This window comes from Cyprinus carpio, chromosome A9 (genome assembly GCF_018340385.1).
Source record: "Cyprinus carpio isolate SPL01 chromosome A9, ASM1834038v1, whole genome shotgun sequence".
Lineage (NCBI taxonomy): Eukaryota > Metazoa > Chordata > Actinopteri > Cypriniformes > Cyprinidae > Cyprinus > Cyprinus carpio.
Window position 1 is genome coordinate 19,062,349 of NC_056580.1, and position 272,617 is coordinate 19,334,965.

Genomic DNA, 272,617 nt, shown 5'->3' on the forward strand with positions numbered 1-272,617 from the left:
ACCTTTGTAATATTTTTCAGTCAATATTAAATTACTGAAAGAACTACAGTTTTCACATTGTAGTGTTTTTTTTTTTTTTTTTTAGGCTTGATGTTTTCAAAATAACGTGAAAGTAATTAGTAATCTGGTTACTTTTTACATGAAGTAATCAGTAATGTAATCAAATTACAATTTTCAAGTAGTAGTCAGTAATTTGTAATCTGTTACTTTTTTTGAGTAACTTACCTAACACTGTGCTTATCACAGAAAAGCAGCATAATTTTAGGATTATTTGTTTTTTTTTTTTTTTTTTTTTCAGAATTTATTCATATATTTTATTTTTTATTTTTATTTTTTTGGTTTTTTTTTTTGTTTTGTTTTGTTTTTATTGAACTGTTGGTGGACATTGTATTTGTTTGTGTGTGTGTGTGTGTGTGTGTGTGTGTGTAGTGTAATACAGTTAAGACAAAATGTGAAGCAAACAGTTAAACACACTTAGAGTACAAAAAAAATTATCAAAATAAAATTATAAAAATAGTTTTTTTTTTATTATTTAGCTTCATTTTTATTTTAGTTTTTTTTTTTTTTTCTTCTTCTTCATTTGTTTTTGTTATGTAATATTCACTTGTCATCTAATATTTATATTTTTACTTTAATTTGCAAAAAAAAAAAACGGGTTCAGTACATTGTCCCAAAATACGTTTTTTTGTGTGGCATCAGTTATTGCTATATGCAATGTTTGTGTGTGTCTCAGGTGGTGTACGCCTTGCTCATGCCTGCCAGTGGGACATTGGGCGAGGATGCTAGTGACTTCCAGTACAACTTCTTGAAGAGTGGTGGGCTGCCCCTGGTTTTGAGCATGCTGACCAGAAATAACTTCCTGCCAAATGCTGACATGGAGACCCGGCGGGGAGCTTATCTCAACGCACTAAAAATAGCCAAACTGCTGCTCACAGCTGTAGGCTTTGGCCATGTGAAGTCCGTGGCGGAGGCCTGCCAGCCTGTGGTGGAGGGGACTATCCCTGTATCGCCTGTAAGTTGCCCTTGCTTTAGCTCCTAACTGTTCCTTTCAAGGAAAAATATAAGCACAATACCTTTAATGACATTTACTTCACAGAAAAGCACCGAAACTTAGACCCTCAGTTTATTTAATACATTTCCATATCATATAGGGATTTTAAAATTGAAGCAAAGGCATAAAAGAGAGACTTGGCATCTTAGGGAGAAACAGTGAACCTGCGTTCACTTGTGTGCATAGCTTAACACTTCTGTCCTGTACCGCATCTCATAAAAGTGCACTTGGCACAGCCCTAGTATTTAGTTAGGACCAATTATGGGGGGATGGGACAGTAAAGTTTGGTTACTGCAATAACACAATTCTGTTTGAAACACTGCAAAGAAGTAAGTGAAGTGTTTTTTTTTTTTTTTTTTTTTTTTTTTTTTTTTTTTTAAGAGTGGATTTTATAGGTTTAGCACTGAGCATTTCATTTCTGTTTAAGACTGTAACCTTTCATCCTCCCTGACATTCGTCAGTCATTAGAAACTGGCTGGCTTTCCCTATGTATCTCCATAAATGTCAAAGGTGTACAGTGTCTTGTGAGGAATCACTCACAGACGCCAGAAGCATTTGCATGAGGGAGTAATAACCATGAGAAAGGGAAAAGTTAAATGTACTTTATGCAACTTTTTCTTTATTTGATTGTATTTTATTATGTTTCTATGCATATGGTGGAACAATATTTATATGACCAATAGGGTTGGAAATTAACTCTGTCCACGATTTTGACTGCATCACAAGCTGAAATGTGAAGCTCATATTAGGGTTGTGCCGATAGACGATAGTATCGTGTATCAACGATAATCAGAGATATCGACGATAGCAGATGTCTTTGTCGATAGTCAAGGTAGGGCTGGGCGGTATATGGCATGCAATTGTCATGCGCATTTCGTCAGTAAAGCCGGTTCCCTGATTACCGCTAAATCGCCATCACCTGCTTTCAAATGGAGCGGCATTTAATACACAGAGCCGTAGATAACTGACAAGCTACGCAATATCGTGTTCATAATCGCAGATTAATTGCCTTCGATAACGAATGCGATATTGCGTAGCTTGTCAGTGAACTACGGCTCTGTCTATTAAATGCCACATATATCGCATGCGATATATCGCCCATCCCTTAGTCAAGGCGATATTAGGCTCATTCTCGTATTAATGTATTAAATTATAATAACAATTATTATTATAATTTTTACTTGGCGGCCTATTATAATTCGGCTATCAAATGGCCTTGCTATTTCACTTCAGCACCGCATTTCACACACAAGCGCAAATGAGGATGAGAGCCGGTGAAGGAGTCTCCAAGCACAAACAGACGTAGCCTACATCGTCTGCAGATATAATGTATTTCATTGCACTTTAACAAGTAATCTGAACGGCCTATAATATGTACAGTTTTTTAAACAAGCCCTCACTAACTAAGTTTAATGCCACAGTTATGTTAGAATGCATCTCATTCATTTATGTTGGAGTTGCTTCGGGCTCGTCATGGGGCGCACTGTCCGGAGCTCTGTATGACTGATGCATCTGTTCAATTTAACTTTACTCCAAATATATGAACTTACCTGTTTTAAATACTTTATAGTTAAAGTGTTTGTTTATGTCCAATATTTAATGTTAAACTGTTGGTCTTTAAATGAAATCTACTATTGATTTTCACCATTTACTGATTTTGCAGAACATTTAGACTGATAGCTTTCGTGCGCAAATGTGGCGAATTTGTCACAGGACGTGCGGTATGACAGTTGTGTCCGACTATATATGAACTAGCTGTTTTAAATATAGTATTTTTATATTTAACGTTAGTTTATCAGTATATTTGAAAGTACTTTTTTTTCGATTACTGGTGATTCCATAGGCTCACTCTCACGCACCTGTGCGGTTTAAAACACCAAATAGTTATGCTATGACAAGTACAGAAAGTCTCTCTCTTGCTCCACCCATGCACGATGATATCGTGTATCGTCGATCTCACGGGCTGACGATATGACAGTTTGAAAAATTACCATATGGCCCAACACTAGCTCATATATTTTGTTAAGGAAGGGTTGAGTTTATGAAAATTTCATGATTTGAAGTTTTTACCGATTGTTGCATTAAAACAGTACTTCACAGATTCTAAATTCGCACAGACAGTGTTGTTAAACCAAAGTGTTATGTTTATACCTTTGAAACTGCATTAGTGTATCTAACTCACTTAACAATACACATTGTGATTAAACTTCATGTCTATACACCACTGAATGCATTAAATTGATTAAAAATGACAGTAAAGACACTTATGCTACAAAAGACTTCTATTTCAAATAAATGCTGTTCTTTTGAACTTTCTATTCATCAAAGACTCCTGAAAAAATGTATCCCGGTGAAATAAACTGCAAAAGGGAGACTGAAAGTGATAAACATGCAATAGAGATCTAGCATGAATTTGCAAGAGAACACTTTTTTTTTTTTTTTTTTTTCTAATTCATTCATAGATCAACCAGACCACACATGACCAGGCTCTAGTGCTACAGAATGCCTTGCAGAATATCCCCAACCCCTCCGCCGAGTGCATGCTGCGGAACGTGGCCATCCGCCTCGCCCAACAGATCTCAGATGAGGTATGTTATACAACACCACGCAATCATCGCCTCCAGAAACTGGTTTGTTTGCATTGTTTGAATAAATGTCCTCGGCTACCTTGAATAAAAATGTCTGTAATGTATTTTATGATCAAAAGTGTTTTGTTGAAACCTCTTTTTTTGCTCTGTGTGTAATAGAGTTGTACAAAGGAAATAATTGAGGAAACACCTCATGTTTCAGGCTCAGTTTTCTTAGTTTGTCCTTCTCTTCCTGTACCCAGAACTTCTTCCAGGCTTCTAAGTACATCCCAGATATCTGCGTCATTCGAGCGGTTCAGAAGATAGTTTGGGCTTCTGGCTGTGGCTCTGTTCAGCACGTCTTCAGTTCTAATGAGGAGATCAGCAAGATCTACGAGAAGGTGCTAGTTCTTAGCTGTATTGAAAAAAACCCCTATGTGTAATCAATTAGAATCAGATTCATTATTATCAGACTCTTATGCCTGTAATGTGTGATCTCCTGCAGACAAATGCTGGCAATGAGCCGGATGCAGAAGATGAGCAGGTGTGCTGTGAAGCTCTGGAGGTCATGACCCTGTGTTTTGCCCTTATGCCCACTGCACTAGATGCACTTAGCAAAGAAAAGGCCTGGCAGACCTTCATTATAGATCTGCTGCTGCACTGCCAAAACAAGTGAGTTGTCATAAAATAGAGTGCTGTTATTCCTGTTATGCAGTTGCTTTTGAACTTTGAGATTTTCAATAAAATGAATATGCTTTAAGTATTTTTATATAAAGTTATACCAGACTTTCAGAAATGTGTTTTATTCAGTTTCTGAAATTAATACTTAATTGTATATTTAATTTATTGTTAAAATGTTGTGTAAATTACTTAAACTTACAGAATGATCCTGAAGATTACTAGTACTTATTGAGTCATTGAATGTTTGAACTTGAAATTAATTCAATACGTACTGTTATTTATTTCTAGGTCTGTTCGTCAAATGGCCCAAGAACAGTTCTTCCTCATGGCCACCAGATGTTGTATGGGCCATAGGCCTCTTCTCTTCTTCATCACCCTCCTCTTCACAGTTTTGGGTGTAAGTGTCTTGTATATTTCTTTGTGACACAGCTGGGCATTTTTTTGTTGTTGTTGTAGTTGTTAATGCAGAACATCTCATTATTTGTTGTCATATTTATCCTGTCCTTTTGTGTTCCAGAGCACTGCAAAAGAGCGGGCAAAGCATGCTGCTGATTACTTCACTCTTCTTAGGCACTTACTCAATTATGCATATAACAGCAACATTAATCTTCCTAATGCAGAAGTTCTCTTAAACAATGAGATTGACTGGTTAAAGCGCATCCGGGTATGTTCGTTTACATCAGCTTATTTTTGGAATAAAAATGGCATAAACTTTAGTGTGAAAATTTTGAATTATTATTATTATTTTTTTCCAGGATGAAGTGAAGAGGACTGGAGAGCCTGGGGTTGAGGAGACCATTTTGGAAGGTCACATTGGTGTCACAAAAGAGCTGCTAGCATTCCAGACCCCAGAGAAGAAGTTCTACATTGGCTGTGAAAAAGGAGGTGCTAGTCTTATCAAGGTAAACTCATTGGACACTTTTGCTTAATTACAAAAACAAAAAACTTTTTTTTAAAAAATTTTTTTTCAACTGCATTGCCATATCAGACTAATTGATCTACCTTTGTTTTCCATGCACCGTATAGGAGTTAATGGATGACTTCCTGTTCCCAGCATCTAATGTGTACCTGCAATACATGAAGAGTGGAGAATTCCCCACTGAGCAGGCCATACCTGTGTGTTGCACCCCAGCCACAATCAATGCCGGCTTTGAACTGCTGGTTGCATTAGCTGTCGGATGTGTGCGAAATCTCAAGCAGATTGTGGACACACTAACTGATATGTACTATTTAGGTGTGTGTGCTAATGTTAGATAGAAGTGTTGCAGATACTGATATATCTGCATATATATATATATATATATATATATATATATATATATATATATATATATATATTCAGTTATTTAATTTTTTTTTAACATTTTTTTTTATGTACCTTTAGGTTGTGAACCACTTACAGAATGGGAATATTTGCCACCAGTTGGTCCAAGGCCCACCAAGGGGTTTGTTGGTCTGAAAAATGCAGGTGCGACTTGCTACATGAACTCAGTGATCCAGCAGCTCTACATGATTCCTCCCATCAGGAATGGCATCCTGGCCATTGAAGGCACGGGCAGTGATGTGGATGATGATATGTCTGGAGACGAGAAGCAAGATAATGAGGTACTGTCTAACATGGTTCATTTCCTGAGTCTCAGACTGTCTTGTGTTCATGAGAATTTTACCCCATATGTGAGAGTATGATTCACTTAGATTGAGCAGTGTGAACACAAAGTGCTCAAGGTTTACATAATTTTTTTAATTTGGAGTATTCCATATTTTTGCCATTAACTGGGCATTCGGTTTGAACATTCAGACACACGCACGTGATTGGACAGAAAATGAGGCTTCGTTTTTCGTTGATCACGTGATTCTCTGAAAACAATATGCGCTCCGGCACAGAGCTTCGTGAGAAATTGCCCTGCGTAACTCGATACACGCTTTGAAGCTTCAGGGTCATATGTAACATCACTAGTACCAAGTGACTGACAAATTTAGCCATCTCTGGAGTGTATATGCCATGTTGGCACTCCCTGGAGCTGAGGGCATTGTAACAAAAAGTTTAATTTTGCTTTAATTTTCCAGAGTAATGTGGATCCACGGGATGAGGTGTTTGGCTATCAGCACCAGTTTGAAGACAAACCTTCTCTCGGTAAGACGGAAGACAGGAAGGAATACAACATTGGGGTTCTTCGGCAGTTGCAGGTCATTTTTGGACATTTGGCTGCCTCCAGGTTGCAGTATTACGTGCCTAGGGGATTCTGGAAGCAATTTCGGTGAATTCACCTTCTCTATTTTATGAAATCCTCCTTTCTTTTAAGACTACCGAACAAGGCGTAATTCTCTTTATTCTTTCTGCAGGTTGTGGGGTGAACCTGTCAATCTGAGGGAACAGCATGATGCCCTGGAGTTCTTTAACTCACTGGTAGACAGTTTAGACGAGGCTTTGAAAGCATTGGGTCACCCTGCCATGCTGAGCAAAGTACTGGGTGGCTCTTTTGCTGACCAGAAAATATGTCAGGGCTGTCCTCACAGGTACATTGGAAAGGAAATATAGGTTTTTTTTTTTTTTTTGCCTTAGAAAATCTGTGTCCCAGTGTAACCCGCTCCATAATGTCTTTTCAGATATGAATGTGAGGAATCGTTTACGACGTTGAATGTAGATATCAGAAACCATCAAAATCTAATTGATTCTATGGAGCAGTATGTGAAAGGAGACTTGCTCGAGGGTGCAAATGCCTATCACTGTGAAAAATGCAACAAGAAGGTGTGTTTTCTGTTTTTATTTATCTTTAGGATGGATTTTGTTGTTAATTAAGAGAACACTATTAAGCTCAAGGTGGTGTGTCTACATGACAGGTGGACACAGTGAAGCGTTTACTCATTAAGAAGTTTCCTCCGGTGCTGGCCATCCAGCTGAAACGCTTTGATTATGACTGGGAACGAGAATGTGCTATCAAGTTCAATGATTACTTTGAGTTCCCACGGGAGTTAGACATGGAGCCCTATACAGTAGCTGGAGTAGCTAAGCTGGAGGGGTCTGATGTGCACCCAGAGAACCAGGTATTACACTTTCTTTGGTGGTCTTCTTTGGTCTTAAAGTTGTCTAATTCATATAAATGTCATTTGGAAATATTTTTATAGCTGAAGTTTTGAATCTGTCCTTAGCAGCAGGTGATTCAGCAGAATGAGCCGTCGGAGCCGGAACCCCCCTGCAGCTCTCGCTATCGTTTGGTGGGAGTTCTGGTCCACTCAGGCCAGGCTAGTGGAGGTCATTATTACTCCTACATCATTCAGAGGAACGGCAGTGGTTGTGAGGGAGAAAGGAACCGTTGGTACAAGTTTGACGATGGTGATGTCACTGAATGCAAGATGGACGATGACGAGGAGATGAAGAACCAGTGCTTTGGTGGAGAGTACATGGGTGAGGTCTTTGACCACATGATGAAACGCATGTCCTACAGGCGACAGAAGCGCTGGTGGAACGCCTACATTCTCTTTTATGAGCGAATGGACACATTAGACAAGGACAGTGAGCTAGTTAAATACATCACTGAGCTGACAGTGACCAGCAAACCTCACCAGGTGAAGATGCCCTCTGCTATTGAACGCAGTGTGCGCAAACAAAATGTGCAGTTTATGCACAACCGTATGCAGTACAGCTTGGAGTACTTCCAGTTTATCAGGAAATTGCTGACCTGTAACAGTGTCTACTTGAATTCACCGCCAGGTAAATCCAGCCATTGACCTTTCTCTATTCTCCTCTGTTGTAGTTGGGATCAGGGCTGCAACGTGATTCATTTTTAATCATTCCGTCAATCTGTTTCTTTGATAACTGTATAAAAAGCAGAATTTGATTTCTTGTATCTTATTGAGGGAAAAGTTTCTCCACGTCTTTCTTGATATTCACCTGATATTAAAAATAAATTGTATTAATACCTTAAGATTCAATTTAAATATTAAGTTATATTTGGTTATTTCTAAAAATTTGAGAGAATGTAACTAAAGTTTGGGGTTGGTAAGATTTTTTTGAAAGTGTCTTATGTTTACCAAGGCTGTGTTTATTTGATTTATTTAAGGAATTTTGTGAAATATTACAAATTTAAAAACTTTTCTATGTTAAAATATTTTCAATTATAATTTATTTCTGTGATGTCACAGCTGATATTTCAACAGCCATTTCTCCAGTCCCCAGTCCCGCATGATCCTTCAGAAAACATTTTTTTTCACCCAGTTTTAGCTTCATCAGTGTTGCTGTTGATGTCTAACTGTGTGTGTTTGGGAAATCGATTTCCTTTTTCCTCATTACATACCGGTCTCCTGTTATTGTTGCTGCTGCAGGATAATCTATTCTAGGAGATGGTGAAAGCTATTGCAGCATTAACGCTTATTTTACGATTATTTGTGGCTTTTAGGTCAAGACCACCTTTTGCCTGAAGCAGAAGAAATGGCTATGATTAGTATACAGCTCGCTGCTAGATTTCTCTTCAGCACTGGGTTCCACACAAAGAAAATCGTCCGTGGCCCTGCTAGTGATTGGTAAGCATGTGATTTGTTTATCAGGCACATGTTTGCCTTCAGCAGTTTGTTGATCCTTGTTTATCAATGTTTCTTTTATTTCAGGTATGATGCTCTGTGCATCTTGCTACGACACAGTAAGAATGTGCGTTACTGGTTTGCACAGAACGTCCTCTTTGCATATCCGAACCGCTTCTCCGAGTACCTGCTTGAGTGTCCCAGTGCAGAGGTTCGAGGGGCCTTCTCCAAACTCATTGTATTTATTGCACATTTCTCCCTGCAAGATGGACCCTGCCCTTCACCGATTGCCTCACCTGGACCTTCAAGTCAGGTACATCTCTTCGATCTAGGCTTCCCTTATTCATGGGAAATCGTGGAATCCGTGAAATTTGGAACTCAGTCCATAGGTTGTTGTACTTTATACATTATTTGTCCTTTTGTCTCAGAGCTGTGATAATTTGAGTTTGAGTGAGCACTTGTTCCGTGCCATACTTAATCTGCTGAGAAGGGAAGTGTCTGAGCATGGCCGTCACCTGCAGCAGTACTTCAGCCTTTTTGTCATGTATGCCAACCTTGGTAAGAAACACTCAACACCCTTAAAGGTCTGCATCCGTACAGGCTTGCGTGCAATAATTCTGTCCTGTCTCACTCCATTTCTTTCTCTCAGGCTTGGCAGAGAAGACGCAGCTGTTGAAGCTTGGGGTACCAGCTACCTTCATGCTTGTGGCTTTGGATGAGGGCCCTGGGCCTCCTATTAAGTACCAGTATGCTGAGCTTGGAAAGCTCTATACTGTCGTCTCACAGCTGGTTCGCTGCTGTGATGTGACGTCACGTATGCAGTCCTCAATTAATGGTGAGTGTTTTTATATCTTGCTGCTAAATGTGTGTATTTTGCATGTAGTTTTGGTCCCCATTGCCCAATGAAGATGCTCATCCTTGCTCAGGACTTCCTGACTGACACAAAGCCATCTCCAGGCATCTGCCAGGTTGGCATTGCTTGGAGCTGAGGGCATTTACAGAGAAATTTTGTCAAGCCAATACAACCTTCAAATACGTAGTGTTTTCAACATCATCCATTATGATGCATCAGATTCTTCCCAGACCACCAGCAAGGATATGAGCTGACATTTCCACATGTTGACATTTTTAGGAAACCCTCCCCTGCCGAACCCATATGGTGACCCCAACATCACCGCACCCATCATGCCTCTGCAGCAGGTGGTGGTGGACATCCTGTTTGTGCGTACCAGTTATGTGAAGAAGATTATTGAGGACTGCAGTAACTCCGAGGACACTATCAAACTGCTGCGATTTTGCTGTTGGGAAAACCCTCAGTTTTCCTCCACTGTGCTGAGTGAACTACTGTGGCAGGTGAGAGGGATTACCAGCATTTGTCATTCAAAAGACTTTTTTCAATTCAAGCAACATTTTGTGATGATGCACATTTTATTTGGCCATTCAGTAGTTTTCTGCTATCTCCCTTTCTTGCATATTGTGAGAATGAGAGAAGTTAGACAACTATTTTTAATAGCGTCTGATTTAATCTGGAGTAGGATAATGCTATTGGAGTTTGAAAGGTCTGTGAATCAGTGCAAATGATCTGTTCAAGAATTCAGAACTCTTAAGCATACATACATGGCATAACTGATGTTAAATATATAAAATCTAGCCATGTTTCTGATAAGTATTTATTTTTTCTGATTGTCTAAAGATGGATCTAAATGTTGGTGTTTTTGTGTAGGTGGCATATTCATACACGTATGAGTTAAGGCCTTACCTGGACTTGCTCCTTCAGATTTTGTTTATTGAGGACTCGTGGCAGACTCACAGGTCAGTCTATCTTTCCACTTCATATTTAGCAAATGCCTTTTATGGAAAAAACCCTAGAACAACCCAAAACACTTAAAAGCTCAATGGTGACTGAGTAGTGCAATTTAGTTCCTGAAGTGAAGTCCTTCATCTTTAGGGTTCTTGACCTCCTTTTTTAGATCAATTAAATTCCTGATTGCATAATAATGTCCTGCTCTGCTCTCTTTTTTTATGGTTTGTTAGGATCCACAATGTGCTGAAGGGAATCCCTGATGACCGTGATGGGCTTTTTGACACCATTCAGCGCTCCAAAAATCACTACCAAAAGAGAGCTTATCAGTGCATCAAATGCATGGTGGCTCTTTTCAGCAACTGCTCAGTGGCCTATCAGATTCTCCAGGTGAGAATGTCAGCTTAAGAATGAAAGGCTTTGCGTGTGAATGGGTTTGTTTTTAATATACAGAAACTATTGATTTTACGTTTCCCAGAGTAATGGCGATTTAAAGAGGAAGTGGACCTGGGCAGTGGAGTGGCTCGGTGACGAGCTGGAACGTAGACCGTACACTGGCAATACCCAGTACACGTATAATAACTGGTCCCCTCCTGTTCAGAGCAATGAGACTTCTAATGGATACTTCCTGGAGCGCTCCCACAGTGCGCGTATGACTTTAGCCAAGGCCTGTGAGTTGTGCCCAGAAGAGGTATGTGATATCATGCCACCCCTTATTGTCTGCAAACATTAGTGCAACGGTATGTTTAGTTTAAAAAGTCTAATCGTGTGTGCTTCTGCCCATTAGTTGAGACTTTTTAATAATTATATTTGTGCTTACATTTTGCATGGTTGCTTTTTATAGAACCCCTTCAGTAAATGCTGAACATGTTGGTTTAATGTTGAGAAACGCTTTATTCACTTTTTTTTTTTTTTTTTTCCAAAATCTGCACTGAAATCTCACCATGACTGTATGATGGGCAGGCACACACATCAGGCGTTTAACTTTTGGAAAGCAATTTTTAAGAATCTAGAAGTGTTTAGTGTGCTTAATAGCCACATTTATCTATAGATAGGGCTTTGAGTTTTCGACTTTTATTTCCAGGTTTTCATTTTCATAACACCAAGAAATTATAAATGCTGTTGATATTTGCACAAATTTAAGTTTTAATTATAGTTACGCTTGATTTCATGCCATAGATGATGTTTGTTTTTAAAGCTATTTCTATTAATTTGCAGGAATAAATCGCTTGCTTTTCTCAATAGCAGATTTCCACAAATGTTAAATGTATGCAGCCATAGATGCATAATTTGTTGAAACAGTATGCAATATTAACTGCCGTTTCAAAATAGTGTCACTTAACGAAGCACGAGGTGGTATCTGAAGAGGACGCTGGCCGGAATCCGTCCTCGACACAGCAACTTTTGCCAGGGGAAGTGACAGGCCAACAACAGCACACCGTAAGACTTGTATGGCCCGGCCACACTGTTGCCATCTGCGTAACTTTTTTTGGTGTTCACAGGGTGTGATGTAGGCAGAACCATCTTTCACCTCCCTCAAAAACAACTAAATCAACTTTTATTTCGTCTTCATCTCAGTGTGTCCAAACTGTTTCTTTCTACCCAACTATAAGTCTTAATTTGTTAACTAAGTGATCGAAAACTCTAAGCCTTGGCTATAGTGTGCAGATGAGTTGGAGGTAATGTTGTGTGTGGTGTTTTTCTTTTTTGTTTTGAGTCTGTTTTTGGGAATGTGAATTGTTTAGGTCATCTGATCTGAAAACATCCTGCACTTCTGAGAAGCTTTTTTGTGTGACTGCAAATTTGGAAGCGATGTTAGTTTTATATTCCACTCTGATTAACTTTTTCTGAGGAAGAACACAGTGTTCAGAAGGAAATGTTTAGCATTATAGTCATGCTACTAATCAGTTTATCCGTGGGCAATTTCCTGTCTGTCATTAAAGCTTCCTTCCCTTACCAAAAAGTACTATACTTCAAGTTTATTTTATTAAGTATACTTAAGTAAAGTTCAAGTATATTTAGACTTTTTGTAAGTATAAGTCAAGTATATTAAATGTCATTTGCCTTATATTTCTGAGGAGTACATAAAGCCCATTTCTGAGAAGTACATAAAAAGTAAACTAACTTTATACGTTCCTATTTTTAGTTTAAAAGAAGTATACTAATAGCACACTTGAATAAACTTCTTTTTCGTAAGGGTTTAGTTTGGAAAAGTTTGTCAAATTGAAGTATAGGAGTTTGTGGTAGATGCGGTGTCCATTTATGGTGTTCCCTCATCTGTCAGTGGTTTTCACTATGTCTTAAAGTAATTTGCCTTGTTCGTCTAAATCAAACCTATAAAGCCCTGAGCTTTCCTGTTGTATTGACTTTCTATGTTTAATGGGTTTTATATTAAAAGAGACTCTTTATGGAGGACATTGTTCACACACATCCCTGGTTTAGTTAGTATTAAGCAAACAGATTTATGTATCAGAATTATATCGTATGCAGATATATTGTGTATATCTAGCACTCAACATTATTTTTGATGTTTGTTTTAGGAGCCTGATGAGCAGGAGGCCCTTGATGAGCAGGACACCTCTCCTCCAGAGGACACTGCTCTATACCCTCACTCTCCAGGCACAAAGTTTCAGCAGGTACTGAGCTTCACAGTCACACAACCCTCATACTACTCAGCCTCTCTTAAACCATATGATGTATTTGTGAATTAGAAGTAACATTCTGAAGAGTTTCACAAGCTTTCCTCCCTGCAAACCCATGCTCTGGTTGTACTAGGTCCTCACATTAAAAAGGGATTCAAAGCCCCTCACGATTTAAGTTTGTTGTTGATTTGGTAAATTGGTATTTGAACTCCCAATGCATTTGCCAGACGTGCATGCGCTCGCATTTTATTTAGATGGAAACTTTAATTAGGCTAGGTAAGAACTTGCACATTCAGGAGCTGGTTTTCAACCCCTGCCCTGTGAGTTTTATAAATACAACAGCTTTGCTAAAACTACATTAGCTATCTTAGCAATGACGTGATAAACTTTCACTTGTTGGCAAGTTCTCTCTCGTTAATACAGTCAAATTTCATTTAAATAAATATCATCTTGGTGCTGCTTTTCCACTAAAGAATTCCACCTCTAACGAGCTGTAGATAAAAATAAAATGTAGATAAATGGATCTTTGCATTAAGACTTGCAGTGTAAATCCAGCCTAAAGCTTTAAAAAAATGTATGGTTGAACTATCCATTAGGTTATTTAATATGGGATTTTTATTTTCAGATTTCTTTATTAATATGTAAATATGAAATTATTTTTAATGAAATGATGCTCTTAATAAGAAAATAAAACTGCTAATAGGTGGCAGTAAATGTCTTAAGTCATTGAGTCATTCATTATTTCATTTGGTTTGTTCAAAAGACTTATTCATAAAGAGAGCCATTTATTTAATTCCTGAATAAGCCATTAAATCATTGGTTAACCCGATTCATTTAAAACTCTGAGATGCACAACAGTTCTGCTGTGGCTTTAATACGTACAATAGGTGACAATATTGATTTCTTATTCTTATTTTCTTATAAGTTCTTATTGAACTGTTGTATAAAATCATCACATTTGCACTGGACTTATTTGGGACAAAAACCACACTTGTGTGATATGGTACTCGTTGCTCATGATATTGCTTAACTATACCATATGATAAAACTGAGACAAAATCTCATATGGGGGCATTTTCCCCCAATCTCTTCAATTTAAGGGGCATATACAGTGGGTATATAGAAAAGAATCAACCCCTTTAAAATAATCACATTTTGTTGATTTGAGAATCAACCCCTTTAAAATAATCATTTTGCTGCTTGACTCATTGCAAAGCTAGTGAAAGATATAACACCATGTCAAAAATTAAATGTATAATCTTGGAAATTACAAACACACTGGTTTGTAGTGCAAACAGTCTCTACTACCGTTTACTAAGACTTATTGATGATGGTGACCATTTCTGGACTGCAGTCTTCAAGTTTCCCAACAGCGGCTGAAATCTGGGCTCTGAACCGAAGGTCCTCGCACATGCACAGATACCACGCTTTGTCATAAATTCCTGGTGCTTCGAGTTGCTGTGATATACAAGGCGTGATGTTCCTTCAGGCTCTATAAAATGCAGTTACAGTGAAGTCCTGATAGGGAGGATATTGTTGTACCAAATACCGCAGTCTAAAAAATGAAGACGGACTGCTTCTAGCATTTTAGCCCCTTTTAGCAGTCTAAATTTTGTTTTTTGTATCAATCTTTTTACTTTTTTTGTATTATTCTCATGAGTTGTGGAAGTCAGGAGACTTTTACAAAAAAGTAAAAGGCTGTGTCCGTCTTCATTTTTTAGACTGCTAAGCAACCAAATATGTTTACCATGTTTGTCTGCATTTTTTAGGGGTTATCTGTGAATGTGCGAGACCTTCGGTTTTTTAGCCGCTGTTGGGAAATAACGAGAACAATATCAATAAGTGCAGTAAACGGTAAAACTGTTTGCACTACAAACCAGTGTGTTTGTAATTAAGATTATACATTAAAATAACATGGTAAGACACTAGTTTGCAATATCAAGCAGCAAAATGAGCTGTTTTTACAGCTAAAAATAGCTGGAAGCATATGACACCGGAAGCCTTGCACATTAAATTTACAAATGGCCACACCTGCTCTTACGGGAAAAATAAGGTGGATTTGTGTGTTTGACTTGAAAGTGGTGCTGCACAGACCAAAGTACCGCGAGAACAGACGTCTCTGCATGTTAATAACGTATGTTGGGCGGGTATGTTAATTGCATTAATTTTAACATGTTATTTTGTTTTCCCTAACTAATGATATTAACACGTTAAATCGACAGCCCTAATTTATGTACAGTTTATTTCGGGTTTGATTTAATGTCCTTGCCAAATAAAAAGTGTTTTTTAAAAATTAAAAAAAAATTTAACAGCAGTTTATTTGGATCACTTTTGTCTTGTTTTACCTGTTTTTTGCTGAATAATGGCTTTCATGATTAAGAGTATTAGTTTATTTTTTTTATTTATTTATTTTTTTGTGTAAGTGAACAACTTTTTTCACTAACTTTAAATGCTCTGAATCTGTTACAAGTCACCTTTTAAATAAGTGTCAGTTGTTATATAATGGCATCTACAAATCTGAGAAAAGCATATGTATTTTCTGGTTGTCATGTAATCATTTGAATGTTCTTGTCTTTTCAGCAGAATAACCTCCCGCATACGCAGCCGTACACTGGCCCCGCAGCACAGCTCGTCAACAACCCTCAGCGTCCAGGCCCACGAACACAAGAGAACTGGGAGCCCCCTGAGGAGGTGCCGCCCAGTCAGACTAAAGACTAACAATATGTTGTCACACTGTCCTCCATCTGAGTTCTCCAGAAGAGATACTCGAATCCAGAGCAAGGCCAGGCCCCACCATGCTGATCTACTCCACAGCCCGTGTAACCAGAACATTAAGCTTCCCTCAATTTCTAACCCTGGAGTGGAGAGTCTCTTCACCGTCTGCTCGACAGTATTAACTGTCAAAAGTGTAACTTGCAGTGGACTGTGCGTATTGTTTGTAATAATAAAACGGGCCTGTCGCACTTGTCTCATGACAGAGGTGTACATACTATGTTAATGTTTTGACTGTTCAAAAGCAACAGCGTGTGTGATTGCTGTTGGGAGACTGCAGATTTATGAAAATGGAAAAACCACAAAAAAAGATGCAAATACAACGGTGAAAGACAAAAAAAAATCCCTGTTTTACCCTATGCTCAGTAGTAAGGTTTGGGCCGTTTGGGTCATTCTGCTTTTGATCATACATTATATTCATGTCGAAGTTTAACCGGCTATGGCACCTCGTGAGCAAGAGTTAGCCATAGTTTGAAAACGATGGGGCGGTTAGGTGATGATCTTGATGTTTAGTTGATGTGAATGGGGTAATGCAACTTTATTCTGGAAATTCCTATTGCCTTTTTTCTTTTTCTGGTAATAATTCAGTAATTCGAAAGCTCCAACTGACACGCTGTAACATCTTAGCATGGCTTCACATCAAACTAGTATAGCCGAAGGGCAATTCTGCGATTTCTTTCTCCACAGCGATTCAGAAGAGCCCTCTTTTTGGTCTCCTACTCCATACGCTCTTCTAGATTTGATGGTTTTGAAGCAATGTAAGAAGTGGCTTTACAATTGCACACATTTCCTCAGATAAATATTTGGCTGTCGCTTTTTTTGATGGGATAAATGCTTAGGTTTTGATGATAGGAATTTTAGAAAGAGAAAAGATATGCAGCAGTTCATGCCAGGATGTCTGGAACATTAGTGGACAGAATGCGTTTTGCTTATTTGTCTTGACCTTTGCGTCAGACAAATGACCTCCTGGCTTCATGATCCCTGTTCATATTAGTGTACTCGAAAAGAGGCTCTGTTTGGGGATTTCTTCATTTAAGGAGAGTGAACGTAAAAGCGGGGTTGTACCATAAAATAACTGCTGGTTAGTCATGTTGCAACTTCAGTTAGTAAAGTCTCTTGGATTAAAGGAGTAAACATCAGTAGATACTGTATGTATTTAATTGGTAACTTGAATGCTTTTTCTTTTCTTGAATTTTGTTGGAAAAATACCAAATACTCCTGCAAGTGAAAATATTCTGCTCATCATATATTTAAATATTTTGCTGTTTTATTTTATAGAATTTATTTTGTTGTATTTCACTAAAAGGAAAACTAGAATTTGATTTAAGAGGAACATTTTTGTCCTTGTGTTATTTTTAAAGATTATTGACTGTACAGAGTTCTTCGCCCTGTTTTTTGCCGACTTTTGTTTTGGCCATGATGTGACGTTGAATTCTGAAGCCACAGTCACAATGTCGACTTTCACTTTGTGAGGTTTTTGTGCACAGAACTATTAGAGAAAAGCATTGCGCCCTTCGAGAATAAAGAAATCTGGAAAATGTCTGTCTGTTGTTGTGAAGATTCAAAGCTGCCAGATGTTTATGTATTGATTGTATCAAGTACATTATATTCACTGTAGAGTGCATAGCTCTGTTGGCACAAAAATGAAAAAATGTGATTGCAACCATGTGTGTCAGGTATTAAGATTTTAAAATGACTTTATAATAATCCATAGAATATTGCTGACAAATAAGGTAACACTTATATTTCAGGTCACCTAAGTGAATGGGAGAATTTCTATGAAATGGCTATAATATGCTTATAAACCTGAGTGTTAACCTTAAGCTTGTTTTAAACCAGTTTGGACTGCTATTCCAAAACAATCCACTTTAAGCTATTTTTAATTTTCAGTCCCTGATCAGAAAAGAGGCACAGAGCAATCCATTAAACCCACATGGTAATAACTACTGTAGGCTGAACTATTGGAAAGGGTTTTTGCTTAAACCTGTACATCTCTTGGAATTTAATATCTAATCACATTTACGTTCAAGGCAAGACAAATACTTCAACAGGTTCCTGAGAACACTTAATTGTTCTTCATGTTGGATAGTTGCATAGTTCACCATTCGTAACCAGCCTAAATGACACCCACAAGGCCAATCTCAAGTGTTTTTTTTTTTTTCTTTTCATTCTGGTTTTAGAAACAGCACTGGAAATTTGTCTTGGTGCCCAGACATGGATATGACTCGTAGAAAGTAGTTACAACTTTTATGTATAAATAAAATTGAAATTCTTGTCATTATTAGCTATATATTGTCTTAAATTTATGTCTCATGTCATCTAAAAGACCAGTGGGTGATTCTGTAATTTTCATACCCTTGATTTAATTAATGTTCCAACATATTTTTGTCATTCATGATTACAGGTGAGAATGATTTTAAAAGATTTAGAATTTTTTTTATAAAAACATATTTCTAGTTGATCTGAATATGACTAAAATAATTTGATCTTTATGACATTTACTACATATTTTAAATGACCCTTCAGGTCTGTATACAATTCTAAAGTTACGATATATTTAGGTCTTTCCTGACAGTAGGAATCTTTATTGGGTTTTCGTAAATTTCACAGTACTGAGACAGCCTTGGTCAAAGTCATCAATGATTTGTTGATGGCTTCTGATTCTAGTGCAACATCTATTCTTATTCTTCTTAATCTAAGAGCCGCATTTGATACTGTGAATCACAGTCTACTACTAACTCATCTTGAAAGAGTGTTTGGTGTGTCTGGGACTGCCTTAAGGTGGCTGAAGTCTTATTTTACTGACCGCTCCCAGTTTGTTTCTATGGGTGGTTATAGGTCTGAAACTAGTTCTATTTCAATTGGCATCCCTCAGGGGTCAGTTTTAGGTCCTTTACTTTTTAACATGTATTTGTCACCTTTAGGCCACCTTTTGAGATTGCTCAGCCTTCATTAGCATTTGTATGCCGATGACACAAGTTTATATACATTCAAAAACTCATGAGCACCTTGACGTTGCTTATTCGTCTGACTGCATTACTGAGATTAAAATATCGATGGATAATAATTTCTTGTGCTTGAACAGTGGTAAAACCGTGATAAAAAGTTATACTCATTGGTTCACATTATAAAATTTCTATAGATGATTGTCCATAGTCGAATAAGGAACCATGGAGTTATTTTTGATGCAAATCTGTGTTTTCATTCTTTTGTCCAGAGCACTGTCAAAACCAATTTTTTCCACCTCAGAAATATCACAAGATTGCGTCCTATGTTAAATTTTACAGTTACGGAAATGCTAATAAATTAATTTGTCGTCTCGTGGTTAGACTAGTGTATTGCTCTTTTAAACGAAGCTTCTAAATCTACACTGAGTAAATTGCAACATACAAAATTCAGCTGCTAGGATTTTAACTGGGACTAGGATTGGCAGTCACATTACTCCAGTGTTATAATGTTTGCACTGATTCCTGGTCAGGTTTAGAGTGGATTTCAAAAATACGATGCTTACTTTTAAAGCATTACATGGACTGGCACCATATTACCTTACATTACATCCATACACTCCTAGTCATAGTTTGCATTGCTCTCAGTCAACTTGTTGGTTGTTCCTCAAACACGTCTAAGATCTATGGGTAATAAGGCTTTCTCTTTCTATGCTCCTGACCTTTTGAATTCTCTGCCTCTTGAAACTTAGGGACACTCAGAATTATGTTTCTAAGGTTTATCTTAAGACATTTTTTTTTAAACTTGCATTTTCTTGTTGATTTTGTATTATATTGATTATATTGTGTTATAAATTATAAAGTTTATTATTATTATTTATGAGGGAACCTGGAGCTAATCAAAAACCACACCCCAATATTAATTTACCTTGTTGGAACTGTAGAAATTGAAATTATATAAACTTATCACTTTCACTTTAAAAATAAAAAAAGTTTCACTTATAACAAGGGTTTAACATGTAACGAGGGTAAAATTGCAATCCTATATGCCATTGCTTTTTTTTTTTTTTTTGCTTGTGATGTTGGACAGTGTTCGTATAGAAACCGTAATAACGGACAAAGACGTCAAGAAGCAAATGACTTTGTTTGGATGATTTTATTATCAAGATGTACATTAGTTTTCCTTGTCCTGGACGGTCTTTGTTCCACGCAGTCTGCCAGTACGACGGGCAGCAATGAGACCAACCTTGCGTCCAGCGGGCGCGTCCCTCCTGATTGTTGAGGGCTTGCCAATATGCTGATGGTTACCACCACCGAAGGGATGCTCAACAGGCTGGAGAAGCAAACAGCACAGGTCAGATTTAAAACCAGCATTTAGGCAACTATTCAGAATCTGAAATAACCTGTAATCACAAAGAAATAAAAGTGACGTTTGCTTACGTTCATAGCCACACCACGGACACGAGGCCAGCAGTTCCTCTTGGCCTTGTACTTGTGGTACGCACGTCCTGCCTTCAGGATGGGTTTGTCAATACGACCACCACCAGCAACAACACCTTCAATAAGAGACAACAGACTTCAGTTTACATTAAAGACTTGGAAATTCAAACTTGAATACACAATTACCCCTTAAGCATTTGCTATAGCACAGGCTCCCAAACTTTGTCAGTCAAGCCTCTTCGATTTAAAGTACATATTTTTTCATCATTTAAAAAAAATTAACATTTTTGAGATTATTAGCTCAAGTTACAAACCCTGTGATAAAAAACACATTCAAATGATACACTCTGAAGTCTAATTTATAACCAACACAACAGGTTATTGACCAAAACTTCTTAATATCAACTAAAACCATGTCTGCTTACCAACGACAGCTCTGTTTGCAGAAGAGATGACCTTTTTGGATCCAGATGGAAGCTTGACTCTGGATTTCTTGGTCTCGGGGTTATGGGAGATGACTGTGGCGTAGTTTCCAGATGCACGAGCGAGTTTGCCTCTATCTCCGGGCTTCTCCTCCAGACAGCAGACAATGGTACCCTCAGGCATGGTGCCAACGGGGAGCACATTGCCAATGTTCAGCTGAGCTATAACAGTCCAATCACTTTGATCAGCATGTGCACATAATGTTTCTTTGAACAATTTTCAACTTGAAATGCATTACCTTTCTTGCCACAGTAGATGAACTGGCCAGTGTGGATGCCTTCAGCTGCGATGAACAGTTCTGTCCTCTTCTTGAAGCGGTATGGGTCACGGAACATCACCTTAGCCAAGGGTGCTCCACGGCCAGGGTCATGAATGATGTCCTAGAGCAAAAAGCAGGGTTTTTTTGTAATTTCCCACTTTAGATGACAACTGACCTTTCCAAGATGCCATTTAGTCCACAACTTTACCTTCACAATCCCCTTGATGTAGCCATGGCGTTCAGCAAAGTCAATATGACGGAGTTTAGCAGCACCTTTTCTGTGCTTCACATGGGCTTTGAAGACGGAGCCCGCACCTTTTCTCTGTCCCCTGATCACACGTCCCATTGTGGCCTGTGGAAACAATTACAAGTGTACAGATATTTACATATATTCGTTATTTCGTTCTGCATTACATCTCATATGGTCCCCATTTACATTTAAAAGAAAGGGTTAGGATGAAAGTGCATTCATTCATCAGTCAGTCTGCGTAACATCATGAATAGCCAGTAGTTAACAGTATCCCACACTAACGAGACGCACAATTAAAACCAATGCATAATAATGCGTTGGCTTATAATTTATTAAGGTCGTTTAATTGAAATAAACAAACTACGCTGTCTTTAGTCTCACCGGCGCTCTAGGCCACAACATGACCACGGACACATCATCGCTTCAATCACAAATATCACATTCAGTTTCAACACCGAGAGACCCGAAAGTGTACAGATGTGCCCTTAAGTGACATGCTAACATTATACGGCTTGTAGTGTACGTGGATGGTTTATTTAAGCGGTGATTGTAATCAGATTGAGCAGAGAGACTGAAGATTGTTTCTCATACCTAAACGCCGTTGACGGAAAGAGGAAGTAAAAGGGAGCGATGAGGATTTTCTTCCGGAGAAATGGGCGGGGGAAGAGGGGGCTCAGGTACCCGGATGTGTGTTCAGTCAGCGGTGCGCCCCCTAGAGGCTGACCTGGGAACCGTTTGAAAGACACTGCAGGCAAAAACAGTTTTTTCATACACTTGTCAATTTTTAGATTTTGGGCTTTTCATAAAGTGTTTTTTCAGACTTATGGAAAGAAAACATTATAAAGACACTGTTAAGTGTTTCTTTTATAGCACTTTATTTATTTGTGTCAATAGATTTCAATTACAAGGCCGTTTTCTCAAAATGAGTTTTTTCTCCAACACTGAGCCATAAATCTCCACTTCAGTGGCACTTACACGCACAAAACTTTACATATTTATTCCTGTCTATATTCTGAAGGTTTTTACAGAGGGATTTGTTCATATATAATTTTCTTGATTACATACAACGTTTTATTCCCCCCCAAATTGTGAAAATATATTGTTTTCTAGCTGTTCAAAGTATTTTCTGAATTATGGAGTGACAAAAAGAGATACCCAGAATTCCCTCTGTAAAAACATTTGACTCTAATATGTCAAAAAAGAAACAAGAATTGAAACTGACTTCATCCAGTGTTCAGATTTTTGTACTAGAAATTTATGCAAATTAATGCATATTTCATTAAATAATGCCTCATTTACATATTTAAACATAACATTTTAGAAAACTTGTAATACAAAAAAAAAAAAAATGTTTGCAATTATCAATGTAATCAATCAGCTTGGTAAGTAAGGTGATAACTATTAGTTTTTTTTTTTGTTTGTTTTTACCCTATTCACCTGCAGTGTCTCGCCTTAAAGCAACGAGTGTTTTATCTTACACTGGTATCAAAGGGATGCGCCCTGTCTCTCCCGATATGTTATTTAGTATAGTATTACCGTTTTCGTGATGTACGTTTCCTAGTTATAATAATAACAATCATGTGTTTTATATAGTAGCATTTTAAGGTAGAATAAAAAGAAACCATTAGGAAGCAGAATCGACAAAATGGATAAAATTGTTTTTTTACTGTTATTTTCTGTTTTATTAAATGCAGTCTTTAATCTTATAGAAGGCTCTCACACTTTCACTGGTTTGTTTAATTTGTCGAGAAGGGTCTGGCTGCAGACTTTTTTCCTGTTATTTTCTGTTTTATTAAACATATGCAGTCTTTAATCTTATAGAAGGCTCTCACACTTTCACAGGTTTGTTTAATTTGTCGAGAAGGGTATGGGTGGTGGGTCCATCCCTGAACTCCTGTTTACTCCAAAAGAAATAAGTGGTAGGTCCATCCCTGAACTCCTGTTTACTCTGTTCTATTTATTGATTACTTTTTGTTTGAATCTCTCTCATTTTTACAACAGTAGCTAGGTGGTGAAGTCAAGAAAAAAGAAACAAAATTACGAAGTCACTTGCAATCGTCACTTGCACTCTCAGCTACCTGCGACGTCACTTGCAATCGTCTATTAACTAATAGTCTATTATTATGCCACATTATGCCATGTTTTGCGCATGTTTTGCCATGTTTTATACATTATTCATTATATTAATAAACTATATTGATTTTGATATTTGAATAGCATCTTAATTACATTAAGCCATATTAAGTGTTTATGTTTTCTACGGGAGGAAAACGCGTAATGAGAATTGCGCATTGCATTCATATTCTGCTGTTTTTGTGGCCGCGGTTTGCGGGTCTTGTTTTTTTTTCTTGCAGGACCCCTGTCCTAAAATTAGTTTTAATCGAGAAAATCACCACAGCGTCTTGTCTCCATTGGCAACATGCACGATTTCTGTTGATTGCAAGTGACGTTCGCAGGTAGCTTTGGCGATTGCAAGTGACTTCGTAATTTAGTTTATTTTTTCTTGTCTTCAACACCTGGCTGCTGTTGTAAAATGTTGAAAGATTCAAACAAAAAATAATAAATAAATAGAACAAATATAAAATAAAGACTGCCAAGTACTACCGGAAGTGCAAGTGTCTGAGAGTGCAAGTCTGAGAATGCAAGTCTGAGAGTGCAAGTCTGAGAGTGCAAGTGCAAGTCTGCAGCCAGACCCTTTTGAATTTGTCCACTAACAATTTTCAACGGCGAATGTGCAACAGTCACAGAATCCTTTCAATCAGTGCCATTTTCATCGCATCTTTAATTTAACACCGTGGTTCATGGTATTTTGTGGTAGAAATTTTAGTCACTTACCTTAATTAATTTTATAGCGTTTTATTAATCCTAAATACACACAGATAGTGTTCTACACATTTTACATAATTTGAAAAAAAAAAAAAAAAATCATTGAAAACCTGTTCAGTGTGTTTGCAAATGATATTTACCTTGATCGATATACAGAATCCATTTGAAATGTAGCAGAAATTAATGCATAATAATTTCATCATAAAAAAGTATCTCTATCATTTTACATAACTTGAAAATGACCTGTTCCCGAATTAAATCTACATTGATCCATATGCATTTGAAAAGTATCAGAAATTACCGATAAACAAATGTTAATAACATTTAATATAAGTTAACAAAAATCATCTGGTACATGAAAGTGTCAGCCAGGAGTAGAAGGAACGTCCATAAAGGATTTATTTATTCTTCAGAACAAAGTGTACAAAGCATGGACTGTATAAAAACAAAGTGGAAGATTAACAAAGCTCAGACTTTTATTATTTTTTACTAATAATAATAATAATAATATATATATATATATATATATATATATATATATATATATATATATATATATATATATATATATATATATATATATATATATATATATATTAAATAGTTCTATCACATACCAGTACAAGGCAACAAAACTACTAGGCAAATATAAGGCAATATGGTACAGTTTAAGGCATGTAAAACAATAACAACAGCAACAAAACATAAAATGAACATAAACATATAAAAAAATACTAGGATAAAAAAGTAATATTATATCATAATAATATAATTATATATATAATATATAATATTATGGCAGCTACATAAATTTGAGTAGCTTTAGAATGTTTATTTAATAATAATAATAATAAAAAAACAACAACAACAACAACAAAACAAAACAAAACGTATTTTTGACACTAAAGTGCCGGCTACATCTCGCGATATTTCGGTCGACGTGACGTCTTTCCTCCGTTTGCTGATCCAATGGCATTTAGCCTGGAGCCAACAACCACAGCACACTGGGCTACTGTCAGCACAGCGGCCAGAATACAGAGACATCGTGAAAGAAACATCAAATTTAGAACATTTTTTGCCAGTATAAGGCCCGAGGCAGGATAATTGACACTTAAACGTTTACTTGTTTTTTTCCTTACGGTGGTCTTGGCACAAAAAACCCTTGAAGAAGGACAGGACTACAAAAAGAGCAAGTGACGTCGTTATAAAAGGAGACTTGGCCGAAATCCTTCAGACAACAAAGAAACAGCTTCTCAGAAATAAAGGAGTAATCCTCCCTTATTCTCTTTAGTTATGAGTCATGTGGTCGTCGACGGTTCACACGGTCTAGATCAGCAGGTAGGCACTGAATATGCGTTTAAAATAATCGCTCTGAACAGTTGGCTTTAACACGCAGGCTATGTTCTAAAACCTAGTGAGCTGCCTTTGTAGACAGCATTCCTAGCGTTGCGCTGACCCGAAAATGCTGTCAAGGAAGGCACCTCATTAGGTATTGAAACACAGCCGCAGTTCCTCGTGTTATAATCTTTCTTTTCACTGAAGATATAATATTCAGGAGACGTACAGTCAGTCATTTTCTCATGTCCACGTTTAGTGTTAAAAGTGTTGTTTGATACATAGCCGACGCCTTTCCCTTTATACCGCTGTAGTGTATTTTCCGCATTTCGCAGCGGGCTTACCAGAATCAACATCAGCAATGAACTTTTTCCGTCATCTCAAAGGTAAATATAGTTCATATCAGTTATGTAAAAGCTTAAAAATATTTCGTCTTGTTAGAAATACAGTATAAAGTCGCATGACGTCGAAATCTGTCGGACATTTGAGTCTGCGGCCTGTTGTACAGTGCAACCTTTAAATCGGATACGGTTGAATCATTTGTACATGTAGCAGACTGATGATGGTTTATATTTGTTTTATTTATTAAGCAGTTTTTAGTCGATTCACTACATGTCGAAGTGTCTCTTGGTACAGCGATCATAGGCTTTAGGCTTGAATCGGGCCATGAAGGCTTGCCAAACATTTGTGGCAGGCGCTGTTGAAATTTGATTAGCCAGTTTAATGCCAGCGGCTACATTTGTGACCAAATGTTAGTTTAAAGGTTCTAAAGAGTTGATGTATTTTATACAGTTGTCAAGTATAAATGACCGCACAGACTTTCTTAATTTCATGTGACATTTTTTTACATCGCTGATGTAAACAGTCACGTGACCAGAACGGTTTAATTATACTTCAGCCCTCTGCAAGATGATGATCGTGACAGAGTTTAAACCTTTTAATTAACAAATTTAGTACATATGAAGCTTAGAATTTTTTTTAAAGATTTGTCAGTGGACTCAACTGTCATTTACGCAATCGTGTGTTGTTTTAAACCTGTTCGACTTTCTTCAATAGAACACAAAATCTCTTAGGCGGATATTTTACTTTCCTTGCATGGAAAAATAAGATGCTAAATGTTGAAGGTGATTGAGGCTAAACGATTCCTTTTGCACGTCATTGAAGAAAAAGTCATACAGATTTGGAATAACCTTATAATTTTAAATATAAAAATAAAAATAATAATAATAATTTTCTTTTTATACTGTAATGCCGCTCTAAGTTGTTTAATTTAGACAATTTTAAACCTCTTTCTCAGATCTTCATAGAATAAACTTTCTCAGTATTGTTTTCTGTTCACAGTGTGGCATGAACCCACTTTGCTCGTTCTGTCTTTCAGCTTGCTGTTTTAGACTTGAACTCCGCTGATGGACAGGGTGCTGGCTCTGGTCGTAAGTGATTTACCTCATTTAGAGCTTTTACCACATTCAGATTGAATGCCTGAACAGCATGAACAACCGTCTCATAGTTTTGTTTTGTATTTGCCCAGTTTTATTTATTTTGTAGTATTTTTGAATTTGAAAGTGCACATTTTAAATGCAAGTTAATAAAAAAAAAAAGATTGTTTATTTTCTTTCAGGGCGTTACATTCCTCCTCACTTGAGAAACAAAGACGCATCAAAAAATGGTATGTTATGCTGGTTTACTTTTCAAACGGTAGGTCAGATGCATGCAAATTCGGCAAATATTTACAATTTGCATTATGAGTTTTGGCCTTTTGAGTTACTGTAAATCTTTAGAGATTTTCTTGGATGTGTACAATTCAAAATAACTGTCATGTGAAAATACTTGACAGACAAACATTTCACTGTTTCAGGGCTTTTTGTTAAAAAACCTGGACTATTGCGACTATTCAAAAAAAAATATATAATTTTTTTATTTCAGTAAATAATTTCCCATTTTTATTGATGTGAGCCACTCCATTTCATCACTTAAGAATGACCTATAGATCCATCTTAAAATCAATGCTTTATGATCATCTGTTGAGTTTTTTCTGCACTTTGACTTCATGTTTTTTCACAGCAGGAAATGCTTATTCCTCTGGTAGACAGAGCGGTTATTCAGTGGCACCAGTTCAGAGCTGTAAGTCTTGGTCAGGTTCTTCTGAAGGTGCTTTGCTTCCAAGATGCATGAAAATTTAATTCCATGCCTTCAGAGCCAGTACTTTGGGGCCAGACGTTTAAAGTCAGTTCTCAGAGTGTTGAGTGAACCTCACACTTTATGAAACTGAAGGAGCCATTTCTGAGGCCACAATGCTTTATTGGCTTTGTCCGACTGCTCCCTGTGATTACCCGGCAGCTGCGGTTGCTTGCATTCCTCTCCTTTCTTCTCTTTTCTAATTGACTCTCTAAATGTGAACAAATGGGAAAGAAGCTTGTAAGCAATAGCGTGTGCACACACACTCCTTTGAATACTTTTAAGTATTTTGCTGTCTTCTGACATTATGAAACTGTCCATCAATTTCTCCCAAACAGTATCCTCAGAGTTGGCACCCTGAGGGAAACCAAAGACACAGGCATAACTATCCAACTGGATGGAATGACTTTAGGACCGGTAACTATTCAAAACGTCCTGATTTGCTCTTACACTCCTCCGTTGTGAAGGAATGGTTGCTTTTAAGTGCCCTGTGCCTCTGCTTAGGTTCCCAGAGGTATCCATCCCAGGAGCTCTCGTTTTATCACACCTACACTAGTGGCTGGCCAGACCGATGTGGTATATCTTCATGCATGTGATTTCTGCATCATCCCTCTGTTCTCCTGTCTGCCCTCTGTGACATCACTGCATTTTAACTAGACCCTGAAGTTTGTGGACATTGTTCCTGACATGTTCTAATGCTACATGTCAATAGCATGCTTAATCGTGTCGGTGTTCTTTTTAAATACTAAGTGATACACGTTAACATCTCTAACTACACCACAACATAATTTGTTCACTCCAATTAGCCCAAGATCGACTGATCTGAGCTTTAACGTTTTACTGCTGCCACGTCAATTGTTTGGTTTCATACTTGCCAAGAGACACTGTGATCAACGCTGATGCTTTTTTTTTCTTCAAGTTCACGTTTGTTGTAAGACTACGTAGGCGAATATTTATTTCACTTAAGTGATTGTTTGCTGTTTACTTTGACTTTTGCATTTACTGCCTGCCACAAATAGTATTTTTGATGATTCTTCATTATTTTTTGACAGTATGTCTTGGCTTTCTGATTAGCAAGTAGGTCAGCAGTGATTGTGCTCTTTTCAATTAAGTTTGAAAAGCTAATGTTTGGTTGTGTGGCTTAACCACATCAGATATGAGGAAGTTAGATATGCAAGTTGTTTGTGTTTTTGGCCTGTTTCTGTATGCTGGAGTAATGAAGCGTGGGTATGCATATGCATGAGCGCAGTCCTGGCTAATTTCTCTGTGTGTGTGTCACTTGCAGCCTCTCCTGCGCGTACTGACAGCAGCGTAGCCACCGACGGAAGCGAGGATGTAGCCAGTGTTATCAGCTGGGCTGATCGCTGTGGTAAATTTGAGCATCAGACCGTGGCATGGCTTGGCCTGCTTTTGGCGGTTTTCGGACAGAAAATGATCACCCATTTATGTGGTGATTCATCTGTATAGGCTCCAGTGCTTGTAAGATTTTTCTTTTTTGTGTGTGATCACAACCTCATTTGTTAAAGTACATTGCTCTATCATTTTTGGAGTGTGTGTGCTTTTTGTTCCTTAAACTGGATTTTTCTCAGAAAGGAATAGTTGGGCGAGTCACTGGGATGACCGAACAGGTTGTTTTTGTTTCATATGGTTTTGTAAGCACTAGGAGTGCCAGTTTTGCCCAAAGAATCCCCATTGTTCTTTCTGTGCGCCTGATCAGCTGTTGTTTTTTTTGTTGTTGTTTTTTTTTAAGCAGTGCCATGAACCTGTTTGTCTGGTTCATTCAACTTACTTGAATTGTTCTGTTTGTTGCAGAAGGAGCAAATTGCTTACTGGCTTTTTCACATCTGCCGCTCACTCAACCATCACTGATACCAGTCTTGGCTTTGAGCTAAGTTATAAATTAGAGCCATTCCCTCAATATCCTTACATTCTCTACCTGTCTGTCCCTTTTTGAAAGATTCTCCAGGATGGGACGGCGGTCGTAGCAATGGTTTTGTCAATGGGTACCATGATGGTCATGTGAATGGGACTGCAAACTTTGGCCGTGGACCTCCTCGTAATGACAGAGGTGGACGTGGTGGCTTTCGTGGAAACAGGAATGGTGGTCCCTTCAACCAGCCAATGCATAATGCAGGTGAGAGTTTTACAGAGTTTTAAAATGATAGAGTGATTGTTTTGCAAGATGTACCAGTTTTAATCCTCTGACATAATGAAATTGCAGGTTATGTCAGTTATGAGAACAAAGATGGAGGCTGGAACTCTGTGATGAACAGAGATGCCTACACTAGCTTTGGTGGGCGTACTGACAGAGGGAAGTCTGCGTTCTTCAATGATAGAGGAGCTGGCTCAAGAGGAAGGTGAGGAAGAGTGCAGTAACAAAGTTGTTTTAGATACCATTGAAATTTCACCAATTCTCAACACTTGTTGTAATAATACAGCAAAATCTAATACTAGCCTATGTATTGTAAGTAAAAAGTTCTCAACCTCCCAACTGTTTACGTTCACTTAAGACATAAAGGACTGTGTTTGAGGCTACACGTTAAGATGGGCATTTTGACACGTTTGTGCTCTGATGGTGTGTGTGACCGGCAGTTTTATGTGCACAGAAACCATCTACTTAGCATGCAATTGCAAACTTTCTTTTGACACTGTGGACAAAGTGCTTTAAATCACTTGAAATTGCTTAAAAATTGATGCAAATGATAAACTTTTTCATGGCATGGCATTGCAGTGTCACATGAGCGTAACCAAGATATTGGTAATCATCCAAATTCCTCTACTGGTTGACAAAAGTTCTGCTGGTATGTTGTGTCGGTTTTATCTGCTACCCCTGTGTTTTGTTGCATAAATTGCCACACATTTTATGAATGTAAATGATGCCTCAAATTGTGTGGTTTGTTGAGGTGATATCCATTACTATAAAATACCTATTACTTTTCTAAACAATAAGGTGATTAACTAAGCCTGTCAATGCAGTGTGCTCAGAAGTAATAGATCATGTAAAAATTGGGTGTTCATGGTGTTGTGCTACAATGTTTTTATAAAAAAAGTGTTTCCTATTAGGTATGAACGTGGAGGCTTTGGAGGAGGAACAGGAGGGAACAGTCGTTGGGTTGAAGAATCCAGAGATGAAGAGGACTGGTCAAAGCCACTGCCCTCCAACGAGCGTCTGGAACAGTAAGTGGCCCACTGCTTATCGCACCGTGTGTCCTGTCTCCTGAGTCCATCTGTCTCTGTGATTTAAGATATTGTCTCTCCTCTGCCCCCCCCAAACGACAGGGAGCTGTTCTCTGCGAGCAACACTGGGATTAACTTTGAGAAGTATGATGACATTCCTGTGGAGGCCACTGGAACAAACAGTCCTGGGCATATTGACAGTGTAAGCCCTAATAATCATAGTGCTTTCTTGAATCAAGTGCCAAAACAAATAAAGTGGAGGGCTGCTACAGCAGGTGGATGATGTTTTCTATTTGTTTTTTTTTTCAGTTCCATGATGTGGACATGGGCGAGATCATTATGGGCAACATTACCTTGAGCCGCTACACGCGGCCTACTCCTGTTCAAAAGTATGCGATCCCCATCATCAAGGCAAAGAGGGATCTGATGGCCTGTGCTCAAACAGGTGGGAGAAAAATTATTTAAAATTGCATCCCAGTTGAAAGTAGGATACTACTTGTTACTTATTTTTTTTGACAGTGTCAGTAGTTTTAGCTGGACTTACCTGAAACTGCAAAGACCACTGATGATGCGTTGTGTTGTGGGTCATTTACATAAACATCGACCCGCTGATTAAGTGAATGCTTTTTTTTTTTTTTTTTTTTTTTTTTGGTTGACTTCATAAAATGAGTAATTGTGTGAGCCCATGTTCATGCCATTTGAATAATTGAATTAATGTTTTTCAAGGCGTTACTCTACAGTGACTTTATTAGGAAAATAAATGTAATAAATTGTATCATTCTTAAATAGTAAGAATGATAAACTGATGTTTTCTGTAGACATTTGTATTGCTTTGATTTGAATCACTCACATCTGTCAGCATATTTTCTAGAACCTTTACCTTAGAACATTTTCTATCTAGGATTGTGTCCCCTTTACATGTGAGTTAGATGACCACTTCCTATCTTCCAGAATAAACCGCAATGTTGAACAGGTTTAATGTGCAAGCTGGCTTTGGCTGTCCCATGTGGATGAGCAGTGGAGAGTAATTTGAGAATGTACTTCATCATGTGTGTATGCCCCTTTCTCTCAGGTTCGGGGAAAACTGCAGCCTTCTTACTTCCTGTGCTCAGTCAGATCTACACTGATGGACCTGGAGAGGCACTGCAGGCCACCAAAGCCAGCACCCAGGTTACTATACATCTCTTTACTGGCCTAAAGCTGGGCAAAGAGTCTTATGAGGGAAAGCATTTCTGCTTCTGTCATGAAAATATTTTGTTTTGGTCTTTCTCACAGGAGAATGGGAAGTACGTCCGTCGTAAGCAGTTTCCCATCTCTCTGGTACTGGCTCCAACCAGAGAACTTGCTCTTCAGATTTATGACGAGGCCAGAAAGGTATATCTTTCTGGTAAACCAGTTACAGGTTAGCAAAAGTTGGTCCAATTTAAATCTCATCTTAACTAATTTTGTTGCCATCTTCTGCAGTTCTCTTACCGCTCCAGAGTGCGCCCGTGTGTGGTGTATGGAGGTGCAGATATAGGCCAGCAGATCCGTGATTTGGAAAGAGGCTGTCACCTGCTAGTGGCCACACCAGGGCGTCTGGTAGACATGATGGAGCGGGGCAAGATTGGCCTAGACTACTGCAAGTAAGTGAAGCTAGTATGATTCTAAGCTAGAATGATTAAGTTTTCTTTGACCTCAAATACATCTTGGTTCAGAAAAATGACTTTATAACTTCTTTATAGATACCTGGTGTTGGATGAGGCTGACAGAATGCTCGATATGGGTTTTGAACCCCAGATCAGACGTATCGTGGAACAGGACACCATGCCTCCAAAAGGTGCTCGCCAGACCATGATGTTCAGCGCCACCTTCCCAAAAGAGATCCAGGTAAGCGTATATGAGGCTTACCAGTGAGTCTCATTTTGGACTTTAAATGAAAGTTTTGATTTTAATAAGGAACTCTTTAATTTCATAAGAAATTTTTTTTTTTTTTTTTGTTTTGTTTTTTTTTAAATTCTGGCCCGTGACTTTCTGGAGGAGTATATCTTCCTTGCTGTGGGCCGAGTGGGCTCCACCTCAGAGAACATCACTCAGAAGGTGGTCTGGGTGGAAGAGAATGACAAGCGCTCCTTCCTCCTTGACCTGCTCAATGCAACAGGTAAAATGTCTTTCCTCGTCTACTGTTTCTCAATGTCATGGGATCCTCGATGGCTTGTTTTACTTGGTCAAGTTCCGTGTGATGGTATATGTGGGTGTATAGATTTTATTGTTATAGCACTAGTTTTTAAAAATAGTTCTGCAAGTAGTGCTATGGGAAGAGTCAGAAGATGCCGAATTATTACCATTTATTTTTGAATAACTCATTTTATTTACAAATATAAATAAAAATACTTTAATAAAAACATCTTAAAGGGGTCATATGATGCGATTTTCAAATTTTCCTTTCTCTTTGGAGTGTTACAAGCTCTTGGTGAATAAAGAAGATCTGTAAAGTTGCAAAGACTAAAGTCTCAAATCCAAAAATTATTCTTTATAAAAGTTGAGACTCATTCATGCCCCCCTGAAACGGCTCGTTCTAACATGCCCCCACATCTCTACGTCACTATGTGGGCTGATTTGCTTAATGCCGCTCAGATGTTCACGCAAAGAAAGAAGGCATACCTTTTATTCTCGTTGTAGTATTGTTGTTGCCACCGCCACCATGTCGTATAGACGCTGTGTGTTTCACTGTGAAAACGAAACTACTTTGTTTGGCCTTCCAAAAGAGGACGATATCTGCTTCATCATGCCTGGAGCTGATCCGTGATCATGTTTATATCATGTTTATAATGGATTTTATGTTTTTGTCTCATAGCTTCGGCCGGACAGGGCATCACAATATGTTAAGAAGTGTAACATTTCCGTCACACGCTTGTGGTATTCGGCCAATCACAATGCACTGGATAGCTGGCCAATCACAGCACACCTTGCTTTTCAGAGCGATGAGCCTTGTGAAAATCGACGCATTTCAGAAGGCGGGGCATAGAGGAGAAACAATAATGTACAGTATGTGGAAAATGTGTTTTTTTTTTTTTTTAACCTTAAACTGCATAAACACATTTCTTTACACCAAATACACAAAATAATGTTCTTTTTAGAAGCATCATATGAGCCCTTTAAATCTGAGTGTTTTTAAAGTTATTTTTAAATGTGATACTAAAGAGATGTAGTGTGTTCTTTGGGTATTGCTGTTAGGATAGTAAACATGTAGAAACGGTTACTGGCTTCTTGGAGACGTATATCCATAGCAACTGAGACGCCCGTGCTTTTAGATAAGTCTCAATGGTCAGTGCTACCATGCCAACATGATCTAAGCTAAGACTGTAGCAGAAGGCTGCTGTTAAATAGCTTAAAGGGAGGGAATGAAGTCACGTAGTGGGACATTTTAATGGCAGTGCGCTCTACAGTTTCATCCTTGTGTGTTAATGGACATCATGCCAAAACCTGACTACAGTAAAGAAGCAAGCTGTGGCTAATATTGCATTCAGTGCAGATAATTAAGCTTACAAAATCACAAAAGTATTTCTGCATTTGCAAGATGTTTTTATCCAGAGCGACTTACCATTTGCCTTTGTAGGCAAGGATTCTCTCACACTGGTGTTTGTGGAGACTAAGAAGGGTGCTGATGCTCTTGAGGACTTCCTCTATCGTGAGGGCTATGCCTGCACCAGTATCCATGGCGACCGCTCTCAGCGTGATCGTGAGGAAGCACTCCACCAGTTTCGTTCTGGGCGCTGCCCTATCATGGTTGCCACTGCTGTGAGTAGAGTCTGAGCGTGCACTGGAAGCCTGTGGTTTTCCTCAAGATTGCTTAACTGGTTGTTTTTGTCTTGATAGGTGGCTGCACGTGGCCTTGACATCTCCAACGTGAAACACGTGATCAATTTTGACTTGCCTAGTGACATTGAGGAGTACGTCCACCGCATCGGTCGTACAGGCCGTGTGGGAAATCTTGGTGAGTTTTGCTATCGTTTCATATCTTGAATTTCTCATTTTTGCCAGAACATCTGTTTGAATTCTTGATTTATCTTCAGGTCTGGCCACATCCTTCTACAATGATAAGAACAGCAACATCACAAAAGATCTGCTGGACATCTTGGTGGAGGCCAAACAGGAAGTGCCTTCCTGGCTTGAAAACCTAGCCTACGAGCACCAGCATAAGAGCACCAACCGTGGACGCCCCAAGAGGTACGGAAGCATCCAAGCTCTTCAGATCTCCCAATGGGTTTGTGTATTTTCCAGATTCATGATGTTACTCTTCTTCTGCAGGTTCTCTGGTGGCTTTGGGGCCAGGGATTACCGCCAGATGGCTGGGGGCGGCAGTGCTTTCGCCAACCGTGGTGCTCGCAACACTGGTGGCCATGGAGGGAGCAGAGGTTTTGGAGGCAATAAGGGTTAGTTTCACTTCAAACCACATCTTATGATTTTATATATGATGTATGAGTATGCATACATGTATACGTATAAATGTTAACATGTAACCTAGATGAATAAACTAACAATAACCAATCAGAAGTCAGTGGAAATTGTTGAAAGCAGTCCTGAATTTATTGTCCATTTTAGGTGGCTTTGGGAGTTTCGGTGGTGACAGCTATGGGGGTAACTATGGAAACTATGGAGGAAACTACGCCCAGGTGGACTGGTGGGGCAACTAAATGTACGTTTGCCAAACTACCTGAACGGAAACCACATGTTATCATAGCCAGACTCTACCCCCTGTGTAGCTTTATGAACTCGGTACATTACACGCTGTGATTCTCTGCCCACATTCTAAAGGGAGCTGATCTGTGGCAAAACCGGAGCAGAATAACAAGGATGCCCACTTGTGTATTTGATCTATTACAGCACCTTCATTTCTGACTTTTTCTTTGTTTAAAAAAAAAAAAAGAGGATCATTTCTATGTGAATGTACTGTGCCTTTTTGAATATAGACAGGAATTTAGTTTTGTTAATTTCATTGAGTGAACTTGGCCAAGAGCAATGTTTTTTTTTTGTTTTTGTTTTTTTTGCTGTAAAGGTATTTGAAAGCTTGTACTTAATCAAACCTTGGCAAATACTGGGATAATGTGACTCAGTGAGTCGCTGTTCCAATTGAACTTCAAATTATCACCAATATCATGAAGCCAACAATACAAGCCACAAAGTAAAACACATCACAGGCGCTTTGCTAGAACCGTTCTGTGAAGCATCTGTGTCACAAGGGACAAATCGGTCTGACTGACTTTTTGTTTTGCTCACTCTATCCTGCAGAGACGCCTCTTTAGGGATATGGTTGTCTTGAAAAGGCCATTCCAGTTGTGATATTCATGACGAAATATTGGAAACACTCAGTGTTTGAAAATTCAAAATGCTGGAACTTCTTACTCAATTTGTTTTAATTGACTTGACAGTGTTACGGCAGCTAGTAAGAACCACATGCTAGCCACTCGAAGTGGGCAGCATTTTTTGTTAACTACTACTTTTCTTCCTCTAAACAACATTTTAGAGAAGCAGATGCGATTTTATTGAAAAATCGGTATTGGTTTTTTGATAAAATGTTTCTTTACAAATGTCAGCAAAACAAAAAATGCCTGCCATCCTGAAAGCGAAGTTCAAATGGCTACAAACGGACCACAGAACCAAAGCGGCCGTGCCTTTGCTACATGACCGCTTTGGTCACATACGCATGCTAGTGTTTTGTTTTTTGGTCAAGGAGAGAAGACGAATGAACTGTTGCAGGCTTTCTTTTAATACAAACGTCCTCTCTTTTCAAGCTGCGCAGCAGGCATGGCTCCCTTTTTCATAGAGACAGCGTGAGAGTTCATTTTGAGGCACTGGCGGATCCAAACTGGGAGTTTGTTTGCGTTGGGCCTGACGCGAGTGCAGTTAGACAGGCCACCATTTTAGCTTGTGTATGGAGTCCCGCGGTTGTGCGCGAGGCCGGACACCAGGTATATCAATGCTGTCAGCTCCTGAAATTCATCTGGTTAGATGTGAACTAAACCACTGGCCAAGGAGCCAGTTTACTGCTTCTTTTCTTGAAAAGGACAGAAGCGCTCGAGTGGAGGAGAAATAAGGCATTTATCGCAAGTGCAATAGATTTTCTTCTCAAGTGAGGTGTGCCTTGACTTTCTTTGTTTTTTTGTTTTTTTTTAATGATGAATTCAAGCAGATGCACTGACAGTATTAAGAACTTCAAGTTGAATGGTGCTACTTTAGTTAGGTCTAGGCCCATGTACGTTGTGCCCATCAGGTTTTACAAAGTTCTTTTATTGCACATTTCGAGTTTTATATATATACGTGTCTTGAGTGCATGTCCTCAAGCTTCCAAATATTGTGTCAGGATACGCAGCTTGTTTACAAAAGGGGAAGGGTTCTCACTATTTTTCCAGGATTTATTTGGGACCAGGGCGATCAGCAGTGGGGAATTTAGCTATTTGCACACAGATTTCTAGATTCTACTTTTGCTGCTAGTTTTGTGTAATTTATTAAGCATTTTTTGAGAAATATTTATTTTTATAAGCCTCAAAGTGATTCTTTGAAAGTTTCAAGTAACTTGACCAAAAGACAATACGTGAACACTGGCACTTGAATGTTGAATGTCACCTGTATGCGTGGAAAATTTCTGTATTTCGGGGTAGCGTGAGCTTTTTAATGTTTCAGACGTAATGGACTTGGTCAGTTTCCACAGCTGTTAAAGGCCTAATGGCAACACGTCGCTATGGAATTACCAATTGGCTCTCAAAATTGGAAACGGGCGGGGGGAGGAAAAAAACCAAACATGCCAAGGTTTGGATTCAAAAAAAAAAAAAAAAAAAAAAAGCTGTAAAAAAATAAATAAGTATCAGTGCAAAAAGTGTCCAGATTCTCCAAATGTGTGCTTTTTTTCTGTCCTACAGATTGGCATTTGTTCTGTTGAAGTTTTGTTTCTGTCAATGTCTGGCACATGGCAACCTTGAACATGTGGTTGATCTCTATTGTATTTACATATACAGCGACTCTGGTATTAGTCCGCTCAGGAGAAGCTGCAAGTATCCACACTAGCAATAAGTCTTAAAGTGTATTGGAAACACTGAAATCACATCCCCTGTCCTTCATCCAGATGGAAATAGGAGAATAGTTGGCTTCCTGAGAGCACACCAGAGCTCCTTAGATTTAGTATTTGCTTTATGTCGTAGCTTCTAGGCTCTGCACTGCATGAGATGACTCAGCTGTGCATTTATTGTATGATTTTACCAAAATAAAAGTTTCTGATGCAAATTCCTTCCAAGCAAGCATGATTTCTTAAGCGTTTCATGTGGCAGAAATTCGGTCTAGGATCTAGACGGACTGAAAATATATATAAAAATATACATATTGATGAACTGCCATTGTATAAAACAATGTGACTACACAAATTATTAAATGAAGCATTCTTCCTAAAACGGCAGGTGGTAGTTGGAACGTGTGTCAGATGCTTCAGGGTGAACTGTGCCAGTAGCTCAACTCATGGTGTCAAACTTCGCATTAAAATTAAATAAAAAATTAAACACCCCAAAACACCAGTTGATTCAATGTTAAATATTCTGAATCTGACATGCTGTGTTTTATTAATATCTTTAAGAAAATTGTAATAATATACAGCAAAATAAGACTTGGGGACTGGACTGATTTTGTTTTTGTGATGTATAAACCCATTCTAATTTTTGATAAATCCTAATGTTTACCAATAATTCATCTAAACATGACACTGCTGAAGCCTGATGAGTCCTATTTAAAAAAAAAAGGAAAAAGAATGAAACGTTCTGTTATTTCTCAATGCCAACTGAAAAGTGTCCCCTAAAATGAAATCCAGGTGGTAGAAGGGTCTCTAATAAAAAGGTGTTATACTTGCAGATGTTTCCTGAAACGTTTACAGTATCTCATGACCAGCGGTTTATATAAGGAGATTGCAGCCTGTAATCTGTATGTACTATTGAGGCCCAGCGGGTCATTTCTGCTCGCTTTGATTTCAGAGTACTGCTTTAAACGCTTATAATCCCAGGATTTTTCTGCCATTAAGTGATGGCTTTCTGAAGGGGAGTGCTGATGATAGTGGATGTGTGCACATACAAACATTCATATTTTCTCTTGAAGCGAAGCAGTACAGACATAGTCATGGTGGGCAAATTTATGGATGAACTTTTATTAGTTGTCTGTGCAGGAGAACCTTTACCGAACATGCTTGACCGGTAAGTAGTTTGGGGCAAGTGCTGATATTTTGAAATAATTTAACACTTTGGGATTTTTGATTTAATTTTATCAATAAAATGTTCTGTCCTCTCTTGCTAATTATATGTTCAACAAGAAGATCTCCTAATCGTTGCTTTGTTTTAATGGAAATGCTTGGTTAATTTATCTTAAAAATCCACAGTTGAGAGGAACCAGTGATGCGTTTCATCGTTATTGCTGGTAAGTCTATGATTTTTGTTGATTAATGTTCCTTGGTGTCGTCAGTGTTGTATTTCTTCAATGATATGAGCAGGTGTAATTAAACCACTGTGCTAAAAACAATCTATTCAATTCAACTGATTCAATTTTAAATTGTGGTTACAGTATGTTCCTCAAATGCAGTATCTCTAGTGATAGGAATTTAAGGGAACAAACAAAACCTAGTGTGTTTGTGTAATCTCTAATCTGTCCTTTCTTAATCACCATATTTTCAGTGTGTGGAGCAGATGCAGGACAGAGGGAGGTCACACATTAAATTATTCCTCCAGTGTTTGGTTGTACTCTCTGTAATCTTCCCGTAACTGCTGGAAGAACGAGCATGACTCATTTTCAAAGTGATTGCTTATGCTGCATGACTAGCATTTTGTTTTTGTATAATTAAAATAAGAGTCCTGGAAGTTCTATCTGAAAGGCTTTTTGTCAAAAATCAATATTTCTCTGCAATATAGACCATGTAGTTCTAGTATAAACCTGTGGAGTGGGGCATTCAATACAGATTCATCAATATGACTGTTTATAGTTCAGTGTGATGAAATTTCACTCTTAAATTATGAAAATACTGACATTTCCATTTTTTTTTTTCAAATAGTCAAAAATTATGTGTGAAGGCTTCGTTCTGCCTGACACTTTCAATATGAAATGTTTTGATTTTTTTTTTTTTTTTTTTTTTTTTTTTTTTTTAACTGATCAAGTAGGTTTGGTATGCCTCTTTTATGCCATTTATAAATAATCTAAAAAGAATGCTTGTTCATTCATTTAATTTTTTGTTATTAGCCTTAACAGTGTTAAAAAAAATAGTATTTTGAAAATACAAAAATTAGAAGAGTACCTCCTAAGCAGCTGTTCAGGTATAAACATGGTAATTTTCATACCATGCTAAAAAGGTTATTTATTTACATTTAATTATTATTTTCTTAATATGGTTTATTTAAATCTGTCATTGGTGTTACATTAAACAATGTTTGCGTGAAAGACAGAATGTCAACATTTTGGTAGAATGACCTACATGCAATGTGTGACTGATATTTAGTTTGAATATTTCAAAACAAAACCTTAATGAACATATTGACAAGATGACAGTTTGTCTCTAACCCATCTCTTTCCCTTTTCGCCAGTGTACTTCCTCCTCCTCCTCCCCCCTCATGCCCTGGCCCTGTGGGCCTGCACGCGCTCTTGCCCTCCCAGTTGCACGTGTACTCAGGAGAAGAGTTGCAGCGTCCTGTGTGACCACGTCAACATGATGGACCTGCCCAAAGAGTTCCCCTGCGAGGCGTCCTCCATCAACCTGGACAAGAACAGCATCAAGTTTCTGTCTGAGCGGGCCTTTGGCACCCTGCCTTCACTCAAGACACTCTCGCTCAACCACAACAACATCTCCTTCATCACGCCGGGAGCATTTAAAGGGCTGCCCAACTTGCTGGAACTCAAGTTGGCCCACAACGAGCACATCCGCTACCTGCACACTCGCACCTTCACAGCAATCAAACGCTTGGTGCGCCTGGACCTCTCTGACTGCAACCTGTTCAACATGCCAGACCGCATCTTCCTGGAGCAAATCTCCCTGAAGGAACTGCTGTGTTTCCAAAACAACTTTCGACATGTTCCCGGGGCCATAAGGGGGATGGAAAACCTCACACACGTTTACTTGGAGCGCAACAAGATTGAAGCGGTGGCCTACAGCACTTTGTTGGGCCTCACCAACCTCAAGTACCTCAACTTACAGGAGAATCGCATAAACGTGATACACGATGAGGCCTTCAAAGATCTAGTGCATCTGGAGAACTTCTACCTGAACGATAACCTGTTGGTCGACTTGCCCCAACAGGCTTTCAAGGGCCTAAGGAACTTAAAAATGCTGAATCTGGGTGGGAACGTGTTGACCAATGTGTCCAAAACATGGTTCAGTGACCTGGTGGAGCTGGAGGTGTTGTACCTGGATCGGAACCGGCTGTCCTATATCGAGGAGGGCACCTTTGAGAACTTGACAAGCCTCATCACGCTGCATCTCAACAGCAACAATCTGACATCTCTGCCCTTCTCCGTCTTCCAGCCCATCTATTTCATCGGCCGGCTGTATCTCTTTCGAAACCCCTGGGAGTGTACCTGCGACCTGGAGTGGTTGAGGGAGTGGATGGAGAGTTATAAGTTGGTAAGGGACATTCCATGCGCATCTCCATCCTCAGTGGCTGGCTTGGACCTGAGTGAAGTTGTCTACGCCCACCTGAACGGCACCTGTCTGGATCCCCCGGAGCTCAACCTGACCACATCTCCTCCTGAGTATTCCACTGCAGAGAACAAGTTCAATAGCCTCATCTCCAGACTTCTACAGCAGGAACTGAGGGAGGAGATGGTCAACATCACGGATGGTCTGAGGAACGGCACCCAGCAGGACCTCGCTGAGAGTCAGGTTTCTTCTGGACGTGGACTGTTTGGTGCTCTTCAGACTGTGTCTCTTCTTGTGATTCTTTTTCAAGTCCAGATTAACTGCATTAATGCCTCTTGAGAGTCTGGTGAATACCAAAAGGGACTGAAGTGCATCCAAGAGTGGAAGTAATTTTCCAGTATGGGAAATGTTTGGATTTAAGGCTGTGATGAAATGTTTGATCTATCTTGCCATGGGCGGTGGATTTTCTCATGTCGAATATGAAGTTCTGGCAGATATAATGGAGTTGGAGATGATCATCTCTTTAAATGAATGGAAACTGGTCTTGAAGGGAAAGGAGCATGTTTTAAGCAAATAAGACTAAAGTGTAACTGAGGGCCATTTTGTGAGAACTGCAACTAGCGGCACAGATGTTTTTATATCATTATTTTAATCTAGATTTGATTTAAAACATCTTAACGCATCTATAGTACGAATACATTTGTACGTGTTCTGTTGCATAACTTTGTAACATTTGTTGTGTAGGAGATTTATCTGATAAAGTGTCTTGCTATCATTTCACCAGAAGGCATAACACGCTGTCCTCTTTGTTTGGATCATTGAACTGGGTAAGTTTCCAGTTCTGGAAAATGCATTAGTCCTATTCTGTAAAGCTTAAGTGCACTTGGTAACATAAGCTTCTTCATATTGTAACCAAATGGATTGGCTTTATCACAATGTTTCACTGTTATGATCATATATCTTCACTATACAGAGCACTACATGCACAGAAGGATGTTGTCATATTCTGACATGAGCTTCTAAATATACAATATTTGTGGAAGAGACCTAGTAATAGTGCTTTAATACTGATTTTTGTTCACTGGTGATTGAGATACTTTGAATAAACAAAAATCATAGCATAAATAGTAAAATGACTCCCAGGTGCAAAGTTTTAAAAAAGTGTGCTGTTGAATCATTAATGAATGTTAAACATTGCAGTGTAAGTCTTGTAATATTATGGCCTTCCACATTGAGAATGGTGCTTAAAATCAAATCTAAATGTCAGCGTAAACATGTCTCAGAAAATGCATTCATCAAGTTTAGCTCCTGTATTTTATGCAATGTGAAAGGTTTGAGATGCTCTCATGGTACTGCAGCAGTTATTAATGCAGCCTTGTGTGTGTGTGTGTATATATATATATATATATATATATATATATAATCTTTTAATATATAACCCCAGATTGTGTAATTTTATGTTTGTGGTAAGTCTCCAGTTGACTATTTAGTCAACCATTTCTGCCTTATTTTTGGCAAAACTATTTAGCCATGCAAAATTTGGCTCTGGTTTCATATTCCATTGTTTTTGATGAGTCAGTCTCCTCAGCTGAACTTTTCTAAACATTTGTGTATGGCTTTCTATGACAGCTGAACTGAGACAAGCGCTTATATTCCTCTTTGTGTCAATTGGGCTTCAGCAGGTGAAAGATGTCATTCATGTATATTTGATCAATTGGAAGCTAGCATTAATCATTAAATTAATTTCAAATAATGTTCATAATTTTAATAATTATCAAAGAATCATGAAAAAAATTATCTTGGTTTCCACAAAATTGATAATAATAATAATGTTTCTTGATCACTAAATCAGCATATTAGAATGATATCCTAAGGATCATGTGACACTAAAAACTAAAGTTTACAGGAATAATTTACAATTTTAAATATAGTACAATAGAAAACAGTTATTTTAAATTGTAATATTTCACAATATTACCATTTTACTCTATTTTTGATTAATGCAGCCTTGAAGAACACAGACTTCTTTTTTTTTTTTAAATGTTGCTGTATATTAAGATGACTCTTTTCACACTCGCTCTTGGTTTCTATTGCATACAGAATTATGAATGACAAAGTACAGTTAGTCCAGCAAACACACACTCTGCGTCGCACTCAAACACATAACTGGGCACTGATCCCGACTGCAGTCACGCAGAGTCAAGCGGGCAGGGAGTGACCTACCAACAGCTGCTGAGAGAAATCTCAAGTTTTCCATTGGCCCCGTCAACTCACACAGAGCAACACAGAGCAGAAGACAGAGGAGATCTTCACCACATAAAAGGAAATATATTTATAAAAAAAACACTCATACCGAAGAGCTGCTCCATCATCGGCAGAGCCATTTACACAGAGCAGTTTGAGTAAACAGTTTGTCATGTACAGAACCATTCAGATGAACAGACGCACCTCTTCCTCAAACGACTCCACAGAAACGACACTTTTCTGAAATGGCAGAACAGTTCTGTGAACTCATTTTCATCCTAAACCCCTTAATCTTACAACAAATAAAAATTCAGACCATTTACAAACACATTTTACTACATGATTGGTAAAAATAAACTGTTTACAAATTTGCCAAAATGCAAGGGATGTGCATAGGTCTTCTTTTTTTTTCTCCTCGTCACCGGCCCCACCTGTTTGAATGTGTTCGTCCAGACGAATGGAATGTTTTCTGCTGTGGGTGACGGTCTGAACACAGCTAACACTGACAGCATGGACACTTGTGAATGTTCACATGCATGAGATCTCATTCAGATCTCTAAAACATTTATGTACATCTTTAGAGACAGTATCCATCGTGTAGAAGATGGTGAAACGTGAAAAACAAACCAAAAAAAAGGCAAATGGGAGGGTTGTGCTAAAACAGCTGGGCTCTGCCGCATGGATAATGTGGGGATTATGAGTTAATGGACAGATGAAAGGGATTGTGAGGATTCTGCTGTATGGAAACTGCACTTTTGCTCTGGTGATAACAGAAAAATGAGCAGAAAAACTACACAAAAAAAAATAAAAAAAATTGCTGGAAAATGCATCATGTAGGACATTGTCTCTTTAAATCAGTCTACAAAATGCTGCCTCCTAGCTATATAGACATGACAATATTTAGTATTTATTTTATTTTTTTCATTAATACAACACTACGTCTAGGTAGTGTGTGAGGGGCCAAGGCTAGGCTCACTTAAGGTACATCAATGTTGTTGGTGGGCTTCTGTTGGAATCATGAGTTTTTTTCTTTTTCTTGCAGAGGTGTACTGCACAGTGAGAGGTTATGAAGGGTGGAAGGTTACAGGCTGATGGGTTTGCTGTTTTAGTAGACCCAGGATACCGGAACCCACTGGCCAGTGGTGCAAACCAGGTCTATGGCTTCCTCCAGGAGTCGAATAGTCTCGTCAATCTCATTATTGATGATGGTTTGGTCAAAATAGTGTGCATATGTCTTCTGGAGGATCTCGGACTCCTTCTGCAGCCTCTGTAATGACTCGTCCTGCAGCATGAAAGAAAAAGAGTAAGTAAAAGAGTAAAGGGCCTTTCAAAGGATATTGGATTAATTGGATTAATTCTGACAATATGCTCAATTAAGAAAATTTGATTTATGATCCTAAAGGAATAAATAAAGGATGGGAGAGTTGGGAAGTATGGTACTAGTGTAGCTATACAGTACACTATCATTCAAAAATTTGAGGCCCGTAAGATTTTTTTGTTGTTGTTGAAAAAAGTCTCTTATGCTCATCAAGGCTACATTTATTAAAAAAAAGCAATAATATTGTGAAATATTATTATGAATTAGAATAACTGTTTTCTATTTTCAGCAGCTATTACTCCAGTCTTCAGTGTCACATGATCCTTCAGAAATCATTCTAATATGCTGATGTTGAAAACTGCTGTGCTGCTTAATATTTCTGTGAAAACATCACATTTATAATATTTTATAATATATATTTTTGTACAATTATAAGTGTCTTTACTGTCACTTTTTATCAATTTAATGCATCCTTGCTGAATAAAAGTATTCATTTCTTTAAACAAACAAACAAAATCTTACTGACCCTAAACTTTAAAATGGTAGTAAGTACTAAGATGTGGATAAGGGTTTTCTTAAAAACAGCCATCTGACATCTGTCCATTTGACCTTAGTTATAAAGTTCATATATGCAGTGAAACTTTTTGGGTAGAGCTTTGTAGGCACTAGGATCTAGTTGACTTCTTGGCATACTCACAGGCAGTTTCCTGCACCATCTGGGAAGCTGAGCATGATGTTAGGAAAGGTAGAAGAAATTAAAAAAACATGCCAATAAAGGTGCATGCAAAAAGAAAGAAAGACCAGCTAAATAAAGATTTAGCTAAATGAAAGAAGGAAGAGAAGTCAGGTGGAGTTATTCTGCCAGTGAGGTGACATGCTATGGCATGGGTGTGTGCCCAACTGGTCAATCACAAAGGCAGTGCTTGTAGATCGCACATCATTTAAATATGCTTTAGGTAAATGCAGGCCGGTTCTACAGGGGTACTAAGCATGCTCAAAAGAAAGCAAGAGCACCCTCAGCTGAAGATGCAATAATAGGATATTTGCAAAACAGATCTGACAAACTGATCTTTCTATTTACATGTTTTTACAGCGTTCAGCAGTGTCGCCAACCACAGTCATATACGTTGATTTCTTGAAAGCAATGGCCAATCAGAGGCATTTTTATACCATATATATATAGTTTTGTTCAGTGAAGATCACGAATCCTCTCATAACATACAGACTGTATACATGATGTAAATAATAGACTGATTGTGCAGTAAAGTGAAAGTAAAAGTGACTGCATTGTTTGGCTCTACTTATTTATGTGAATCAGCCTTTTCCCATATGAAGATTTTTAAATCAAAACACTGGTCTACCATGACTGATGACAATTTGGAGGCTTGTTTGAGACTAGCTACCAGCAGCTACTGTCCAGATCACGCAAAAGTGTCTGATTCCATTCAGTGCAAGTCTCATCAGAAGACCCCGGCTACTTATCATAATCTATTGTTCTGTGGGTGTTTTAAATGTAATGTTAAAATTGAACAATATTAAAATTGAACATTGTTATTTTAAAATTAATTATTAGATTAATTCAATATAAAGATACATGCATGGATCCCAACAAGCTTTTTCTTAATGTTGCTTTTTCAGTTGGTAGATTTAATTGAATTTGTCTTTTGTAAAGTAGATCCTCACACAAAAGAGTGTGGGCATCCTTTTGCTCTGGCATACTGAGAACTCCATGTTTTGGATCCTGATCTCACCTCATTCATGCCGGGAGTGATAGTTGGTGCAGCAATGAAAACCACATAAGGAGCAAATTCAGCCGTCCGTAAAACCTTCAGAGCCTGAGAATATTTGAACACAACAAGACTAAGTTATTGCAGTTCATTTTTATGCCCTCATCACACAGTGAGTAAAGAAAAGAATAACCCCCCTTTAAAATAAATCACATTTTGTTGCTTTGCAGCCTGAAATGAAGACAGACAGTTTTATCTAGCTGCATTTACTCATTGCAACTCATAACATCCAAGTGAAAAATATAACACCAACATATCAGAGAGAAAAAAAAATATTACTGAGTTGGAAAAAGGCCACCCCCCTCATAAGAATGACTTGTAAACTCACTCAGGTGTAGCTAATCACCTTCTCATTGGCACACAAAGCCTTTTTTTCAACTGTAATCAGCTGCCTAGAAGCACAGTGAAATCTATTATTAAGAAGTGGAAGGTATTTGGTACACCACAGACCCTCCCTGGATCAGGATGTCGCTCTAAACTGGATGAAAGAGCCAGGAGGAAACTGTTTAGAGAGGTGACCAAGAGGCCTACAGCAACTCTGAAGCAGCTGCAGGAATTTATGACAAAGAGTGGTCATTGTCTGCATGTGACAACAAGATCACAAATTCTCCACAAATGTGGCTTGTATGGGAGGGTTGCAAGAAAAAAAACACTCCTCAAGAAAGGCAACATGTAGTCACAACTGAGCTTTTCGGAAAAAAAATCTGCTACCCTCTGCCAGAAAGTTGTCAATGGGGAGAAGGTTTACATTCCAACATGACAATGACCCAAACACACAGCAAAACTGAGCACACAGTGATTGAAGGAGAAAAAGGTGAATATCCTTGCATGGCCTAGTCAGAGCCCAGCCTTAAACCCCATGAAAATCTGTGGAGTGACTTGTGACTGTATTCCACAAACTGTCACCATCAAATTGAACTGAACTTGAGCAGTTCTGCAAAGAGTCAGCAAATATTGCAAAGTCTAGATGTACAAAGTTATTAGAGACAGAGACGTATCCCAACAGACTAAAAGCTGTAGTTACAGCAAAAGGTGGTACAACAAAATAATGACACAAGGGGGCGGTCCTTTTTCCAACTCAGTGATTCTGATTTTTTTTTCTCTCTCTGACTTGTTGGTGTTATATCTTTCACTTGAATGTTATAAGTTGCACTGAGTAAGTACAGCTGGATAAAACAAAAACTGTGTCTGTCTTCATTTCAGGCTGCAAAGCAACAAAATGTGATTCTTTTACTCTATTCTTTTTTATAATAACTGTTTTTTTAATATATTTGAGATATGATATTAAACTCATAAAATTAAGATTAAGATGCAATCAAATTTGTCAGTTTTCTTTTAGCAAAATATTACAATTTTGAATAATTACACAACTTGGATCTGAGTGACTAAATATTCTAGGTCTTAATACCACTATCCTTTTGTCTTTTGTAATGTCCCTATTAATAACAGTCAATTCTCTACAGAAATCATTATAAAGGGAAATTACATCATAAATCCAACACAAACATACTGTTAAATCCCATTAGATTTCATAAAGTTTTGTGGTATTAGATGGTTTATATCAATCCAAAATATTCCATCTTGTCTGATAATATTCAATATAACTGTAACTATCTAAACCAATTTCAAGTTGACTGTTATGTGAGATAACTCCTAATTTCTCACAATGCAATGGCTAACTGACCTTAGGTCTTTATTTCCATCCTATTAAGTCTCATATTAATAATTTTCTTTGTGTAAATAATAAAGTTTCTGAACTCAACCAGAGCATATTTCTCAAAGTCTACAATACCATTGCTGCATAACAGGAATGACCTACAAGTTCAATGCTCAACCGTCTTCTCTCATGAATAAATGCAGAGGGCAGTTAAACAGTCACCTGTGGCTCTACGTCCAGAATGGCTACGAGTCCCTGCTCGTGGATCTTGCGTATTGTCTCCAACCGCGTGCCGTACATTGCATCCTCATGGCTGCCGTACTCCAGGTAATCATTGTTGGAGATGTCCTGCATCATTTGGTCATGGGACACAAAGAAATAATTCTTGCCATTCTCTTCATCTTTCTTTGGAGGTCTGGTTGTGTCTGTCGGGGCAGAAATGAGTCGGCGGTTATCAGTTCAGCAGTAACTAATCACGTGGACTGTTAGAGACAGTGATTTGGGAATGTTTCTTACGTGGAATGGGATAAGCAAATCTGTCTGGGTGTTTGGTGATGAGTGTGTTCTTGATGTGTCTTCGGCCAACACCGTGAGCACCTGCCAGTCGACAACAAACCACAAATGTAAGAGAAGTGCTTCATGCCAACTAACAAAGGTAAGATGTAGAATAAAACCAAAATCTACATACACACCTAGTAAAACTAATGTTTTCCTCTTGAATGCTGGCAACTTCACTACTTCCTCATATGTGACCAGATCTAGTTGATCAAACACTAAAAAAACAACAACACAAGATTGTTATTTAATAGGAGGGAGGGACTGATCTTAAATTTAAAAAAATGTATATTTTTGTCATTAGACTCCAACAAACCAGCTGTTTTAAGATAAAAAACAAACGTGGAATCTTACAAAGGAAAAGGAGGGTGTTTTTGGGAAATGCTATTGGTGTTTGTTCTCTGTTTTCATTGGGACTATGAGGACTCAGCATGTGTTTTGGCTGCTTATGTAATGCTACAGACCTGATGGGGGATTTGATACTGTCTCTCACTGACATTCAATCTCCACTGCAGCAGAGTAGCTTCATGTATCAGTGTGTTCAAATGCAGCACAGAGCCCGAGCTGAGAGAACATCCCAGCCACTCACACTTGGCATTTCTGCATATTCAAACTTGTCACCGATGTCAAACTTGGAGACATTTTGCATGCTTATTTCCTCTATTTTAACATTTAGATTACCATTGCATTACATTATAATGTAATTATGCTTAAATGAGTTTACTTTGTAGTTTTTTGGGGTCTGAAAGATTTTTTTATGTTTTTGAAAGAAGTATTATGTTCACCAAGGCTGCATTTATTTGTATACAGATACAGTAAAAACAGTAACATTATGGAATATTATAACAATTGAACATGACTGCAACAGACACCTGTTAAATGTTATAGTTAGATGCTGTCTCTAGTAATGATGGCATAAAAAAGAGAAGAAGGCTGATGGGCTAAAAATGATAATTCCTCTGAAATTTGACTGCACTGAAGGACAAAGTATCATTGCTATTGTGAACTTAACACAAAGCTACCGTATATCACTAAGCCTTTTCTAGCACAGTGCTATGGTTGCATAATGAGTAAAACTGGCTGCAGTGTACATGCGGGGGTGTGTTGGGGGAGATAGCATTTGTGTGTGCAGGAGACTGAGAGTTGACTTGGCCATGGGAAACGTGAGCCATCTGTGTCATTTCCACGTGAAATGTGATTCCAGCACTCATCTCCCTCTCTGAATAGATGCCTTAAATGATTCATATACACCTCTTTCACATGACCTTGTGTATGCAGCTCTACATATGTAGGATGTTTAATGGATTTGCACACAGAGAAGCCTCATGTCGTGCTGTGGATCAGTGGATATAGGTGCACAGTGTTCAGAGAATACAGACTAAAAACAAAAAAGCACAACACAACAAAAACCATGAACACCACACAAACATTCAAACACATACTGCAAAAGATCTCTGTTCTGTTGATTGAAAAAAAATGGAGGTTGCTAATAGGCAGTGTTGGGAAGGTTACTTTGGAAATGTAATAGGTTACAGATTACAAGTTAACCTATTTAAAATGTAATAAGTAGTGTAACTATTTCAGTTACTTTATTCAAGTAATGTAACTGATTACTTTTCTAAATTTCTAACAAATGTTTTCAACTGTTAATCATTTTAAAACATTTAAACCAAGCAGGGTTGACCTTGCAGTAGTACTCAACACTGATTACTGTTAGAATTTCAGAATCCTTCATCACTTATAATTTAATTTTAAAGCACAGTCACCTCAAAATCAGACTTTAGCAGCTCTTTTTACTTTGAGATCATTCTGAGGTTAAATACTGATTTAAAAGCATAACAAGATATACTTTAATAGCTATGATACTGTTTTTGAAATTAAATCTTTGCATAGCGACATGAATAGTTGGCATCAATATCATGGGGAAAAATCATGGGGAAAAAAAACAGTTAATCTTAAAAAATAAAGCATATGGATAAACCCAAATAGGAAATAAAAGAGTTATCAAATAAGCATGTGTCCTAAACTCCTGAAACACTGGTGTCTCGTATTTTAGAGCAGTAAATGTAATTTGGGAAAGAAATCAATCAAATCTGTATGTGTGTGAAAATACTCAGATGTAATTGTTAACATTTTCATAAGTAACTGTAGTTTAATAACTGTAGTTTTTTTCTCAGTAACTGTAACAGATTACAGATACATTTATTTTGTATTTAAATGCTAGATCAATTTAATGTACTTAAATAACTAGTTACTCCCCAACACTGCTAATCGGCAAAGATGGTTTCAGGGTTAATAAAATCACCACAGCAAAGGCGTTGAGTGAGACAGAGAGACAGACAGAGAAAGAGAGAATTAAGCACAGAGGCTGTATACCACAGCAACACAGTTACTTACATGCACAGAGGCCATTGGTAGATAGACAGCATGTAAAATGGACAGGGGAGGGGGTCATTGAGTTATGGCTCAGTTAACAGAACATCAGTAAGCAAATACAACAACAAGCACGCCCAAAGCTGTGATGCTCGAAGCACAGAGACATGATGGCCATCCGTGAGCTCGGGCTGCTCTGGATGGGACGCTTTCAGAGCGTGTGAGACATCGCTGCTCTAAACAATGAAACATGCCTCTGACATTCACAGCAATGCACAAGCATTTCGAGGCAGGAATCTGAAAGCTGCAATTACAGTGTGGAATTAAGAGGTTTTTCTGATAATCTGCTAAAGTATTATATTTTGCGGTCACAGTATGAGTAATGTTCTATTACAGTTACACTATATATCATAACATACTGTATGTGGACATATGTGAGATACATAATATTAAACATTAACATTAAATTATTATTCTATCACACAAACTGACAGATCAAATTATTCTTAACAACTGATAGTGACAGTCATGTCTACCACAGTATAAACGAAGCAACATCTCTAGTGTCTGACACATTGTTTTTCTATCATTGCACTGTACCATTATATTTCCCCTTGCTATACGGTTGCTAGAATGTTGCTAGGTGTTTTATTAAAGGGACAATTCAAGGGTCAACCATTAAACCCACCTCCTTAATTGTTTCTGTGTATATACACTAGCATTCCAAAATTTGGGGTCTCTAATATATTTTTATGTAAAGAAAAAAAAAAGTATGCTCACCAAGGCTACATTTATTTGATCAAAATTGCAGAAAAAAATATCAAGAGATATTACAGTTATTACAAAAATTATAATAATTATAATTATACAAAATAATATAATAATACAAAATATTGCAGTTTAAAAGAACTGTTTGCTACTTTATTTTAAAATATAATTAATTTCTATGACAGCAAAGCTGAATTTTCAGCAGCCATTACTCCAGTCTTCAGTGCCACATGATCCTTTAGAAATCGTTCTAATATACCGATTTGGAGCTCAAGAAACAAGCATATGATCAATGTTGAAAACAGCTGTGCTGCTTAATTTTGCAGAAACAATGATACTACCTTTTTCTTTTTTTTTTTGGAACATTCTCTTTATTTAGTTCTCTAAATTGTTGGAATTTTCTGTATACCAAAGTTTATTTTCTCTTAGTGGGTATCATAATATTTTGACATATACGTTAAGATTTTATCTCAAAGGTATGGGGTGAAAAAAAAAAAGGAAATTTAAAATAATTAATAAAAGCTCTCGATGCTACATAAAAATTATTCTTCTTCAAATAAAATATAATCTTTTCAAGATGAAGGTGCTGCATAATGATACTTCTTTAAAGATACATTTATTAAAAGAAAGTTCAAAAAACAGCATTTATTTGAAATATTAATCTTCTGTAACACTATAAGTGGCTTCACTGTTACTTTTGATCAATTTAAAGTACTCTTGATGAATAAAAACATTAATTTATTAAAAAAATTAAAATAAAATAAAAAAACCCTGCTGATCCCAAACTTTTGATTGTGTATGTATGTTCTGTTTATGTTTTTTAATCTGTTAAATTTTTATCTGCCAGGTGAAAATTGTAAATCTGATCACTCTGTAAATCTTTCTGCATGAATTTTATGTATCATTCATGTATATAGCACAAACCGTGCAAACAAGCAGCATGAACAAATCTGTTAAAGACAAAATAAAAACAAACATAATCTAGCAGGTTTTTAACGATACAATGAAAAGTGGATTTAGATCATGTGTGTCAATGCTGAAATGACTAGGATGGAACAGAGTAAAGGGTGGGGTTATTAGGACATCAAAATTGTACACACATTGAGCTAAGCCACTACTGACCCCCTTCTGCTTTCACAAATAACTGAGAGAAGCACTTCTTGGCCTGTAGATACACACGTCTTTAAATAGAGGTCTATTTTCCTAATAAACTTGTTGCTGCAATGTTGTTGTTTTTTTGGCCCAAGTCTCCCGAAGATGAAATTGTCCTTGTGAAGGACAAGTCCTCAACAACTGCTTCCTATTGGAAAATCCCCAACCATATGCTTCCTATTTCCCTTCCTAACCTGATCTGAACCTGTGCATTATAGCTGGAAAAGCCCAAAGCACAACTATAACAAAGCCCCTCGCCTTAGACAAACCCTACATAATCAAAACGTTTTAGACAATTAAACAATCCTAGAGGAATTTGGACAAGACCTGAAAAAAGGCTGTAATACCCTGAAGAGTCCCATTTCCTGCCTCTCTGGCTGAGTGAGCTCAAATCAGACTCACTAAAGTGGGGCACAGGGCTCAGGAGGGATTATGTCTGATCTGCGCTCCCCGCCGCTGATGGCTGAGGGGGCTATGCTCAACACAGCCTATTTGATCACCTAAATGATTGGGTGCTCAGAGAACACTGTGATTCCAGCAGCCCAGATCTGATCAGATCTACAGCCGGACCTGCTTAGGCCAGAAACACTTTAAGCAAGCAGGAAAACGCAGATTTAAATGCCTGTCCAACACATTTTTGACACTGTTGGCAGTTTTGACATTTTAACTTTCTCAGCGCGACTGTGTTCAAAACAACTGCCATGACATTAGTTAACCTGAAAGACACAGAAGATAACAGCTGAATCTATGCCACAAAGAATTAAGGCAAAAGTAGGGTTCAACTAGTAAGGTGTACTTAATAAAGTGGCCAGTGAGTGTAGTTTTGTGGGGGAAAAGTATTAAAATAATAACATAAAAAATATATATCACTATAAATATAAATATTTACTAAAAATATAAATTATTTTATATTATTATATTATATATTTATATTATTATTTATAAATTATTGCCATTAGTACACTGATAAATCAAAGTTTATAATCATATTTTGCCAAAATACATTGCAACACTCTCAATTCTAAGCATGCACCAAAAGTTAAGGGTCAGAAAGGTTTTTAAATGTTTTTGAAAGATGTCTCTTATGCTCACCAATGCTGCATTTATTTGATCAAAAATACGGTAAAAACAAAACTACTGTGAAATATTATAATAATTTAAAATAACCGTTTTCTGATTTAATATATTCTAAAATATAATTTATTCCTGTGACGCAAACCTGATTTTTCAGCAGCCATTACTCCAGTCTACAGTGTCACACGATCCTTCCAAAATCATTCTAATATCCTGTTTTGGTGATTAAGAAACATTTCTTATTATTGTCAATGTTGAAAACAGTTGTGCTGCATAATTTTGTGGAAACTGTAATAGGATTAATTTAGAAATAGAAACATAAAACATTTATTTGCAATATAAATCTTTTTTATAAAGGTTTTACTGTCACATTTGATTAATTCAATTACCCTTTCTGAATTAAAGCATTAATTTCTTTGTAAAAATTTTTTTAATAAAATTGTGTGTTGGTTTGGACCTGAAGCAATGAACTCCATCCATTTACATAAAGTGACATATGAGTTCCTCATAGCAAAGACACACTCTGTTTCTCTCCCCTGGCCCTTTACCAGCAACCACAAACTCTTACGGAAAACATGGGCGTCTCATTTACGGCCTTTGCATTTCCCGTGAGAACACCTGCATAAACACACTCGTTGCATAGTGGTATACATATGCAGGTGTGCTCATCAGTGATAACGACCCAGGTTTCCACTGTGGCTGGCTTTAATGAGCCCCTTTGGTACTTGAAGCAAAATGAAAGACTCTTGTGCACTCTTAAGAGACTTTTTGGTCAGGGAGAGCAAGCAGAATCAGACACATGTCTACTTGGCTATGTACTGGCACAAGTCACCCTGCTATTTGTGGAAATGCTGCAGTCAGGTCCTCAGGTTATTTGAGCTAGACAGCACAGGACCCTGTTACCTGCCCATACCTACCAGTAGACACGCAGAGACACTCCCTACAGCCTCTGAACTACAGTCTGAAACATTCAATGAAGACGTTTCTTGCAACAACTGCTGACAACCTTCCCATGAGTCTGCTTTCACTGAAAAGCACAGACTAATATACACATAATATAGTTATGATAGTTGCTGTTTCTACTGCGGATGTCTGTAAAAATACATTTATATGGAACCTCAGCGTTAAAACTCATGCATTCAGATGCCCATTTATTCACAGTGGAGAAGTGAGTTTTGTGATTCTACAAACTCGGGAACGTGCTTCTCACAGTAAATAAAATGTCATATGCTCAGAATAATGAGAATAAATTCAGATTTAATAATATCCTATTTATTATTTGATAATTAAATCTCCAGTTTAAAAATAGACACTATCATTGAAATGGTTTTCTGCATTTTATCTCTCAAATTGACGGATGTCATTAAAAATGTGGAGATTAGCAGAAATAACTTATTGCAACCTCCTATTTACATAAGGTAAACATAAAGCTGCTAGGTTTATATTTTTATGCATATAATTGTATATAATACATATTCAAAACTTTTATTGCATACCTGTTGCTGCCATAATAATGACCATTTCAAATGTTTACGTGCTTTTCTTCTTTTTGTTCTTAACAGCTCCCACTCACTGTGGTGGAGTAGTTATGAAGTATTGTTCTTGTAAATACTTTTTCAGTATTTCAGTAATAAATATGCATGCAAATTACACTAAAGTGCAACAGTTACTGTACGGTATTCAGCAGTGGTCAAAAAAGATTTAAACATTGAATTTTGAATCTATTTCCTGTAAACTCAGAGATGTGGATTCATAAAGCAATTAAATTGGCACACGACCTTGTAATTCAGCCGGGATTTTTACACAGGTGGCGGGAGAAAAACACAGACATTCTGGATTTGGACGGCAATAAAATCACCAACTAACCCCGGTAAATGTTGAAAATGTTGCAAATTACTTTTTTTTTGTCACTTTTAAACAATTTAATGCATCCTTTCTGAATAAAAGTATTTGCTTTTTAATCCCCAAACTTTAGAATATACTTTGTAAATACTGTACATCTCAAGCTAAATACAATTTAATATTTTATTTTAATATAAAATATAAAACAATATATGAAATATACTGTATAATTATTATTAATTTTTTCTGTACTTAAAATAGCATAATGCAACATTTATCTGATAGAATGATTAAAATCTTACAAACTTCTCAAACTAGAAAATGCAGCTATTTTAAGAATGATCCCATTGCATTTCCCACACTTGTATCTACAAACATTTGCTAAAAAGGCAGTAGAGTTCTTAAAAGTGAATGTTTATCATTAATCAATAATTGTGTACATCTCCCTGGGAGCCACTATTTTTGTGTGACATCATACACCCACATCAGTAAACTTACTATTCGACTTTACTCTTGCTTATGGGGCACATAAAGATTACTGATCAGATCACTAATAAGAAAGAGCTGATTGACCAGTATGTAGCTGTTGCCTGTATTAACAGAGAGGAAAGGTGCAGAAAACCCATCGGAAACTCTACCTGCGTTGTGCTTTGCTAGGTATTTGTCTTTGTACTGCTTTTTTTTCTTGCCAAACCAAGTACAGCTTGCCTGCTGTTCTTGCTTGGTTTTCTCCATGGCTATACAAGCCACCCTCCTAGAACAAAACAAACAAAAGATCAATTAGTCTTCGAGTACTTTTAAATTGTATTGAGAGCCACTTGCAAGTACAGTATCTTCTTTCCCTCTACCCTCAGCAGCAGCCAATCACAATCTTCTGGTTTCCATCATATAAATAAAATAAAATTATTCAAGTGGTCATTCTGCTCTAGGAAAGAACAAAACTCACCACTCCTGAAGTTCAGGGGAGGGAATCAGTCCCGCTGTGCCGTTCTTGGTGTTTTCCAGCTTGCCTTGCCACCAGTTATGGTCATCTTTGTTGATAATCTGGATTATGTCACCCACCCTGAAGCGAATCCCTGCCTCTTTACAGGGGATGAGGTCATCCTTCACCGGATCATACTCAAACTGCGCCCGTACAAAGATCTGAGAAGAGACATGGTCAGTGGAAGTCAGAAAAGCCCTACAGAGACAGACATCACAAAGGAAAGGACTGACTGGTAGAGGAGGTCAGGGTACAAGAGGAGGTCAAGGTCAGGGTACAAGTGTAAAGGGTACAAGTTTTGGTTGCAATGAGAAGCATGCTTGGCTGAAGCAGCACGCTATAAAAACTGAGCATGGCAGCAAACAGATGATGCATGTAAGTATGCAGGAGAGTGAGTTATGTTTGACGGAGTCCTCGGTGGACATTTAGTGCAGTAGAGTACTAAACTGCAGCCTGAGGGTAGAGTGGTATGTGACTCCCGGATTAAAAAGAAATGACATAGTATTGATTAAAAGGGGCCTTTAAGTACAAACACTGTAAACTAAAGCTTAACCATATATTTTCAAAGAATCACACAGATGATGTAATTGTTTTTGAGTACTTGCTACATTTGGACTTAAATGGTTGCATTTGTGGGGCAGTCGTGGCCTCATGGATAGAGAATCGGACTTGTAACCCAAAGGTCGCGGGATTGTAGGTAGGGGGAGTGAATATCTAGTGCTCTCTCCACCTTCAATACCACGACTGAGGTGAGACCCTTGAGCAAGTCACCGAACCCCAAACTGCTCCCTGGGCGCCGCAGCATTAGCTGCCCATTGCTCCGAGTGTGTGTTCACTGCTGTGTGTGTGCACTTGGATGGGTTAAATGCAGAGCACAAATTCTGAGTATGGGACACCATACTTGGCCACATGTTACTTCACTTTCACTTTCAACAGTTTTTCAGTGCAGTGGATTTGGCTCATTCTTCAAAATCTTACCTTGATGGAAAATGTATCCTTGATTGGAGGTCTGGAGATCTAGGGCATGAGAGTATTACAAACATCATGCAATATCACAGCACTGTGGCAGCATTAGTACAGCAGTGTGATAGGGGTTGGTGAGATGAAAAATGCATCTATAAAGGCTAATGTTTGGAAAAGTTATGGGTTGATAAAAGGAACAAAGCAGGATGGTGAAGTCAGTCACATCACTGTGTTATCATAACTTGTAACAGTAGATCATTTCCAGCACTCAGTGACGTACTTCAACCAACACAGATGGACCGTGCTGGCAGATGGTGCCCTCTGCTGATTGCCTGTCTCCCTTTCTACTGTTCATCCTATCAGGATACAATGCTTCAAGGCGAGGAGTAGAGATTACAAAAACAAATTGTGATGGGCTCTTTGATCCCTCATGTTGTCAGCTTTGTTGATTTGCAGGGTAATCTAAATGGGATATTAGAGGAAACACACACCACTCTGTAGCCCAGGGCCAGTAGAAAAGCATGAGACTGCATGGGGTTAGGATAAGAAAGAGACACCAATCAGGAATACCTGATCCATTCTTTAACGAAGCTGAAAGTCTACCAGGGTGCCAATAATAGTTAGGACATTCTTTGCCAACAGTTTTATGGTTTATGTGGAATAAAGCATTAAAAAAAGTAAAACAAAGTCTAAGAGTTGATATACTGTCTAAAAAGTTGGTTCAAATGGGTATTTTTGAGAAAACGGTCTTTTTCGTATCTTCATCTCTTAGCTGTTATAGTCTTTAGTGTAATCTACTGTCTGTGAGCACACTAGTTACAACACAATTATTTAAATTCATTTATAAATAAATATAAAATAATAATTTAATTAATAAAATAACTTTATTTAATAAACTTATTTATTTTAAAATTAAATAATGGTAAAATGTTTCTAAATACAGTAGTTGCATTTCATTCAAATCTCAAAGCTTGTTTTTGATATTTTCTCAACTGGTTCAATGCATAGAATAATCCATATGTGAGACTAAAAGTATATATTAAAATTATAATGCCCTTGAAATTTATTTAAACTTTTTTAGTAATTACAAAAAGGCATTAATAACCAGTCCTTTGCATTCAGAGTCTTGTTGTTGTGTAATGCAATAACACTACAACCTGCAAGTCAGTCTGCCTGTAGGGCAGCTAAACACTATTGCTAATGTAAAAATCACAATATCAGATGGTGAATGGTGTTAATGCAAGAACTGATTGAGAAAGCAGGATGCTAATAGCGGTGAATCACTAACTTGTTCATTCAATCTCAAGCACAAAGCACAAGCAGTATGGAAAAGCTCTAGTCAATAGAGGGTGGTAAGACTGATGGATGCTCTATTCACCTGGCGTCCTTTTGGCTGGATGGTTGACGGCAAGTCCTGTAAAGCAAAACCCAGTAGTGAAGGAGAGACTGACCATTTACAAAGGAAAGGCAGACTTTGACTCATGAAAGTAATATATACTCATCAATTCAAAGTAATATACATTCAACAAAACATAACATAAAAAATTCTGGTTAAAACCACTGGGGGCATCTCCACAAGGGAGGACCACAAATGTTACTTCATTTTATGTGTACACATGTGTTAAAAGAGAAGAAGGGCTATTGAGGATAAATCACTGAACAGCAACATACAAGAAAGCAAGGAGCAAGCAAGCAGCTTCAGCACCACACTCCATTCAAGCATGTTCATGAGATGAAGACTAACCCTCCTCTATGAAGAACACCAAGAGGGTCCCACTGGGTCCATATCAGGGGTGGGCGATATAAGCAAATGTTATTATTTTGTTATTGTATGTTATTCAAATTTTGGCCAGTGACAATATATATTTAATGAATTTATTCAAATATTACTGAAAAAAGAATTACAGAAGTATAAAGACTTAAAAACAGGAAAAACCAGTAAAAGCAGCTTATCTTACATTTAAATATATATATATATGTATATATGTATTCAATGGAATAATTTATTGAGCAAATATTTATGAATTATTATTATGTATTACAGTACTTGTTTATGTTGATATATAATATGAATATTTTATTAAATATCTTAAAAATATTATATTTTATTAATGAAATAATTTTCTGCTTAAAACATTTTCCCCCAAACCTGATCCAATCTTTTCTACATGTTTACCTGCAGTGGAATAAGCACTAGTAGGAAAGTTTGACTAAAAAGGGACAGGGCTTAGCAGAGTCCCATTCCTGACCATGTAGTAACCAATGCAAAACTTAAAATTTATATTATTTGACAAATTTCCATTGATTTATCATCTCAACCTCTGCATCGCCCACCCCTAGTTCATATGCAGCGCTAATGTAGATCTCACTGCTTTTTTTTTTTTGCATGCTTTTATTTATGCTAAGAATCCTTTGAATGCCTCCACTGAGTTTGGCCTAATCATTGTGCTCGCTGTCAGCCACAATACGTCACTTGTACTAACAAAGAGCAATATTTAATTAAAAAGTACAACAGTAGACCCCACGTCCACTGTACAGTGTGCCTGGGACCACACACTGGCAGTCACACTGGCAGTCAGAGTGAGTAAGCTACAGCAGCACAGAGCACACCAATTTGTGAACTGAGATAACGGAAACTAGGAAACTCTGTCTTGTTCAGTCTTTGCATTTGTGTTATATGTGTATTGAGATTAAAACATTCTATTGTAATATATATATAAAAACAAACTGGACAAACAAAACAAAGCCATAAAACTGGTCATTAAACACATTTAATAACATGCAAATTAAGAGGGTGTGATTGCAAGAACGGGGGTGAAATAATCACAAACAACATTAGGAGATTTTTGGGGGGTGGGAAGGGGGTTGTTATTTGAGGTTGCCTGGGATCCTTACCAAGATAGAACTGTTAATGCTGGAATGGCCATTAGCAGGGGACTGTCTGGAGGTGGGGGGGGATTCTTTCTGTAATAAGATACAGAGGTCAGCGAAACAGCAGAGCAAACGGATACTAGCCAGCACTGCGGTAAGAAATTTGGGACATTGTGTAAGGGAAACCAAAAGATTTGCTCGAGATTAAAGTTATTAAAAAGACATTTTTAAAGCATGGTAATGTTACTGTTGCCAAAGGGGACATGTTTGATCATTAGACCGCATTGCAGCTTCCCACCAAAAGAGGGAGCCAACACAACTGTCTACATGTAAACATCTTCCTTCGAAGATTTACTGTGTGAAGGTACTCCAAGTAAAAACTGACCACTTTAATGACAACATCCTCTAAGTAGTGTGATATGGAAGGTGAGTGTTATGAAAAATGCATTTCTGTAATCAACATGGTACAGATTCATTGATAAATTGCCAATGATGCAGCAACACTGTTTATGAACAGCCTTCAAAACATTCTCACATTGTACATCTAAACTTCCCTCAACACTGGCAATATGTAAGCAAGGGTTCCGGTATCTTGGTTGTGAAATTGGTGTGCGATAGTGTATGAGCCAGGCCTTTTGGTCCAGCAGGATGGAGGCTTTTTGGGAGAAAAGCGTTAACACGCAGCCATCAGGCAGGCAGTTAGTCACACAAGAATCCATGGCAATCAAACCCCACCACAAAAGGCCACGATAGGCCAGGGAGACAAACCACAGCACTGCAGAGAGAGGAGAGTGGCAGAGACAGAGCACAGGACAGTGCAAAGGCCACAGAGGCCATTACCTCACAGGACGACTGCTGTATGCGGTAGCCTGGCACAATCTTAAAGGTGATGCTGCCTCTCATTTCCCGCTGTCAAAAGAAAAATAAAAAGCTAATTATTAAAAAAGGATGGATTATGTCTGCAAAATGCTTGTAAAGTTTAATGCCTGTTTAAGAGACTCCAATGAAATTTTGTCATCTACTCATCATGTTCTTTCTTATACACATGGGAAAAGTAGACAATAAAAAGAGTCTCTCTGTGTTATTCACCATTAATCAGAGTGATAAATGTCTGTGGTGATTTTTAATATGAAAATTAACACAATTTGGTTATTTTAGATGTGTCTTTTGTCTTATTTAACTGTTATGATGATATCTGCATTGTAACGGCCGTGTCTCACACACTTTACACCCGTTCCACCCGTTCCACTTTACAGAATGCAGCTGTGAATTCCACTTTGCAGGGCTCTAATGTTTAAATGGAACACAACTTTAGAGACAGTCGCTACTAGTTGCGGTCTGTGAGTCTGGACATTTTGCTTTTTTGGTGCCTCCATGAAAGAATAAAAATCATAATTCAAACAACATATGGGTGATAAATGGTAACAAAATTGTAATTTTTGTGTAAACTATTTCTTTTAAGAAGGGCACAGCTGGAAATATGCTATGTTCCTACTCACAAGCATCTTCTGAAGCTGCTCCACCGTTTGATTTGCTACACTTATGCCGTTGATCTCCCGGATCTCGTCTCCAACATGCAAAGTTCCTGATTTGTTATAAAAGCAACATGTTAAATGCGTCAATAAATGTCGCTAGTCTTACAACCTTCATAAATTGAAAACTTAATTACATTAACTGCATGAGATCTTAATTAATATAAGCCTGTCCCGCTTGCAGGATGCATGTTGGAGATAGTTGTTGATGGCATGTGTGTGTGGCATGTGAGTGGTTTGTACGTCAGTGTCACACTGCTGCCAAGTTCTTGGAGACTGTGCAATCTGCCCATCATGGGTTGAGGGGTTTGTGAAGTGTTTATGGAGATAATGGAAGTACAGGAGAGATTGGAAGGACAGTGGACCTCTATATAGCAGTGTTGAAGATAATGGATTTTGAAGGAAAACCGATCTGGTGCATGTACCTTGTTTGTGGATCATTCCTCCATGCATTATTCTTGCCACGATGCAATGATTCAAGTCGTTCATTTTCAACGTGATGCCCTGAAACAGTCCCCACAAACTCATTTAAAGCCACAGTGATGAGAACGAAGCTTTCAGGAAGTTTGACTAACCGCAGCTTAATCAACAGCACCATCATCTCAGGCTGACAAGATGTGTGCCAAGCATCACAACACAGGATATCTGATGTGCAGCGCTAGCATTTGCACACTTTGAAAATGGGGGATCATAACCACTAGAAACTGATATCATGTTCACGCTATGCATATAAGTCTGTAGGTTTATATATGTGTGTGTACATGTACAGTAAAGTTGTAACTCATACCATTGGTTCGTCTGTGTTCTTCTGGAACTGAACTAGGCGCACTCGTGTAACATTTTCTATGTCCATGTCTCCGTTCGTGCTCTCAGGTGAGTCTCCGTTGAGATATGGTGATGTGGGGGGTGGGGTGACCCTCAGTGCCTCGTCACTATACACCTCATGCGCCACAACATCATGAGTCTGAAGTAAGGCCTGAAAGAAAGTGATAGAGAGTGAGATAGAGTATCACACACACAATAATAATAAAAAATAAACCTGAGCGAGGTAACACTAACATAAAACAACTAATATCACCTTAGCATTCACAGTGCTTTAGTAACCAGTCAAAGCAGCAAGTCATGCAAGCATCCTCACATTTTCTTGAGAAAATGTACACTACTATGGAAAAGTTAGGCTTCGATAAGATTTTCATGTTTTTGAAAGAAGTCTCTTATTCTCACCAAGGCTGCATTTATTTGATTAAAAAAATACAGTAAAATCTTGAAATATGATTACAATTTAAAATAACCGTTTTCTATTTAAATATATTTTAAAATGTAATTTATTCCTGTGATGGCAAAGCTAAATTTTCATCATCTATTTACTCCAGTCTTCAGTGGCACATGATCCTTCAGAAATCATTCTATATTCAATATGCTGCTTTGGTGCTAAATAAACATTATTATCAGCGTTGAAAACAGTTGTTTTGCTTAATATCTTTGTGGCAAGCGTGATATATTTTAAGAATTCTTTAATGAATAGAAAGTTCAAAAGAACAGTATTTTTTTGAAAATAATTTAATCAATGATTTAATATCACATTTTAATCAATTTAATGCATCCTTGCTGTATAAAAATATTAACTTGTTCCATTAAAAAAAAAAAAAAAATCTTACTGACCCCACGCTTTTTAATGTTAGAATACAAATTTAGTTTATCATGCTTTTTTGACTGGCTGTCTTCCTAAAACCCTTAAATTTTACTTTATTAAAACCAAAATGTAATAGACTTTAGTAACATTAAGTAAACAAGGTAATTAGTGTGTACAGACACAAACCTTGTTCTTTTTCTCACCAGTTCATCTCATACTATCTTGAGTGCAATTATGAGTGTGAGAAAAGCATCGAGGGCAAGGTCATGCTGGAATATGACAGCTAGTACCTGCTGGTGCCTCCCTCCTCTCTTGCTTTTTTCTCTTTTCTGCTGACATCACCCCACTCTCATTTCTCATGCATAAGCTCTTTTTGACTCCTTACCTCTGATTTTTTTCTCAGTTCTGTACTTCAAGTGGAAGTAAAAGTAATGCAAAAAGCCCCCAAATAAGTCCCTTGCATTCTGAATCATGGCAAAGACTTTTTTAATAATTTCTCTCAGTTCCCACTTATCTCACACACTTTGAAGAATCAGATTTATAATCTTATCAACAATTCTTACCCTCACTATCACTCCTGACTGAAGGTTAAACCTGTAGAATTATGTCATATTAAAGTTTCAAAAAATCTAATTTAAATCATGCACATCAAGATCAGCTCAGTAGAGCCATTTGGGCCCTATGGCACCATGGATTGCTACTACAGTTTACTGTTGCTAGGTTCAGATGTGCAGTGAAGAGGGCAGAGAGCGGTGCACAAACAGATGAAACTTTCAGTGAGTGAAAAACAATGGCGTTCTCAAAAATTAGGAAAGTTGACAGGTCCTTAAAAAGTCTTACATTTCGTTTTATATCAAATTTAAGGCCATAAAAAGTCTTAAATGGTACAAGAATGTCTTAATTAAGACAAGAATTGTGATTTAGTGTGATGATTAAACTTCAAAAGCCTATGATTTCATTGAATAAATATGAAAGCTGCAAGTTTCAAAGTCATGTGCTGCACTGCTTTGTGTACAGCCGTTACCGGGGAAACAATATACTTCTGCTGTTCTGAAAGCGCCTCCTGCTGGCAGAGAGTGAATTTGCATTTTCAATTAGCCCTTCAGCTATTTTTGTTCAGACCAATGTAAAAAATCAACCAATGTTTTTATGCAGCAAACATCCAGAGTTGTAAATGTGAACTAGTGCATCAACAAGAAGATAATGCACTATAAAAATGTAAACAATTAAGACAGTATAATATATATTTATATGTTAATTAATAGGCTATAATAATTTATAATAATTGTTTAAATGAATATAATAATGACACTTTTGCCTCAATTTTCTTAAAAAATCGTTTAAAGGCTGAAATGTGAAGTTAATCATTAAAAAAACTTGTTTTTGTTAAAACTTGTATCTGAACTGTAAATCATGCTTTTTACAGTCATTTTAATTATGTTTGTGCAGGTCTTATAAAGTTATAAATATGAGCATAAATGTCCTGCAGATATGATTGGTATGGTCTGGTAAAAAACGTCAATTCATGTTTTTTGGTAGACCTATCTTATAGTCCGGACCTTAGCTGGTGAGGAGGGCTAATTACTGGACCTCAAGCAATTTTAGTTGAAGACCCCTGCTCTAGATGAACCTTACTGACAAACAGTCAGTGTGGAGCGAAGGGCAAACTCTCCGCCTCATCTGTCATGAGGTTGTTTGTCCCACTGATAAGAACACAGAAATAATGCTCTGAACACAGATGACTAACAAACAGCTCATTGATTATAGAAGAGGATTACTGAAAAGGAATGCAAAATCTCAGATGGTGAAACACCGCTGACAACATCCCGAATAAACAGCTCCAACTCATGAAGACTAAGTACAAGTGCTCTAATTAAGCTCTCAAAAATAGTTTTGCTGACAGAAATTAAATCAAGCTTGAAGACTCCACTTTTGTTGTTTCTCTGTACTTCCTGATGTTAGCAGTACTGTCAATCACTGCAGTGATAATGAGAATCACTCTGAGATCCTTAAAATCATTAAAACCATTTACTTCTGTTAAACAGTTGAAACAGTTAAAAACAGCTGTGCTGTTTTTGTGGAAACCATGATACAGTACATCAGGATGCTTTGATGAACAGAAAGTTCAAAAGAACAGCATTTTTTTTTTTTTAAATGATTAAATGATAAATGTCATTACTCTAATTTTTAGACAGTTTATTATGTCGCAGCTGAATAAAATTATTAATAAAAATAAAACAAATTAATAAAACAATGATTAATTAAGCATATTTCCAACAGTATACTTAAAGTTAGAGTGGGAATTGATTAGATGGTGAAAAGACGGTATTTCGTACCTCAATGAAACCCGATGCAATGTGAGTTTGCTAAAACAATGACTAAACAGATATTTGGCTATTGGCTACTATTTTATCCAATAGCCAACGCAAGTGACGCCAGCATTAAAAAAGGTATAACATTTTGATTAAATATTACATAGAATAACATGCAAAAATTAATTATTCACAACAAGACCAGGAAGTGCATTAAGAAAGTAAATAGAGTTCATTTTGATTTCATGTTGATTTTAAGGTGTATTGTAAAGAGATTAACAAAAGAATCAGCACTGCTGTGACTCACCATGAAATGGGGCTGGGTTAGAATCCGTCTCAGTTCTTTAGCATCTGCATTCTCCGAGTAGCATGAAATCTCCTCAAGTACCTACAGACAGACAGAGTCTTCAGGCTTTTCGTCAAGCTGTCATCTCCACGATATATATTTCAGGATGCAAGTTAAGATGTTGCTTTTTAATCTCGTACACTGCAACACCACTTTGAGCTGGGCTGCTGAGACCCCACACATCATATATCAGAAGAGACACACACACACGCAAACATTTCTGGCATGACCCTTAGACCCCATGTGACCAATCAGCACTGCTGTCTGGTCTCATTTGGCCCTTCCTTTGGCGGTGGTGGGGGGGACGGGTCAGGTGGGAGGGGGTGATTTGGCACAGTACTGCAGATATGTCATAACTCCCTGCTGAATGCTGCTGACCACCGGATCCAGAACATCTTTTGAACCACACTAATCATCTCTAATGAGCTCTAATCAATGTTCAGACCAACCTGGCAGCCCCTCACTGCCAGTCAACATCACTAAATGTAAAGCTCAGACATTTACAAGAGTCCTAGACATTTCCACATGTTCTACAAAAGTGGTAAAAATAAGTGGACATAAGATTGGGAAAATGTCTGCATCTTACATATTCCAGATGTTTCAAAGCCGTGCTCGACCCGTCTTCGGCGTAGGTTTAGCATGAGAGACACACACAGGAAAGTTTTATAACATTTGATACATATAGTCTGTGTAAAAGAAGCAGCAGAGTCGAAGGCTGAATTTTTGGAGATAGGCACCATGCCGCCTCTGCAAGTTTCAGTCTCTCAGGAAAATCAGTGAGAGGTGATGGGTTAGTTTCCACCCGCTGCCTCGAAGCAATACAAAGAGGATAATCCTTAAGCATTTCACCATTGCCAGTGATCACAAGCAAGAGGCCAAGAAGGGTTATTCGAGAGCACAGCTATTTAATCACCAGCAGGCCTGAGTTTCTTTTTGATGTGAATTACTAAAGGAAATGGTTGAGCTTTATAGGTTGTGTGACTTGTGACTGAGACAAGACTAGTTTGAATCTTACAATTTTTTATCTTAAGAGTAAGCAGATGGTCTGAACTATTCAAACTAAGACTACTTTAACTTCTTTGGGAACTTAGCACATTTGTTTGATCAAGCTTATCTGAAGCACCAAGTTAGGATTTGTTGACATATATTCAAAATACTCTGAATGCTCCTGTTGACGCAACTGCTATATGATAAGTCATTATCAGTTTTGATTCACTTACTTTAAGTCAACATGAAACAACAACTTCAGAAAAAAAATTACTATATGGGGGACTTGTGGAGAACTAATCACTTGTTAAAAAAACTCCAGTTTAATATAGCTTTTCAAGTTGTGATGGAATGAAAGTAGTGACAGATGGGGTGGGGACTTGGTTCTATGCATAGGATTTTGATTGGATTTGTGGGTTGTGCATTCAAAAATAAATGCAAGCTTGCCAATTGAGGAAGGGCGGGTTTTACATGGACTAAATGATTGGAGAAGTTTGACATACGAAACCAGAGAACATGTTGTTTTGAGTATTAAACATTATGTAGTCAAATTTGAAAAAAATAGACATGATTCATTTACAATAAGATCAATAACATACATTTACAAAATAGACTGCTATAATGTCTTTTTAGTCTTCAGATCTAGCAAGGGATTTTTTTAAAATGCTTGTTAATTTACTGGACATTAGGATTAAAAGATAGCTTGTGCCTATATCTTCATTTAGTGTGTTAAGGACAAAACAGAACCACTGGCATATTCTATTCACTGTTTGGTTTGTGTTCTTAGTGAGGAGTTTAACTGGTTTCTGTGCAAATGAAGAGAGCAAAACGCTACAGCCAACATTGAGGCAAGCACACAGACAGTCACACATCAAACATACAGCCCAATAAGCTCACCAAACTAAATTCAATTTCACTCTCAAATTAACTTTCATGTAATTTGAGAAGTGTCATGTCAGTCTGCTCTCACCAACCTTCCACACATGCTTATGAACGGCGAAAAAAGAGCCGCTTTGTCCAACACCACACAATCATTATTTTGTTATTCTATATTTTTTCTAATCTACTCCGTAGGTAAAAGCAAACAAAGACAATCACTTGTTAATGTGGCTTTATAACTGCAGCTGGTTTAAATGTATTATAATTCACCAGGAAGAAAACAGGCATGTTTTCACACAAGCTTAAAATTCTTAGAGGCGTTGAGTACAAATCAGACCTCTGTTTGAGGCTTTCTGTTAAACTATATAAAATCATGTGAACTTCTGCCTTCTAAGAAAAAAAATAATAGATATGAACAGACACGGTATTGAGTAAAAAAAGACAAACCGGTCCATAACAACTTAATGACCACAAATAAATACCTCAAAGAAAAATGATATAACTGATTTGCTATTTGAAAAGCTAAAATTTGTGGGACCATCATTTGTAATATACTTTTTGTTAACAAAGAAAAACACATCTTTTTGTTGCATGTACAGTAATTAGCTTTTAGTTATGACAATTTAGCATACTACCTGTTTTATAGATGACTAATTCTTAAAAAAAAAATTTTTGCACTAAACTACAGTCAGAGCAGAGGTGAATAAACCAAGGCAGAAATATGCAGTGAGGAAATTCTGTTTATAGGAGAGCGCAGGAGTGAGTAGGTCATGCAGTGAGTCTTTTCTGAACATCCTGTTGAGCTGTATTACAATGCAAACACAGTCTAGACAGAATACCAGTTAAAAATTAGAACATACACCAACAATTCTATTAATCATATTTAAATATTTAAAACGTCACTCTGAATAAACACATCCAAGATAGCAGAACTAAGACAAACCATCTAAACATTGTTCCATTCAACTCTGAGTCACATTAACAAACATTATTGTTGAAGATATTGAAAAGATATCAATCCCTGAAAATTAGAGATTGTTTAGACCAGTAGAAAAAAGAAGCAGTCTTGGTAGAGGTTATTCTTTTAAATTGACGATTAAGTTGAACACTACGATGAAGTTCAATTAAACTTATGCTAGTAACTTCTTTGGCCCTAATAATTTTATAATTACAAAGCCATCTTTCTGTAACTGTAGCCTGCACTCACCTCTTTGGCTCTCTGAACTGCATCACTTGTAGGATTCCTGATTTGTGGTGAAGACTTGGTGTTTATCTTGTCGTACAGCTGAAAAAGGGAGAACGGATAAATGAACAATCACGATTTATTTGCTCTGTTAAAAACATTGTAGCATACAAGGGCAGATCAGGATCCTTTAAAATTCATCCTTGCTCAAAACAAAATTTAATATTATAATCAATGTTTAATAACAAAACATATTGGGCAAAATGTTAATCATAAAAAGGGATGCATAATTAAATACATGTTCATTCAGTGATGAGGAATACAGTTTTAATGAATGTATTAACAGATGTTTTCCATGTATCCAGAGTTCTGCAGGTGCTTTCTTCTGCACATCAGTCAGCTTCAGCATGTTGTGAATTACTTAAAAATAAATGTTCTTGCAATCCACATCCGTTAATATGTGGTTTTTCAGAGACTTAGCTTGAGTACCAACCCTCATAGGACAAACCACGTCACAAGAAAAATACCACACACATCTATAACACATTCATGGTATGCTATTTATCAGTGCTGTGCACAGGGTATCAGTTCTTTATACATCTTAAAATGCATTTCACAACATGACACAAACAGAACAGAACTTTCAGGGTAACATGGAGCGAAACATTGCTACATCTCCAGCAGCAAGGAATATGCTTACTAAAGAAAGGGGTTGGCTAAGAAAATACCCCAGGTTACTCACCACATCAAAAGAAGAACCAACCAAAACCAAAGTTAAACTCCAGACAAAGTTGGTCCTGAGAGGATCTCAACCCCTCTGTTCTCTGTTTCACGAAAGTAGAGTTACACACAGAGCTTGAATAGAGAGGATGGCAAAGTCTTAAAGTCTGGAGCAGCTCTTCTGATAGACAGATACTGCTGGAGCTGCAACAGTGAAAAATCATGGAGGCTGACAATAGGTGCTATTGTTTCCTTCCCTATTTAGAGTAGGAGTTGAGTTCTCAATGGGATGACGTGCATTCACAGCCTCCTGGTGATATTCGTACCCACAGAGCACTGGCATAAGGAGTGTGCCCTCCTCTCTGCTTTCCTCTGGCCTGTAGCTATGGAGACAGGCCCTATCATCCACACTGGATTGTACCGAGCTGTACGCCTCTCTATAGAGGCCTTGGTACACACACACAAACATAGAGAAAGCAGGGAGAGTCCACAGCTGCACTTATTCACACAGACAAAAACCACAAAAAGACATAATACTGAAAGACTCATGCGACGTGTGTGCTTTGACACGTATTGAAAGATGCAATGAATGAACAAAGAACAATGAATGAATAAATCCATTAAGTCATCAAATAAACAAAAATGATGACACAGAAAATTCTGAAATTGGTCTACTGACATTTGTGAATTAATCAGTTGAGGTATCAAAAAAAAAAACAAACAAAAAAAAACCTTCAAGTTAGCTTTGGCTAATCATTTCAAGTAGATGGAGGGCTTTTTGTTTGGGTGGTGGAAGGCTAATGATTAAGGCAGTAGGCTGTTAGCAGCTCACTGCGGAGGTCACTAAGATCAATTCTGAATTACTACTGGTGTGCAATTACCCTGTTATTTATTTGCCAGTCTATGGTACAGTCTCAAGCCTCCCTGTTTTCATCCAAAATATCTAAAAATGTGTTCCAAAGATGAAAAAAGCTTTTATGGGTTTGGAACGACATGGGGGTAAGTGAATAATAACAAAATGTTCATTTTGGGATGGAGTATCCCTTTAAGAAACTAAATCCAACCTGTGTAGACAGGTCATTGCATAGGCAAATTTTAAATTAGTGTCATACATCACATAATGTGACATTTTCAAAGCAAGATGATCAAAGCAAGATTTAACAGCATCTGAACACATCAGAGTCTGTGGTTAAATGAAGGAGGAATTTTATTGGTGTGTATATGTTTGTGTCTGCCTGTATGCTACAGTCTCTTACATCAAGCAATGTGTGGAGGTGATGGTCCTGGAAGACGCTGTGTAGAAAGTCCAGGTCTTTCTCACTGCAATCAGTCAGTGCATGGATTTCCTCCAAACTGTCTAGCACTTGTGACACAGCCCCTTTATATGTACACACAAACACAATTGACAACACACTATAAACTTTAAATACCCAGGAAAAGCATTAACTTAAAAGTTAGCAGGCAAACACTTTCTAAGGAGACAGACAGTGACACGTACTTTCCGCTGCTAGTAGTCCTACAGGGTGGCCAGCATAGAAACAAGCAACAAGCATTATTTAACAATAGAAAGACGATTGTGATGTGAATAGAAATAGGTTTCACCTGCACTCTTAAGACAATCAGTTAGAGAAGTTTGATAACAACTCACAAATGCACATTCAAATTATTTTCCCAGTACACTATCAAAAAAAAAAAAAATGTACAAAACTGTCACTGGGGCGGTACCTTTAAGGTACTAATTTGTACCAGTTAGGGGTAAATAAGTTACAAAGATGTATCTTTCAGCTTTTGTACCTTTGGGTACGACCCCAGTGACAGCTTTGTATATGTTAAAGGATATGTTTGTGAAACTTTTATTAAAAATTGTGACACATTAAATCCTGTGTTAAGTGTTGCAGAAAAAAGGGAAAGTTACCAAAGATGATATGAGGTATAAACAGGAAACATGAACCAGATTCTAAACCAAACAATTTGTGGTTTGTTTAGGAGTATGTGGAATGTACACTGTAAGGTCTATTTAAACAAGACACAAGAAAATAATCTCTGTGATGGCTGCTTAAAAAAAAAAAAAAAAAAATTCACTTTCTGAAAAAATTGAATGGTGCTTGCCTATGCAGAGCTCCCCAGCATGGTAACAGAGTGTTGGTTCAAGTCAAAAGAGGCCACCCTAAATTTTTAATGACATTCTCATCCCCCTGCTCAGGTCTCTCCCTCAGTGTAATTGTATGTAATTTTTTTTTTTTTGAGTTACTGAGAGGTAGAGTTTTTTTTGTTTTTTTCTTATTTTGAATCCCTAAATCGTGGGCCACACTGACTGTGGTGATTGTCTTAGCATGCTACTAACAGAAAGATATCATCAAAGTAACCTAAACACTGTGATGAGAGATTACAAATCACAAAAAAACATCTCTTCAGGAAGACAGAGTGGGTGGCAGATGATGTTGCATCTCTGCTGGTTGCTGTAGTACCTGATGAAGTAGGGTCCTCGGAGAAGTCAGGCAGTTCTTCTGGTGGATCGCCATAGAAAGAGTTGAACTTGTGGCTGGAGACTGCAGCGAGCACTGCGCCCTGTCAAACCATACAGATATTAATCAACTCATGTACTGCAATTTCCTGTGGCTGCTGTACTTTTTATTTGTGGTCTTTATTTTACACTCCAGAACATCAACGTGAATCGTGAATGAGAACAGCTGCTAAAGCAATATGCAGAGACCGTAAAGTGCTGATGGCTCACTTTTAGCTTCCTCCTGGCATTGAACTTCCTCAGCTGCTCCACTGTCTCAGGAAGGTGGATCTTGTAGGCATAGCGGTCTCTCTCCTAAAAGGAAACACACTTCAAATGGTGCTTATTCATCTTATTAAGGAATGATATCTTAAAGGGATACTCCATCCCAAAATGAAAATTTTGTCATTAATCATTTACCCCCATGTTGTTCCAAACCTGTGAAAGCTCTGTTCATCTTCGGAATACAATTTAAGATATTTATTTTCTCATTATCACTGTATGCTGTGTGTGCTCTTCTGTATCATCCGTGCCACAAGGATGCGCTGTTTTATTTAAAATCAAAGCTAAATACACAAAGAAACAGCGTATCCTTGTGGTGCGGATGATACAGAAGAGCATACACAGCATATGGTGATATGGAGAGACACAGAGAAGACCGTTGATAAAGGAATTATAGAATAAAGTCATTTTTTTGGTTTTCTTTGCCTACAAAAGTGTTCCCGCCGTTTCATATAACCCAGATTGCACGTCTAATGGCAGATGGAGTGTTCTGATGACGTCTTTCATACCTTTTATGGACCTTAACACTGTTATTTACTTGGCAGTCTATGGGACAGTCTCAAGCCTCCAGGTTTTCATCCAAAATATCTTAAATTGTGTGCCGAGGACAAAGAAAGCTTTTACAGGTTTGGTAAGTGATTAATGACAAAAATTTTCATTTTGGGATGGAGTATCCCTTTAAGTCCATAAAAACCTCAAAGCTGGAAAATAATATCCAATTAGTGAAACTGTCTGTATGGTTTTAATAATAATAACAATAATAATAAAACATTAAACATCCTTAATAATAAAACATTATATTTACATATATTTTGTTTCCCTATTTTTTTTTTATATAATTTTATTTAGATATAGCAAACAGATTAAAACATGAAAAAACATGAGTAAGATCAGCAAGCAGATGTTTCTCGAGTGCTGTTGATACCTTGAGCCAGGGGTGGTTGAGAGCTTCATACACTGTGATCCTCTCTGCAGGGTCCAGCATCAGCATACGGCGCACCAGGTCTTTGGCACTCTCTGAGATTTGGCCCCACAGCCGGGGGTTCATCTTTACAGCAAACACATACATTAAAGGATAAATCCAGATCCTCTGATAATAGCAACAAAATGATTCTGGCACTAGCACCAATGCTTAGAACTAATGACTTAAATTTCATTCTGTTTTTCACACAAAGCTCAAAATATGGCCTCAGAAGACTTGGAATGTTGGTCTAGAACACTCCACTTTTATGATACGTTTAAAATCACCATCCACTTCAAATTGTGTGGAAAGCTGACTAAGGACAAATGTATTTATGTCTAACTTGTCTTACTTGTTTATTTTAATGGAAAAAGTCACCCAGAATTAAACTAAAAATGACTTTCAACAATCTTAACTTTGACTCTCTGACCAAATTAGAGAACCGGAACTAGTTTAAGTTTTTTTTGAAGAGTTTATGTGGTGAGGATATGATCTGATGTTAGCGATTTCTGATTTGAGATCAGCTTAGTGTGAACACAAATTTTCTAGCCCCGAAATGTCTTTATTCAGGTAGACAAATGGAAAGTGCAAAATGCTGTAACATTGATTTTTGGAAGTGATTTATGTGTATTTAGTAACTTTCTTAAAAGGATACTCCATCCCAAAATGAAAATTTTGTCATTATTCACTTACCCCCTTGTCGTTCCAAACTCGTAAAAGCTACGTTCGTCTTCAGAACACAATTTAAGATATTTTGGATGAAAACAGGGAGTCTTGAGACTGTCCCATAGACTGCCAAGTAAATAACAGTGTCAAGGTCCAGTAAAGTATGAAAAGCATCATCAGAATAGTCCATCTGCCATCAGTGATCCAACCATAATATTATGAAGTAATTAGAATACTTTTTGTATCTCTCCAAATCAGCGTAGTGCCATTTTGGCAACACTGAGCTGTACGCAGATGGCATACGCTCTTCTGTGTCAGCCACACGGCAAAAAGTATTCTCGTCGCTTCATAACGTTACGGTTGAATCACTGACGGCAGATGGAATATTCTGACGATGCTTTTCATACTTTCCTGAACCTTGACACTGTTATTTATTTGGCAGTCTATGGAACAGTCTCAAGACTCCCTGTTTTCATCCAAAATATCTTAAATTGTGTTCCGAAGACGAACGAAGCTTTTACAGGTTTGGAACGACATGGGGGTAAGTGAATAATGACAAAATTTTCATTTTGGGATGGAGTATCCCTTTAAGGTGTCTTATCTCAGCACTTAAACAAATCAGTATATATTGCCACTTTCACCTCACGCTGAGGATATTTCCAGCATGTCTTTATTTACAGTAATCTTAACAGACTTTGCTATTAAACTTTTACCTTATATTTTCCTTTTATGATTGCTTCAAACAGGCGCTCTTTGGTGCCATAGAAGGGCAGGCAGCCACTCAGGAGGATGAAGAGGATGACTCCGCAGCCCCAAACATCCACAGGTTTCCCGTAGGGGTCTCTTTTCACCACCTCAGGGGCCATGAAGTGCGGAGTACCCACCCGTCCTGCAGCACAGACAACGTTCATTCAAATACATACAAAAGAGCTGTCGATGATAAAAGTTTTGAACAATTAAACACAATCATGCATACCCAGCCACTCACAAACAGCATTAGTCATAAAGAGCTAATTAATCAGAACAAAATCATTGCCTGAATGGTTCAAAATTCAAGTGATACTGAGTGAGAGTCACGTCCTACACATAAAATAAGGAACTAAATGCATGATTAGTTTTTGTGATGAGTGAAAATGACAAATGAAAGCTTATTCTAATGTTTCAGTTCTTCAATAAATGAAAATATGATGTTATGTATTTCTTATGTAGCTTGTGCTTCAATTATATGCTTTTATTGCATATGAATCTTGTTGACTAGAAGTTTCTCTGTGCATGCAGTGCAGGTACACAGGAAATGTCCATGTGTGGTATGATACACATTTAACCTATAACAGGATTTTTCCAAGTACCTCCAGCCACTAATCCGGACTCTCCCAGCTGTATAGCCACACCAAAGCCACCAAGTTTCACCGGAGCTGAGTTCTCCTTTGATGCCAGCAACACACAATGAGGCTGCAAAAAAACAAAAAAGACATGTTACTCTGCTGTACAGACAACACTAGAATTGACATAAGAAGTCAAGAGAAGTGAAATTTTATTTATATTTATATATATATATATATATATATGTGTGTGTGTGTGTGTGTGTGTGTGTGTGTGTGTGTGTGTGTGTGTGTTCCCATTTCAATAAACAATAAAGAAATACTCCCCTTTATTAATTTGATTTTACCTTAAACATAAAATAGACACGATATTTAAGTGGAGTATTGCTGTTTGTGGTCTCTCTATGGACAATTATCAAAGCTCAACAAGTGGAATAACACCCATGAGTGAAACACTGTCAAAATAAGATAATATAATCATGATTAAATATTTAAAATATAAAATTATTGTTTTAATTGATCAACTGCCCTCATCTATCTGTTTCGGTGATCATGTGATGTAAGGTGGCGCTGAAATGTGGTTTTGAGACTCCTCCTTTAAAAGTGCCTGCACACTTTGTTTAAAAGGCTAACTGGTGCACAGCTGTGCTTTGAGGTAAGCAAGAGTTTAGAGGAACTAAAAAGAAAGAGCTTCTTCAAAAAGGAAGTTTGAAATTGAGATTAGACAGAGACATTCAAAAAGAAACACAACAGAGAAGTTCTCTGATGGACAGAATTCACAAGGTAAGTTACTCTACAATATCTAAGTGTGCATCAGACATTCTGTTGCATTTCAAGGTATTAAAACTTAATGTCTTTGGTAAGCATTATAATGACATCTGCATTTTTTTTTTGTTCTAAGGTCTGATACATACACATACAATGACAAAAAACAATACTCAGTTTTTCCCCACTGCGTCGCCGAACACCACGTCGAAAATTCCCCAGCCAACCTGCCAGACGGACAACACCAGCTTGCAGGTCCCGCTGGCTATTTTCTATTCACTCTTCTTCCTGTTTGGGTTGTCTGGGAACCTGCTGGCTCTCTGGGTGTTTCTCCGAGTACATCCAAAGAAAAACTCTGTTCGCATTTTCCTCATTAACCTGGCTCTGGCTGACTTACTCCTTGTGATCTGCCTGCCTTTCCGAGTGATTTACCATTCCAACAATGACCGGTGGGTGCTGCCGTCATTATTGTGCACGATGGTGGGCATTATCTTTTACATGAACATGTACATTAGTATAGTCTTACTGGGCTTCATTAGTGTAGATCGTTATCTGAAGGTCCAGAGGTCGTCCTGTAGGCGGGTGTTCCTGCAAAGCCGGTGGAGTGTGCTTCTCTGCAATGTCATCTGGGCTGTGGCGTTTGTTTGTGGCATTTGCTTCATTGTCCTGGATACAGAGCATGGTGAATCCCAACAGTGCTTCCAATACAAACACCTGTATGAATCCAAATGGAAAGCCTATTTCAACTTTGCCATCGTGGGTATGTTTTGGCTGGTCTATGGTGCGTTGGTAATCTCCTACGGAAGGATCGGAATGAAACTCCTATCAGCCTCCAAAGAGAAACCAGATTTCCCAAATGCTGCCAAGTACAACAAAACAGCATGGAAGTCCTTCTTTGTGCTCTTTCTCTTCACAATATGTTTTGTACCCTACCACTCTGTAAGGATTTTCTACATCATGTCACAGATAGCAAACACCTCTTGCGAGTGGATAAGTGTATTGGATAAGACCAATGAAGAAGTTCTGCTACTGTCTGCCTTTAATAGCTGTCTGGATCCAGTCATGTACTTTTTGTTCTGTAGTTCTATTCGCAAAGTGATTCTGAGGATAATCTGTAATAGGTTCCGTCAGCAAAACATCAGAGGACTGAACAGTTCTAGTAATACTCCACAAGAGCTGACAAATATCAGTGCAGTCGTGCCTATGACAAACGCTAAGGACGTCAAACTATCAAAGACAACAGAGACTGATAAAGTGGTGCTATGACTGTTCTTAAAACATATTAGCCATGTCCAAAGGCACAGCAAGGTTTCTTTTCATTATTATGTAAGTAAAGAATGTGACAGTATTTACATACAATACTGTGCACAGCAGAGTTAATGGAAAGAGGAAACGCAGTATTGTGTTGTAAACAGCACAGAGTATATTAATACATTTTACAGAATTATCAAATAAAATTAATTAACATGCCCTTACTGCATCATGAACTAACAAAGAACAACATTTTTAAAGCATGTATTAATCTGTTAATTAAATAATTTAAAAACATGAAAAATGTAAATAAATATACAAGTATTATTGTTCATTGTTAATTCATGTTTGTTCATTACACATGAACTCATTTTAATTTATACAGCTTCAAATGTTAAAAATGTATTGGTATACATTGGTATACATAGTATATATATAGTAAATAAAATAAGCACGTAATTCAATTATGTTACGTTGTATTTCAAGAGTATTTCATGTGACTATGAACAAACGCATTCTATGTACTGCAATAACAGCTAGGATCATGGACTGCATCCCCTGTGCATACTGTGTAAAAATAGGAGAAACCTAAGAAATTTATACAAGAATAGCAATCCAACTGATAGATTAATTTAACAGCAATTTAACTGATTCTACTGATAATATTTTTACACTATAAGTGAGAAAATCAAAGGGCGTTAACAGGCAGAAAAAGCAGCACAACACTTTGGGTGCCCTCTAGTGGTAAAACACCTTCTCATTCACACGAGCAGGGCACAATAAGAGGGAGAGAAAGGCTTTACATAAGATGGATTAATATGTGATGAAAAAAAATCACAGGTGATCATTCAAAAATGCTTATATTCACAAAAATATTTAAATGCATACACAAAAAGATGAATCATTTTTATGTCAGTCTTATTCTAGTTATATATTTTTTCTAATTAAGTAATTATTAACTGATTAATTAATCAATTATACAAAATTTATTACAAATGAAACTATTAAATCACACATTAAAGGAAAGAAAAGCTTGAGTTTTGTGGAAACTGTGCCACTAAAAATGAAATGTTTTCAGGATGTGGTCTTAAGTGAACTCATACATCCTATGTGAAGCACACACCCCACCCACAAACAGCTTACACATACACAAGATTCTACAAGCGAAACAATGAACATGAGTATTAGAAGACAACGAGTAAAGGAGTCAGCATCATGTCTGTGCAAGGGGACTTCACAATCTATTCCTCAGGAGTCAATGATACAGGCAGTAATCAAAGGTACACTGATTCGCATCTTACACTTTCTCACTGGAGGGGTTACGATATTAATATTTAATAATTAAATAATTTTTGTTTCAGCAGCATATGCTTTACATTTCTGTTTTAGCTTCAAAATCAGTATCGTATATTTAAAAATTAGTCAAACATGACCCAAGTCAAACTTGTACGTACACAGAGAAAGCAAATGGCCTTTTGTTTTACAACTACTTGTGCTACAGTACATTTTCAACAATTATTTAAGTTGTCAGAACACTTGCAAAAACAAAAATGCCTGAATTTTCTTTCATTGATAAATGAGTACTAAAGCAAGTGAGATCTATTTCTACATCGGCCAGCTGTTTCAGAGATATCGGAGAAGGGAATCAGTTTCTCACTCTTCTCTCCAAAACAGTGGCTTGACAATATTCAGGTCATATTTTAGCAGTGATATGTGGGATTGGTTTTGTCAATTGCAGCTCTTTAATGGGTGGTGGCTTAGAGAACTTCTATGTGGTCGTTTTTTGTGGAAACAGGGTCTTCAAGGTGAATATTGGGGTTTAGTGTCATTTTGCTGCATTAGCTTTATGTTGTTTAAACACAATCCTTCTTAGTGCTTGATGGTTCCTATCATTCATGCACTATTCTTCTTTGCTGATGCAGTTTTGCCATGCTTTGTGTCCACAATCATAATTATAAAGGCTGTTGTTCTTAAAACACCAAACGATTGGGCTAAGGTTATAGCCATTTTTTTTTTTTTAGGATTCTTTAATGAATAGAAAGTTCAAAATAACATCTATTTGAAACAGAAATGCTCTTTATCATTATAAATGTCTTTACTGTCATTTTCTGAAATTTACTGCATCTTGCTTCATTAAAGTTTTATTTTTTTCTTCTTACCCAAAACCTTTGAATTAAGTATGATGGTTTCCACAATAATATTAAGAAGCAAAAGTTGGTTTCGCCATTGTGAAGATGACATAGTAAACAAAGAAATGTTTCTTGAGCACCAAATCAGCATATTAGAATGATTTCTGAAGGATCATGTGACACTGAAGACTGAATTATTAAGCAATTTTTTTTTTCTTCAGTTTAACACATTAAAAATATTTAACGCAATTAATGCATTATCCATTTTTCCTGGCATACTTTGGACTTTTTAAACGCGCTATCAAGCACAATAACAGACAAAAGAGAAGTTAATTTGGTTCTGGTGTGAAGCCTGTGAAGCAGCTCTCTGTGAACACAGTCATCTGGCACCCACGCACATAAAGCTGTTTCAGACAGTATGCATACTCAGTTCTCTTTTGTGCTTCAATGAATAACCCCCCCACACACACACAAAATTGTCAAAATGCCCATTTTCGACAAGTGACCTCATAAACACAATCTTACATGAGATAAAAAGTCCTAAATGACCGCAAAGACTATTAAATTTTACAAATAATAGCTTTAAATTATACTGTAACATTGAATGGTTATAATTAATGGTTAAAATTGAGGGAAAAATGCATTTAACACAGACATCAGCAGCAGTATTAGTATCAGTGATACTGGTCTTCATTAACAGGTTATTTAGTAAAAAGATGCCATTAAAATACATTTAAAATATACCATATATTTATGTTGTTTACATTAAATTGGAGATTCAATGTGAAATTATAAAAAAATATATATTATATTGATATGTGATTAATCGCAAATAATTAGTTGTTGTTTTTTTAAATTGATTAACAGCACAATTATTATTATTTTTTACAACTTTTTTATTGAAATAATATTTCACAATATAATTTTTTATAGTATTCACATAAATGCATGTTTGGTGAGCGTAAGAAACTTCAAAAACAATAAAAAAAAATCTTAATGATCCCGAATTATTGACCATTTGTGTGTATGTGTGAGTGTATAAATATATGCATACTGCCCTGCTGAGTAAAAGAAAAACTTAAGTCAGGATAAAAAAAATAGCTTATTTCTATTCATAGATGAGAAGCTGTGGGTTTCTCGTTTTCATTTCCTTCTTTCTTTATTTCTGTAGCACATGCAAGATAAAACCTGAAGAAAGCCACGAAACCATCTTGCCTTGGCTCTATCTCGCTTTGGCTGTCCTGGGCCTTCCAACCAATGGAATAGTCTTGGTGGATCTTTGGAGATCAGAGAGGACACCCACTATCATCTTCACTTTGAACATAATCATATCAGACCTGCTGATGTGCTGCAGTTTTTTCTTCAGAATAGCCTACTACAAAGAAAACATCAATTGGCAATCTGGAAGTCCAGCATGCAATTCAGCAGAGCTGATCATTTTCTCTTGCTTCTACATAAACCTCTATTGCAACATATGCTTTCTTTTGTGGACCAGCATTAATCGCTATACCACAGTGGTAAAACCAGGCTACGCCTTATTTCAGGTCTTTAAACACACCCGGTCTTGTTGGATCCTCTGCTTTTCAACCTGGTTGATTGTCACCACAGTTGTGGGCGCTAGTATGGAGGTTAAAATGAGGCTAAAAATTAACGGGACCTGCTTTGACCAAGTTGTCAATAATTATGTTTTCTATCAAGATCAGTTCAATACTATCCACTGCTTAGGTGTGTCAGCATTCTTCTTCATTTTGTGCTTGATGTTGGTCAGCTATAGCCTGCTGGTCTTCCATCTGCAGAAAGTAAGGGGAGGAAGTCTAGTCGGTGCTGGATATGGGCCCGGAGGAGGTCTAAAGGTTCGCAGGAAGATCCTGGCATCGGTCATAGTCTTTGTACTCTGCTTCCTACCCTACCACGTGCAAAGGATCAACTTATTAATCTCAGAGCATGAAAACTGTCAGGTAGAGTACAGGATTAAAATATGCACCATCTTCATTGCAGCTCTCAGCTGTTGCCTGCATCCCGTCCTCCAGCTGGTGTTCCGTTTGCGCTGCTGTCGGGCCAAACGCAACAACAGGGCCAAACCCAAACCTGACAACTCCAAGAGCCTGGACACACCTCAGATACATACTTTAAATGTGACAGAACACATTGAAGAAACAAAAACAAATTTAACTGAACTAAGCCACAAACCAACATAGTTTTGGAAAATAAGAGAGAAAAAAATGCTCTGCAACTTTGCTTTTCCTGTGTGATGCATGCGGTAAGATGTGAGACAAGCTAACCTCAGGGAAGTGTGTTTTGTGATCATTACTGTTTGGCAGAAGCTAAACCTATGGCCAGTTTACATTGTAGCGTGGTACCTCAGCATACTAACTTACTTTTTAGTACTTTATTCAATATACAGTACATACTACAACAGTCCTTACTGACTAGATTGAAGCAACTTTTTCTGTATTAATGCCAACTAAACTATTATTTCAGTAAGGCTTTGTGTTGATATTCTGCTATTTGCTTTTGTATTTATTAATTTATGTATTAAATATCTATATATACATTGCACAGTCAAATTGCATTCATTACAATTTAACGTTGTTCACAGATACCATTTTTCTCAAAATAGGTTGTCTAAATTTTCTCCAGAGATACCACCCACATTTAAAATGTCCAGAGGCAGAGGGGAGGCTTAGCCATCAGTTCCTCACTTCACAACCTCAACACTTTATGGAACTTATTATTTGGTCATCTTTCTAGGGTATTTAACAGAGTTATAAAGGCCGATCCTATCAATGCATTGTTTGGTGTGGTGCTAGTGGGGCTGAACAAAGTAGTACAAGAGGTACCCCTCAACATGTTACTTGCAAGATGTCTGATTTTACAACACTGAATGTCTGAGCAGAGCACATAATTCTCTGTTATAAACAGATCAAACAGCACTGAGGTCATGCAGAAAACCAGAAGTAGTAACGCTAACTATATTAACCATGGTGTTGTGGCAGAAACAGTCGGATGCTATTAATTATTAATGCTATAAATTCACACACCATGTGTATTACGCAAGGAATTATAATGCACACCCGAGGTGTAACTGAGGTGTAAATTCAATTGGCCGGAGTCAATTATTGCACTTATACTATGGTTACTACATCTCAAGACATCGATCAGATGATATATTTCAAGGCATTCTGCAATTTTTTTGTCCTTAAAACGCTTGTGTGTAGGGTTAATTCCTTATGAATCTCATCCAATGCCTGTACTGCTAATTCCAAAACATCATTTTAGACCTAATAACAGAGGCTTAATAACAGACTAATGCAGTTAATAATAAAGTTATTAGAGAGAGAGGGAGAGAGAGAGAGAGAGAGAGAGAGAGAGAGAATAAGTGTGTGAATGGAAATAATCTGTCGTTTTTATCCTATCGTTTACAAATATTTACTTGCTTGGCCAGTGTCACTGTGGGTTCTGGTTATTTTACTGTTGTAGGCTGTAAAGACCTTTGAAATAACTTAAATCATTTGGTGAAGTGATATGGACAAGTAATGCGGTCAAGACCTGCCTGGAACTATGTTAACTGTGCGTTTCCCTGAAAATAATTGCAAACCTTAAAACGTTCGTCAGCCAAACAGATTCAAGCATTCAACAGCCCCATAATATAACAAGAAATAAATGTGTAATATTATTAGAAAGTGCAGTTATGAATGCAAAACAACAGTGATTTTATGATTAAATTATCTTTATTTTTAATACCCCCATACACCACCCCCCAAGTGCTACCATATATGCTCCTGGTGCCACCCTATGTAGAACTTAGAGGCACTGGTGCCACTGCTCTCGAATGTTAGTCTGGAGCCCTGCTGAGGCAGTGGCCATTTTTGATATGTGGATCATGGATTTGGGAAAGATTTTGCATTTGGAAGGGATGTTTTATTAAGGAAAGGAAAAAGCATGTCTTTTTGAGTATCATTTACTAATCTGATGGGTACATCTGATGAATGTATTGGTGCATTACAGTAGCTGTACTGTTACTCAGATTATGCATACATAGAATTTTTCTTGTTGTTATTGTTGTTTTGTTTTCAATGTCACTGGGATATTAACTCGTAACCACCCAGAGTTGTAATGAATGGTATAAAAAAATTGTAAAATAATAATATATATATATATATATATATAAATATATATAAAAATAATCCACATTCAGGTATTGTTGTGTGCTATAAACTACAAGTCCTTCAACAGCAATGTGTCAGTTCAACCATAAGAGGTCGTGAGGAGACCATTAAAAATCCTTGATATTTATTGTATTGTAGTCTTGTATTCAAGAGCAGACGTGACAGTTAAAAATCTTTTAAAAAGCAACTAGAAGTTTAAAAAAAAGTCTAGATGATACTTAAATGTCTTGTCCAAAAAATACCCTAGGTTTTCCTCCATGTACCATTATTTTAACAATTCTATAAAAATGAGTTTATGAGCTTCTTTGTGAAGCAATGATTAAATACCAAAAAGCAAATCTTACTGTTTCACAGCAGTTCTACAATCGGGAGCCTCGAAAATGAGACTCATGCTCACACGTCACTTCCTTGTCACAGCCAGTCAAGGGAGGGAGTCCAAAACATAGCTACTTACAGATGCCTGTTAAACATATCAGTGACTGCATTTGGAGAGGTAAGTGTATTACATTGCATATATTACACATTTTATTCTTACTATTATATTACTACAGAAGCAAGACATTTAGAATTAAAACCAAAACGCTGTTAAATATAAGTTTCAACAACTGATTTATTATAAAAATCTAAAAGCCTATTTATCTTGGAAACTCTGGTGAATATTCAACATCAATTACTTCAGCTTCAGTTGTACTATGTCTATTAAGGCACAAACACAAAAACTTAAGAGTGAAAGCAAATTTTGGTATTTATTTATAGTATTTATTTATTTTTTTAATGAAAAGTCCACATATCTTTACATTTATGGATCAAATATTAGAATAAAGATAAGAAAAAGACAAAAAAAGTATATAAAACTGTTGCTGTTGTGGCTACTGTGAAATGCTGTAAAAACTCAAGCACACTTTACTGATGAAAAATATGGAGTAATGACTACAGAATATCTGCCAACATTATATGTAGATATATATCTTTATATTTTTCAAATAGCTTAAAAATCTTCTGTTTCCCTGATATAGTGAGGGCTGAACGCTGAAAAAAAGATGACTTATTGTGAAAGTGGTTTATCAGCTTCTGCAATTGGCTTTGGATATCATTTACATTTCTGTAAATATTCTAAGTTACTTCTGTAAATACAGGAGACAGGAAGCACAGGTTTTTATTAGTATGTAATTTTCACTCACAGTATGTACTAACAGTAAACCATTCATTTTAAGTCAAATTGTTGTATCCTTAACTAATTTTTAACAATAATATAACTATTTAAATTTTTTCTACCCTTAGCTACTGGGAATCTATTTTTTCCTGAGATCTCAATGGCAAACGATTCATATTCTAAATCTTACCTGTGCCAAGCTTCCACTACAAAGATAGTTCTGCCCATTATCTACACCATTATGTGTATCACTGGCCTGCCAGGGAATGCCATTTCTCTCTGGGTGTTCATACGCAAAATTGCTGTCAAAACGTCCACTCACATCTACCTGATAAATCTAGGGATCTCAAACTTGCTGCTCTGCCTCACCATGCCATTCCAGGCCATATACTACTCACTTGGGACCAAATGGCACCAGCACGACACCATGTGCAAAATAGCAATAAATGGTCTAACTCCAGTGATCCACATCAACATCTGCATTGGCGTGATGATATTGAGCTGGGTGGCGCTCAGTCGCTTCACTTCATTGATTCAACACTCCCATGCTGACCGTCCAAGCCGGTGGCTCAAAGTTCTACCAGGTGCCTTCCTCTGTCGAAAACGACAAGTGAAATTGGCCTATGCTCTGTGCCTGGTCACCTGGGCAATCGTAACCATAGCGGTCATTTCCTTTGTGGTGCTGTACTCGATCAGGGAGGCTAGGAGTGTGGAGGACAGCGATGAAGTGTGCTACAGCGTACCAGTGGAGGTTGGCGGGGAAGGATCTCATGTCTTCACGTTAGTGGCCGTTTCACTGTTCTTTGTCTTCTTCCTGTTGGTCTTATGCGCTTACATGGCAGTGATCAGGCACATCTGGAGGTCCAGAAGAAGCACGGTCATCTTAGACAGCCAGCGAGTCTATGCAAGAGTGTTTCGGAATATTGTTGTCATTATGGTGGTGCTGGTGGTCTGTCTCCTGCCGCACCACATTTATAAAGCCATCTTCGTTCATATTGTCAATGAGCAGTCTTGGTCTGCATCACAAAAGACAAAAGACGCTTGCCATCCACTATCCATGTATGTGGAGGTGAAAAGTATCCTGCTATGTTTAGCAGCTCTGCGATGTAGCACAGACCCCATCATGTACTTCCTGCTGGACAAAATGTTTCGTAAACATGCGCTTAGCCTGCTGAGATTACGTGCTACAAATGACAGTCAGTCATCAAAGTCTAATGTGGGACAGTTATCTCAGGCAACAAGTGGGTATCTTTAGACATTACTTGAGTGCATACTATACACGGACATCTCATTGTGAGCAGTGTTCTCTAAATATTGTGTGGACGCACACAAACATAAAGCGAGAAACTTCCTGTAGCAGAGCTAAATAAATGGGCTTCTCTTCAACTGGATTGCTTCCGCACGTCCATTGTTCTTCAGTATGGATGTGAAGCTGTGAGAACTCTTATGTGAAAGATGCAGAGTTTAAAAAATGCTTTATAAAAGAGGATATGTGGAAAGGCACACAGTGGAACCCAATGTAAACAAGTATTTTGCAAGATGCAAGTTGAAGTCCCAATAAAATCACCTGATGTTTTGAAAAGCAGCTACAAATCAGACTGATGCTTCCATTTCCACACCGCTTTGAATCACTGGAGTACTTTGTGTAGCTTTAAAGACATAGTTTATCAATCTCAGACCTTCATTTTCTGGCCAAAATCTTTGAGGAAATTGTTCTTACTTAACTGGAATCATTTCTTGATGAAAATGATATCTGTGAAGCATTTCAATCAGGTTTTTAAAAAACATTATTGAAAGAACATTTTTTTTTGGCAATGGATGCCGGTAATGTGACAATACTTTTGATTTTAGATCTTACAGCAACATTGGATACAATTGACCACCATATTCTTATCTCCCGTCTTGAAACATGTGCCGGCATCTCTGAAAATGCCTTAAATCGGATTAAGTATGGGTGAGTGTACATCAGCTTCAGCACCTTTATCATGTGGCATTCCGCAAGGTTCTGTTTTAGCACCGGTTTTCTTTTCTCTTTATATGCTCCTGCTAGGTCTGATTTGGAATAAATACAGTGTGTTATTTCATTGCTACGCAGACAATACGCAATTGTATGTACCATTCAAGCCAAATGACCTCCTTGGAAAAATTGTTGACCTGTTTTAATGAAATCAAAGCTTAGTTATCTAATTTTTTTGAGCCAAAATGAATCGAAAACGGAATTGATTCTCATTGGTCCTTCTGAACCTGGTGACACAGTTCCACTTAAGCTGGGTCCTTTGAGCCTCTTTACGAAACATCAGGTAAAAAATCTGGGTGTGATTTGTGATAGCGCGCTAAAATTTGACAAACAGATAAATGAAATCATCAGAATGAGATTTTTTAAATTGAGGTTCATCTCTAAGATAAAGCCTTTTTTATCCCAGAAAGATTTGGAAAAGGTTATTCATGCGTTTATCTTTTCGAGACTAGATTCGAGGCAAGAATGCTCACAGGCGTAAAATAGATCATATCATTGATTGATTAGATTATTGATTAGCTTAAGATCTTTGCATTGGTTGCCTGTTTCTTTTTGGATTAATTTTAAAATCCTGTTACTTGTTTTTAAATCTCTACATGGTATAGCTCCATCGTATATATTGCGGATTTAATTCAGGAACAAAAGCCAATGAGATCTTTACGATCTCAGTCACAGAAACTTCTAGTTGTCCCTCAGTTGAAACTGAAATCTAGAGGGGATCGCGCTTTAGCAGTTACCGCCCCTAAACTATAGAACAGCTTTCCGCTATATATTAGGGACATACTGATGCTTGGTGAGTTTAAAAGCCATCTGAAGCGTTCGATCAGAGATATGTGTGAAGGTTGCCATAGTGTTAAATGTGTCTTTCCATCTGATGTGTTTGTTTAGATCACGATTAATCACATCCAATATTATAGTTTTTTTTTTTTAGTATTTGTATGTGTACAGGGTATATTTATTATGTATATATAAATACACACATAAATTATATATTTAGAAAATATTTACATGTATATACATTATATATTTATATTCTTATATTTTATATTATATATATATTTAATATATAAACATAACATATTCTTCTTAAATATATACATGCATGTGTGTGTATTTATATATACATAATAAATATACACAGTATACACACATATATTATGTAAACAAAACTTTTATTTTGGATGTGATTAATCGTGATTAATCATTTGACAGCCCTAGTTTTTTCGTCCTTATATAGGATATATTTAGACGGTTTCTTTTTGTATATTTTTTAAGTAGATATTTGGTTATGGTTTTTAAATGTTTTCCCTTCCTAATTGTTTTATTGTTTGTGCAGCACTATGGTCAACTCTGTTGTTTTACTTGTGTTGTTTGAGAAATCATTTTGAAATTAGAATTTGAGTTTATGACACCATTACCTGAAAATTCTGTCATCATTTACTAATTCTCCTGTCATTCTAAAAATTAATGGCTTTCCCTCTTCTGTTGTCTGTCTTTTTTTTGTCAATTTTTTTGTCTTACACAAAATCATGAAATGGAAATGAAAAAATCTCCAATCATTTAGTCCACTTAAAACATTTAATTGTAAAGACTCTTTCTTACAATTGACTAGCAACTTGCATTAAGATGAGTCTCCATCCAATCACAAGCAAACTATTTGAACCAAGTACCTGTAATACATTTTTTCTTCTTAGATAAGCTTTTTCATTTGGATGTATAATATGGAAGAAAAGATATGTTGCTACAGTAATTCTATTCATCACAACTTTAGAAAGTCATACACGTTTAGAATGACATGGGGGTGAGTAAATGACAACAGAACTCTAATTTTTTTGTGTGAACTACAGTATACCTTTGACGTGATTTCTTACAAATTTGCAGCATGCCACATTTTTACTTTTAATGACTGTACTCACATTTCAGGGTGTTTTTCAAACATATGTTATTGTTACAGGTCTTTGTACATGCAGGGCAGCTTGTTTGCTTTTTTGTTATATTTACTCACTTTCCTGTTTCTATTTGCATGCTGGTTACTGTGGTAGATGTGTAAACAGAGTATGTGTGCTTTTTTGCAGCACAATCATATGACTATGTCACAGGTAATGACAGCAACATTAAAGGCCATTATATTACAGACAGTAAATATTAGAGTCTGCCAGGAGCTTCAACGTCTGCATCATTATTCCTATAAAATAGCAAAATTATAGTAACCTATTTTGCTTTGTCATTGTAAGCCAGCCAGATAATAGCTACAGTAGTGCCATAAAGCCATTTTGTCAGAATATAGTCAGTGAAATAAAAGGCAAAGCTTAGTCTCAGTGTATCCAGACAGAAAACTTAAAAAGTTAAAAGAAAACCATTTGCTTGGTGCAGTATCATATCAGTGGTGCATACACTAAACATACAAAGCAGCTCACAAAGATCAATGGTAAATATGAGTATTATAAAAGTTAAAAATTCTTCCTTGAAAGAACACAATTTATTAGATATAGAAATCTTTTGTAACATTATGCATGTCTTTATTATTACTTTTGATCAATATAATGTATCATTTCAGCATTATTTTCTTTCAAAAAAATAAAAAAAATTACGAGTGAAGACTCTGACTTTTGTAGATTTCCATCATTGTGGTTTGAGACAAACCCAGAATTTGAGGTAAATTATGATTCACAGACTTTTGTCATCAAGACCATCTTATATCAGATCTTATAATAAGATCTGATTGTCCCGAGGCTGGTGATGGTAGATTTGCATTTCTCTGAGGCATCACACCCTAAAGTTGCAAATACCTAATTTTCTATTGCAAATCACATATATAGTATAAAGCCAGATACATAAAAAAGTAAAGTAACACAAGTAAAATCTACAATACTGGTACTGCTCATTACATACTTTGTCTAAATTTGCATTTATTGATCACAGTTTATATTCAAAAGCATGTCTAACAAATTCAAATACTGTGAATAAAGATTAAGATTAAAAAGATTAAAAAAAAAAAAAACTATGTACATTTCTTCAATACAAGTAAACCAAATGTCCTGGATTGTTAATAAATTTCATTAGCATAGCAAAATATATGAAGAATTTTTTCCTGTAAGCATGGGCGATTTTTGGGAGACATGTTTTCTATAGTTCTATAGTTATAGGTTGAGTTATAGGTTAGTTCAGCTCTTAAACAACTGATCGTCAGCACTTTATATTAGTTTTAGCATTTAATTCCCTTCTATTGACAGCTGAAGTCTATTTCCGAGAAAAGAGCCCTGTTTATTCCTCCAGTGTGATGATATGATGTTACCATACGATAGAAGCGGGAAGTTGCAAAAGTGTGAAAACTGCTAAGACGTAAATGTGTAAAAAAAAAAAAAAAAGGGTTTCGTCATCTGATTGGTTGAATTATACAGGATTTCCGGCAGACGTGTGTGCTGCGTTCTCTTTAGAAGAGCCTACCTTCACATCCCGGTGAATGATGTTGTTGTCATGGCAGTACCGCAAAGCCTCTAGGATCTGTCTCATGTAGTGACTAAAACAGAAGGATATCAGAGAGGAGGATGAGAAAGAGAGAAACCCATATTAACTTCAAATTTTACTGGCCTTGTCTACCTGAATGGAAAGAAAATTGAACTAGGTTTGGAACTACATGATATGAATTAGGAATGAAGTGATTAAATGATTTTACTTTTTATCACGTTTCAAAACGTCACGGTTAATTAATCGTAAAGGGTCCCCTACAACGAGAGTTTCTGTTTCATGGAACGCAACTTGGAATTGCAACTTGTGCAAAACAAAAACAAAGTTACATCAGCGGTGCAGCAGCATAAAGTGCCATGCTTATCAGAGACACGGAGGCTACTACACATTCTAGATTAACTATGACAGAGGGAACAAACAGCGAAGATTTATGTCCACCAAAGAAATGCCTGAAGTCGATAGTGTGGGAGCATTTTGGGTACACCAAGAATGACCAGGGCGTCAATGAATTATTGATGCAGTATTTACACTGAAGCTCACAGCAGGCAGCTATGTAAGGGGCATGACATTTCCTGACCAGGCGCAGAGTGGCCCAGCTAACCAATCACAGCACATTTGGTATTTCAGAAGGCGGGTCTTTATTTGATACAGGAACTATTCGAGCCGTTCTCTACCTCAGGTCCAAAAGAAATGTGGAAAAAATGCACAAACTAAATAATTTTGAGATCTGTTTCCAATTGTTATTTTCAAAGGGGAAATACATGGATGTTTACAAAGCAGAGGTCACTTTTTTTTTTATTCCAATGGGAGAGATGTTTGTCTTTATTATTATTTTGTGCTGTATTATTTGGTTACAGTGTTATTTCTGTTTCAAAAGGCAGCAATAAATAACACTGATCATGTGTTCATGTGATTTTAATAGTGTTGTGAAATTAATGAATGCATAATAATGGTGATAACCGTGAAACAGTGATTATTCCTCAGAATATAATCGTACCAACAAAATCTATAATCGTTGCATCCCTTATGGTGAATAATTTTCTTTTTTGGGGTAAACTATTGCTTTTAACAGAGATATCTAAGTCTACAACTTTAAGAAGAGCACAGGAACAGGAAATGGATGAAATTGTCCTCAAAGGGGTTTACCTGGCTACTGCCTCACTGTAAACAAAACCAGCGTCTGCTCTCTTCACAATCTCAAAGCAGAGATCTGCTCCATCCATGCTGAAAGACAGAACAAGACAGGGAACTCATCAGCAATATAAAGTCAAATACTGGTACAATCAGTTTTAAAATCTAACTCTAACTTAACTTTACAATATGGGCAGCCATATAGTTCCATCTAAAATTGGGATCTTGAAGCCCTCCTCTTTCATAGGGCAGATGTAAGTGAAAGTGAAGTGACAGCCAAGTACGGTGACCCATACTCAGAATTCGTGCTCTGCATTTAACCCATCCAAGTGCACACACAGCAGTGAACACACACACACCATGAAGACACACCCGGAGCAGTGGGCAGCCATTTATGCTGCGGCGCCCGGGGAGCAGTTGGGAGTTCGGTGCCTTGCTCAAGGGCACCTCAGTCGTGCCTCTAACCACTCTCTTACCATTAGGCCAGTTATTGTTCTAAGTGTGAACCGGCCTTTAGGGCCCAATGTCCTAAAGTGAAATAATATGACAACTGACTTGTGAGGGCATTTTATGTGTCCTCACTTGTTAAAAATATTTCCAAATATATATTTTTACATTTAAATCTAATGATTTGCACAGGTTTCTATGAGGGTTAGGTGTCAGGTTAGGACATAGAAAATATCATAAACCTGACGTATGAAACAGTGGAAGCCTAACAGTGTTCTCACTAATACAGTGAAACAAAACTGCTTTGTGAGGACTAAATATTAAAAATCAGCTCAGTATAAAAGTCATTACACCTATGGAAAGTCATCTTAATGATAGATGTACCCTCACTTGCTTACTATCTACAATGAAATCGGACAAAGCAAAAAAATCAACATTTATTAAATAACATTTAAATTAATAACTCATTATATACATTAAAAAATATGTCCAAAAGAAATTTATAAATAAATAAATACAAATCTAAGATATGAGCCAAAATCCCTGCATACCTGTAGGTCTATGATTCATGAAATCTTAGATACAAAGATTTAAAATATGAATTTTTAAAAAATGTTTGTATCAACAAATTTCCTTTTCAAGCATTAAGAGCAAGGTCTGTGTTGGCATAAATTTGGGGTTTGGCATAAATTTTAAAAAGTTGAACACATTTTCCAAAACAAGTCCTTAAAAATCTCATTACTGCAACAGTCTGAAAACATCAATGCCATTAGGAAAACTAATACATTCTCACATTTTTATGGATTATTAACAGTTTATGATCATTAACAGTCATGCAGAGTTACTTGAAACTCTGAAATAAAATATATTTTTAAATTAACATTTTTATTTAATTTTCAATTATTTCTCTCATTACTGTAACACCTTCTGCAATTTGCAACCAAATGTTTTTTATTATTTTATTGAAAACTGACATATTTTCAAAATGATCTGGCCAACCTGAAAGAACATCATGTATAGATTCTACACATATATTTAAAATGAAACTACAATTTTTCCATTTATTGATTAAACATTAAAAGAACAGTTTGCACACTATGAAACCTTTGAGTAATTGTCTCTGACTTTTGTTACTGTTCTGTGCACATCATCCGCTATTTCCACCACTTAATATAGCCACTCTTCTTTTAAGCATGATGACGTTATATTTCACGTCATTACGCTAGCATTAGCTCTTGTGTTGAGCTATTTTGTCCGCAGCCATAAAAGTATTCAATTTGAACAGCGACTGATTTGGCGCACATCATTCTCTTTCTGTGAAACCTGTAAACCACATTCACCGCTTCTATAGCACTATCTCTATAGCGGTTTGCCTTGAGCATTGCAATTATTTTGCATTTCATTTTTGTGTCTGTCCTGTGCGTGGCATGTTATTTATTCTTCATGTTATGTTCATGCTTACAATGAACATAACATTATTGTCTGTAGTGTGTGGACACTTATACTGTTATCATTATAGTTATCAAACAGTTATTGCTCTTTTTTGTTAATTGTTTTACCAATATGTTTATTGTCCTTTTCTTATTTTATAATCTCACATTAGCTAGGCATATAGTAACAAAATAGCCTATGGAGCACCAGAACAAGTACACAAGCATACACCCCTTCACTCACACATGTGCAATTAACACTTTTGGATGGAGTTTTGTTCAATGTCTACCCAAGCAGGTGTTGTTGTACAGAAATAATTTAGTGCTGAAGTCAGTTGGGCAGCCATATAGTACCATCTAAAATTGGGAACTTGAAGCCCTCCCCTTTCATAGGGCAGATGTAAGTAAAAGTGAAAGTGAAGTGACATACAGCCAAGTATGGTGACCCATACTCAGAATTCGTGCTCTGCATTTAACCCATCCAAAGTGCAAACACACAGCAGTGAACACACACACACCGTGAACACACACACACTGTGAACACACACCCGGAGCAGTGGGCAGCCATTTATGCTGCAGCGCCCCGGGAAGCAGTTGGGGGTTTGGTGCCTTGCTCAAGTGCACCTCAGTCGTGGTATTGCCGGCCCGAGACTCGAACCCACAACCTTAGTCAAACTCTCTAACCATTAGGCCACGACTTCCCCTATGTAAAGGAGAAGTCTATCTTTTCTATCATTCCAAATAAATTTAGCAATTAGTTTGTTAATTTTATCATAAAATATGTTTAGTAATGGCAATGGGAGTGTTTGAAAAAAGTATAAGAATTTGGGTAGAATAGACATTTTATTATATTAATTCATCCGATCATGGATATTGGTAAATTTGACGATTTTTTTTAATACATCAGTGGTTCTTTCCACTAGGGGATCATACTTTTTTGTACAGTTATTGTTTTTAGTGTGAACAGGCCTTTAGGGCCCAATGTCCTAAAGTGAAATAATATGACAACTGACTTGTGAGGGCATTTTATGTGTCCTCACTTGTTAAAAATATTTCAAAATATATATTTTTACATTTAAATCTAATGATTTGCACAGGTTTCTATGAGGGTTAGGTGTCAGGTCAGGACATAGAAAATATTATAAACCTGACGTATGAAACAGTGGAAGCCTAACAGTGTTCTCACTAATATACTGTAGTGAAAAAAACTGCTTTGTGAGGACTAAATATAAAAAATCAGCTCAGCATAAAAGTCATTACACCTATGGAAAGTCGTCTTAATGATGGATGTACCCTCATTTGCTTACTATCTACAATGAAATCGGACAAAGAAAAAAAAATCAACATTTATGAAAATTACATTTAAATTAATATCTCATTATATAAATTAAAAAAATATGTCTGTATGATTAAATTATCATTACCAAAAAAATAAGTTCTCTATATTGCAACTGACCTTAAATTCTTGCACTTAGTGAGAATGGTGTTGCGGAGGATGAGGTGCCTTAACATGTTTTACTAACAACTGAGAAGCCATGATGATTTAGCCCATTTTTGACTAAATGTACATAATCAGACTTTAATGAAGTACATTGTTAATCTAATATTTTTCTAAATGTGGAAAACTACCTGTTTTCCAGTTTTAACTGGAAAAAATGTAAAGAGATCTGCCTACCTTGTTGCTATTTTGAAGGTTCTGCCATAATTGTGCTTTCTGGGGAAGTCGTGGCCTAGTGGTTAGAGAGTTTGACTCCTAACCCTAAGGTTGTGGGTTTGAGTCTCGGGCCAGCAATACCACGACTGAGGTGCCCTTGAGCACCAAACCCCCAACTGCTCCCTGGGCGCTGCAGCACAAATGGCTGCCCACTCCTCCGTGTGTGGGTTCACGGTGTGTGTGTGGGTCACCATACTTGGCTGTATGTCACGTCACTGTCACTTTTTTTTTTTTTAATTCAAAAGACTTACAACTCAAACACCATGTAGAGCATCCCATCAGAGCTGTAGGTCTCCAGAAGCTCCACTATGTGAGGATGTTTCAGCATGTGGCAGATGCTCGCTTCCCTCTTCAGATCTACAGAAAGACAAAAAGGCTCATTTCAGTTTCAAATCAAGTCAAGTTTATTAAGATAGCTCTTCTTTTATAGTACATATTGCTTCATCCTTGAAGCCACTTACTACTCCTAATAAAGGACCAAAGATCATTTTCAGTTTAATCAAATTTTGTACAAAATAATATATTATTTTTAGCAACATTAAAAAAAAAACTTGTATGCAAAGATTTTATAACAATGCTAAATCCAAGCATGAGGAATGAAGTCATTTTATTTAGATGCTTAGGGCCTCATTCAGAAACATTCGGAAATATATGAGTAAATTCTGAGTAATTTATGCTAAAAGTCTCCTCCAGATTCACAAATACTTTGTAAAGGTCAGATTTGATAGTTAAATGTGTGTATGTTAATGAATTCCAATCATTCGTAAATAGGGCGCACATGCACGCGCATTCACAATTAGCATATTCCCCGCCTATGAATTACAGCTATGCAAATTATGTATCTAGGAATGGTGTGGAATCCTTTGGACTCAATTCTCAGGTTTGGCAAGTTATATTGGATAAATGCAATATAAGAGACTAAAAGGCTATAAGCCTAACAATAAATGAATAAATTAACATGTGTCCACCAGAGCGTTTTTGGCCAGCTGACATAATGCCTGGTGCTTTCCTGAAAACGACCAGCTAGTGGTGCTTGAGAAAGCTTTGGAGACACTGCATTTTTCTGGAGTGACGCATTGTTTGTTATGATATATTTACAGCAGTAACATGTTACGAGTATTTTATTTAGAAAAATATTACTGAATGTAAAAATGCAGTAACCAGCAACATTAACTTCTTCATTGTTGTGTTGTACAAGTATGATGGTTAGTCAGTGTAGTGTTTGTCCCGCCCCTCCTCCACTGTGATTGGACAGCTGTGTAAAAGGGACAGTGACGAGCTATGCGTTTTACCCGAAAATTAAAGAGTAAAAAAAAAAGAAACTTTAAATATCATTATAATACATAGTGCATAAAAATGCAGTGTCATCAGTTTGTACAAATCTGTGTAGACGACCCCACACACACACACACACACACACACACTGCTGCTCTTCTCATCTGTAATTAAAACTGCTGGCATTCAAGAATCACACAGCCCTAAGAAGACAGTAAAAACAGACGTTTAACAAACCAGATGTAATGTGTGAATCCACTCGAGTCTGGCCAAAAAAAAAAAAAAAAGTAAAAAGTGAAAAAGTATTCTGCATTTGTTAACCACATTGGCTTTACCAAGGCATGGGCTTCCTCATACCTCAGTCCACAGGTCTCTGTTTAACAGTCACACTTCTACGACTTCTTCTACGAGTTCCATATAGACTTTTTGGTGCCATGAGTGGTACGTGTGATTCACATATACATGCGTCACATATGGTTTGATCAGTGAATTACATGGTAAAAACTTTTTTTGTAAACCATTCAATACAAGGTAAAAAAAAAAAAAAAAAAAAAAGTCATTGACATGATTCTCAATTTTTGTCCAGATCAACTAATGTGTTAAAAAAAAAAAAAAAAATTCTGCCACATCAAAGTCATGCTGTGCAACCATTGCACAGACTATGAAACAGGAAATAACATAATAATGAGGACCTTCAAATACTTTTATGACAAGGTTAATAAATCTAGTAAAATATCAGATTATTGAACATTTTATGACAAATCCCCCGACCCCTCCAAACAATGTTTATGAATTAGTAATTCTTGATATTTGTAAGTAAGTAAATAAATAAATAAATCTTCCCATTATCACTGCCCCCCACCCCCACCCCCTCTTAACTTCTGAGGGATTTCTCAATAAATTCCACTATCAAACACTTGGAGAGGCTGTGGAGCTGCAAAAGCAACAAGTAAAAGACTAGCCCATGCTTTGTGTCACATTCCAAGCATGAAATTAGCATGTGATAGACATCTTTATTATATTTATCTATGGTATTTAAGCCTAAAACAGTGTACACTTGGCTCGACCACCTTGAAACAAATAACTGTATTTTGTTTGATAGAGACAGATCAGATAGAACAGGAAATCTGCAACTCAGCGTGTCGGATGTATGCTAACCACAAGGCCATGACTCGGAATAACAATAAGCATCACAACATGTTCATGCATATATAAGTACTTCACTCTTTTCTGAAACTTCTCTGACTTGTTTCATTAGCTGTGACCCAGTTGTCAAGTGTGGGAAAATACCTCTTACTGTATATCATTACAGATTAGTGAAGCTACATGGACTGGAGGAGATGTACAGTACAATACGGTCTGATGCATGAAGTTAGTTTGTTGCGATGCAAAAAAAACCACTGCAAACATTTAAATCAACATCTGCTGAAGAACCTCTTCTCCGTCAGCAAGAACAAAAAGTAACAGTCTATCTAAGAGAGCGAACATCAATCAGACCGACCAGCCCAGACGCTTGTTACTGATAAGCCATAAAACAGACACTCCCCTGAGTGATTTATGTAGACTACTGCATGGATCTTCTTTATCTAAACCACCACTCAGACATTGTAGATGAGATTTTAAGTTATAGGAGTCAATGGAGCAAAAGAACTTTTAACAGGGAAGAAATAAAGCCCATAAAATAAAGTGCTTTTATTACACTTGACATTAACTATGATCCACTAATGTTTGACAAACATTTCATCTTCATGAAAATATTTTGCTTGTAAACTGTGCTTGAACTATCATACTTTAAAATAACAAAATGTCAGACCAAGCAGCATTTATTCTAAATGAAACATTACTGATCAAAAGTTTGGGGTCAGTATAAATAAAAAAATAATTGCATCCAGATTAAACCGATCAAAAGTGGTGGCAAAGACATTTATAAGGTTTCAAAAAAGTTATATTTCCAAAAATTCTGAACTTTCTGAAAATTCAGCTTTGTCATCACAGGAAGAAAATACATTTTACAATATTAAAATAGAATACAATTCCTTCAAATGATTTCATAATATTACTGTTATTCTTGTGATAAATGCAGCCTTGGTGAGCATAAGAGACTTGAAAACATTTGAAAATATTAAAAAGTCCTACCAACCGACCACAAACATTTGGAAGGCAATGTGGATGTAAGTGAAGCTTAAATATCCAAATACTTCTTTAGGCTACTATTTTCATGTTCATAACAGTTTGTGAATGGCTCATCTCTAGACTGCAGTGTTTATTAAACTAAAGCTGTAGCAGTTCAGCAAAGTTGGTTTTATAATTTCCATTGTACTGAAGCTGAAAAATAATCTGAATGGTGCAGGTCATCATGTAGCACCTCTTCCGTCTGTTCCAGGTGTCTAAAGCCTGTATTTCAAGGGTGGGGAGCTCAGGGAATTATGGGAAAATCTGGGACACTCATGAGGAGAGGATGTGCGGCTTTAATATGATGCAGCAACAATCTGAGATGCAGCTTGATTATCAGAGGAGGAAAATCTTTGAAATCAGAGGATGAGATTTACTCACAGAGAAGAGGCAGCTTGTTTGGATGTTTGGCACAACATTCCCACCCAGTCTGGACACTCGCTACTCTATATCCAGCTTCCTCTTAGGGAGCCTCCCCAGGGATATTCCCAAGACTATCTGTCTAGAAGTGGCCAATTTCTCACATCACACTCAACGGCACATACATATGACACTCTCAGTGAAGCACAGAAGATTTTACGGTTTCACTGGTGAGGGCTAACTGAGCGATAAAACATGTCGGCTGGCTCCAGCAGTAAGGAGAGCAAGGGATGTGCTGACGGCAGACGTCCAGCACCTGAACAATCCCACTCATCTCTTCTGACAGATAAACACAGACACACTGCTTACCTTCTGCTGTTCCGCTGGACTCCGACTTGCTTTATCTTCCACTATGCACTCTGTGTGTGAGCACGTGTGTTGAAGAGATGGGTATTGCATCATGACAAACCCATGGTCTAGTAGTGGTTAGAACAAGCACCCTGACACACTAAACCAGTGTGCTAAAATATAGAAGAAGAATTAATATCTGGATCGCAACTTTCTCCTATTCCCTACTCTTCTCCCAATAATTTCCACTACATTGTCTACTACATACTATAAATTAGTGGTCCATCAATATACATTTTTTAATGCTGAAATGAAGCTGATATGCGTTTTTTTTTTTTTTAAGTACTTTTCTTGATACTTGATACTGTTCTGTAATTATATTATAGAGTACAGCATTTTTACCATCCAAAAAAAAAAAAAAAAAAAAAAAACTTAATTTAACAGTAACCACCCAGTAATTTATAATAAAATAAAATAAACAGCTCTATAGCAGCTGTTTCCATTTGCTTTCACTACAGGGAAAAATGCAGCCATTCAGGTTTGGAACAACATGGGGGTGAATAACTGATTACATTTTCTTTCTTTGGGATATACTCTTTTATTATGCATTTATCATCGTGCAGTCATGTCACATGTATAAAGCTACTAGAAGCGGTATGATGCAAAATCATGACACAGTTAGGCTGAAATAGCTTCAATGCTTTGTGTGATATCCAGTACAAAGTACCACATTTGTGGTGTAGTAGTGATCGGTGCTGACAGGTTAATTGGATGTTTGTAGTTTTTTTTTTTCTTCGACAGATTCATTCATGTCTGATGTATTTTTTACAACAGATTGTGCGCCAAAGATACTGTCTCGTTCAGCTATTCTGGGGGTATTCCATACACCAGGGAAAGATTTACTGCATATTAACCAGGGCTTGACAACAAGGACTGCGTGAAAGACACTCGGGACAGTTGACAAATTTGTCACTGGCTCGATCAGGCCACTCCTGTGTTGCTTCGAAAGTTTATCACTTGCACCTGTTTTTAACCTTGCTAATTTGAAAAATTCAGGTGATTTTAAAGCATTCAAGGAAGACGTGAAAGACAAACTTCATTCAGTACTTCCGCGCTGTGCTCTGTGAGAATAGCACACACACAGAGAGACGCATCTTCTTGCACGTGAACAGACAAATACATACAAAAGTATGTCAAAATACCCATCTTTGCGACTAACTTTGTAGCTTTATCAGTGATTAAACTATATTTAATTTATACAGAGGAGTACAAATGCACCGGTCGACCGGCCATTTTTTTGTTTTGTTTTATTTCAACCAATCTCTGTTCTGGGCTTGCGGACAAACTGCACTGCAATTATTTTCCAAAATGCTTTCTGTGTGGAAATATTACAAAGTGTATAAACTGCCATTCTCATTCAGCCTGTCTGCTGTTTTTCCTAAAGCATCAGTATATTTGTATCATTCAGTCTGTTTTTTGTTTGTGCTTTTTTTTGTAATTTTTTATTTTTTTTTTATTTAATTTGTGTTATTTTTTTTTTTTTTATGTTTGTTCTTATATTTGTTTGGCTAGTAGTTTCTGCTGTGGCATCAAAATTAGAATCAAGAACTGAAAAATTTTATTGGTGTCTAAAATTTTGGTGTCATATAAGACTATTTATTAGAATAAAAGATAGCAAAGGCCAAAACCAATGATAAAAGCAACTATTTAATTTTTTTTGTTAAAGGGAAATTTTTAATTTTTTTTGGGCAAGTAAAAATTTTAACCACTGGCCTGACCGGGCAAGTAGAAAAAAATCCTTAGCGTTGAACCCTGTTTACCATTTGAAAGTTTTGGAGAATGCATTTCTCTTTTAAGTGCATTAACATTTACATTGAATGTCCTCATGCTGCAATATGAGACAAAAAGGCACAGAAGAGAATATGGAAACAGTCACCCTGACATGGTAAATAAAGAAGACTGAGATGAAGGCAAACAATTGACCCATTTATAGAGCCGAGAATGAAAAAGATTAACATATATATATATATATATATATATATAATTGACCATATATATATATATATATATATATATATATACATTGACTGAAAAGTTCGGGACACGGCTACCACGTGAAACCAGACGGACTACAGCAAAGAGATCCCTTTCTCATTCTCTCCGCCAGTGAAACTGTGACCTACAACTCTTACTGCCTTCATCAGGGATGACAACGCGTGTGCGTGCTTCATGTGTGTGCGGCTGTACATTTAGAGAGTCTGTGAAACACAGGGTACCTACTGAAGAATGAGGACCATCACTCACACAGCGCCATAACTAATAAACGGGTGAAATATTCTCCCAATGACTCAGGCAATTTAAAACCACAAGAAAGACCTTCAATTCAATGGCAACCATGAAGCCTCTATCTCTTTCTCTCTTGCTCTATTGAGAATGAAATGTATGGCAATCTCTTTGAAAGCAGATGAGAGTTTTGAAGGTTGCAGAGAGTGCATGAGTGCAGATATTCCGCTCTGACCTACACCTCAGGATGAGGACTTCCATATCAATTGAAAAGGAAATAAACATCTATCAAGTGAAATTTATGACAAACTGAGACAAAAGTTTTGGGCTTTTTAATTAACAGCGGCTAAACACAGTTCAGATTTATGTTACTTTGCACTCTTGACATATGCTGTATGTACTATATTGCTGCCAATATAAAATTAAGCAACATTTTTAATGATTTTATGTGCTTTTATTTGGTCATTAGTTTTAAGACTCGTAAGACTTTTGTGATCCTCGCAACTTGTGAGAATGAGACTGTTAAGACAGATGAAATTTCAGTAGCAAATAGTCATTAGAATTGGTAATTTTGGTTCATGTGAATCAATTCAGACTGTTTAAGTGAACTGATTGAAAACAATGATTCAATTACTTGTATGCTATATGGCTCATAAATCAGAAGTGTTTTAGTATGTGGATAAAAATTGCTTACTGAATTACTTCACTGAAACTGACTTAACTGATTAACAAAAAAATATTAAAATGGGGGTAATTACAACATCCACAATGTTGCTTAATGTATTATTATTATTATTATTATTATATACACATAATATATACATATAAAATATCATATGAGTGTACATATTTTGTCACTATAAGAATATCATAAATCTGGAGCCCAATCAAACAATGAATACAACCAATGTATACCTGATGTTGTGATACATAGAGAAAGAGAGAGATACAGATAAATCATTTCTGCCAAAGAACATACAACTGCAAAGGCTATAAGTCCCAGCATGCTTTTTATAGCTTTACAATGTCTTCCAGGCAGCCATAAAAATGACATTAAAAAGCCACTTAAGGTGGATGGTGCTGCTGAACCTGAAGATTCAAAGAAGAAGAAAACACAGCAAAGATAATTACAGCCAATGAGATGAATGAAATGCCACTGTTTGCTCAGGCTGGCACACAGCATCCCACACCAGACACTATAGTTTATAATGACAGAGCTTTCCTTTCTATCAGAACCCAAAGATACTGAACCTAATCAAAGGAGTTATCAAAGAAACAGAGTAAAATAATCCGTAAGAGTGACAATGCAGAAACACAACACACAATAGTGCTGTTTGCCCTAGTGGTGGACCACAGAAGGGTGTTGATACCAGTGTAGAACATAAGTTCCCGTCAATGTATGTTTTACACACAGTTCCCTAAATGTGACATGAACAAAAGGACTACAACTGGCATTGAACACTGGCTGGGCAATGTATGGAATCTATATATTTCTATAGAATCAAAATGCTTAAAGCACAATATAAATCAAACAAGTCACGTTAAAAATAATCAAGGTACATTTTCTAACCTGTCTTCTGAGTACAATGAAAATTATATTTAATTTTTAATTTATATTAACTTTCTTTTATATGCAATAATTTAATTATGCATAATACATGCAAGAGACAGCATTATTTACCTACATTTATTTTAATAAATGAAAAATTACTCCAGAGCACATTTTTTACTGATGATGCAAACAAACTGTTGAATCTTTTGAATCAATTCACTAAAACTGACCATTTAATCTGATGCACAGAAACGATTTAAGGCTCATGAAACTACTCTAATGACTACTCTAGTCTGTGGGGAATTTAACATCCTTTTAAAAAGCACATTAAAATAATTACAATTTTCACAATGTTGCTTAATTTTATTGCTTTTTAATTTTACTGCAGCAAAAACATTGCTCATATGCCACTCACAAACTATTTAACACGCACCACTTCATAACCCTACCCATAAATCCTAATCCTTAATTTACAAGTCAAATATCCCTTAAAGCATAGGCAACTCATTTTGACGCAAACACATGGACCAATCAGCATGCAAAAAAAGAGGAATTAATGCATTGCATGTCTAGGTAACTTGCTGTATACTAAGTGCACCAAACAGGATCTGATGCTGCAAACCTCTAACATTTTTGCAAATCCACTAATGAGTTCTTTCTTAGAAGTGTTCATTGCATCAATCCATGATGGATTTTCCTGGGGGACAAATAAAAAACTGTGCAACTTGACTCTTGGAAAATGTGTAAAGTCAGCCAGTTGGATTGAAACTGCAGCCATGTCATTTTGCGTGTGAATGGACCGCAGGAGGTCTGTGAGTGTGCTGACTGCGGTGGAGACTAATTCCAAGCTAATAACTATGCTGGGCCATGTCTCCAGCACATGTGGCCTCTCTCTATCACACCAGCACTGTCACTAACCTGTGTAAACAGCGATCCATCAAACAGAGTATCAGAGAGCCACCTAACGCTGAGTTCCACTAACCAGCCTGATTGACACCTGAATAGGGATTTAACGATTCGATTCACGATTCACAATTTTGGTTTCACGATTCGATTAGATTCACAAATTTTTTTTTTTATAAACTGACTTTTTTGATTGTTTGTTTGAGATATTTGACAGAGTATGACATTTGTTTAGCATCTCAACCGATTTGAATCGTTACATATTTGAATCGATTTTCAACCGGCTCGCAGTTAATCGTTACATCCCTACACCTGAAGCATTTATAAAATAATATCCATCCTAGGACCACAAAAACCAAAGCACAGGCCCCACGCAAAGCTTTAGAGTCACTTACCACATGTCATACTCTGTCAAATATCTCAAACAAACAATCAAAAAAGTCAGTCAAGGACAGGAGCACAAATCAGTGATGGGGTAGGTAGGACATAAAGGCTATAGAGAGAAATGAAACAAGAAGTTAAACTGATGCTGTTGCTGAGGAAGAAGGCAGAAGGAGCCCTTCTGCTTTACACCCAGCTATTTCTTTGCTCTTTTAAAAAGAAGAGGACATGTGTCTTTCTGAAAGAGGAGTTTGAAGGTCCAAATGAATGTGTTTCTGAAACAGCCTGTTATCAAATGTATGGCAATCATCTGAAGCTTATTTCTAAATGATAGCCTACACACTTAAACCCACACTGTGTGGAGAGTGCTGACACATTTTGACACATTCCAGCACACCCAGTTAGTGTTTCTTCAACTAGTAGCATGTTTGGCCCTGTGAACTTTTGGGAAAAAATAGCTTAAAATACACTTTTCACTGTAAACTAGAGTATTTAGTGTATATGCATGCATCCCAGGAGAATTTTGTCATTCCTATCACATATTGTGTTTAGTAGTCTTCTGTGGTGGAAATTACACTTTTGGAATCTTTGAAAAGTCTTATTTTATAGCTATCATTCATTAATAGCGAATATAAATATTTAAATACTATTTATTTTAACATTTTTAAATGACACATTAATTACAATATTCAAATAAAACCATTCAGTTTCTCACAATACATGTCTCATATTTGATGTCAGTCATAATCTTTACTCTCTCTCTCTATCTCGTAATCTTTACTCTATCATCTCCTTGGTAAAAATAAAAAGTGTACTTAGTTCTAATGTAAACGATACCAAAGTTTAATACAATAAATAGTTAAATGGTTTGCAATTATTTCAATATTCATTTAGATAATCAAAATTGCAAAATATAATATATGTACAGCACTGATGATTTCTTACACACAAGCTCAGCCTGTGCATCATGTGAGCTCACACACTGGCATGGATTTCACATGACTTCCAGAGACAAATCATGAAGAGGCTGTTAACACGCTCACCCATTTTTTTATAGGGAGAGAGAGAAAGCTGCAGTCGGCATGTGATTCAGAGGTGCTGATGGATGGCAGGGACTCACTGCGTTTCCCCGCCAAGCAGCGTCTACATGCTCAGTGTGGCCTCCGCAGCTCACATGGCACCAAACGCAGCTGCTGACACACATTCAGTAAACACACACCTCCCATGATCTCTCAGTCTCTGATGAGTGTCATGATAGGGAGGCAAACAGCAGCAGGTTGAAGATGCTGAGGAGATATTGCATTTTAACACAGCCATTTACCATAGGTTCTGTCTCAATTTATGATATGAAGGGCACAGGAGACCTTAAAATCAATACAGTATCTTTTTTTATTTTTTTATTATTAAAGAAATAATGAAAATACATATTTCACATTTCTATGTCGGGTGCCAAGCTTCAGAATAATTTCAGAGTGACATACAGTAAAGAGGTGGGCTGCTCAATTCCAGTGATGTGTTGATGGCTGACTCAGCTCTGAGTAGACTCGCAGGTTTTTTGAAGGGGTCAATTCTTGACTAGGGGAAGAAAAGGTTTCCCAGTCTCTAGAAATGGTGTTTCGCTCTCAAGGCCCTTGAAAAATAAATTCCATATGGCATCAAATTAAAAAGAGATAGATAGATATACTGGACAGCTCAATACATGTTCCAAAATATATTGAGGGTTGTAATTGTGGGCCAGCGTTTTATACTCAGAGGTTTGCTTAAAATCCCTAAACCCAACCATGAGCTAAAAAGTTTCTCTCAGCAAACACCACTAATTACAACAAAATGACGTCTATAGGACAGCAAGAGAATGAGCAAAATGTACTGTAATAATCTAACATCAACGAGACAGAGGCTAAAATGAGAATATCCAATTAAAAACCAGTTAGGATGCGGGTACATATGGCCTAATCTTCAAGGCATAATAAATGAGATGATCACCAGCAGAGGCCTAGAAAGTGTTCCTTCCCTCTCTGCCGTATCCTCTGGCTCTATCTCTAATTCTTTAGTGGCAGGTTGGCTGATTTCAGCAGGCTGTTGAACAGCCTAATTGTCCTCTAAATGTTGTAATAATTACAGCGCAAGTGCACAAGTCCACCTCACCACTGGCAGGGGTTACAGATGCATGGCTTTAGCACCCTGTACTACAGATATATCTGCTTCAGTCCTGCACTTTTATGGTATAACTATATAAATATAAATATAAACATACAGACACACATGTGGAGGGAATGAGCATTATTTGAGAATGTTTCAAAGAGTATTTAGTGTTTGAACAGAAGCAGGAACACCTGACCTGCCCAGAATGTGACACCAACCAGGATGTAAATGATGTATACATATTAAACCATAGACTACCTTGAAGAGATCTTTGCATAACATGTCTGTGTAAAGTCCTGTAAAACAAGGCTGGCCTATTAGTACTCTTGAAAAAAGAAACAACTTTTAAAAGTTGCAAAATCCTTCTGAAGAGAAAGAAGGAAAAAAGGTAGAATTTTGAGATCTTGGAAAACAGAGATTGAAATAAACCGTACTGATCTGATATAGAGGAAAACAGTTCACCCATGCTAACAACCTCTGCATCTGCAGCTTTCTGAGGGAATCATTTCATGATTTGGTGACTTTATAAAAATGTTGCGAAGAAGCAAACATGAAAAGCAACAGAGACTTTCAAATTTTAATTGTGGATTTCCCACAGGCTGTTTTGAGGCTTTCCTCTCTGTAAATATCCAGAATGGAACTGCTTTGAAAAGCATACATAAAACACTCTCTTTTCCAAAAATAGCATTAAATAAATTGCGTAGTTAAACAAAAAGGTAGCAGTAACCTCAAAACAACCTCTTGTTGCAAAAGACACTGCTGGAGCCCTGCAGTGGTGGTGATGATGATGAAAATGGTTACAACATTTAACATTCGGCTGTTTGCATGTGCTATGGTGGAGACTTTAGAACCTCTCACAGGGAAGAAATAAGAGAGCCTATCTCTCTGATAGATTTCTTCTTTTTAGGACCACACTAAAGTATGATTGTGGCCCTCTGCATGACCACACATTTGCTGGAAAAAAAAAGAAAGAAAAAAACATGAATGACAGGGTTACAGAATGGCCAGAATTCCTACAGAGAGAGTTTTTCAGCCACCACTCTCAAATGTGAGGTGTTATCTATAATTCTGAAAGCTGGAGGATGAAAGACATTTCATTCAGTCCTGTAGTAGACGGAATAAGAATGACTCCAAAAGTTCAGGGCACTCGGCAAAGACGCAATAAAGCTTGGTGTTTCTTTTTCAAGGAATAAAGTACAAAAACAGATTTTTTTTTTTTAAATTGCAAGATTATAAACAATATAACATAATAATATATACTATAAATGTATTCAAAAGATATTTTTAAATACACTACAGTGTGAAATATTTAAAAATATTCTCTTTTTGAATACATTTATAATATACTTTTATATTGTTATAATATATTCAAAAAGCCAAATTAAGAAAGTATGTATCAAAGGGAAGCTGAAGTGCCCTTTAGCGATGAGCTTCAGAGTAGTAATTTAAAATGACAGATGTGAATATATGCCAGGCACATTTGTTGTCATTTTTGTGATGCCACAAGGCGACTTGTCAAGTAAGACTTTATTCTGAATCAACATCCTAATCAACTTATAAAACAATCAGATTTCAAACTTAGTCTTGCTATAATGTATTGCATTAGCCATAAATAACCACCATGTACGTAAATGCTTTTCGACATATTTATTCACACACTTAAGCAGTGCTTTCATTTTAAGAAAACCTCAATCTGTCTTTCAGAAACTAAAACCACACTGAATATAATCTTTCGGTTCATTTCTGAGAATCTGTCTCATCTGAGCTTAGTGGCTTTCTTAAGTATTGTGCTTTACGGTAAGTGCTACAATGCTATGTGAAAGCATCTGTACTTCAGTGTATCGATGTCCTAAGTGCGGCTATAATAAAACACTGGTCTCGCACAAACAAAAAGTGTGTGCGTTTATAGGCCCTAAACACAGAATGGGTTATATAGAGTTTGGAGAAGATTTGTCACAGATGGCTGGCAGCTGGCACAATGAACTTAAGGTGTAGTTTCCCCCAACTGATGTCTAGACGACACAAAATGATCAGCTTTGGGATGTGCCAACAGTAGTACAGCATTTCATACAGATTTATGTATACAGGTAATACTACAAATATGCACAGATACTACAAAAGCCAGTGGCACTTCTTTGTTATTCACCACCTGTTATTCATTGTACAGTAGAGGGGGGGAAAAAACAACAGCAACTCAACAAAACCCCACTCCCACAAAACCCCCATATACAGTACTGTATTATCTTATTAATAAGCAAAAAGGAGCTAGTGGGTATAGAAAAGAATCACCCTCTTTAAAATAATAACATTTTGTTTCTTTACAGCCTGAAATGAAGACGGATACATTTTTTGTTTTCAGAATCACTGAGTTGGAAAAAGGATCACAGCCTTCCTAAAAATGACTTGTAAACTCAATCAGTTGTGGATAATCACCTTCTCAATGGAACAAAAAGCCACCTTTCAACTGTCATTCTTTTCTATACCCACTGTACATTTACATTTCAAGTCAGCAGAAATCTTAGACAGGTCATGTAAGAAATAAGAGTAAGAAGTGGAAAAAATGCCAAGTATCTCAAAATCATAGAGCAGAAAATAGAGAAATAGAGCAGAACCTCTAGCTGAAGTGCCACGCAGAGCAAGAGTCAGTAATGTCACTTAATTATGGGAAGTGTTACTTGTCTACAGGGCTCATTACCAGGCTGTGCACTCCTGCTGATTTTTCAGATTACACTGAGATTCCACAGGTCTGGATGTAATGATTGTGATGATAATGAAAGCCAAGGTTTTTCAATGGTACAAAAAGCGACCGACATCAAAATCTTTCTAATAAAAATAATAAAAATGTATAATGGTTTCCACAAAAAACATTTAGCCGCACAATTATTTTCAACATTGATAATAATAATACATATTTTTTGAACACCAAACCAGCATGTCAGAATGATTTCTGAAGGATCATGTGACACTAAAGACTTGAGTAATGGTTGCTGAAAAATCAGCTTTGCCATCACAGGAATAATTTACATTTAAAAATATATTAAAACAGAAAACAGAAAAGTTATAATAACAAATAAACACAGGTGAGCATAACAGACTCATTTTAAAAACATTTAAAAGGAGCTTAAAAACCCCACATTTTTGAACTGTAGTGGAAACCTAAGTCCGCAATATGTGATATTACGTAACAGGACATTGTGCTGGGTAGCCTCAGCCACATTTAAATCTCAGAGGTCTGAAAGCAACCATTGTTACTCCAGTTAAGCAATTAAACATTATATTTGCTCTGACTGGCAGTTATTGTGGAGCACTGTTGCTTCTACAGTAGTATGGAAAGACGAGTTACCTTCTGTTACAAAATTGTTAAGTCATGCCTGGTTAATGAACACGAAAACTACACATTTCAGTTACAGAAAAAGAAAAAAAACACTAAGACATTTGTTGTTTCTAGGTAGAAAATTGGTGTGTTTTATGGTGTTTGAACCTAGGATTTTTGATGCTCTCTGTTCCATATCTCCCTGAAAGTATATGATGAACTTAAAAGTTACAGAAATGGAAGCTTGAATCCTACAGATGTTTCACTCGATAAGAGTATTTGTCACAATGTTAGAGGCGATGGTGGGTGTGGGTGTTCTTGTGTATATGGTTTATGAGGACACAACATAAACATGGTTTATGAGGACACTTCCTGTGTCCCTGTAAACCAAATAGCTCAAGAACATACTAAATGGTGTTTTTTTATATTAGAAACTTGCCAGTAGTTTGTGTGAGGGGTAGGTTTTAGGGTAAGGGGATAGAATATACAGTTTGTACAGTATAAAAACCATTACGCCTATGGAGAGTCCCTGTAAACCACATAAGCAAGAGAGAGTGTGTGTGTGTGTGGGGGGGGGGGGGACTGCAAATAAAATACAAGTCAAAAGTTCATTGAGTTGATTCTAACCTGAGCTCAGAGAGGAATATACATCTGAAAGGTAATACAGTGACAAAAGTCAGAGATACTGTAGCATTTTAATCACTGAGTCTCATGAGTTTTACAGTAGATTCTGAAATACCAGCATGAGTGTATTCTCTCCCACATAGGAGGAAGACAGATGGGAGGTGGGCAGAGTGTTTGCCGAGACTGCGAAACTCAGGAGAGATGAGACAGAGGTTTAGCAGTGGACTGAGATAACACAAAGCCCTGAGTAAAGATCTCTTTCTCACATGCACGTGACCTTAACATCCTACCCAAGAAATTCTCTCCTTCAGAGAACTGACACTGAAACTGTTCAGCTACTGTATGTTTCCATGCTTACACACACCCTCAATGAGGAAGTACAGTGAATCTGTCGGTCTCAAGGGAGACTTGTAGACTCCGACCTCTGTACAGATTCAGTCTATTTATGTTTGTGTGCTACTCCTGTCCTTATTTAGACAAGCTTCTCATTGATCTGTTGCCAAAACAGGAAGTTGAAACGTGACAGGAAAATGCGAGTGAGAGGCAGTCGTTTAGTCACATCTAAATCAGTAAGTGCAATCTAAACAGAAGAGGATTACATTATGAGGAGGGAAACAATCCTCAGGTGTGAAATCCTCTACACACAGCTGTTTTGAGTAGACTAGTGGGACTAGAACTAATACAGCATGGCACAAAGACAAAAAACTATATATTAAACCAAAGGAGGCAAAGCTGGATTTTCAGCAGCTATATAAAAAATAAAAATCTGCATCATTATATCATTATCTGTTTTTTTTTTTTTTAAAAACACATAGCTGGTCACGTAGATGATTTGAAAAACATCTAGCTTAAGCTACACACACGCAGATCAAGACACACATCGAAAACACAAGCGTACTGCTATTAAAGTCTCCCTACTCCCTGAAATCTGTGATCACACAGAGCACATTACACAAAGTCAGGTCTTCAAGGTTACTCTATCACACTTTAATGTACTTTACTGTATGATCAGCAGGCCTATCCACAATCTCAGCAAAACACATATGCTGCCCACTCATGGCATTATGTATATACTGTATGTTACAGCCAAGTAGCACTTCTTCTACTGTACTTTCATATCAACAAACAGCTGTATTAGTTACTGTAACCACAAATGTTTAGGAGGTGAGCTGATGGTGTAGACTGATATTTTGCATTAAAACATATATTTCCTCTCCAATAGTCCTGATTAGAGAGTGGTTGATTAAATCAACAGAAACCCAGACATTCGGTTTGGTTTCATTTCCAGCTGTATGTAATGAATTCAATGCTTATTCATGAGAAAACGCTGAATATGTATTCTGAGCTCTGGAAAGGTCACAGCTGATGGATATTCTACACAATCATCACCCAAAGAGGAAAATGAGTGTTTTACCTTCTGTACTGAGGCCGGGACTGGAGGTGAATTTGGCCACATCCACAATCTTCACGGCAAACTGTTGGCCTGTCTCCCTGTTGATGCATCTTCGTACAACACTAAACGGCCCCCTGGAAAATATACAAACAGTTACATTAGAGTCCTGCACATGTTGGGTTTTTCAGTGGCTAATGCTGAAATCGATAAAGACAGGATGAACAATGGCCAATATAATGCTGACATATGTTGCTCTTTAATGAAGGTAAATGAGATGTACAAATCTTTAAATTGTTGAAATAAACACTTATTTTATACATTTACTCAAAATTAAAAATGAAATAAAACAGGTAGCATGTTTAGGGATCATAACAATGATGATGATCCCTAAAAAGTTAAAATGTTGGTTGAGAATTTAGTCTGATTTATCAGTCAATGACTGGTGATCATATCTTTTATACAGAGGCCAGCAGCAATAAACAACCTAGTCCACGAATGGGCAAATAACTATAATCGTCAGTAAAAATTCAGATCTTTCCCAACAGAACAAAAATCACAATCGAACATAACAACATACACACTTTGACCTCCACACTGATAGTGATTTAAAGCTAGAAAAAGTACCCAATATTAATTTATACATTTATTAAAACTGACATACGCCTCATATGGAAACTTTTTTTGGGGGAAAGTGAGATTAGAGCCATACATGACTCGATAAACACAAGTTGAGTATCAGCAGCTAAAGTAAAAAGCCTGGCCTCTGTCTAGGAATGAAGGAATGCTCACATCAGCAACGAGATTGATGGGAATGTTCTGTGCGGACTGAGTGTTTAAGGAACAGCAGGGAGTTAGAGAGGCTGGCTTTCTGTGAACAACTGTGATCTGATTTCCCAAAGCCTTTAACCCGTCTCAGCATGAGTTGAACCCTTTCTGTGTGAGCATGAGTGTTTCTGCAGGCCTGAAGAAAGATGGCAGCAGAGAGACCTCTGGAGCAAATATCTCTTGTTTGTGTGCAATGGGTTGATGTCAACAGGTCTGTTTTTGTTTCTGTCCTATAGATTAAGATGATGTACAGTTTACAGTCAGATGGTCAGTCATTCCCCCTCAAAAAAAAAAAACACAGATAGTCTGACTGTACATTATCCCATTTATATATGCATAATTAGCAATTAATACATAAATGGACATGAAAATTAAACAAATTTATTTCAAAAGAGAGGAACATTGTAATTCTCATAATATGCTAATAAAGTAAAAATAAAATAAATTGTACACAAATTAATTCAATTTACATTATTAACTTTATCCAAATGTAAATATATAGCTCAGTGTGGCCACATTTTCAGTCTTGACATTTATTCTCTATATTACTACTGGCAAGTCAATAAGAAATTTTCACCCTCCTAGTCAGGTACGCAAGTTACATTTCATTACAGACGCCCCAGTTCACTCTGACCCACAGGTATCCAGATATAAAAATAGACAGATTTTATGAAATATGTGTTGTCAGAACCTCTCTGTACAGTTCCCAGGTCAGTGCTCCGCAGAGAACACTTTCAGGCTGGCTGCTGTCTTCCTGTCATCCGAGTTCTCTGGCTGAACTGTTAATGAACTGCAGGTGCAGTGAACATGTGGAGGACAGAGTTTAAGGGAGGAATGTTTTGGAGAGCAGCAGTGCTACATTGTGTCTAAAACTGCAGACTGAAAAAATGTCTTTACTTTCACTTTAGGTCAATTTAATGCACCCTTACTGAATAAAACCATTAATTTCTTTAAGGAGACCCCAATTTTTTGAACAGCAGTGTGTGTGTGTGTGTGTGTTTGTGTGTGTGTGTGTGTGTATATGCTTCCAGCAAATGACAGAAGGCAGAATTTTTCAGACAGCACTGTAAGCCTGGATTTTGTATCTAGTTAAATAATTCAATTAAAATATACTTAAATATTTAAGTTTAGCTGCATTACTTATAAGATATAAGTAGATTTTACTAATTTTATTAACATATTTGAACCTGTGAATAAATTTAATTTAAATTAACTCATATTATTAAGTTTATCTCTTGACCACGCCTCGCCCACAATTGTGCTGCGAGTCAACGATGCCATTTGGTCATTGTTATTGTGTGTGAGATCAAGAATGAGGATGTGAATAAGAAGCTGGAAATTTTGTTTTAGTTAGTTCTATGGATGTTATTTTCTGCCATTAGCTTTCATAGTGTCTTTCTTTCCCTCGAGAGACTGTCTTGGATTGACAAAAATTGTTGTTTGTCTAAACGACGGGACATTTCTTATCTGTTAGCTAGCTAATGTTAGCTTTCTCACTCGCGCTTGAACCCCTGACCAATGACTGAGTTTTATTTAGTCTTTTCCGTTTTATGATTATTTTTTCAGAGCTATTGTTTGTGAGGCGTGCAAATGTTTTACTCATACAGCTGCCGTGCTTCCAGCGGAGGAAAGAAGATGGTGGCACTAATATGGTGAGGAACTTTACAATAATTCAATGACCACATCTAATTAAGACATGGCTATTGTTTGAAAAAATAAGTTTAAGTTAATTAAAGGTATAAATACAAAAACGAAGGAATATACTTCTGTTCTATCTAGGATCAGAACCCTATGAACGACTGTCTTGTTTTGGAAGGAAGAAAAAATGGAAGAGATGCTTTGGAAGTGTAAGAAAATTATGGTAGTTATACAAGAACAGAACAATCCCCTTGTTCACATCAGGCATGTACATACGTTTAAATCCTGTTATGCAAAAAAATGTACACTTATGCCTCCTTAACACCAAAACTCCAGATCAGCTGTATGTCATGTGGGTTGAGACCTGGATGATGGATGATGATCACTTTATTTACTGGCACACTGCACAATTAAAAGTAAATCCTAAAGTCAGGTGGCCTTAACTTTAATGTTTGTTCTTCACAGAAATGTTGTCAACCACAAGCCTGACATCACTCTGAATGGGACTTCAAAGGCCAACTCTTTTTACAGTAAACCAGGTATGTACAGTATAGATGCATTCATGTTGTAATTGCCATAATTACAAGATTCCAACTTGGAAGAAGCATTCATGTCCTTGTAGAACTCATAATTACTATCTGTAATCTGGAAATTTTCTGAGAGATTCTACTTGTATCACATGACTGTAGTGACTGCTGCACATTAATTTAGGTGTTGATAGTGTTGCCATAGAAACGCACAGTTCCCAGTCCAAAGACATGAACAGCTCCAAGTAGAACATGGTGTGAACACAGCATATGATCTTGAGTATTTGACAACAGCATTATCTAACTGACTTCTTCCTCTGTTAGGATGCAGCTGACAAGACAGACTCAGCGTTGATCAAGCAAGTCCACATCTAAACCCATCTAGAGTGGGGAATCACCTTGGAAGAAAGTTTGGTAATGGATAAACTGACCAATCTCAGGCCTTCTATGTCCATTTTTCAGAGTTATTTATGCCCTGCACATGGACTACCATAAGTGTATGAAAAACACTTTATATTTTATTCAGCAGGTAATGCTCAACCTCTGACAAGGTGAGCTGGCACCTAAAATTCAGTACTGCCAATATTGTGAACTCAGAGTGGAAACAAACTATATAGTATAGTTGATTTGTTAAACTGTGTTTTCATGTTTTATGGGGAAATGTTTTCGGGATATAAAAAATTAATGTTTTGTTGTGTTTTCAATTTAACATTTGGAACTGAATTGAATTGAAATAAAACAGCTCTAGCTAAGTGCACAGATCAGGCCTCTCTCATTCACTCAAATTTACACAATTGAAATTTAAAAAGCACACAAACACACAGACTGTTGTTGAGTTTTGTCTTAAGAGTCAAGAGTAAATGAGTTTTTAAGCAGAGCTTTTGCTAAGATTTACAAAAGCAATAAGCCACAAGGTTAAAAGGTATTGTTTGGCATGTCAGAATGAATGGGTACACCATCGGTCTTGCAGCTTATAGCTTTTGAAAAAACAACAAGACCATCCATCATAACAGTAACAATAAAGGATTTATAACAACAAATCTCCACCAAGTGATGCAGAGAAATAACCTAAATCAAAAATCAGCTCATTATAAAAACATTTTGATCATCTTTTTGATGTAGCTAAACAGACATGGACACACTGAACAAGCCTCCAACAAGCCAATTAAACCAGGGAGCTTGAAAAAGCTCATTGACTAACCTAAAGGAAATAACCTCATGTCCTTTGTGACTTACGCTAGTCTGCTGACCTTCAAGAAACAAGCAGACACTTCTTAATAAATAAAGAGATCTGCATTTAAAACACAAGGCTATTCTGATTCAGCTTTAAAATTGTAATGCTGGCAAACTGAAGAAAGAATGCAAATTGAAGAAGTGGTTGAGAGCTTATTATTATCACTGTATCTTGCTTATACGGGTACGAGAGGGGCTGTGTTTTCCCCAACACAAACTGCCAGAGCAGATGGTGTGAAGCGCAAAGCTGCTTATTGGCAGAGAGTCGAGGTGTAGCCAAGCGTGGCTCAGAGCTGGACTCTCGGCCATGCTAAACTGCTGGAACTGTGGATACATGACACTCAGAAGCACTATAACATCTGAATGGGCTTTATCTACTCAATCTGTCATGGTCCTCAGGTTGTTTTTGGCATAAAGCTTCCCTAAACATTACATAAATGACATTATGTATTAACAAAAATCCCAAATGTAAAAAACAATCAGTCTGTCTATTTAAGACATCAAGTGGTATCCATTTATCTGCACTGTTGGAGTCCTGACATAGTTGTGGTGTAGTATGTCCACTGACAGGTTAAACACACTTCCTTTTGTAGAGGGAAAAAAAGGCCCAGTCTCTACATTTTCTTTCCAACTAAGATCTGAACAATCAAATGTTTCAAAGTTCATCAAACTCTTTCCAGAGACTCATCTTGACAGCCATAATACCTCATAAAAGTAAGAAAAAAGTATGATGCTATTTTCTTCTCATCTTGTCTCTGTATAATGCATATTAAAGAAGTGTTTATAAGCGCTGTGCTGCTTTGTTTACAGCGATAACCAAGGAAAAGTGCCACCTGCTGTCAGAGAGTGAATTTACATCTCATTTATCCCATCTGCCATTTTTGTTTTGTTCGGATATGTTTTATATTATATAGTTTCACAAATCTAAAGTCAGACCATTCTGTTTTGGTTACACTTTATTTCGATAGTCCACTTTAGACAAACTACTAACTATAATAACAACTATAAGTAACTTTGTAACTACATGTCAACTAATTCTTATTAATTTGCAACTACATGTCTACTATCTCTCAGATTAGACTGTTAGGGTAGGTTTAGGGATAGTGTTAGGGGTAGGTTTAGGGTTAGTATAAGTTGACAATAAGTTAACGAAGAAAGTGTTAGAAGATATTAAGCAGACTGTCTACTAATACTCTACTAACTGCTAGTTGACATGTAGTTGCAAAGTTACTAACTGTTAGTAGATTTGTCTAAAGTGGACTATCGAAATAAAGTGTCATGTGGGCATGTACAGTATGCAGCATCTTTGTTTGAATTGTGATTAAAATGCAGAGGTTGCCCCTAATTTTAAATGGAAAGCACAGGCAAAGCCTTAGTTTGTTTATATGAAGAAATTTCTTAAGAGTTATTTATTTGATTTGGGATTTGTTTTAAAATTTTAATTGAGTTTTGTTCTTTGGCATTTAAATTTCACAAAGAAATGAGCAGCATTTTGTTTGAGAAATAATAAAAGGACACCTTTTCATTTATTTGTCTTAAATCTCATTTTGTTAAAAATAAATAAAACAAAAAACTAGGGATGCATGATATTATCGGAATGCTATTGAAATCGGACAATAATGGCTTAAAATGCAAATATCGGCATTGGCCCGTTATGAAAAATTATGCCGATATGCCTTGCCGATAAGACGAGTAACTCACATGTGCTCATAATGTGATAGGGATAAGATCACATAAGCAGTGTGGTCATTCTTGAAGCAACATTTGCCTGAACAGTGATTACATTCACTGTTTTGAGCATTTAATTTGAGAAAGGAAGTACAGAATGAGGCATCCAGTGTGCAATAGAGTCAACAGTTACTAGCGTGTGCAGCAGTAGCAGCTGCAGCTTCCCCGGGGTCCTAATGCCTGTCCGGTGGTGCGTTTTATTTACTTAGGGGGCGCTGTTGGCCTACTTGTAATAAAATAAAAGTAAAATACACAAATAACATTAAGATTGTGTTTCTGATTAAATAAAGCAGCAATTGATGTCAAAATCACGAGTATGGTTTGATTTAAAGGTCAGAAGTATAGCTTACATAAATAAAAATCACAAACAAGAAACTATTCATTAATGTGTAATATATATGTATTTTCAAACGGATTATGAAAATTTTAATACAATTAACTCTAAAAGAACTCTTTTGCTTTAGACCATCTACAAATGTTAAATATTCAAATAAAATGTTAAGGATTGCTTTATAGTTGCCTGATAGTTATTTTTAAAGCTTTCAATGTACTCTCATTATAAAAGAACTTCATTGTTTATTTAATTCTTAAAAGTTTTTGTTAAAAACTAACAAAAATGAAAAATAATTTGTTTATAATCGCTGTACAAGAAAGACTTTATCAGTATAGGCATCGGCTATTGGCCAAAATTAGTTGAGAAAATTGTGTCGTGAAACGTATTGCATCGTCATTTCATTGAATCCTTAATTTTATGTAATTCAGCAGACTGACAAATAAATGGAGATATCTTGGTCAACTCACCTTTATTTATATATCAATTAATATAATAGCAGTTGTTTTAAATTATCTGTACAGTATTAGGGAAGTAACAGAAGCAGCAGTGACAACTTCATCAAACATCAACCCAACAACAAATCCAAATTATGCTTAAGTAGCTCTAATAAAGACAATCTTAGTGCCGGTAACAAGTACAGTAATACATGGTTTAATTACTTTATACTACCGATGTCGTAACAATACAAAGCTGGTTGAAAATCACTTAACATTTAATTAATTTAATCTTCTAGTAATTCCAAGAAAAATAGTGAGAAAAAATAGCATCTTACACAACTTAAAGGGATAGTCAAAAATGAAAATTCTGTCATCAGTTACTTACCCTCATGTTTAAACCTGTATACTTTTTCTTCTGTGGAACAAAACATAAGATATTTTAAAAAACGTTGGTAACAAAACTTTCTCGGTTCCCACTGACTTCCATAGTATTTTTATCCATACAATGGATGTTAATGGGAACTTAAGTTTATTTTTTATTTTTTTTACAAACGTTATTCATCTTGATAACAGAATTAGAAACACTAAAATCACTATTTTCAGAGGAAAGGATAAATGCATCAGACAAAACCAGTACAGAGAGAAACCTGTGAGGTGCCCTACTGTGCTGATTTATTATAGCATTGTGAGAGCCTTTGCAAACCGAAATGGTGCAGCAAGTGTACATCTGCCGTACGCTCCCAGCAGCTGCTATAGATGACAAGCACAAGCAGCGACAAGCTGTAGCACACAGCAGGGATGCTCTGTTTGGTGCCAGAAAGAACCAGGCAGATTAGATAAGACCCGTGCAGACATGAGAACAGCGGGTACTGGTCACATACACAGGATAAACAAGTCTGGGTAAACCATTTAACAGCAAGTTGAGCAAGTGACTATTTCTTTGAAGTGTCTTTCTGAGCAAGAGTGCTGAACGTAGGGATCATAAATAATGATGGAGAAGATGTCCTCTGCAGCAGTGCATGACGGGGGAAGATGTGCTAGCAGGCAGAAATATGAGGTGAGGAAGAAAATGCAAAGTGAAAAACAGGAAAAAAAGCAGAGAGAGAGAGACATGACACAGGAAGATGAGAGAGAAGTACAGAAAAGGACATAGTGGAGAATGAGAGAATCGGTCAGGCAGCGGGGAAGCTGGCAGGGGAAGAACACTGGTGTTTTGTGACAACTGGTATCTGTTACAGTGAGCAAGAGATGATGGTGTAGGTGTAGGGTTTCTCCTGTGGAAGATAACTCCTCAGACGGCATGTGTGCGTGGATACCTGCCGGACACCTGACAGCTCAGGGTTGCATGTCAGTGAAACATGGCCACACTGTACAGAAAATGATCAACATTGTACTTTTTTAAATAAATAAATAAATACATACATGTATAAATTGAAAAGGTATGAAAATGAGTGCATACTAGTAAAATCTGTATCTAAATCTATATATTTTCTTTAAATAAGGTTGCCATGACATCTACATTTTAGAGACCAGAGTAATTCCAGTGTTATGGACATGACATTCGCAGTCAAAACCTGAAAAATAAATTCTCATATAATGTATTCATTACCAATATATTAAACCATCTCTATATATTTTTGTGTATTTATAATTATATATATCTACATATATTTATATATAAACCCCTGACAATAGAATATAGACATCAGAAAGTTTTAGTTTATAAACGTGCTTTATATTTTAGATGAGGGAAATACACATGCGTTATGGACGTTACGTTTTTGGGAGACAACATATTTTGTATTTTCTGTTATTTACAATGCACAAACCAGAAACAGCAATATCTGTCTAATGGAGAAGGGTTGGCTATTCACAAAACATAAAATATCTTTTTTATTTCAATTTTGATTTTTGTGTTTAAGAGGAAAAATCAATGTTATGGACGTGACATCTCACCGTTACGGAACTGACAGTCTGAAAGCAGATTTTACCCAACTATGGAAACTTTAACAGAGACACTAGTGGGTATTTAATAGGGCTACCCCCACTAAAGATTTAACTAAAGTCTTTCATTTATACCATTATTCAACTAATCACACATTTAGCTATATGAAAATTAATATAATAAGCTACAAACCCATTATGAGCGCAAGCACACGCATAAAGTTTGCCACAAAGTACAGGCAAAATGATCCTAATGATTATGTGTTGGAGACATTTTAATTAGTTATTAATAAACTTGTCAGCTGCAAAGATGAAATTCACAATGCCGACTCATCTCATTACTGGACACGCCTTTAGACAGAAATACAACCTTAATTCAGATTACATAATCAGGGAGTATTTAATTTCGTTTTGAAATTGTTTCATTTAAAAGTAGACATTTCAAGTTTCTGTAGATATATTGTGTGTCTGTGAGGCACCCATGCGGTTTGTTTTTTGTTTTGTGACGCGCTACAGTTCACGGAGTCAGCAAAGGCAGAAAGCGCATCCTGCTTGTTTTCATTATTTTAAAAAGCACAAAGTTTTGTTGTTATTATTAGTTTACAGAAATAAAATCAGTTTCAAACTGATTTGTTTCATTATCAGAAAAAATCCAATTGATATGAGTTATTTTCAGTAAAAATCTGTGTACCGTTACACCCCTAATATACATTTATATACATACCTATACCTATATACACACACACACACTCACACATACAGTATATTATAGGTATAACGTTCTGTTATAAATTACGTTATACATCTTTAGCATTTCACATTAACATCCTTTTTACAAACTTTATAATATTTCCACATAAATGACATTTGGGGAAATGACAGCAAGTTAAAAAATAAACAAAATTTGATGGCCAGTCGACTGGTCCATCTCTATATTTTAAACTCAAAACACTGACTTGTTTACAGCACTGACAATATTTTGGAATTGTGTAATCGTTGCAATGACAATCGTGCAACCCTTCAGTTTGAATGTTCATTGCACTGCTGCCAATGTTAAAGCCACTCGTTGCCACTTCAAAAACACAGGATGTCAAGAAAGAATAGCATTCATTATACATAAGCCAAAGGGTTTGTGTGTGCACAGGTGTGTGTACATGAATTAGTGTCAATATGTGTAACTAAGGTCAACGCATAAAACAGATGGACAAATGGAACGACCTCACTGCAGTAACAAGCAATGTGCCAGGGAAATTAAGAATCTTAAATGCTTGTTTAGGGCTTGATTAATGTTCACATTACCTACTCAAAACAAACACCATAAACGCACCAAGCCAAGTCAACTCATCTTTTGTTTCAAAGTGAGAAGTAATTATAGGCACCAAAGGTAGTAAAACAGAGGACAAAAGACAGGAGGAACTTGCATTCCAGAAAAATATGCTCAGCTGAGCATGGGAGTGTGTAGTCTAGCATAAATTCATCTAAACTGCTTAATAAAATAAAATAGTGTTATGTAGTGTATTTTTAGCTAAATGCTGTAAAGGTATTCTTCTCTGGTAGTTTCAATATTGTTATCAAACTGGGGGTTACCAAAAAATGTGTTGTCTTTCATTGCATTTATATATATATATATATATATATATATATATATATATATATATTTTTTTTTTTTTTTTTTTTAACAGAAACACCTAATCCAACAATTATGTTAATTAAGAATTAGTTGACTAATTGCATCAAATGTCCTTTAGTGTCAAAAAACCATTCTCGCGTATGGCCTCAGGGTATTGAGTTTAAAATCTTTTTTTATTGAGGTGCAAAATTGGTACTGTGCAAAAAGGGCACGTAATTAACACAAGAAGAACTCACTCCTGCACTATATGGCAGAATTGGCTGATATTTAACCATAACTGATAAAGGGATTGACTGATTGTGTTCACTGACAGGGCAGTAGAGATTTCATTAGAGTGCAATGTTAATCTAGATGACGAAGATGCTAAACATCTTTTCAACACTTGAATTTCAACTGCTGTAGACTGAAAATCACCTTCTAAATCACTTGCCATCAAGGACATGCAAAGAAGAGGAAAAAGTGGGCTTAAAATAAAAATCCATTCAAGTGACTAATTCAAAAAGGAAACGTAACAAAAAAGAAAAGGAAATCACATCTCAGAAGCTAATTTCATAAAGATTACAGCCACTGGAGCCACAATGAAGACCGGATGATCAGTGGTGGAGGGATGCAGAGGGTGTAAAGGAGGCCTTCAGAGAGAAATTACACTCCTCCGGCTCTCTCTGGCACATTCAGGAAGCCTTGGAGGAGTGCAGCTGCACGACAGAGCAACCAGTGCGCCACACTCATCTGCTCTGTGGATTGCTCTAACAAATATATACAATTTAAATAAATAAATTATAATGAAATTAATACAAATAAATACATGCATAAAATTTTAAATAGTGTGTTAAGCTAATTCATTCAACAAAAAAAAGGATATTTACCTTTTAAAAATATTTTTTAGAAAATAAAAATCACATATCACGTATTGGTGACAATACGTGATTAGCATTTAAAGTGCACCAAACAATCACAAACAGTTGATTATGTAATCACGAGAGGCCTACAGGGAACATGGGCTTACTGAAGAGAAAGAAGAAGCCCTACTCAGCCGTAACAAATCAAAATCACAATGTCAGCCTGGATACAAGCAGCTGAGGTAACCCATATGAGTGAGACAGGCCTTTAGAGAGAGGCATGCTGGAGCAGGTGAGTTATGTGCATCACACACCCCTGTCAGTCCAGCTCCAAATAAAAGGCCCTCAGTCCAGAATCCCCATCCATCCCAGGAATGTGATTTAAAAACGTCCCTCCGTGAACCTTACAAAGGGAATTCATCACAAAAGGAGGTCAGTACTGTAAATGTCATGTGTTTTACAACAGGCTTGTCCATGGCCCAGTGAGTGGATATAATAGCCTTCAGTAAAGTGGAGAAACTGGCGGGCTGTGAGGGGACAAACTGTGGTAATTCTGCCCCCCTGCATCTCTGACAACACATGACAATCAATACTCACATACCACCCACTTTCTTCCAGCAAAAAAACACACGCTGGAGCACTCGAGGGGCTGTGGAGACTGCTTTTGCTGACTGCTTTAATTATGCTGATGGTAGAGTCAGAGACAGAGCGGCTCAGTTTCAAGAGAGCTGCCTCGCTGTCAAAATACTGTAGACAAGTACCTTCAAAGGCAGCCCCAAAACCAAAATGGGACCTAATGAGTGAATGAAATGCTCTTGACTGACAGCAATTCCATTAAAAGACTCTGACACAACATGCCACACAAACAGTGCTTTTCATATCAAGTTAATTAGAGAGTGATCTAGCATTCACAGTTGATTTCAATAGAGTGCAACAGTGTTTGTCCACTTTTTCTGCTGCCTTGGTTATAGAAGTTTTTTAAGGATTTAAAAGGTCTTTTTTAATCAGTCATGAACCAAACCATCTAGCCACAAGATGAATCAGAACATCATAAACCTGAGGCAAACAAATATTAAAAAAATTAGACAAAGTCAAAGGTGCAAGAGTGTTGTACATATCTTGAGCTTATCGCAGTGCATTCTTGGATTGCATTTCCATGAAATGATAAAATTTATCTGCTTGATATAGCCATCAGAAACATACCTACAGTGTGATGCCTGAAATTATGTCTAGCAAGATCATGAGGGTAAAGGAAAATGAGTGTTTCTAGACCAATACTACTGACAGCAGACATCATTAATGCTTACTGGCTAATGCTGGGAATGCAACAAGTCACATGCCTTAAAGGGGTCATGAACTGAGAAATCACAATTCCCTTCATCTTTTGATATATAAAAGGTCATTGCAGTGGGTTGTCACGTGACCTGGAGTGAGTTCTTTGCTCTGCTCAAATTCTGAATAATTTACATATTTCTTCTTCGAATTCTTATTTTATTTAGTTGAAGGGACTTATAACTATGTCAGACACACCTTCTGTTAAAGATTTTTCTATTTTTGGCTCGACGTGCTCACAGAAGGCTAAAGAAAAAGATAAGAAGAAGCCTTCTCACCAAGCGCCCTCAGCTGATGCTAACGTTAACTCAGCCGAAACTCACTTGGATATGTTGTTGATTTTATCAAAAAAAAAAAAAAAAAAAAAGCCCAACATGTCACGCCTAGATGGAATTTCTAGCCGTCTGGAGGGGATGACCAATTCTGCGTCTTGCCTTCAGAATTCTGAAACCCACTTGGAAGATGATGAATGGAGGATTTTGTCTGTCAAAAATTCGGCAGGAAATACTAAAGGGCAGCTGGCCAGCTTAAAGGTGATTACTGGATTACTTTTTCATACCTTCTGAATGTACACGTCATGTGAGTTCTTGTCATTTCGGCCCTATTGTGTTATCTGATCATGGTCTTATTTATTTAGATACTGATATTAGTATATCAATCCAGAAGACAACCTACTGGAAATTCAATACTTCATTTTTAAACAATACCAATTTTTGCTATTTTTTAAACAGAAAATAATTCAATATTGGCAGTATAATCAGAACTCACCAGTTTCTCCTGCAATAAAATGGGATGCTGCCAAAGCCACATTGCGAGGCCATCTTATTGCTTATGCTTCTCTGATGAAGAAACTTTATTGCTTATGATTGTATGGTGGGGATGGTTATTATTGTTTGTTAGGGGCTGGTGTATTTTGTATGGGGGCAAGTGAAAGAACTGTGACCCTGGATCACAAAACCAGCCATAAGTCTATTTGAAAATCTGGAATCTGAGGGTGCAACAAAAAATCTAAATATTTAGAAAAGTGCCTTTAAAGTTGTCCAAATGAAGTCCTTAGCAATGCATATTACTATTGCTAATACATTTTTTATATATTTACGGTAGGAAATTTACAAAATATCTTCATGGAATATGATCTTTACTTAATATCATAATGATTTCTGGTATAAAAGAAAAATCTATAATTTTGACCCAAACAATGTATTTTTGGCTATTACTACAAATATACCCGTGATACTTATAACTGGTTTTGTGGTCCAGGGTCACAATTTTACTTGCCCGACTGGACAAGTAACCTGATTAAAACATCAATAACAAATTATAACTAAGGCAGCACGAAACTTTCGAGAGAATGATTCTGATTTTATTACTTTCAGTGTAAATGGTGACTGATAATGGATAATATATTGACAGTCACGTCAGTTGTGGCTTGCGCAGCCTGTCTGACTTTGCTGAGAAATCAAAACTATTAAGTGCAACAGCACACACAAAGAAACAAACATGAATAAACATGCTGAAGAAGAAAAAAAGATAAATATTCTATATAATATATTACATAGGTAAGCAACATCACACGATATGTTCAGCATTTTTGAATGAATCAATGTCAATTATTCAGTTAGCCATTAATAAAGACAGACACTTGCTTCATTTATAAGAATGAATGAAGCCGTTTGAATGAATTGGTTGTGTAGGAATATAAGCGTTTAACCAAACCAATAAAATTAGACCCTAGTTCTACTTTCCCTAATGTCGCAAAAAGAAAAGGCCATTCCAATCTATCGGCCTCTGTAGTGTAAATAACGAGAGGGTCAATGGCTGGTTTTTTGAGGATAAGTGCTTGTTTGGTGGTTCCGATGGATTGACTTTTTTAAGTGCCAAGTTGCGGTCTTTGCATTGCCTTCCTTCTAATCAACATTAGGAAAGTGTAGATTAACTTTATTTTTAATGAAGATCCAGACGGCGTCAGTAGAACTCTGATCACTTAATTTTACCGCAGATTAGTTTCCAAACAAAGCACAATTCAATGTAAGATTTTCAGAAAGACTGAAACTAAAAGACAATGCTGTGGCGACTATATTAGCAAGTCACTATTGCTTTATCTGTTATTACAGATTGTTTGATATGTACAGAGTACTTGTGCATTTTTAACCTAAATCACAGCAGCCATCTATAAAGGATGTAGGCTGTCAAACATACACAACTGTTAGCCAATCATATCAGTGGGTGTTTACTTTAGAATCTACAATCCGCCACACCTATTCAAACAGAGCAAACTGATTAGGGGTCATAACGGGACAGAAAATAACCTATTACTTATTCATTTTAATGTTTCTTTTTTATGTAAAAGTCTTGATAACATTATAAGTGGACCTAGAGAACAAAACAAACTAATATATAAGAGGGATTTTCTGACCCCTTTGAATTCAGGTATGCATACACACAAATTTAGACACTCTTCGAACAGTGGACAAAAACATTAGTTGATGTCAGTCGCAGTCAAAAACCCCACAGCTGAAGAACAATAAAGGAAACGTTCCATCAGAGGAAGGGGAAAAAATCTAATCAAACGTAACTTCAGAGAAGAGAGCAAACATTTGGGAAATGAAGCTTAAGTGAATTTCATTAGCATATTTTCACTTCTCCTCCCCTCAGTGTCCTCAATCTGTTGAGCAAAGGCACTCACAGCACACACACGCAACTCTACAAAAAAAAAAAAAAAAAAAAAGAGACATCACGTGCATCATGGGACAGGTGCACCATACTAACACATGCATCAACTATCTTTACTCGCATAATGACATGAAAACAAACAGAAGGGCATTCAAAATCTGCACCACTCCAACAGTTGTTATAGTCAAAAGAAGACCACCTACCACTGTAAAATACTATTACAATTTGAAATAATTTTTTTCTATTTTAATATAATTTAAAATGTAATTTATTCCTAAATTCTCAGCAGCTATTACTCCAGTTTTCAGTGTCACACAATCCTTCAGAAATCATTTTAACATGCCGATTTGTCACTCAAGTAACATTTATTATTATAACAGTTGAAGAGAGTTTTTTTTGGACTTAATACTTATCGGTCACAAAACAATGAGTAGGTGAAAGACTTAAAGACTGTCAAATGACAAAATACTGCTAAGGCACCCAAAAACACTCACAAACTATATAATTCATGCTCCTGTGTCAGTGAGCATAACTAGTTTGAGAATCCGTTTTATCAAGTTCACTTCATTACCTTCTTTCCATCTTAATACTCGAACTGACCACAAGCCATCAGAACAGCCCCACATCTCCATCTCACACAGCTAATGCTTCCCTCACCACACACAACTCTTTCTGCCTAATATGTTCAACTTATCATCAGCATGACTGAGAGGTTGAGGGGAGCTTTCTGATCTTGTAAGAGAAAGCTTTTGCAGTCAATTTGCAGTCAGTTTTTATGTCAGTCAGTGTGTTTTGCACCAAAACAGGCTTAACTGAGTATTTAACGGCTGTCTCTGGTCTTTGATTCTTGTAACAGACTCATTTTGCTACTTAACCATGAAGACTTTTACATAGTACCATAGAAATCTAAAATGTCTAAAATCCGTTGTAAGCTTAATGCTTTTATAGGTAGCAACAGCAATATAATTTAATAAATTAATAATAAACAACACTGTTGCCAATTAATGTAATTTATTAGCCATATCTATGACTGGTTATGGTTAACAAAGTGTAGCAATTTGACACTTTAATAATAGTGATTCAGAATTATCTTATTCAGAATTATTCATAAGCTCTAAAAAACAAAATAAAAAATAAACAAAAACAAAACCTGTCTAACCCTGTAAAACCTGACATCTTTATCTTACTAACAATATAAAAGTTATAAAATATGCGGGACAACCTGAAGGGTGACTGATTTATAATTACACTAAAAGGCCTTTTACTTGCTCAAAGAAAGTACAAATCAGACGACAGTTTTGTTAATGTTGATAATTTAGAGGCCTTAGAAATGTGCATTTCAGATTCAAATACGATACAATAGGCTTTAGGGTTAATGTGGTCTCAAATTTAACACAGAAGAAGACAAATCTTGCAGTTCATGTAAATCTCTGCTAGTTTTAAGTGGGCATGATGTGTCTGCAGTGACTTTGTCAAGCATCCTGACTGGCTAAGCCATAAGCTTGACACGCAAAGACTTTAATAACTCACAGTCTGATTTAAAAATCTAATAATGCAATATCATGCAGTCTCAAAGAGGCATTTCTTAATATAGGAGTTGAGTTTTCTGGAAAAAAAAAAGTTTAAAAAACTAAATATTAAAGTTCTCTATAAAAAATCTATTCTCAACATTTGACCTGACTGTGAAAGATTCTTCCAAGGTAATGTGCCATTTTCCTCGTCTCTTTGTTCTGCTCTGTTCTGACAATCTCCTTTCATTTGCGGTTTAAAAAAAAAATTGCTGCCAGCATCACAGGTAGTGGCAATTGTTCAAAGACATGTGCTCGCCCCCGCTAATGCACACTGCTGAGATTCGAGCAATAATAAACCGCCAAACCACAGAGGTACAGAGCAATAACCAAACACCTGTTTAGCTCACAGCAGGGAAAGACCTGCCCTGTATGACAGTGCAGCTTCCAGATGGAGGGGAAGACCTGATCTCAGGTCATACGAAGCTTTGTAAACTAAACAGCACTGTCTCAAGACATCCAACACCAAACTAAAAGCAGAAAATCAACAAACTTGTGAGAGTAGCATCAAGGTGAGCAAAGCCAAACTGATGTGAGATCAGAGTGACGAGTTGCTAAACTAGAGAGAGCCAAAGCAGAGGCGGAAGTCATGGTGGTTGAGCTCTAGAGTAGATGTGCATTAAAAAAAGCGAGGGACGGACAAAGTGTGAGGGAGCAGGAGACAGGGAGACAGGCAGAGAGCAGGGGACAGCAGACAGACAGGCGAATGGATGCTCCAGGCGCTCCCCAGGGGTCTGTGGCAGAGCAGAACGCAACCTTAGCTTCCATTAGAGCTGCATCACTCTGCACCTTTCCTCCCAGACAGCGCTAATGATTTCCTGTCAGGGCTGGCCAGTGCACACACACAAACACATACACGACTGCTCGTACTGCAGAAAGCACTTACCACAGCAAATAACTGAAGATGATACAGACAGTATAGGATGGTGAACATTTTCAAACTTAATCTCCAGAGACAACAAAAAGCAGAAGGGCACTAGAAGAGATGTTCAGTTTGCATTGAATTATCACAGCCACGAAAATACAAAAGTTTTTCTTCTCTTCATGCATTCAGTTGCATTAAACTGTTACAATCGATGAAAAATACTGGCAAACATCCAAACATAGTTTCAAAATTATTGGCCACATCTGCATACAATCAGATACAAACAGAACTCCCCTGCTGCAAATGCATATGATCTAAAATAAATACGGTTGTTTTTCAGGCTTGAAACAATGTGAGGTTGAGTAAAATAATCATTTTTATTTTGTAACGATATATCAAGATATACTGGTACATCTCAACAAGGGCATTGAAACAACTAACAAAAAAAAGGATAGATGTCTGCACACTGAAATGATATCTCCAGAAATTCTATCAACAAAACAGCACAACCTTCTACCAGTCAGGTTTTTTTCAGGCACAATCCCAGTACAATGAAGAAGACCTGACTGGATGAAAAGTTGCACTATTTTCTTAATAAACTATCTGGAGCTGTAATTTCATTGTGCTGAAAATAAATTCTTCTCATTTATTTCTTTTTTTGTCCTGCACATGAGCCCAGTGAACATCTACTATCATTTTTTTTTTGTTTGTTTATTAAAAAACAATTATCCACCAGGTCATACTGATCTATAAACAAACTCAAAACCAACACATGTGTAAGGCTATGTGATGATGCTGTCTCTCCCTCTTTCCTCCGCTTGCTGGTCCTCTAGTGGCCAGCTGGTGTCAGCAGCTCTTTATTGAGAGCAGCTGCCACATGTGCCCTGTTGGCCACAGCTGCCACAGCTAATCAGAAAGCAATGCTGCCAGGGCAAAGCTTGATGGAGCAGGCGTGGAGAGATCTGTTGTCTGTGCGGCTAGGAGCCCCCTAGCAGCCCAATGCAATGCCTGCTGTGCTCCTCTCCACAGTGGGCAGAGCACACAAGATCAGTAGAGCCTCCAGCTGGCAACAACAACCCCAGTGGTGGGGTATACTGTAGAGTAAACACAGACACCCAAATGGTATGGACTGGTTCAACAATACACATCAGTAAAGCTAATGGAGAAAAGCAGCGGATTAGGTTTAAAATCCTATGAAGTGAGATCCCCAAGAAGACAGTATATATTAAATATATATAACTATATATCCTCTCTTTGCCCTTTTACATAAAGGAAGTGTCATGGCAAGTGCTGTGGGTGATAAGTAGTACAGTAAGTCTGTCCGGGTTTCTGTGGCAGCGTAACAAATTTAAAGGGAACAGGAAGCGGGAGAAAGAGAGACAGCCCACTCCACTGGCAATCAGACACAGGTAATCTGTCTCAACTCTTCTCAGTGTAATCAGACTCAAACTTTCAATTCTCGATCTCCTGCTGCACTCAGCAAGAGAATGGAGTAGTGGATTAAAACATTAAGACATCATGACGCTGCAGAACAAGCAGAATGCTCACTCTCTTCAGGGTTTAAAATGGTCACAAAGCTTCTCAAGAACATTTTATCTCACCACAATCAAAAGAATAAAAATAAATTATACTTTGCACCAGGGATATTACAATATACTAGTACTGACAATAACCGTGATACTAAAAATGGAATGCTGAAGTTGTTTTAGTACTATACATATGATAATATCGTAATCATACAGCACCAGTAATTATGCAGTGTGAGTTAAGCTGAAAGTTAAGCTGAAAGTAAGACTCTCTACTCACACCTGAAAAATGTTAGCTAACAAAAAAAAGTGTGTGAGTTTTTTGTGGATTCTGTAAAAAAGATGGGGTGTCAGACACCTCAGTCTGCAGGAAGTGCTGATCAACAGTAAGTTATTTTTTTATATATATGCTTTTGTAGAGTTATGGTTAAAAACTCTTTCCACTTCTCTACACTCAATTTTTATTTATTTATTCATTTTTTAATTGTGACATTTTTCATGTCAAAAAGCCCTTAAAGGTTAAATTAAAATGAAGTAAAATTTATGAAAAACTGTAGTTGTGTTTTTTGTAGGCTACTGCATTTTTTAAAGAAAAATCATTGTGTGTTACAGTAAAATGAACAAGAACTCAAACCAGCCTCTACTAACTTGAAGGCAAAGCTGTTACACTTTACAGCTTCATTATACCAACACTAAATTAAAGGTCACGTCTGGGTAAGAACCAAAGGCTTGAAGTGCTTATCAGCTCACCGGGAGGCTGACTGACCACTCAATGACATCTAATCTCACTTCAAACTCTCTTGCACTGTAACTAAGAGAGAAAATCAAAACTAACTACTTTTAATACTGTACTGTGGCAACATACAATACTTACAATACAATACAATATAATACTTCATCAGTTGTCCAGCCCCACAGCTGCTCCTCCTTTACATGAAGACATGAGGACAGGCAAGTTTGTGTGTCTGTATTGTTGCAGTATAAATGTAGAAGAACAGAAGCATACAAACACACTCACAGAATCTAAAATATAGTAATAATAAAGAATAAGTGTATGTGTTAAAATAAATAACGTATAAGCATGTGCATGTGTGACCTGCATAGCTATTGCACAAACAAGCATTCTGTATTACCCCATAAAGCCTCCCCCAAAGAATATTTATGAGACATGGGGCTCCATTTCAAGCATCACCATCCGTCTGCTCACTGCCCTGCTGACACTCTAATCACATTTCCAGCCCTCTACCACCTTACCACTCTTCACTGCAAACCTGTTTCCTTTCTTCATTGGAAGAAGGCCAGAGGAACAGCATTTCATCCTGTGTGCTTCAAACACGCTCAGTGTGTGTATCTGGCTCGGTTATCAGCGTGTGCAAGAGGTTTGATTCAGCACTTTTACTGCACATGTTCATAATTTTTACTGCTATCCTGTATTAATCTGCCACCTTACAAATCCCATTACATCTGTCCTCCTGTAATACACATGTATATTTGTGTATGTGTGTGAGAGTAAGTGTGAATGACACTGGCTGTTTCCCAAAATCTAGTGAGCTGTCAACCTAGATGACTTTTTGGTGTAAATAGGTGTATTAATGTAAAAAGTTCAGAAGCTCACTAGGTTTTGAAATGCAGCTCACACTGCTCAATCTCCTAGAGAGATAAAATTAGGAAGGCACAGATCAAATCAGTGATGCAGTATATGTGTGGTGGCTACAAGAGAGTCATGACACCCTCCGGTCATTCTCGACTCCCAGAAAATTTTGCACAATGTTCCTCAATGTGTATTCAAAATAGACAGATTACACACCACTGGATTTATAACAAGACACTTTCTCTACAATGAATGTATCTGTCACATTCTATATTCTTGTATGGTTAGAGGGTTACACATACCTGTTGAAGCAATTTACGGTATATTTTAAACTAAAAATAGTAGAAATTGGTTTCTATCAAATTTACACTTACTGTACATTCAAAGAACTCTGGTATGCTTACAAAGGCTGCATTTATTTATGTATTATTAATACAGTAATGGCAAGAAATATTAATACTAGGGGTGCTCCGATTGATCGACTACCGATCGCTACCGGACGATAATGGCTTGGGGAAGTTGGATTGGTGGTCTCTATATAAGCCAATCTCATAATCCGATCTTCAGCAGCCATTTCTTCAGTCTTCAATCATTCAGAAATTATTCTAATATGCTGATTTTGTACACAAGAAAAAATGATTGATTATCAGTGTTGAAAACAGTTGTGCTGCCTAGAGTTTCTGAGGAAACAGTGACATTTTTTTCAGGATTACATGAATAGAAAGTACAAAAGAACAGCAATTTATTGTGCCCTTGCTGAATACATTTATTTTTATTCAGAAGAAAAAAAATGACTGACCCCAAATTTTTGAACTGTAATATAAAAGTTATAAAAGACGTGAGCTAAACAGGTGTTTGGTTATTACTCTGTACTCTGTGGTTGGCGGTTTATTATTGCTCGAATCTCAGCAGTGTGCATCAGCGGGGGCGAGCACATGTCTTTGAAAAATTGCCTCTTCCTGTGATGCTATATATAATACTTATAATACATGTAATACTTTATAATACTTCAGAATTTATTTGGATTAAAAATTAGAATTTTAACAACAATGATTATTTTTAGATATTACCATTTTTTTCTAATATTTCCAAAAAAAAAATGAAAATAATAATAATAATAAAATGTGTATGTGTGTACAGTATGTGTGCAACAACAAACATACACTGAGTGTCTTGTCTGATATGATTCACACATGATTGATGGCAGAGCGTGACTCCATCTGAACATCTCAAGAGGCACATAGTGCCGTATCAAACATTCTTTAAGCAGAGAGAAATACAAACAAATGCTGACAAACTGACATGGCATGCATGAACTCCCCACTGTCAACATCGATCGACCGCGTGTGACCTATTTATTTAGTTTTGCCCTGACTTTGCCAAGCAGAGTGGCCCAAGGCACTTCAGCATTGTACACCAGTTGCCCGCATTCTAACATCCTCCGAACATTAGAAACTGAAATGAAACAGTTGTAAAGGCCAGTTGTGGCATGAAGTCTCACAATTCCATTCACTAACATCTATTCAACTGCAATGGTACTCCAGTGTGTATCAGAAGGAGGCCCCACAGTGGTGGCTATGGTCTACTAGAATTGACAATGACCCCTACTATCACAACCAGCACTTGAGTGTCACTTTAACATGTCTCACCTGATTCTGACAGGAATCAACCAAATTAGATCTTGAAATTATCTACAAATTCAATTAAATACCTGACGTTTTCCTCACCAAGCCTCTCATAGCCATTTTACACATAGCAGGCACTTATCACGCAGTGGGTTAGCAGGTAGGTCTTTTGGAAAAGGCAGAAAACAAGAGAACCAGAGATAAGAACAGGACCTCACCTGAAATTTCACAATAAAGTCAATGTGGCATGCTTCCATCTACCTAGCAGTGATGTTTCGTATCAGTTTCACTGCTGCACCATGTACTGCACAATCAACATTAGTCATTTCTCAAGCAGCAGAAATGCTAATGGCAAATGGAGCCTAAAAAGGCAAATGGCAATTTTTTTATGCTTTTAAAATGCATTTTAAATTATTTATTAATTTGCTAGTTTATTAGTTGATGGTATCCACTGACGTCAATAGAATTTTTTCCATACTATGGAAGTCAATGGCTACCAGCAACTGTTTGACTAACATTCTTCAAAATATCATCTTTTCTGTTCAACTGAAAAAAGAATCTTATACAGGTTTAAGAGAACTTGAGGGTGAATAAATTATGACTAAATTTCATTTTTGGGTGAAAAAATGAACCTCTCTGAACCCTCGTTCTCACAAAGGGTCCCCTCAAACTTTAGACACTGTTCATTAGTGTGCCACACAGGGCCTGAGAGGGTTAGTGTACACACAAATCCTCCATGAGGGTCTCCTGAATTCCAGTCAGCCACTGAGACATGAAAAGCAGGCTGGCACATATTCTATAATTATTCAATTAAGCAAAAAGAATTAATCCCTATGTGTTTGAAACTCACTGTTTTTCAAATGGCTGTCTCCACACATTGGATCAAGCAGCGCTGGCGGCAGAAGTGCCTTGTTATTTCCTGTGGTTCTGCTCTGTGCATGGCTGGGCATCAATGACCTGAGCAAACAGCATTAGTGTAGCAGAGAATACAGCACTCAGACACAGGAAACATCCCTTCAAGACACTCTGCTCATTAACTTAACAGTCAACACAAGAGCAGTTCAGCTGCCCACTAAAAAGCAAATGAAAATAAAGAATTAATAAGGTCCCTGTGTTTTTGCATTGCCAGTGTTTTAATTACATGTTTCCGTGAAGCAAATAGCATGCAATGTCATAATGAATGAAGCAAATGTTCTTTAGAAAAGCGGTACTTGAGCACAGAAAAAGAAACTGTAATAATGCTAAGGTGTTATGGGCGGTTGCCAGGGCATATTCTGTGTGGTTTCTTAATGAAGAGTGTTCACTATAATAGAAGAACTTTTTAAGAATATTTTTTTTTATATACAATGAAAGTCAAATGGGGTCTAAAATAAAGGCTGTGACACAGCAAGCCAACGGCCCAGTGTCGGCAAATATCAGGCTGTCTTCAGGTTTAGCACCGTGTTCCATGCTGTCGACACTAGTTGGACCCCATAGGTGGTGTTTTAAGCATGTTGAATTGGCATTGGGCAGTTGGTGAGACAGATCACTCTGATTGGTGAAAGTGATAAAAGCATGCAAATGTCAAAATGTCAAGAGTGCACACGCAGGGGCATGTCTAGAGCATTTTAAATGGGGTGGCCAGTCTGGGGCACTGGCTGAAAAGAGGGTGGCCGGGGGGGGCTATGGTTTGCAGCATGATGTATGTTAAAATACATCGTGTCTACACTCACTAAACAAAGAGTGACAGCTTTTTTAGTGGTAATGAACACTCTTTGCAAGCTTTCTAGTCTACGATCCATTTAAAATGTAGAACTTTGTTTTTCAGCCACACACACATTGCAAAGTTTCGGGAATGACATCTGCATATTTATGTGGGATTCACTCTCGAAGTAGCAGTGATTGAAACAATGATGACCAAAGCAATAGACGGGAGAAAATATGTGAAAATGGGCATTAAGACTATAACTTTAATTAACTATATTTAATTTATAGATCTAATACAGATTTAAACTGCTGTTTCTGTCAATGCTCCAGTGAAAAATACCACAAACCATACCATGAATAAATCCATGTAAGATTTTATATGGTCACATTATGTAATTATATATATAAATGTTTAATGTTTTTAAACATTTATATATTACATCATTTTAACACCAAATGTTTCAGAAGAGTATAGGGTACATGTGATATTTAAATCAGAAATCAAAGGATTGCTTTGTTGCGTTTATATGTATATTAAAAAAAAGTTATCGATTTCCTGAACCTGTTTCTGCACGTTGTAGAGACGTCCAAGAAAATCCTTAGCCCGACGGTCAAATTTTGAACCTCATATCGACGTCCAAGGGACGTCGTAGTTTGACGTCCAGATATGTAGCGGATTTGCACGTCGAGTAGACGTCCAGATATGGTCCAGACCGACCGACGCAATTTAGACTTGATCTGCACGACGTATAGATGTCTCATGTTTGTTGGGTAGAGCACCCTCGCTAATTTTAGAAGCACCCTCAGTGATTATTTCTGGAACCTGGTTAATACGCTTTTATTGCAAAACTATATACAAATACAATACAAATGCACTTAATAAAACAACTGAATAAAAGCATATTTATAAGTTAAGCACTTAACTAAAATAAGTAGGCTATTAATAAAATAAATAACTAGTGAAGGCTGACTATAATCAGCTTGCTTCCATTTAATGAGATAAGCCTACTCCTCATCTGAATTAGAAAAAAAGCACATCTAGTCTTCAGTGATGCAAGAACGTTTGAGCATACACGTAATCTCTGACCAAAAGCAGAACCAATTCATAGAAGAACAATGTATATTTAAAAGCACACATCCAGTTTTGTGTGAGTGAAGGAAATCCACTTGCGAGTGGAGATTCGTGCTCGCGCATTACATGGATCACGTAACATTATGCGCTCTCGATATGTCAAATATCACTCTATAAAAAAACGCCTAAAATTAAGTATAAAGAGGAGAAGAAAGCGGCCCTAGGCAGCTACACATGCCAGGATCCGCCACTGCCAGATGCAGTTAAAAAATTTACTAAAAACAAGTCTATCGCAAGACATCTGGTGGGGGGGCATATGGGGTGGATGTACATTTTTCAGGGGGGGCCGGTGCCACCCCTGGCCACCACGTAGACACGCCTCTGTGCACACGGGCTAATTTTACATCTCCATATTTCAGTTTTCATTTTGACAGCAAATTTTGATTTTGTCTTAGTCATAGTCTTTTCACTAAAATGCCATTTAGTTTTAGTCATATTAGCCAATAGATTTTCGGCATAGTTTTTCTCATTCAAAACAAGTTTTTCTTTTGTTATTGTCTTGTTTTCATCTGTGAAAAAATGTTTTAGAGGAAAATTATTACTTCACAGTGTGTTCAAGCACAACATTTTAGCCCAGACACACGTGATGCAAGGTGACCATACAGTCACATTAATTCATTGTTGCAAGTTTTGGTGCATCACAGGCTTAAAATATCACACCACTGATTTTTATTGTATGAACAATAGAAACACACTGAGACATTCCTCGTCTTTCCAATGAAGAGAATTACAGAATTTACAATCCCTTTAAGCAACACCATAAAACAGTTGTCTTAAAAATAAATACCGTAACGTATTTTATCTGTTAGGTCTTCATACAAAACATGAAATCCCAAAGCTTACCCTGAGTAAGCCGACCTAATTAACTAGAGCAGGGTGAGGAGGTCAAAGTCTGTTTACAGCACCGGCCCAGAGGCCTGTCTGTGAGAGCTGTCGCACACACACACACACAACTTCTCATTAGAATTACACAGTAATCTCTGCCGGGGGGTTAGGAGAGCCTTCAGATCAAAATGTCAATGAAATATTTATTTGGCTACATCAAGTCACCAAAGGAAAGTTAACAACTAAGTGAAAAGATGCCAAAAAAAAAAAAAAATGGTGCATTGCATGAAGTACCATTTGATCATGATGACAGAGTAAAATATGAGTTGGAGAAGGAGAGAGAGTTAACAAGCAGAGATGATGCATCATTTTCATGGCCAGATAGTGATGATGTCATTTCAATTAGTGCTGACTCACTGCTAAACCTTAATAAGACCTTATTAACCCTCACTCACACTGAATCACAGAGGACCCTGTTATAAGGTGTGTTGACGTTAAAGAGAGTTCACAAAAATGTAACATTCTGGTCAGGTTTGGTGAGGCTTTCTCCAAACTGGCCAAATACAAACGAGACAGCAATAAATGAAAGATGTTAACAAGAAATGTGGCAACGATTCCGATTTCAAAGAGAGCGCATGCAGACGAGGAGTTAATGCGCCCGCTTGCTTGGCGGCGGAACAGTGAACAGTGTCTACACCAAACGCGACACGCAACAGGTTTAGTCTGTCTAGTGTCTACACAGGACATTTGAACTCTGTGGCAGTACCTCATAAATAGGACGAGGCAGTTTACTGTCGGGGATTTGTCATGTCGTGTCATGTCGCATCCAGTGTGTAGCATCACTGATTATAATGAGTTCTATAGTATTTTGTCATGTCGTGCCACTCGCATCCTGTAGACAGGGTGCATTTAACTTTTTTATTTAGGCTACTTTCTTGTTTAATTGTATTTTTTCTTTGAAATTTATTTTAGTGTTTGCAGGCTGCGTATTCACTGACAGAAGTGCTAAAATAAACGCATTATTGTAAATAGATGATTGAGCCTCATTTATTATTATTTGTATTTCAAAATATATAATTTTTTTACATATATTGTAAATATAATTAATATACATTTATATATATATATATATATATATATATATATATATATATATATATATATATATATATATATATATATATACACACATATACATATATATATATATATATATATATATATATATATGTATATATACATCTCTCTCAACACCACGCCAACGGCAGTAGTTGGTCCATTACCACTGTGGTAGTAAAAATCTGCCACCGTCACAGCCCTATTGAAATCTCTTGAATATTTACAATGGAAAAGCTTAAACACAAATGATAAAACTTTCATCCCGAGGATCTTTCACACTGACCACGTCAGACAGTCCTTATTGCCGAACCCTGTTTAGTAAAAAAAAAAAAAAAAACTACTTTTAATTTTTATGCTATTCCTTCAGATATGCTTCTGCACAAAGAATCTGTCCGTGGAATGCGTTTGTGTGTGTATGTGTATGTGTTGTATCTCAGAAGTGAGACCAATCAAAATCATGACTTTCCTCATGAGAAAACCAAGATGGAATCTTTTTTTCTTCTGAGCTGATTTATAGAGAAAAATCTGCATAATTCTGTGGAATGGATTTAGAAATACTGCAAAATGTGCTGAACTGTGTTCAGAGTGTTAATGGTAGCTGAAAGCATAATTAAATCAAAATATTTAATAAACAAACATACACTGAACTGGGGATCTGTACAATCTAATGAATAACAGTAGTTTTGTTGACCACAGTGCTGTGAGCACAGATGCTGTGTGCGGTACTCATGAGGTACAAGAGGTGAGACAACTGCAGGCACTTTTCATTCTTTCTCTCCTTCTTTTCACATACAAGCATGCAGAGACCCTCTCTCTGAGAAAGCCTTCAGGGTCTGCTCAAAAAAACATAACACTCAACAGAAAGACAACAGGCTATTCCATTTAATGGAAGTAAATAAAGGAGATGCTTCAGTACACTGAATGAACCGCTGTAGTGCAGAAACAGCTCATGTCTTCATAAACTGACTGCTTTGCTGCTACTCTTCAATGTATTTACAATGATAAATTCCTTTTGGAGAGAGCTATATTTGGACTTTTTCTCAACTAGTAGTTCACTTATAAGGGAAATTGCTGATTTTTTGTGAAAAAATGTAAAAGCACTTCAATGGCGGCAGAAAAATATGTTAACAGGCTTACAAGGTGCATGTCATCCAATGTATCTGCTGACGGTTACACTTTTTCAGATGATAGAGACTAAGAGGTTGATATCTAAGGTAAAAAGAAACACTGTTATTTACTTTCAGCACAGGTTGCACAGAGCTTTCTATTAATTGCATTTATTTTGATGATTTAGGCCATTTACAGCTGCACTTCAGGATTTGGGTTCCGTTCCATTCAATTACTTTTTCCCATCTTGAAGTAAATGTGATTCCCGTCCTCATAAATTAAATCTCATGATGATTAAGCTTGAAAAAGTTCTCAATGGCCCACTCCTGGTCACCATTTTATAACTTACGGCAGTTATCAAAGAAAATGTCACTGACCCAGATACAGACACAGTCACTATGTGCTCAGCGGTGTTGTGCAAGTTACTTTCAAACTGTAATACATTATAGATTACTTGTTACTGTTATTTAAAAGTAATTTCTTACCTTGCAATATTACTGCCTCAGAATTGTAATGCGTTACATAACTCCTGTATTACTTTTGAGTTACTTTCACCAAAATAACAACAGAGGTAGAACTTAACATTCTAAAAGGACAAAATCTTCTGCAGAGCATTTTACATCCAGTAGAGGGCGATATGGTGTAGCGTAATGACTGTGGGCTATCCAGGCTACTAACAATATAGCTTATAATTGGCAAAGTGAAGGCTCAAGACAAGACAAGATGAGCCGGGGCTTACAGCGAGCCGGGTTGGGGCTAACTGCCTCGGACCTCGAGCACGGAGGCCGAAATCATGCCGCGTTTCCACCGTCGGGCCAGTTTTACTCTTGTAAAACCCGCCCTAAACACACCTTCACTGGACTACGTCACACAATACAAAGTTCCACCAGCGAGAGGGAGATGAATCAAATAAATCACTAAACATATATCAGAAGCTGTTGTTTTTATATACAAACTTAGACAACTTAGGCTATTGACTGACCATGAACAGGAAATAGAACTTACTTGCGGGATTTTTGATTCGTTAATGTCTCGCGGTCTTGCTGTTTGTTTGTTTTTTTTCTTTGAACAATTACATTTTGGGCTAAAAATGCGTTGCAACGTATGCGTTACTGAACATGTACAGAGTAAAATATTACTGAAAATTGATTAGTAATGCCTTACACTACTGCGTTACAGCAAAAAGTAATTAGTTACTGTAATGCATTACTTCTGTAACGCGTTACTTCCAACACTGCTCATATTCCAGCATACGGCATTCGCATTGAACAAGAGTCAATGGTTTGTCCACGTTTTTTTTTTTCAATGCTGTGAAAAGCCAGAATGCGCATCCATCAACAGAAACGTACATTAGACGAATCCTGTTTGTTTTACGTGTTATTTATAGCAAACCATTTTACAGATGCGTTGCCAGATTTAAGCTGAACCGTGGTCCTAGCACGTGCAGAACCGTGTGTGGAGAACCGCACGGTTAAATTTTTTTCCGCAAACCATTCCACCGCTAGTAGACAGTCTATTCTTGATGGTTTTACAAGGACTTTCTCTTTTCCTTCATAATCATACAGTCAGAGAAGAGAAAGCTTTTGATTTATGGGCTGGTTGTCATGTCTTCCACCAGGCATGAATAATGCAAACTCTGTGATCCTGATCAGAGGAGAGAGAGTGTGCAAGAGGGAGAAAGAAGAATTTAAACATAAAGACTATGTGTTTTTAAAGGAGAAGTGTGTGGTTTTCTCAATGTTAAAATACTATCACAGTTAAATATGACTTCCTGAAGAGTGTCAACACTGGCACTTTAAACATTGCTCTTTTAGTTAAGCAATGAGACACAGGCTTAATCTTGTGATATACAAAAAAATGGCATAAAATATGCATGGAAATTTTTTTTTATTTTTTATAAAGGGGATATCATTAATCAAGCCTTTCTCCACATTAACAAAGTTTTAATTAAACAGTGATTTTCTGGGATTTACATTCCTGCACTTCTCTCTATTTAAAGAAATATTTCAGAACTGAATTAGTTCCCATGGAAACCATAAAATGCACCAAGGACAGACATTCTTACGCAAACACAGGAACCTATAGAGCATGCCATCAGAACTCCTCCATGATCGATGTGACTGACAAATCTTAACAGTGAGCATCTGTCCATGATCCCTCTTCATAAAATACTCAACCTCAACATTACTTTGACGATAAAACCACTTCATTGTTGTGATTAGAGAATCCAAAAAACTAAATATACGATACCTTGCCATGCCATTTACTGTATGTTAACAGCAGATGACAGGATCTATTTTAATGGGGTGACATTAAAAAACTTAATTATATCTTACATTAATTACTTAATTTCAAGCTGAATTATATGAGAATTAATAGATTGTTTACCATTAATGTTTCTTTAGACTTACAATTAATATACACTAAAAGTTTAATATTATCAGCTAAAAACTTTGGCCAAAACTCCAGCTGATGTCCTCAGAGTCTTGTTAATACTGTGGAAATAGACTTTCTTAACTGTTACTTCAAAAAGAGGTCTTATGCTCTCCTCTGCCCTGTAATATGCACAGAATATGATACCTGGGGGCCGCTCAGTGGTTTTGTGTGACCCTACAGAGAAAAAAAAAAACACTTGAGTGGTTGAGAGCCCATGGAATGTGACAGAGCCGCTGGCCATTAATTTGCCTGCATGCTGACCTTAGGATGGACATCCTGTACTAATAAGATGCTTCTGTGTCTGCAAATGCTGCTCATTCCTGCAGAATTAATCCCCTCACGTTAATTGGCAGGTAAACTATCCAAAAATTAACCTTCTGTCATTCAGTGCTAAACCTGTATGATTTTTTGTTCTAGTGTGGATCTCAAAAATATTCTTTAGAAGTGTTTTTGTCCATAAGATAAAAAAATGGGGTCTAAAACGACACTTGATCCCATTTCAAAATATCTCCTTTTGTGTTCAACAGAAGAAATAATGTCATGCAAAATAGAAATGCAATAAGGATGAGAAAATGACCATTGTCAATTTTAGGTGAACTATCCCTTTAAAACAATGTTTACGCACTGCTGCTGAGGTTTAATTCAGCATTCAGTGTGGATTTAGGAGCTTCCTCAGTTCCAGACTCTCTATAGCGGTGAAAATCACAGCATTGTGCACTGAGTGTTATAACACAGAGCCAGCTGTCAACACACAGAGGTTTCATCTCTGATGACTCAGTCCCTCTAATCATGTCACTGTAGATCAGAGCATTTCTGCCTCTTCCTCGTTTCACATGCAACCTAGAAGAACACGAACCTCATATTAACATTAAGACCCTGGTATTACCATCCAATCACATTCAGAGCATAGGTCAAAGAAACGATGGGACTGTTAATAATTTTTCAAATAGGTAGACAAGCTTGCTTTACTACTACATAGGTCAGAGGAGTGATAGTGATGTAGGCCAGGCATCCAGAACACTCTACTCAAGACAGATTATGTGGGTGGCATCCTATGACACGCAGCTGTGAATAAACATACAGTCATGAAACTGATATCAGAGGTCGAGGAGCTCTGCCAGCCTTGTGTTGCTTGCCCTCCCTGGGTGGATAATGTATAAAGGGCCATATTTTCCCTCAACAAACTCCTAATTTGATGCTTAATAGTTAGTAAGGTAGTTGTTAATTTTAGGTATTGGGTCGGGTTAAGGGATCTAGAATATGGTCGTGCAGAATAAGGCATTAATATGTGCCTAATAAGTACTAATAAACAGTCAATATACTAGTAACACACATGCTAATAAGCAACTAGCTAATACTGAGAATTTTTTTTTTTTAAATAAAGTGTTACCAATTGAATAAATTGCATAAATTATATACTCAATGTTTATTGTACTGAAAAAAAATTAAATATAAAAAATTAAAAAGTAAATGAATTAATATAAAATAAAAATGTGATGCATTTAGACAATCAATTAATCAAACACTAAATAAACAAATACAATTCTATGTCTATTCAGACATGTGCAAATCATTCTATATTTTGGTGTTTAAAGGTAAAGGGCAGAAATTAAAATCAAGCCAAACAAAAGATATTCTATGCTGGGTAAATAGTGAAACAGAATAAGGAGTGACAGGCTGCATGAGCAATGCACAAGCTCCCACAGGGCAGAAACAATAAGTGAGAGGTGACATGCTGTTCAGCTTAGTAGTACAACAGTGTGTTGCATTTCTGATGCCACAAAACATTAGAATACATGAATATGGCTCCAAGCCTACATTATACTTGAGGTGCATGTCAACAGCCATCTTCAAAAACAAAGTAGCCAAATCATTTTCTGTCAAAGTTGGATTACAGCGCATAAAGAAAACCTTGTGATAACAAACAAACAAAATATGGGTGAAAACAAAAATTCAGAGAATGCAGCCTAAATTAAAGGGGTCATATGATGCTATTTTCAAAGCTCATTATTTTGTGTATTGGGTGTAATAGAATAAGTTGGCATGCTTTAATGTTCAAAAGATTATTTAAAATTATTTTATTATTATATATTATTTTCACGTACTGTTCATTATTGCAGATCCTCTATGCACAGTCTTTTGTCAATGCGTCGATTTCTACAAAGCCCCTCCTTCGAAATGCGCAGTGTTCTCTGATTGGCCAGCTGACCCAGTGCATTGTGATTGGCCGAGCATCTCAAGCATGTGTTGGAAATGTAACGCACCTTACCATAATCATGAGCTTTAGCTTCTAAAGCAATTAGCCTATAAGAACAGTTATTAAAGTAATCAGTTTTACTATATCACAATGGACGTCCTCTACTTGAGCGTCCAGTGTGAAGCAGAACACGTAGTGAATCATGTTTGTCATCTTTTCCACAGGTTATAACCAGAGAACAGAGGATACTACGTTTGTACTCATAAATCCATCTCTGTCTGCACTTGTGATAGTAAGAATGGCAAACAATATGTGTTACTCTACACTTCACCAAATTCTGCATTTGAACAGTCAATAGCAAATTATAAAACATACTTTCAGAAGCGGCATATTGTCCTAGTAAAATTGGAATTGCCCCATTTTTTAGAAACAGCCTTTCTTCACATCGGTCTTGTACTTTCCCAGGTTCAGGAATCTTTGCTGCACACACTCGAAAATGTAGGTTGTACTGTCCTGGAACAGTGTTGTAAATGACTCCTAATTGCATCCACTTTTGGAAGGCCAAAAAAATGGCTTTTGCTTTCACATATAAACACAAAGAGTCTTCACGACATGGCAGCAACAACACTACTGAGATACCTGAAACCATGCCTTCTTTCTTTGTGTATTCACTTTCCAAATACAGTATTTCCACATAGTGATGTAGATATGTGAGGGAGAATTCAATAGAGGCATTTTAGGCTGGTCTGAATCAGTCTTCTCTTTAACATAGAAAAATTCCTTTTGTGGGAGACTTTGAGCTTTGTTACTTTGCAGATCTTATACATGCACAAACAGCACAATACTATAAAACGTGAAAACGCCTCATATGACCCCTTTAATAGGCAACCTCTTAGATCTGTTGCTTACGGTATGGTGAGGATTGGTCACTTGTTTTTCTAGCACATATTAAATTAGCGGCTCTCACAGCATGCAGGGCTCCTATAAGATCAGCATGGAGAATTGCTACAAATGATTGCCAAATTGCAAATCGATAGAGAAAATGCATAACCCTACCACTGTGACATTAAATGGCTCTGCTTTTATGCTATGTGAAAAATACCTGTGCTCACAGAGCATGCAGCAGCACAGGAAACTGTCTTTTAGAAGCTAGAACAATACAAATAACAGTAGAATAGAAAAATAATTATGCTATATTTAAAAAAGGCTCCGGAAAAACTGGCACAGTGTTTGCAGGAGCACAGGAAACTTTAATCGTTAACACAGAATAATCAATAGAACATCAGAACAGCAAAATGAATAATAAATACAATTAAAACATTGAAATAAATAAAAGTGGATAATTAAATGATACATTTATTATTTAAACAATAAATAATTAAAAAATAAAATGATAAAAAAAAATAACAAGTGGTATGACTCAGGAATGGAATTTATACTTTTGATTCAACATCTACTAATGTGAATTTTCAGCCCAAACTTATTAATGACTAGACTGTCATCAGTAATATTAAAATACTGTTACAGACCAGCTAATCAGACCAGTGAAACTAAACAAGACCACACAGGTGTTACAAAGCTGAGAGTAATGTGTAAAACTTTTAGCTAGTACTTTTCATATAAGTTGCATAGTGTGACATTTTTGGGGCCCTTGCTTTAAAGGGGTCATATGATGCGATTTAAATTTTTATTTTCTCTTTGGAGTGTTACAAGCTCTTGGTGCATAAAGAAGATCTTTAAAGTTGCAAAGACTTAAGTCTCAAATCCAAAGAGATATTCTTTATAAAAGAATCAACCACTCCTAAAACGTCTCATTCTAACACATCTCTACGTCACTATGTGGGTTACTTTTATTCTCACTGTTGCCACCACTGACATGTTGTGGAAATGCTGTGTTTCAATGTGAAAGCGAAGCTACTTTGTTTGGCCTTCCAAAAGAGGACACAACTAGAAATCAGTGGTTAAGTTGTATTTACAACACTGTTCCAGAACAGTTAGACCCAAATATTCAGATGTGTGCTTAGCATTTTGCAGAAGACAAGGACTGTTTCCTGTGAGAGTAGCCTACAATGCCGGTGTCTGTTTCTATAAAGTGGGGCAGTTCCAACTTTGCAAGGACAGTCTGGCGCTTCTGACTCACAGCCTGTAAGTACGTTTTCATATGCCAGTGATGATTAAAACACAAGTTTTGAGCAGTTTAGGGAAACCCGTAAGAGCTTGTCATTTGTTGTTTCTCCGATCACAAATGCAGTCATGGTTTTGTTTACGCAGAGGCAAAGCAACGCAATGCATACAAAGCCAGTATAAGTCATTATAATCAGTAATTATGTCCCCACTGGATGCAACAAATGCCTCGTTTGTAATGGGTTTTATTGGTTTTGTCTCAATGCGCCGGGACACACGGCATCACAGTGTTAAGGGGTGTAACATTTCCGTCACACACTTGAGGTATTCGGCCAACCACAATGCACTGGATAACTGCCCAATCAGCATACACCTTGCTTTTCAGAACGATGAGCTTGTAAAAATCAAAGCGTTTCAGAAAGGTGGGGCATAGTGGAGAAACAATAAATGTACAGTATGTTGAAAATAATGTGTTTTTTGAACCTTAAACCACATAAACACATTGCATTACACCAAATACACAACATAATGTTCTTTTTAGCAACGTCATATGACCCCTTTAAAAGCACTAGCATTTGTTGTTATGTAACATGGTTGCTAAACAACTGAGCAACATCTTTCAGTTTAATTCTTTTCAGACAATTGAATCTGAGGTCCACTGAGATGAATACATAAAGCAGGAGCTCGCTAATGGGATCCGATTAACAAAGTGCTGAAGAGCACAATATCTGTCTTGTAGCATCTCCCGCTCGTTCCCTGTGAGATCGTCAGGTGGGGGGTGGGGGGGGGGGGGTGGTAACAGCAGCAGAAAGAGAAATTAGTTTACAGTGTCTCAGGGGAGGGACTCTGTGGCTACAAACACACAGCAGCAAAATACAGCTGTCGGTCTTGTTAAAAAGGGATGAATTATACAGTTCTTTTCACAAAAGGGATAATTCTGTCATTTACACACCCTCATGTTGTTCCAAACCTGTATGATTTCCTTTCTCCAGTGTTACAGGCCAACAGTATAACACAAAGACTCTTAATTAGAACTTTTTCATATTTTGAAACAATTCTTTAACCAAAGTGACTCCCTAAAATGTTCAGGACCCATTTGAAGCAAGTGTCATTTTATTAATAATAGCAGCTTAGCCTTATGCATCCACATTACAGCTATTTTGCCATCCTGTCCAGCAGGTTCCTAGACCTATAACAGATTTTAAATGCATAAATGAGCTATTTAAACATAAAAGCCACTTCATTATTATGCAAAAAACCGTGCTGTGTGTGCATCATTGCTGTGATTCTAACATGTATGACTCAAAATTATGTAGGGCCGCCTTTAGCCAACAAGACTTCTGCCAGATTTGCAGGCCTAATTGCTTCATTCTTCTGACATTATGAAGCAGCTGTCTTCTGGCAACACAGCAATACATACTAACAACACAACTGAAGGCATTTCCCCCCGTGGTGCTACACTTGTTATTTCTCTTTTACCTTTACGAGAGATTTGTATAAAAGGATAGGAGCGACCATAAACAAAGGCATGCTTTCTGACACATTAGCACTGGAAAAAGAGGGAATGAAAATATAGTATAAGCAGAGTTACTTAAATGCACACAAGGTTTAATGCGGTGATCATAACCAACGCATTTAGAAAACAAGCAGTTTCCACTGAAGTGAATAATGACAATAATGCAATAATGCATTAGTCCTATTCTGAATATGTAAACACATGCTAACAGGGTAAATCTCCTAAATGGCAATGCAAATATTGAATTTCTCCAAAATTTCATGATTGATAGCAGGGCTTAATAATAATGAAGGCCTGACTTCTGATTTGTGATTAAGGCAATGTTCTCTAGCTGGCTAACACAGATGATATAATTTGAAAAAATATGATATGGTTTGACTTGACTTGATATGCTAGTCTTCAAAGCTTCAACTGTTTTGAAAACTACAAACCATGCAGTAGCTCTGTGGCATCCTTATACATCATCATTTTCAAGTTAGAACAAATTTGTAATATTAGAGCTGAATCATTTCCTTGTTGCATATTTATAAGAAATGTTAAACAAAAAGTGAAGAAATAAATTTAAAAATAAAAAGGATTGCTTAATTAAAAGTATAAATATTTACATTAAATAATCAAATTAATTGCTAACAAAACAATACAAATAACAAATGATCATTCTTTTCAGTGAAAATGGAAGGGCGAGTAATAATTAGAGCTAGCCACCAAAAATAATCATTATTGTCTCACATCAAAGAGATACAAGTAGTCTTTTAAAAAAGGCTTTTACTCCGTTAACTTCAGAACTCCAAGTGGCGTTAACTCACCAAAATCACCAAAATGAAAATTCAAGAAACAGATTTAGAGCCATTTCAATACATTTCAATTCACAAGGCAACCAGTAACATACAGGCATAGACAGTTAATCCTACTAAAAAAAAAAATACAACTCACAGAAACCTTTCTAATACTGCTATAGCACTTGTCATACCTGTGGCTAATAATTATAAACCTTAAAGTGACTGTCAAATATCTCAAATTGAAAGAATAGAAAAATGTGTATGAATCACTGAGCCAACATTTAATGTAGGCCAACAGTGACTGTATATAAATAAGTCAAATATAACCACTGTAATAAAGAAAGGCACCTGTCTCACACAGCCACCATAATCTGAAATCATTTAGTCATTTATTCACTTAATATCATGTCCTCTGACACTGTCCAATTAATAGGAAACTAGTCTGGGCATGTGTTGGGTGATCAGTATATTGGCCTGGAGATATCTAGCCATCCTTTAGTGCATAAACCTTAATGAGGGTAAAGGAGGGCAAAAGCCCATTAAAGAACACCAGAGAAATTGATTGGAACAGCAATCCTACTGTACATTTTCCCCCCAATAGGATATAGCACAGTCTTTTTTTACTCCATCATTCTATCATGGTGACAGTGTAAATCCTCATATTGTATCAAAAACCGACTACAGCAGGCTATTGCATAACATTCTCATTTATTTCACTCTGCAGGCAGATGAGTATTTACTCTTTGTAAAGAAAACGGCTCATTGAACACCGATCATGGAGGCATCACATTTCAACAAGTGATAGAATAAGCCCTGTCCCATGAGGGCTGTGAGACCAGTGTGTTTTTAGAAGATGATATGGTCTCCATGATGTTCAAACGACATTCATAACCCATTTTACTTCCATATGTATTTCAAAAGGAATGTTAACCCCCTTAAATGGCATATCTACTGTATATGAGAAATCTTTCATTGTTTGCATTTTTAACTCCATCTAGACGTTTTTAACCAGCTTTCACTTCAAAAGACATTCATTGATGGACCTGAATCTGTGGATTACTTGTGGATTATTGTGAAGTTTTTATCAGATGTTTGAACTCTTATTCTGACAGCATCCATTAACTGCAGAGGAACCACTGGTGAGCAATGCCTTACGTAAAAAAAATGTATGTAAAAAATGTTGCCATATTTTGTACTTCGCAACATGGCCAATGAATTTGCAAGATACTTAAAAGAAAGAGCACTAGGGGTGCTCCGATTGATCGGCTACCGATCGCAATCGGCCGATAATCGCTTTGGGATGATTGATCGGCAGTCTCTAAAAAGGCCGATCTGATGACGCTCCTGCAGTGAGAGGTTTGGAACAACATGCAGCGGCACCATTGCAGTCTCTGTCTGGCGCGGGTGAAATAATTATCACAAACAGCAGGACTGAATCACCGCTCTCGCTCTCTCTCTCAAAATACGCAAATGGCTCCAAATCCCCACACATCGCATCTGTCTATAAGCGAGCTGCACAGGTGACACAGGAATTGTCACTTGCACAATCGAGGCAGTGTCACATCGTCACCAAAGTTTATAAATTGCATTACTTTTTAATTCTTGCCCGTGTTTAACCGTTCAGCGCTCGCGTGCTCTCCTGGAGACCGTGCGCTCATGCACACTCGCAGCGCGCATGCCAGGTTCACATTACTCCGTTTGCGGTGTGTATTTTTTTCCCGCACGCATGTTAATGGATTGTTAACGGAAAGCGTTCAAACTGCATACACGGTTGCGGTCCGGCAGCGCATCTGCAGCAGTGTAGAGATTGTTTCCGCGCCGAGTCTATTGCTACACTGCAAGCGCTGAATTAAAGTAACAGCACACTGTTTTCATTAAATATGAACATGGATTGACACGTAAATGTAGTAATTACACCATACATGCGTATTATTAAAGTCTACTGTGTTTCACAGTCAATGCATATGTCTTTTTGGCTAGGTTTAAAAGGAAAGAGCACTTTTAGATAAACAAGGCAAAAAGATGGCACTCGTGGAGGTAGAAAACAAAGTTCTTTATGAACGGCAGGATTGCTTGTAATAAATATTTTAAAAAAGGAAAGGCAGTAGAGCTGACTATTTCTGTCAATGGTAAGTTTGTGATAATGTAAGAAAAGTAGTTTAAATGTTTTGCCACTTGCTTGAGCAAATTAATATATAAATCTAGAAGTAAATGCAAAGTAAAATTATTGAATAATGTGTTGCTTATATTTATTATGTTTAAACATGTCTTTTAAAGATTGTATTACTGTACGGTGTAAAAAAAATTATAATAATTGCAATGCTGTAAAAGCATTTTTAGTGAAAATGTTTGGATTTGAAATCAAAATAATGGCTAAATGCTGTGTTGTGCCTTTGCGGTAAACAGCCAAGGATCAGTAGCGGACTCCTCTGTGAAAGCACAGTCTGTACTGCTTCCCCTCTCACAAGAGTCACCTAAGAGGGGAATTCCCCCATTTTCAAAAATGAAATTCAGGCTAAAAATCCTGATTGGAGTATCAATATATGTAGTTATAAATTATAAAAAGAAGCCTTTGTCTATCATATTCTTAAAAAAAAAAAAAAAAAAACCTGGCTACGTGTTCTGTACTAGACTGACTGGGACTTGTCATAGCACTTGTGTACCGTTGTTGTTCTCTTGTTGATCTGATTGTTTCTATTGTTCTCATTTGTAAGTCGCTTTGGATAAAAGCGTCTGCTAAATGATTAAATGTAAATGTAAATGTAAAGCCTTTAAAAAGATCGGTATCTGTGATCGGTATCGGCAGATACTGCTTTCTGAGATCGGCGATCAGCCTCAAAAATCCTGATCGGAGCACCCCTAAACAGCACCAAAGACATCTGTCTGACACATGTACACAGACCAAATCATTTTAAAAAGTAGCGCAATACATACTGTTTAATTATCTGTTATATTGAAAGCCATTTCTCTTCTAATTAATAAATAAATAAATAAATAAATAGGAAGATTCTAGGCAATATACCACAGAATTGAGACCTACAAATAAAGAGCAAAGTGTGTCTCATAAATATAGAAAGTACTAAATACACATTAAAGCTTTGTTAATGTGCTATTTAATAAGCTCTGAGCTTTAGGAGACCAGATGCACCAAACAGAGAAAAAAGCAATAACTTATTAGCTCAATTTCATTATTAAATCTAATGAAACAGAAAAGCAATCAGACTCAGATTTGCTTGAATGAGCGGTAAATGTATGTGCCTGTCACATCTGTGCCACACATGAACATGCCTACACCCAAACACTGCTACATGACTGCATGAAGGCAGACAGTGGGAAAAAAACACTAAGCCCATTGGTTCTGCTATCATGTCAGGCCAGTTACATAACTCACTTGTGAGTCACAGGCAGAAGACGGTGCTGGCCAAGGGTTCATAAAGGACAACGACTGGGTGATTTTATAGACTAATTTGCATTTAATGTTTACATTAAACATTACAATACATATCGTGGGTGGTGTATCAAGGTTTTTTGGTTCGGTTTGAATATCGTTACACCCCGAACTTTCAAGCATTTCACACAAATATATAGTTTAAAGCTCTAAAAATATCTAATTTAAATGTTATTTTTAATGGGACTACCAAAACTTACTTTGTGGTAAACAAACACTTATTAAAAATAAAAAAACGACAACAAATTACCACTGTACCAGTAGATGGCAGCAGAGGAGCACTTACTGTCTTATTAATCATTCATTGCCACTTTTTTGCTTTATATTTTGAGATTATAAAATCAATATTATAAAATATAAAATCGTCAAGAAATCAAATTTTGTCAAAGTTTTGCACTTTGTGTATGAAGAAAGGAAAGTCACAAAGTGCCTTGAAAAACAAACTTTTCTTCCATTTGCAACCTTTTATAATCGCTCAAGTTGTTGGTCAGTTCAGTATAAAACTGTAGAAGAATAATGGTCCATTTAAGAGTAATATATATAAATTTTCCATATAAAAATTAGATATTGCATGTTACTGTTGTTAATAAAAGTAAATGCTATGCTTCCCAACTCAATCTCAGTGCTTTACTGTGTATTACAAAGAAATGTTTTATTATGTATATTATTAATAATTGCACTTATTATTGCAAACAGTAATAATTTCATGATCAAGTTTTCTTTATTTTTATGACCCCCACCAGCGTTACCAAATCTTCTTCTGGTGACACCATCTGTAGAACTTAGTGACATGCAGGGGTTAATAAGAACAGAAGCTTCAGGGCTTAGTTAATTAATTCCAGATCTGTTAATTGATGAGTAAAGAAAGTGCTGACAGGACAAGGATGTCTGATCCAACTAGGCTGAGCTCATTTCCGACAGGTGGTCCTAGTGGCTGTGAGTCTGCTGCTATGATATAAGATCTTGCACACCACTGATTCTTTGATTGATGATGAAACATGACTGACTCAGCACACATTCAATTTGCATAAGAAACTCCCTCTAATGTTGAAATGTTTAATTGTAATGCTAACATCTATTTTCTTCACACTCTTCTCTCTTTTATCCTTTCTCACCTTATTTATGAGAGTAATTCTGTTTTTGCATTACGTCTTTGTCAGTCCCCTCTCGTTTGCCAGCAATAACACCACCATTACAATCGGCGCCACACTGCTTCTTTTGAAAGGGAATTTAAAAGTTTTAAAGAGGGCAGGAACAAGGCTGGAGGAAAAACGATCCAGAAATTAAACCTCAAAACCCGCTGAATGCATTATTCATTTTTTTTCTACCTTGCTCTCTTTTGCTGACAGGAATGGATGCCATAATTGTCACAAATGCTAATGTGAGTGCGCGGCAAAAGGGATGGGTAAACATCAGGAAGAAGAGGGGGAGGGGGTCTGCCTAAAGAGAAAGAGATTACATTACAGTCATATTACACCACAGTCACTTTGATTTCAAAGAGCCACATGCAAAAGCTTGTCAGCCAGAGCCTTAAAGGGGTGGTTCATTGCGATTTCACTTTTTTAACGTTAGTTAGTGTGTAATGTTGCTGTTTGAACATCAACAATATCTGCAAAATAACGAAGCTGAAAGTTCAAGTCTTTCAAAATTCTCGCATTTTAATGCCTACAAAAACGGCTGTATCCTCTGCTTCTCAATCATGCTCAAACTGATAAGCGATATTAACGATGCTGTTGTTTACAATACAACCAGAGCACCTGCCGCTGAGGTGAGGGGACGGGATGTTTATACGCAGTTTAGCCAATCACAACAAAATGGACTAGCTAACCAATCAGAGCCCATCGCCTGTTTCTAAAGGAGGGGCTTCATAAAAGTAGGAAATGATCAGCGTGTTTCTCAGAGAAGGGACAGGGTGTTATGGAATAAAGGTAAATTATGTTAAAAATAATGCGTTTTTAAAAAAACGAAGCATTAACACGTTAAACTGCACCCCATAAACACAATCAAGCCTAGAAAAAAAAACAGTGAACCACCCCGTTAAGGTGAGCATGCACACTGGAGAAGCAGACGACAAAATGTATAGATAATCAACAAATTTGACTTCCATTTGGCACTTGGTGAGCAACTCATCCTCACTGTATATTGTTTACATCTCTGCACATCATCTGTGTAGCAGTTTCTGTGTACCATCTCTACAAATCGTCTGTGTAGTAGTTTTATATTGTGTATATTTCATTATTTGTATTTAATTTTCTCATTTTCTCAGTCTTAAAAGAGTATGCCAGACCTACATTTCACTGCTTGTTGTATGTCATATAACTTGTACGTGACAAATAAAATCTTGAATCAAATAAAAAGTAAATATGATGTCAGTGCAAGGTCACACTAAACTCAAAAAGCAGCTATTTCTCTACTATAGAAGTAAAGACAGAAAGAGAGAGAGAATGAAGCAGCTTTTTAATTCGACAATCAATTTCATGTGAATCAGTCTTTCAAACTATTGATCTGATCTGTTCATCTGTGCACATATTTTAATAATTCTCACCTACACGTTGTAGCTATTAAATGTGAGCTACATTTTATGCATTGTGAATGCAGAATGTGTGTGAAAGATTACAATTGTGCACAATGCCTGTGAACGTAATAAAGGCCCTGAAGACCAAATCAAGAAACAACAACTGTAAGATAAATAAGCAATTATACTGCAAGGTTGAGAGATTTTTTGGCTCAGTAATGCAATACAAAACGAAGAGAGGTGAGGTAAAATGTTTAACTCATTTTCACATCAAATTAAGCAAATAAACTAGAGCGACTGGTCTGAGTAAATTCAAGCTTAAAACTAAATCTGCTTTTTGTCCTGTTATATTCCATATCTAGCTCATGTCCTACAGGGATGAGCTCTAGCAGATGAGAGCTCTAAAATTAGCAAGATGCACAGTAACAAACAAACCATCCATGTGGCCACAGCATACATGTAATATCATGGTCACCCACTTTCAGCCCTCTCAGTGGAGTCACACAATGAGTCATGCCTTATGCTGTATGTCTTCATACTGATACACCCAGGGACAGGACCAGTTCCTTGACCAGGCTCCCTCTGGGAGAATGCTAATTAAATGTTGCCTTTGAGGACTGTATAAACACAAACAGAAATGGAAGATGTTTGGCATGTGTTTAAACTGTCACAGTGACACAGGAGTGCAATATGCACTTGAGGTGCAAAAATGATAAATTATCAGTAACACATTCTTGGTGGGGGAGAGAGAGGCTGGGTCAGGCTGTGAGTGGCTGACCGATAGCAACCTAGATATTTTTTTTTTTACTTTTTTTTTTTTTTTTTTAGCTTCCTGACAATTATTTATGGCTAATTTCGAATTTTCCATGTTGACATGCCAGTTAACATTTACAACACTGTTCTGCTTAAAATATGAATAAGTGAACATGCAAATTCACTCTTTGTCAGAAGGTGGCGTTTGTGGAGCAGCAGAATTATAGCCTTTACATAAAGTAAACACTGCATCATTACAGGCATTATACAGAGGTAATATGAAAAGAAAATGCCATTAAAAATTTCCTGGGTGAAATGTGAGTTTACAGGTATGATTTAAACACCACAAATTAAACAAAATATGCATTATTCATCATTAGTAGATCAAAACTAAGTAGACATAAATGTGGGCTGTTTGGTACTTGTTAACTGCATTTTTATTTTGAAACATGCCATGCTCGCATTTAATTAATTAAATCATAGCATAAAGACAACACAGAATAGCTCTCATGCTAGGTTTCTTTACTAGCGCATTGTGCATTCTGCTCAGATAACATCAGTGGAACATACCAACTATTCAAACTGTTTGGGGGAAACCAAACTGAACCATTCACTACATATTCTACAAGCAGGGCGTCTCTGAAAATGAGTGTGTGAGGTTGTTTACAGAATGCTGTTGTCACTGCTTCAAACTCCCATATATAGAAATAATTATTCAAAAAGTATTATTTACCTGCAGCCAGTAGGCCCCTCCCAAGTGTAGGCCCCTGGGCTTCAGCCCCTTGAAGCCCATGCGTTAATCAGTCCCTCCAGGATTTCGTGGAACTTTCTCAGATTTTTGCGGCCTAAAATTTGCGGTGATTTCTTATTGTTTCGCAGTGAAAAAATATCACAGACAACATTCTTCTAACACTGTTATGACTTTTCTGACTTCGAGACCACTAGGTCTCCAGACTAACGTTTGATGACACCAGCACTAGTGCCATTAAGTTCTACAGAAGGTGGCACCAGCACCTGACAGTAAAGCACTCACCCTAATCGCACATGTACATCTCGGATACATCTATTTAATGTTTGCATTTACATATGCAAGATGCATTTTTAAGAGTGCTTGTTCATCTGCAGTACGTCTCTAAGATGTTTCCTGTCAGATGTCAAATAGACAATTTATTAGAATGCATGTATAACTGCTTCTGAGACGTTTATCAGAGTACACAGCAGATGATTCCCAGGTCTTTAGCTGACGTCTTACAGATGTAATAAATATATTACATCTGATAAAATGTACTTTTATTATTGTCATTCATAAGGTCTAAATATAATTTAAGGAACACAAAAATATATATATTAGGGAGTGGAAATGGCCTAAGAGTACTTCTCTGCAGACATCTACAAGTGGTCATTTAATATCTTTTTTATTTTTAAATAATTGTTTGCTTTCCTACATTATGAAACTTTTAGTTTTATACATGGGGGAAACCTATGAAGGATGAACAAATATCGTCACATTAAAAATAACTTTCAGATTCGGTAATACTTAAAGCTTTGAAGTGCTGGGAAAAGTTGTGTAAAGCATTTAAAAACACTTGAAAACATTAGACCATTTCTGCCATGAGTTGTTCCTGTAGTTTTATATGTTAAATCCATGGTGAACGGTAGTGGAGATTTGTGTTTATTGAACAATGTTTTTCCTGGTTTCCACATCAGTGGAAACATTTGTTCTGATATCTGTAGCTTTAACAGGATTCTGTGCCGAATTTGAATGTGTCACACAAGATTTAACAAGAGGTGTTGATTCTGTGACGAACTCGACTGCTTTCTTCACACTGAATCTCCCAGCGCTGTGTATATCAGTGTCACGTGATTGAGATCAGCCCGCGGCTCCGGCTCGGGCAGATAAACAGTCTGCGCTACGTAGCCCAAACTATAGTAGTGCAGATTCGTTCCGCTTTTGGTTCGTTTATCCAATGTAGCTCTTGTAAATCAGTCATGATGAGAATGCAAGGCTGTTCATTCCATTTTTGGAACTGAGAAACAACCTTTCTTTCACTGAATGCACATGTGATGACGTTACGGGATGCGTCTAAGGCCAAATTCTGTGGAAAATTTGCGGCAATTATGAAAATTTGCATTCTTTAACGAAAATTGTACCCCTGACAGCGTTAGGCAGACTTCAAAGGGAGAAATTCTAAAGTTTTCAGAAAGTTTTCTGGCATCAAGACAACTGACAAGCGTGAGTGGAAGGAACCAAAAGAGACCAACTGTAACTAAAAGTGGAAATATATAAACTAGACCTGGGTGATAAAATGGTATCAATATTTATCGACGATACACCATCATTGATAATGACAGAAAAAATGTTTGATAATGCGCACAATAGTTTCACGCTTTTTTCATTTAAAGGAACATTATGAGTTATAAGCAGACAGCCAACAGAACACAAAAACACAAGCTGAAATGAGTGCCGTGCTGTGCCTGCCTGCGATGAGGAGAAGAAAAGGAATATTAGCCTAATTTAACGTAATAATTTGCTTTCTAATGCAAAAACAGTGTATTAAAATTTTGGGTGTGCATCAGGGAGCCGTGTCATTGTTGCATTTTATTGTTTTTTTTTAGTCTATCCAGTTGAAGCCATAAGATGTGCCTCAAAATATTAGAGAAATACAGAAGCTCAATGTAGAGAAGATATTGTTCAGGTTAAAACCGAAATCAAGCCATTCACACAGAACGCATTCCCTGCATTTTTAAAACACACAACTATAATTGATGCACTCACATCTTGCACAAGAGATTACTTGTGAAATGTTTTTATCAGCTGTTTGGACTCTCATTCTCACAGCTACCATTCACTGCAATGGCTCTATTGTAAGAAAGTGATGTAATGTTAAATCTATTCTGATGAAGAAACAAACTCATCAACATGACCTGAGGGTGAATAAATGTTAGGGCAGGGTATCGTTCAAAAAAAAAAAATTGATACCAATACTAATACCAATACCTTGGCTTCAATACCGGTTTCTGAATTAAACTTTTTTCAATACCAATTTTATGAAATCCATTTTAACAAGATTAAATTACCACATAAAACTTTTTCCCCCCAGTTTGTTGAGGTTTTTACAGACTCAAAGACTCATCTTCTGTGCCACTAAAGTTCAAATAGTTTTCAGTGCAAAATGAACAGTTTTAAGTCAGTCTGTGAGGATCACTGCTGCCTGCTTAAATTTTCTATAGGGGTCGTATGATGTTGTTAAATAGGATCAATTTTTGTGTATTTGTTGTATTGTTTTTTTTTTATTTGGTTTTAGTTTCATTGAAGCTCATTATTTTTCTATTACTGTACTTTATTGTTTCTCCTCTTCTGAAACGCATCAATTTTTACAAAGCTCATCGGTCTGAAAAGCGAGGTATGCTGTGATTGGCCAGCTATCCAGTGAGTTGTAATTGGCCGAGTGCCTTAAGCATGTGATGGAAATGTTAAGCCCCTCACCATAACGTGATGCAATCTCCCGGCACGACCAGACAAAACCAATAAAACGCATTACAAACGAAGTATTTGTTGTATCCAGTGAGGACATAATTACTGATTATAATGACTTATATGGTCTTTTTACACGTTGAGTTGCATCGCGCTGTGTAAACATAAAACCATGTCTGCATTGGAGAAACGACAAACAAGCACTACTCTATACTGCTCAAAACTCGTGTTTGAATCATCAGTGGCAAATTCTTTAAATATAAAAAACTTCCAGTCTTAACCACTGATTTCTAGTCATGTCCTCTTTTGGAAGGCCAAACAAAGTAGTTTTGCTTTCACAATGAAACACAGCGTCACACACGGTGTGCTAGAGTGAGCAGAGGCCGGCTTGAGAATGGCGCAGCGGGCAGATTCGACGAAGGACATGTGACGACACTGGGCTGGACTCCGCTTCATCCACGGTGAAAGCTGATCCGGTGAGCCACAGCGTGAAGTTGATGTATTTCCTCAGCGACCAACACGGATCAGCTCTAGACAGGACGAAGCGAATAACGTCCTCTTTTGGAAGGCCAAATAAATTAGTTTTGCTTTCACAATGAAACACACAGCATCTCCACAACATGGCTGCGCAGCAACAACAATACTACAGCAAAAATAAAAGTTATGCCTTCTTTCTTTGCGCAAACATTTGGGCGACGTTATGCGAATCTTCCCACATCGTGATGTAGACATGTGGGGGCATGTTAGAATGAGCCATTTTAGGGGGGTGTGGTTGACTCTTAACTTTTATAAAGAATATCTTGAAGAATATTGAGACTATAGTCTTTGCAACTTTACAGATCTTCTTTATGCACCAAGAGCTTGTAATACTCCAAAGAGAAAGGAAAAATTGAAATTGCATTCTGACTCAGAGGAAGCTCATTCGCTGCTCATCTGTCACTCATATTACACGTTCATAACCCGCCCTGTCTTCGACGACGAACGTGCATTACACTTCCAGAAAAAAACATTTACAGGGATGAAACATGAAGCTAAGAAACACGACAGTATATTATTTGTATGTGATTTTCATGAGATTCTGCTTATTTTTATAACAATACTAGGGCTGCCCCCAAATAGTCGACTAAACGTTAGTCGATATGAAGAGGGCTTGGTCGAATACATTTTCATTAGGTGGTTAGTCGCAAAAAAAAATCACGTGAAAAAATTACGCAATCAGGGGCTGCGCAGTCAGTAGCCGCATTTCCACTGTCGGGCCAGTGCGAGCCAGGGCTTAAAAACCGGGCCGGGGGCTAATAGCCTTGGGCCCAGTAGAACGAGGCCAGAATAGCGCAGCGTTTTCCACAGTCGGGCCAGAAGCTCCGCTGCGCGTCACTAAAAACACGCCCTTTACACGCCTCTCAGGAACAACGTCACGCAACCCCATCAACAAAGAGAAGTTATCAGAAAACTAATGAGAAATAAGTCACTGGAACTAGCGCGATCACAAAACGAACACGATAACAGCGCCTTTTGTTTGCATGCTTTGTTAAATATTTAAATTCAAAAGCATCAATGTTTTACTATAAGTGATACATTGATCATAATGATTCAATTATCAGGACTCAAAATTAATCACACAGAAATAATGTATTTCTATTTTATTTATTTATTTTTAACGCTTATGAAAATGAGCCTGCTTATTCAGTCGAGTCTGTTTCTGAGTATTTGTAGCCACAGTAGCCTATATACGTCACATTTAGAATGAATGATAATAACTCTATTTTTATAAAAGCTCCCGAACAAAAAACATTATTATGTTTTGATGACATGCTACGCGGAGCTAAACTCTCGAGACGAGACTTATGACAGATAAAATATGTTACTAAATAAATACACAATTGTGATTGAGAATAAGAAGCTGACGTCTGACTTCTCCAAGTGGTTGCATTTACCATTTATTCATGTATGACATGACAGCAAAGCAAGGAGAGATCAACGAGATCTCGTGCCTCGCGGTATACCAAAGCGCACTTCAGAGCGCATCTTTTCAAAGGCCGGCTTCATTGTGAACAAGTCGAGAAGCTCCCTTCTTCCCAACAATGTGGACAAGCTGGTGTTCCTTTCACATAATATGAAAAAAATAAAATCGAATTGAAAGCTTAGGTAAGAATGCTTAATTTCCTTTTTGTAGTGTTTCTGTTTGCTATCTGTTAGGCTATATAAAAAAACGGTATTTTTATAACGGGTATAGGCTATACAAATAAATAAATACATATTATTTTTATTTATTCGTTTTTATATAACGCAGTTGTTGTTTTTTTCTTCTGTAAGAAAAATTTGTCTGATGTTTGCAATTTGTTGTTTCAGGTCAAGACTCATCCGTCGTCTTAATGGCAGTTTGCGGCTTTGCTCTGATATTTTTTATTTGTAGCCTATTAGTGTTCTTTAAATTCTTTAAAAAAATATTTGTTCCACATTTTGTCTTAAATATAGTTGTTCTAAACAATTTAATCAAATACTTAGGCTGTTGATTTGTTTGCCGCCTTCTTTTTTATTCTAAGTTTTGGCGTTGTGCGATGTGCCATGTGCATTTATGAAATTGTTCGTTTTTGTTAATTTTCCTTTTGAACAATATAAAAATTATATTAATTTTCCACTGTATTTTACTATTTTTATACCAAACAGCGTTTTTGCTACAGTATATATATATTTTTTTGCCTTGTTTTGTACTAGGCCTAAGTTACTAATAAGGTTTATTTAATGTATTTTAAAGAACGAATTTTAGTTTATTTTATTCAAAACTGTTTTTTTTTTTTTTTTTGACATGTAACTGTTACAGTTTGTATTTTTGATAATAAATTATTAAAATGCACAGGCAGTATGATTGTTGTTTTTATGTTATAATTAGCCTATAACGTTCCGGCCACTGATTTTTGTGTCCGTAAGCCCTGTATACTTTCAACGCTTTACTATTCTGTTTTAAGCGCTTCATTTTCATTTTGAACGCGCTAATATCATGCTTTAGCATTTTTCTGTCATATAGAAGTGGTTAAACTTCAACTTGGACTATACCTTTCCTTGTATATACGCACGTTTTTATATTAATATCATAAATAAACGATTATTCGACTAATCGCTAAAATGCAGGAGTGTTAGTCGACTAGGAATATCTTTAGTCGGGGGCAGCCCTAAACAATACAGAGTGTTTACAAAAGAAATGCTAAGCAGGTGTAGCAATTAGCTTGATATAAAAGGCTACAAATAACATATTTCTTCAACACTCTATAACCAAAACCCTCATTATGTTGCAATCTGAGGTTATTACATACAATCAATGGTGGTTTAAAGTGAGTTTTGAGTAAAAGCCTAGAATAAATTTTATAAATGGTCTTATGTAGCATGATGCTACAGTGTGAATGAATGTGAAAGTGAATGAACACGTGTTTTCCTGGACGCCTCACCAGAGCCAATCACCAGCACATGATTAAGGCACATCAAGCATGCTGCACAAGTACTGGCTCACTGACATTGATAAGATTAACCCTTAATGGTTGATTTATACTTCTGCGTCAGAACTACGCCATAGGCTACGCGTCGGTTTTCATTTATACTTCTGCGTCGACGTGCAAGAACACATGCAGACCACTAGCCTGCAGTGTCCATGGGCATGTTGCTGGTGTAACCCAAAGTATCAAGGCAAAGGCCGAAGAAGCAGCTTGTCAGTAGTGTTGGGAAGTTCGGATCATTTTACCAACTCAGACATTTCAGTCTCGTTCAGCAAAATGAACAAATCTTTTTTCAAATCATTTCATTCATTTTGTTCATTTTAGCAAACTGTATTTAAAATGTTATGTGTTACTTGGGCTGGGCGATATATCGCATGCGATTGTCGAGCGCATTTTGTCAGTAAAGCCGGTTTCCTGATTAGCGCTAAATCTCCATCACCTGCTTTCAAATGGAGCGGCATTTAATAGACAGAGCCGTAGATCACTGACAAGCTACGCAATATCGCGTTCATTATCGAAAGCGATTCATGTGCGATAATGAACGCGATATTGCGTAGCTTGTAAGTGATCTACAGCTCTGTCTATTAAATGCCGCTCCATTTGAAAGCAGGTGATGGAGATTTAGCGCTAATCAGGGAACCGGCTTTACTGACGAAATGCGCGTGACAATCGCATGCGATATATCGCCCAGCCCTACGTGTTACTTCCCTAACACATCTACTACTTACGCAAACGTTGATCACACTACAAATAATACAAAACTATAATGCTATAAGAAACAGAAAAGATTAATTCATTATTTACCTTGGTCTTTAGCCTATGATTAGCTCACCTCACCTCTTATCTGACAAGTCTTCGGGTTTGAGTCGTTCGTCACCACGTGACAGCCCCATAAACTTAACCAATCATAGGTAAAGCTTATGGGGCTGTCACGTGGTGAACAAACGACTTGGAAAACCCAAAGACTCTATAGATGAACTAATCAATTCTCTTTCCGGCTCAGACTGCATTGGTTAAGTATGGGGCTGAAGACTCAAAACAGGTGAACTAATTGCAGTACAGAACCCATAGGATATTCCGCATGAATGACTGAACGAATCAAACCCCCGAAACAACTCGTTCGTCCCGAGTCATTAACCCTCTGGGGTCTGAGGTGATTTGGGGGCTCTTGAGATGTTTTGACATGCCCTGACATTTGTGCTTATTTCAGCTACTTATAACATACTTTTGGTCAACGTGTAATTATTTTTTTTTTGCATTCAGCACAAACTGTGCTACAATAATATGTGTGCAAGATTGATCTACATGTTTGCATTTATTTATTTTTTTTATATTATGCGTGGTTAGCAAGTTTGGGGGGGAAATGTAGCTGAAATAAGGCCATAAAACCCATAATGTATATTTACAGATGAGACAAAGGGACGTCCCCCAATGGCCCATCAGTGTGACTTATTTTGAGGCAGGTTAGAGATAATGTGAGGAGATTGAAAAAAAAATGTTTTTAATTATTTGTATTTTATTTACAACACACATTATAATCCAAACATACAATGTTCATTGCTGTCAGCAATTACATACGGTGCTAAGTCGCTTTGTATAAAAGCGTCGGCAAAATGACTAAATGTAAATGTAAATGTGCTCTGAATATGGTCTACATCCACTGTTGAACTGCAAAAGAGGACAATTAGTTGGAGCGCAAAATAAAAAAGACACATGTAAATTGTCAAAACCATGGCATTTAATTTATACACAACCAACATGTCAAGGCTTAATGTCGAGCCCTACATCACCCCTTTGGGTAATGTACTAGAACAAAATTAAATTCAGGGTTCCACTGAATTTCCACTATTTTTTTCATGACTTCTCCATTTGTTCATGATTACTGGATATTATGGTAAAAAACGCTTTTTAATAATTAATTTTAACATAACATATTGCAAAAATTAAAACTATTTTAAAAGATGATGTTTTCATGGCCTTCAAGGATTTTGTTTGTTTCCATGACTCTTCCAGGCCATTTCCTACAACCACAACAACCCTGTACAAACTAATCTCTAAAGAGCCTAGAAGCCTTGTACATGTAATCTGATTCAGAGTTTTGTAACTCTTTGAATGTCATGGGTTTGACATCCGAATCAAAGACTCAAATCTACTGATCTAAAATTCTCAGCTCCCACAGGAGTTGGTCAGATAAATCACACTCTTCAGGGGGTCAATGCAGTCCATTAACAAGAAGCACAGAAACTGGTGCTGTGTCAATATGGGCTATTGAAGAAGTGCCTTTCCTCTCTCATAAAGGCCATTTTGTTTAGGCACAGAACAGTCCCCTGGCTATTCAGACAAATTCAGCAACGAAAAAAGGAGGAGCAGACAAAGAGCGAGTGAAAATGAGACAAATGAGAATATGAGAATAAGAGCACAACAAAAGAGGTTCCCGACTACAGCGAGAAGAGACAATATATTACTGACTGCGCTAACAAAAGAACTTGACCAAGCTGTCTTTTTCTTCTGAGGTCACCCAAGCTGTGCGGAAGGAAGGAAGGCTCACTTCCAGCCACCTTTATTAACTTCATAAATAATGAACTCAGTGAGGCCTGAAGAGGAACTCTGTAACTCTGCCCCACAGCAATACAGCAGCAGGACATTGCTCTCCAATCCCTGTCAAAGAGAAGAGCATAACGAAGCAAAGACAAGGTATTTCGGTGTGCAGCCACACAAGTACAACCCAGCTCAACTAAAACATTAGCCCTGAACCATTGGATTACTCCTAATACCCAGAAGCAGCACTTCTTCACCTTGCCTTGAGCGGAATACTGAAGTGAAGTAGTAGTTAAAGTGAACAATACAGCACATGATCATCATGTCTAGGGCTAGGCGGTATGACGGTATATATTGGTATATATTTTTTTTATTCTGTGTATACCATGACATGTAAATAAGTGGCCATGGTTAACTCACATGCAGCATGCATAAGACTGGGACACTGCCATTTGTCAAAGAAATATGGAGAAAGAAGAACAAACAGATGAGGAGAATCCACAAAGGATTCATTTTTCTAAAGGGTTGTCAATTTTTTCTAAAGGGTGTGGTGGGCGTTCTGGCATAATATGACTGCTGTTGCATCATCCAGGTGGATGCTGCACAGTGTTTTAGGTTTTTTCTAATTTTTTTTAAAGTGCTTTGAGTACCCAGAAAAGCACTATATTAATTTAATGAATTATTTTTATTTTTATTAATAACTTGATACTGTCGGAAACAAAGGTGCTGCAGTCAACTGCGAAAGCAGTGCAGTACCTGGACAGTTTAAGGGAGCACACAGGCTCACAACGGAGGTAGCATTATGAAAAGGGATGTCCCGAGCCAATCTCAAGGATCGGGCCAATCAAGCACATTTTTAACTGATCATATCGGCTCTACTCAGCCCAATCCTTATGTTATTTCTTTTGTCATGCCGGTGTCATGCAGCAGGGGGTGATATGCGCCTTTAAGTGGGATTGTCAACTGCCGTTAAAAGAAAAAGAAGACGCTCAAATCAGATCAGTCAAATGTGTGTGTATGACACGGGAAAAACACTGAGGTCTGTTCTAGCATGTCACACACATTTGAGTTCCGTGTTCAGTGTATTTGATGCGCACTTTTGTAACGATCACTCATTTATTTATCGTTTACTTTTATCTGTCATCGGAGACGTTGTTGTTATAACACGTTGCCATGGGTTGAGTCTTGATTCAGACTTGACTAACAGACTGGTATTCTGACACCACAAGCTTCATGCTTTCTAACCTTATCTTAACTTTATGTTGCAATTACTTTGCTTATTATACATATCAAATAAAATACGTTTATATCAAGTAGTCCCAAATTCATAATCGTGACCACAAAGTCTGTTTACAGTATCTACCATTGTAGCGTTTAGAGTACATCTGCCAATGTCTGGATACAGTGTGTGCATGCATATATATATCATATATTACTTTTACTCTCTGTACTGCCCTAAGGCAAAAGACCTTAACTCACTAGAGTGTGAAACTGAGAAAAACGACTTTCAAGTTTTTTACTTGTCCAGCCAAAATAATTATAATTAGGACACTGGAAATTTAACAATTAGATGTTTTAGTAATGAAAATTATCTACATAAAAAAGAATTGTGGGCTCAAACTTGATTTTTACCCCTATTTTAAAGTTGTATTTTGAGTTTGAATTTTTGTAATGAAAATTATCTACATACAAAAGAATTGTTCCACTTATCATATTGGTTGCTGATCACGCTTTACAAAGGCAGAATAACCCCTGTATAACTCAATTTGAGTGCTTCCATAACAAATGAAAAATGTAGTAATGTGGTGTTATACGCTGTTCTGCCTTGGTTTCTCGTAACCGGGGCTTTTCGAAGTTATGGAGTGGAGACGAACCATTAATTTCTCTGAAAAATGCTAGACGAAAATTGCTGTTCTAGTCATTTTGTAGAAATAGCCTTTGAGACGAACCATTAATTTCTCTGAAAAACAACGAAATTGAATTCTAGTCACTACTGAACTCTTCCCTCTCTTGATTAAAGATTTAGTATAATAAGCAGATTGGTGTAATAGGATGTATAGCAGTGTAAGTATTTTTAATATTTAACTAGTATTTTTAGAGGTAAAATTAAATGTTATTTGTTATTAATTGTATTTTTTTATGTATAGTATTTTTATATTTTAAATATTTAGAAGTAAATCAATAACATGAGATTTATTTAAAATTTAATTGCACCTACAAGTTGCATTTAATATCAATCAGTTGGGGGCAGTTAATCTAAAAGTTGAGCGTGTTTTTACAAAATGAATAATTTACCAAATAAAAGAAAAAGAAAAATCAAACAAGGTGAAGTACTTTTAATTTCTAAAGAATTTGAGTTTATTTATTATATAAAGCCCTTTTGTCCATTTTCAGAATAACTAAATATAAATAACTATATTGTGGAATATATTATTACTGTGAAATAAAATTTCATTACATGCTGCATGTTTCATACAGTGGAACAGAATTTTGGTCATACTGCCTACCCCTAGTCATGCCTTACTCTAGAACCATTTCGCCATCTAAAGCTAGCGGTGGAGGTATATGCCATCATTTGCAGTGGACTAATCCTGCTTTATGCATGTTTACGCCAATAAAGACCCGTGGATTTAGTCCCTGGATGGATAAAGGTCAAGGGTTACATAGGTGATCATGGTCATAACACACAGGGCAATGCATTTCTGTTGAAACAAAATCCTCAAGATCTATTTTTTACAGACTGGTCAAATCTACAGGGAGTTCTCTGTGTGGCTTTTCTAAAAATCCACTGTGTGCAAACTGTGGCACTGACTAAGAGTTCAGTCACAGAAGTGCAAGTTAAGGTAAGCGTAGATGTAAAAAGTAAAAAACGTAGTCTGGAAAGGCAGAAAGCAGTGTGGAACAGCGCCTGCAGTCCTAGAGCAGTGGCGAAGCAGAGGCTTACTTATTTCTTTTTAATCCCTGGTGGTTGACTAAAGCTAAGATTAGCCCACATATACAACAGATGGGTCACACCACGGCGAATCAGGACGGCCTCAACCACAACCTCGACTTTTAATGAAACGCCAAGGGGGGTATTGTGGAGTAAGTAGCTTAGCTTCTTGATATAGATAGAAGAAGATGTGTTTTTTCTTTCTTAGGTGCTATGACACAGTTTTTGGCAAAGGTTGTTATATGAGATTAGATTTAATTTAAAGTTTGGCACAAAGGTTATGAAAAGAGATTCACTTTGTAGAATCTTTCAGTGAAGCATGGTTCTGACGTGATCAGTAGTAAATCTGCGCCATCTGAAAGCCTAAAAGAGGGCTTCACTCTCGCATGGAAAGTCCAAATACTCCCCAAAGAAGAGAGTGGATAGTGTATGTTATCGGTTACTGAATAAACAGAAGATTTTAATGCTTTCAATGATTCAACATGACTAATAAACACACGACTTCGGCAATATATGGTTTATCTGAGTTCTTATTATTATAATTTTCATTATAATAAAGTATATAAATAATGCAATGTTAATCAACATAGCCTTTATCACTGCTTAGAATATTATGAAATATGTTGCATGCCTTATTCTGTATAAGGAGCCACATCAGAAGGATTTATTTCAAACACTCGGCTGACGTTATGAAGTGAGTTTGTAGTAAAAACACGTTATTAAATGTGGTATTTTCACGTGCTTTCAGATGGAGCAGCATTTACTACACAGAGTGGTAGTTCACTGATAAGCTACGCAAACAGCTGTCATTATCGCGAACGATTTCTTCCATTTCAAAATCGTATGATTATACCATCTGCAATTTTTTTTGCGTAGCTTGTTAGAGAACTACGGCTCTGTGTAGTAAATGCTGCTCCATCTTAAAGCAGATGATGAAGATTTACTACTAATCACAGAACTGGCTTTACTGACGAGATGTGTATGAAAATCGCATTTGATTAATCGCGCAGCCCTACTTTCACCTAGAATTCCTGAACAAATCAGAGCAGCAACTGCTTCAAATCAGAGGATTAAACTGAAGACTGTGGTAAATTAATTTAGGGAGATTAACTTTTATATTGTTCTTCTGAAGAAACACAACTGTCAGAGACTGCAGTCGACTGAGCTCTGGTCTTTCCACTCACTGTTACCATTTATATACCATATATTTACAATGAATGGAGAAAAGAGATGATACACTGCAGAATTACCTGTCGGCTCTCAAAACATCTAGTCATGTCTGCCTTTGTAATCATAACACCTGGTAAAATAAGAATAGGTACTACCTCACAGAACACATTATATAGGCTAATTCAAATATGAATGAGGAGAACACACATACATGTCCAGATTTGAAAAGTGGAAGTAAAACGTAGCAGGGTAAAATTCTATAAAGGTACATTGGAAAATATAGCAAAAAAATCAACCAGTGCATTTCCAAAACTTTTCTATAAAAACAACAACAACAAAGATTAATTATGGCATTAGGAGTAAAAAAGGTGTCAAATCAGCAGCATTTTAATGACAACACTAGTTTGCTGCAATTTAATGTAAATAACAGAACACAAACTTTACTATTATAAACTTATTTTAAATAATTGAACAATGGAAATATATTTATATATTTACATAAATGTTTACTAGATATTTTATGTTAAATACTTGGAAAGATGGGTCATCATAATTCCATAGTTGACAAAGTAGACTGATATATTAGCCAATTTCTATTGTTAAATTATAGTAAACATTTTGTTTCCTATATTTCTGTGAACTTGAAGTAAATATTAAGTAAAGTCTTCATTTAACAACATATTTAAGTCCCTTTTGCCATCGTTTACTTGTGTTATTCGTATATAAAGCCACATTCATGCAGATATTGGTTCAATCACTGGAGGTTGCTGACAATGCTGTGCTGTTGATTTCTAGTAGGCATTACTAATCTGTCATGGTATCCAGCTGTATCAAGTGGTGAATCAGAGTCGCTTTGTCAGAGCAAATCTTGGTTTCCATCCAAGGATTTTTTATTTTTTTTTTAATGGCACTTATCAATAAAAAAAATTCAAGTGTCGACACAATATATTGCCATTTAACAGCATATTTCAAGTTAAATCCACGTAGGTAATTCTAAAGTGGTCTTGGGTGTTCAGTTTCAGCTCAAATACTCCACAGATCATTTTTTATAACATGTGGAAAATGTCTTTTTTGGGGCATGTCTAAAAAAGAGCTGTCTTGGTGTGTATCACTTTAAATGCAAGTGAGCTGCATACCCCCCCCTCCCCCATCTTCAGAAGAGGGTGTAGCATATACATCTCTGCTTTGCATACATACATACAGCAATAAACAGATGGTAGAAGCAACATGACTGAGAGCAAGAGAACTAGTGTTCAGTCGTACATGCATGAACCAAAGTCAGACACAGATGAAGGACAGACTCCGGCAGAATAAACACCTATGAGAATGAACCAGGACGTCTCAGAATGGTTATCTGATATATTTATGTACTTGTAGAGTTTTCGAAGTCCATTTGCAATGATGGATGAGCAACACAAGTACACACAAATACTTCAATAACGTTCACAATGCACTTTAATGAAACAACTCATGCACACAAATATGGTTAAAACGTTAGCTAAGCACCATAATGACATGATTTTAAAGCACATTACCTTAAATAAAAGTAATCCACTGTGTCCTCAGTGACTCAGATGTTGGTAGAAAATGAAAGACTCTTATGTTCAGTCTTACATCCAAACATAGAACACCAGGATTGCTTATGAGACACAGCTGCTCGAGAGCAGAGAAAATGGGACTTGTCCATGCAACTAAACAATGTGATGTTGCATTGCTAAGAGAATCAAAATGGCAGGTCTAATGAGACTGATTTGGTTTAATGGGGATTAAAAAATAAGGAGTGGGTGGATTTTTATCTTTTTTTTTTTTTTTATTAAAACAAATTGTTATTTTTATTTTAAGCCTATTACTTTCATAGGCTATACATTTTCCTTAAAGCATCCCATTTTGTCCCAGGGCTTGAAAACCTGTGCCCTAGGCTATTTAGGTCCATACAGAAACTTGTGAACGATGCTCGTAGTTGTGGCATCACCGTTTAGTGACATCACTGAATGCTCCATGAAAACGTATTGTCAGTATTGATCACAGCGCCTTTTAATTTCTGTTTTGAATACAGCAATTATTTATTTACAAATTATAAGCTCTGATTATGACAAGTGTGGTATAAAAGCTTTGTTTATTAGAGGAATAATTGGTTAGCTGGCAAATGTTACATCGCGACCATACTTTTGGATGCTGTTCGAGCCCATATAACCTACATTTACATGGCTTAGTTCTGGTTTGCCGGTTGGTTACGAATTTCCACAAATTCAATAATATTTAGGCACTGTTTCTTTTCCTAAATCCTCATCGTCTAACTCTCTAATTTCACAGGTTTTTGTTAATTTATTTTTGTTAATTTATTAACTAAAAAATATATTTATAGGCCTATTTATTCCTTTTATTTATAGCTTTATTAAGATTTTCTCCGTTCACAGAAGCGCTGCAGGTGCGTGATGTGACAAAATCCTCATGTTCTGCTGTTTATGCTGCTTTTTGTGCATGCAAAATCAATCCCTGAAAAACAAATTTTGGTATTTTAAAGGGGTCACAGGCTCAGCAACGTATCAATTCTAATTTAATTTAATTCTAATTTAACAATCTTGGCAGTATACAGTTAGGCCTAATAATCGCTTAAGAAGAAAAATAATAATCAAAAAAATAATAATTGTTTAACAGAATTATAATAATAATATAGATGCACCTGCTTATGAATAGACTATTGCTTGATAATCAAATAGTAAAAAAAAATTACATTTTTTTATGCATATTCTCTTTATCGATAACAAAACTGAATGCAAAAACTGGATGGAAACTGACGGTATGCATGCCCCTTAAAGGTGCTGTTTGTAGGATTGACACAGAGTGGTTGAACTAGGTATTGCAGTCCAAATTCAAAATATTGGAGAGGGTTTTTTTTCACCCGGCCCCTCCTCCTCAGACTTGTCACACATGCAGGTTGGCAGATTGACGACACAAACAGGAACGAGCACACTTGATGATGAATGAAATGAAATACGCTGTGTTTTTCGCCAACTGGCAACTCGTGGTGCCAGAATACAATTGGGTAAACTGGCAGTGGGCGGGTTTCACAAACCAAAACAAAGATCGACATTCCGGCCTGGAACACACATTTTCAAAGAAGAATAACTGACTGTAGCATTGTTTTTTAGATAAACAAGTATGTTAACTTAGCATGTTTCTTAAATATCTGTAAACATATTATGGTATTCTTATGCTTTAGTAGAGTCAAAATCTTACATACAGCACCTTTAAGGAATTATATTGGTCATCAGGTCACACTGCTCTCTGGATAGAAGTATTGGATTAGACTTATAATTGTGGTTTTATTATGATTTAGTTGAGTATAAAGATAACGATAAAGATATAGTTCTAAAAATCGTTTTCAGTATTAAAGAACAGCAGCGTCCACACCACAACTATAACGATAAAGACAAAGAAAACGATATCGTTGGAATCACTTTCAAAACGACTTTTTTCCAGGTGAAGAACGATAAAAAATTGACAGCCAATCAGAATCATCTGTTGTAACGCGCTCGAGAATTTAAAGCGCCAGACGAGCGTGCGCTTAGAATAAACAGAAGATATCGTTCGCTGGTGTGGACGCTAATATCGTTATCTTTATAGTTATCTTTATAGTTATCGTTCTTGGTGTGAACGGGCCTTAATAGAGAAGCTCATCTCCAGATTTATAAAGAATTAAATATAAGTGGAGGGTAAATAGCCCAGCTCTCAGGGAATGAATCCAGATGGCAACTAGAGTTGGGCAATATGCTCCAGTCATATCATCAGCCTATGAGATTGCCAATACATTATATGATTATGCTAATTTATTTAATTATTTACTTAGTTTCACAGCCAACTCCAGGGTAAGGCTAAAAGCATCCTAATGTTACTGCAATATATTAACTACACATTATATCTTTCCAGTCAAGTAGCATTTGGATGTCATGTCAAGCTATCTACACTGTACACAAACTTATATGAGTTCAGCTATGAACTGGTTACCAAACTCATGCAGACTGACAACCACAGCAAGCCTGTCAAACGCATTGTGCCCTCCGAAATCACAAGCTAATCTACATGACTATCTCATAAGGAAGATCACAAGAATAATGGTGTATTTTATAGTGACTTCTAGTTTGTCTGAACTACTTCCCAACAATTTGTCACATGTAAAGTAATATTTAAACATTTAGGACATAAATATTTACAGCTTGTAATTTCTCATGTTATAGTTAGTACATCACAAAAAACACTCATAATTTTAAATGCTTTTCTTGATTTGAAATGATGCAGTTCAACCATGCTTGTATTGTGGTAATGTTTCAAATTTTTTACTTAAGACTATGCTAGATTTTCATTCACTCAGTTTTTTAGAGTTACAGTTTATTATTCATTCAATAATGACAAACTAGCTGACAGTCAGACATCTGGGCACTGTGAAGGGAACTGTGAAAAGCCATCACATCTCAAAAATCATGTTCACAATCTTTCACAATGAAAAGGAACACCTCAACGAAGGTCCAATTATCACTCTGACAAGATTCATAAAATATTTACAACACGCATTAAAATATTCAACACACATTATACATACGGTACCAACCTGAGTGCTATAAAGAGAAGCTACAGGCCACACAGTGAGGTATAGTTAGCTAAACTAATTATGGCTGCACCAGCTCATCTGTAATTGACAGGAAGGCGTTGTTTCCTTTGCGTTTAGCTGTGTTCTCACTGCTCAAGTGTTCTGACAGGTGTCTAACAGCCAATCAGAATGTGCGAAGGCTCCATGACAACATCTGCTTGCAGGCTTGAGGTCTCCACGGCTCTGGACCTGCAGATCATGCACAAATAACCAAATACCTCATGCACACCCTCACCTCTTATTTACATTCATAATGGACACAAATCAGCACTAGCTTCTGTGAATATCCAAGAAAATCCCTGAACAAATTGCCTATGTGAAATATCTACATGCATATTTTATTACCCCTGACACTACCAGATCAACAGGCCATTCATTTGGAGGCCAATTACTGAAAAAAAAAAAAAATCCTGTCTGCTGTTATCTTTTGTGCAATTTTTCAATACAATGAAATTTGATGGTTGTCAAGCTTCTAAAAAATAAATAAACAAAATTAAATATTTTGAAAACTTGCAGCTTTTCAAAAAAAAAAAAAGATTTAGAGCAAGTCATATGGACTTTTTGTGGTGTTTAACAGCTGTGGTCACACTGAACATATTTATACTAATGTTCAAAAGTTTGGAGTGAGTAAGATTCTGAAAATGTTTTAAAAGAAGTCTCTTATGACCAGGCTACATTTATTTAATAAACTAAAATAAACAGTAAAAAAAAAAAAATCAGTCAAGTCAAACCAGTAAAATATTATTACAATTGAAAATAACTGTTTCTATTTTAATATGTATTTTAAAACACAATTTACTCCTTAATGACAAAGCTGAGGTTTCAGCAGCTATTACTTCAACCACATGATCCTTCAGAAATCATTGTAATATGCCGATCTGGAGCTCAAGAAACATTTCTTTATTAATGTTGATAACAGTTTGTGAAAACCATGTGGATATCATGATACATTTTTTTTTAGGATTCTTTGATGAATAAAAGTCCTAAAAGAACCATATTTATTTGAAACGGAAATCTTTTCTAACATTATAAATGTCAATATTGATCAATTTAAAGCATCCCCAATATTGTAACTTTACTGTATGATTGTCACAGTCATGCTATAAGCTCTAACTATGTTTTTTTTTTTTTTTTTTTTAATTATCTCCTACTAACTAATGTATAGTGAATGTGACCTGAATCTTGAACTTTTTTAGTGTAGGTCAACTCCACAGGCCACCCAGAGCACCATACGTAATCCATCTGATCAAGGCAAGGTAGTACTTCACATTTTTTTTAGACAAACCCATTTAAAAGTCAATGGGCGCACAGCAAGCTGTGGGTAATAATACAGCTTGCTCCACAAAGTCAGGTAAGGACGAGAGAGGTTAAATTACCACTGATAAGCAGAATCCACATCATGAAATTCAGGCAGTGGTGCAACACTAGCATTGGCGCAAACACACACACATGCAAAGAGCCCCGTGGGAGACGGGGGATATGTAGCCTGTTGTGTTTAGCAATGCAAATGAAATGTTGAAGATTCTGTAGCATTTGAGTAAACAAAACATCAGTCGTTCAACAGCAGCCCCAGTGAGCCTCAAACCTCCTTCACTCTAAACAACCTAAACACAGACAACGACGTCTGTTTGACTCTCTGGAAGAACAGGGAACTGTTTGTCTTCATGAATAAACAAGTCAAGGATGTATCCTTCAAGTAAAGAGATGCCACATAACGGCACTCCCTGACCTTGGTGTAATGCTCAGCAGTTTAGTGGTTTAAAATTCCTGCAGACGGTGGGACAGCAAACAGTGCATATCAAATACTGATGATTTTATTCTATTCATTTTATGCTTATGCTGGAACCATATTGGACAACAAAAACATATGGAAATCATGAGGCAAGTAATACTTTTAGACTTGGGTTCAGACGCAGGTTATGCTTGTTACCATTTTTGCAGATACAGATATCAGCATATCAACACCAAAGCTAAATTAACAGCAAATAAATCAATCAAATACACAAATAATATGAAAAAGCTGGAGGAATTGGCCAGGGAAAAGAAAGTGTGGGCTGCTTTGCTTAGTCTGATTCCACCGTGACCTAGCCCTGGAAAAGCAGCGAAAAATGGATTGGTGGATTGAAAATAATATAATTCAATTTCTAAACATATATATATTTTTTTCTTTTTTTTTTTTAATTAAAATATTTGACAGAAAATCTGAAACGTATTACAAGGCGATACCTTTTTTAAAAAACATCTATGAAATTGATGAATAAATTACATTTACATTTACATTTATGCATTTAGCAGACGTTTTTATTCAAAGCGACTTACAGTGCATTCAGGCTATACATTTTTTTTACCAGTATGTTTTTGCATTTCTGCATTTCTGAATAAAACCTTAGCCTAGTAACATTAAAAGCAGGACAGTCCAGCAAAATATGCTTAAGTCAAACTTTGAAAAAAAGCTAATCCTGTCTTTTAAAAACAGTGAACTATTGGTCTGAATATTCATTCAACATATAAATCACCAGGTGCAAGTATTTGTATACTAGGGATGCCACAGTTCTCAAAACTATGTCCAGTATGAATGAAACAGACATTAACTGTGTTTAAAGCGCTCAATAATGGCCAATCTATCCTATTTTGGGTAATTTTTTTTTTTTTATGTATCGGTTCAGGCACCGTTTAACACAACGTTAAACACAAACGATCCCCAACCCTAATCCCTATTGTATATACATAAATGTTTTTAATATCTATGCTACCCAGGAGTCTTATTATTACTAGCTAAAACTAAAACTATTTAAAAAAAAGAACTTTTTGTTAATTGAAATAAAGATAAAATAATAAAGAGAAATATTTGATAAAATTTTAAACTAAACAAAAATTAGAAATGTTGCCTTGGCAACAATAAAATAAGTGTAAGTACTAAAACTACTAACTGAAAACTAAAATTGAAATAAATTTAAATTACACACAAAAATGAAATGAAAACTATTAATAAAATATTAATAAAATGTATACATTGATAAATATAAATAAAAACTATAACAGTAAGAAATAGTTTTTGCTACCAGGGAAACTAATCTGAGCCCCAAACTGCCTGCTTGCAAAATGCTCTCTTTCTGTGTAGAATCAGGTTAGTGGTGTGTTCAAGAAACTGACCTCCCAATGAAAGATCTTGGTTTGGAAAATTAAATTGATTATAGAGGATAAAACAGTTTCTGCCTTATTGCTACATGTGAGAAAGATGCAGCAAAGAAAAATGATTAGCCAAAGATGGAGCACACATTGTGGACCAGTCATCACTGCCAGCAGTAGAGGAGCTTCTCGTCCGATCTCAGAAGAAGATAGTGAGAACTGCTGAGCGGGCCTGTTATCACTGTGTTAATGTTGCTGAAAATATTAAATACTGACCCGAGCACATTTCACACTGCCCTCATGCCAAGACTAGTCTATTAAAATTAGTTAGCCTCATTTTAAATATGCACTATTGCATAATAGTGAGCCAAAGCCAAGATGAGTAAAGTAAAACTATCAACTAAATTTCTAAAATGTGAGTAAGCTTACCTGGGCAAAACGTGCAATCACAATGTTAAGTTGTTCTAAAATACACACAACATAAACGTAATATTACAACTTGGATCTATCTACACAAATGCTCAAGTGAACTTACATGCTACTCAGAATGTATAACAACTGTTGTAGATCCACTCTTCCTGTAACAACACGCTACAAAATGGGCAACCAAATACAAATAATTCACAACACTATATTACAATAGCATTCCCATTAGAATATTATGTAAACAGTAGCTTGGAGCTACACATCTTGGACTTACCTGTATTTTTGTCTACTTTATGAAGTGTTTCTAAACATCACTGTTTGTTTTCAACTCCATGATGAAATAAGATTTTAACTAAAACATACTGCTGAGAAAAATATGATGAGAAATAATTCTGCTAGATTAAAAAAAAAAGAAGATAAATAATCCAATATTCGTCAGTAATGTTTACCCTAGCTGAAGTGAATGAACACCAGTACACTGGAGTGCTTTGACAGCAGGTTACTTAACTTTACAAATTATCTATTTTGAATCCAAAATGGCGATTTTCTGAAAAAGTCTAAGGTATTTCTATTTTAAGATAAGGACACATGAAACAATAGCGACAGACATCCTCATATGATGGGGCTGGTAAAAAAATAAAAAATAATTCTCAAGTCTACTTTTATTTATAGAGCCCTTTCCACAATGTAGACCAAAGGACTGTACAGCAACACAACAATACAAGGACACTAAAAATAAAATTCAGCAAAAACAGAAAACAGAACAAATTACATCTTCCAAAAATGAACAATTAAAAGCCACAGGGAACAAGTATGTTTTCATACGAGATTTAAAAACATCAAATGAGGGTGCAGATCTGATGTCAGGTGGAAGATTAGTCCACAGTCTTGGGCCAGCGACCGAAAATGCACGATCCCCTTTAGTTTTAAGGCGAGTTTTTGGAACTGAGAGCAGTAAGCAGTTAAATGATCTTTGAGGTCTACCAGAGTTCATATGAATCAAGTCTGTAATATATTCTGGGGCCATACCATGGACAGCTTTAAGGAACACTTTATACTGCATCCGATATTCTGTACAGTAACACTTTATACTGAATCCGATATTTAACTGGAAGCCAATGCCACTTTTCCAAAACTGGAGTAATATACTCCCTTTTCTTTGTAATAGTAAGGAGCCTTGCGGCTACATTCTGGACCAACTGCAATTTTGAAATAATATATTGGCTTGCTCCCAAAAAAAAGTGCATAACAATAGTCCAAACGGGAGGAGATAAATGCATGAATCACTATCTCAAGTTCATCAACAGACAAAAAGGCTTTCATTTTTGCAATAGTCCTCAAATGAAAGCAACTTTTCATCACACATTTAATCTGATGATCAAACGTTAGAGCGGAGTCACAAATTACACCCAGATTCCTTGTTTGGGACCGCACATTTGTTGTCCATGTACCTAAAACATAATTTATGTCACTGTCAGCCTTATCTGGCCCAAAAATGGTAACTTCAGATTTAATCGCATTTAGTTGTAGCTGATTTTGCTCTTACCAGCCCTTCACCTCCTCATGACATAATAACAAAAGATGAATGAGAAGTTGATCCTCCAGATCTAATAGGCAAATAAATCTGAATATCATCAGCATAAAGGAACTACACAATCAATAGAAACTGAAGAAAATTCTCCAACCCTCACTGAAAAGGATCTTCCCTTCAAATAGGAAGAAAACTATTTTAAAACAGTCTCTTTCAGACCAACAACATGCTCTAAATGTTTAATAAGGATATCATGATCTATTAGATCAAAAGCTGCACTAAGGTCGAGCATAATTAAAGCTCCTCGACTTCCCGAGGCTGCAATGAGTAACAAATCATTGGAAACTCATAGTAAAGCTGATTCAGTGCTATGTCCTGCCCTGAAACCAGACTGAAAAGCATTAAGCACATCATTATTTGCCAAAAAAGGGCTCAGCTGAGATAAAACCACTTTCTCCAATATTTATGAAATACAAGGCAGCTTTGAAATTGGTAATTTGTGAAGAGCAAAGGGTCCAGAGCAGACTTCTGAGAAGGGACTGAACGACTGCTTGCTTAAGACATGGTGGAAAAATACCTGTAGAAAGGCTACGGTTTACAATAGATGTAATACTAGGTCCAATAAACTCAGCCATCGCACCAAGCAAACCAGAGGGCAAAACATACCCAACTGGAAGCTGGACGTTTCAATTGAGCAATAATATGACTAATATCGGTAGATGAAACCAGATCAAATTCATCAAAAGTGTTGACATTTATAGCATCGTCTGGTGACAGCATTTGGATTAAGAAAGCTATTAATAGTCTGAAATTTTTGATGAGTTTGAGTGCTGCGATATAATATTAGAAAAATAGGCTGCTTTAGCATCCTTTACAGCTTTCTGTAAAGGACACATTAATTTAAATGATTACATAACCTTTACACCTTTACAAGTTTGCATACAAACATCCTATATTAAAGTGCCAGTGTTGGGTATGAATTCCCTCACCCTGTTTTCTGTGACTAGCGAACCCAAAGACAGCCCTATGCCTGTTCATCTGCTGGTTAATAAGGCCTGAAACAACTGATTGCAGAAGCTCAATCTCGACTGATACATCTAAACTGTCTAATCTGTAAAAATATGTACTGTATCAATATGAAGGAATTTTTTACAGGTCTTTGCCTGTATTTTAAACTTCATTGTGTTGTGTTTTAGGGTTAACAGAAATGCCCATAAAAATCCTGCATAATATCCTGGCCAAAAATGAATAGAACATTTTCCCTTATTTATTTTATTATTATTATTATTTTTTTATTTTTTTAGTGAATGCTTTATGAAGTATGAATCTACAAAGGACAATCATTTTACTGAGGTCACACCACTTCCTGTCTTGTCCAGGAATATTAAACCCTGGTGTCTGACCTTTTACATCCTACACACTATTGTGTTAAACAGATGGACAAAGGAGGCATCTCATTAAATCCTTTACTCCATATGGATACCAGACACAGAGCTAAAGTGCTGTACAATCATATATATGCATATTTTCTTTTTTGATGATGATTATTATTACAGTGTTTCCCATACATTGATTTATTTGTGGCAGCCTGCCACAATATCAAACTGACCGCCACACATAGATTTTTTCAAAAGGCTCTGAATTCATTGAATAAGCATGAGCTCTGCACATTTCAAAATCGAAAACCGGTGCAGTGTTTTTATATCACTGTATTTCTGAAGGAAACCGACTGTCTTCAGAAAATTTTGGATGACATTTTTATTTCATTTTGCATGTAATGTCTGATGAAGCAGCATTTGTGAGTGAAGCGCTGCTTTGTGTACAGCGGTTACCGGGGAAACCTCTATTTCTCCCGCTCTAAGCACCTCCTGCTGGCAGAGAATTAATTTGCATATACATATGCCACCACAAATAGAGTGCAAGTCTGTGGAAAACACTATTACTATAAAATAGTAGACAAATGAATTAATTACAAATTAATATTACTATTGCAATATTTTACTGTAAAATAAAATCTATTATTAAGAAATAAATATTTTACAGTACAATTCTAAAATTACAATACTAATATTCTCATCTGTCTTCATTTATTCATTTGAAAGCATTAAACCATCAAGTTTTTATTTTGGCGGAGAACCACAGGGAGCCCTTTAAGCAGTGGGTTTATAATCGCCTCTCATTACAAGTTTGGGAAGATGGTTTGCGTTCCCAAATGAATGTTATAAGCTACTCAAATTTGTGTGAAGCAGCGTTTACTACAAACCAAGCCTTTGAGACACTGAAAACACCAGAAAACAGTGTGAATGAACATAGTGGCTTTTGTGATGAGATGAGAAACTATAAAGGAGGGATAAAAATCTACTCTGTCAAGCCGCGCTGAGTTCCATATGAGAAACACTTAATTACTACATTCACAAGCTTGCTAGCACTGACTAAAACCTGGCTCGATAGACTCCAGATAAGTGTACATTTGGGTCGAGGCAATAAACCCTGGAGGCTTTGATTGGGTTAAACTCAGCACTCTGCCATATTTACTAAAGATGGTCAAGCAGCCTTAGGGGCCATTCACAGTGTTCATGCATTCTCACATTTAAAAAAAAAACAAGACATAGCACAAGGAAATGAGCAGAATACGGGTGTCCTGAAGCATCTTTAACATTTGAAAAGCACAGCACTCGTGGCACAAGATGTATCACAATCAGTAAAACAAACATGTTTAGTGCAATGTTCAAACACAAAGACAATTAAAAAACAGCTTGGATAAACACAAGAATGTAACGTGTGAAAAACGCACCTGAAAAGTACAACAACAGCAAATGTTTTCACTTATGGAATTAAAGGGGTCATATGATGCTATTTTCAAAGATTATTATTTTGTGTAATGGGTGTAATACAATATGATAGCATGCTTTAATGTTCAAGAAACACATTATTATTTTTTGCAAAAAAGTTAGCGGCCCACGCTAATTTCAAATAATGTGGCATGGAAAATTCAAATGCAGTATCAGAAAGCTACATTAACTTACATCGAGTCTACACCAGACGCGAGCGGTGCGGCGCGAGGCAATAAAATACAATTGAAAACATAATAATCAATGATGCCGTCTTGGGTGGATGCGGCATGACACGACAAATCCCCGACAGCAAATTGCTGACTCGTTCTATTTGTAACATACAGACACAACGTTCAAATGATCTGCAATGCTTTGTCCCGTCCAGTGTAGTTGCATTGAGTTCACAGTTTTAACGTACAAGTTTGCTTTAATTTATTATCAAGATGTGAGGTAAAATATCTATTGTTGCTTTCACGATTGCTATAAAGATAACGCAAAATAATAATCAAACTCAAAGTTGGTATTGTCCCTTTTTTAGAAACAGCCTTTATGCACAGTTGGCCTTGTATTCTCCAAGGTTCAAGAAACCGTTTTTCTGTAAAATGTAGGGCTGGGTTTTGACAGAAATTTCACGATTTGATTCAATTTGATTCTAATTCACAAGCTTGCGATTCAATTCAATTTCCAATTTGATTCTAAGCAATTCAATATTGATTATTTTGGATATATATCAGGTACAGTACATGCCAAATTTTCTCAAGGAAAAAAACTCAACTAATGCTGTAAAATATACATGTGAGTCAGTTGGTACTACATTACTATAACATCGAAGGTTAAAATTAATTGATTTGTATACAAAAGTTTAAAGGGATAGTTCACCCAAAAATTAAAATTAGCCCATGATTTACTCACCCTCAGGGCATCCTAGGTGTATCTGAAATTTGTCTTTCAGATGAACACAATCGCAGTTATATTTAAAAATTGTCCTGGCTCTTGAAAGCTGTATAATGGCAGTGAATGGGGCCCCAGGTTTTGAAGCCTAAAAAACTGCATTCATCCATCATAAAACTACTCCACACAGTTCTGGGGGGTTAATAAAGGCCTTCTGTAGCGAAACGATGCATTAGTTTAAGAATAATATCAAATTTTTAAAAACGTATAAACTGAATAAACTTATAAACTGTAATCTCAGACATTTTTGGGTGAACTATCTTCTTTGCACAGTTGAAACACTGATTGAGCAATTACATGAGACAGGATACAGATTTCAATTTCCTTTACCTTTCATACCTTTGGTTGTTTATTAATGTTTATTTTGTGCTGAAACTGGTATTAATGCGGAGGATTTGTTTAGTTCACACGCTTTGCGCTGCCGCTTCTCTTGAACTGAGGCGACACAATGATCTGTCACTCCACATTAAACAGAACCAAAATGGCACTTATTGTTTGGATACTGTAATAAAATGGACAGTAAAATGACTTTGTTTCATATAAAAAGTAAAGCACAAAGCTTATTGCCATTTATTGGATGATCAATATCATTTCGTAAAAATGAGAATCGATTAAAATTGAGAAATCAATATTTTTTTACCCAGGCCTAGTAAAATGCACTGAACACACTTGAACGTTTGGGTTTTTCTGTTTTTTTAGAGTGTTTTTTTTTGATCTTTGTGTCTGATTCTTAATTGCATCCACTTTCAAAAGCATGAAAATAAAGTGATTTTGCTTTCGCATAGAAACACACAGCATCTCCACAACATGGCGGCAACAACACTACTGTGATACCTGAAACCACACCTTCTTTCTTTGCATATCCATTTGAGCAGCATTATGCAAATATTTTGACATAGTGACATAGGTATATGAGGGATAGATAGAAAAAGTTTTTTTGTTGGAGACTTTGAGCTTTGTAACTTTGCAGATCTTATACATGCACAACAGCTACATAACACGCTAAAGAAAAAAGAAAACATGAAAACGCATCATATGAGGAAAGCTTTAAGGAAAGCTCTTCTTTACCCAAGTAATCCTCACCTTTCCCTTCCTGGGTTTGGTAAATGTGATTACATGTCTATTTTCGACAGCCCTGAAAAGATAAATATAGGTTAGAGTTATCTATTTCGGCAGGGATAATGGAGAGATCTTGCTAATAGGAGCAGTGAAATTTCAAATCCAGTTTAGACTGGGAATCCAGACTGGGAGCTTTGCTCTTATATGCTCTTATGCATAGGGTGACCATATGCGCCATTCATACGGGACACATCCCGGCCAGGATTTTAATATTGCCTAAAATATCCAGGTTTTGGCTATTTGCAGGTCGATCGTTGTGCGACATTCATGAGAGCTAGAGAGCAGAGCAGACGGCTCCTTATGCTTTCGGATCGCTCTCGCACCTACTTTGCTGTCTTTTTTAGCAGCGACGCTTCAAGTCAAACGAACGAACAAACACGTGCGCATATTTGCATCGCTTAGATTGTTCCCTGTAGATCTCACCTTCTCACGCGCAGCCCAACGATTGGTCGATTATGTATAATACCTGCATGTTATTGGTCAAACTGCTTTGGATGTTTTAGGCAATATTAAAATCCTGGCCGGGACGTCTCCCGTATGAACGGCGCATATGGTCTCCCTACTTATGCACCTGACATTCATTAACAAAAGCCCTTTAGCCCAAGCTGCTCTGACAACGAAGACCTTCTTTCGTTAAGTCACACAAAGAAATTACATCTGAGAAGGTTGGCATGTTTTTAAAGAGAAAAATTGCAAAAGACTAAAAAGGTGCAGAGAAGGAAAGAGGCTCCCAGTGAGAGTGATTTAGAGGGAAAGTGAAGCACTGACAAAAGAATATACCAATGCAGAGCACATTGCTTGGGGATAGGAAGTGACATTGTGTGAGTAATGAGCACAACTGAGCGGTTAGCCATATTTTTGCTACTTTGAGATGCTGACGGCAGAGAGCAAGCCAAGAAACCTCTTTTACTAAACTGTGTCTTCAGCTATACCTACCTTTTTTGTATATCTACTGAGAGAGAAGAAACAACAAACAACACAAGGTAAAGACCATCAACAGGAACTAAAGTATATCCAAAATATAGGGCTTTACGATTATTTAGGTTAATATTGTTATCACGATTATTTAACATGATTACGAGTGGGCCACATGACTAAACCTTTATATGAGTGATTTATTTAAAGATAGCGATATACATCAAATATCTATTTTCTGTAAATAAGGTTGCTATTAGGGGTGGAACGGTTCAACTTACAGTTCGGTTTGCATCACGGATTTAGAGTCACGGTTTCGAAAAACTATACTGTCAAATAAAAACAAAGAAAATAAGAATAATTAACTACAAGCAACAGTAAAAATAAATACAATAGCTGAACGAGACGCAGATTCACTCTCTGCCAGCAGGTGGCGCTTAAAGCGTTTCCTTGGTTTCTGCTGTAAACAAAGCAGTGCCGCACTTATGACCTTTAATATGCTTTATACACAGGCAAGATGAAAAGAAAAAATATTAGGGCTGTGCAATTAATCGCATTCGATTGTTATGTGCATTTCACTACACACAGCCGTAGTTCACTGACTAAGCTGGGCGATATCGCATTCGAAACCGAATGCGATTCATCTGCGATTATGAGGGCGATTCTGCCTAATTGTCAGCGAACTACGGCTCTGTGTAGTGAAAGCCGCTCAATCTGAAAGCAGGTAATAGTGATTTACTACTAACCACGGGACCGGCTTTACTGACGAGATGCGATTAATTGCACAGCCCTAAAAAATACCATCTATTCTAAAAACAGTAAGTTCTCCTCAGTCACACATACATATAAACTCCTACCCCTAATTGAAAAGCGATTTGTTTAGCATCTCAACCGATTTGAATCGTCACATATTTGATCGATTTTCAACCAGCTCGCAGTTAATCATTACATCCCTAATGGTTAAGCAATATATAAAACACTTCATATCAAAAATTACTATATTGTGAATTTGTGAATTACACCTTTACCATGATATAATAGTTTACAATATGCTGGTCACTTCTGTCAGTCATCAGCTTGGATGAGGGCACAAACTCAAACTATCAAGAAAAGAGTGAAGTTTAATCTAAAAAAACAAGCCTTATTTCAAAGTGGCATGTAAAAATCATTATTTTTTATTAGCATTCTTCAGTCAGTTGATGGTGAGTCCTAGAGTATCTGCTCTCAGGCTGAGATCTGATTGTGGCGATAGTAAGAGAGGCAGGAGATTACAGCCCTTTTTCCTGAAGAATCACTATTCCAGACAGGAAGTAAGTGCCCAGGGGATCAGTGTTAAATAATTTTAGTCCGCTCTCCCCGTAAGAGGATCTAAAGTTATTTCAGCGGACACTTTCTCAATAAAAAGATAAATACACATCTAAATAAGCCATATTAATAACATAGAGGGAAGAGGATAAAAAAAGCGACTCCAAGGGCTCTTAGGAAAGCCTGGAGTTTCTGTGCCTATTTAAAGAACTGTTTTAGGAAGTGCTAGCAAAGGTTCTGATTGAGTGAGACAGACAAGGTCTGCTACAGTCTTTCTTTCAGTGTGAAAACTGCCTGCCAATTTTCACATTAAATGGTTCATTTTGCTGTTGCTATCTGGGGTCTTGCAAGGATCCTCCATTTTCATTTTTAGTCACATCATCATCAGTCATCACTCTTTTGATCACGCCATCACATTCTGCTCTGAATAGAGGTGTCTGTTAAAAAAAAAAACATTCTAAATGCACTGAAACTTCAATGGCTGCAACACATCAAATGCAAACAAAAAAAGAAACCTGAGTAACGTGATATACTGTAATTCAAGGACGTGTCAAGGTTATTACAATGAAGAGAGTACGATTACTGATTTCTGACCTTTCTTTACATCTTTATTGCATCTCCAAACCTGGCAGCTTTTCTCCAGGGTGACTGATTTACATACAGTGGTCAGTCAGTGACAAGAGTTTTTTTAAAGCTATAAAACTGATCTCTGAACACAAGAAAACATAGCTGACATCAAATGTAAATTGTACATTTAGTGGGTGGAAAAACAGTTCCCACAGAGCACTATTCTGTGTTGAATGTACTATAGTCAAGTTAAGGCTGGAATACACAATTTTTAAAATCTGAACAGATTATAAAACAATGGGCATCATACACTTACCAACTTTGTAATAGTCACAGAGGAAAAAACTGGCCATCCAGGGCTCTACAGTGCGACTGGAAACTACTGCATGCGACTATGAAAAAATATTTAGGAGCACCTGTGCGACTGACCCGATCAGCATATTTGTGTTTGCGATGAAAGAGCTTCAAAGGTAACGTACTTACAACGTGTTTTTGCAGCGTTGAGTAATGTATCACAGACGTATCCTCTCATTATAACAAACAAAGTGCAGACAGAGTGTAAATAAGAGATTCATTGTGCAGTGTAAGGAGCTTCGTTGATTATAATGGAGGTTTGTGAGATCGCAATGAACTAAGATGAGTGACAGCTTTTAATGATTATTAAGGGAGTTTGCAAATGTGATCTTGATTTAATACAACAGTTCAATAAACAAGTAGTTAATACAAAGTGACTTATATTGTCTCACTACAACACTATTAGGACTGTGTATTGGCAAGAATCTGGCGATACGATACGTATCATATATACATGATATACATAAATGATTCACAGGACTGCCGCAAAATAGAAATTATCTAAACATAAAGTGTCTAAAACATAAAAAATGTTATTTATCTGTTGCACAAAAGCAAAAAGAGCAACTAATATTAACATTAAAATGATTGACATACGCAAGCTAGGCATAGTTTTTATTTATAACACGTGTTTAAAGGGTTGCGTAATGTAGCCAATCACAGACTCAGCTGTTGATTTCTGGAACGCAATGGCCAGTCAGAGATGATTAAGTTAGAATCTACTCACCGCAATGCTGAAATTGTGTGCTCACGAATCCTCTCATTTTAACACACGATGTGTAGACATTGTGAAAGATTCATTGTGCATATATTTATTGTTATAACAGAGCTTTATGAGATCGCGATTAACTGAGATGTCAGCTTTTAGTGATAATAAAGGAAGCGCGCTGCTCGCATTCTGTCATGCCAAACCATGCTTACTTTTCTGTGGTTTATGACTGTTGATGCTCAGCCTAAATAACAAATATTTTATCGGGAGTGTTTCTGCTGGGATGTTGTGAAGCTTAGGAGATGTTACAGAACCATTTCATGTAAATTTCTTCGATATACTGAAAAAAAAAATCTATATAGATTACTTTTATGCGGGATTTTGCAGGCGGAGTGGGATAAAACATGAATGTCGCGGGTGGGAGTGGGACCAGATAAGATATATTTCTGCGGGAGCATAAATATTGTATACATTTTTATTTATTTTTTTAAAAATATCAATATTGCGTTTTTGAGAATCGATACAGTATCGCCAAACAAAATATTGCGATACTCACATGTATCAATATTTTCTTACACCCCTAAACACTACCCCTTACACCTCTAAGCCGCTGCACATCTCCATTAAAACAAAGCATTTTGTTTATGAATGAACTGCATTTTTAAACGAATCTAGTGAGTCAATGATAAAATTACGCATTCATAAAGACAGTCATTCCTGAATGAATGAGCCATTCGAACGAATCAATTAAATGACATTACTGATTATATGATTAGTTTATTGTTGCTATATTCTGTCAGTTTTAGTTTAATTTTTAAAGTATCTTTTCTGTTATTTAAATAATTTAATATTTCTATATTTCTAACCTCAACATGAATTTATGTTTTTATTTTGTTGTTTTGATTAGAAATGTTAAAAAGCTTATAAATATTTTTTTTTTGTAATTGACATAAAAGATGACATACTTTTAATAAAGTTAGAAAAATGCCATTCAAATGACTGAGGATCATACATTACTTATATTAAGTAGTTCCAATAACAATGAACTCATGCAGAAACGTGTGCGTTGTTGCTAGGAGACGCATGACAAAAAAAAAATATGCAATCTAAAATTGGCTGAAAATATCAAACAAGTTTAATATTCTCTGAATGAATGGAATCACGCCCATCATACACTACGCAATTTTCTATGAAATCTGTCAACTTAAATCTGCAGACTGGCTCTGATTTTTGGCAACTGGCAAAAATTATCAGTTTACGGCTAAGAAGCCCACATCAAGTAAGTCTGACTTGAGACATTCTTCTCATGGATGTTAAATTGTTTGGGTAAAAAGTGATTTCATTTCACAATGGCTACAAGCCAACAGTTTTGTTCATATTTTGCTTATAAATTTATAAGCATTTTTGTTATCTCTCTCTCTTTTTCTGTAGTGGAAATTTAAATGTGAGATTCAGGAAACGAGATCTACATTTAGCAGGAATGGTCTGGTCAGGAAAAAAATTAAGCAGACAGCGGGTGAACAGAGTAAATGGGTGCAATAAACGGCCAAACCGCGCGATTTTTTGCTTCTTCACAACGGTAAGAAAAAATTTCATACCGTCACAGCCCTAATTCAAACAACTTATAAAAGTGCATAGCATCGATTGTCCCCTTTAAAGATTTAAAATACTACTGTATTTAAAATTAGTCCTTTATGTACATCTACTTTCCCATAATGCACTGCTCACTGCATGATTCAGAAATGTACAGTGGCCAGAGTTTGCTTGGCATAACAGCCTGTGAATCAGTCAAAACAACCCAAAAATAACATGATTGGGTAACAAATAAAAAAAAACTCAGAGTGATCAAAGCGCTCAGATGGATGTGCTACACAGACAGACAGAAAGATATAAAAATGAAAACAATCATTCATAAACAAAAAGCTGTAGGATTTTCCCTGAAGAGTACAATTGTTGTCTCACTGCAGGCACTAATGGTATTCACAATTACAGAATGTTTTTTAATATTATTTTTATACTAATATTCAAGGGAAAATACAACTCGCAGGTCACAGAGTATTCTGACAGATTCACAGAAAGACAAAACACACAATATAATGATCTTAACATCAGTTCAAACATCCTTTATCTGACTTTCAGAGTTCAAAGAAGCAGTCCCTAACAGACTGAATATTTTATTCAGCTCTTTACCGAACTGAAGTCACATTTTTCATTGTCAGACGGAGCTGTTTATCATCACATGGTATCAATACTTCACAATTATCATGAAGTCTGAGCAAACTCTCCTTGAAAAGAGGACACAGGAGAGGAAAAAAATGAACCACTGCAATATTAACCTGCAAACTTTTAGGTAGAGTCATCTGTTTGAGAGCAATTTCAAGAATTTCACCCACTGTATATGAAAAATAAACATTTGATACTTTCAGACCGGCAATATATATAGCCTACAGTACAGTTGTGCACATAAGTTTACATACTCCTTGCAGAATATGCAAAATGTTCATAATTTTAACAAAATAAGAGGGATTATAAAAATTGCATATTTTTTATTTAGTACTGTCTTGAATAAGCCATTTCACATAACAGATGTTTATATATACTCCACATGAACAAAAAAAAAACAGAATTTGTAAAAAATGACCCCGTTCAAAAGTTTACATACCCTTTAATCTTAATACTAGGCTATGTGCCATTTCCTGGATGATCCATGACTGTTTTTATGTTTTGTGTTAGTTGTTCACGAGTCCCTTGTTTGTCCTGAACAGTTAAACTGCCCTCTGTTCTTCTGAAAAATTCTCCAGCTCCTGCACATTCTTTGGTTTTCCAGCATCTTCTGCATATCTGAACCCTTTCCAAATTCCATCTTTTCACTCTGAGGACAATTGAGAGACTTGAATTGTACATAATTACAAAAGGTGAAAACATTTACTGATGCACAAGAAGGCATTAAAAGGTTAACCCTTTAAGGGTGGAGAGTGTAAACTTTTTGAATTGGATGATCAGGGTAAATTGTCATTATTTTGTCTTCTGGGAAACATGTATGCATTAATGTAGCTTCTGAAGTTACTAAATGAAAAAAATATATATGATCTTTAATCAAAATAAGAAAAATTTACACATCATCATCCTGTTCAAAAGTTTACACCCACTGGCTCTTAAAGAGCAGGTCTTATGGTATTTTAAAGTGTCAAGATTAGAAAAGCAGTCCTTTATAAAATGACATGCACACAACAAAAGGTGCCAATTGTATTTCTGTGATATCCTTGAACACAGTGTCTTCTCAACATGACGTAAACACACTAACTAGCGGAAGTGTTTGTGGGTAGGTCAGAGTGTTCATATTTCGCGGGCAGGCAGAGATTATGCAAATGTGTTACCCAGTGACGTATACCAGTAACAGGCAAAAGATTCAAAAATATGACGACTTGTTAAGGTGATTCAGAACCGACTCTCTCTTTTGAGAGACAATATCTTTATCATGCACTTTTTTTGATTAACAACTTTGCAGATGTTTTCATTTAAGGATTGCTACGTTATAAACTGCAAAAGAGATATTTTTCAAAAACCCATATGACCTGCACTTTAAGGTCTGTAAACTCCTCCCTTCCATAAGCTTACTCTGCTCTGACTGCTCAGCTGGCCAAGTCTGTTGTGATTGGTCTTTCCGTACAATGTATGTCGGAAATGAAACACTCATTACCATAATAATTTTTTTTGCTCTGGAGGGTTACTTGTAAACAAAGTTGCTATAAGGTTTCAAAAATGGCATCAATATTTCCTTATCAATTTGAGCCAGAGTTTGAATATAATAGAACAAAGACATAAATTAAATAAACAGTGATTTATATTTTTCCGGTAAGTCTAACGGTATTCAGGTACTGGTTGAATAATCAAATGTAAAATAACACTGCATATAATAGAACAAAAAATCAAATGTAAAATAACACTGCATAGTCTTCACTGTATAAATTAAATCTAATAAATCTGTGTAAAAGCTACAAAAGTGATTTTTCTCTATGTGTTTTGTTGTTTGATAAACTTTCATGAGACAGAGAGCCTTAGGAACATTAAACTGCTGTGAACCAATATACTATCCATTTTCTTTATCAATTGTTTACCTTCACATAAGCCATGAGCAACTGTGTTTACAAGGATACTTGCAGCGACATGCATTTTGACATAATTCCGTGCGTATGTGTCATTTCAGGCACAAATAGATGCAGAAGTGAACATAATTCTGTGTTTACGTGCATCTGCATGGCTCTCACCTTGTCTACACCGGATGCGAACAGCGTGGCGCTGTGCAACAAAATATGACGACTCATTAAGGCAGTTCAGAGTTGACTCTTTCTTTTGAGAGACAATATCGTTATTTATCATGCACTTTTTTGATTAACAATTTTTCAGACTGTTTACATTGAAGGATAGCTACATTACAAATGGCAAAATAAATATTTTTCGAAAGCCCATATGACCTGCTCTTTTATGCATAGTGTTGCCTTCTTGAGCTTCAGGCTTTAAGCTATTTAAAAGCAAAGGAAACCGAGGAAAAGAGGGGAAATTCAAGCAAACTAAAAATGAACAATTGCTTTATGCCGAATTTCTGCTATTTGAAAGTGAAAGTAAAATGTGCACGGCACTTTTACAAGCTATTTAAAAGTGAAGGAATGTGAGGAAAAGAGGGAACGCCCCCACCCCCACAGTGATACCGGTATTATCATTGTTGTGACACCTCAATTAACTGGTGGGAAAATTTCCTCACCGTCACAACCCTATTCTCGACAGACACACATAGATTCCTGCCTTTAATTGAGAGAAGAATATGTTCAGCCCCCTCTCTCCGAAGATTAGAATATTTGGTGTTGATTACGACCGAAGCTTCGAAGCTCAAAATATGGTATTCGGAGCAGCCCTAATATATAATATATATAACTTTTTTCCTCAAAACAAAAAACTTGATGTAAATACAGAACTCTGTACACTAACAGATGCAGTGTGAGGGCAAACTGCACAGTTTGTTTTCATTGTGTGAAAGAGTAATTAATACAAATGTGTTTTTTATGTTTTGTCTTGTTTTTAAGAGTATGTGATATATATAAAAAGTTTTTGTGTTATTGTAGTGTGTTTTTACACCACACATAACTGATAGAGATGGATAGGGATGGGGTACAAACCCAATGCACATCATATGATCAAGAAACACCGGCAGTTAGAGAGGCGCAGGCATGAAGAAAATGGAATATAGGGTGGGAAAGAGGGGACTGTGAGACAGGTGGCCTGAAGGGAGGAAAGGAGGGCGAGTAGGAGTAATGTATAGATAAAGGAGGGACAGATGGAAGAGAGAAAGGTGTAATGGGAAATGACGGGATCTTCTCCATATATGCTCACTGGTGGCTCATATACAAAAGACAATGGCAATCTCATGCCAGCACCCAAAAGCTTTTATTCAAGTTACATGAAAGCCTCTGTAATTATGAGTGAGCCATGATCAAGAGGCTGTGCATTACAGTGATTTTACCATGCTAACAAAAAGAGGCAAAAAATAAATAAATGTATAAAATGAAAATTAATTACTGACACACAGCCTCAAGTGGATGTTTTTATAAAACAACTTTAGGATAAAATACACTCATGTTCAATAAAACAAACACTGATAATCACAATAAACATGCAATAAACACAATAAACTGCCAAGTATGCACACCCTGCTAAATCTTCTGTCCATTATGATTCCTCTAAATGAACACTATGAATTAAACATCACATGAACATCCTAGCATTTTTAAACTTTCTTACGCAAAAGTGTGGGGTCTGTATATATTTGATTTACATCATACAGGTTTAATATTAAACACTACATTGTGACATTGCTAACTTCCTCTGAGCTGTGGCTGGCCAAAGGGCACAGCATTAATGTGCTTCCTTTTATCATGGTCCAGAGAGAAATTATAACTCTAACAATATGATTCATACGTATACAGGCCAAAAGACTACAACGCTTTTACTTTCCTTGTAATGTGTGAACATCAAGTGTTACCCTCTTAAAGAACCATTCCCATTATAGATGCCCTGCAGTTGACATGCCTCACATTGATGTTCAAAGCAAGCACCACTTCAGGTCAGGGACTACTGTATTCACTTTGCCTCTGACTCGCTGCACTAAAATAGTGCTGAGTGGTTACCTAGGAAATATAGTTAAATTTAAGCCAGCCATTTTTGAGCTGCCAGCCCAGCTGCTGTGTATCTTGGCAAAGCAGCAGGAAATGACTTTAGTTCAAAAGGCCCACCATGAAAAAGGGAAACGGGAAAAAAGGAAAAGATGTTTATAAAAGCTGAAAATGGTAGTGTCTGCCTCAGCAAATCCAGTGGGTTAGTATGGCCTGTCTACGTAGAGTCAATAAGGCAAATGTCGTCTGTAGCATACAGACTGAGATAAGGGCTGGTGTCCATCAGAGAGCAGCTTCAGGGGCAGTAGAAACAGCAGTGATTGACAGGGGGAAGAATAAGTCTAAAGCCGACTCTGACCAAGAGAGAGACTACAGCCTCACAGATGAGCTAGAAATATAGGAAGTAAAAATAGGAAGTAGGGCTGGGTGGTATATCGAGTTTGTACAATATAGGGATGGGCGATATATCGCATGTGATTGTCAAGCGCATTTTGTCAGTAAAGCCGGTTCCCTGATTAGCGCTAAATCGCCATCACCTGCTTTCAAATGGAGTGGCATTTAATAGACAGAGCCGTAGTTCACTGACAAGCTACACAATATCGCGTTCATTATCGAAGGTGATTCATCTGCGATAATGAAGCGATATTGCGTAGAGTGAGCCACGGACGGCTTGAGTGAGCAGAGAGCTTGTAACACTCCAAAGACAAAGGAAAATTTGAAATCGCATCATATGACCCCTTTAATTTAAATTAGATTGTATAATTATGAAATTTTGAAGCAAAAACAAAATGGTTTGACTTTAGTTCTGCGAAACTGTACATAAAAATATCAGCATGAAACAGCGGATGAGCTGAATGAGACGCAGATTCACAGCAGGTGGCGCTTAAAGCATTTCCTTGGTTTCTGCTGTAAACAAAGCAGTGCTGCACTTATGAACTTTAATATGCATTATACAGAGGCAAGATAAAAGCAAAAAATACTAAAAAATCTAAACTTTTCTAAAGACAGTAAGTTTCCCTCAGACATGGATTCATATAAGCTCCTTCCCCTAATTGAATCGTGATTTGTTTATTAGAGAGATTTGTTTATATTTGAATCAATTTTCAACCGGCTCGCGGTTAATCGTTATATCCCTACTATACATAATAAATGTTTGTAAAATGGCACAGTTTTTTAAATATCTGAAAGTACACTCTTAACATCAGTCAGTCAAGCATTATGATATGATAATCAAGTATTATTTAATGATAGAATTTTAGTAACTAGAATTAAAACTTAATAACCATATTTGAATGCATATTAGTCATTTTAACTGAACATTTTAACTGGACTGGTGGTGGTGCTTTTTTGGTCATTCAGTGAATCTGTAAAAAAAATTGGGAAAAAAAACTAACAAACATACTGATGAGATAATGATACGAATCCTATTAATAAGACCTATAAAATGCACTAAGGATTACTAAGGATTAATGAGCTGCTGGATTCAAGAATATTAAAAGGGTCATATGATGCAATTTCAATTTTTCCTTTCTCTTTGGAGTGTTACAAGCTCTTTGTGCATAAATAGATCTGTAAAGTTCCAAAGACTAAAGTCTCAAATCCAAAGAGATATTCTTTATAAAAGTAAAGAGTCAACCACTCCTACCTAATATGGCTCATTCTAACATGCCCCCACATGTCTACATCACGATGTGTGAAGATTTGCATAACACCGCCCAAATTTTCATGGCTGCCGCTGTTGTGGGGATTGCTTTGTGCTTCATTGTGAAAGCGAAACTACTTTGCTTGGCCTTCCAAAAGAGAATGATATCCGCTTTGTCATGCCTAAAGCTGATTCGTGCTGGTCGCTGAGGAAATACATCAACTTTGTGCTGTGAATCGCCAGATTGGCTTTCACTATGGACAAAGTGGAGTCCATGTTGTTGCCCACCGGCCGTTCCTTCGTCGAATCCGCCAGCCACGCCGTTCTCAAGCCCATGGGCCGCCACTCACTCAGCCCGCCGGCTGTTCCTCACTTTAGGCCGCTGTCCGTTCCTCAGTTCCAACTTTGCAAGGACAGTCTGGTGCTTCTGACTCACAGCCTGCAAGTACGTTTTTTATATCTAAAGAATTTGCAATTCAAAATTCTTGATTTAAACACGGGTTTTGAGCAGTGTAGAGAAGCGCTTGTTGTTTGTCGTTTCTCCAGACATGGTTTTATGTTTACGCAGCGCGTTACGCAATGCAATGCTTAAAAAGACAGTATAAGTCATTATAAACAGTAATTATGTCCCCACTGGAAGCAACAAATGCCTCGTTTATAATGGGTTTTATTGTTTTTGTATTTTCGCGCCGGGACACAGGGCGTTTGTAACGTAAGTATGTTAAGGGGCGTAACATTTCCATCACACTCTTGAGGTATTCAGCCAATCACAATGCACTGGATAGCTGGGCAATCAGCATACACCTCGCTTTTCAGAACGATGAGCTTTGTAAAAATCGACACGTTTCAGAAATGTGGGGCATAGAGGAGCAACAATAATGTAGCTGAAGAATTCCAAAGGAAGGCTTTATTTTGACAGGAAAATACAACAAAGAATATCGTTTACATGTAGAGTATCAATTATCTCTCTTTCTCTCTCTCTGCGTGTGTGAGAGACAAAGCGATGGTGAGTCGTCTTCACACTAGAGTTTATAGTACGTCAAATACACCTGCATTTCACATCCATTGAGATGAACTGTAAAATAGCACAGAACGCTTGAAAGAGAGTGAAACTCTGAAGTGCTCAGTCAGAGTGTTCGGCGAGTGAAAATATATCGGTGCTAAACTTAGAGCCTCCAACTCACACACTGGCGAGTAAAATCGGAGAATTTATTAGCCATTGGCTAATATTAGACATCATTTAGTTGCCCAGAGTGAAAATTTAGTCGCATATGCGAGTGATTCACTAGCAATGTAGAGGGTTGTATACAGTAATACACCTGAATGACCAATAAACCTGTTCCAGCTGTTTACATATTTTCTGTTGTCATACATAAAGCAAGTATAAATAGAAACTAAACATGACCCATTAATACTACATGTTAACCTGGAGTCACTCTCTATACTCCTTAAATCCTGATTTATAATCGCGACATCGTCTGATAAAATCAACCTACATCTACACTAAAGAGTGGCTATATGGGGTGGTTTTGGCTATATTGCTTTTTTGTCTCATGCAGCGCACTGCCTGCGTCTAAGTTACAAACTATTTGCATATTAATGATATATTAATGAACTATCTTCGTATTTATAAGCCCAAAGAGTCAGTAAGAATCAGGTGCTTGGAAACGCTGTTTTGTACTTATTTATTGACGAGTTGGCAGCGGTACGGCCAACTGAATGCACTGCTTCTCTGCTGCTCACTGCACAGAATAGACGCCAAGAGAGGCGATACTGCCCTGGGAAAGTCAGACCTTCCGTCGCGTGGCAGTACTGGAGAAACTGAACTTCCAACTGAACAATAGCAAAGGTTTATTCCAAAAAGTCGCTAGGTTTGTCAGTATGTACCTTTAATGGAAAAAAGTCGATGAAAAAAGGGTATGAAAGTTGATAAATATAGTGCTAAAGTCAAACTTGTGTGTGTGAAATGCAGGAGCTGATGCCAGTGGATATTCTTGCGGGCCGCCACAAATAAATGAATGTATAGGAAACGCTGTAATATTTTGTACAACCTGAGGGACAATGCTTTCACTAAAATAATAACCTGCTGGCCCTTTCCACCACAGCACAGATTGCCAAAAATCAACTCATAATAACACAAAGCTGAAGGAAGTCACAACACTGTCAAACTTAATCACATTTCCAACCTTTCGCTCAAAGCTATGATCAAACAAGGCGGTATGGTGATCTTACCCTCTCATCTGGGTCAGTGTGTCAGTCAGCCTTGAATCAAAGGCAGTGACACACACTCTTAATGACCTCATTACCACACTCCCACGCTCATAAACAAAAAAAAAAGAGAACATGTTTAGCATGCTGTTAATGAACATGTTAACACATGTTTTGTGGGGTTGAGGTGAAGTGTAGGGGGAGCTTGCCTTTGTTACAACAATTTTTTTTCCTGCAGGTGAGGATAAATGAAGGTCAATCACTGCTGGTTTATCGTGCTTTTACAACAGGATCCAAAATGCTGTGGGTTTTATGAGGCCAGAGGAAGGTTTGATTTGAGCTCTGTGGGGACTAACCTGCAGGAAAGCATGACAGAGTTATCTATGGATCTCAGTGGACAAAAGAAAGCAGGTTTCTTGAGGACAAATATGTTATATCAAATACCTGGATGTGTGAAAACTTTCCAGGGCTCAATCACACAAGATTCTTTGGATTTAAGACTTTAAACACTTGAATTTTGTTTTGCTATGCTGCACTGCCAGGTCTAACAGAGCTAAATCTGCTGTGCAGCACATTGTGGCCTGAAACGCTTGTTCAGGCTGCTTGATGACGGTTTCATGCATCAGCAAATCTCAATCAGACTGCTAGGATGCTATGGCACCATTCTGAGACTACTAAAGCACTAGTGTCTAAACAACACAATCACTCTGGACATAAAGCCCACCACTTGGAAAGAGTATACTACTGCAGATGACCAGTAACAATATATATATAGAGCCAAATTCAGCCACTAAATCCAGCCCTGCAGTTTGGCATTCTACTAGTATCCATGCCTAATAGTTTGTAAAGCCATCTGCCATGGCTGTATGTAACTCAAACAATGAATAGATTTCCAGTTTTTATTCCCTATAACATCTGTCTTGAACATGAGAACAAAAAAATAACATAAATATGTCAGTTCTGCTTTGAATAACACAATATAAATGGCAACTTGGAGGGTAGCAGCTTTCAGTGTTTTACAAACAGACCGAGAGGCCAGACAAAATATAACAGTGAAATATGGCACTGCAGGCTGGCTTGGTCATCTATCCTGACCCTTTGTCCTGTGCTACATTAGCAATCTGTGCTGTTTATAATAACAGACATAAATACAGCACGCTTACACACACACACACACACACACACAAATATCTTTTATTGAGCTCACAGAACTTGGCCTAAGGAGAGAAGCAGTGTCAGTGAGAGTGACACATTATATATATATATATATATATATATATATATATATATATATATATATATATATATATATATATATATATATATATATAAAGAGTTTCCATTTTATTCACCCAAATAATTAATATTTTACACCCAAATTTATATAATGTGCCCTAAACATAGTTAAGTAAAATCCACCACAGTGTGTATGCTAACTATATGTTGTTTTGTTATTATAAGACAGCAACATGTACCAAAATGCTTCTAATTAAAAACTCTGAGTACTGGAGTACCATATTGGGAGCTCTAATTACATGGAATTTGAAATGTGCATGCACTACTGTCTTTACATTTAAACTCAAGCAAACACTTGCACATCAGTGACAGCTGGAGCAAAACCTGGTTATATAACACAAAAATATGAGATTGTCTCATAACAACAATAGTCAATAGTCCCATGAGTACAACTACAACCTGAAAATAGTAAGATAACTGTGTTTCAGTTTAATATGAAAGGCTCCAGGCCTGCTGATACATGTGAGGGCTGTACCCTTCACCACAGCAAAAAGTCACCAAACTCGTAACGTGGCTTAACAAAGCATTAAATCAGAAACAACTTTAATCTCTATGGTGTTACATCCCTATAGCTTTATTCCCTAAAAGGTTCCATTCTTATTACTTTAAGCCTGACTACAACTGTACTACTCTTGCAATGATGTGGTTGAATTACATATCACTAAAAATTATTTTTTTATTAAAAAAGTGTCTCTAAATGTTACAGATAATTGGTGTGACTGATATTTTATCAATTTAATGTTATGTTTTTTCGATATTGAGTCCAACAATAAATAGCACCAAATGATCTTAACAATATGCACAAATATAAAACTTAACTATTAGAATAAACCAAAACGAAGATGAAAATGTGACTAGTAACAAGTTTATGTTTTTAGTATTGAAGATGAAAATGTGACTAGTAACAAGTTTATGAATATTTATTATATATATATATAAAACTTAATAATACTCATAATGCATATTATTTTGTGGTAAAATAATGTGGTACAATAATTTGTAAAATTTGTTTCTGCATATGATTTTTCAGACACTTAAAAATAATCTGCATTATATCTGTTATATAAAAAAGCAATATTGGTCCATCTCTAATGAATGTAGGAGCAAATCTCAGGTCATTCGGTGAAACATTAAAGTCCATTTAGGGCCATTATGGCGATATATTGAAATCAAACAACTAATTATAATAGCCAGAACTCAAAGGGCATCCAACAACGACAACTCATTGTTAAAGACATGCAGTGGGCCATTAACAATAACCAATAACATAATCACAAACTAGCATGACTGCAAGCACAAACCTGATCATATGTCTTGATAATACCTTGATAATGACACGGTTTATTCATCCCAATCCTTTGCAGATATCAGTGCTGACAGCAATAAATGTGTCTATGCAAAAATGCACCTGTCTTATACACTAGTTGTGAATGGCATATACCTGCATGAATGCTCAAAGTACAGACTTCTCTCATCTCTTACACACGCCACTCCCATTCCTCCTGCTTCAGACAACATGCAGTTTTTGAAGAGTTACGACTGAATGGAGCTGTCATGTGTTCGACAGCAGCACTGCACCACAACATCCTAAAATGCAGTGACAACTATGACGCTCATCTGACACTAGACACAACATGCAAAAGACGCAGCTCGAGTTACAGACGGGCATTAACCCGTGTGTCATAATAAAAGTGATCAAACCGTGACACTTACTTGCCAATGACCTCGCACAGCTCGTAAACATCTTCAAAGAGCACGTCGTCGTCGGCCATGGTCCAACAAGACCGGGGAATTTACACTCCCCCCAAAAAATCCGTCCAAACGATAAATGTCAGAGGATTACAGTGTAACGTTAGATAAGAGTAGCTGGAATGTGCGGCGAAAATAAACGCTGAAAGCCTACGTTACCGCTCTCCAAATTCCGATAAACAAAAAATAATTGATTCCTTTCGGTTTTAAAGAGAAAAAAAAAATATCCGTTGGTGGTTCTGTTGAAGCGGGTGGACAGAAGTGAGCGCACGGTCGCTTTGACTCACTCTGCCCCACCTTCTCTTCTCTCTCTCCCGGCCCCTTTAATCCCTCCACTCGATGCTAAGGTAATTCAAACGTTAAAACAACTCCAAAATAATCGCTGCTTAAGTCACGGAAACAAGTGGGTTAAGTCTTCTAAACGCTGAACTAACAAACTACCTAACTAATTCTGTCGAGCCCACAAAAGAACTGCACACGCGTTTCTGGTGTAAAAACCGTAGGCTGTTATTAAAGTGCGCAGTTCAGTTGATTCTAATCATTCTTCCCACGCGCAGGGCTTCACTGAAACGCGCGAGGCTTTTCCGTTGCTCGCTCACGCTGGCTGCCGTTGCTCCAGTTCCCCTTCATAACTCCAGCGCTGCTGCTCCCAGCTTCCAGAAAGCCCAAACTCCTCCCACTCTAGGTTATGAAACTGGATTGCTTTACGCCATAATGGCTCCGACAGGACTTTTGTATTCCTGCATAACCCAGCACTACTGTTTGAACCAAAATTACGACCAGGCTTAGAGTTGGTCAGCCAAACTGACAGTTTCTTAATCAAATTAAATAGCTTTTTGGAAACCTTTTATTTACTAATTTGGCTATACGTCAATATAGTAATGCACACTATATTAATGTACTAATAAAAGTATATGAAAAAGTGATTAAAATAGATGTTCTTTTGATCTCAATTTTTAATTCGAATTCAAAATACTTTATTGCAATGCATTGTGTACATAATAAAAAAGGAATAATAAGATATACATTAGAAATCTCATTGCAACCATATAATCCCATTCTAATCCTTTATTAGTTTATTTATTTACTTTCTTATGTATACTGATGTGTCATTTTAATGTCTTTTTTTTTTTTTTTTACATTTTTTGTCAAATTAAATAAAAATAAAATAATCAAATAAAATGAATGGTTGTAATACAGAGTTAAATATCACAAATATAAATTTTATTGGGATACCAAGGTGTATTTGTAGTCCAATATAAGAAAGCTGACTTAAGGTTTGCAATGAAGGAAAATTTAAATGGGGTTTTGTCTGCTCTTTTTACATTAGTGACTTTGAATTACTGCATTGATTTCTGTAGCTGATGATTGGTAGGATACACTTGAGCTAATTGGATTTTGTACATTGAGTCCATTCATTCAGTCTAGAATTCATTCAGTCACTTCTCATTGTAAATTTATAGTCTGAGTCCTTAAAAAACGTTTGTTGTGTAAATTCATTAAGTCTGGTGATTATTCTGCAGTGATTTTCAAAGATAAATCTACTAATTCACACACAGACATACACACACACACAATGACCACATGACTGCATGTATTTTTCTGTCTAAAATGTATCAGCTTATACTGCCATCACTGATTTAGGTTAAATGTCAAAGTGTTACTTTTTTACTATGGACACTGAGTTAGAAATTATTATACATCAGTTTGACAACACTGAAAGGCAGCTGTTTTTTAATGCACATTTCAGGCACTGTGAATGTGATGGACAGAGGATATTTGGTATCCTCAGGTGCATTTGATATCCTTTCCCTGGCCAATGGTAGCATGTGAATGGCAGAAAGTGGACAGTGTGTTTCCCAGAGTCTGAGCTCCTGACTGATTTTGCACCACAGGGCAATCAATCACTGTAATAACTGTATATGCTTGTGTAAATCTCATAAAACACAAACTGTCAACTAGTTTAGCATCAAGACCCAGACTTTCCATTTATTGCAAAAAAAAAAAAAAAAGATTTAGAGAAATTTAGGATTACATCACTTGCTCACCAATGAATACTCTGGAGTTGCTCTGGATCTGTAATATGACTTTAAGATGAAGTTGTCTTGTCTGAATCAGAAGAGAAATATGCAAAGATCAAGTACAGTTTATAAGTGAAAACAGTCCAAAACATTTCTAAACAAATATGTCAGTGGATTTTGATGTTAGGGGACAACATGTTTGGACGTGTTATTATGAATTATGGACTCATTTTTTAGACAGAAGCAATGGTTTAAAGTTAAAATGTCTTAATGACGGATATGTTTCCTACAAACATGCAGCTTATCACTTCACAAAACATGAACTGATGGACTGGAGTCTTGTGGATTAATGTGTTTTTATTTGAAGTGTCTTAATGACGGATATGTTTCCTACATTTAAACTCATTCTGAAGGCACACATTCACTGCAGAGGCTTCATTGGTGAGCAAGTAATATAATGCTAAATTTCTCCAAATCTGGTCTGGTGGTGTAACAAACTCATCTACATTTTTGATAACCTGCAGGGTGAGTCAGTTTTCTGAACTATTCCTTTAACCGAACTGAGTAAAGTTCTATAGAATTAGACAGAGTAACTTAAATGTCTTTCATTTCACTTCTGGCTAGCAATAACACACATTAGAATGCTAAAAATAACATTGGTAACTTGATGCAAATATGTAGTGTTTGCATTGAGTGCTTGAAAGAGAAGCAGGTAGATCCAACTGATAAGTCTATTTATTTTGCTTTCTTAACGATGCACAATATGATTATTTACATTTAACACTATTTTTCCTACCAGTTTAGATTTACATGATCCTCCTAAGCCTAAAGACTGCCCATAACTTATAATTAAACTGTCTCTCTGTTCTCTCTGTGTTTCTCTGTTATTTCTGACAGCTGAACAGATTCAGTCTAGACTATTATCACTTGAAACCACAGTGAATGATCAGCAATTTGTGATGAAAGCCACTTTGTGACATGCAAAGATGTCAATTTTTAACTCAATAATTGTTACTTTGATGTGGCAGTTGACAGTGAAAAATGCAAACTCAACTATGGCTTTTTTGATTTGAGGCTAATTGTATTGTTGTAACTAGAAACACACAGGGAACACTGAATTAAATTATCTGTTGTAGCAGTCAATGGCAAACACAACTCAACAAGTCTTTGCCAGTTATTCTGGCAGATGTTATCAAAGAACCAAAACAATGCTGGTTAGCATTTTTCAATGCTTGCAGCCACCGGATGCTGATGGAATTATATTTGGCCTGTCTCAGCACTGAGCTGTTTTACCACATCGTTCACACAGAGAGTATTTTCATGTACTGAATGGCAATGTATGTTTAAAAATATATACAGTATATAATATTTTGAAAAACATACATATATCCCTTTTTTCCTTTCTCCCAACCTTGTCCCCAATCTCAGTAGAAAGTGTTGTTTTAGTATTTTTATATGTTATTATATTATTTATTAATGTTTTAAATTTGCTTTTATATTTATACTTTTATATTTATATTTCAGTTTTTATTTTATTTCATTTTCAGACTTTATTTTATTAATTCTGTTATGTGCTGTCATTTTTTTAATATTTCTATTCAGCATTATTTTATTCAAATTTTATCTAATTTTACATTTCAGCTTAATTTTAATTACAAAAAGTTTTATATATAGAATATATAGATTTAGTTAACAATAACACTTGTAATGTGATGCAATGGTTCATTTCTATTGTACATGTTCACTGGGTAACAGCAAAAGAGAAGCATTTTGAGGCCTATATAAGATCTTGATTCAGCAACAGGGAAAACAGGTCCTCAGTCACGGGGAAGACTTACTGACCCCTCTATTGTTGCTACGCCTCCCCAGAGAAATGTCCCTCATTGGGATCTCTGAATTAAGACCTAAACCACTCTGACATATTTCAACATGTTCAGCCAACCAGCAATTCTCATTACCCAAACACCTCTCCAAACAGGCATGTCTGGTCAGTCTGGTTAGAATTACCATAGCAGAAAAATGTGTTGATGTTTATAACTGTACGTGTCGACACATACAGAAAGCTCAAATTAGTCTCCAGAGGCAGGATGACCTCTTCTTCTGGTGCTTTGTATATCATGCGGCGAGTGGCAAGGCCTTGGTGATGTTTTATTGTCACAAGGGATTGTTTCACATTGTGGAGTGCCCTAGGTGCATGTTTTGTGCTGCTCTCTACTATCACTCAAGGAGACCATTACCGGGATTGTGGGAAAATCACACCTTCTTAATATGCTCAGTTTCAGCTGCCCTGAAGAACAACACTGGGATAGTCAATTAAAAAGACAGGTGTTTGGGTTTTTCAGACTTGATTTTGATAGACCACTGTACACAGTTGAAGGGGGAAATTTAAAAGCAAACCCTCAAAACCCATTATTCATTCTGGCATCTATAATGAAGACACTGCAGCAATTATTAGTAAGCAGAGTATTTCTAATTGCATGGGAGATGGCTCACAATCATTAGCTATGGAAATTCTGTAGCTTTATGCCTGATGTGCTCAATAATGTTTTATTCTCCTTTAGCCAATTGAAACTGGGGAGAAACATTGGTGCTCATCATCATTCTCTAATCTTTTCTACCTTCACAGTTTTAAATTGTCTAATGTTAGAAAGCATCACAGAGTGAATCTGTCTGAAATCTGTGTCTGCAGCATTGGAATACCTTGAGTTAAATACTGAAAAGACTATCAAAAATATTTCAGTTCAAATAAGTTCAGTAATCTTTAATTATATATTAGTATTGTCCAAAACAGGCACATTTGTCTATATTATTAATTCATCTGTAATAGACAGGGTTATAGACTGCAGCTAAAAAAATTGCAGAAATGACAACAAAATATTAATTTAAAATCTGGGATGAAATCCATTACAAAGTGAGCATCCCTATCCCCTACAGAGCACTTAAAGCGATAGCCTGAAGCAAGCAGGGTATTACTCATTCTTAAAAAATAAACGTTCCTATTGGCATATTGAAATATATAAGGAACATTTATCTTTTTTTTTTTTTTTTTTTTTTTTTACAAAAAAATACATTGGCAATAAATAAATAATGGTACTCTAAAAACATTTATATATTCAAATATTTTACTAAATAAATTTCATCACTATAAGTAGTCTACCTAATACATAGGCACAAAGATCGAGCCTGCCACAGCATTTGGTATATAGCCTTTGGACTGTGAGTATGGATGAATAAAAGATCACAGATAAAAATATATGAATACGACTCCTGTGATGATTTATTGAATAAGAGTGGATAGTTCTTACATCAGATTACCTTCCTTTGTGAAGCAAAATAGTCCGGTGGCCTGTGACCTAGAGGGATAAATTCATTAGACTTGCTGTACTGAGATTATCACCACTTTTGATGCTCAGGGTCTCAGGAGAGATTGACCTGTCCTGACATGTACTATCAGCGCCCTCTTACATATGGATTAAGCAACATACATCCCCTGATAATGCAATCATTTCACCTTTCACCACAGGTTTTATTGTTACAATTCTGCAGCAACTGATATGCACAATACAACACTTTAAGGCACAGGAAATGGGAATTTACCATGATCACCTCTGTCAGTGACCCACAGATTGAATTAAGGAGGCGTCATATGTGCTGCCCCCATGTGGTTACTACACAATTACATATACTACAATTTCATTCCAGTATTCTTTAATATTTATTACACAGATTTAGGAATAAATTTAAAGACTTTTTAAAAGTTCCACAAACAAGAGATACTTTTATATTTTTATTTCCTTAACTATGCAATGCATAGAATGTACAACCAGTATGAGATTTTATTTAAGTGTAGACTGTGGATTTAAAAATTCTGTGTTTGTATATATACATAAACATACACAGCACGTTTCGGAGAAAATAAAATAGAATAATTATCACTTCCAGTTCTATACATCAAAGTGTGATGCATAAATCTCACGGATGGTGTGCAAACAATTTAATTCTGCACCCCCTTGGCTACATACACATAACTCATAGAAATTGGTTGAAAACTGCAGTGAGAATAAGACTTTGGGAAATTAAAATTTTAGCCTTGATCTACTCCAGTGTGAGAAATGGTACTCCCCAAAATCAGTCAGTAACAGCTCAATCACTTGTCAGCACGTGATCACATCAATTACAAAGAATGTAAGAAAACTAGCAGCACATTATTCCTGATAGTTAAAGTGCATCATCTTTACATACTTTGTACAATCAATGAGTCATTGACCTGTATATCAGTGGCTTAAGAAATACAGTAAATATAGTAGTAGAATAGCCAGTCATTCTAGTCATGTTTTGTCACATTTTTCCTCCATAATGCTAATATTAATAATAGTGATTCATTTGCTATAAGCACTAAGTGAAGTTACTAAGGAAGTCACACCTTTCAGATTTTATTAGAACTTTTTAATTAGGAATACAATAGCTTGGTTCATCCGGTGCTTTCTTTGTATTTTGATTCTTTAAGACTCAAGTCTGAGCTTACACTGGAGGTTTTAACATTAAATTGTAGACATTCTTCACTGCAGCAGGTGTCTGGCAGTCTATGTTTGGCCCACAGGTGATATCCCCCCTGCAAGAACATCTGGAGCAGTGTGTAATGGGTCTCATCTGTGTGTAATGCCTCAGTGAAGCTCCAGCTCAACTAATGCCAACAGAAGACCATCAAAAAAGAATACATTGGAGGTTGGGATTTCCTTTAATACTGAAAACCAATTAAAAATACATGTGACCAGTAAGTGCATATCCAGGAGTAAAAACAGATCTGTCGGAGCCGATAGTGTTGTAAACAGTCATGTAGTTGTGTTTTGGGTGACTCAACTTCGAGTCCCTTTAGTTGCTTTCCCATCCTGTTGCACTTTGCTTCCTGTCTACTCCATACTTTTCTGTATATACTGTATGAAAGCAAAAATAAATATTTGAAAACAAACAAAAAAGGGCACATCTGAGATTCGAGAAGACTTTTTTCTTGCTGCATCAAGAAAAATAAATGCTCTGACTATGACTGAAAGACCCACTGGGAGATAAATGTCATGATATCCAAAGAAGAGCAACACATTAACATGAGCATGCAGATAATATATTATTCTAGTGATGAAAGGCTAGAAAGACCAAACAGCCCTTTTAGACCGCAATATAAACCACATTATTATATGCACAAGATATTCCAATTTACATGCTATGGGAGGGGAAAAGCTACATTTTTGAAATATGATGAGAGCAGATTTACCTGTACACACTAAAAAGGTACAAAACTGTCTCTGTGGCTGTACCCTTTTAAAAGGTACTAATATTAGTGCTAATGTCTAGTTTTAGGTATGTACCATTTAGGGGTAAATGTACTAAAAACAGATAATATTCTAAGAAACAGATTATAGTTCCACAATTAAATTTTTCTAATATTTGACATCAAACAGTGAGTGCAATTCTGTGCTTGTCTTTTTAATATATCTCAAAGTCTAAAGACCACATTTTGTTTTGTAACAGTATAATAGATTGAAATGACAGAGCAGCATATGTGCCAAATTATGGTGGACAGCTGTGAAGAAGCCCATCTGTGTCACAATGGTGCTTCATTAAATCTTATGGTGGAATTACACCCCTCATGTCTCCTCACTATGATATACAGTACATACCCTAAAAGTTATTATATATGTGATTAGTAAAATACATTTGAGGGACCATCTAGAAGCTGAAAATATGAAAGCATCACATGACAGGTTGTTTGGGTATGTGGAAAATAAAAAATATCTAATTCATTAAAAAAAAAAAAGGAAAAAATTATTTAGTACGACATCCACTACTAAAATTACACTACTGCTTAAAAATTAAGTTAATAGATAATTGAGAAGTAAAAAAAAAAAAAAAAAAAAAAAAGATAATTGAGATGTTTTAAAAAAAAAAAAAAAAAAAAAAAAAAATTTTTAAAAATTTTAGCAATTTTAAGATTTTTGATTAGTTTTATAAAATTTGCATGTTTTTTTAAATTTAAATATTATGTGATCTAATTATTATGTTATAACATATTTAGATATGGGTTTATTTTTAAATCGAATATGAGTATATTATGTAATTTAGAGTTGTTCAAATTTCATTCAATATCTGTCATAGATGAACATCCCACAAAAATAAAAGTTTGGATTATTTATTTTATTTTCTTTAGTATGTTTCAAGAAATTAATGTACATTCAAAATCATGTTGTCTTTAATTTCTTTTTAAATTTTGTTTTTTTTTGTTCACATATAATAATATTTTTTTTTTTAGTTTTTTTTGTGTTTTGTTTTTCTCTGAGTGTTATTATATATTGTGTTTTTTTTTTTGATGCTTATTCCCTCCTGCCTTTATATCAGATTCTGAACACTCATCAAGATAAAACAAACCTGGCCAAACTGGTTCTCAGTCCAAAATCTCCTGTGGCCTGACATCACACTTATAATAAAAGTTTGGAATCATAAAAGACTTACTTAGGTCCCAAAACCTAATATTATTCCTCTTGAGAGAGGACATAAATCATTAGAAATGAAAGAGAAATCAAACATCATGTGTATCAATGGATGTCCACTGAACAGTTTTTAATTCACTCAGCAGTGATCACATAATCATAAGTGATCTCATGTTATGGGAAAGCTGGTGATGTTTTAATGAATTCTACTGGGTATCAGCTCAAGCTGTGTTTTATGTGGGAAAGCTGGTGATGTTTTAATGAATTCTACTGGGTTTTTATTTATTTATTTTTTTGCCTTAAACTTAGCTCATAGATGGCCAATAAATCTTTTTCCAACTCTTGAGAAAAAGGTACAAAAGCTGACCCTGGGGTAGTATTCTTTCAAAAGGTACACCTTTTCCAAAAGATAAACCTATCCTGTACACCTAACCTGGTACCTCAGTACCTGTTTAAAATCTCCTAAGTGGCCTTAAAAAAACTATCAAACTGAGCTTGAAAAAAAACTAATAAAGTGAAATAGGAATAGTGTTGTAGACAAATCTAGTATAGTTAACTTACACAACTACCTACTAAAAAAAAACTGTAAACTTACTCATTGAGGTTTACTCAGGACTTAGTATAAACTCACTGACTCCCATACTGCAAGCAGAATAAAGATGCAGTTGGTGTATCAATGGATTTTATTTGCCAATTTTATTTTGTAATGTAAACAAGAGGGACACAAGCAGTGGGCACATGGACAGGCAATAAGAAAAAGGATCTCATGGGACCATTGTGGTGATTGTTTTAATGAATGTCTAACTGGTGTATCAGCTCACAGCTTTAAGGTTTTATATCAAGGGTTCTCAAAAAGTCATTTTGCAGCAGGTGGAAGTATATTTATTTATTTATTTATTTTTTTGCTTTGAAATCTTAACCTCATAGATGGCCAATAAATCTTATTTTTCCAACTCTTCAAGTGGCACAAAAAGGGGAAAGCTGACACTATAATGGTGAGCTATTCTTTAGCAAATATTAGTGCACTGCTGCCTTCACTGGTTTTTAATGTATTGGTTACCCCTTTGGGCTAATATTTAAAGTGGGTAAAGTAAATTGTTTTATTTGCCTTGAAAGTAGCTGAAACTAATAAATGGTAGTACGTATAACAACTAGTAAGATAAACTTTTGATCTAAGAGGTAAACTATTGGATTTTACAGTGTACCATCAGCTTTTGTACAGATTTTAATGGGTTTTTTTTCCCCTAAGAGTGAACTATTTGATTAAATTCCGCTTAATTTGGGCATATTTCAGTTCATTTTTGTTTATCCTCAGGAACCAGCTCATAACAGTAAATTTTTTTGTGATTTGGACTATACTGTTTTTGATTTACTAAAAAGGGTTACAATTTATTTTGATGATCCCTTTTAGAAAATATATTGACTATAACTTTTGCAGCTACAGGTGAAGTAGAATTCAGCTGTAGTCAGTAGAATGTCTGTTGGAGGATCATCAAAATGAAGTGTTAGCAGACATTAAGCAGACAGTCTACTAATACTTTAATAACTAGTTGACATCAGTCGCAAAGTTACTTACATTCAACAGAATGTAAAAATCTTTACATTAAAAATCTTGCTAAAACAGACTGTTCCAAGATGTATTGATCTTGCAGTATGTTTTGTGTTGATAGTTGAGGCACACAGAACACAGCCTCAGGTACACCGGCGTGATGATGCATGATTCAACTCCCACTGATGTTTCTTAAAATAAAACACTCAGTTGTTCTCATCGTTATAGCTTCATTTTCAAGGAGTGCTAATTAACGGAAATTGCCTGTGTCTGCTTGGCAGTGACTACTGTGTACGGTAATGGGGCACTCTGACTGCTTTCTTATTGGGTATAATGTACTATTAGCATAGATTTGAATATGACAGAAGAGCGTGTGGGGAATTTACTACAGAGAGGGAAAAGCCCAGTTTTGTAGTCTGACTTGGCAGCTTAACAGATTATAATACAATTAAAACATGAGTCAACAGGCCTGATGTAGTCCTTCAAAGGAATAATTCTCTGAAGTGTTGGATCATGTTCACTTTGCATAATATAATGTATAGAGAAGGTCCAATGGGTTCCAAAAGTCTGAAATTACCTTTAAAATCACAGATTCAAACTCAAATTTCAACCTCGAAATAATCAGAATGTTTTAGGGTTTTGAAAATGTTAAAACAAAAATGTTTAAAGTTGGAAAATAAAACATTTCATATTCTGAATATTTTATGTCACTAATTAAATAATCAGATTTGTGACACTGATCATGTGAACCTGTTTGTTCAGATGGTCAGATGTTCTTGCTTCCACTGAAAACATTATCATAAGCTTTTACACAAACTTGTGGAGTTCATGCAGCTTGAGTGCTGTTGTCCTTAAACACATCAAATACTAAGAAATGCAGAAATGTAATTAACTTTTTCACTCAAACTTTGAGACTGATAATACAGTTAAAAGAGGAAATATTACAATAATAATAAGAATAGGAGCACTTTTGAATCCCACTTTAAATGTATTTTCAGTGATTAAGATTTTTACGATTTGTCCGTCTTTTTATTTATAGTGGAACATAAGACATGAGAGAGACAAGTGACAGAGAGAGAGAGAGAGAGAGAGAGAGAGAGAGAGAGAGAGAGAGAGAGAGAACATCTATTGTTATTACAAAGACAGATTCATTGCAATTGAGAAGTCGATGTCATTCTCTATTAGCTTGAAAATGAAGTGTGCTTTGATATACAGTATGTGCTGCATGACTTTTTATTATTTCTTTCCTTGACAAGGAAAAGGCCATATCAGAGTGTTTACATTTAAAGACAATATGACAACATTTGCTTCCTTATTCTATGAAACAACCTAACAAGTTCACTTTGTCATCTAAATACCGCAAACATTTTAAAATGAAGTGAGCGGTGTGACAGATGGTGCTGTGGAACATTATCAAACAGCACCTTACCCATGAGATCTTATTTCAGTAACAACTCGCCTGTTATAATCAAGAAAGCTGTTGAAAATGCACAGGGGCTTTGTCATGCTGAAGGATAAAAAAAAAGTTATGCATCACTTTATTTACTATGGGTGCATCTGACATTGTAAAGCACTGGTAAATTATGGGGGACACATACTTTTTACCACATTGTATATATTTCTTAATGTTTGTCTTGAGATGTTTTTGTTGTATTTGTGGTGTGAAATAATGAAAAAGACATTGCGGCAGGATGTATAGACAAACAAACAGAAGACCATATCCCACATGCTGTTAAAGGTCTTAAAGTACAAGCAAGAAAAGAAGAATACTTCTGTACTTCATCATAATATGTAACCTGCATGATGAATCACGCATACTTCTACTCTACCACGATTCCACTTTAGAAATTCAGCTGACTTTATATTGGCCTGATATCTCCAGTTGCAATTTAATGTTGAGGTTGTTGTATATTATTTTGTCTCTGGTTCAGAAACATCAAAATATTTTTTCATAAAAAAAAAAAGTTATTGAAACGTCTTTGTATGAATTAATCAACACTGATTCAGGAAAAACTAAATGTGTGAAGCTGAAGTTAGTCCTCTGAGATAAATTCAGCTCACAGCATTCATTTTGCTGTAGGTGCGATAGGTGAAAGTGGTGTATCACCCATTCATTTTCACAAAGCTATGTTTTAGATTGAGAGTAAACATTTTGCATTAAATTACTTTTACAGTTTATTCTTCTTTTTATTAATTGTGTAGTGTAAACCTTAAGCAGAAAACCTTTCCTAAAAGCTTTTGAAAAAACTCTTTAAAATCTAAAGGAAATGTTGTAAAGCCTTATAACACAAGTGTGCCCAAATTTCAGAAAAAAAGTGTGAAAAATTCAGATTTAGCAAAAACAGAAAATTCCTGATTGTGTTGATTTTAACTGAAATACACTGGATTTTGTCCACAAAAATTTGAAGAACAATAGTAAATGTGAAATTCGTAGTTATGACCACTTAGAAAACAGCTGTGGAATAGTTTATTTAGATTTAGACTACTTCACCACTTCTTGGCTCTTATATCTCACTGCTGACTTATGATCTCTTGCATACAAAACTTCCAGGCTAGTGTAATTTTGGCAATTTGGAACCAAAATCTGCAGGATGTTCGCCCTCCAGGAGCAAGATTGGACACTCCTGCAGTAGGCTATTGCTATTACTGTTAATACTGTATGAGTGTTTGTCTTGCTTCTAGACTGTTCTGTAGGCTACATTGTGGACTAGCGGAAGATTTAAGATAAATATACTGTTATATAAGATTTAAGATAAATATACATTACAAACATATGTCTGTTGCACAAATAGTGTGGGATGATTTACAATTAGAAGTAAGAAACATATGGAAAAGTCCTGAAAAAAAACAAAACAAGTCTGTCTGGTTATTTTTATGGATCATGCAGATTTTATGCATAACAAAATGCAAGGTGAAAAAAAAAACACTTGTATTCTGACTCTCTTTGTCATTTTAACTCCCATTTTAACTGCATTGCTGGGTCTGACAGAACTGACTTTTGATAGATTATGTGAAATGTAAATACAAAATATTAAGAGTTTTCTATTGTGTGGGGTGAAGAGACATTTCCAGCACAAGTCTGGTGATTGTATGCAGAAATGTCAGTGCTCCCCAAGTGGTTTTCACCTTGTCATTGACAACAAAGGCTTCTGGAGAATGGAGACGAGATCAGTTCAGAACAGTTAGGCCAATGACATGGCCTTTGGAACAGGCATAGAGAGATTCTATTCCACGCTTCCTGTTGTGTACATAGCCTTTGCCGCCAATCCCAACCAGTTTTGTTTTCTTTGGCTTTTTTAAGTGGAAGATGTGGGTAAAAAGACATCATAATAGAATAAAAAAGAAGGCAAGAGGGATAGAAATGGGGAAAAGAGAGGAGAGCAGTTTCCATAGCAACTCCGAGAGCAGTTGAATAGGAGAACGGTGCTGGCAGTCGGCCAACAGAAAGATTCAACTCAAATTTAATTGCTGCTCCTGCAATTCAGCCTAATTTGAAGAAGTCTCAATTAATCACAAATATGATGCTTTGAAAAACTCACAGTTGATGAACAGCTGGGATACTATTTGCTACTTCACACATACAGCACCATAAATATCCCATAATACCTGCATATCATTTATGTCAAAGGATGACTAAAAATACGTAAGAATATGCCCTATTAGTATCCAAACAGTGAATATGCAGTATTCACGATGCAGAAAGCAATAATCCCAGATAACCTAATGCTTCTGCTGAGATTCTGAAAACAGCAGACACTTTTCCATCCCATAATGCCACAGGAGCTAAAGAGCTGTCACATTCCAAAAGTTAAAAGTTGCACACCTTTAAACCTAAAGAAAACAGTTCATCAATGGTTGAGAAGTATATTTTCATCAAATACACAATTTTAAATGCAAAGCAAGTCTAAGATTTATGTTTTTAATGTACTTTTTTTCAAACTGCACAAACTACCCCCCCCCAAAAGAATAAAGAAAAATAAATAAATAAATATATCAAATGCAGGTTAAAAAAAAAAGAAGAAAGAAAAAAAAGAAGCAGAAAAAACAATACAAAACAAAACATAAAAGCTGTCCATACAACTTCTACTGTCTATTCCAAATTTTCTCCAGCCATACTATAGTTTGGTGTAAGGAATAGGCTTTTTTGTTTTCAAATGTTATTTGTGATTCCGGATATTCAAATTTAGCACACTTTTACAACAAATGTGAGAACCAACAGACTTTTGGTGTCAGTACATCAATGGTGTAAAACATCTTAACAAGTGGCAGTCTGAATATTAGCAAAAGTTAACTACTTAATTAAAAAATTATAACATTTACAAGCTCATTCATTTAGTAAAGCAACACTGCAGGTTTTCTCCTCTCTTTCTTAGGTTTTAACATTTAGGACATTTAATTAAACATCACTGAGACCGAAAGCTCACTCAATGACAGTGAACCCGTGAACGTGGCTGACAGATGAATAGTTCAGCAAACCATTCCCCTCCAGTCTGGAAAGACAGGTGTGTCACCAGTAAAAGACCTTGTCACAGTAAACAGCATCATGAGTTAAAGCCGACGACTGAAGACATTAAGAACCACACAGGGATGTGTTTAGAGCTCTGAATGGTCTTCACACAGCAGACCCACACTCATGCATTTCACACCTGCTACTTTAATAAGCTGTAGCACAATGGCAGCAGCAAAAACATTTATACAGTACTTATACTTCCCATTTTAAAGCTTACTGCAAACACTGAAGATTGCTGTACTAGACAAGTGCAATTTGTCTTCTTAATTGTAATTTGCTGGAGAATGATTGTGTTATTAGTGAATATATTTAAGTGAGGGGAGATGAATTGTTTAATGTAGAGATTTTATAGTTCTATTGTTTACCTATAGTTGGAAGTATAAGTAAGACTGATTACCATAATGCAAAAAACATTTATCAAGGCAGGACAGCAGTTCGTGTTAAGGAACTTTTATACTATCTTTTTAAAGATGGTATATCATTCTTTTAAAGTAGCCTAGTTAGCTACACTACAAACACGACTGAAGCTTTTTAAATATATTACAATCCAATTATATCAATTTCAAGTATAATGCTAATCAAAACCATATTTTCTAAGCTGTTTGTTGTCCTCTGCATTTCACCCACTGAAGTGCACACACACAGCAGTGAGTAGTGAACACACACAAACACACTGTGGGCACACACTCGGAGCATAATTTCTAGCAGAAGATGAGCTATTAAAAAAGCATGCAATGCTGCGTAAGAGTAGAATCAGTAAATCTTACTTATTTATTTATTTTTTATTCATTAGAATGAACTGTGCTAACAAACCGTTTCACTAGAATGAATCAGACTGTCCAGAACTATACCGTATGAGAGATGGCCATTTAGGTTGGACAATATTGATTGCTTTTATAGTTCAGTAAGCAAGGCAATTTTAGGTAACATTCATTTCAGACACAATATTCTGTATGTTTTATTTCAATATCCAAACGAAGCTAAAGCAGGAACAACTGCTGTGTCTTCGAGGATCACACAGAAGTGATGTTTCATTCCTGAAAGATTCAGTGTTTGTAAACAAATCAGTTGAATGAATAGTTCACTGATTCGCTCTTTAATGCAGCCACTTGCCGCCAACTTAATGGTGAATCCATAACTCACAATAGGAGTCACTTAAAACATAGAGCAAGAAAAAAACAATAGCCTATTATATATTACAGGGGTCCCACGGGCATTCAAAATTTTTGTCAGCTTCACAACTAGCCTACTTGTCTTTTGTGTCTACTTCAAATGTTCATTTTATTTGAATATCCACTTATAGCTATAAACCTCAGATCTCTGAATGCAGAGCAAGAGAACAGTTGGTGAGCTGCAGAGATTTCCTCTAGTTGCTGAGCTGTGACTGAACTCAAGATTCAGAACCCAGCATGAAGACACCAACTGTTCTGGAACTGTGTGAAATGCAGAGCTGTTGTCGACAATCTTTTGGATTTATTTCATGACAATATAAAACTGCTCTTCTTGGTCTGGGTCTTTAATATTACACACTCTATAGTCTTTTTAAACAGTATAGATTTTTTAAAATAAATATTTCCTCATGTATTTATTAATAATGCACAGTATATTAATTATATTAATTTTGATGGGGGAAAGGTTGAACTTTAAACATGCACTTTCCACATGATCTACTTGGAATAAATAAGCTGTCACAAGCTGATTCAAGGCTCCTCCCACATTTGTTTGGATCATACTAATTTGACAGTTTACCCACACTTTTCCTCATAAGCCTGGTTTTCTGTGATAAGCTGATGGGTGAGGGAGGAATAGATTCATGTGGGAGAAAGATTTAATAACATGTCCGTGATTACCTTTCCGAGGCAATTATGATATGTTCTGAATCTAAACTTCCATCAGAAGTGAGCTGTGATTAGCTTTCCCGCTATAGGTGTCAAACATTTACCCACTTGTCCTACTAAATACAAGACAACTGTAATCATGTTCTCTGGCACTTCTGGGAATGATTTACAATCATAATATGTCAACATGAGATGAAGTGCTGGCCTGAGTAATAGTGATTATTTCTATAACCTATGTAGGCCTACATAAATGCATTATATACAGTTAAATTCACTAGAATGCAGTAACCACAGACTCATAATGATGTGTTTTCACTGCAGAATATTAATGAATATTAAAATGAATGGTTATTGAAACTCTTGAGTGTAACCATTTCTTAACACAATGCATTAAAGTCACTGAAATAGATATCCTATGAAATCACATCTGTTTCTTTGACAGCCACTTTATCATAACCAGGTATGACATTACATGATTCGATCCAAAAACACTGAAAAGAACTAAAAATAACACATACCCACCCACGGCTGTAGCCAGCTATGAGGTCACAATTTGATTTGACACAAAATTTTGATTCAATAAATATGGTACAATTTAACAATGTTTATCCCTTCAAAACAGAGAACACATCTTTCACAAACATCTACATGTCTGTCTCTTTTAAAGTGTTTAGTGTATATAATGAGCTGTATTTGTAAGGGTTATTATAGCACAATTCTTAACCCCACCCCAGACCTCACTAATTTTCAAACCCTGGTAATACCCATGCACATACCTTATATTTTCTTGAGTATTTTCTTTCTGTGATACGTCACAATGCTTGTTATGTTTTGTCTTGTGGAACCTGTGGAATTTGTCATGTAACATACGATTTTAAATGTCAATCCCTCCTCATCCATGTTTGATGTAATCTGCATCAATTGCGATACTTTGGTCCAATGGTTTTTCAGTGTGGGCAGGGCTAACAAACACAATAGAAAAAGAAAGCAAGGGCCCGAGTCGACAAAATGTAGTTAGGAGAAAACCTAATTAAGTTAAACTGAAATATAGGCTTACACATTTGATATTTTTTATGCATTACACTTACGCATTTATCCAAAGCAACTTATAGTGCATTTAGGTTAACACTTTTTACCTAACGTGTTCCCTGGGAATCAAACCCACAACCTTTTGCACTGCTAACACAATGCTCTACCACTGAGCCACAGGAACACTCTATGCAAACACTCTACTCTAAATCAAGATATGGGACAGGTGAAGTTATCAAAGTAAAAAAAAAAAAAAAAAAAAGATCTCTTATACAAATTCAACTGGCTAAACCCAGATTGAAGAACACAGCTGGACCTGAGAGAGATATCCTACATAGCCTCCTTGAAAATCAATTTCGTTTGTCATTGTGCACTTTTCTTAATATTAAATGAATTCTTTGTCTTTAATAAAATCACTAGAACTGCTGTCTCTGCAGTATTTTATCCCCAATCTGATTTTTTTTTTTTAAACCATCATGCCTTTGATTGCTCTGTAAATATTACTCCCCACTCTAAAATCCAGGCTGTTAGACTATGTAATCTCTTATTGCTCTGACATTGTCAGCATGTTCAGCTGATGAACTTTACGCAGGCATGCTTTTATTCACTCTTGTTTTCTGCTGAATTATTCTCATTGCTTTATCTACTGAGTTAAGAGTCAGAGTTTGAAAGCTCAGTGCTCTATTTACCAAATGAATATTTTTTGGAATATTTCACCTGTTACCAAATAGATGCAAACAAACAAAAGTCACAGTTGCCAGAGGAGCTACAGTATACCATAGCAACAGTGCTCACATGCTTTCCATAGATCCTTTTCACATTTTTGGATTTGGAATAACAAGTAATCTAAAGCAAGATAAACTGCTATGTCAGTATATGGGAGATCATAGCAAGTATAAGACAAACTGAGTAACACAATAATATAACATATAAGACAAACAGATTACCCTGTGAAAATTGTATTTACATGTAATAAATTATCATGCATTTAAAATTGCTTTAAAAAAGCAGCAAATTCTTCCATTCTCCTAAAGTCATTGTATAATTTGTACACTAACAGCACACCTAGAAAATGAGAAACCTGACCTGTTCAAAAAAGGGAAAATACATTTTCTTGTGGCATGTTGGCAATGAACATCACTCTGTAATTTCAATGAATTGTACACTTCTTTATGTCCTTTGACATAGAAACCCATCAATAGAAAACCAATTATCCACCCACTGATGCTGATGCTAATGACTGAAAAGTAAATGAGACAGTCTGACACATAACTCATCCTGATTGATGTTGATCATTTTTTCTCTGATGAACAGGATGGTCTCACCTGCTGCAAGATCTAATTCAGGCTAAAAACATCTAACTAATGGAGCTTCCAAATGAAAAGCAGAGCAGCAACAGGCCATTCACATTAGAAGTCAAAAGACATGAATGTGTTTATTAAGACAATCTTTTATGCCTAATGATATGCATTGATACATTGTTATACTACGGGCCGTTGAATGTTTGAATCTGATTGGCTGATGAACGTTCTGAGGCGTGCAAATATTTTCAGGGAAACGCACAGCGAACGTAGTTCCAGGCAGCTCTCTTGATCGCATGACAGTTCCATATGACTTCGCATAGTTAACTGTAATAACGGAAATTAGCATACAGTACCTATAAAGCACACAGGACTAACAAAAACAACAACATAACAGAGGTAGCCTAATTCACACAAGCTCTCTCTATCTCTCTCTCTCTTTCTCTGTGTGTCTCTGTCTGTCTCTCTTGCTCTCTTTCTAATAACTTCATTAATAACTGCATTAAAATGCTATCAACGGCTCAAGCCTCCATTAGAAGCTTTAAAATTACATTTTGGAACTAGCAAAAGAGGCGTTGGATGAGATGCGGAAGAAATAATCCTACTTACAATAGCAATTTAAGTGCAAAAACAGACTAATTCCTTTAAATGTATAATCTGATCGATGTCTTGAGGTGTTGTAACCATAGTATAAGTGGAATAATTGATTCCAGGACATTGAATTATTGGAAAAATAATGCACACCCGAGGTGTAACGGCCACGACGCGAACTTGGGTGTGCATTATTTTTCTAATAATTCAATGTCCTGTCGTCAATTATTCCTTACATAATTCAATGGCCCGTCGTCAATTATTCCTTTCTTATATTTGCATGGTTTTTCCGTTTGCAGCAGTGGATGTTGTTTTAAGGAGGCTTTTCACCACTCTTCTCTTTCATTTTCAATGTTCAGCCTTCACTATACTGCTTTATTGTTTGTTTGAGATTGTTATTGTCCTCATGAGCATTCCTATTCCTCCAGCTTCTTTTTTCATTTTGATTATTTTTGTTTCTTTGTGAATCTGCATTGTTCAGACCAATCCAATCCCTGGGGCAATGTCACGATTTGTTAATTTAGATTCATCCACTCTATTTCAGCAATGTTCTTTTTTTCAGGAGGCTTGACCCTTTGTGAGTATTCTGTTTGATGCTGCAGTGTTTTGGTTCATCATGTAAATATCCCTGGAATGGTTTTACAGAGAGTGCAGATCAAACTTCATTTAACTCTCTTTCCTGAGGGTGCACAGCGCATTTACAATGAGATTTGTTCTCTGGATGTATTTTGCTTTCCTCTGGGCTGCTCTCAAAGATGCCTCATCCCGCTGATGAAAAACAATCCGTTGTTTCTTCTGAGAGGATCATTTAGCATGAAATTGCTGCTGTTGTCAGACAGCAGTGGACAGAAGGTGACGTGGTCTGGCGTCACCTGACTGGAGCTTGAAATTAATACTTTTATTGACTGATTAAGAAACAAATTATCAATTTTATGTTTAATGGGAGTAGAATGACTGGGACTAGGCTATGTCTACATTAATCCAGATACATTTAAATATAACATTTTCGGTCATATTAGCAAGGTAGCTTGCTTGATTTTTGTGTGAACTGAACCACAAGCTTTCTACTTATCAGGCCTGTGATTTACTCACTAACTCCACATCAAGAAATTGATCGCAGATGTGACACAATAGCAGCCACAAGAGTTCTTATGCACATGAGAAACTGTTCTCTTAAAACTGGGGGGACACATGCTTCAATCAAATGCATTCCAATAATGAAAGCTAATTAGAGCCTATTAGCCATTGTGAATTCTGTCGTGCATAGATGATTACTGCTAAATATGAGAATTCACAGATGATACTGTTTTCTATTCTGAGCACAAATGCAAAATGGTTGAAACTGCATTAACTAGCTACAGTATATTTATCCATTTGAAACAAGTCTTTTGTGAACGCAGAAGAAAATTTCCACCCTTTTACAATTTCCAAGCTTTCAACAACATGTGCATGCAAAAGTTTCAAAGAAACATAAAACAACAAATGGAGCAGGGGAACGGTTTTCAGTGGGTCTGATCAACATGTATGTTAATAGGTACTTGCATTTTTAGTTTTGTAGCTAGTCAGTTCCAGTCTGAAAAAATTAACCAGTTCCTTTACAGGTAATTTGCAATTTTGGGTTTCAGCCACAGATGCTGATCTACTACAGCAAACCTTTATAACAAATAGGTTACACTTTTTTTAAAGTGTCCTTGTTTCAGTGTAATTATACATTTAAGTACTGAGTAATTTTAATTAACTACATGTTCTTACTATAGGGTTTGGCTTAGGGTTACTTGCATGTAATTATGCATAATTCATTGTTATTATAATAGTAAGTATATGTAACATGTGTAACAAGGACATTTTAAAATAAAGTGTTACCAACAACTATTTTTACTCTCTTCTGCTCTATTCTCTGTATGCATATGAGTGTTTTTAACTAAATATGTTTCTATCTGTATTATAATTTGTGTATTAAATTTTTTTTTTTAGTTGTTTTTTGTATATGTTATGATTTTTGTCTTTTTTTTGTATTTTTGTAAGTTGTTTTGATTTCTTGTGTGGTCCTATGGTCAGGTCAGTAATGGCATGGTGGTCTGACAGACTCTGGCAACATCTCTATTCTGTAGTTGCAAACTCATGATAGCAGTCCAGGGAAGAAGTGAGGATCCCTCCTGCAGCTGCTGGCCAATGTTCAGCTGTTTGCCCTCACACTGCGCTTGTGATTAACTCCTCACTGGTGCTGCGTTCACACTTCTCTATCTATCTTGGCACTTCTAAACTCCCACTCACGGCTCTCATCTGTCAGTGAGCCGCTTAAGACTTGCTCAAACATATGTGTAACGGACACACAGTGAAAAGCTGCCCCAGTTTTCACTTGTGGACATGTTCAAATCTAGAAGCTATATGCATGTAATTTGTAAATAATCCAGAACATTCATTTAAAAAATAAAACCAGAAAACAGAGGGAGAAACAATAACAGAACATTATGAATTATTGACTACAAGTCAGGATAATATGGTCATTATTTAAGAGCTGCTTACTCTTGCCTCAAGCGTGTGACGGAAATGTTATGCCTCTTAACATATTGTGATGCCATGTCCGGCCTGAGCGACGAGACATAAACATAAAACCCATTATAAACGTGATATAAACATGATTTCTAGTCGTGTCTTCTTTTGGAAGGCAAAAACAAAGTAGTTTCACTTTCTCAACGAAACAGCGTCACACACCGCGGCCTTGAGTGAGCAGAGAGTGAGCAAAGTTGATGTATTTCCTCAGCGACCAGCACGGATAAGCTCCAGGCATGACGAAGCAGATATCATCCTCTTTTGGAAGGCCAAACAAAGTAGTTTCACTTTCACAGTGAAACGCACAGCAGGTTTTTTTGGTATGGTGGAGGTGGTAGTTTCAATGTTACAGTGAGAATAAAAGGTGGGTGTTTTTTCTTTCTGTGCGTTTACACCGCCACCGTTGAGAGCGTCAAAAATGGCTCTGGCCGCCTTGCTAACAATGCTGTAGAAAGATTCGTGGACGCTCTGACGTAGATTGAATGCTTATCTTGTATTTAAAAGCAAAGCAAACAAGCTTGTTGATCTTGTGCAGACTAACCACAATGAGGATAATGTTATAAGTTAACCTCATTAATTATTGTTGTGGACGAAGTATTAAGATCCTTTACCTAATAATGTATAAAGCACTAATACAACACTGTAAAAATACTCTAGTAAAGGTCCTGCATTGAAAATGTTACTTAAGTATAATCAGGTATAAACATTACTTAATGTAAGTATAATCAGGGAAACTTGTTTAACGGTTTAAAAGTAAACTGGGACTATTGTAATATTATTTATTATATTATTAGATTATTATTCTTATAACGTTACTGCACATCAGCAACTCACGAGAAACATGAACAATCTCAGACACCTTGGTCCACGTATAATTTTTTTTTTTATGTCCCTTTACGTAAACAGGGACACATCATAGATTATTGCAAAACCGCCACAGCAATAATCAACCTCTCCTCCATTTTGGTTGGGAACTAATGTGGTCGGAACCAAAGTTTAGGCTGTGTTCTCTGGAATCCTCTCAAGCGGTGGAATTCTACGTTCCGATTGGTTGCCGCCGAACCGTGTCATAGCTCATTACCATAAAGTTGCTCTGATTTCAACTCTCCTCGACATCTCAACGTCCAAGTCGCGCTGCGCCAATGCTCAACACCAGCTCACATTGAAAATAAATGACTTCCGGCCACTTTGACGCTCTCGACAGTGGCGGTGTGAATGCATGGTTTGCGTGAACATCTGGGCGGTGTTATGCAAATCTTCCCACATACTGACGTAGAGATGTGGGCGTGTGTTAGAACGAGCCATTTCGGGGGACGTGGACGAGTCTCAACTTTTATAAAGAATATCTCTTTGGATTTGAGACTTTAGTCTTTGCAACTTTACAGATCTTCTTTATTCACCAAGAGCTTGTAACACTCCAAAGAGAAAGGAAAATTTTAAATCGCATCATATGACCCCTTTAAAAAATAAATAAATAAATGAGCATCCAGGTACCTTCCTTGTTCTATAGCTGCTTTTGACACACTTTATTCTAAGGTGGCCCCTCAGTTTGTCTGTGACACAGCTGACCGTTTCCCCTGTGGGTTCGTGCAGTGCCTGTGCTTCTGTTTTCTTTATTATAGACCTCACCTTCTCGTTAAGGGCCAAATTATTAGCAGGTCACATTTGACCTCCTTTGTTTGCCTCTTTCATTCAGAATCACTCTGGAGACACCAGATTTGAATAGACTTCATTAGCCTAACAATAATGTGACTTAATGCATGCCTGCAGCATATCTCCAGTGGAATGGACTATACAGTATCCAACCATGGACCATGATATTCTTCAGACCTGGGATTTTTCAATGAACCACCTGTTTGCCATACTATCTATCTATCTATCTATCTATCTATCTATCTATCTATCTATCTATCTATCTATCTATCTATGATTTTCACCAAATCCTTTCTATCTATCTATCTGTCTATCTGTCTATCTGTCTATCTGTCTGTCTGTCTGTCTGTCTGTCTGTCTGTCTGTCTGTCTGTCTGTCTGTCTGTCTGTCTGTCTATCTATCTATCTATCTATCTAATTCACTGCATAAATAAAATCAATCCACTGATCTGTACAATTAATCTTTACAGTAGACCCCGAATGGCCGCCATTTGCCCACTCATTTCGCAAATAAATAACACATGACTAAATTGTGAATGCTGTTGAAAAGATGGTGGCAGGATTCAGACATGTGCTTCCATTTCCATTAATACAAATCAGATCACTAAGATTTTCAAATTTTAGAAGCCCTCAAGACATCAAAGGAACAAATCAGCAAATCACCAGTTCATTTTATTAATATTTTATGATCAACTCTCAATTTGTATAATTTCAGAAAATGATGTTTATTTATCAAAATAAGCAAGCATTCAATTGACAATATGAGCTCTGCAGCGTGCTCTGCAGCGAAATTACCAATGCAAATTAATATGAAACATGAGAAGATAAATAAACGTTGTGCAATTAGTGATTAACCCGTAACAGTGGTAAAATCATAACAAAATATTAAAAAGAGACCCATGTAGAAGAAACATTCTTCAATAAATAGTTAGGCTCAGTGCTTGAAGTGGAAAAAAAGAAGTGCCGGTACTCAATTTTATTTATATTAAATAAATAAGTACTTTTTAATAATTCACAATGTATGTATATTGCCACAATCAATCAATAAATAAAAGTTTTCAATAAAAATTAGCTAAAGTCGAGCTGTGATACCAAACAGGACCACAGGGAGACGCCAAAGACCCCTAAATCGCCTGCCTTTTCTATTATACTGATCCATTCAGAATTGTTAAACCTCTGACCACCGCATAATCAGCGTTCATTATAAAAACTCTTTCTTTTAAGCCAAATGCACGCTGAAAATAATTATTTTACTGACATCTGGACGTAAGTCACTATTCTATCCGCAATCGCTGATGAAATCGGCCGCGTTTTCTCTGCATTAGCCTGGCGCTGTTTTGAACTTACTGTTTGAATTCGTATACCGGTTTAAACTGATGTGATCGCAAAAGCCTGTTTCTTTACATTTTAAAATATTATTTTTATTATAAAGTAAAGATTCAAATTAGTAATCAATAATTAATTATTATTCTACTACTCTGCATGCCTCCCCTGACATGCTCTCGCACCCCACACACACACTGCTTGGATTCATTCACGTGATTGGTCTAGATAAGAGGTGATCGCCTGGGTAGTGTGATTTATGTAGTGTCCTTTCTAATCATATATGGGATCACATAATCACCCAGACCCAGACGCTTTTACTCTACGCACAAAAAAGTGCAGGTACTCTAAAGGCTAAAATATAGAAGTGCTGGTACTGCGTACTGGCCCACTTCAAGCACTGGTTAGGCTACATTAATCATGTCTGCCTTAGTTTGGACTTCGTTTTCCATTTCCCATTGAGTTGGTTGTGATGATTATTCATTTGATTATGTTAAGGTGTCTTGTGTGTATTTAGCTCAGTTCTGTGTTGGTTCAGTTGTCTGGTGTCTGTTGCTCTGTATTTAGATTGTTGGAATTTACAGTGAGTACGGTGTACATTTTAGGACATCCTCAGACCTCAGAGACTCAGTCATCTGATGAAAAGGCATCATGCCTCAAACTAAAAGGCTTCAGGTCTCAGGAAAAACAATGTCAGGTGTCAGGTCTTGTACAATCAGGCATCGGGTGAAATGGCCTCAGACAAAAAGGCATTGGACAAAACGGACTCAGGTGTAAGTTTAGTGTTGCCCTGCCTCATTGTGACGTCACATGCACACAGTTTAGAAGTGGTACCGAATCGATAGAATTTTGTAAATTTGTATTATTATTGTATTATATGTATTGAATTTGAATATTTCATTTTGATTCATTGCATTTTTTTTTCTTATTAATGTTAATGTGGGATGTTATGTTCTGTTCTGTATAGAACATAACCAGTGTAACATTTAGCCTAATTAAAACTGTAAGAAAATTGATCAGATAGGCTACTTCTTAACTCGCCCGTTGCATTTGTATCTGAGGCCTTTTTATCCGATGCCTTTTTGCCTGAGACTTTTTCACCAGATGCCTTTTTATCTGAAGCCGTTTTGCCCGATGCCTTTTTGTCAGAGGCCGTTTCGCCTGAGGCCTTTTTATCCGAAGCCTTTTTTTCTGAAGCCGTTTCACCCAATGCTTTTTTGTCTGAGGTCGTTTCGCCTGTTTTTTTTTTATGCGGTTTCGTTTTTTTCTTTTTTATTTTAGGCCGATGCCTTTTTGTCAGAGGCCATTCGCCTCTAAAGGCCTTTTTTATCCGAAGCCTTTTTTTCTGAAGCCGTTTCACCCAATGCTTTTTTGTCTGAGGTCGTTTCGCCGATGCCTTTTTTGTCTGAGGTCGTTTCGCCGATGCCTTTTTGTCTGAAGACGTTTCGTCCGATGCCTTTTTGTCTAAAGCTGTTTCGCCCGATGCCTTTTTGTCTGAAGCCATTTTGCCTGATTGCTTTTTGTCTGAAGCCGTTTCGCCTGAGGCCTTTTTGTCTGAGGCCTTTTTGTCCAATGTGTTTCGCCTGATGTCTTTTTGTCTAAAGCCGTTTCGCCGATGCCTTTTTGTCTAAAGCCGTTTCGGTCTGATGCGTTTCGCCGATGCCTTTTTTTTTGAGGAGTTTTGTTCGGTGCCTTCGTTTCGCCCGATGCCTTTTTGTCTGAAGCCGTTTCGCCTGAAGGCCTTTTTGTCTAAAGCCGTTTCGCCCCGATGCCTTTTTGTCTGAAGCCGTTTTTCGCCCGATGCCTTTTTTGTCTAAAGCCGGTTTCGCCCGATGCCTTTTTGGTCTAAAGCCGTTTCGCCTGAGGCCTTTTTGTCTGAAGCCGTTTCGCCTGATGCCTTTTTGTCTGAAGCCGTTGTTCGCCTGAGCCTTTTTGTCTAAAGCCGTTTCGCCCGATGCCTTTTTGTCTAAAGCCCGTTCGCCTGAGGGCCTTTTTGTCTAAAGCGTATTTCGCCCGATGCCTTTTGTCTGAAGCCGTTTTTCGCCTGAGGCCTTTTTGTCTAAAGCCGTTCGCCCGATGCCTTTTTGTCTGAAGCCGTTTCGCCTGAGGCCTTTTTGTCTAAAGCCGTTTCGCCCGATGCCTTTTTGTCTAAAGCCGTTTCGCCTGATGCCTTTTTGTCTAAAGCCGTTTCGCCCGATGCCTTTTTGTCTGAAGCCGTTTCGCCTGAGGCCTTTTTGTCTAAAGCCGTTCGCCTGAGGCCTTTTTGTCTAAAGCCGTTTCGCCTGAGGCCTTTTGTCTAAAGCCGTTTCGCCCCGATGGCCTTTTTGTCTGAAGACGTTTCGTCCGATGCCTTTTTGTCTAAAGCTGTTTCGCCCGATGCCTTTTTGTCTGAAGCCATTTTGCCTGATTGCTTTTTGTCTAAAGCCGTTTCGCCCGATGCCTTTTTGTCTGAGGCCGTTTCACCTGATGCCTTTTTGTCTGAGGCCGTTTCGCCTGAGGCCTTTTTGTCTAAAGCCGTTTCGCCCGATGCCTTTTTGTCTGAAGCCGTTTCGCCGATGCCTTTTTGTCTGAAGCCGTTTCACCTGATGCCTTTTTGTCTGAGGCCGTTTCACCTGATGCCTTTTTGTCTGAGACCTGACACCTGATGTTGTTTTTCCTGAGACCTGAAGCCTTTCAGTCTGAGGCGCAATGACGTTTAATCCAATGACTGAAGCCTTTTAGTCTGAGGCATGATGCCTTATCGTCATATTACTGAGGTCTGAGGATGTACTAAAATGTGGTTTACAGACTGTGACTCTTCATCTTCTTTGTGCGTGTATATACAACACAATCGTGACATTATTAATAAAACTGTTTTTCCACCAACAAATAATTAGTTTAACAGTAGGCTCTACAGTAGGTCAGTCACAGTCAGAACTATCTATTTAATAATGGGATAGAGGCTGCAAGCCTGAAAATGCTTTACTGATGCTCGTGTTTGTATAACATCCTTTCAAAATAAGATGTCTTTGCCTGTCTATTTATGAAGGCATGGATGTATCCTTTGCTTATATTTTCCCATAATCCTGAATAGACATAATAGTCATGAGCCGAAGGGGTTGCAGGCTCTCTGATATGAATTATATAGTGCCTCTTATTCCTCAATACTGTACATTGACACAGAACAGTTTATCATGAACACTAAATTCTTATAAGGACCCCTGGTCATCTCTAAAGGGTGTCTTCTGGGATATTTTCTTTCTCCTTTTTAATGTGGGATTTGCTCTCCCCCGTTTGATGATGTTTGGTGTTGAAGCTTCTGTTCTTCTCTCTCCTCTCTGGAGGAGTCTTATCCAGTGCTTATTCGCACAAATTTATTCTTGTTTTTCCCCTTATCTGCACTTCAGCCCATTTTCAGCATTCACAACTTCAAAGTATCATTAGGCGATATGATATCCCAGCATCCCTTATCTCTATACAACACTGATGCTTCTTTTGAACTTTAAGCTGGGATGGTGAGAGACATTGTAGGGAGTGACGACGAAGCGATAACATTTGCCAGATTGATTTCTGCCAATATTTTCATAGAGCAAATAGTATTAGGTTTCCTATTAATGTCGATTCATAATCTTAATTTACCTTGCCAAGACGAGACAAAGGACACACTCAAGTTGAGTGACGACAATTTTTAGCACATGCTCAGTAAAGTTCTTTGTCTGAGGAACACAATAATCATTTTATGCTAATGCATTTTCAACAATATTCATAATATTAAAGAGACAGAAAGAGGGATAGATAGAGTTATAACAGTGGTACATTGGCACCCTCTAATGGTCAAAAGGGGTGAACGTCTTAAAAGATAATACTTCTGTTTCTCTGTCATAAGGTTGGAAGATAGGGAAAAAGAAAGAAACCTTATTAAACCATTTAGATAAACTTTGAAAGCCTTTATATTTGTCTACAAATTAACATTTATTAAAAAAATCATTTTCTAACATTAAATTTACATTTTTTAAATTACATTTGAATATTTACATAATAATATACTGTGGAATTATAGGATCGTTATCCTCAGATTTCTGTTTTCAGAAACAAAAACTTACAATAAACACTTAGAGTTTGTCACACAAAAAGATTTTAATTTTCATGTAAATTGTATAATCATACAAAATCACAGAAAGACAAAACATCAAGACAAAAAAGAAGCTTATATTAAATTTTATTTCCATGTAACCTAAGGAACTAGGACCAGCTCAAACCAGTTGCCATGCTTCAAAACATACATAACCAGCATATGCTGTTTTTTCAACAGGGAAATCAGTGGCTGAGGCGGTTCATGCCCTGCTGCGGTTGAAATGAGCTCATATTTGCTGAAAGAGCCTCCTCTGCTTTCTTCCCTGAAGGAGGACATCACGCCAGTCAAGATGCTTGTGACTTTAAGGGGAGCAATTCAGATGAGAATGTTGTATGCACTGATAACAAAAGAAAGGCATACGCAAGGTCTGGAGGTAAATCACACACTTTTATTATCACCTTAGTCGTTGAATTTGTACAAAGAGATCAAATAATGCAATTACAAGACTAGACCATTGGACATTGTGATACGCACACAAAATCAGACAAAGGGGCCTGATCATAGCAGGGCAGCTATGCAAACTGGAGCATTGTGATACGGATATGGTATAAGGGGAAATGTTATGTGGTTTTGGAAAAGCGTTAGCATCACACACACACACAGAGGCACAATTCACTAGCACACCAGGTGGAGGAGTTACAGCAAATACAACATGTCAGGACAAAAGTGTCACCACATCATTAAGTTCACGTGGACCAGACTCTAACCAAGATGTAGGTCACAGATAGAAAGTTTTCTTATCAAACATTGTAGTCAACAGTCAAGAGTGGCTTCGCCTCTGATTCTGTCAGTCCTGGAGCATCAGTGGCTTCTTTAGAAAGCAGTTGTAAAAGCTTTCCATTGTATGCTGAATAACAGAGCAGTGAGTTTTTAATGTTGCTTAAATACAGATTTATCAGTCAAAAAGCTTCACAAATCTCTGACCAGAAATTCTGTTTCTAACTCTTGTGAAAGGAGCTTGATTTTATAAAGCATCACCTAAAGGAGCCAGTGACCGATGCAGGGACAATGTTCAAAACTGGAGGAGCTCATCAGCACAGAGGCACTTGAGAAATGAGGAGTACTACATCAGATAAAGGCACCACAACAAACAACAAAATTTACACACTTTAGTTTTACACACAATGCATTTTATTTTCTTATCTGTCTGTCTGGGGCTATATCACCTCCTTCTCAATTAATTGTAATTTTAGACAATGAACTATACATTTCATGTGTATATATGTAGAGAGAGAGAGAGATTTAGCCACTTGCTGTTCTTTTGCCAATACAGCAATTATATATATAATTTGCTAGGTATAATTAAATAACTGAAGATGGCAAGAATCTGAATAACTTTAATGAAGCACCATACACAATTTTATAATTGTTCCTTAAATTATATTGAACAGGTTACTGCTCCGAGGTGAAGGAAGGAACACTATCTATCTATCTATCTATCTATCTATCTATCTATCTATCTATCTATCTATCTGTCTATCTGTCTATCTATCTGTCTATCTATCTATCTGTCTATCTGTCTATCTGTCTATCTATCTATCTATCTATCTATCTATCTGTCTATCTGTCTATCTGTCTATCTGTCTATCTATCTATCTATCTATCTGTCTGTCTGTCACAAGGCTGGTAGATTGTCTTTTTTTTTTTTGTGTCAAGGCTGGTAGATGGGAAAAAAGAAAAAAAAACTATTAAAGGATTTAAATAAACTGGGAAAGCCTTTATATTTGTCTACAAATTAACATTTCATTTTAACATTTTTTTTCTATTAATGATATACTATGGGATTAGAGGATTGTTAAACAATGGACGGTTGAAAATTAATGCATGTCAAAAAACAAATTCAGATTTCAAGTATACACTGGCCTGTTACATTAAAAAATCTAATATGTAAAAGTACATTCAAATGCTTTCATATGATTCAGTCATATAGTAGCTTTTAGAAATGACATTAAACACTGGGACAACCTTCAAATCAGCTCTCTATGACTGATAGATTTCACTTCATTATATTACCAGAAACATAAAGCCAGTCTGTACTAACTTTCGTTTGTATGCTGAGAATGAATGTAAGAACAGCCTCTGCTTCTCTCATGAGTGATATATTGAATTGTGCTGAAGCTAATACAGCTTCTGTGTTGTGTTGTGATGTAGAGAAGATATTCTCAAAGTCTCTGCTGTAGAGTCCAATAAAATGCACGACTAAATGCTAATCTAATCTCTGTAATGTCACTTCAATATTTTGGAAGGTTAATTAACGAGTTCCTGAGAACAGCACCTGAAATTAGCAGAGGCAATCAATAAGACTGGTGGAAAACACACGTGGCTGCATCCGAAAACTGAAAAATGCTGCCTTTGGAGGACGCATTCCAAGGTAGTAAGGCATCAATGCACGTCCGAATTCAATGTTAGCTTCAGTTCCTGTCTCCAGAGTTGCCTTCCTCTGGCCGATTTTTGAAGGCGGCATAGATGTATCCTTCGCTGCCTTTGATATCCCACAATTCTGTGCATTCCATTCCGTGACAGTTAAGCTAGAATATAGATGTTTGATCTGAAAGTTGCAGTCGGTGGTCAGTTTGTGTGTAAATGTACATTTTTGATCAACGTTTTCCACTTTTGATGTCATTTCTAGCGAGAAATTAATATTGCAGTAATGAAATATTCACTTATTTATCACCAAAGCTCTCTATATTTTGCTGTAGATCATTAAACCGTTACTCTGCCTCAAAAGCCTGTCCGAAATCAGTTTCATGAGGTGCCTTCGTGCAAAAATGCTGCCTGCAAAGTCATTGCCTCATATGGCAGCGAGGCAGCAAGTCAGCTGCCTAAGTTTTCGGATGCAGCCACGCTCTCACACATGCAATGAATGGTTGTGGAATGTCACAAGTTCGGTTCATTTAATATGGCTAGTTTGTGAATTCTTTGACAGGGTAATTCCCACATTAATAATTACTAGCTACTCATTAAGCCATAATAATCACTTGGTTAATTTTTAACAATGACTGAGTAATTGTGTGTCAAATCTCATCTAAGTAACTAGGCCACATACCCAGGTGGCATTATGACCGTGATTAGGTGATTGAACATCACAATCACAAGGCCAGCTCACAGAGAACAGGTTGTGAAAGTGGGAGGGGCTTTAGCTCTGTGGGAGGAGCCCCTTCTTGTAGGCAACCACTCCTGCAGCTGTGGCCAGAGCCAGGAAGGAGGACACGCCCATGAATTTGAGTAATCCCCCAACGGATGGCAAGTTTCTTTCCCAAAATGTGGTGACAAATGGCTGGGCCAGGACATCCTGAGGACAAGTGTTCAGAGTAGAATTTGTACAAGATCCAAAACTAAAAGTGAAATGAAACAATGAAAACATGTTTCTTAAGTGCATTCAAAAGTGCAATTCATACCAGTGATTCAGGCTCTGGCTGCCAGATCTGACTTGCATGGAGTTTTCCCATTGCACACAAAATCTGGAAGAAAAAAGCATACAGTATTTAGAGCTTTTCCTTCAAATGACAATATTCAAAATCAGACATAAACTTCAATTAGCATTTGCATTTAAGGCATTTAGCAGACACTCCTATGTAGAGCAAATGACAAAAAGTGCTTTAGTTTTTTATACAAGATCGTTAACAGGTAGCAAGCAAGTGTATGTGTTAGTTTAGAAGCGCTTCCTGTACACACATTACTATTCAAATGTCTTGGGTCAGTAAGATTTTTTTTTCTAATTTAATGCAGTTTTTATTTAATGCAATTATTAATACAATTTATTATACATTACTATTAGCTAAGAACGCACTTCTCTACTGGCTCTCTCTCCAGCTTGCACAGCCCCCTCCATGTAACCGCTCCACTCTGTGGCTGTTTCAGTTCCTGCAAAGTACAGCCTGCCCACTGGCTCCCTCAGGACCCTGAAACAGAGAGAAACGGTCACTTCTCCTGTCAATGCATGCTCTAGTTTACCATCAGCCGGCTTGCATAATGCAGTGCACTAACCTGCCATACTGTGTCATGATACCAGGGGGGAAGCAGGCAGTGTAGCAGCCACCAGAGTACTCCTCCTCACACCAATTTTTCTCCTCGTAGTGCACAGGCTAAAGAAGATATCGCCATAAAAATGAAGCGTGAAAAGTTATTAAAAAATGCTAAGACTGAAGGATGACTTCTGGTTGTGGAGACTCACATCTAATGCTTCTTCTGAGCCGAGCACACGAGCATAAATCTCACAGATCCTTCTCTTTCTGAAATGGTTTACAACATTCTGGTAAGAATAATCATTTCAGCACAGGCATAGTGACATTTTACCAATATGAAAACAAAGAAATATATACCTCTCCTCTTTTGTCAGGCCTGCTAATTTCCTGGATTTTCGTGCCAGGATGAAACTGTAAAGAGAAGGAGCCAGCTTACTGTCCTGTAACCTCAAACATCTCACTTATTTTGTTTGTAGCTCATGTTCATCCTACGATAGAAAGCTCTTCACTTCATTTACCCCATTATAGCAGGCACAGACCCATCAGGCTTAGTGTCATCAAGAGTGAGACTAATAGGTGCTTCCTCCTCTTCGATCACCATGCTACCACAGTATCCTGAAAAAAATAAAGCAGCCCAGGTTAGCATACAGACTGTGCAACCAGTGTTATTTTACTATTAATTACATAGTTTTTAATAATATTTTGATTTAGCTTTTATTTTTATATTTTCAGTTTTAGTTTTTATTTAGCTTAGATTTTAATATTTTTATGTGTTTTCTCATTTTTATTACTTTTTTTTTAAAATATTTCGACTCATTTCAGGTTTAGTTTTAGTAATTTTAGTACTTCAACCTATTTTATTTTAGTTGGTTGCCAATGCAACATTTCTAGTTTTCATTTAAGTTTAAGATTAAGTTTCATTTCAGCTTTATTTCAAATAACAAAACCAATTTGTTATCATTTTAGTTAACAATAACAACACTGCATGCAGCTAATGCAACTTCAGTCCCAAGATTCGTTTGTAACTGGCTTTCATGTGATTTATGTAATAGAAAGTGGACAAGTAGTACAGACCCTTCTTCCTCCAGAAGTTCTCTTTGTAGTACACCATGCATTTGATGACTGAGCCCATGGGGACTCTATGAATGAGCTGGTTCCTCAGAGGGGGCAGTTCAGGGTTGAAATGGATCTTCAAGTTCAGCCCTGGTGGTATGGCAAGTATAACATATTTGGCCTACAAGAACAGAGAAAAATAAAATTCTTAACATTTATTTATTTTTTTACACATACATCATTTTAGATAGTTAAGTGTTAAAAGGACTGTTGAGTAGAAGGGATGGTCAAACCCCACAAACCATCAGTACTGTGCCCATTAACAACACATATAAAGCTCTTGTAAGAGATTTTTTGGGAATGCCACACATTAAAAGGTTCCTTCTATCTGAGGGATTTTGCTGAAAATGTCTCTGTTACCTTGTATATAACAAAAAGAGTTTTACTTTGCTTTAATGGATTTACAGTATCAAAACCTCTCAGAAACGTGGAACTCATAACTGCACACAACAATTTTGCTGAAAATTCAACTTTGCCATCACAGGAATAAAATTCATGTTCAAATAAATTAATACATGCAACCTTGATCAGCATAAGAGATTTCTTAAAAAGAAAAAAATAATAATAAAAAAAAATAGTAAAGCCTCCAAACTTTTGAACAGTAGTGTATACAGTATATGTAAGGACATATTGTTCAATATAGTGGTTCCAGTCTCCCCCACTGTTCCTCCTCTGAGGGTTAAGCAGCTCTACAGCAGCCTTTAATAAGCTTTCAGCACAGGAAAGAGGATGTGACCAGGAGAGAGGGATGAAGAGCGGCTTACTGATAACAATCCAGCAAGCTTAGACACATACATGGTTATACATACTTCAAAGTGGTACATTTGTCCTTCAAATTAACCGATTTGGCATGAAATGTAAAATACTGCCTACTCAGTGGTTATTAAACTCAAAAGCTAGCACACTACTATGTGTGACCCTGGACCACAAAACCAGTCTTAAGTCGCTGGGGTATATTTTTAACAATAGCCAAAAAACATTGTATGGGTCAAAATTATCGATTTTTCTTTAAAAATTATAAAAATTTCTTTATTATAATAATAATTATATAGTAAAGGTCATGTTCCATGATGATATTTTGTAAATTTCCTACTGTAAATATATCAAAACTTAATTTTTGATTTGTAATATTGATGGCTAACAACATCATTTGGAAAACTTTAAAGGCGATTTCCTTTTTTTGCACACTCAGATTCCAGATTGTCAAATAGTTGTATTTCCGCCAAATATTGTCAGATCCTAACAAACCATACATCAGTGGAAAGCTTATTTATGTTTAAATCTCAATTTCAAAAAATTGACCCTTATGACTGGTTTTGTGGTCCAGGGTCACATATTAACATTTATACATTTACATTTATGCATTTAGCAGACACTTTTATCCAAAGCAACTTACAGTGCATTCACAACATTTTTTACCTAACATGTGTTCTCTGGGAATCCAACCAACAACCTTTTGCACTGATAACGCAATGCTCTACCACTGAGCCACAGGAACACATTTATGCAGTATGTATATTGTGTGTATTATGCACTTTTGTGTATGTGCACAGAATATGGGGTATGATTTTCTACTTGAATTGGAAAAATGTATACCACAAAGCAATGTGCCTGACTGAATCTGCCCAATACGACAAAAACAATTTTTAGCTCTTTATTTGATTGGAAACCCAAAGTTAAGACATTTTACACAACTTTAAATAAAAATAAAAAAAAAAAAAATATAATATATATATATATATATATATATATATATATATATATATATATATATATATATATATATATATATATATATATATATATGCTCAAAGTGAAATTTATTCCTGTGATGCAAAGCTGAATGACTCCAGGCTTCAGTGTCACACGATCAGCTGATTTGTTGCTCAAGAAACAATATAACTATACTGTATATATATATATATATATATGTATATATATATATATATATATATAATATATGTATATATATATATATATATACATATATATATATATATATATATATATATACATATATATATATGTATATATATATATATATATATATATATATGTATATATATATATATATATATATTGTGTGCATTCTCACCTTGTATATCTCTTCATTCACTGTCTTGACCTCCACGAGGTCTCCAGTCTGGTCAATGCCGTAGACAGCTCTGCCCAGCTTCACACGGTCACCCAGCTCTTTCGCCATCGCCTCACTGATTTGACTGGCACCTCCGGCAAACTTGCGCTCCTGTCATATGCGGCAGCAGAAAACAGTTTTCCATACTTTGGTTACATCTTGTATGTAATAAATATGATCAGGTTAATAGTCATATACATAAACATTCACATTTAAACAAGGACTGAAATTCTTTAATTCACCAGTAGGTGTCTCTGTCTCTCAGAGACAGAATTATGATAGAGTTGTATAATACTGCCCACCATGCACATGCCTTATCAGACAAGTTCAGAATAAAAAACAAGTTAAACAACAGAAACAGGCCGATCATAACTGTTTATTGACAATGTCATTCCATAGTGAGATAAAGATAAAAGAAGTGACAGTTTGTTATTAATTTAGCAAACAGAACTGTTATTTGCTTTATTTGTGTACTATCAGAGGACACATTTGCTAGAAGGTTCCTGATATAAATGTGACCCAGATACAGTGGCCACTATTTTGGTATGTTACATAATCAGTTCATTGTCACAGGAATGAATGAGTATGACACAACACAAGGTTGCCTCTCTTGAGAAATATATACTACTAAAATACACAATAGATTGTAGTATAATGATCTTGTTATTGTGTCAGAAATAAACCATGAAAAATTGGACTGCATTTGAGTTATTGGATATTTAAACAAAAATAATTTGTATTGGATCGGTCAGTATTTGTTGATCTTTAGTAATCAGTTAGGAGAAACGTGAGAAAAAAAGCTACAATTTGTCACAGACATCCAACCTGTTACAACATGTCTGACATGACTATATTTAAACATGCAGTTTGAATATAATTTTTTTAACTCTCCCTTTAACCCTATGAAACCCTTCTTCTAAACTCATAACAGCAAAACATTTCTCTTTCTTCCACAGAAAGTCTATTTTTTTGCCTTGCAACGAGACCCATTTTGAGAGCTGTGGTTAACTTAATTAGGGGTACAGACTGAACAGTGACAATGAATATTGGACTTGGCAGGAACATTGGATTGAACAGCTACAGCTTGATTATATCACTATTTCTAACCCCCCCATCTCTCACTCCCTCTGCCTTCCTTTCTCTCGTTCTCCCACAGATGTTAATTATAGTGTAAACACAAGCAGTGGTGCGGTGAAAAAGCCAAAGAGATGTGCACAAACACACTGTGAAAACGTTGTTGTGGAGTTCATATGTTTGGCATATAAATAATTCTCCTCTTCGTCAGAGAAATAACCAACCGAGATAAAGTATACAAACAGGCCTACCTGGCCTCCATTGGTGGTAGAGAAGATTCTCATAGTGCCTCCACACTGCTTGATGTACCAAAGGAACCACAGAGCAGACACCTCATGGGGCTCAGAGGTCACGTTCACATTGACGAACAGAGTGGCAAAGCGGTGAGCGGCCCTGCAAGCAACCCGTGGGCAAAGGGATATGCCATTAACAGCCAATATGCCACGACATTACATGAGTTTAATTGGTCTCTTCTCTGTACCTGGTCCAGCAAATCTGGTCAAAGAGTTGATGCATGGTCATCTTGTCCCACTCTTCAGCATGAGGGGCCCTCCACGGAGCTTCTTTAGGAATCTAAAGTGCATATTTGCAATCATGCAATCAGTCTGTTGATTCACTGGAATTAATTCTGATCCCGGTTAAACTAACAATTCCTTTTAAGAAACAATGTTCTAAACAAAATTGTATTGCCAAATTATGCGAGAATTTAAAGGGACAGTTCACCCAAAAATTAAAATTAACCCATGATTTTCTCACCCTCAAGTTATATTCAAAAATGTCCTTGCTCTTCTAAGCTTTATAATGGCAGTGAATGGGTGATATACAATAGTCCAATAGAAGTCCAATAAACTGCACCAATCCATCAAGTGCTCCACAAAATTCCTCTAAAGGGGGTGGGGGGTATGTTAAGGATATGTTAGCAAGTTATATAGTATTCTTAGCAAAAATGTTAGCAAGTTATGGAATTCTTAAATATTCTTTTTTATTTATAACTGATGTTTTGATGTTTTCTAATATACAGTCAGTGCTTGACATTAACACCCACCAAATGTAACATGGTCACTCCCACTTTGGCGTGTTGAATTTTATATATACTAACAGAGCTTGACATTATGCTTGTCTGGGACAAGTGGATTTTTTGAAGGGGCAAGTGAAAGAGAATTTTACTTGACTGATCGGACAACTAATCTGATTTATACATCTAACTAGGGAAGCACCGAAATTTCGATGTACGGAAAGCACATACTCTATTTCTCCCGCTCTCTCTGCCTTACAGACGTACACACATGGAGCGTAGACCACTGAATTATGTTGATTTATAAAATAATTAATCATTAATGTTGGTTCTGTTCTTTTTACCCTGGGGGGGTATTTATGCTCTCCCTGCTCCTATCCATGCAGGCTGGATGGATGGGCAGGGAGTGTTGCCCAGAACAGAACCATACCCCCAACCTAAAATGTATGCTAATTGTAAGTTATCTTTGACGATAGAGGTCCTGACAGAAATACAGTACAGACACATTGAAACACACACCCTAACATTGTTAGCGCTACTCTTGATGATTTTATCAGTAAAATAGTTTAGCAACTTTAAAGCTACATGACATCTCTCACAAGCAAGGTAACATAGGCGCTGTTCTTGAAGAAAATTAACTTAAAGTTTCACTATTAGTAGAGACACTGCTGCCGAACACTGTTGAGAGACGCTCCGACGTTAATTCAGATGCTTAATCTCTCTCTCTCTCTCTAATAACTTAGTAAGGCTATTAACTGCATTAGTCTGCCTTCAACGGCTCAAGTCTCCGTTACTATGACTAAAATGACGTTTTGGAATTAGGCGATTAGCAATGCAGGCATTGGATGAGATGCGTAAGAAATGAACCCTACACACAAGAGCGTAAGGACAAAAAATGGACAAATGCCTTGAACTATATCATCTGATTGATGTCTTGAGGTGTGGTAACCATAGTATAAGCAGAATAATTGACTCTGATCTGTTGAATTATTAGAAAATAATGCACACCTGAGGTGGCGATGCGGCCACAACGCGAAGCAGTTTTGTCCTTAAAAAAAAAACGGACGAATACCTCGCTCTTGTGTGTTGTCAAATATTACTTATGTGACTTACATTTTAGTTCATTATTGTCAATGTTCAGTGTTTTTGCTTGATTTTGTTACCGAAAATAGTTCCAAACAAAGATCACAGCAGAACAGTCACAAATCTCTGAGCAACACACAGTGGTGTTTCCTTACTGAATGATTCTGCGTTTTTGAATGAATCATTTGAGTCAATGATTCAGTGGTTCATTCATAAATACAGGCACTTGATTCATTCTTGAATGATTCAGCCGTCTGAACGAATCATTTGAATGAACGTCTCAATGACTCACTCATTAAGTCACTTGCTGCCACCTACTGGTGGTTTACTTTCATATTTGAAAGTAGCTTATCTTTGCATTTTTTCCCCCTACATTTCATATTTGTTTATTTAAAATATATGCCACTTCAGCTGCTTCTGTTTCTACTGCAGGGGAAAGATCGGTTTTGGTAATACTGATTATATTTGATTGGTAACAGTCCTATAGTGTCTTATTATATTAAGTGAAACTATAAATAAAATGTAAGAATTTAATATGAAAGATGAAGCATGCATTTAATAAGGTTAGGGAAAAATGCCTTTTAAATAGGCAAAAAAATGACCCTGTAATTTTAGTAAATTTTGTATAAATTTTAGTATGCAGTAACTTTAGTCATATAAAACGTTATTTCCCAATAACAAAATTATGGCCAGTGAAAATGCTGAGTGGCTAGTAATTTTGGAAAACCACTAGCCACAGTGGCTGGTGAGCTAAAAACTTAATGTCAAGCCCTTTATACAGTGAATATTTGTTAAAGATGTGGTGTTTATCTGGAGTAAGTTGGTGGGGGCGCTTGACACATGTCAAACATTAGAAAGGGGTGCACACTGCAAAAAGTTTGCGAACCACTGGACTACTGAATATCACCCATTCACTGCCATTATAAAGCTTAGAAGAGCCAGGACATTTTTAAATACAACTCTGATTGTATTCATACACCTAGGATGGCTTGAGGGTAAGTAAATTATGGGGTAATTTTCATTTTTGGGTGAAGTATCCCTTTAATAGAAAAAAAAAACAATTCTTGGAGAAAGTGTGTTCAGATTTACATATTTTTCATTGTCATTGAGGATTCTTTAACAATTTATGAAATAATACAAAACAAAATGTAGTATTCGTTATTTATAAAATACTGCTGACAAATTGCATAATTTTATGAACAACTTGCCAGAATTAGTTCTCAGTTACTGGTAAGCTGTATGTATTTTATTCACTAGAACAGACTCATTAGAATCATTTGTTCATAAATCTGACTACACTGGTTGCACTGTATGCATTCGATTCACTAAAAAGAGCTCACTAATTACAGTATATCACTCACTAAATACAGTAATTTGTTCCAAAAATTTAATTTACACGAAATCATCAAATTAAGTAAATATATCAGCTGCATTCAACAACAAACTAAAAAGAACTCGAAAGTAATTTGTTTGGGAAATCGGACTATACTTGTCATGCTGTACGTGTTTGATTCACTACAATGAATCGACTCTTTAGAATCATTCATTTGGGAATCAGATTACACATGTTGCACTGTATGTGTTTAAGTATCTGTTTTGTGATGTAGATTCAGCAGCAGTGTTGTGGAGACAAGTATTACAGGTAAGTCTCATGTATGCAGGCGAACAGTTCATTGACCTTATTTAAAAAAAAAAAAAATGGAATCGGTTCTGAATAAAAATGGCCTTTACCTCCATCCCCATCTTGTCCATTGTCCTCCAGAGGTTGTTGTAGTCCAGGTAGGCAAGAGGGTTCCACACTGGAGGGAAAGGCCCTTTGAATGCATATGATTTGCCTTGGAAACAAGAAACAGTGTCTATAAGAAACCTACTACCTTACCACCAAATAATGAAAATTGTGATTATTATTTTGTCATTGTTGACGTAATGTCTTTATCATAGCCATCATGACCTCATTATCATTAGAAGTGTAACCAGTCTGGAATGGAAAATGTTTTTTGCTGCCTAAAATATACGTAACTGCATTTCACCTGGCTTGGAATCAAATCAGTTAATGGAGGGCCTTTGTTCACAGCCTTTACAGTTTGCATTAATACAACCAGAAGTTCAGAAACAACTCGACCTTATCAAATCTCAGTACGATTTTATGATTATTTTTACATAAAAATGTGACAATCTTCTTCATTAAGAGCAGGAGAAAGATACATATGCTCATTTAGAGAGTTGGCGTGGAATATACAATAATGATAAAGCATCTATAAATAGATATTAATGATAACGCTAATTCAGTAAAAAGAAAATTCATAATCACAGATAATGACAATATTAGTCTTTGGCAAACAGCAGCTATATGACACAAGCTGTTCACACATCGCTTGCTTCCCACAGTAGTGGAAACGCTTAGTCAGTATGATCATTCTCTGCGGCTGGCCAATGGAGTAACTATATGCAGACATTACTTCATACCTGGATTGCTCTGTTGCTGTGGGGCTCTTAAATAAGCACCGTTGGGCTGATTGATTAATGTCTAACTACACATCAAAGATGAAGCGCTGCGTTTCAATATGTTGTTCTTCAGCATAATGTCACTAATGATTACTAAACCCATAATGATAATGAAATTGAAATCCATGATAAAGAAGGCTCTAGATTGACAGTTGAAAGCATGCTAAAGGTTACCGCGGCACTGAATCAGGCAACCTAGTCAAAACTGCTGATAAAGTCAAAGACCTGTCACTTAGAAAGATTCTCACATACCCCTGGGTTTGATGTCCAGCGTTCAATTCCAGGCAATTTGTCATGTCATAGTAATTTGTGCATTTTCAGCATACCATTTTGGAAAACCCTGTCATTTTATTGCTCGCAGAAAACATCTGAGGGGAACCAGAGTGGTTTTTGGGTAGGACTAGAATGCACTTAGTAGGACAGATAAATTATTGAACACCTCAAATATCAAACTCTTGCAAAATACTTGTCAGCACTGCAAGGGACACCATGCTCCTACTTTTTCTGAGCGGGCACTATGTCAGTTCTGGCTCAACTAGTGCCCTAAACAAGACAAAACATGACCAAAATTAAAGAAAGAAATCATTACTTAGCCGTCCAGTGGTAGTTTTCTTTTAGCATTCCAGGGTTCAAATCTATCCTATTATATTAATAAAAAAGGCAACTGAACTTAAAACATTTTAAAACTATAAGAACCATGCTTGATCATACGTTTATATTTATCGATTCGACATATATACATTGACTTCTTCCACACTTACAGCTATGTGCTTGCTGCATAAAAACATTGGTCGATTTTCATGTTGATCTAAACAAAAACAGCAGAAGGGCTTACTGAAAATGCAAATGAATTCTCTGCCACTAGGTCAAGCTTTTGAAACGGCAGAAATATAGCTGCTTTCATAAATGCTACTTTATCAGGCATTACAGGTAAGATGAAATGAAAATGCCATCAAAACTTTTCTGAAGACAGTCAGTTCCTTTCAGAGATACATTCATATAAAACACCCACGCTGCATTTTGAACCCTGTTCTTAAGATAGCCCGTCGGGCAGGGCAGTGATGCATTTTGGTATAAAAGATAATTTATACCAATTTATACCAAATGCAAGCCCTGTTTAAAGTTTAAATTCATACAGTTCATTCCCTGGCAATCGAACCGATGAACCCAAGACCTCTGCATTAGTGCCATGCTCTATTGTTTGCGCTACAGGAAGTATAAAACATATATATATTTTAAATTTAAAATACACTTCTGATGGGAAACATGCATGACATTTTTCAACAATGTCAGTTAAACCCATATACTGTATCTTACTATTATGGTCTCCTTGGCCTTAAGTTGTGTTTTAAAGAAAAGCATATGTATAATGTTCTTTCATAATTTATGATCTAGGTAAGGTAAGGTAAGGTAAGGTAACTTTATTTGTCCCATTGGGGAAAATGATTTGCAGCATTATCAACAGGCATTTGATCAGACTAACAACAACATAAAAACAACAACAACAACAACAACATGACACATCATAGTCCTCTCACATAATACAATAAACAACAACAATAAAATACGATGCCAGACCAGCTGACTTCATGGTTCCTTACTACTATTTAGCAGTCTTATTGCCTTTGAATGTGATTTAGCCATTTGCATTTCTAAGACAACTAACACTACAGGAAAACATGTTCAGCAAATAAGGGACCATGATATTTCCATATCATTTACGAGCCTGCCAGACCAACGCAGGAGAGGACACTGGATCGCTCAGCATCCAGCAACAGGTCTGTTCCCATGGTGACGGAATTGCGGTGGGGAGATGGAGTGCATCTCTTATGATATCCTTTCAGCCAGAGCAAAACCTAAGTCTCTCTACTATCACTAACCTCATACTGTTCTATATCCACACTGCTGCCCACCACTCGGTTACAATCAATGAAATGAGACCACATCCTGTCCGACAGCAATTGTATCATCCTCCAAAGTAATATTCTGTTTGCCTGTATGTTACAGTGTTGACGTTTTACAGAATGAAAATATATTAAATAAGAAGTTATTTTAAGTAGCTGTGCACAATGTTTTGCATTTTTTGCACCGATATTGGCCTATACAGACAAGCTTATAATTGTTTTGCTGTTATATCGATAACCAATAAATTACCAATATTAAAATCCTAACACTACTTTGTCTAAATAAATAAATAAATAAACTAAAAATCAATCATTTTAAATGCAACCCGTGAGTTTAAGCATTGCAACATTAAATTTACATATATTTATATATACATACAATATAAAAATGTCTAATATCAATAACCGATAAGGTACAGATACTCTGTATATTCCTAGGATATTTGGTCTGTTTGGTTCTGCTAGTTGCATAGATCTTACATCTATCCACATTTCCTTGCATAATTTGTATAAAGCACATCTGTACATACAATATACTGTCTACTGTCTTTTTGTCTATTGTGTAATGTTTTTACATATTTTATTTTTACTCACTAATTTTTATTTTGTTATCTATGTTTTGTTACTTGTCAACCTGTCTGAGCATTGGAAGCCTCTGTCACCAGGACAAATTCCTTGTGTGTGTAAACACACTTGGCAATAAAGCTCTTTCTGATTCTGAAATAGCACACTGTACTTTTAAATTTGGGAATACCAACTTTTAAGCATTAATAGTAAAACTATATGCATATTACATATCATTACAATTAATTGCAATAGAAACAATAATAATGTAATTTCAAGTAATTCCACAACATTAATATACAATAAGTATATGTGGTTTATTAGTATTGCTCAGAATTTTGCCACTAATGTAAATACACAGTTCTGCTAACGCTGTACAATAGGCTGTATTAATTTTTAACAACACTGCACAACTGTTCAATCATAATCATACTGATATGCTAAAGCTGCCTGAAAGCACAGTTGCATGTGAGTTCCTCATGGACCAAGGCAGAGGAAACTGTGTCTGGCCTTTGGGATTACAGCTACAGAAAAGCTGATTACACGGGTGCCTTGACTGCATGCTAACCTTAATTATAAAATGGTCTGCTCATTGTAAGGCCCTTATTGGCTAATACTGCCTCAAAGCCAATACGTGATTGCTGAGTAACAGGTGATTCTATAAAAGCGGTTGTAAACTTTCAACAAAGAGTGCAGAAGCAGATTTAACTGGCTAAGTGAGGGGCTGATAAAACTACCTAAAAATGGACATAAAAAATGGACACAGTTCAGCAAAAGCAGAAGGTCGTCTGATAATATTAAGGATAAACTCAAAAGGTGAATTATGCCACAGTTGTTCAAGTCAATAACAGACCAGATCAATAATTAATTAATTCATTCCTCAATGACAAAGCAAAATTGTGTTAGTGACCTGTAACAACTCAAGTGCAGCCACATTTCACAAAATAAAAAAAATTGTCAATTGTCAATAGTGTAACAATGTAAAAAGCATAGCTCCCACAAAAGTCACTTTCAAATCAAGCAGCTTTCCGTTGCTCAACACAGTGAATACCCATGACTAACCATCTTTGCGAAAATTTACACTAAATTACAGATCGCATGGATTCCTATTAACCCCAACCCCCCACCCACCCCACCCCACAATTTTAGCTGGAAAATGTTCTCTGGCTTTATTAATTAGTGGGTTGATCACCAGTAAAAATTCTCTCTGATGTGACATTTGCAATAGCTCAGCATTAAAAATCTGAAGACTGAAGTGATCTGGTTATGAGAGGGAAACGCCCCTGATCCCAAAAGACAGAGCCAGACATCATGGTGTGAGAAAACGTGAGAGAAAGAGAGACAGAGAGAAAGCGAGTGTGTCCCCTCAATCCTGATAGCGATTGTCTTTTGATGAGGAGTGCTGCCATGGTAACCCACAGGGATGCTCCGATCAGGAGATAATGGCATGAGGAGAGAGGGGACGGCTCCTTCTGAACATACACTAACACAAACACACACATCATTAATCATTAGGAGAGACACATTCGCAGTCATTCTATTTAAATCACAACACGTACTAAAAAGCAGCCTATATCAAGACAGACTGGAACAGTATTGGTTGAATTTAAGAAGCCAAATGAAAATGTTATGTAGCGCAGCTTTGAGACTCTCCTTTATTTTTTTTTAAGTAGTATCTTTGAGCCTCTGAACAGCATCTCTCTTACAGATGTCTGAATCTGATGCATTCTTCAACAAATAAAGCCTTGAAATCAATCAGATATGCCTACATGTGTTCATAGCCTCTTCCTGGCGTCTACCTCCTTCTGCATTAGTGCCTTTGGGTTTATTCTGACAAAGCCTGTTAAGGAACAGCTGGCTTGACATTGACCTTGACAATGATTGTTCTGTCAAACTGCACAAACCAAGGAATGGGAACCAAGGATTGCTTTTTTAATGCAGGGGTTGTATTTTTATACAAATGACTCCAGGCACTGTATGATATCAGGCAATATGAGGCACTGTACTGTAGCTCAAAAGATCAAAAACATGCTCGCAAACAAACAAATAAATAAATAATAAATAAATAAATAGATTAAATAAATTAAAGGGTTAGTGGAAGACAGAAGGTGATTTCCTCAAACATGCACTGTTGTTTAAATTTGGGGTCAGTAAGAATCTTTTTTTTTTTTTTTTTTACAAGAAATTAATATTTTTTATTCAGCAAGGATGCATTAAACTGATCTCAAATTCAGCTCACTGACTCGCCACGTTTAATTGACCACTGAAACAACTAGCTATCATATGACTTGCATTATGGAATAATCATCTGGACCACTTTTATGATATTTTATGTTTTTGCTGTTTTTCAAAGCTTAAAAACGCCAGTTATTGTAACTGAAAAGAACAACCGGCACATTCTGCAAAATGTCTCCTTTTGTGTTCGACAGACAAAAAAAAAAGTCATAGGTTTAGAACAACAGTTTTCATTTTTTGGGTGAACTACCCCTTTAACATGATTCTACAACTTACACATTCCTGATTTCTAATATTAAGAGGATTTAGGATATTAAGACCGAAAGCAAAGTTAAAAGTTTCAGCTTTTATAAATATTCAGCATTAACCAAATATTTACACTTATAATGTATAGATGTGATGGTATGGTGTTACACAGTAAACTCTTCTGCTGGGGAAAGCAAAGTATTATGGGAAACATGCCAAAGGGTCTTTTCCACGGCAAATGAAATCCAGTTCCATCCTGACATAATCTACAATGAAGACTCCAATGAATCTCCACCATGACCTTTCCCTTTGTGCACACTGCCTGCTTGAGTATGTGTGAGTTGTCGCTTTGCTGGTCTCCATCTCAAGAATCCTTTTGATTTACCATGATAACTTCAAAACAACCTGTATTTTTCTTATGAAATATGACCACAGAAAGCAGTAAAGCCCACATGATAAAGAGCAGTACTAAGAATCCAGTGATTTATTCCTGTAATAGCAGGGTCAGAGCGGAGAAGACGCTGAATCTACAGCCAAATCTAATAAGGTCATGCAGTGTGCATGTGCTAAGGGCAGTGATGCGTCTACTCAAACTGGATATGGGGCAGGAGGAGGGGAGGCTGGTTTCTTGAGTTCCGCCTTCTTACCCACTCCAAGCATCTGAAACCATATTACAGACTTCCTTCAGGCAGTGATTAGCATCTCCAGGCTTGGGCACAGCACACTAATGTGAAGTAGGGTTCAGCTGAGCGAACCAGGGCTAGCTCTGACTTCCTGTGCATTAAGACATGAGTATGCTCAAACAAAAGGCCGTATTATTAGCTGAATCTCTGGCCTGGGGCTGTGAAGAGAGCTGGATTTTGAGACAGGGGAAAAATCTTGTTTGAATTTCATAGATATTTTGCTCTTGACTCGGTAATCTAATCTACTACATGTGTTGGCCTTCACTGAGGTTTACCTTCACATAGTGAACCAGAGACTCCTCCTCGTTGACTTTGTATGTTTTCACGCCGTACTGTTTGGCTATTCTCAGGATGCGGTTTTGAGTGGGCCCAATGTACGCTCCTCCCAGATCCACCCATTTCGTCTCCTTATTCTGAAACCAAACTAAATTTGTGTCAGATTCACAATGAAACAGTAACTAAAATTTCAACAGGGCATGCTGAGACCAAAAAAGGAAAAACAAGAAGGAAGTGTTAGAATATGCATGCAAAGACAGCAGATTCCCTTCCCTTCCATAGGCAAATTCTTACATTTAGATTAGAATAATAAGACACTGTTATCAATCACATTAAGCCAGTATCAACTATATCCATTTTTGCAGTGCAGAAGTAGCACAGACACTGCATCACAAGGAGTGTATGTGAGAATCAATAACGTCAGTAAGTTATTAAACAAATAATTATGATATTATTGTATCGAATACCCCTAGTTGTGACTATAGTCAACAGACTCATGTTCATATCACACATAAAAGCAGACCATGTGTCGTACAATGCAGTAATTTTATTTGCTTTAGATGACTATCTTACCTGAACAGTGTAGGTTCTTCCACCAACGCGATTTCTGGCTTCCAGGAGCACAGGATTCAGGCCGCTCTCCACCAACAGCTTGGCGGCACTCAGACCTGTGAATTGGGAATGTAAAATGCAGACTGTAAGATTAAGTAGACATGGAATATGTAAAAATATCAGATTGGTCTTTAAGAAAACTTATTTTTATTCAGGAGATGATGAGGAGAGAGAGAGAGGGAAATGAATTTGAACTTCAAACTGTTCCTGTCCTGATAATATTAAAGGTTCTAGAACATCTAGAAACAGTGAAACAATATGTGATTGGAAAAACAACATTTAGATAAAAGTTTAATACAGTTTCAGATGGAGTATACCACATTACACATCTTGATAATTCAGTGTCACTGCTTAAAATGGCTTGTCAAACTAAAAATAAAGAAAAAGATTAACCTGTTTTCTAAAATTCTGTTACAGCCACAGTGATGTGACAATGCAGCAGAGAACATCTGAGGTCAAAGCATGACCTTGGAAGTTTATATAATACTACAAACTGCCTTTGATAAGCAGAGAAGTTGGCAGACTAACAGCTGACCCAAACACACGGGTCAAACATCTTAAACACTCTCCAGCATTTGGGTTCTGTGGTCGACAGTGACTCACATCACACAGTGCTACTAACACACATGCTCTCTGAAATAACACAGATAAAGTGGGTATAGAAAAGAATCACATTTTGTTGCTTTGCAGCCTGAAATGAAGACAGACACAGATTTTGTTTTATCCAGCTGCATTTACTCAGTGCAACTTATAACATTCAAGTGAAAGATATAACACCAACATGTCAGAAAAAAAAAAAAAAAAAAAAAAAAACAGAATTTGATGGCGATCGTTTGTGGACTGCAGTCTTCAAGTCATTCCACAGATTTTCATGGGGTTTAAGTCTGGGCTCTGACTACTCCATGCAAGGACATTCACCTTTTTCTCTTTCAACCACTGTGTGCTCAGTTTTGCTGTGTGTTTGGGTCATTGTAATGTTGGAAGGTAAAGCTTCTCTCTATTGACAACTTTCTGACAGAGGGCAGCAGATTTTCCTCAAGAATTTGACGTTATTTTGCCTCATCCATTTCCTTCTATCCTGACAAGTGCTCCAGTCCCTGCTACAGAGAAACACCCCCAGAACAGGACATTACCACCTCCATGCTTTACTGTAGGAATGCTGTTATTTGGATGGTGAGCTGTATTGGATTTCCGCCAGACATATTGTTTGGTGTTGAGGCCAAATAATTACATTTTAGTCTCATCTGCCTCAGAATCTGCAAGGTGTGTTTTGGCAAAGCTCAGCCGTGACTGCATGTGGACTTTCTTGAGGAGTGGATTTTTTCTTGCAACCGTCTCATACAAGCCACATTTATGAAGAATTGTCACATGCACACAATAACCACCTCTTTCTCATAAATTCCTGCAATGTCTTTAGAGTTGCTGTAGGCCTCTTGGTCACCTCTCTGATCAGTTTCCGCCGGGCTCTTTCATCCAGTTTGGAGAGATGTCCTGATCCAGGGAGGGTCTGTGTTTTACCAAATACCTTCCACTTAATAATAAACGACTTCACTGTGCTTCTAGGAATTGATAAAGCCTTTGAATTTTTTTTTTTTCTCTCCTGACTTGTGCCTGTCCACAACTTTATCGCGGAGATCTTTTGACAGTGTCTTTCAACCCATAGCTGATTGTTTGCTTCAGCTGCACTACCAAGGACTGAAATGCTCCAGGAAAGCTCTTTTAATGCTGAGTTAATCAAAATGACCACAGCTGATCACAGTTGAAAGTCAAATGATGGCTTTGTGTGCCATTGAGAAGGTGATTAGCTTCACCTGATTGAGTTTACAAGTCATACATTTATGAGGGGTGAACCTTTTTTTTTTTGAGTGATTGTTTTTTTTTTTTTTTTCTGACATGTTGGTGTTATATCTTTCACTTGGATGTTATACAGTAAGTTGCACTTGGATGGATACAAAAACTGTGTCCACCTTCATTTCAGGCTGCAAAGCAACAAAATTTGATAATTTTAAAGGGGGTGATTCTTTTCTATATACCCACTGTACAAAAGAAACCGCAGAGGCCTACAGTCCCTGGCCACAGCTGTGAAGTCTGATATCTGACAGGTTTGAAATGATTGTTTTTTTCTAAATGATGTTTTGGCTGAGCCACAGAGCTAGAAAGAAATCCAGTATAAACCTATAAGGCTTTGTTCACACTACTCACAAAGGCAATTTGGTTTTCAAATCCAATATTTAGGATTGACTATCTATTTAGCAAGTGATGAAATCTGATCTGTTTGTTCAGACAGCGTAGATAATATTACACGTATACATCAGTTACTATAGAAATCCATCAGCACAATATCAAGAGACTCTCATACACTAACTGAGAGGGGCTGTCAGTGTGGAAAAAGAAGATGAAACCTGGTCATTTTGTCTCTGCTGATGTCCATCATGGCTTTTCACCATGATGCTGAATTCACATTGTAAACAAAAGTAACATTTTACAACTTCATTGATTTTTTAAACATTGAAATTTAATGTTTTCGGTGCTCAGACTCCAACAAAAACAAAGCAAAAAAAGGCCAGTCTGAACAAAGCCGAGAACAATAAATGAGCATGCAGTCATATACGTTGCAGTGAAACCTGATTATTTAAACAGGTGGCGTGAGTAGGAGGTATTCAAGTCTCATCCCAAAGAGATGGACAATCCAATTAAACACAGTCTCATATATCACAAGTTTATGCAATTGACCTTTCGCAGAGACCTGTCCCCTTAGTTACTGTTGCTACATCAGACAAGCCATGCCGCTCTCATGCCACACATCATGTTCTCACGCAGTGAAAAATACATCGCGGAGCAAAGAGGAGACTGACCACGCACCAACAGATGTTTTTAATGTGCCATAACAGATAGCTGTACTGGCTCAGTTCACTGGCCGATCATCTCTTCCTTTTTACTAGTTATAAATAAACATGAATGAACATTAGAAGGTATCTTGTTTCAACCGCAAAAAGACATCAATACACACCATTTTTCAAGTTTAAGTCCACCAACGTAAATCTATTCTCCTTTCTGGTTTGTTTGTCGGACAAAATGGCAGATTCGACATTATGATTGGTCTGATCGCCTGTCAATCAAACTCCAGCCAATTCCTGATGATACCATATCAAGGACAGTGCAAACAGTCATACTCACTAACACACATATTTGAGAGTTCTATGTCTATAAAATATTATATGATCTGTACGTTGTGATTATTATTCCATTTGTCACTGCATGGCTGAATTGAAAATATTTTAACATAAAAAGCTCTCTTGAGAAAGTTTGGTCTGTTTGAGAAGGCTGGCTCACAAGTATATATTTTCTTCTTTCAGAGACATAAAATGGTCAGGAAAGGAAGAAAAAAACTTGAAGTTGGCAGAAGCACAATAGTAGCTGTGGTCTTTGTCACTCAAGTGCAGAACTGAAGGGAACACACTGACTGAACTCTACCACTGCCAACTGAACACACAAACACATATGGAACTGAATACATAAATGAAGCTTAGCTCACAGTTTGATAAAAAAAACATGTTTACAATAAACACTGGAGACAGTAATAGTAAAAGCACACACAGTAAAAATCCCAAAGTGTGGTCAAGCGTTAAGATTTCTGCTTGATTTTTATAAGATCACAATTGTAGACTTGGGGCCATTCACACAGGCCACGCTCTTGTGTTCAGTCTGCAAAATATTTTGATTGTTAGTCTAAGTACACACCCTTACGAAAAAGAAGTTTATTCAAGTGTGCTATTAGTATACTTCTTTTAAACTAAAAATAGGAAAGTATGCTTTTAGTTTACTTTAGTTTACTTTTTATGTACTTCTAAGAAATGTATACTTCTTTTAAACTAAAAATAGGAAAGTATTTACTTTTTTATGTACTTCTCAGAAATGGGCTTCATGTATTTCTTAGAAATATACTTAAAATGACATTTAAGTATACTTGACTTAGACTCACAAAAAGTCTAAGTATATTTGAGCTATACTTGTGCTTCTAGAATTCATATTTTTATTGTTATACGGTAGAGGCCCCTAGTACACATCTTCTGTACAGAATTTCCAAAAAACACAAGTGAATAAGAAAAAGAAACAACAGATACTAACACATGTAATCTAACACAATCATCTGACATGAAACAGCATCAAAACTGTAACGTTATGGAATACAATGTCAACCGGTCAAGCTTTGGGGTGTTGATCGACTCCATCTACGTTTTGATTATCATTCTGAATCCATTTCATAGTCTTTTTTTCAGCTTTTTGTTCAAATGTTATTTCTTTTTTTTTTTTTTTTTTTTTTTTTTTATGAAACTCACCCACATTAAAGTGTTTAAAAAAAGAATGCATGAAGCTAGAATAAAATGTTTTTGTTTACAAGCAGATACCCTGTTCTTTCTTTGGATGTTTTGTATGTTCAGGTATTCATATAACAAAATATATACAAATTAAAACCTAAATGGGGGTATGATGTAAAGTTCACTTAAAGTAAACTTATGAGTATACTTGCAGTATAAAACTACTAAACTAGTAGTTTACTGAGACTATACTTCAAAGTGTACAAAGTATTTAATTAGTAAACTGTCAGTATACTTATAAGTTAACTTTTAGTATAATTCCAGTACAGGGTAAACCAGTTGTGTACTCAAAGTTTGCTACTGTTATACTTAAAGTATACTTAAAAGTATACTTTTGTATACTAGAAAGTGGGCCAATTTAGTCCCAAGGAGTATTGAAACAGTACACTTACAAGTATACTGCTGGAACACTGATATTTGTATACTTGCTACATAAAGTATACTTAAAAATATACTTGAACTTTACTTAAGTATACTTAATAAAATAAACTTGAAGTATACTCCTTTTTGGTAAGGGCATGCATTGGGTTACATTCATGTTTCTTCTCTCAGTAGGGGCCAACATCTGTGCATCAGACATTCAACTGCGTCTCAGAGTTGGACATCCTTTTTTCACTTGAATGTAGGCCACAATACGAAAGAAAAGATCTGCTGCTACTTTCATTTCATCGTGACTTTAACCACACATTCCTTAAATCAAAAACATTGTGCAAACTTCTTAACACAAATAATTATTGTTTTCACAATCACCATCTCTTTTGTTCTTGAGGAAATGATGGACACGTATGATGCAAAACTGACAACTGCCAGATAAGTGTCGACAATAATATAAAGGAGAGTAAATAATTGCAGAGCTATTATTTTTGGATGAATTGTCCTTACAGGCTGAGTATCAAAGTTGCAGTTATTCATGTTCTAAATTTGGTCAAACATACTGTGGGAGACATTAAAACAGTAGCTAACAATCTAGCTGACGATTAAGTTTAAGCAGTCAATCTGGTTAAATTCTGCCAAGACAAATGAGCTTAAAAGATCAAGCCATGAATCATGATACAGTTATACAAACGGCCAGCCTCTGAAATACAGTCCCTAGAAGGTTTGTAAAATAAGCAAAAGGACTAATAATAAAAACCTAAGACTAGCATTGTCGCCAAATGATACAGTAATAATTGAGTGTAAAATGACACATTGCATAGCTAGCTACTATTTTATAGGAAGTGGCTCTAAATAAAGTCTGAATTATGATATACCTCACTGCTCTATAGGACATGTACGTTTAGCAAAATAATTTAGTTTAAATGATAAAGACTTGAGTTGCATGCAGTAGATTAATATCCACCACATATGGAGAAGATATGACACCAACTTCATCGTCAAATCTCTGAGGAAAAGGTCACACTTCCCTTGAAGAGAATTCTGGGAGATCAAAGAGCTTGTCTCTGACTGTGAAAGTTTCATATACATTCCTTCAATGTCTTTGTTTTCTTCATTTAATCCTTTATTTTCCACCCAATTCATTTCTCATTCTCACCTAGCTGATCGTGAAAGAACAACATATTTTGGATTCACTGCTTTAGTTGGGGCTGGTTCAGGGGGCCATTTACTGGGAAATAAGAGTCTGAGGCTGGATGGAGTTTCCGTGGCAACAGAACATATAAAGATCCAGTCGCTTGGCAAAGGTAAATCTATACCAATTACCGCCTTGTATTCACTGAGAACAAGAATCTGCAGTGCACTCTTGCTCTAATTGACATGACATAACAAGGTTAGGCTTTTCAGTAAGACATCAAACTAAAGGTAAATACAGTAAATCAGACAACATACTAGCTTATAGGCCTGATCTTGATCTTATGCAGCATCAATTTATCCTGTAAGAACAGGGTTATTCACTTTTCTCCTGTTGCAAAGGATAAATGTTATATGCTGCAGTTGACCACCAAACCTTCTACATTCAACTAAAATGAGCATTAAAACAATTTTTCATGAAGTCTATCATTTGCACCCATACTGAAATCTAGAACTAAATATGCATGCATAATTTAAATATTCAATTCAAGCATGCAATTGATTAAAATGCAAACAAGTAATATGAAAAATGGAAATAACTATTATTTAAATTTTTGTTCTCAAGACTTTGGTAAAAGCATCCACACCTTTTCTCTGCATCAATATGTCTTTTCCAATATAAGCCAGGGTTAGTTTGCAACTCTGTTCCTTTGAAAGGTCAGGTCTAGAACTCTATCAAATTACAAATAGCCATTTGTGTTAATGCTACAATCTAAATCGAATTGCTTTGATTGCACTCTTACACACCCTGATAAAACCTACAATTACAGACCAAGAAGAATCACATTTAAGAGGCTATGTCTGTCAGCTGTGGTGATAATTGCCAATCACATTATCACAACACATTAACAGTCACTAAGCCATGGAGGTGACACAGGCCTCCTTTAAATCTGTGGTTCATCCCTCAAGGAATTTCTCAATTAAAATGCTAATGTCAGCTTTAGCAAGCAGCTCATTTGTCATTCATTCCCCAAGACAAAAGTAACCAGAACTTTGAGAGAGTTTTGTTGACTTATTAAAAAAGGTAGTAATGGACCGATATAATAATTTAAGTCAATACCGATAAACGGATAATTTTCATGTTATGCCGATAACAACGTTCAATATCAAAACTGTACTATTTTGTCTAAATAAATTAAAAATAAACTAAAAAGAATGGTTTTAAATTCTACAAATGAATTTATATATTATAATATACAGTATAAAATGATAATAGAATAATCATTCTGATATTATGCTAAAGATTAGATTGGACAGCATTATTAAAATGATTGGTGTTTTTAAAGATTTAATTGAACATTAGATGACATAAGAAAAGTAAACTAATCAATGTAAAAATACATAAGAATGAGCATTAACAATTATATATACAATATCAGCTGATATAAAAAAATAAATAAATAAATACATTATTAAAAATAAAAACCAATGGTACTAATATTTTGTGCATTCCTGTTTAAAGGTATGAAATAAAATGAAAGAAATGTACATCTCCAAGATTGACCCTAAAAGAGCAGTTAACTACCTTCACCGAATCAAAGAGATACTTGAAGATATCACACACTACATTAAATAGTTGTATCGTTGTCCAGTACCAATATCTAAATATCCTTAAAACTAGAGAACAAAATTTGTGGTCGCTCTCTAACCCTAGCTGTGCAGCTGTAACATGCTTGGGCCTATGACCTGCAAATAATTGCATACAGGAAGTTGAATCTATTTTTCTGTCTACATTAAAGCATGATTCATTCCTTTCTCCAATTTAAATATGCACCAAGACAATCCAATGCAAAGGAAAGGAGGTTTTCTTGAATTTAATGCAGCAAATAATCACTTGAAAAAACATGTACGTGACAGCGAGCATAGTTCTTGATGCTTCATGCTCTTCTAGAAGCAATTGCTTTCTCCAATAGGCTGCAACATTGACGTTTGGATGCATTATTGAAAAGCAATTACACAGAGATCAGCGAAATGGCATGTTCTCCTGGCAACCCCAAGGACAGTTGTTCATCTAAGGGAGGAACAGAGCAGTATTATCTTAAGTTGCATAACAAAGCCAGTCAAGCTGGAGTCAGGCCCCTTTCTGCTCAGCTCAGAGGGGAAAAAAAAACAGACCAATGACGTTTGTTTACACAAGCTTAGAGGACACTGCAAAAAAGGCATTTAGGCATCTGAGTATTTCCCTAGCTCTAGGACTATGTAGACATGTTTTTCCAAGTTCATATGTTTGGTTTACCACAATTTTAAAAAGGATAATAAAAAGAGTGACTGGAGATATTAAAGAATGAAAGCACTGTTGATTCTAAATGCAACAAAACATGCTGAGCTCTAAAAATCAATGTTTGCAATTGGTTTTCACTGACCTTCAGAGATCTACAGCTGTATTTAATACTGGAATAAACACTGTTTCCTTCATTTTAAAGAGGCACTGACACATTTGTGAATTGCAATGACAAAGCAACCAAAAGTCTTGTCGAAGACAGCTGGCAATTTTCAAGAACATGAGTGACTGCAACACCTGGCAATGTGGCCGTGTCTGAGATGACAAAGTTGAGAAAAGTTTAACTTTAAAGGGCTCATATGACATTGCTAAAAAGAATATTATGTTGTGTATTTGGTGTAATGCAATGTGTTTATGTGGTTTAAAGTTCAAAAAACACATTACTTTCCACATAATGTACATTATTGTTGCTCCTCTATGCCCCGCCTTTATGAAACGTGTTGATTTTTGCAAAGCTAATTGTTCTGAAAAGTGAGGAGGTGTGCTCTGATTGGCCAGCTATCCAGTGCGTTGTGATTGGCTGAATACCTCAAGCGTGTGACGGAAATGTTACGCCCCTTAACTGGCGCGACAAGACAAAAACAGTAAAACCCATTATAAACAAGGCATTTGTTGCATCCAGTGGGGACATAATTACTGTTTATAATGACTTATACTGTCTTTTTAAATGTTGCGTTGCGTATCACGCTGCGTAAACATAAAACCATGTCTGGAGAAATGATAAACAACAAGCGCTACTCTACACTACTCAAAACTCACGTTTGAATCATCAGTGGCAAATTCTTTAAATATTTAAAAAACTTATTTACAGGCTGTGAGTCAGAAGCGTCAGACTGTCCTTGCAAAGTTCGAACTGAGGAACAGACTGCGGCCTAGAATGAGAAAGGGCCGGCGGGCTGAGTGAGCGGCGGCCAGTGGGCTTGAGAACGGCGTGGCTGGCGGGCAACCACGTGTGACGACCCCGGGCTGGACTCTGCTTTGTCCATGGTGAAAGCCAATCTGGCGAATCACAGCACGAAGTTGATGTATTTCCTCAGCTACCAGCACGGATCAGCTCTAGGCATGACGAAGCGGATATCTTCCACTTTTGGAACGCTTTCACAGTGAAACACACAGCATCTCTACAATGGCTGCAGCGGTAGCAACAATACTACAGCGAGAATCAAAGTTATGCCTTCTTTCTTTGCGTGAACATTTGGGCGGTGTTATGCAAATCTTCCCACATCGTGACATAGACATGTGGGGGCATGTTAGAACGAGCCGTTTTAGGGGGGTGTGGTTGACGCTTAACTTTTATAAAGTGTATCTGTTTGGATTTGAGACTTTAGTCTATGCAACTTTACAGATCTTCTTTATGCACCAAGAGCTTGTAACACTCCAAAGAGAAAGAAAAAATTGAAATCGCATCATATGACACCTTTAAGCAAATACAGCAGCATAAAGTCTGGTTTATTTTACAGCTAATTCTGTGCAATATCTCCCCACTCGGACAGGAAGAGAACGTCTGTCCAAAGTTTTTTTGCCCACTACCTATCAGAGGTTTGGGGTTGGTTATGTTTTTAATGTTTTTTTTTAAACAAGTCTCTTGTGCTCAGCAAGGCTGCATTCATTCAATCAAAAATACAGAAAGAACTGTAATATTGTGAAATATTAGTCACATTTAAAATAACTGTTTTCTTTTTCAATATATTTTACAATATTATTTATTTCTGTGATGCCAACAGCGAAATCATTCCAATATCCCAAAAGATTTCTTATATTATCAATGTTGAAAACAGTTAGCTGCTTAATAAAGATTTATTTTGATTTATAATATTGATTAATTTGAAATACAAATCGTTTGTAACATCATGTCTTTACTGTCACTTTTGATCAATTCAATGTGTCCTTGCTGAATAAAAGTAAATAAATAAATGATCATACTGACCCTAGACTTCTGAATGGTAGTATATATCTTTGCAAAGCCATTGTTGCAAAAACACTTACTAATAGGTATATGTATACATAATGTGTCAATAAGCACAAAACCATAATGTAAAAGTAGCCCATTCTGACATGGCCTGTGAATCTCCATGTTTCTGGACTTTCCTGGCTGACTTCCAAAACAGGAATGCCAAAGTTTTTTAGCAAGAGCAGGACACTCACCAGGAAGCTTCAGCGTAAACAACCTCCACAATTAGATGTGGAATTCTTGCCCTCCACTTGCACAACCCATGAGATCTTCTGCTGAGACCTACTAGAGTTCTGAGCAAAACAACTCCCTAATGCTTTTGTTATTTGAACACTTGCAGGTTGTTCAATTGTCAAACTGTTTCTGACAGCTAAGTGTACTTTGCTAGACTAACTGAGACTTGTCATGGCACTTGTATACTGTTGTTGTTCTCTTGTTGGTCTGATTGCTTCTATAGTTCTCATTTGTAAATCGCTTTGGATAAAAGCGTCTCCTAAATGATTAAATGTAAATGTAAATTTGGACATCTCGATCAGTACAGCACTGGTACACCCAATGGTATGAGGTTGGGGCTGGACTATCTGTTTTTCTGACCAATGACAGAGGGTGAGAGATTTGAAACAATCTCTAAATGCAAACAATTAACTAGCCGTGGAACTTGTCCCTCACAATTTGCACTATGGACTTTAACGATATCTTAACCTCATCGACTAATTGAGAAGATGTGTGCAATAACTTTTCTAAACAGCTAAATTTACGATTTTTATTTTAAATGAGCAAAAAATCCACTAAAACCCATACTGTTTCTGGCTTGAGACTCTCCTTTAGAGATCATTTGTAATAGAAACACTGGCTCTGTTGTTTGGGGCAAGTAAGGAATAACCTAACAACACCCTGGCAACCAGAACAACCACATGATAACATGCTGACAACCATGAAAAACATTCTAGGATCATGACAGCAATGTTTTCACAGGAAGGAGCCACTCATATTTTAGAAAATATAGTTCCTATCCAGTTCGGTAAATTTAATTTTAAATGTACATTTATGCAAAGTGACTAAAACATTTATTTTGTCAGTTCATGCGTTCCATGGAAATCAGCCCCATGACCTTGGCATGCTAGCTCTCTACTGTTAGAGCTGTAGGAAATGACACACTTTGTCTTTAACCATGGAAATAAAATGTAAACTGTGACAATTTAATTCAGTTGTTGACATGAAACAATAAGGTCACAAGAGTAAAGGTGTCATTTCCATTGTTTAGCGGAAAGGCATCAGTTATCTCTCTTCTATGTCAAGCACAGCCCCTATGGCGCTTGACAACAGACACAAATACACATTTGCTGTCATGTGTTCTTGGATCCCAGGGAGCATAAAAATGAGTTGTCAGTTTTGTTTACCACCTCTGCCAATGTGCTGTCTCCCTGTGCACCTCAGGTGGCTTTGTAAATCGTAATTGGATTTGCAGGGAGTGCTGGGTCGTTATTAAAAGGTCCCCGAAGCAATGTTGCATTTCTTTTCAACCCACTTTATAAAGTTTGGTTAAAATAAGAAGGAACTCTGATTTCTTTCAAAGGCCAACAGGTGGAAAACATCTGCATATTCAACAGGTGTACGATGACAGCCAATCTGAGAGAAAACATCTTTTGTCTCTCATGTGTCATATGCAGTCATATCTGGATCCTATTCACAGAAACTGCAACATTTTTAAAAAAATGCAATAGTGCACAAATCAGATAATGCATATCATGAAACATAACATTGCATGAATTGCACTGCACCTTTGAACAGAGAGTGAATGTGTATGTAACTAATCTCACACTACCGATGATGTGCAATATAGCACACATGCATTAATGACAAATGTTTTACAGACTCAAAAGTGCAGTCTGTTTAACACTGACTCCTAGAAACTTGGCAGAGAGTCAGTCCTGATGTGGAAAGGGTTCTATTCAGGATTGGATAATACTGGGTCCATGATGCACAATGTGTGGCCTTGTTACATAATATTGAGTGATAACATTCATTAGCTTTTTTCAAGCAGAGATGTATGATTGGTTCAGTGCACAGCACACATGTTCATTTTCTGAAACAATGTTTGGGTTTGAGTAATCAGTAGTCTATAAAGGTCAGGAGATATGAAACTGAGAGCTACACTGCAAATAGACACAGAATTAACTACAGTATATAGAATAAAACATCTGACTTGATTTTGTGAAAAAGATTTTTGCATATCATATAAAATTGAAACTGTCGAAAAAGTCTGAATAATTAGAAATAACATTTCGAGCAGGTTATCAGGAGGACATCTTGATGCTCAATTGCTCAATTCTGTCTCCAAGAATGCTGTTCTTACACAAGAAAGATTTTATCCAGTGTGCACTCCCTCTGAGCTGGGTTTAAATTGTCATGCCTGTATATAATAATAATGCATATTCACTGTGGGAACAAGTCAGTTTGCACAAAGTAAATGGAATTTCCTGTCAGGTCATAACCATAAGGACATTATGCTGTGCTTTCATGCTGCTCTACAAAAAATAGGTCACATTCTAGGACTGACTGATACAGATTCCTTATCACATAGTATTTTCTAATCAATACTACATCCTATTGTAGTGCAATATATTCATAAATCTCTCTGCAATCTATGTAAAATAAACTATATACATTATTCAAAGCTATGTTTCACACTAGTTAGTACGTGGGTAGTTTTTGGATTAAAAATAATTTTGGATTATTTTTTTAAATACTATTTGGGCATTTTCCAGTTCATTTTAAATGGTCTTGGAGTGTGACAAATACATTTTTAAAAGAAAATATATTTTATGAAGTATCTTGAAATATCTCTGAGGCGATTAAAGCAGCATGTATAATAATTAGAAAATAATAAAATATTAAATAGTTTTAAATTGAGTATACAATGTCATTCCACATAAGATAGCCTTAAATATAGTGTGAAAAGCCCATGTTTTAAGAACCTGTTGCATCTAACAAGACTATTATTTTTATAGATCTTTTTCAAATAAAATATATGGACATGAAATATTGATTGAGCTAAATTATTCAGTTAAAATTATTAGAGACATAAAACAATAACACACGTTTAAATGATCAGATGAATGCAGATATCGACCAATCAGAATCAAGTACTCCATTCATTAGACACATATAAACAAAAATATACACTAGGCTATAATTATTATACATGCAGACTAGACTAGATGTTAGACTAACTGTAGAAATTATGAAATATGTGTGCTTTTTCGTATAATTTGTCATTGCAGGACTTTTCTAAATGAGCTAGTGAGGGTAAACGTATAGGGTAAAAAAAATATATACACTTGCTCTTATACACAAACGTATATTTTAAACTCAAATCTTGCTGTTGAGTATAAAAAAGTTAATGGGCATGTTATGTATATACAGACTGCTGCATGTCTTTTAACTGTCTCTGCCCCTGGCGTTATGAATATGAAATAATCATGTCACGGAAGTGGAAAAGCAAGCTCAGGTGACATCGCGAACAAATTTACTTGAAGTCTGCAGAACTAGCCCGTCCTTTTGGCAAACTAACACTGTCCTATTTAAAACGTAAATATGCATTATTATTTTTAAACGCAGCCTTAGTACATTGTTGTTACAAGGCATTTAAGCTTAGGAAATGAAATAGTCGTTCAGCAAGGGTCTGTCGCGCGCCTTATTTACTCAATAACGACGATCATAACTCATTATTACTATCATCAGCCTGTAATCTTCAGTGATATAAAGTTACTTTAAGAGTGCGTTAATTGTAATGAGATTATATGAAGTTTTATGCGCTATTTTGATGACACTAACCTGAGATGCCTCCGCCAATCACAATCACATCGTATGCGTTCGCAGTCATGGTGCTGTTCGCCTCACTGACGCTCAGAGCAGAAGAGCCGCTCAGCATCTGTGTTCAAAGCATTCTGAGCCCCGCCCCCGCCTACTATCACTGGGAATGACAGATTAGAAGAGCACTAGGGTAAATGCACGGAAGCTCCCATCTACAGTAGGGTACAACGGAGCTAAAGGCCCACCTTAAGAAAAAAAATGTGCTATTCGCTGCGCCAAAAATGTATAATTGCAGAAAAAAATATATATACGTTGTACTGAACATTAATGGAGCAACATATTTTGTGTGAAAATAAATCATTCAAGTTGATTATTTTGATTAAAAATCTTATAAATGTATGAGATGGCAAGAGCATGGTTGAGCTACTTCAGCTAAAATAATGTTTTTTTTTTTTTTAATAATGTCTAAGTTATTTTTTTTTATTTTTAATATATTTATAATTGTTTTTAATATTTTCTTATTTTGAATTTTTTTTTTAATTAGTTTTTGTTCAATAAATATACTGTCATTAAAATATGTTATTAATATAAAATGTGTTTTAAAACACAGAAACAAAATCATTTTAAAAGGTAAAGATTCTGAAAGTATTGAAGATCCAATAATAATTGAATATATATTTACAGTAGTAACAACAAATGATATTTTATTATATGATTAATATCCTGTTTTTAAATATGATGGTTTCATTCTAAACATGGTGATTATCTCTAATATGGACACCCGACATAATTTATGATATTTACCATCTGAATCTAACCATGCCATGTCAACAAATGGAAAAGTGTTGACCTGAACCCCTATTGAGAATTTATGGGGTATTGTCAAGAGGAAAATAAGAAACCAAAAATGATGATAAGAGACCAAAAAATGCAGATGAGCTGAAGGCCACTGTCAAAGAAACCTGGGCTACCATACCACCTCAGCAGTGCCACAAACTGATCATCTCCATGCCATGCCGAATTGAGGCAGTAATTAAAGCAAAAGGAGCCCCATCCAAGTATTGAGTACATGTACAGTAAATGAACATACTTTCCAGAAGGCCAACAATTCACTAAAAATGTTTTTTTATTTTTTTATTTATTGGTCTTATGGAGTATTCTAATTTGTTGAGATAGTGAATTGGTAGGTTTTTGTTAAATGTGAGACAAAATCATCACAATTAAAAGAACCATAGACTTAAACTACTTCAGTCTGTGTGCACTGAATTTATTTAATACACGAGTTTCACAATTTGAGTTGAATTACTGAAATAAATGAACTTTTCCATGACATTCTAATTTATTGAGATGCACCTATACACCTAGGATACCTCGGGGGTGAGTAAAACGCAGCCTAATTTTTGGGTGAACTAACCCTTTAATAGGTTTAGTATGTGAATAAATTGGCCTTTTTTGTCTGAAATGTAAGTTACTTGATGTTATTTAATTAAAAAAACTATTGTGCGTAATGCAAAATATGCAATGAGTCGTAGGCCTGTACTTGACACTGCGCATCCGCCAAGATACTTATTAAAGTGAACAAAACAATCCTACCAACAACATAAACACTGCAGTAATATTTCAGTAACATTACTACAGACATCCTCTGAGGATATTTTCTTTTTAAACTACTTTAATTTTCCTGGCTAGGCTTTGTTAAGCCAACATAATGTTTGTCTTGATGAACTTTTAAATCTAGTTTTCACTGTAATCGATAGCCGAAACACAGGTGTGTGATAAAAGATACATGAAAGTAGCTTTGGTTAGCAGTTACCCGGATGAGTGGTATGATAAACCAGCACAGTGTAGCATGTTTACTCTTAAGGGCATTCTAAGTACCTTTCAAGGGTTCATGGGGTTCCCCAGAGTATCTAAATCATAGATTATCTAAAAAATCATGAAGTACATTCATTGCACTGCAAAAGATAAAGTGGTTTCACAGGTTTGCAACTAACAAGACCCTCTGTTTGTTTGTTACAGTGCGGTGAATGTACTTAATGTATTTTTAGATATTCAATGATTTTGAAAGATTTTTGTGAGCAATAACATTCCCATTTTAACTTCCTTCAAAATGAAACATGAAACACTGGTGTCCTAGCAGAGTAACCATAGGTGTAGTTCATGAACATGATTAACTAAATTTGAGAGATAGGAAGTGTCATGTTTTTGAGTCTTTTAAACCCTAACAAATGCTTTTTTTTTTGTGAAATTTGTGTATATACAACTTGGTCTGTGTTTTGCTGTGTACCTATTATTTTGTTGTGTACCCTAATGGGATTATTTCCCTTTTCTTTTCTTTTCTTTTCTTTTCTTTTCTTTTCTGATAGAGTTTGCTGCCATCTGGTGAACGTAGTCATGTAGGTTGTGTCTGTAGACTTGTCCACATTTCTTTAGGCTACGAGATATATCATAGAATATATATTTTTTAAACCTCACTTACTTCAGGATGAGGCTATCAGGTCATAAATTATAATTTCCATAATAAGTATATGGCAGATAATCCAAATCCATTGTTGATCCTATTTGAGTATGCAAGTTACCCAGATTCAACACAAGCACATCTCTTTGCCCTTAATAAGATATTGGTGCCCTATATCTCATTTCTGCTAACAGATCCATATACCTTTACTAAAAATGTTTGTTAGAAAATCATTGAAACATGAGAGTCATTGATGCAAGTTTATATGATGAAGAAGTCTCATGTTGAATGGTTCCATGTAAAGGAAAAGAGATGTTAGGTTTGTAGTCCTAAAACCCAGAAAGAAAATGATGGAGTCATGGGTTCCCTATGGAATTTCAGATTGGCAGATTTTGATTAGAAAAATAAGTCTGATTAGAAATATAAGTTTGATTAGTAAAATAAGACTGTGGTTATCATTATTTGGTGGAGAATTTTTCAAGACTTTTTTTTCTGTAAAAATTTAATAGCTTAGTTTATATGCTTGATGAATAGGACAACCACTCCAGTACTTGTAAAGAAATTTACATTTTTTAACTATGCAATGGATTCAGGACTTATTTTTAAAATATGACTGTGTCTAATTTATGTTATAGAACAAAGCATGAAAACCTCCTCAAATAATGTCACCATTTAGTCAAAAATGCCAAACCATTATTCTGTGTTCCAGTCAACTCAGAAGTCTGCCAACTCCTTCTAGAAAAGTGTCTGAGGTCAGACACCCCAAGCTTTGACTGTTCAACCTCAGCTTCAGTGAGATGCATCTTTAGCAGCTTTTTTTCCAAGATGCAAGCGACAAATTTTTACACAAAACAAACGTTTAAGTATTTAAATTGAACATAGGTATAAACTTAAAATGCGATATTAATATATTAAATATTAATAATGTATAACCTAAACTGAAATATTAAAATATGCAATAATACCTACATTTAGAATAAGTAGCTGTGCATCAGTGAATATCTACATTTTCAGTTATTTTACTTGATAGTGAGATACTCTCTGATAAGACAGTTTTGTTTTGGCTGTGTCTGGAATGCTTTGATTTAAGACTTGGGATATAGTGTAGGGTTGTATAGACATTTTTGAAGCTTGATAGCTCTTAGAGATATTTTTATTGTAGGGAAAAGACCTGCATGAACTTTCTTCATAGTATCTCTTGTAGTGCTCCCCAGAAGAAGGGAAATGACATTAAATTGAGTAAATAATGACAGAAATTTAGTTGAAATAGTTATTTCAATAGAATGTACAGGAGAACCACAAGAGGGCGTAACTACTACGTAAGTGTGCAACATGGAACCTCAGCTCAAACAGCAACAGCACCTACAGCGGGTCTAGAAAAGCATCACCCCCTTTAAAAAAAATAAAATTCGTTGCTTTGCATGAGATGAAGACAGACAACGTTTTTGTTTTATCTTGCTGTATTTACTCATTGCAACTTATAACATCCAAGTGGAAGATAAAACACCAACATGTCAGAAAAAATAAATAAACAGAATCAAGTCAAGTCAAGTCAAGTCAAGTCTGCTTTATTGTCAATTCTTCCACATGTACAGTACATAACATACAGATAATTGAAATTGCGTTACTCTCAGACCCATGGTGCATACAGATAACACTAACAGTAGAGCCTAAAAATACAGATAGATACAGATCAAATATAAAATATAAAATACAACTATACAAAAAGTGGCATGTAAAAAAATAATAAAAATAAAGTTAAATAAAGCAGCGCAAGGCACATGGCAGATAGAATCACAGGATCACCCTTTGTGTCAGTATTTTGTTGAATAACCCTTTGGTTTAATTACAGCTATTAGTCTGTTGGGATATGTCTCTGTCACTACTAACTTTGCATAATATTTGCCCATTCTTCTTTACTGAACTGCTCAAGTTCAGTTCAGTTTGATGGTGACCATTTGTGGACTGCAGTCTTCAAGCCAGAATCACTGAGTTGGAAAAAGGATCACCCCTCATAAATTTATGACTTAAACTCAATCAGGTGTAGCTAATCACCTTCTCAATGGCACACAAAGCCATCTGACTGTCATTTTAACTGTGGTCAGCTGTGGTCATTTTGATTAACTCAGCATGAAAAAAGCTTTCCTGGAGCATTTCAGTCATTGGTAGTGCAACTGAAGCAAACATTCAATTATGAGTGCAAGGCACTGTCAAAAGATCTCCAGGATAAAGTTGTGGACAGGGAAGTCAGGAGATGGATACAAAACATTTCCAAGGCTTTATCAATGCCTAGAACCACAGTGAAGTCTATTATTAAGAAGTGGAAGGTATTTGGTACGACACAGACCCTCTCTGGATCAGGAAAGAGCCCGGCGGAAACTGATCAGAGAGGTGACCGAGAGGCCTACAGCAACTCTGAAGAAGTTGCAGGAATTTATGAGAAAGAGTGGTTATTGTTATTTACATATGTCTGGCAGAAATCCAATACAGCTCACCATCCAAATAACAGCATTCCTACAGTAAAGCATGGAGGTGGTAATGTCTAGTTCTGGGGGTGTTTTGTCTGCAGCAGTGACTGGAACACTTGTCAGGACAGAAGGGAAAAATGGATTGGGCAAAATAACGTCAAATTTTTGAGGAAAATCTGATGCCCTCTGCCAGAAAGTTGTTGGGAAGGTAAACCTCCTTCCCATTGACTTAAACCCCATGAAAAACTGTGAAATGACTTGAAGACTGCAGTCCACAAACGGTCACCAGCAAATTGAACTGATCTTGAGCAGTTCTGCAAAGAAGAGTGGGCAAATATTGCAAAGTCTAGATGTGCAAAGTTAGTAGAGACAGAGACATATCCCAACAGACTAAAAGCTGTAGTCAAACCAAAAGGTGGTTCAACAAAATACTGATCCTGTGATTCTGTTTTTTTATTATTATTATTTTTCCCCCTGACATGCTGGTGTTTTATCTTTCACTTGGATGATATAAGTTGCAATGAGTAAGTACAGCTGGATAAAACATAAACAGTGTCCATCTTCAGTTCAAAGCAACGAAATGTGATTATTTTAAAAGTGGTGATTGTTTTCTATACCCACTGTACATAAAGATGATGGTTCAGTTGGCAAAACTTCTGGTCATATCATTTATTAAATGTAAAAACATTTTTTGAGCGAGGTGCACATCCTTTTACAACGTTTGATATACAGTTCTTTTTGCTTTTAAGGAAATATTTGTCTGTTTTTTTTTGACAACCCATTTTTTTGTGAAGTAGCTGTGTGCGCAACACCAGTAAAGCAGGACTGTCTCAAAGAAGAGAGTGAGTAATAAAAATACGAGCGAATAACTATTTCAATTTCAGTACTGAAAAATTGCAGCTGATATTAGCTTCAGTCTAATAAAGTGAGAGGACAGAATACTACACTGCCCAATATTGGTATCTTATGAGAGATCAAAAAGATATTGCAGTCATGTGTGCATTCAGTGATCACAGTGGCTTTATCCTTTGTTCCAGAATCAAAGCATCTCTGTTACATTTCTGGGAGAAAATAACTTGCCTTTTTGTTGTTTGGATAGTTAAACATCATCTTCACTTGAGTGGACATCAAAGAAAAAGGAAAAGTCACACTTTTGGGCAAAAATTGGGACTGGCATCAGTTAACAGTAATCATGTGACATCTTGGCAAATTTAAAAGTGCTGGCTTATGCTAAACATAAATACAGAAAGATTGTTATTCATGCCGGCGCTAATGATGATGTTCGACTTCACCAGTCGAAGATCACTAAAAATAACATTAAAGAGGTGTGTGAACCTGCAAGCATGATGTCAGACACTGTAATATGCTCTGGTCCCCTCCCTGCTTACCGTGGTGATGAGATACATAGCAGGCTGTCATCACTCAGTGGCTGGATGTCTAAGTGGTGCCCGCAGAACAACCTATGTCTATGATAGGTTTCATAGACAATTGGACGAGCTTTTGGGGCAGACCTGACCTGTTGAAAAGAGATGTTCTTCATTCCTCCTGGGGTGGTGCCGCTCTTCTCTATAGAAATATGGCACATAGTCTAAGAGTTTGTACTTGACTAACTGGGGCCCAGGTCAGGAAGCAGACAGATTGGCTAAACCAACTGTCTGCTAGCCACCTCGCGTCACAGAAATCAGTCAATTCTCAGCACATAGAGACTCTTTCACCTAGATATCACACTATAGAGACTGTGTCTGTTCCCCGAACTAGAAAATACAAAAAACATCCAAACCAATTTAAGAGTAACAATTTAATTGAGGTTCAACAAATAAAAAACAGATGCAATATGGATAAACAAATGATAAAGCTTGGCTAATTGAATATCAGGTCCCTTTCTACGAAAGCATTTTTTGTATATGATATGATCACTGATCATAAGCTAGATGTGATCTGTTTGACAGAAACCTGGCTAAAACCTGATGATTACATTATTTTAAATGAGTCTACCCCCCAAGATTACTGTTATAAACATGAGCCACGTCCAAAAGGTAAAGGGGGAGGTGTTGCTTCATTTTATAACAAGGGTTTCAGGATTTCTCAGAGGGCGGGCTTCAAGTATAACTCGTTTGAAGTAATGGTGCTTCATATAACATTATCCAGAGACACAAGTGTTAATGATAAATCCCCTGTGATGTTTGTACTGGCTACTGTATACAGGCCACCAGGGCACCATACAGACTTTATTAAAGAATTTGCTGATTTTATATCTGAGTTAGTGCTGGCTGCAGTTAAAGTTTTAATTGTTGGTGATTTTAATATCCATGTTCATAATGAAAAAGATGCATTGGGATCAGCATTAACAGACATTCTGAACTATATTGGGGTTAGACAACACATCTCAGGACCTACTCGTTATCAAAATCATACTCTAGATTTAATACTGTCACATGGAATTGATGTTGATGGTGTTGAAATTATGTAGACAAGCGAGGATCATTATTTAGTTTTGTGCAAACTTCATATTGCTAAAATTGTAAATTCTACTTCTTGTTACAAGTATGGTAGAACCATCACTTCTACCACAAAAGACTGCTTTGTAAGTAATCTTCCTGATGTATTCTGTAACTGATGGAGTTTTGGTTCCTTGCCGCTGTCGCCTCTGGCTTGCTTAGTTGGGGACATTTCATTTACAGCGATATCTTTGACTTTGATTGCAAATGATTGCACAGATACTATTTAAACTGAACTGAGCTGCGTGATGACATCACTGAATTCAATGATGAACTGCCTTTAACTGTCATTTTGCATTATTGACACACTTTTTTCCTAATTATTGTTGTTCACTTGCTTTGACACAATCTGTTTTGTTTAAAGCGCTATATAAATAAAGGTGACTTGACTTGACATGTGAAATACTTAACCCCATTCTGTTAGAATAACTTGTTGGTTTTTCTTGAATTATAACTTGTTTGAGAGGGGATAAAGACGCACATATGAACAAAATCTGGAATGTTCTGTTAGAATTAACAGAAGGACAGAGAACAACGTGATCAATGCAGAAAAACACAGCCGATCGTGTGGGGAGATGTCTTGGGGCAGCCATAAAAATTACAGAGAACTCAACTGACAGCTATTATGTGCACTGTCTATAATGCTATCAAATTAGCCATTAAGTTAATTATAGCCCCACTGAAAGTCACATATTATCGAGGAGCCAAAGTATGTGTAATAAGACAGCTAGCATAAGGCAGCCAGTCAGTCTTTAAAAACAAAAAGGCACTGTTTATTATATTAATGCGCAGAGCCAAAAGAGCTGTCAGATTTTGTAGTGGAGTACAAACCTGT

The 272,617-nt window shown here is 36.6% G+C and overlaps 9 protein-coding genes across 51 annotated transcripts in view; 6 read left to right on the plus strand and 3 right to left on the minus strand.

Moving 5' to 3' along the window:
• Nucleotides 1-17,574, plus strand: part of LOC109075317 (probable ubiquitin carboxyl-terminal hydrolase FAF-X) — a 36,519-nt gene extending 18,945 nt beyond the window's left edge. For 2 of the 11 annotated variants that reach the window (XM_042763935.1, XM_042763940.1), the window contains 25 exons: nt 734-1,012; nt 3,514-3,639; nt 3,882-4,019; nt 4,124-4,290; nt 4,588-4,696; nt 4,817-4,963; nt 5,055-5,201; nt 5,326-5,533; nt 5,684-5,904; nt 6,367-6,557; nt 6,643-6,816; nt 6,907-7,048; nt 7,141-7,344; nt 7,450-8,011; nt 8,697-8,820; nt 8,905-9,130; nt 9,246-9,375; nt 9,467-9,652; nt 9,950-10,170; nt 10,541-10,629; nt 10,852-11,008; nt 11,097-11,309; nt 11,951-12,067; nt 13,159-13,254; nt 15,841-17,574. In XM_042763935.1, the coding sequence (XP_042619869.1) occupies nt 734-1,012; nt 3,514-3,639; nt 3,882-4,019; nt 4,124-4,290; nt 4,588-4,696; nt 4,817-4,963; nt 5,055-5,201; nt 5,326-5,533; nt 5,684-5,904; nt 6,367-6,557; nt 6,643-6,816; nt 6,907-7,048; nt 7,141-7,344; nt 7,450-8,011; nt 8,697-8,820; nt 8,905-9,130; nt 9,246-9,375; nt 9,467-9,652; nt 9,950-10,170; nt 10,541-10,629; nt 10,852-11,008; nt 11,097-11,309; nt 11,951-12,067; nt 13,159-13,254; nt 15,841-15,978 (4,512 nt within the window). In that variant the 3' untranslated portion in view covers nt 15,979-17,574. The remainder of the gene's footprint in view (nt 1-733; nt 1,013-3,513; nt 3,640-3,881; nt 4,020-4,123; nt 4,291-4,587; nt 4,697-4,816; nt 4,964-5,054; nt 5,202-5,325; nt 5,534-5,683; nt 5,905-6,366; nt 6,558-6,642; nt 6,817-6,906; nt 7,049-7,140; nt 7,345-7,449; nt 8,012-8,696; nt 8,821-8,904; nt 9,131-9,245; nt 9,376-9,466; nt 9,653-9,949; nt 10,171-10,540; nt 10,630-10,851; nt 11,009-11,096; nt 11,310-11,950; nt 12,068-13,158; nt 13,255-15,840) is intronic. The other 9 variants (XM_042763938.1, XM_042763943.1, XM_042763942.1 and 6 more) reach the window with 6 other exon arrangements.
• Nucleotides 17,575-20,118: 2,544 nt separating this feature from the next.
• LOC122146145 (60S ribosomal protein L8) lies at nt 20,119-22,022 on the minus strand. 2 transcript variants are annotated; one of them, XM_042763947.1, is made up of 6 exons: nt 22,001-22,022; nt 21,368-21,511; nt 21,139-21,280; nt 20,843-21,061; nt 20,418-20,533; nt 20,119-20,310 (listed from the first exon to the last, which is right to left on the minus strand). In XM_042763947.1, exons 2-6 carry the CDS (start codon nt 21,503-21,505, stop codon nt 20,152-20,154), a joined length of 774 nt encoding a protein of 257 aa, XP_042619881.1. In that variant the 5' UTR covers nt 21,506-21,511; nt 22,001-22,022; the 3' UTR covers nt 20,119-20,151. The 2 variants fall into 2 exon arrangements, with proteins under 2 accessions (XP_042619881.1, XP_042619880.1); XM_042763946.1 differs by lacking the exon at nt 22,001-22,022 and adding an exon at nt 21,791-21,826.
• Nucleotides 22,023-25,204: 3,182 nt separating this feature from the next.
• Nucleotides 25,205-38,185, plus strand: ddx3xa (DEAD-box helicase 3 X-linked a). 16 transcript variants are annotated; one of them, XM_042763953.1, is made up of 22 exons: nt 25,205-25,573; nt 26,949-27,000; nt 27,189-27,236; nt 27,632-27,691; nt 28,070-28,162; nt 28,250-28,321; nt 29,031-29,114; nt 29,703-29,879; nt 29,967-30,102; nt 30,809-30,922; nt 31,025-31,124; nt 31,232-31,367; nt 31,995-32,092; nt 32,195-32,296; nt 32,387-32,547; nt 32,647-32,791; nt 32,918-33,062; nt 34,521-34,702; nt 34,781-34,898; nt 34,978-35,131; nt 35,213-35,337; nt 35,507-38,185. In XM_042763953.1, the coding sequence occupies exons 1-22, from the start codon at nt 25,529-25,531 to the stop codon at nt 35,596-35,598; spliced, it is 2,439 nt and encodes an 812-aa protein (XP_042619887.1). In that variant the 5' UTR covers nt 25,205-25,528; the 3' UTR covers nt 35,599-38,185. The 16 variants fall into 16 exon arrangements, with proteins under 16 accessions (XP_042619887.1, XP_042619882.1, XP_042619883.1 ...); XM_042763948.1 differs by having other exon boundaries at nt 28,070-28,321; XM_042763949.1 differs by having other exon boundaries at nt 28,070-28,321; nt 32,198-32,296.
• A 155-nt stretch (nt 38,186-38,340) lies between these two features.
• Nucleotides 38,341-43,032, plus strand: LOC109058667 (nyctalopin-like). The gene is made up of 2 exons (XM_019075859.2): nt 38,341-39,352; nt 40,507-43,032. Exons 1-2 carry the CDS (start codon nt 39,331-39,333, stop codon nt 41,892-41,894), a joined length of 1,410 nt encoding a protein of 469 aa, XP_018931404.1. The 5' UTR covers nt 38,341-39,330; the 3' UTR covers nt 41,895-43,032.
• An 825-nt stretch (nt 43,033-43,857) lies between these two features.
• On the minus strand, nt 43,858-202,652 carry caska (calcium/calmodulin-dependent serine protein kinase a). 17 transcript variants are annotated; one of them, XM_042763965.1, is made up of 30 exons: nt 201,957-202,652; nt 112,909-113,021; nt 96,393-96,498; nt 92,566-92,643; nt 91,399-91,471; nt 76,495-76,597; nt 75,859-76,034; nt 74,444-74,566; nt 73,468-73,551; nt 73,202-73,301; nt 72,232-72,249; nt 71,990-72,111; nt 70,038-70,115; nt 67,551-67,598; nt 66,926-67,006; nt 63,461-63,649; nt 63,099-63,177; nt 62,641-62,726; nt 61,982-62,050; nt 61,166-61,234; nt 59,649-59,684; nt 58,286-58,324; nt 57,272-57,468; nt 56,964-57,079; nt 49,254-49,319; nt 49,078-49,158; nt 48,784-48,986; nt 46,869-46,952; nt 45,815-45,841; nt 43,858-45,081 (listed from the first exon to the last, which is right to left on the minus strand). In XM_042763965.1, the coding sequence occupies exons 1-30, from the start codon at nt 202,013-202,015 to the stop codon at nt 44,905-44,907; spliced, it is 2,880 nt and encodes a 959-aa protein (XP_042619899.1). In that variant the 5' UTR covers nt 202,016-202,652; the 3' UTR covers nt 43,858-44,904. The 17 variants fall into 17 exon arrangements, with proteins under 17 accessions (XP_042619899.1, XP_042619898.1, XP_042619907.1 ...); XM_042763964.1 differs by having other exon boundaries at nt 49,254-49,334; nt 201,957-202,651; XM_042763973.1 differs by lacking the exon at nt 61,166-61,234 and having other exon boundaries at nt 49,254-49,334.
• Nucleotides 76,980-78,738, plus strand: gpr34b (G protein-coupled receptor 34b). The gene is made up of 2 exons (XM_019075862.2): nt 76,980-77,250; nt 77,369-78,738. Exon 2 carries the CDS (start codon nt 77,389-77,391, stop codon nt 78,496-78,498), a length of 1,110 nt encoding a protein of 369 aa, XP_018931407.1. The 5' UTR covers nt 76,980-77,250; nt 77,369-77,388; the 3' UTR covers nt 78,499-78,738.
• Nucleotides 79,641-83,206, plus strand: gpr82 (G protein-coupled receptor 82). Its single transcript, XM_019075865.2, has 2 exons — nt 79,641-79,763; nt 81,784-83,206. The coding sequence occupies exons 1-2, from the start codon at nt 79,699-79,701 to the stop codon at nt 82,808-82,810; spliced, it is 1,092 nt and encodes a 363-aa protein (XP_018931410.1). The 5' UTR covers nt 79,641-79,698; the 3' UTR covers nt 82,811-83,206.
• LOC109058671 (probable G-protein coupled receptor 82) lies at nt 85,010-87,925 on the plus strand. The gene is made up of 2 exons (XM_042763982.1): nt 85,010-85,274; nt 86,063-87,925. The coding sequence occupies exons 1-2, from the start codon at nt 85,238-85,240 to the stop codon at nt 87,187-87,189; spliced, it is 1,164 nt and encodes a 387-aa protein (XP_042619916.1). The 5' UTR covers nt 85,010-85,237; the 3' UTR covers nt 87,190-87,925.
• Nucleotides 202,653-233,671: 31,019 nt separating the features above from the next.
• Nucleotides 233,672-264,531, minus strand: mao (monoamine oxidase). Its single transcript, XM_042763983.1, has 15 exons — nt 264,380-264,531; nt 250,327-250,421; nt 249,753-249,890; nt 243,072-243,176; nt 239,724-239,815; nt 239,494-239,635; nt 238,130-238,279; nt 235,996-236,155; nt 235,440-235,536; nt 235,279-235,332; nt 235,131-235,188; nt 234,944-235,041; nt 234,747-234,858; nt 234,355-234,417; nt 233,672-234,248 (listed from the first exon to the last, which is right to left on the minus strand). Exons 1-15 carry the CDS (start codon nt 264,474-264,476, stop codon nt 234,093-234,095), a joined length of 1,617 nt encoding a protein of 538 aa, XP_042619917.1. The 5' UTR covers nt 264,477-264,531; the 3' UTR covers nt 233,672-234,092.
• Between the last annotated feature and the right edge of the window lie 8,086 nt (nt 264,532-272,617).

Excerpts from the sequence above, each read along its gene's own strand:
- LOC122146145 (XM_042763946.1), bottom strand. The coding sequence starts at position 21,811 with ATGTTGTGGCCTAGAGCGCCG. Across the intron at positions 21,281-21,367 it reads ACATCAAGGGGATTGTGAAG|GACATCATTCATGACCCTGG; the intron begins GTAAAGTTGTGG and ends TTTTTGCTCTAG. Across the intron at positions 21,062-21,138 it reads CATCTACTGTGGCAAGAAAG|CTCAGCTGAACATTGGCAAT; the intron begins GTAATGCATTTC and ends GGACTGTTATAG.
- ddx3xa (XM_042763948.1), top strand. The coding sequence starts at position 25,529 with ATGAGTCATGTGGTCGTCGACGGTTCACACGGTCTAGATCAGCAG. Across the intron at positions 32,792-32,917 it reads CCTTCCCAAAAGAGATCCAG|ATTCTGGCCCGTGACTTTCT; the intron begins GTAAGCGTATAT and ends GTTTTTTTTTAA. Across the intron at positions 35,338-35,506 it reads AGGTTTTGGAGGCAATAAGG|GTGGCTTTGGGAGTTTCGGT; the intron begins GTTAGTTTCACT and ends TGTCCATTTTAG.
- LOC109058667 (XM_019075859.2), top strand. The coding sequence starts at position 39,331 with ATGCGTTTCATCGTTATTGCTG. Across the intron at positions 39,353-40,506 it reads GCGTTTCATCGTTATTGCTG|TGTACTTCCTCCTCCTCCTC; the intron begins GTAAGTCTATGA and ends CCTTTTCGCCAG.
- gpr34b (XM_019075862.2), top strand. The coding sequence starts at position 77,389 with ATGACAAAAAACAATACTCAGTTTTTCCCCACTGCGTCGCCGAACACC.
- gpr82 (XM_019075865.2), top strand. The coding sequence starts at position 79,699 with ATGTCTGTGCAAGGGGACTTCACAATCTATTCCTCAGGAGTCAATGAT. Across the intron at positions 79,764-81,783 it reads GATACAGGCAGTAATCAAAG|CACATGCAAGATAAAACCTG; the intron begins GTACACTGATTC and ends TTATTTCTGTAG.
- LOC109058671 (XM_042763982.1), top strand. The coding sequence starts at position 85,238 with ATGCCTGTTAAACATATCAGTGACTGCATTTGGAGAG. Across the intron at positions 85,275-86,062 it reads CAGTGACTGCATTTGGAGAG|CTACTGGGAATCTATTTTTT; the intron begins GTAAGTGTATTA and ends TTCTACCCTTAG.
- caska (XM_042763964.1), bottom strand. The coding sequence starts at position 202,015 with ATGGCCGACGACGACGTGCTCTTTGAAGATGTTTACGAGCTGTGCGAG. Across the intron at positions 62,051-62,640 it reads AGCAGCTTCAGAAGATGCTT|CGGGAAATGAGAGGCAGCAT; the intron begins GTGAGTAGGAAC and ends TTCTTTTGACAG. Across the intron at positions 48,987-49,077 it reads ATTTGCTTATCCCATTCCAC|ACACAACCAGACCTCCAAAG; the intron begins GTAAGAAACATT and ends CTGCCCCGACAG.
- mao (XM_042763983.1), bottom strand. The coding sequence starts at position 264,476 with ATGCTGAGCGGCTCTTCTGCTCTGAGCGTCAGTGAGGCGAACAGCACC. Across the intron at positions 236,156-238,129 it reads TGAATGAAGAGATATACAAG|GCCAAATATGTTATACTTGC; the intron begins GTGAGAATGCAC and ends CTGTTCTTGTAG. Across the intron at positions 235,537-235,995 it reads GAACTTCTGGAGGAAGAAGG|GATACTGTGGTAGCATGGTG; the intron begins GTCTGTACTACT and ends TATTTTTTTCAG.